We start from the raw sequence: 268,675 nt of genomic DNA, 5'->3' as shown, positions 1-268,675 counted from the left end.
CCCTTTTTTTCACAAAAACAAAAAACTAATTATTCAGTCTTAAAAGTGATCACCGCATCGCGTTTTGTTCTACTAGTCTCATACAACGTGTGTAAACTGAAATACTGTTTCTGTTGACAATAAATTCGAACTGCGCCATGAGTTTATGATAGAACGCGACACACACAAGTGTCAAATATTTAAAAATATGCGAATAAGGTGGAATGGGCTGTCGTTACTTTCCTTCATTGACATATCAAGGTCAATACATCGGACACAATGACACAACAACACCACCTTTGTATTGTGTATTCTGGGCGAGGTACGTATAACGGTTTCACGATAGAAATAATCGATTGAAACGCCACCTAGGTATACAAGTGTTTGAATGTTTTTGAATGTTGAAAACCCTATACACCCATTTCTAGCGGGTTCTAAGGCGCCCAGAAACTATATTGCTATGGTTCGTAACCGATCCCGATCTTTGCACAACAAATTCAAAACCACGCTTCCAACTGTGCCGGTAAAACCGTACACACCGTCCTAACTTTGTAAATGGAGTCAGTTTTGTTTTCTTGGTTTATTCTACTAATATTGGTAATGTAAAGTTATGGAGTTATTCTCCTAAGTAGTAGTATATGTTATAAATTAAATTTTAATTTACTTTCGTTTATTTTCACCAGTTTAAAACATGTGGGATCGCCGGAAACTTCATCCCTGGTCTAATTGACTCACTAGATACCCCCACACAATACGGGCTAGGCGTATAGTTTACTATAGTTAACTGGTTCCCTGTCGGACCACAATTAAAGCCGCCATGGAGCCTCCATCGCCACAACAAATCCACACCAGGGCACCCACCCTTTCTCCAAGAGAATCATACACCATACGTTCAGACACGCAAGAACAGTCAGACTTTGAGACTTATTGTGCCAGCGTGCGAGGTATTATAGCAACTGTGACATGGGAAACTCGTCTGTAGCGTAGGTGCCTTTTAAAATGTCACACTGTTTACGAGGTATTTCCTTTGATGTCATGTTGCATATAATCCTTTACGCCAAATCGGTGTTGATGATCTTAAAATGTACGTCAATAAAGTTATAAATGTGACAATGTCTTGCGTTTCGAGAAAAGCATCACATGAATTGTTACCATAGTAATTAATTAATTGTTGTTCACTGACACAGGTTAACGCTTTACAATCATAGCCAAATTCGACAGTTTTAGAAAACGCACTAAGCTGGATGCCGTTTTGCATCGAAAATAAGCCAGTCAGACCGTAGCTTCTTGTTGTCATGAATACTAGACTCTCGACGGCCTCTCGAGTTTTGCCCTCGCCTTGGGCGTTTGATATTTATTCTGGCAAAAAATAAATAAACAATTTAGACTTCAGAGACTATATATATTGAAAGTCTAGCGACTACCTACGTATCTTGTCACTGAACGATTTCTCAACTTGAACTAAAATAATGAGTGCTTCCCAGTGTAATTTGTATCCTTAACACAGTACAAATGGTTAGAGGAAATAAATGTGGTCATTAAACCAGACCATTACCCATGACGGCACTTGTATATAATCCAACGTTATTTCCTTTTTAAGTAGTATGACGTCATCAGCCATGTATGGTTACCGCCAGAATTATATATTAATATTTTAGGGATGCCATTTATAGATGTATCCATCGGATGCCCTCTGCTTTCTGACAACCCTTTACAATTTGTATTATAACATGTTTGTATCGGTAAAACGTCAACAAATGATTAAATCAATATTTCTGTAGTCCACAAAAAAAACAGGATTGCTAAATGTGAAACTATTACGACTGTGCAATGTATTTAGAAAAAGCATTAACATTTCTCAATGAAAATGTATCAAACATTCACTCACGGAAAATCCTCACACTGCCTTCAAATCATCATCAAAGTTCAAAGGTTGTATCTAGTTGCCATGGTTTCATTGTCTAGAGAAGACCTTTGGTAACAGACATTATCCGTAAGTTATTATCCGTTTTTCGCAATCTTTACCTATTTATCAATGTACCAAAAATATTTATAACACTCCAATAACTAATCGTTCACATCATTTCAGGTTGCAAGAAAATTGTCACGATATGTCAAAGGCTCCATTGACCTTTGTATGAGCTTCTACGGTTGGTATTCATCCGCGATAGGGTATTTTTGATTGGTCAAGTCGTTGGTCATCTTTTGGAATTTACAATTATTTTATATAAAATTAACCCTGTCGTCTCTTGAACACATTTTGATGCCGAAAATGTATGTACACAACTACTCATTGGCACATTTTGTAGTTTACGCGGATGGCACGAGTGAAAGTCCAACATGTGATGTTTGACGATTCTGACACCTGATCACTCATAATATCTTATTCGCATATCACTGAGCACGAGAGAAGCACGACACTTCCGCCCTCACCCATAGAAACCACGGTATTTAATACAGTATATAGTAGATAATATATCGTTGTCCTGGGTAACTATTCAACTTATCTAGTCGTTTCGAGCAATATTTCGAAAGATATATTTAATATTCCAATAAATACACATTTCTATCTGATTTATTTCTACAGTCACATGAAGCAGAGCTTCTTTAACAAATTATCACAAGAAAGAATCGTCATAAATAAAAGTACATACATATTAAAAACAAATGTACGGTGACCCATTTTAAATATTGTTTTTACCCCAAAACACAAACCCACAGTCCTGAATATAAAGAAGTAGGTAGCATATTACTTGATTCCGATGTGGCCCCCCCGAATAATGTAGAGAAATTAGAAGTTGCAAAATTACAATCTCTACTTGAATAATGCTGTGGTATATATGTTGGGCCTATATGCCGACTCAAATGAGAGCAAATTACTTTCCGGGGATCAATTTAACGTCACGGTCTTGTGAATACACTTTGTAAGTTTCAACAATTCACTGAACGTATGTTTTCTGAAAAAAAAGAAGTACTCAGAATACGATATGTATTGATTGGAAGCGAGCGTTAATGTAAAACTTAGTTAGGGAAAACTTTCTAAAATCGGACTCCATCCTAGTCGTATTGGAAAAACAATAAACCAAACTGGTTAATGCATTATTGATATTAAAAATGCCCACTGGTAGGTTTCCCTACATTAAAAAAAGTGATACGTCTTTTATGGTGTGGCCTTGGGCACATACAAAAAGGCCAAACATATGAACTATAATAACGACTGCTATATTTATATCAGCTAATTGAAAATCTATTTCACGTGCTAATGCTATTTGACGTAAATTGTGTTTTTGTGTTATTTTTTAAAGGTAAAGGGGAGTACGATCAGAGGAAGAAAGTATGTGTACGTTGAATCAGTGAAAGGATTCATGCATGCGCACCACCAGAGAATGAAATTACAAATGTAGGATTTTTTCCGTGAAAAAGGGTGGCAAGAGGTTCATCAATATTCAATAGAATATTATCCTAGAAAAAACAAACAAACAAACAAACAACATCTATGTTCGCCACCTAATAAGTTAAAGGAAACCTCAATCCAAACAACATAATGACCCCTAAAGAAAAAACTCCACAAATGTAGGAGAATAAAATTTACATTTTTTTTGTATCACTTTTCATTCTCTAGATATTCAAATTTTCAGCAGTATTATGTAGTCAGCCATCTTGATTTGTAAGCAAAGGATTATGGATAAAGTATGACATCATAGAATCTGTTGTCAGAAATTGAGAAAATGATTTCATCTATAACTTCAAAAGTTGAACTTCAAATTGGCTGAAAGTTTAGAACATTGTAGCATACATATACTGGTGCCAAACATGCTTATAAAATAGTTGTCATGGAAACAGAACTGAAAATATTTATTTTTATGTTTTTCTACCAAATGCTAAAATTTCCTTATATTGTATACAATTTACCAACGTGAGTAGGTTATATATGTGATATATTACATGTTGAGCACAAAAAGGGGACAAAAAAGTGACATTCTATATTTGATTTTTATTTGTTTAACGTTTTTAACAATATCTTCACTTTATGTGTATTTGTAATATTCTAATTTCCATTACTATAATTATATACATGAGTAATATGCACAACGAAAATTTGAACTAATTCGCATCAGTATTTCTCATGTTATAGATGAAATAATTTTCTCAATTTCTGACAACAGATTCTATGTTGTCACACTTTACCCACAACCCTTTGCTTGAGAATCAAGATGGCTGACTACATAATAACGATGAAAAGTTGAATATCTAGAGAATGAAAACTAATATAAAAAAAGTGTAAATTGCATTCTCCTACATTTGTGGAGCTTTTTTTAGGGTCATTATGTTGTTTGGATTGAGGTTCCCTTTAAACATCAAAATGCTGCATGAATAGTATTTTGGTATTAATCAATCCAAAAACATTCGCAATGCTTATCAAATGCAGTCTATAATAAGTGAAATTACACAAATCATTTTATTCACTGAGTTAAATCACACAAATCATTCTATTGAATGAGTGATATCACTTAAATAATTTTATTTACTGAGTGAAATCACACAAATGATTTTATTCACTGAGTGAAATCTCACAAATCATTTTATTGACTGAGTGATATCACACAAATCATTCTATTGACTGAGTGATATCACACAAATTATTTTATTCACTGAGTGATATCACACAAATCATTTTAGTGACTGAGTGATATCACACAAATTATTTTATTCACTGAGTTAAATCACACACATCATTTTATTCACTGAGTTAAATCACACAAATCATTTTATTCACTGAGTTAAATCACACAAATCATTTTATTGACTGAGTGAAATCACACAAATCATTCTATTGACTGAGTGATATTACACAAATCATTCTATTCACTGAGTGATATCACATAAATCATTCTATTCACTGAGTGATATCACACAAATCATTCTATTCACTGAGTGATATCACACAAATCATTCTATTCACTGAGTGGTATCACACAAATCATTTTATTCACTGAGTGATATCACACAAATCATTCTATTCACTGAGTGATATCACACAAATCATTCTATTCACTGAGTGATATCACACAAATCATTCTATTCACTGAGTTAAATCACACAAATCATTCTATTCACTGAGTGATATCACACAAATCATTCTATTCACTGAGTGATATCACACAAATAATTTTATTCACTGAGTGATATCATACAAATCATTTTATTCACTGAGTGATATCACACAAATCATTTTATTCACTGAGTGATATCACACAAATCATTCTATTCACTGAGTGATATCACACAAATCATTTTATTCACTGAGTGATATCACACAAATCATTTTATTCACTGAGTGATATCACACAAATCATTCTATTCACTGAGTGATATCACACAAATCATTCTATTGACTGAGTTAAATCACACAAATCATTTTATTCACTGAGTTAAATAACACAAATCATTCTATTGACTGAGTTAAATCACACAAATCATTTTATTCACTGAGTTAAATCACACAAATCATTCTATTGACTGAGTGAAATCACACAAATCATTCTATTGACTGAGTGATATCACACTAATCATTTTATTGACTGAGTGATATCACACAAATCATTTTATTCACTGAGTTAAATCACACAAATCATTTTATTTACTGAGTTAAATCACACAAATCATTTTATTCACTGAGTTAAATCACACAAATCATCCTATTGACTGAGTGAAATCACACAAATCATTCTATTGACTGAGTGAAATCACACAAATCATTCTATTGACTGAGTGATATCACACTAATCATTTTATTGACTGAGTGATATCACACAAATCATTTTATTCACTGAGTGAAATCACACAAATCATTTTATTCACTGAGTGATATCACACAAATCATTTTATTTACTGAGTTAAATCACACAAATCATTTTATTCACTGAGTAAAATCGCACAAATCATTATATTCACTGAGTTAAATCACACAAATCATTCTATTGACTGAGTGAAATCATACAAATCATTCTATTGACTGTGTGAAATCACACAAATCATTCTATTGACTAAGTGATATCACACTAATCATTTTATTGACTGAGTGATATCACACAAATCATTCCATTGACTGAGTGATATCACACAAATCATTTTATTTACTGGGTAAAATCACACAAATCATGTTATGCACTGAGTTAAATCACACAAATCATTCTATTGACTGAGTGAAATCACATAAATCATTCTATTGACTGAGTGAAATCACACAAATCATTCTATTGACTGAGTGAAATCACACAAATCATTCTATTGACTGAGTGATATCACACTAATCATTTTATTGACTGAGTGATATCACACAAATCATTTTATTCACTGAGTGAAATCACACAAATCATTTTATTCACTGAGTGATATCACACAAATCATTCTATTCACTGAGTGATATCACACAAATCATTCTATTCACTGAGTGGTATCACACAAATCATTTTATTCACTGAGTGATATCACACAAATCATTTTATTCACTGAGTGATATCACACAAATCATTCTATTCACTGAGTGATATCACACAAATCATTCTATTCACTGAGTGATATCACACAAATCATTCTATTCACTGAGTTAAATCACACAAATCATTCTATTCACTGAGTGATATCACACAAATCATTCTATTCACTGAGTGATATCACACAAATCATTTTATTCACTGAGTGATATCACACAAATCATTTTATTCACTGAGTGATATCACACAAATCATTTTATTCACTGAGTGATATCACACAAATCATTCTATTCACTGAGTGATATCACACAAATCATTCTATTGGCTGAGTTAAATCACACAAATCATTTTATTCACTGAGTTAAATAACACAAATCATTCTATTGACTGAGTTAAATCACACAAATCATTTTATTCACTGAGTTAAATAACACAAATCATTCTATTGACTGAGTTAAATCACACAAATCATTTTATTCACTGAGTTAAATCACACAAATCATTCTATTGACTGAGTGAAATCACACAAATCATTCTATTGACTGAGTGATATCACACTAATCATTTTATTGACTGAGTGATATCACACAAATCATTTTATTCACTGAGTTAAATCACACAAATCATTTTATTTACTGAGTTAAATCACACAAATCATTTTATTCACTGAGTTAAATCACACAAATCATCCTATTGACTGAGTGAAATCACACAAATCATTCTATTGACTGAGTGAAATCACACAAATCATTCTATTGACTGAGTGATATCACACTAATCATTTTATTGACTGAGTGATATCACACAAATCATTTTATTCACTGAGTGAAATCACACAAATCATTTTATTCACTGAGTGATATAACACAAATCATTTTATTTACTGAGTTAAATCACACAAATCATTTTATTCACTGAGTAAAATCGCACAAATCATAATATTCACTGAGTTAAATCACACAAATCATTCTATTGACTGAGTGAAATCATACAAATCATTCTATTGACTGAGTGAAATCACACAAATCATTCTATTGACTAAGTGATATCACACTAATCATTTTATTGACTGAGTGATATCACACAAATCATTCCATTGACTGAGTGATATCACACAAATCATTTTATTTACTGGGTAAAATCACACAAATCATGTTATTCACTGAGTTAAATCACACAAATCATTCTATTGACTGAGTGAAATCACATAAATCATTCTATTGACTGAGTGAAATCACACAAATCATTCTATTGACTGAGTGAAATCACACAAATCATTCTATTGACTGAGTGAAATCACACAAATCATTCTATTGACTGAGTGATATCACACTAATCATTTTATTGACTGAGTGATATCACACAAATCATTCTATTGACTGAGTGATATCACACAAATCATTTTATTTACTGAGTAAAATCACACAAATCATTTTATTCACTGAGTTAAATCACACAAATCATTCTATTGACTGAGTGAAATCACACAAATCATTCTATTGACTGAGTGAAATCACACAAATCATTCTATTGACTGAGTGATATCACACTAATCATTTTATTGACTGAGTGATATCACACAAATCATTTTATTTACTGAGTTAAATCACACAAATCATTTTATTCACTGAGTAAAATCACACAAATCATTTTATTCACTGAGTTAAATCACACAGATCATTTTATTTACTGCGTTAAATCACACAAATCATTTTATTCACTGAGTAAAATTACACAAATCATTTTATTTACTGAGTGATATCACATAAATCATTTTATTCACTGAGTGAAATCACACAAATCATTTTATTGAGTGAGTGAAATCACACAAATCATTTTATTGAGTGAGTGAAATCACACAAATCATTTTATTTATTGAGTGAAATCACACAAATCATTTTATTTACTGAGTGAAATCACACAAATCATTTTATTTACTGAATAAAATCACACAAATCATTGTATTTACTGAGTGATATCACACAAACCATTTTATTTACTGAGTGATATCATACAAACCATTGTATTTACTGAATAAAATCATACAAATCATTCTAATCACTGAGTGAAATCACACAAATCATTCTATTCACTGAGTGATATCACACAAAACATTTTATTCACTGAGTTAAATCACACAAATCATTCCATAGACTGAGTGAAATAACACAAGTAATTCTATTCACTGCACTTTCACTGCAGTCGTTCAGCTGTCAGATAACTAAACGTTTACGATTTCCGTACAAAATTATGTACGGTTTATAATATGAGGTTATTACGAGGATACCTCAAAGTATGCATGAAGACAGTACAGTTGGAGTATCGACCGACGCGCAGCGGAGTGCATACTTTGAGGTATCCTCGTAATAATCTTATTATTATAAATCTTTTTCTTCCAATAATACATACATCATGAGAATGCCGAAATCCAAAATGTTTATAACAGAATCAGCGAAATTGTTTGGGTGGAGTCTGGTCTAACCCTGGTGGCAGCCATGTTTGTTCTTATTATTAAAAGACGCTTTCGCGCATAATCATTCCATATTTGGAATTCGCATTTCCTTATATAGTAAGATAACAATACCCTGTAAATTAGCGCAAAATTACGGCACGCTGTAACTTATGGCGCCACGGTGACAGATGTATAATAATAAACATATAAAAGCACCTGAACTTGCCAGACATCTTTCTACTCAAATTGGTATAGTCAGATTTGAGTTTTCTGCCAATATTTATACGGATATATGAGCGAGATCGGAAGTCATATTATGTAACTTATAATGTTCATGATTGTTGCGACAATACATAAAATCATATTTATCATTGATAGTGAATTGAATGTTTGAAAACACAATGAACCAATTATCACTATTCTTAGAACCATTTCGAATCCACAGAACACAAAGATAACAAGATAATAACCTTTGTAAAATTCTGTCACCTTTCACAAACATTAAATTTGTTTCAATATATTTGATCAAAAGTTTTAGCCAATGGGAAAGTTTCTTTATTTAACAACAGACTTATAGAGAATACATAGAAGTGTAGTAACTAATGTACTGAATTGTTTGACGGTATAAAATATTGTTCCAAAAGGCTTTAGTATTATTAATATTTCAGAATTGAAAAATCTATGCCATAATAAGAAAGTTGTTTTCATTCTAGATAACAAATAATGTAAGGATTTATTGTTGTATATATGGCCACATGGTAAGAATCATTTGACGTGCAATTTATTCTGCTTGTGAGTAGGCGTCTTCGCTATTTATTTTCATGATTTATATATAGATCGACAACTCTGCAAATAAATGTTTTATTGACTAAAACCATGCTAACTTTAGTAACATCTTGTATTGTTTTTACGTCTAGATAGACATGAAAGAATGCCAGTCAAATCAATAAAATACATTATGCAAACACTTCTGGATTCGAACAATAAAGTCCATGATACACAGATAAAGCTGCCACTTTTGTTGACAACAAATGTCTATCTGTGTATCAATGTTGCAATGTTGCAAGTTCACAGAGTGCCATAAACAATCTGCATCTCATTGCAGGAATAGAGCATTGTAATCAATAAACTGCAACAAGATGCCGGCATCTAAAGCAAAAATACTCTTTAGTGCAAAGTGGTTCTTATAGAATCAACAATTAGTGTTTGTTTACGAAACCAACCTCAATAACTAACTGGACAGGTCATTTTTAATTCTTTTCAAAATTATATTAAAAATGGAACGAACACACTTTCTGTCACATATACGTACGATTCTTATAAATCTTAGGTACAGAAGTGTAATAAAAATAACCTCGAAATTCATAAAACCAAAAAAAGTTGTTCTGATTACCTGTTTATATGAAATATTAGTATCAAGAAATTCAAAGAAGAGAAAATAAAACTTCAGAGCGCAGCTTTTGGAATTGCCGCACGTCGACCAGAAACACATATGTTAATTTTGACCTAACATAACCAACCGTAGACGTGTTAACAAGTCCATGAAAACAAAACAAGCCACTGAAAAGAATCGACAAGTAAATTCATAGGAAATTAAAGCAGGCTAAATCACGCAAATCTCACGTTTTTGGAACAAACTATTGACGCGAGTTTTCATTTTCGACTGGAGGTGAATCATTAAAATCTCTGTGGGGGGGGGGGGTGAATGTGCACAAATTCCCTGGAGACCAAAGACACAACAAATCTGCTCGTCTGAGTAAAATAATAATTATTTGACACAGTAGAAAGCACTCACAGTCTGTCATTTCTTAATGCCCATCTCCTTATTCAAATGAACCTGTGACGTAAATGACGCGTACCCAGAATCCAAGAGTCATTTTGAATCAGTCACGACACAATAAGACAATCTCCAATATAAAGCATTAACTGGCCTCCACATGGTTGACATTTAGCAATAGATTATTGTTTTTTATTTTTATCCCGTTCTTTCCTCAGGGTTTGACATTTTCGATAAGAATGGCCGAAATTAGCTTTTTGTATGTATCGTCATCGCAACCGTAGCACCACTAGACGTTGGACATTTTTTTGTCGTGAAAAATTCAACGCTTTGCGAATTCTGCTTCGCAATGATAGGAAGAACCGATATCGCCAAGTAGGTTATGATTGGTAAGCGTATCTGCCATGTAGATTATGACTGGTTAGCGTATTTGCCATGTAGGTTATGATTGGTTAGCGTATTCGCCATGTAGGTTATGATTGGTTAGCGTATTCGCCATGTAGGTTATGATTGGTTAGCGTATTCGCCATGTAGGTTATGATTGGTTAGCGTATTCGCCATGTAGGTTATGGGTACCATCCAGTAAGACGACAACTACCTCGTGCACATCACGTGGTATCATGTTTAGGGGATTGACGTCCTATCGAAATAGGAAACCTGACAATCATAGTCCAGCTTTACTAATCCTAATGGTTAGGTAACGCCTCGATCGCTGTCTACCTCTCTTACAAAATCTGACAAACTCTCCAATAAAACTCTAAGACGTGGCAGAGTAAAGAGAGAGAGAGAGAAGAGAGAGAGAGAGAGAGAGAGAGAGAGAGAGAGAGAGAGAGAGAGAGAGAGAGAGAGAGAGAGAGAGAGAGAGAGAGAGAGAGAGAGAGAGAGAGAGAGAGAGAGAGAGAGAGAGAGAGAGAGAGAGAGAGAGAGAGAGAGAGAGAGAGAGAGAGAGAGAGAGAGAGAGAGGGAGGGAGGGAGGGAGGGAGGGAGGGAGGGAGGGAGGGAGGGAGGGAGAGAGAGAGAGAGAGAGAGAGAGAGAGAGAGAGAGAGAGAGAGTGACAAAAACATGACTTTACCAACAACATGACCCAGCACTATTTACCTTGAAATTCGAATTCAATTGGGTTTACAGTATAATTGCAAAGGGATCACAGTGCAGAACAAATCAGTTCTATATTGTTAAAATAATCCGCACATTCTGAACTTAATACAATATTTCTTTTAATGAAGCATGTTTTGATTTCATAGTAACAATACTCTGAGTATGGATTAACGTATGTGCCTTGCCCACCGGGCTTCTGTATATGTGGGCGGATTTAACGTTCAAGGTTACAATACAACTTAAGAAAAAGCAGGTCACCGAAAGCGGGAAATGAAATGTAATATTTTGCTTTATAACATGTCGATTATTTAAATTGAACGTTGCATCTCCAAAGCTCAGTTATTGATTAATAAGTATTTCAGCTATAGAATCTGGAAAATGTAACTATACCAAATAAATATAGTATAGGATGTTTCGAAGCAGGTTCAGTATAGCTTAAAAAGTTAAAAGAAAAACACGTAATACAAAAGTACTCTTGGTGTTGTGTTAATAAGTAATTACCTTAATTATCAGTAATAATAGATATTGAAGAAATATCGCGTTCAATAATAATATAATACGGCTAAATAATTGAATATGATGTGTGCTAAGTGTGGTCTTTAAGGCAGACAATTTAATTGGTCACGACATCCACACGATGACATGTCATCCAGGAAACAGTGCACACTTTTTGGAGCGTTTTAGTTTAAACAATGAGTCATGAGAGGTATAATGACGCCAACTACCACTGCCACTAGCAACATGAGAGCACGACTTTCTATTTATTTTAACTACGTTTGTTAATATACCTATTTACCCCCGACCCCTAAAATACAATTTGTGGTTTATTTATCATCAATTTAAATGTAAGCTATCAATATCTGCCGAATGAGCGGAAGGGCGGGGATAAAACAATCACGCAAAAATCCAACTTTATACAGACTATCTCGGTAATATGATTTGTAATGTTTATCATTTATATATGCATGCGATTTTCTTGTATTTGAAAACCGATATACCGGAAAACGTACCATATACATTTTTTGTGTATAATATATCTTTCATGTTTTGATCTGTTATTTCCTCAACATTATTCAGTGCCTGACAGGCACGGATGTTGGTTTTTATTCCGTGGCGGACTTATATTGTGTTCGTGAATTCGTTCGATCTATTTGTTTAACGTTGTTTCTATATTAGTTGACTTTTCCCAAACATGCTTGACCAATTTATTCAAACTTGTTATTAACATTATCTATGATGGACAACTGATGCAACTGATGTTGTTTCAAATTACTGACCCGACTTTATAAGGTCATGTTAGTTTTATTTTCATGTGTCGTAATCATATCCCAGTCACACTTCTATAGATGTTGTAAATTTGGTACAAACGCAAAACATGTTTTTTTATTGATTTAACCGAATGACAGCTTTCTGGGTATTGACAATGGCCACGGTTGGTTACTCGTATAAATTCATTTGTTTCAAGTAGATTCACAAAATGCTTATTTGTCAATTTTCGACGTCTATTTTTCTGACACACTTGACCAATTCTCTACAGGTGCTGTACAAAGGCAAGACGTAATGGTTCCATATACAAGCCATTTTATGCATTGGTATACTTAGTGTGAGGGTTAATATATTCGTAAATATTATAGACAATAATATACCAGGGTAGACCATGGCACAGCTGCATCCAGGCAACATTGAAATTTATAATAGTCCACATGGCCTTCTGCGAGTGGGATTGTGTTATTACAGGGTTACAAACGTCTGCTATATTATACATATCACCCGTCTTTGCCCCATTGGTCGCTGATAACCCAAACAAATTATTGTCTAACAGCGATCGGGAACAATATCCGAATTAGCTAGCACAGTTAGTTGGGCAACTTGTGCTCAGTAAGCCTTGCAGCACAACAGTTCGTGCGTAATAAAATGAGACAATGTTTCTTCAGAGACAGGAAGGCACAACTAGTTGGATTGCTACGTTTTTGATGTCGTGTACTGTTTAGCTAAACGCAGACATCTTGATTACAAACACTACCTTACGTATGCACAGGGTTGTACTATTCAAAAGCGATGTCATTTTAGAAACCGTTTCAAAACTGACTGGTATTCATCGTTTCGGTGTCACTTAATATGAATGTAGCGGATTATAGTGCTACATGTTAGAATAAATATAATGTGAAGCTCGGCACAAAGGTTGATGACATAGTTATACAGGTAATAGCAACGCACCTGAAGAATTTATAGTTTAAATGATTCAGAAAACAAATTATTTGTAAAACAAATTGAAATTGAAAAGGTTGTCATGGTGACATTGTTTCTTTCTATCGTGAAATTGTGCTCGGTGATATATGATAAAAAAAACCGTACCAACTGTACAACAAATAGTATTGTTAAAACATTTTTAAAAAATGGAATTGCATTTAGTAAGTTTATAGTTCTTAATCACATAAAGCATTGCACACATATGTACATTAACATGTCCAGTAGTGAATACATTGGATTTAGCTTGAATTTGTCTTGAGACAGCTATATCTTGAAAAACTGTCATGATCTTAAATGACATGTTAAAGTACTGTGTACCATTATAGTTAATGATGTCTTTTAATTGTTTATAAATATCAAACCAAAGAGCCCATATGATGACAATAGAGATATTTCCTTTTCTCTTCTCAAATTATATACAATTAAGCTAACATAAAGCTAACTAGCCAATATGTAATAATCTGTGTATAACCCGTGTATATGCAAGGGACTTCCACGAAATAATTTAGATACTTAAATGAAATCACGTTGTAGTCTTATCAATTTTGGTTCAAGAAACAAATGCCCAAAACGAACCACTGATAAGTCCCTAATCACAAATATGTTTATAACAAGCTTACGAAAAATAAAATAATTAGTGTTTTTTTATTAAATTTAATACCCATTCACAAATGTTTGAAATAACTGTCAATATGACAAGATACAAGTCATGTTTACAATTAGAGGTCGGTGCAGATTTATCTCTGTGAAATACAGTACATAGAGCGTAGTAAAACCATGAGTATGCAAATATATCAAAATTTTAGCATAGTGGTTGTCGCATCATCATGATCTGTAGAACTAAGTTCAAATCCTACTTCAGGCTGAATATCAAAAGGGTCGACCCCTACCCTGGGTGAGTGTGCCACAGAGTCAATGGCGAATTCCACTGGCCGAGATACATTCATTAATGATAGTGCATTAACATTACCATTTGATAGAGAGATGGCCACACAGCCCTGTCATGTAGTCCCAAGCATGAATGTGATTTCTGTGGCAAAAATACACTATGTACCAGCACCAGCACTTGCAATTTGCACATACAAAAAAACAATTCAGGAGAGACAACAGTGATATGTTCGGCGTGATATGTGATATGGCAGCTCTCACATGTTCATCGCAGCATAATAACTTTAAATTGTAATTCTACACGAGTATATAATATTTTCGATTTCCTCATTTTTTTTAATGTACGCGCGGGGTATATACAACTATATAGAGTAAACCACTACACGCCATCCTGCTATACATTTAATATCAGATTAAAATGCATGCCTGGTATGGCTCCTTCTGATTTGAGCAAAAATAGAAATAGACCTCAGTTTCTTTATACTCGGAGATTCCAAAAAAAATCCAGACAATTAATTGTAAAGGTTTTCATATGGGACAATTTATTTAGCTGGACAGATGCACATAACATGTGTTTAAAAACTAACATTATACCAAGGAGTATATTTAGCTGAAATAAATTTTCACTGAAAGATTTTATTTTGTATGGAATTTATTCTCAATGATTTTTGACAAGTTGAATGTAAATTATAAAGAAAAGGTATATTCGCTGGATTTTGTTTTAACTGAATTTTGCCTTCAGCGAAAGAACAAACAAAAAATAATTCCACGCGAAAATAAATATTTTAAAGTATACTATTTACATATCGAGCAATGTTAGTATATATTTGAATTGGAAAGGGTGTAGTCATCAATCACGTATATCGGCCAATCACACAAGTGTGTGCAATTCTTTGTCACAACAAAAGTGTGGATCTGAAGAGCTCACATGATAAGATTGTCGACTCTGTAAATAGGATTAAACTGGATTAAAAATTGGGATATCGTTAAAATATTCATTGGTGCAATGTATGTCACGGAGGCTGACACCTGTTAGGCAAATATTCAACAGTTCAGCGCATATAAAAATGGATAATCTTTTTTATCAGATTTGTAGTTCAATCTGATATATTTTGAAAATAATCTTTTCAAACATTAATAATTCAGCGACACTGTGCTAAGAGCCATAGGGTAGATGGTTATATCACCGTATTCGTGATGTATTTCTTATGTGGAAAGCAATTCATAGAAATCTAGAAACTAATGTTCCAAAACGCAATATGGAGAAAAAATGCGTACTGCTAGGTTAACTCGCACGTGATTTGATTAGTTTATTATATCATTAAACAGATACCAAAGCAACGTTTAATCCAGGTTTTTATTAATATAGACGATCAACTAACACTCAAAAATACTTGTTATCAATTAATCACAGCTTACTGCATGTACGTCATCAATGTAACCTGACGAATAAATACAAATTATCACCAAAACATGTGTTTTGTTGTTGCTATAGAGACAATTAGATTGTGACGACCATGCCACACATTGTCCTTCCATTTACGCATTTGCTACCATACATTTTCATCGGAGTTTTATGCAGATCATATGACAGATCATATTTCGCTGAGAAGAAACCACACATTTTGGGGTCGAATGGGTCATATTGTCTACAGACGGTCCATTGAGTTACCCGGGGAATATTGTTACTTGATGTTTCGAGTTAGATTACAGATATTCATAAGGCCGACGGCCCCGACATCTCGAATTAGACTTAGATCCCAGAAGAGTTCTCGTACAAGGGCGTTATCATACGTTAAGATTAAATGCTTTTCCTACTTGAAGCGTGGATAACAATCGTCAGTACAGTTAATACAAATAACGTAGAACTGGCCAGCCAAGGATCATTTATTCGGTCGAAGCCTCAACATTAACCCTTGGCAGATTTCACCACAGTTTACTGTATGTCACACGCCCTCAAGCGATTATAAGATTAACTCGGGCTCGTTTACATTACCCAATCAGAACTCGCGATAGAAACGACACATACTAGTACTTGGTAAATTAAAAATAGTTGAATATAGCAATCAGCGAACGATGAACTAGCTTACTGACCATCAAAAGAAAGCGCTTAGTGCTGTGTCTGAGGGAAATGATGTGTTTGTTCACGGTTACTAGAACTACGAAGACCGGATCGGGCGAGTCGACATGTTATCAGTTTCGACAGTTTAATAAAAACGGTTTGCACCAGTGTTTAGACATTTCATCGTCTTCATTCACTTGGCCACAGGCAATTTTCAACTTTGTAATAAAACATTTTGGAAACATGTCAACGCTGATTGGTGGCGCCAGCTTCTTGGCGCGCCCAATCAAATGACTCAATTTAACTGCAGTGAAATACAGCTTTTCCTATCGCGATCACGCACGTGTTCGTGGGCCGGTTATGAATGGCCGGCTTTAGCGAAACCGTGCGATTCAGACGATGCTCCGCGATCATGGCACGAGTTTAAGTTTAGAGCCGACGTCTTACACTGATTCAGAATTCAACACCATACAAGAAACCAACTCGAAGAAAAGGGGAGGGTCATACTAACTCAAATCCAAATGGAATATTAAAGTCATATTTCTTTAATTACCGGAATGAAATTGAATTAGTTTCTATAGTGAAATGTCCACCAGATGCGAACTTGACAAACAACCTCGTCTCACGATTAGCATTTACATACTCGTGGCGTATAGTAATAGAATCAATAATATTTTAAATGTACCACAGCAATAATCACATCGCAGTACCAAACTGACAGAGTCGGTGCACGACACAATGAATTATAGCGCCACCTTTAGTCAGAATGCGAGATGTGTGGCCGGACCTGAGTTTTGGGAAAACCTTTGTTTGCTTTACCCTGATTACATACACGACAAAACTTTTAAAGGATGTTGGTCTTTGCACCACGTATTTACGAGTTTTTTGTTGACAAACTAAAGTGAATTTGTACACTAAACATACTTTCGGAAACACACGATTGCGACGCTACAGTTTGCGTTTGTACAGCTTGTTTCTCGAGGCAGTGAAATGACAACTAAAACGAAATTGACATGATCACGTCAATAGTATATTCATTGGCATTTCACTAAAAATAAAACGACGGGGATACGCGGAAAGATTCTACGTGGTAAAGCAGTATTACATAGTAGGTGTTATGACACTTGTAAGTTTTTATTGTGATGACATTAAAAAGGTTTGCCTAATTAATAAAATGCCAAACTTCCTTGAGGCCTTCAAAGTGAAATGGAAAAGTGGGTTGGCTGCATGAATTGGTCAAAATATGCAAGCACTGTTTAACCATTCATCTGTGGTCACATACATGGTCTAGGAGCTAGATTGTTAACACGTATAATTGTACACCTCATTACTGCATTGTAGTGATTCATTGATGAACCTTAGAACATTGATCTTTAAACAAACCTTGATGAATTCGAAACGCATCGACATTTACCTTCCAGATATAATGTTTACGTGACCAATACTGTCCTAAAATGATATGCCGTGAGAGCTGATTAGCCAATTAATTTAGTATCAAGTATCAAGGTACGTTGACGACTCGGTGACAAGGAAGCCACAGTCTGACTACTCACGTAATGTTTATGTCAATGGAATAGTCGTGCTTTACTTCTGATGAGCGAATGCACATTGACCATCCAGAAGTCTTGATGGGATTCACACTATTATCAAAGTCGATGTGAACCGAAGCGATGCGTAGAGCAATCATGGTGTACTCTGTATCGCACATATAAATTAAATGAATATTGACAAACGTTTGATGTAGGTCACGTCATCAAGTTTGGGGATACGGTGGCGATTAAATGTAAAACTCATTTGCATTTATTAGTTCGACACTGTATCACGAAACGTGATCTATCTAATCTGGGGTCATACAATGGAAATTCATGCAAAAATACACTCTTAATGGGGCTTTAATTAATCATTATATTTGTCACAAATATTTGTACAGAAACAACAACGTACAATTTTTGTTTTATTTTCATTTATAAACCATGAGTGATATTTATTTATTTATTTAATATATTTGTATGTTTTTCTCTCATTATTAATCGATCACTAATGGCAATGTTTGACTGTGAAATACTTCAATTTGTCGAAATTGTGTAGCAGTGTCATTTTGTAGCCGACCATTTGAGGTAATATTGAGGTAATTATGTAGATACGAACGTTGTAGTTAAATCTATGGTTTCTTTAATCTCTATATATCTTTGAATATAACATCTAAATAACCTACAAATTAATTTGCTATATGTAAGGATGCCTACACATATAATAGTTATTTGATAGGACCTTGTGAATCCTTACTCCATCGTAGTGCTCACGTGACATTTCTGTCGATTACGTTGACGTCGCTGTTATTAAGGTATGACCCACAATATCGTTACTGAGTACATGGCCAATAGCATCAATTAATTATTGACTATTATATTCAGATATGATATTGAAAATGATTAAACTGTGAATGTAATAATAGAGATAAAAACATCGATGACATTTTGTTTACTTTTTAAAATAATAGGTAATTCTTAAACAATCCATCTGTCTCTTTGTGAAATGATATTGTGTGTTACATTTTATATTTGTGTTTGAAGAACAAATTAATTTGGCTTTCCCGGCTTTCTTCGCTCTAATTTCAAGTGTACGTAATAACACTACATAAAATGTTAACGCATGTTGACCCATATAACACTTCTAGTAACGCCACTAACAATGACTGGATTGTTCACGTGTTTTATTGAGCTGACTCACGCCATGCTCACGTATTATATTCCCAGGGTTCATTCGATAAATCGTTATGATTCGAAGACAACAGGTGTGTCTGTGCCAAAGAATGGATATAAATAGCGCTGTACTATATCAAGTGTATCGTGTTAAATACATACTATATGGAAAATATCAGTTAACACATATCATTAGTGTGCCATGTCTATGACGCTTTGTGGCCATGGTTCTAAAGTCATAGAACCTTACAATTTACGTTATGGGATAATTAGAATGGATGCCACAAAGTTTTCACGTTAATATCTTACTATTATATCCAGGTATATTCGTATTTCCCATCAACATATTTATCATTTCCACGAATGAAACGAAATTATTGTTCTAACAGTTCTATTTGAAAGAGTTCATGATTTTGAACTTGAAAATTTGTCAATGCGACCTAATATTCGATTCCTTAAACGTGTTTATTGTCTAGCGATGAGCTACTTTTATTGTATTGTAGGTAAAATGTGAAGAAAATGCGAAGTATCTCAAAGACATACTATACACAACCAGATTAACTCTAGCATTCTACCGACAAGTACAATTATTATAAAAAGTTTAACAATTATAGTAACATGTTGACCCTCCTTTTCTACAATCCTACTAAAAATACAATCTACACTCACCTTGAGGTACACAACGTCAGTGTATAATGGGGCGCAGTCTTTAAGAATATGGGAGTGACAGAGTGTCTAATATTATACACCGTAGACCTGAATATATCAACACACAGAGATATTGGATGGTGTAGGGTTGCCATAGATACCCTAGAGTAACTGTAGTACATTGTGTCATGGGTTACACCGTTCGTATTCCTCTCACTATTCCATTTGCGATATGTGGGTCACTATTTCAATGAAGTAATTATCATCCTGCATTACGTGTGCCTTGGTGTGGAAAGAAATGACTTAAAATTGACTTTTGCTGATAGTACTTATACTGATAGAGACATTTGACACAAAAACAGTAATCTATCACTCGGGACTAAGTGATAGGTTTAGATATCATCATTCGCTTCTATCACGTGTTCACTGTTTCAAATAGTATTGGTTCCAAAAACTGTCGAATGTAATAGAACATATGGCCAAATCAGCAAGAGAAAGATATAATGGCATCCAGGGCAAATAGCCGTAACCATTTTTCGCATTATTATAATGGTATAATATTCGAACATTTTCAAATGATTTCATTGATAACTATGTTCGTTGATTGGCTGGTTGAATTCAATTGCCATTGAAACTTTATAAAATGTAGGGCATGTACTGTGTCGACAGTATTGTGGCCATTTATAACCGCTGTATCACTTTAGTTAAACTAGTTGCTCCAACATTAGCTTGAATTAACTGCTGTAATGAAATAAGTGTAATTGTGATATTCTAATACATCAGTAAACATATAAATGTAATAGTTTCACTGAAATGTTCATTTAAAGTGATATTTAGTAAACTGTGGTAGCATATATTTTGGTGACCCAATAAACATCAGTATTCCGGCAGATACATATGGATAAGTTTCCATTGACACGTTTAGTGAGAGGAATAAATTAATGCGCGTTTGTAACATTATACTAACAGAAATGCTTGTAATACTAATCCCAGGGGGGTGCATTCTTGATTGCCAGTTATACACTCCACGCTACATTTCGCCAAACTATTTCAGTGTTCGCCTTTTTAGGGTACCGCGTCGATATTGTTGCATTTGATATCGATATAACTTTCAACACCACGTTGACATTGCGGTTATAGTTACTGTGGCCCTGTTATCACAAGCACATTTGTTTGTATTTTTTATTGGAGCATACTTTCACAGTTTACACAGCCTATACAGATACCTGGTAATTATTACTAATAACATAACATTACAATGGTATTTGTGAAGGGATCTACATAATACATTTCAAGAATTTACCCCACTTCTTGATGTGAGAGTTCAGCTTGTTTCTCCTGGAGGCAATATTATATTCTATCACTTGAAATTATTAAACATACTTTTTATAAGCAATGAAGTTTGGTAGGTAGTCGAGTAGACTGTGGTTTGTCACTATGAAACCAGGTATTAAGGCCAATTTTAGAGTATGCTGTGGAAATCCTGATACTCAGTGGGTCAAATATGGTGAGTTTAAAAAAATGCAGTGTATGACAGGAAAAGATTCGAGATGACTGAAAGAGAATGTTAATGTTTTGAATGATCAAAATGATGAAAATAATAAACACAACAAAACTTCAGAATGTCCTGGAACTGGTCAAAATGTATTCATGATATCATAAAAAGTGTTGATCTAGATGAACATCAAGTTGTACACTTTAGTCAGCAAGAAAATTAAACGTTTGACAATGTACATTGCATTGAAGATGATCCAATCCAAGAGTATTGTATTACGTGGCCACGAGTTACCAAACACAGTGTTATCAACTAAATGTGAAAGGTTGCTGTATTCAGCGTTGTATATTGCACTCAAACGATCATACGTCGTAAAACTAGTTTAACTTCAACGAATTTGAAGCAATTACAGCGCATTTAGAAAACGATCTTTAGGTAAAAAAATACTTAGGTGAGCAACACTGCCCTTTGTGACAAACCGTTGAGATAACGATTGTATAATGCTGGTTATTATGGTAGATCGGACCGACATTACACATCGTAAACGATTACCGCTTCATATCACAGGCATATCAATTTTACAATAGCACTTTTGCTTTGAGGCTCTTTGCAAGTTGAGACAAATAGACAACTTTCGACTTATCTTGTTGCTACGTCTGGCTTTCCGCAATTCGATAACATGATTTGCGGCGTTCAACGTCTGACACTGTCGTCTGTTTGTGATAATCAGTACTGTAGAAATATTAATTAATTTTTGTTTTAGAATTTACAGAAGTTGTTCATGGTTCATGGAACCAAACGAGATAGCGGAACTGCACTTTCATTTTTCACATGTGACCATGAAAAACAAGAACAGAACATGGATATTTTATATTGTTATACATTGATGAATACATTGGATTAAGATTCTCGTAAACTATAAACATATTGTTTGCAGAACTCAAAATAGTATTCGTGAAAAAATAGAAATAATAACACACACATATACATCAATGTTATTGTACGTACAATTAAATATATTTTTATTATTCAATGGAATTCATATCGTCCTGTGAATATTGAGAACACGATAGAATAAAAAACATTGATCAACCAAGGGACGTATTTATTGTTGTCGTGTGGAGCGCCATCTGTGTTGAAATATAGCTTGAATATGTCATACATTGGAACATTTTTTACAATATATACCCCCGTTTGACATAACTTGGCGAACTTCACACATTATGTTTTAAAACAAATGTAGAATTTTACCACTTCATTTTAGACAAAATATAACCCCCCGATACTACATATTATCACATGACCACGGTACAAGACATTCAGAGTAATGACACAGTAGTGTAAAATATCAGTTACTGAGATATTCGTATACGTAAGATATGCAACTAAACATCGTTAGTTTGCGTGCTAGAACAGTACGCGGACAATCCGTATTTATCGTTGCGATGTGAGAAATTCAGACTGAATATCAACAATCGCATGGTTTTCGACGTCCGTAACTGGCAAATGAGCGTTCACCGACGGGCTTGGACGTAACACCTAATTAGCATAAATTAGCATGCGACTCATAAGCGTAGTTGAAATCATGATTTATCTTTTGTTTCGACGCTTTGAGTTAAGTTGAATTCGTAGTGTCATTGGCTGTATTATTCACTCACCTTTGATTCATGGATAACACATGACAAAAGAAATATGCACTCAAGATTTTATTTTCAGTGCAGTGCAATCAGAGTTTTTTTCAGTAAGTAAAAACTGACAAATTTCTACGATTGGTTGTGTTCTGCATGTTTACCGAATGTCACCTTTTCACCAAATTCTGCATGGAATTGAAAATTTTTAAATTAACTGACAGCTGCCTGACTTACAGCTGCCTCCACAAAATAAATTAAAGTGCCCGTGAAATGCCCTGTCACACGATTCCACGCTCTGGTCATTAATTCGTAGAATATTCGAAAATGGCATCAACTTTAAAAGATATTATAATTTCAGAAGTCTAATTTGATCACTCTTTTTCAAAAGCAATTTGACTTTTATAGGGGGTACAAAGACGAGCATATGTACATATGTACTATTTACGATGTCGAGTATAAAGAACGCTTTCGCAGCATTCAATTACTGTCTTTGTAACTATGGAAAGAAGATTTTTTATAAGTTTTCAAAATATTTAGTCGATCTTGACTTGTTAAACTATTTCATGTTTTGTAGCAATAGTTCAGTTTCCAGATTTGAAGGCGATCAGTTGTACAATTCATATTATTACCATATGACATAAAATACCTACTCGAATAAGATCTAAACCGATTCATATATTGCTATATCTAAGGGAAGAATCAATCATTTTGTATACTGTTTTCTTAATTAATTACTATCACGAGAAATTATTATGTATATTACCCTAACGCATCCTTCCATGCAGTTCTAAACAAACACATACAATACTGAAAGGTTTGGTAAAGCATAATAAATAATTAAAAAAGTAAAGTTTTAGAGCTATTGTTACGGCTTAAGACAATTGCTATGAGTATCTTTCATCGGGAAAACGTGATAACAATATACGTCGGAGATTGCGATTATGATGCTTCCTAGTTAAGTTAAATGTGAAATCGATATATAGCTTTAAGCAGATTGAACGTTGTTTTGTCGGGATGTGTTTGAAGGTAAAGGAAATCAACTGACCGGCACTGGTGGCTGCAATTTCCGCAACTGTATAATTTACTCGCATCACGTCGCCGGCAGTTAATATGGGACCGGTAAACTGAAAAAATACGAAATGTCAACCTTGTTCAGCCGGGTAGGTTTCATTATTAATTTGAATGCCATCATGTCAGTCTTTGTGGCCACCGCAGAGATGTTACCGGGGATATAAGACCTGTTTTGAATGTCGTGACGCAATTTTAGACGGTTTTGTACTGCATTCTAGACTGGCAAATTGAGGACAATGTTACTGTTATATACGATAATATCCTTTAAAAGCAAACTTCTGGCCCTGGGCCCGAAACGAAACTACCAGGTCGGAATCAGAGATTTTTTAGGTTAATCAATAATTTTATTTCAATATTTGCGTACAAATGCCCTTTTTTTTCTTTGATCATGTTTAAGTGCATTTTCGAATTTTCAAATCAACAATGAAATTGAATTTTGAAACATTACGTGCATTCTCTAAATAAAATAGTGGAGTCCACCACATGGTTTTGAAAGCACGCCACCAACGTCAAGCTATGATTAGAGAATGCTCCTTGCGATTAAGCGATAATACGTTGCAGCAGACGTTCTGTGGTCTGTGTGTGTGTTTACCTATTGTTTTCTCAAAATAACATGTGTTTGAATATGACACAAAAAGCTCTTGGCGTTAACTTGGCGATATATATCACCGCTGTTATTCAAAATAAAGTATAATTTGACTGTATACTGCCCTTGTTTATACTATTTATACTGTCACATGAATTGCAAATCCGCGAGTCCAAAAACGCCCAATTTAGAATGACATCACATTTATGCGTTGTTGACACTCGGTTGTCATTTCGAAATAGCCCCCATATTTTCAGAGATGTACCATATGTAGTCAAGTTGTTGTTTTTTGGACCCGGAAAAGGCACTTTATGTATTGCATTTTCATATCCCTAGGCCAGTCACCTGTCTTATCTAATTGTATGTGCTGTCATGAGGCAGTGTCTTTTGAATCAATTTTATATTTCTGCTGACTTGAGTTGAATTAAATATATTTTATTTATATTATTCATACACTGACATAGTTTATTTGACCTTAATTAGCTCTCTATATGTGAAAGCGTTGACCTACATTTGTAAGAAATGCTATAGGCACAACGTTGATTCTATTTTTTTATTATAACTACACAGTACTGATTTTGTAATACCTTTCGTCATTTTACGTTTAATCGAGCATGACTTGAATTACGATGCAAAATCATACTTTTAGGGATCATTTTATAGTAAGTATCACGATTCCATCACTGAAAAGTGACGAGAAATGCAAACCATATTGATGTGTTACAGTGTTCTCTTCTGAGCGTGACCTCTGACCTCTAGTGTTGTTGGTATAAATATAGCAACATTTCTAGAAATCCTATTAATGCACACACATACGAGTGGATAAATACACGAGTTCCGAGTGATGGATTCTAAATAACTGTTAGATAAGACGCGAGCATTAGATGCTTACTACTTACACTCCATTGTTTCTATTGTTGTAACAGTCCATTGACCTTCGAACGAGCAGTTTTCATTTATCAGTAGGAAAGAATTTTTTCTTTGTTTCTGTAAAACAGTACACATGTTCTAGTTTCCTTTTTCAACAACGACCCAGTTCTCACATGTTTAAAGTAAAAAGTGCAAATCCCATCTCACTATTCAAAATAGTATTTTTTTGGAGCAGCAACATCTGTGATATTTTCATCATCTGGGATATGTCCATCATCTGGAATATGTCCATCATCTGTGATATGTCCATCATCTGGGATATGTCAATCATCTGGGATATGTCCATCATCTGGAATATGTCCATCATCTGGGATATGTCCATCATCTGGAATATGTCCATCATCTGTGATATGTCCATCATCTGGGATATGTCCATCATCTGTGATATGTCCATCATCTAGGATATGTCCATCATCTGTGATATGTCCATCATCTGGGATATGTCAATCATCTATGATATGTCCATCATCTGTGATATGTCCATCATTTATGATATGTCCATCATCTAGGGTATGTCCATCATTTGTGATATGTCCATCATCTGGGATATGTCCATCATCTGGAATATGTCCATCATCTGGAATATGTCCATCATCTGGGATATGTCCATCATCTGGGATATGTCCATCATCTGGGATATGTCCATCATCTGGAATATGTCCATCATCTGGGATATGTCCATCATCTGGGATATGTCCATCATCTGGAATATGTCCATCATCTGTGATATGTCCATCATCTGGGATATGTCCATCATCTGGGATATGTCCATCATCTAGGATATGCCCATTATGTGGCATATGTAATTCGAAGAAGTGTGTGAATGCATGGATAGTCTACTACTGAATGGCTAAGTAGGTAATTTGTGGTTGAATGCAACATGTATCAGGCATGATACATTGCGCATTGGCGTTTTCTACAAAAGAAGTAACACACGTACACTGTGACTAACTAGTTCACCCCTTAAGAAAACAAATGGCGTTTTGTATCAAGTTTAATTTTATCATAGAGAGCGTCAATGTTATTTGATGAATGGAAATCATAAGTATCATATCCATATAAAAAGGTTGTCTTTGCAGTCGAAACTTCTATAAAGATGCCAACACACAATTTCTAAGCAAAAAGTATCATGTGTTCTGTTTTGAATTTCCACTTGCAACAATAGGGAAATCAATTATTATATTGTAAGCATTCCATTTATGAAGCTAATAAGGATGCGGTCGTCAGCATGTCGTAGGCACAATTTATTTTCAAAAAGCTGATATCAACGGCCAAAAAATAAGTGGTATAAAACACCTTCCCAGATATCGTTTACAAAAAAGGGTGAGAAATATCACTAACTACATGTGAAGAAATGTGTCACAGTATTTAAACTTTCACATTTTGTACTTAAAGGTGCCAGCCTACGTAAACTTTAACATGTTGTACTTAAAGGTGCCGGCCTACGTAAACTTTCACATTTTGTACTTAAAGGTGCCAGCCTACGTAAACTTTCACATTTTGTACATTGAACTTAATGTGATTTTAATCAAGTGTGAATACAAAATTATAACGATTTGAAAAGACATGCAAAGCAGACGACGTTTGCTCCGTTTCTTATGGAGAGCCGCTGCTGGGGGTCCATTGTTTCAGTGACGTAGTTAATGAACCACCCTGATTGATCAACGCTATAGTCTACATGTTTTCACTGTATTGCTTCCCAAACTTGTAGTGTTATCGATGAACTATTGCAGATTCAAGCGACTATGATTATGACAACTCTAGTGAAACTGAAATTGTGGTGGATAGTGTCTCTGTTGTCAAACCCTGCCAATTCGAGCCGAAATACTGGCCTGGAGACGAAAGAGAGATTAGCAATGACACGGACAATTAGCCCGAGTGGTGACTCGGATATGGAGGATTCTGGCGATGTAGAGAGGACAGACAGATATACGACAGACTGGTGTACTTGCGAAAAGTGCGGCATATATTGTGTGTAAACCAGTAGTACAAATCACGACTTTATACCTAGCTTTAACGGAAAATTTTCGTTTTATCGTTATTTTGGTTTTGATTTATAACGCCGTAATGGTATCTCCGGCGAGACGCGACAATAATTACTTTGGCGAAACAACTTGGCCTCACACTTTTTGAAAGGCATGGGAGTGGACGCATTTATTCGTGTCAAATGTCCATTGACAAATCTATTATCTATTGTTGCATTGTCGACTATTCTACCACGAAACACAGTTAACACATTACATGTATACGGTTCATAAATTGTTTTATTATACATTTTTGTTACTGTCGTCAGCTTTGTATATGTTTTTTTTATTCACAAGTTTTCGATCATGAACGTACAATTTGTTATATTTCTCATACATTTACTTATTGCATATATCGATTAGAGGGTCTACATTATTCACATTCGTTTCATAGTCGTGTAAAGTGTGTGGTTTATTACTGAATACAAATATTGGATATTTGCAGGCCATACAGATGAAATTTTATTTATTATTAAAATGTTCATACACTGTAATTGATTTATTGTCGTGCAATGTTAGCAATTAAAGAGGCCAACCGCCCCCCCCAAAAAAAAAATTGATGCACTACATAAAAAGCAAGTTGTGTCTGGTAAAGTTGGTCAAAATAAGAAAAATTGTCAGTTGAAAAAAAAGAAGATAATTAATGTGTAAGGCTCATTCTAGGCTCTCTCTCCAAAATTTAGGTTTTACTTGCTGGAAATTATATTACAATGGGCGATTTAAACATCAAATGTCGTGACCATTTCTAACTACTGAAAGCGTTTACTGAAAGTTATAATGAAGAGAACGACATAATGAGTAATACAGTTTTATATGTAAATATGACAGGTTTCCGTAACGATAGAATAAGATAATTGCAAAATAAATTATAGACTGGTGTCACCAATCTGGTGTGCTACCCGCATATACGTATGACATGACAATTGCATTCAATTGTGTATGTCAGTACGTGTTAACTTTTACCATGCAATATTACTTTAATCTCCACATTCCAACACCTATATGTCATTTTCTAATGTATTGTTTAAGCCCGGACCATTTTCACACTTTCATGCGCGCCATGACAAATGTCATCACGACTGTCTAGCACTCCTTATTTGACATGCTATTAAGTTCTGACCAACCACGTTGACTTATGCTAGGCGTCGTTAATGACCTCACGATATAACGCAGTTTCCCTTATTAATAGAGGGAGGACTCTTAAAAGGATGATGAGGGAACTGAGGTTCCATGGGCTGTGCGTCTCTAGATGTGGCTGCAAAGCCAACACCTGGGAACCAAGATCTTATCACTACATGTATTATCATTATCCGATGTCTCTACAAATTTATTTTTTCTCTTTTACAATCACCACAAATGTCTCAAATAGTTCTAAAGACCAAAATGTTAATCTAACTTTGGGTATTTTTTTTAGTAAATTAACTTTCAAGTTTCATGATTTTTGACGATCGTTATAACGACACAACCAGCCCATGTTAGTAAAGTTCCCGGTGTCCGAGTTACTAATGTTTCCGGTCCCAACAAAACAACAATCGTATAAATTAAACACACAAAGGTAGCACTGAAATTGTTTTGTTTTTATTATAACACAACTTACTCACCATCAAATCTCTCTCGAAGCAGTCATCTTCAAAATGTTCTTAACATAGCCTGGTATGAGAATTTACGACGAGATTCTTTCCTCTTCCATTATTTCGCAGCTTTTTCTCGCTTGGATTCGGGTAAAATATAAGACTGTTGAGTTTTTTCCTTGAATCATTGTCGCCTCACCATATTGTGTATACACGTTGTAGTCGTCATTGAAACAATGGGCAAATGTCGTCTGCTTTGCATGTCTTTTTAAATCGTTATAAAAAACAATAGGCTCGTTGGATAGTTCATTTTTTTATTCAGATTTAATTAAAATCACATGAAATAAACCCTAAAACCCACAGTTCGGTGCCCCTGTAAATAGTACCCAACAAGTGAAATATACACTTATATATAAGAACGCTATAATGTGTACCAACATTGAACCTTTCATCTATATACTAATTACTGTGGTCCATTTGTATTGGAGAATTCAGCTGAAGTGTAAAAAGCCTTGCCCCATACCCATGGTTGCTATGTCTAGGCTCATGCTAACAACTATGACTAACAACTAACTGAACTATGACCAGGAGGTAACAGCAATAATATACACTAACACAGTACAACACAGCAATGCTTAGTAGACTATACGATGACTCGTCATAAATACTACGTCTGCGTTTTACTTATTTCAATACTCGATATCTCGGGTAAGTTATTTTTAGTTTAGGTCTTAATAATTTGAGCATAATGTTGTTGACATTGTAATTGATAGTTTTTTGCAGCGACCATGCGACAAACTTATTACTATAATAAGTCAGATCTTAGACACATGCAATTAAGTGTTAATTTTAATTTGAACAACCACGAATACGACTACATTTATCGACAAAGTAATATAATATGTACACATTTTTCAGACTCTAGAATTAACGGCAATTTGACATGGAGTGACTGGACGATCCTTGGTGGTGACGTAACAGGATATTCATACTTTGATATGTCAGAACAAGGTAAGATTTGTTTACGACACTAGTTAACAATATTTCTATTTAATAGAATTCAACAATTTATATTATTGTACATCTGTCACCGTAACGCAATAAGTTACCGCGTTACGTAATTTTGCGGTATTTTACGGGGTATTTTTATCCTACCATATAAAAACAAACATGGCTGCTACCAGGGTTTGACCGGACTCCACACACAGAGATGTATCATTGGAAAGAAAAGATTATAATAATAAGGTTATTACGAGGATATCGACCGACGCGCGACCTCATAATATAGGCATAATATATGTACCTTAGTCTCATGTTTCTGTTAATATTTTTATTACAGCAATTGGTGGTCAATGCAGTATTACAAACGGCACACATGGGTTTATATACTCTCCTCTACACTCTTATCCTAACGGTAAATCTGACCCCACGTTATACCAATGGGAAGTGAATACACCGGAATGCACAGTGATTAGTTTCAGACTGAATGGCGATAACTTGCGTAGTGGTGACAAGATACACGTGTTTGATGGTGATATTAATAATCCAGTACAAGAATGGACATATCCTAGCAGATGTGGTAACATATTCCAGCCGCCATGCGACCCTCTTATAACAACAGGCAACACAATGGTTGTTCAGTTACATGTAACAGGATGGATATTTAATACAAATGCATCATTTGAAATGGAGTTTATAGGTACGACGCACACGTTATTCATGTACCGGGTAATTCATTTATATTGATATATTTATAATATACATATATTCATTACCAAAAATGAGTGACGTAACACTGTGATGATATGCACATGTGACATTTGTTATCACTAAAGTCTGCGAAATGGCAACTGGATACATTTCTGAATTTACACAGTCATTTTTGTCGCTACTTTGGTAATATTGTGTGAGATGCGGGGGATGCAAGAGAAAATGATAAGAGAACCACGTATAAATATTGTTACTAGTATTTTTACGCATACGTTCTTTTGTGCTGTAATTCATTTATATTGATATATGATTGTGTGTTATTGGAAATAATTAATATTGGCACTAAACCGTAAAATCCAAACCGTTTAACGAAACATGGGACTCGTAAATATTTAAACTGGTGTTGCTGAATATTATTCATATAATTAGCATATAATCAATTAAGCAACCCATTTTCCATGCTGCTGCACAGATCATAAGTATTGATACATCATGTTGCAATTCATCTACCTAAGATATCGTCAGGGTACAATTAAACAAACCTAACATTGCATGCATATTAAAATATTGAATAATTACCATTAATTAATTCAAAATTACATATATAGTTTTAAATAATTTGAACAAACCATTATAGTTAAATAGAACATACAAAAACCTGAATAGTTAATTGTGATTGTTTCTTAATATTTAGATTTGTCGATATACTTAACGCAATGCTCGTCGAAATGAATATCCTACACTAAATAGTTTTGCATGAAATGCAAATCTCGTTTTTAATTAAGTGTATCTTTGAATCGTTATTATTCATTATCAATAGTATTCTCCAATTCACAGCTGTCGGTGGTACATGCGGAGATTCATGCATCATATGGATTCCTGTTTTCTCCTCGTCACCCAATCGAATCTTACCTTAAGACTGATCAGATTTATACATGGACGATATACACTCCAAAGAATACAAATATTACAGGAATATTCACGGAGTTTAATTTGCGGCATGACGATGATGATACTGTGGAGTTCTTTGGAGGTGATAACTCAACTACAACCCATTATCAACATGTGATAAAAAGAGCAAATGCGGGGAGGTTACTACAATAGCCAATATACTGACAATGACTTTCAAAACAGTTAAAAGAGGGATCAATATTGTAGACAACAATTTAAAGGTTCATTCGTTAATTAATTCATTCATTCATATATTGTTTTCACTCTCAGTTTGAGCTATTCTTTGTAGAACAGAGACTTTCACGTGACGAGGGGCACTTCTGCCTGCGGTAGTAGGCCGCCTGTGATGATTACGAGTTAAATGCCGAGTTTAGTGTTTACGGTCTTCGTTTTCCTTTAATTAAATTAAATTTCGCACATTGAATTTCTCTGCAAGTGGAGTGAATTGTACTCGTGTAAATTCATATTGGGCCAATATAACTGCTAGACAATGCTTATTACACGCAATTTAGAGCTGGTTTTTAAGACAGAAACTGGGGCGAGACTACAAGCACGGCTATCTACAGTGGTGAGGCGTTTGTCGTAATCGGGAATTCGAACCCCGTGTTGTAATTTTATATATGTGTATATAACAAAGATATACTACAGAAACCTGCATACAGAAGTATAGAAAACACTGTTAAAAATAAATAATATCAGTTGGTCCTAAAAGGAGTAAATCATGCGTGGGATACAAAATACATTTCTATTAATAACTGAAACATTTCGAGTTAACAGTTAAATACACTCAAGCAACCCAAACTGCACATTATTATTGTCAAAATATACAAAATTAATACAATGTTATATCAGAGAGATAAAATACTGAAATAATGCATAAACAAGGTGTTTATATACACTGCAGTATGAAGAAACATTTGCAAAGATTTGTTGTATTATATAATCAATCAGGCAATTTAAACACTATTTTACAGGCTCATGTACTATAAATGTATATCACTCACCTCGACCGGATGCAACAAAGACAATTTCTGTCCACAATTCACAATTTCTAGCTTCAAAATATCAGAACATATCAGATCTTAACACCTGTTTAGTAATAAAGCAGTAGTGTAAGAATCCTAGTGAATTGCAAACTTAAGTGCAGATAAGTATGACTTTTACAGATAAACAGTGCATAAAATTAAATGAATAGAAATACCTCTTTTACAATTTGCAAAATGTCACGAAAATATCACACACAGAATCACTATGACAGGGTGTCACTTCATGAGCAAACGAATATATAAGTATAAACAAAATACGTTAAACTTGTTTCAATTCTAAGGTTCTCAATATTATGACGAAAGTGGAAGTGATTCACAGTCAAGTAAGTACTAAATATTTATAAATGTGTAATTTTTATCTCAATAATACGAATGGAATCAGTATGACGTACATTCTTATGTTACCATTAGACCATCGTATTGATTGTTCGTTAACTTTCTTTTGTAGTTGGAGTTTTTATTATCATTGTGTGCTGTTTTCTAGTGATCGTCGCCTTTATAATAGCGGTGCTTATTTATTAGGAGGTAAATTTACATTATAAAGCTTCGTACAGCAAAATGAAATCTTGTGTTCTTTATAGTGGGGGAGTTAGAGAATATTTTGCCTGCACTATAGGTACAAGACAAGTTTAGGTATTTTACTGTATGCTGATGATGTTGTCGATGTATCGGACAAAATTAAATCAGCTAGGACAATTTTGCGATCATTGGGGTTTGGCGGTAAATGTAGATGAAACTAAAATAGTAGTTTTCTGCAACGGGAGAATGGTCATACAAGGGCATTGTATTTAAGGTGGCAAAGCAATACAACTATCTAGGTTTATTATTTTCATAAAATTTATCCTGGGCGCTGGCAAGGGAAAACCTTGCAGCCAAGGGAAAAAGAGCGTTATATCAAACACATTTTGTTATTAAGAAACTTGGTGGTCTTTATGAGGTTTTTAAATTATTCGATGCTTCAGTTGTCCCAGTAATTTGTTTTGGACCGAAATATGGGGTTATGAGTACTCAATAATTTTGAAAAGAATGCAATTTATTTTTGTAGATTTTTTAATAACACTCTAATATTGCCAGAGTGCAGACAGTGCTATATTGAATGTAACGAATAATAGATATGAATAATAAGTCAGATGGCCATATTTGGTCATGTTACCTCGTTAATAAACATTACTGTAATATGATGATCAATGATACAAAAAGGGACATGCAACCAGATAATGAAGGAAACGAACAGGAGATATGACTAATGAATCATGTAGCCATATATGGTCATGTTACATCATTAATAATCATTACTGAAATATCTCGAGCGATGAAATGTATTCTGTGTATACTGAAGACGTCGAGCATAATATGACTAATGTATCAGATGGCCATATATGGTCATTTCACCTCATTAATTAGCATTACTGTAAGCATTGTTAAAGTTATGCAACTAATGTTGTCGGAAAAGATAAATTACCACAATATCAATTCATCATATATTCATTAACACCATGGCCGATACGAACCACCCTCATCACTGCCTGTAGTTATGTTTTTAAATACCTTATTTTATTATTAGACGTGCATATTTTCAAATACCATATTTAATCTATTACAAGTGATTGTGTTAATTACGAAGACAAGTCTGTGGTCGATTATTTCTTCTAATACTATAAATATGGTATTCCTCATTTGTAATTCATGGTTCAAATACTTTTATGTGCATTAGGTTACACAACACAGCAGAAACCCGTTCCACATCTAAACCACACCGAATAATTATTATGAGAATGTACAGACGGGTCGTGGCGAGGCGGTTCTTTACGATTCCACAAATCTGCACTAAATACATTTGGTAATTGTTGTGTTGCTTGTGTGTATATAACCAATAATGCTACAGTCAATTCTGTTACAGTCAAACCTCGTTCCGTGTGTTTGTGTATTCAATGTTACATTTAAACATGGTTACGTGTGAATCTCATAATGTACCTTTGTATGCGAGTGCATATCCCATAACGCTGAACATTATTATGTGTATGTATACACCGTAATGTTCAATCGAACGTGGTTAAGTGTTCTTGTACCCAATAATATTACACTTGGACATGATTAAGTATCAATATTTGCGTACAAATGTAGTTTTTACTTTGATTATTTACATTTATAAGGTGCTCACATGATTGCAGGCTAGTTGATAATTCCCCAAGTATGAATACAAATTGGTCCTGTGTTGTTGTTGAACTTTCAAATCACCAATGTATTGGATTTTCGAAATGTGACTCTCCTTTGCAGCAGTACTGTTAGTGCATCTCCAACTAAAATTGACGGCTACGTGGTTTTGAAAGCACAACGGCAAGCTATATGCGATTGTGCCTAACCACGTTGAAGAATTTATGGGTCTGTGTTTTTAACAATTGTTTTCTCATAACGTGTGTTTGAATATGGCACAATAAGCCCCTTAACTTTGCGATATATATCACAGCTGTTCAATCTGACTGCATACTTCCATCAGTAGATTATCTTTGCTTATATTTTTTTTCCCGTTTTTAACTTGTCACAACAAATCAGTGAGCATTTACCTTATAAAAGTCAAAGTTAAAATGACACCTTCTGGTATCTGCTAAACTTAGGCATTGTGTAATTGGATATATTTAAATGTAGACTGGATTTCAATTCCTCCGATCAGATATCTTTTATTTGAATGTATGTTTATTTGGATGTAGTTTGTCATTGTTGTAGGACGTATTTATACACCATGATAGTTAATAGTATGACATTTTTAACAATTCTCTTCTTTAAACCTGGAGTCAAACAAAGAAACTATACATTTTTTGCGGATCTAACCCACGTTGATATATATGTGCGAGTTACCACCCAAATATTCTAGCAGTTCTAGGTATTGGAAATACTTTCTTGAAGAAAGCTTAGGATTCTGGTGGATTGTTTAATTGTTACCACACGATACGATATTTGTGTGTTGCATAACTGGACACATTTCAAGATACTAGTCTCTTTGATCGTGGTGTTTGTTTTGACATACGAATAGAACTAACTTCTGCAGAACTGAATGATCTGCTACAATGAATAATACAAACACAGTATTAATAGGTTATGTAAAGTTGTACCAAAGCAAATTCTTTTGTAATTTATTTTGGCACAACGGTACCAATGCTAGTGCAATGGAAGGGTTGTTAATCCTTCTTAGCTGAATGTCGTACCCAAACCGTTGGTTCGACTTTGTTGAAATGTTTAAAAGGAATGAGCCAGAACTTAGTGCAATGTTAAACAAGATAAATACATTTATATTTGCTTGCAATCTATTCTACGGCGTTAATTTATTGTATAAAACACACACATCCACACTCTCTTTATTTCCATCCACTTTTCAAGAACAATTTATTCAGTTCACAATTTAGTTAGTACGCGTCGTCTTTCGAGAAAGTGACCACACGTGCCCAGCGTCGTCTGCTTTGTTTACATAATGAGCTGACCAGTTGTGTACGTTTTCAATAGGTGTAAATATCAGCTAAAGTGCATCCAATGTTTCTCATTCAACATAAATATACAAAACCACTCTAATCAAATACGTTCCATCAATGTCTGTTAAAAATAATCAAAATTGACAGCGAGAAAATCTTTCGGAAATCAACAACGAGTAACTCACATTTGGGGTTCTTGGGGTCCGGACACCCCACCCCCCCTTGAAAAATGTAATCAATTTGGTTTTGTATAATATAAAAAAAATCATTAACTTTGTCTGGCGATTTTAAAGTTTTGCCCACCCCCCATAAACAAATCCTGTATCCGCCCCTGTTTATAATGACGACGCGTTTGGTACACCGATGTGATTGTGGAATATGGCTATTTAAATTACGTGTGAAAAACATGGTGTGACACACATTAAGGTAGCGAGAAGGTTTTGTGACGTTTTTAAATAAAACATTCTCTGTCTGTTGTCTCGTTCAGAACAGTAATTTAGGTTATATATATCAAAAGACTAAGTATAGAGGTGCAAGTTCGCACAAACTGGACAGACATTGTTTACATAATTATCACGTGACATCAAAAATGGCGAACCTTGTAAAAATGACTAAGTACGCGATTGCGAGAGCACACTGCGGAATTTCCTGGTGAAATTTAAGTTATGCATTGTCCGTAATCAAGTCCACTGAAATGCGTCTCCGATAATCAAAAGACCTATTATTCCGATTTCTATGCAGGTTTGTTTTTTTGTCCCCAAATTATTTCATACTTGGCACCTTTGACAGACTATTATTCTGTGACAAAGCATTTTCTTTAAAAACCCAGACATATTTCGCACCATCATTATCTTTTGAACGATAACTGCAAGTTTGAATGTCCTAGTCCGAACGCACTTGATTTGGCGGCGGTCCCAATGAGTCGTTCTCGATCAAAACTTCAACTCGAGAAAAACGCGAAAAACAGTTTTGGTTAATAAAACACTGTAGATTTGCTGCATTATTATAAATATACACTAAAAATGGCCAAACATATTAACCACTGATATCATAGAACTCATAAAGAGTGTCAGATAATGAATAATTTCAAGCTCGAGCGCGAAAAATGAAGAAAACTGCTGGCATTTGAGTCCGTACTCCAGGAACGTTCGGGTTTTCCATTGTTATGCAAACGAACAACGAGGGATAATCATCTGACAAACATTACTGTCCCACTGCACACGCTGACAGTTTACAAACAAGCTAATCCTTCAAGTGTCTCAGATAAGACATCTAATAAAACGGTTTTCATGGTGAAACAAAATGGCCGATGTTTGAAAAAAAAATTGCTGTGTCAGAGTGCGACACTGAGTGGCAGATTTTTCTTTGCCTCGTCTGTCAACGCTTTCTTTCTTTTCTTCGCCATTGAGTTAGAAAAAAAATGTATTAGTAAAATAGAATATTGACTTGGAAAATAAAACGATTTAAAAGAAAGTTGTGCAAAGTTACAGTACTCCTTTCGCACAACCTCCCGCCCGCTTCCGCTTTCCAATCACCTTTTTCTCTCGCTTTTGCGACCGCTTGTTGAATTCGACCGGACAATTTCCGCTTTATTTTCGACCGCGCAAACCCCGAAATATCACCGCCCACCTGCTCGCACGCGCGCATTTAAAATTCGGACTAACAGAATAATTTCCGAGGTTCACATTGTCTTATAATTGTCTTTCTGGTTTTTATAGATGTTGAACAGCTGACAAAAGTTCAAATACTTTTTGTTTTAACTATATATAATTATATGCACGCAACCTGACCCTTTGACCTCGATTTGGCTTGGACTGAATATTTTATTTTAAACAATATTCTGACGTGAAATACAAAATGTATTTCAACACAAGTACGACAGGGTTGTCTGGGGTTTCTTTCCTGATTGTTGAGTCTTCGCAATGTGTTTTGTATAATTATTGTTGTTTTCCCCCGATGCTGAAGGACCGTAAAGCTAAATGGCAGTTACATGCATGGGCTGAGTGAAAGAAAATATTTCTAAGCCTAAAATAAAACCTAATATTACACCTCTTTGTGTATTTGTTAATTTTACATATGTTTGTCATGACAGTATGTTTGTAAATATCTAGAAAAATCTCGTCTTTCGTTGATAATTTCGATTGTTTGTTTGGAATGTCGATCCCCGTTGGTTTCTCCATACTGAGTTTAGGAAGGGCGTCGATCAACACCGTGACAATCAGCCGAGAGAAGACAAACATTGACCGTAATTCATGGAGATCATGTCCGTAATTTGTGGGCTGAAACCCCAAATAATTAATCAAGTATTATTATTTTAATACTAGTATATATTTTATTTTACATCGCAAAACTAAACCATGCCCAAAACGGAGCTAGAGTTGTTCGCGGTGAAACAACCGCATTGAAGACGATGCAACTTTAGCTAGCCATTTCTTACCTTGAAATAAAAAAAATAAAAATTCGAAGAGCATCGGGGAAAATATTAATAATCATCCTTATCAATCGCTTGCTTTATTTTATTCGAATCCATGAAATTCACGATTTTTTTTTTACATTTGTTGGCAACTTCCGCGCTAAAAATGATTGAAAATGTGTGTGTGGTTATTTTGCAAAGTCCTGTTGATAATACGGACAAATATGGTTCTGTGACCCAGTTCGTGCTCCGATCAGGTGACTCTCAGCCAATCAATGATGTTGTAACAAAGCATATTTGACGCTAATTGAAGGGTCGTCGTACAATCCAATCACCGGCGTCGATTCACATAGTTGTTTGTGCTGTGACAGGCTTCAAAATTATTCGCTGAAAAACATATATTTTGACAAACTGATGGAATTTGACCTTAGTTCAAAAAGAAAATACTAGGCTAAGATACATTAGAGCTCACGCGAATCAGTTTTCTCTGCAAGTTGTGAAATAAAGTAAACCAGAGTAGCGACGATGTTTTTCAGCCCTGAAGGACTTTGAATTGTTCATCGACTGGCCATCAAATAGTTATGGCTATAACTAAATTTGACACGTTTTTCATTTAAGCCCAATAAATTATTCATACATGTCAAGCTCTGTTCGATTTTTTCAGGGCATGTGGCCGTTTTTAGTCGAAAATATTTTTTGTGGGAACACTTTTGCGGCACGTATACGGTATAGACCGAGCTCATTCAATGATCGTGACTTAATTTTAAAAAAATAATCTCAAATTTTACCAGACGTGGACCGATGTGGATTCGATATCGTTATTTTTGGAATTAATCACTAACATTTCCTCGTTTCTCTGCTCTGTCAAAAGGAGTTACCTAGGCTTTTTTCACGTAACTGTCTCATAAAAATAAAAATATTACATCTAGAACAAGCACCCAAAACACGTAACAAGAAGTCCCAGTTCAGTTGCTTTCACGATACAAGTGTAATACAGCTATTAGATTTGAAGTGTCGTTCAGAATGTAATAATAGTTAATACTAGTTGTATGTTCACACTTTACTATCAAAACCACCATTTCGACCACCCATGTGCCAGTTTTCAGTGTTTGGGCGAGCGGTCAATGTTTTCAATGAGCGAGCGAGCGAAAAAAAAAAACGCGATTAAAATGCGGTCGGTTTCCGGTCGGACAAGACCGCGTGGTCGGAAATTAAGCGATAAGCGGTCGATGTAAAAGCGGAAGGTTGGGCGAAATGAGTACTGTATGACCATGTTTCTCCGACGAAGTCTCGACTGACAATTATGCTGACAATGGACGTTAGATAAACACGCATTGTTTGCAACTGGAAGCTTATCACCCGTTATATCAGAATCGTCAACAACAGAATATACAGAAAAGATGTTATCATTTAATTCCTTCCAAAGATAAACACTATGCAAATATCCACGAAACGGCAGTTGTAGTCTTTTCTGCTAGTGTTTTAAAACACTAATTTGAGCAACTTTATTTCGCAATTTCGATCTTTTGTAAACCTGGGGTGATGTATCGAGGTCTAAAGTAACCGTTTTATCAATTTTTGAAAAATCAAGAAAAAAGTGAAAATTTCCCTTCTCGCTACCTTAAATCAACATCTGCCGTTGAAAATATAAGAGCTATATATGTACCGAATAAACAGCTGTTTGGGCCATGCGAATCACATATAGACTGGTGCAATCCCAGGGAGCAAAGTAAACTTAGGTAACTCGTCTTCCAATATATCAAAAGTTGTTTGCTGTGAAATTATATTCTAATATATTTGGTGGAATATATACGATTGCTAAGATAATATCATTTGAACTAAAGGATATCCACTCAATATTATCAGACATGCGTGGTAGCTGAAAATACGTATGACAATCATATGTTGCTCAGACCCATGGTTGCTATGCAACATCACAGATCAATTATACAGGGTAGTCTTTACTATGCTAACAAGTTTGATTAAACAATCTGAACTATGGACTGGGAAGTGATAACAAAAATATACACAGAAACTCACAGAAATGCTTAGTAGACTATACGATGACTCGCCATAATTACTTCGTCTGTGTTTTACTTATTTCAATACTAGATGTCTCGGGTAAGTTATTTTAGTTTAATTCTTAATAAATTAAACATAATGTTGTTGACATTGTAGTTGATAGTTTGTTGCAGCGACCATGCGATAAACTTGTTACTATAATAAGTCAGACCTTAGACACATGCAATTGTGTGTTAATTTTAATTTGAACAATCACGAATACAACTACATTCATCGACAAAATAATATAATATCTACACATGGACGTTTTTCAGACTCTGGAACTATAAGCAATTTGACGTGCTGTGCATCGGTCGATACTCCCGCTGTACTGTTTTCGTGCATATTTTCAGGTATCATTGTAATAACCTCATATTATAGACAACACATCTGAGGGAATGGTGTATTTGATATTTTTGCGTGTTTAGGGTGTGTACCTTGGTCTCATGTTTTTGTTAATACTTTTTTATCAGAACACGTTGAAGTAATATATAACACAGGCGGATCTGTGACGTCGCCCAATTACGACAAATCGTACCCGGATAAAACGTACACATACATTAGCCTTGTAAACACTCCAATGGGAACTGTGATTGCGTCTAAGTTTGTGGAGTTTGAATTACATAATAGTGAGGATTTTGTTGAACTAAGAGATGGAAATCTTAGGGAGTCACGTGTCATTGGCAAATACAGCAACCTAAATCGTCCCGTGATTGGAGAGTATATTGGTAATGTAACAACTTTAAATGAAATGCTCGTCATATTCAATACATTTACTACAGCAACTGATAATGTAAGAAAAAAATACCTCTTCAAATTAGACTTCCAAGGTAAGCTATTCACAATCTTTAGCACACCATACAGTGTATAGTCTATTGAGTGAACGGGTCGACATGTATATCGCATTTTGCAAGCAGTCTTGTAACGAGATCACGGGTCGGGACAAATATTATCCCAAACCATCAAATTTATTAGCCACACAGAATATATACTTGGTATAGTTCTCGTCTCCGACAGTATCGCCGGCCTCTGAAAAAGTTCAGCATTAAACGCGGTTGTTATCACGCACCAACATGATTACCCGGTTGGTAGGGTTACAAAATCACGCACTATAAACACCCCAGATCGGTAATGATCCTGCGATAAAAGAGAGAAACGATATTCCCTAATCTTCACGTATATCAGCGATTAAATAAACATTAAACAGCCATTCTGGAAATTGACAATATAGTACAATAACTCATAGTCTAGGCTTCCATTCAGTGTGACTTCAAAATTTGATGTTCAACTCCGGGTTCAGCTATAGTAGTACGTCTATCTGCTCGTCAGATTTCAGACCTGCAAAGCGTAAACTCCATTTGATGGACAGAATCGCAGCAAGTGAGCGAGCGAGCGAGTGAGCGAACGAACAAACAAACAAACAAACAAACAAATCAATCAATCAATCAATCAAAATAAATACATCTTTTGTATGCATACAAAAAAACACAATTTTTATAATACTATCCAAACGCCACTTGACAAGCCACAACATTATACATGCAAAAAGCATTAAGCAAAATATTCAAACAAAAACATCCATCATAAATAAGACTTTCTTCTTAGAAAAATACATTAATAAAGATTGGCAATGCATATATTTACATTGCGCTACTTGTCATTCGGAAGGATATACTAAATTTATGTTATCATCCGTCAAACGTTATCCAATTACAGATATCATAAGGTGAAGAGAAAACGTTGTAATCCCCTTTTATAACTGATTTGTCGTAAAGAGTAACAGTGTACGTATTTTCACTTGATAACACAACTAAACTAAATACTTACACAGTAATTTATATTACAGCAATTGGTGGTCAAGGCAGTATTATAAACGGAACACATGGGTTTATATACTCTCCTGGTCACCCTTTACAATCCTATCCTAATGGTAAATATGACCCCACGTTTTACCAATGGGAAGTGAATACACCGGAATGCACAGTGATTAGTTTCAGACTGAATGACGACAACTTGCGTATTGGTGATACGATACACGTGTTTGATGGTGATATTACTAATCCAGTACAAGAATGGACATATCCTAACAGATGTGGTAACATATTGCAGCCGCCATGCGACCCTCTTATAACAAAAAGCAACACAATGATTGTCCAGTTACATGTAACAAGATCGATATTGAATAGAGATGCATCATTTGAAATGGAGTTTATAGGTATGACGTACACGTTATTCATGTAATTCATTTAAACTGATATTTTATCATAAATATAGACTCATCACAAACTATGGATGATGTAATGCATTTCATTTCATTTCAGAAATTTCATATTACCCTTGTGTACGAAATGGCAACATGTCTGCATAATAGGCATATCTAATGGGACTATAAATATGTCGATAATATCTTGAGAAACATGAACACCGAGCGGGAGATACAACAAAAAACGATAAACGAGCCGCGTATAAATATTTATATAAATATAGTTCTCTTATGCCGAGGTATCAGCAACAGGAATAAAGAAATAACGAAAATTTTAAATAGCACACAAGAAAGTTTGTATGATAGTATGATCGTAGATTGGAAACATTTAGCATGGTATTAAACCGTAAAAGCCAAACTGATTACCAAAACATGGGACTCGTAAATATTTCGGACAGCATTGTAGTGCACAGTGGGTTATACATTTGGAATATTCACTCAACGTTTTACAATACTATGCTCATAATAGTACATGCATATATTTCAAAAAAAGAAATATTGTATAGTCGTTGAATTATTGGAATTATTTCCAAGCAACGCTCGTTTTCATGAATGCAGATAAGTACTTGTATTTATTATTTTCACTCAGGTACCATTTTATAATGATTAGAGCTAGTAACATTCATGTATTTTATTTTTGCATGCGCTCAAATTGTTTTTTTGTGATTGTATACAATGACTTTTTCTTAATGTTTATTCTGAGATAACTGTGCTGCTATATGTCTTAATTGGAGATGTCATGTTATCAAGACAGTACTTTAATGTGTAGACGTTGACCTACATAATTGATATATGATAGAGACTAATTATGGTACATTTTTCATTCAAGCTAGTGATATATATATATTATATCGTGTAAAATAATTACATACAATATTTTCAGTATATCAATATGTTGAATACGATGGCTATCAAAACATAGAATTCATTAGGTGGACCTTTGAGTGGTATGAGTCACTAACATTTATATGCTTCATTTCATAGCTGTTGGTAACACATATTGTAAAATTCATGCATCATATGGATTCGTGTTGTCACCGGGTCACCCAATCAAATCTTACCCTGATGAGGAGAAGATGTATACATGGACGATACACACTCCAACAAATACAAATATTTCAGGATTATTCACGGAGTTTAACTTGCGGCATAATGATGATACTGTAGAGTTCTTTGAAGGTGATAACTCAAAAACAGACCCAATATTAACGTGTGATATGAATAGCGAATGCGAGGAGGTCACTACAACAGCCAATATATTGACGATGACGTTCACAACAGTTGATAAAGGTGATAAAGTTGATAAAGGTGGAAATGACTATTATTTTGTTTTTGAATTCACAGGTTTGTTCATAAATTAATTCATTCATTATTTTGCTATATGTTTGATTGTCCGAGATTTGCTAGTCACTGTGAGACTGGGCTCATCACCCCAATTTAGGGAAATCTATTGTTCACTTCAATTTGTGCTTATTACACGCCATATTTAAGGCTGTTCTTTTTAAGACAGCCACTGAGACGAGATGAGGAGTCCTTCTGTCTACAGTAGCAAAGCGTTTGCCGTGATCAGGAGTTTGAATACTGTGTATGTATCTTCATTTTTGTATATTTACTGTGTTAAATATTTTCTACACTCACAGCAATACTAATCAGACTTTATGAGCAAAACAGTGGTGATAATGGGTCAATAGTTTCTCCAATGTACCCGTTTCCTTATCCGAAAGATCTAACATTCACCACCATTATATATAGTACACAATCACAGGAAATTGTATTAAGACTGGAGTTTCATGAGTTCTTCTTAAGATATGGAGATTATGTAAATATATCATATAGCGACACAAATCAGTGGGAAGTATATTATTGGTATGATGAACCCAGCTATACATTTGGGTATTCCAATACAACATATATTACTCTTCATTCTGATGGTAAAGGTGATGACAAATATGGACGGTACAGTATCGAGTACCAAGGTACGATTTTAAGTGTTTATTTGTTTTGAATACACGAATCATCGATGCAGATCATATATAAACAAACCTTTTTATGTTTATGTTTTTAAAACATTCAAGCTATACTGACCTGTTCTGTTGATGGCATTTCCAATGGATGTCACGTTCCTGATCGGGAGAAACATCTTTATGGAGAGTCCTTGATGGTTATTTGTGACCAGGGTTATTACATTTCAACAAACTATACAAATAGTACTTGTCAGGAAGATGGCAGTTGGGAACCAGATATTCCAGAATGTGTGAGTAAGTAGCAGCCATTCATACTGCCCACATGTGCTGTGAGGCATATTATATATGCAGATCATAACACACATATTAACATATTCATATAACAAATTGGTATTGGCAATTCAAGGCAGCCACTACAACAGCCCAATCATGTTACTCATTTATAAAGCTAAATTATGCCCAATAACACATATGATTAGAAATTATAGCAAATTAGGTGCTGCTAAAAAAGGTAAAATATATTGGCCCGTAAATATATATGGCTATATTTTTTTATTAAAACCCGTGTCTTATAACACTAGAGAGGTAGGTAGATAGTTTCTAACAATAATGAATACATATCGTACATTACTTGGGCATGCGTGTGAGATTCCACATCGTGTATAACTTGACCGTGTCGAATTCCATAAAATTGCTGTGGGTTAGTGTCCAAACAGTACACTCAAGTATGAGGTGTAAAGTTGACAATGATAATTGTGATTATTTTGGGAATATTTCAGTTGTATCATGTGGTAACCCTGGTGAACCAGACAATGGTTACGCTGAAGGAACTGACTATACTTATGGTAGTAACGTGACATATATATGTGATGATGGATATACGTTAAATGGAACAGAAACTATTACATGTCAAGCAGATGGCAACTGGGATGCTGATGTAGTACCTCAATGTCAATGTAGGTTAAGTTTGTTTTCAATGTAAAGCTTTATTTCTTTAGTTTTTTGAATTCATGTATAATTTTATAAGGTATAAATAAAAACATATTATGACTGTTACCCAGATTATTATATACTACAAGAATAATACGCTTTTTCAATTCTAAGGTTCTCAATGTTATGACGAAAGTGGAAGTGATTCACAATCAAGTAAGTACTAAATATTTATAAATGTTTACGTTTTATCTCATTAATAAATAATTATGACGTACATTTTCATGATACCATACAAATTAGACCACCTTGGTTTTAGAAGTAACAATTTTTTTTTAAAAACGCGTAACATTATCAATTGTTCATGAACTTTCTTTTGTAGTTGGAGCTATCATTATTATTGTGTTCTGTTGTTTAGTGGTCGTCGCCGTTATAATAGTGGTGCTTATTATTTGCATCAATCGGAGGTAAATTTACATTATCATTCGTCTTGTAAAGTGAACACAGCGATTGGATTTCAATTTGAGTGTTTTGTAGGTTATACATATTAATGAATAGTATTTGTCTACCAGCAGGAAAAGTACGGATTCACCAGAAATTATTTCGAAAACAAAAGATACAACACTTCCAGACAATGACTACAGTAATGTTGTTGATGTAACTATTTGCGCCAGTGTTTCACTCAACAAGACTAGCGAAAGTGGACAACCTTTATATATCAACGTAAATCCTACATTTGAGAGAAATGTTTTCTGGAAGGAGACAATGAACAGTGAAGATCCATCTAGTGTTGACAGGGAAGCGAACGGACAAGAAGGGTCTGTGTTGAACGATATGTACACCTCTAGGAACAATCTCAAAAGCGACACTAAAAAGAGTAATGGAATATGTTTTTCTGAAACAGTTGAAGAGGGTTTCAAAGTATATGAACTGTACAGTGATGAGAAAGATAGTTATGAAGACGAGACCTCCACTTACGAAATGATAGACGATTATACTGAAGAAAATAAACTTATAAAACTACAGCATGCATCAACTGATAATAACGAAGGATTTAAAGACAACGAGATCTACTACGATAACAGCTTTGAATCAAAAGATGAACAACCGGGCTGTGAGGCTGATAGTGCTGATGCAAACAACCTTTCCAACCAGGTTGGCCAAGATAGTGATGTGGGCTTTGTTGACAATGAGCTGTACACAACTGAAGTAAGAAGTGGTGACAATTATACTGAAGAAAAAGAACTTGTAAGAATACAGCTTCCATCAATTGATAATAACGAAGGATTTAAAGACAACGAGATCTACTACGATAACAGCTTTGAATCAAAGGATGAACAACCGGATTGTGAGACTGATAGTGTTGATGCAAACAACCTTTCTAACCTGGTTGGCCTAGATAGCGATGTGGGCTTTGTTGATAATGAGCTGTACACAACTGAAGTAAGCAGTAATGTTGTATCCCCAGGTAATTCTGATGATGAAGAAGTTTACTATTCCACTATTCCTGATTCAACAGTTTGAACAACGGAGAACTTCATGAAATGAAAATATTTTATAAATTTTATAATGATAATGCTCCAATTTAAAAGACACGAATTATAACTCTTGTAATTATCATATATATGATATTTACACTTTCACGTCTGTGAAGTTAAAATTCATAATTCATACATATATAATTACATATACCTTGTACATGAAGATAACATATAAAGAATATGTTATTTAGACTCTTCTCACAACGCTGATTTTTAATTTATTTAAACAATAATAGTATACATTGTCATTTACTTATTTATTGTAATAATGTTATGATCTAGACTAAGCCAGTTTTACAAATTCCATGTCCTAGATTAAACCAAGAGATCAAATATACACCATAGACTAAGCCGGTTGTTTAAATCCCATGCTCCACATAAAACATTGTTTATGAAATACTGTCATCATTTTTCTTTATTTGTCTATATTTGATTATTATATGTGAGTATCTACAAATCATAATTTATTAAAATACACCAGAGATTGTCTGTAAAACGTCTAAATTCTCTTGTCTCCGCGATTACTCTTCAATGGATGTCATGGGTTGAATAAGGTCAAAAACATTCCAGTGTAGTCAATCAGAAGTTACAGTCCCTGAGATAATTGAATTATGTCTCATAAATCATTGGGGGGGAAATGACATGTAGTGATATAGTCAACATACTGGCGTACTACAGGGCATTGCAGTAAAAGCAGTTGGATTGGAATACAAATCATACCTTGATATCGCATGGTGGACAATAACGATAATTAATTGACCTTGCCAAAACTGGCTCTTTACTCCATGGTGAGTCTGTCAACTAGCAGGCTTTCTGACACAAATCTGCCCAGACTGGGTCAATTGGAGTGGTGTCAGTGACCTGAGAGTTCGCCTATTGTATGGGTGTTGGAATATGTAGTCAATATAACTGCTCAAAATACAATTCCCATTGCTGAGTGTTTATTGAATTAAATTGAAACGTTATTTGTGTAACAGTGATTTATCTATATACATTCACAAGTATGAGGTTTGACCTGGGCGCGACTTCTTTGATAGCATCCAATCACCTAAAATATACCTAATATGGTAACATCTCGGTTTGTACTCGATCTGCTCAACGGTCAAAGTCGCCACCTTTGTTTATATGAGACCCATATATCTCGCGTATGCGTGGCGCGACGACTACTGCCCTTTAAACATGACACAATGTTGTATCCAACAGAATACTAGTACTCCTAAAAAGAAATAGCAGTCTACCTCAACGCGCTGCGTTGAACTATTAACTACATACTAAGATTGAATACGAATTGTATTCAATTTTTAGGCAGAGTTGTGATAACAAACTGGTGCACTAAACGCCTGTTGCTGCTAAAAAAATGCACAATTTTTAAGGGGAAGTTTAACAATCCCTTTTGATCAGGTGACAACCTTGTTCTGAAAATCAGTTGTTTCATTATAAAATTAATATGAACTGTTTTCAAATAACAACTGTCCTCTAACGAGCAAGTTACCAAATAAAAGAAACATACAGTGGAAACGATTCAAATAGTGGCATAACCGGCACATAGTGTCCATCAAAAAAAGGAAGTACTTGATTCTTGTTTACAAACTATGTATATGTACGTCACTATTTCCATGGAAACGAGGGCATTCGATATCTCAGGGTGGTACCGTCATATTAAACTTTGGACTTGGAAGTGTAGCTAAGTTGTCAACAACTCGTTGCTGAGATAATGTGTGACATTGCGAAAGGCAAGTGACTCATCTTATAGAATGTTTCAAAGTAAACAAGACGCAGACTATTTGTATTTGTTTTATAACCGAAAATCGTGCTTCTTCGGTTACAGGTGCGAGAATGTATTGTATACATATAGTCAATGCAACTGTCACCTTTTAACAGAAAAAAAAAATCAAACACCAAGAACCTAGCACTGAGAGCGGGAGGGTCGTCACCTGCGCACGCGCGGGAACGCTAAAAACGCAAAGGCTAATGGGTAGACGCTTGTTTGTAAACAATGACACGCTATGACCATATGACACATGCGCAGGTGACGACTCCACGCTTAACAGTTTACGTGACTTCGTTATGTGTGAACTTATCACAATAACATAAACTTGAAAAAAGGAGAATTGTGCACGTAACAATGGATTATATAATCTATGGTTGATATTGAACGTTTGAATGTTCAGGCGGTATACTCAAATGGGTGGTCTGCGTTCACTGCGTTCAGCAAAGCTACGAGGAATTTTAAACAAGATGAAAGATGTTCGCTTTCTTGCAGCATGTTGTATATTCAAAGTTATTTTAGACATAATTTCAAAGTTGTCCCTCAAATTTGAAGAGGGGAAATGTTTGTATTTGAAGCCATTCCAGCATTAGAAGCAATGAAAAGTGAGCTTGCAGATCTAAAGGGAGAAGAAGAATCTCCTATTTCTACTGTTAGTATAGAACTTGTGAACGCTAAGATGACCTGTTTGCTACCAAAACCTGGTCATGGAAAAAGAAATCCAGAGAACAGAGAGTATATCACTGTAAATTACGAGGAAATGAAACATTCTGCACAAGATGAAACTACAGTTAACCGATTAAAAAATACATGTTTGCCAGCCCTGAATGCATGTTTTGACCTGAGATTCACTTCATTGTTCACCAGTAACAATATTTATAAACATATGTTGTGAGCAAACCCAGCCAACTGGGTTGAGGAGAATACCAATACAGAGCACCTTCAGTCTTTAGCTGAAAATTTCTCTAAAACTTTGCAATCTGGCAGACAAAATATGCTATTTTAATTGATAGCACTCTTAACACAACTTTACAATCCACACAAGAACCACAGAACATCAATACACCGTCTAACCAGTCAACGAATACTGCTTCAATTATTTAAGGCAGGGTAAGACCCCCTACTTCACCAACAACACAAGCTTCCTCCGAGTTTGATACCGGGCAGTCACGGGTCCCAAATCAACCGAGCACAAGCCGATCGTCTACTACGCTACTCGACGGTCTACCCACAAGTAACAGCTTTGGAGTTCTGGCTAATAGTCCAGCTGATGAAAATGATGTTTGTGATAACGACAATGATGATATTCAATCGATGGGCTCTTGTGTCTCGGAAATGTTGCAGCTCAGCAAACCTCCGTCACAAGAAAACCCGGTGTTTTCGAATGAGGAGTTGATTGCTTTTTTGGATGAAGTTAAATATTTCAAAGATCTAAAGTCGCTCATAAAGGCGTTATCGCATTTATGCAAATCGGAAGACTTTTTCTCTAAAGAGAAAATCTGTGCATCAAAACTGGCAACAAAACTGTTTAAACACTTGAACAAAGTCTCTAAATTATGGATAATGTGACCTTCTCACTTCCCAGTACCGGCTAAAAGGGAGGGATTATAAATGGGAGGATAAGAACAAGTAATAATCCTAGGGCTGACAGGTCTACCGTCGCAGATGACTTCGGTGCAATGCATACAACACAGTGAAGACAAGTGGCATGTATCAATCAACCGATTTAATAACGAATGACAGATTAGTCAAAATACACTTTACTTGAATTATAACACTAGAGGGCGCGCTCAAAGGGTCACGAACTTGATCTGAGTTACCCAGGTGGCCGCCACATACAAAGCATTTGTTGGGATATGTCCCCAATGAAGGTATTTACTACTATTGCAAAATGTATATGCAACCTTACTACCAGTGGTACGCCAAACAATGCGAATTAACCTTCAAATAAGCGGCCTGTCACCATGGCAACACAGTCATGGCACAAATCAAAGCAACTTCGCTTAAACAAATATACTGGAGGTATACTCCTCTTTGATATTTATTGATACTAGTAATAATAAGTATAACTGGTAATAACTATTTCTCAGTAAATGCTGCTTATATCATAACACAGCTAAACAAGATATCAACACAAACAATACACTGTCAGATGGTACTGTGCAAAACACTACCATAACTGTCCACGACGTGCGTGATCACAAAGGACGATGCGGGAACCACAGTCAGCTGGCATCGGTGTCGATGGGTGCATATTTCTACTTATTCTTGGGTTATTTTTTGACGTTTTTTCAAAAAACCTACAATTAGGCTGCAAATCTAGAACATTCCGGAGGGGGTGAAACAGAAGAGCATCGCCAGGCAACATTATCCATTGGTTGGCCACATACAGGTCAAAATGCGCGTTCTATTTGTACGCGTTGTATTTGACTCTTCCGTTTCACCTCTCCGGAATGTTCTACTTTCGCAGCCTAATTGTAGGTTGTTCGAAAAACGTCAAAAAAAACACACAAGAATTAGTAGAAATGTTCCTGTTTTGGGCGGATTATTGATAGAGAATAATGTCTTTATTACAAAAATGCTGAAGTGAGTTTTTGCCTTAGTTATTTTTTTATCGGCGGAAAATTGCGAACTCGGCAAATTTGGTTGCACAACTTCCCTCTATCATATACACCCAGCAACACTGATGCCAGCTGACTGTGGCGGGAACTGATTGTCCTTGGTCAGTCACAGCCGCGGGTGCTTGCAACAGGATTTATGGTTAAGGGAGATAGGCTTGGGTGGGGTTATATACTAGTATAGAAATAAAGACAGGGTATGAAACGTCTGCACTTGGAATCGCTGTACACCAAACGAATACGGCTGGTTTGTGAATAAACTCGCACACTACACTCACCAAAAAGCAATCCACTCTTATGAAAGCTGGAAGATGGCATTTTATAGTTATTGGTAGATACTATCACATATAACATCAACTATTTTATACCAATCTCATCGCGTTGGTAAATGGTTTTTCGAATATTCGCTGCTTTACAGGGGTGCGACTCTTAAAGAAGCATTTCGTCGAACACGGTCTCGCGTTTGTACCGATTGCTTTAAAGTTAAAACAACACTTGTAACACACGTTTAAAACGCTATTACATGTATCTTATAATGAATAGATGATCGAATATGACTGTAATCGTTAATATGAATAAATTAGAATTTATTTTTCACCATAAGTAAGTTCGTCTTCTTTTTAAATCCTGATTTTACATGTATATGTATATACAGGATTTTGACAAACTTAAGAAGTGCAAATGAGAGTGATGGTATTGTGTGTGGGTCAGTTTACAACGCGTATTCTACGTCATTCGCGTCCACCACTGGGAGAGACAAGATTGTCAGTAAAAAGGTACATAGACTAGGACTCAATCAATGCTCTGTTCCTGTAAGATCCTATTAAATATCGCCTTTTGTTGTGTGTTGTTATAGACTAGGATTTGTTTTTTTTTAGTAATGTACTATATCATTATTTTCAATGGTAGATATTTTCTAGAGCTCTGAAATGTCTTGTACCAACAATATATAGGTCTAACCGCAATAGACAACCGTTGACTGTGATTGGAAATAGTAAGACAGGATATATACCGAGAAGTGAAAAAAGACACGTTGAAGGTCTGTCAAAAAAATGTAGATAAAACCGGTCACACTGTTCACGATTACGACTGGTCACAATCACCCTGGTTACCTTAGCTTGTGTTTCCAGTCAAACTCCAATCTAATCTGATTGTAAGGTGTCCGGTCCCTCGTGAAATTGAAATATCATGCGTTTATCTTAAACTTGTATCGTCGTAATTTTTGCAAGCTTCTGTAACTAATTTAGAAATCAATGTATTCATTCGGTTAGTACGCGTGCGCGTTGTTTTGCCCATCCTTCTTCGTGCACAATTCCAATTCCAATACGAAATCACAATCGGGTATTTCGTTATTTAAACAATAATTGCAGTGGCTAATTATTATGCAGTTAATTTATTACACGCAATTATTACTCGCAGTATATTTTTCCAAGTGATTGAGGCTTTCAACAATTTTTTTCATGGTCCCTGTCATAATAAGCTGACTGTATTTTCTTTTCAGAAATATACAGAGGTATAACAAGGTGCCACAATAAAGATGCATATAAAGAATCAATTGACATATGTGAAATCGCAACATTCAGGTTGAATAAAGGTTTCTTTCAGTCTAATATTACCAGTAACACTGTAACCCTGTGAAAGCACATTATCCGAGAGAAGCTGATTGGTATCAACATTATGTCTGTAACGTTCACCAGTGATCACTCCTTTAGTGTTAAGATAAATGATACGGCAGTTGATTTGAAACAGTATGGGTTTCCAACAGCCATATTTTCTACAGAGTATAACTTAAATATTCTAGTACTCTTCTTAGACAGGATAAAACTATGCACTGGTGTAACCAAACCATGTAATATTATTGTCACACACGACTTATTAATTGAATCTAATTCAGTAAATGGTAAAACTGTTCAAAGTGTGCGTGATATGAAGTGTTGTCGCATATTATCATAGGCTTCTGCTTCCGATATTTGTCGAAGCTGTCAGCAAAGTAGTGCTATCAGAAGAGCTACTGGCCAAAAACGAAAGACAACTTTAGATGAGCCTAGCCCTGATAGAAAAGATATGTCGTTGCGAAAATGAATGTAAGGGTTGTGTTAAACATTATTTCAACGAACGGTGATTCAAACATGCTTTCGTTATTGACTTCAATGATCAATAATAGTATAAAGTGCAACTCAAAGAACGTAGATGGGACAGGGCAGTAACCCAGTTGAATTCAACTTTGGTGCAGGATTCCACAAGGTTACCAGGATATTATGGCAACAAGTACTTGATTCTGCTGTCCACGAGGTTGTTAATGGTGTATAAAAATGTCATCAATCAAAGGCCTGGATTCAACCCAGATGTGTTTAGGTGGATGTACGACACAGCTAAACAACGACGTGTACCAGAATGTGGAATAACTGGTGGCATAATAATGGATGAAATGAGCATACAAGAATATTTGCAGCTTGACAATAAGGGCGCCAAAAATCAATATGTCGGTAAAATTGACCTGGGCGAAGAATTCAATGACATTGACATTATTAAGCATCAACGGCGAGATGCCATACTTGCAACGAAGCGGCGAGAGCACCAACCACTGAAAAACGGAACGAGTCACCTTTTTATTATATAGGATGATATCTCCCGGCGAGGTGAGCAAGAGTGTGAACCTTTGACCCGAGCCCTTTCCACCAATGAGCGCTCGATGGGCGGAGCTTGTCATGGAGTAGTTGTGCTTTTTACGCCGCGATGCTCGATAGCGCTAGAAATTATCATTTTTTGTGAATTTACTGGCAAATTATTACAAACGTATGACAAAATTGGATAAATAAGAGTTTGATAGTCAAGTGGATTGCTTTTTTGGTGAGTGTAGTGTGCGAGTTTATTCACAAACCAGCCGTATTTGTTTGGTGTACAGCGATTCCAAGTGCGGACGTTTCATACCCTGTCTTTATTTCTATACTAGTATATAACCTTACCCAAGCCTATCTCCCTTAACCATAGCCCTGAGTACAGTCCAGTTGGTTGGCCTTCTTCCGCTGATCATTCGGTCCCCACAGTCCTGAGAAGTCGTATAGACCGGGGATTCGACACTATGTGAAGGGCTGTTTCGGGCGATTTAAGAGGTATTTAGCTTTGCAACCAAAAAAATAAGTAGGCCGATACGTCAAACTATTTCAAATAGCTCATCTGAAATTACAGACTATTTCCCGCAAGTGTCGATCAAACAGTCATTTTCCAACGAAACTTAAAGACAGAAAGCCTTTGCGCCAAATCCCCTTGAAACAAAAGAGCATCAACTTATCAAACGCATGTGCGTAGATTTTTTTTTCTTCGGAAAAATTATTGTATCAGCCCATTTTATGCAACTTTTATACTAATAAACATACAATATATAAATAAATTAATTGCCTTAAGAATTTACTTTTTTTTTTTTTTTTTTAAACCAAATAAACAATTTTCCCAGCACCCCTCTGGCCAACAAGCACTTTCAATTTTACTTTCGTTTTTTCACCATGGATAACCTTGACCTGGTCAAAAGCAAATATAAATTCAATTATGAATTTAAAGAAGAGCAAACGAATATTTTTAATAGTGTTGCTATTGAAAATATGGACACATTTGGTGTTCTACCAACTGGTTTTGGGAAAAGCGACTGCTTTGTTGTACCTCAGCTATTACTGGATGAGGTAAGATTTTGTTTAATTAAATTCTCATATATAATTATTATAATATATTAAGGCATATCAATTCCAAGGAGATTATTACAGTGAATTTCATGGAATGAATTTATAAAATATGGAATGGTTACCCTTGAAGATGCATGGCTTTAAATGGCTGTAGGATCAATTTTGTAACACACATAAAAATAACCACAATCTTCTGCATGCTACCTGCAATCATTGGCCGATTGACCTTCCCAAATCCTTTAATGAGTTGCGATTGGTCAGATTGTTTCAACCAATTTTCATTTCATATAAAAAAAAAAACATCCATGAAATTTATAATAGTAAAATTATATTTAATATCAACAAAGGATAATTCTTCTTTATTGAATTTATTAGATGTACCCAGAAAAAAATCCACACATCGGTTTGGTGATTTCCCCATTGAGGAGTCTAATGCTCAATCAGATGACACTATGGAGAGAGCGGGGAGTGAAGGCTGTCAGTATAATTGCAACTGGCTGAAATGTCATCCATAGACATAAAAAGTAAATAGAAAAACATTCTTTGTACCATCTCCAATAAATTGAATATTTACAATTTATATTCTTTACAAAACTAGTAATTAATATTTTATTTCAAACTTTATATGAACTATCAAATCATTATCTTCATTAATTTAATTCCTGAACATAAAATGGATTTTCTTTAACAAAATTAATTCTTAAACAGATATCATTGAAGGACAGTACAGTGTGGTATTTTACTCCCCCGAGTTAACTGTACGAGATCCCTGGAGGACAATGTTGGGCAATGCCCATTACAAAGAAAGATTATGTCTTTTGGCATGTGATGAGGCACTTTGTATTGTGAAATGGTTGATTTACATTTTTAATAAGTAAATTAACAATAAAATAAATCAACTGTGGTTCCAAATATGAAATGTATTCGCTTTTCAGTTCTCATAAATAGGGGTGATGATTTTAGGCCTAGTTACAAGCAAGTTATTGTGCTTCGTAGCCTTACAACTTGCCCAATACTAGCCTTGACAGCAACTGCAACAGAGTCTATGAGACAGAATATTTTGTCAACTTTACTGTTGGATGAGGAGGAGGTGAAGACTGTTGCCATTGTTCCTGACAGGTGAGAATTTACATGTGTTTGAATTTGGAATAACTTTGGCCATTTCATCAATGCAGAAAATTATTGTCAAATTTGTAGCATAATATTCATACAAACATAAATGTTAAATGTTACAGACAACATTAACTTTTCTAATCAACAACTTTATGAGAACAATCAATGCTTTAATACAGTGACACCAATCACATTGTAATTATCTGTTGCTGATATGGAAAATGATCTGTTGGCCAAAATATTATTCATCCAAGCTGTAAAACCTATAACACAAGTTATGATCATGTTAATTAATATGACATCAATATGACATGAATAATCCACACTCTACAATGTGTTTTTCAGGCCTAATATAAAGCTATATTGTAAGTCACAATCAGGTATGAAAATACATGAAGAGCTACTTTGGTATACACAGCATATTGCTACTTTTGAATCAAAGGCAAAAAAAGCTACAATATACTGCAGGTCAGCCTTCCTTTTTCCATTTATAGAAATTTAAATCATGAAATAGATTTTAGATACTGTATTACTCCCATTAGATGCACATTGACACTGGAAGTGCAGAGAATCCAAAATTACTATTTGTTACTTTATAGGTCACCTACTTTGACCACAGATATACATGGTATACATGTCTTTTGTCTTCTCTAATCATTCTGCAGTGCCTTAATAAAACCTGCAACACAATCTCTGATTGGCTTCTAATCCATCAAAACCATGCAGCCATGAACCAGTGATGAATGGTTAATAAAATTTACATTATAATCATGTTGATGTGGTACTAATAGAGAAAATACAGTAGTTGCATGACATGGCCATCATACATATCACCAAGGTTTTATAAATTAAGGGTAAATCTCGTGGTTGTTATGGGTCAGCTACAGCGGTTTGAATTATTCATTCATTGAAAGCACATTATCTAGCCATTTTCAATAAAAAGCCAAAATTATTTTTATCAAACAGGTCAAAACTATTCACTAAGTTATTTCCATGAACAATTTTGGTAAAGAATATAATGTACCACACAAGGTCCCTGACTGTTGAGTATTCATAGCCTTATGGCTTATGGCCTTTTTAAGAGAAAGGACAATGACAGTAATATGATTAGCTTTACTGTAATTATCACAAAATGCTACCTGAAATTTGACTGAGAATTGAATGTGGCACTCAATTATCCAGAAAAATAACATGGGACACCTTATCTATTAAAAAACAAGTCATTGAAAATGACACAGTTCCCGTTCAAACTGTATAAATAAATCCTCATGTACCAAACTTGGTCTTGACAATATTCAAGAAATATATTTACATGGTGAAATACCAAAACAGTGTACATTCTGAGTATGACAAATAAGAATAAACAAAAGAAAATGGTTTACAGTGCACTGATCAAGTATGAGTACTTTCAAAACATTTTTCAATGCAGTGTCTAATGTCTGAAACGCAGTGACAAGGTCAAAGTCAACTTCAGAAAGGCACCCAGAATGATTTGGCCCGAATGAAATGCAGCTATTTAAATCAGCAAGCAACCTGTAAATACATACTGGAATGACTTGTTAAGTTTTAAATACAATATGTCCCATATCTAGTATGTTATCAATAGTCATACTGTTAGCAGTACTGACATATTAGCAGTATCCATAATTATTGAATATGCCGAGGTTACAAAACTCCAGAGGTGATACCTGAATATTTAAGTGAACCTTAATGAGCATAACCTGCAATCACTACTTTATCTTGACCCGTTATTTCACAGTTTGAAGTAGGACGGACCAGCACTGTCTTCTATATCATCACTTAGCAACAGAATCATTCTCTTACTGTACAATAAAGTTGCATAAATTCACACAGGAAAAAAGTTGTTTTTATTACAAACTTCATTTGGTGTACAATGAAATTCAAAGTTTAAGTACATAGTTCTATATTTATATTTTTTATAATAAAAAAAACGTGTCATAAATGAAGATTTTTAATTGTCAGCAAATCTTCTGTAATAGATTTGTGTATATTGCAGAACTATGTGGTATTGTTGCATGATATAAGCCATCAAAATTGTCTTTCAAATCCAGATCCTGTAAAAAAAAATACAAATTGTTTTTACAAACAATATACAGTTCACATAAATCCACCAAAACCTTGCAACAATAATTCAGTTTTCTCAAATGCACATTTAAACAAATGGATTCAAACAAGTGACCTTGGACGTAGATGGCGCTGTGACAAGGTGGCCTACTGTATATTGAAAGACGGCGGCCCGCCTTGTTTAATTTTTTTTTATCGCAAATTATGAAAGGTCGTCACGATATTAACGTAGCTAGTTCACGTCATTTAAAAATTGCAGCTAGATAAACACCGAGTTACACACAATTATTATTTTTGTAAACAATAACTGGTAAAAAAGATACAAACGAGAGCGCCAGTGATCAAATACAATTGCACTAATCACAGTCCTTCATTATCTCTAGCCAATTTATGAATTTATCTAGCTCACATACCTTGTCTGGATCCGTTAAATACAACCTCTCCGCCGCTTTGGCAAATTCTTCCCACGAAACAATGTACGTCATGTTTTTGGTGTTGAGGGACTGTGCACTAATACATAGACGGTGCGACCACCAGCTACGGGCATCAAACAAATTACCTTGTCGATTCGCAACGATACAATTCCCGAAATTTCATACAAATATATCATCCTATATTTTAGTCCTGCGTACACGGACTGTATCTGGGGGGTAGACCATAACACGCAGGCCCGTAGTTTGGGGGGGGGTTCGGGGGGTTCGGTCGAACCCCCTAAATTTTGGAAGTGAATAGATTGTTTTATTATGTTCGAATCTACGATCATCAAACAGTATAAATTATCATCATTTAAATCACTTGACTCAGTGAGGTAACTATCAGACTCAGCCGAAATTGTATAGTAATGAGCATTTAGGTGGCTGCAAGCTTTAAATGTCAATCGCGAAGTTACGTCTCAGCTCAACAGCAGCAAGTTATAAATGGGCAAGCTTTTATTCGGTGATTCCACGATGGTGTAATGAAAATCGCGTTCAAGCAGCTGATGTTAAATATTAAAACAACATTGAAACAATAATGTAATGGTAGTCACTCTCTGAAGGATGTGGTGGTCCTGAATAGGTCCGTTTGTATTGTGCTAGTGTTCGCTCAGTTAGTGAAGTGTGAGGATCGAACGGGATTGACACGACAACACGACACTGTACTTTCCTAGTTTGGTTCATTAGTTTTGTATTCTTCAAGTTAATGATGGCATATATACTGTTTTGTTACAAGTGTATCAGCCAAGCAAATGTAGTCAACTTATTGTATTAGTATACGAGGCGCGGAATGTAAATTTATTATTTTGTGTGTACTAGAAAAAAACATGCTAATAATTCAAAATTACGTACGTATTGGAGGCCGTGGCGTGTGTGTTTTAAAATGATGTGTGCATTTTAAAAAACGACGTGACTGTGCGTTTTAATGGTATGTGCTTTAAAAAATCATGTGTGTATATTAAATGGCGTGGGTGTTTTAAAAAACGTGTGTTTTAAAAATGACGCGTGAATTAAAAGTTATGTGTGTCTTAAAATGACGTGTGTGTTTTACAATTATGTGTATTTAAAAAAACGTGTGTGTTTAAAAGGACATGTGTATTTTAAAAATAATAATAATAAAACACACGTTTTTTAAAACACCCACGCCATTTAATATACACACATGATTTATTTAAAGCACATACCATTAAAACGCACAGTCACGCCGTTTTTTTTAAAAGAACACATCATTTTAAAACACACACGCCACGGCCTCCAATACGTACGTAATTTTGAATTATTAGAACGTTTTCTTCTAGTATACAAAAAATAATAAATTTACATTCCGCGCCTCGTATAGTACAATAGTGTACAGCTACGGGTTGAACAGATTATTAAAAAATGCCGAAGATTTAACATCACGAGTTGTATAAGTCGAGGAGCTTCTTGCAGCCAACAATTTACCCCACAGTGTTGCTTCAGCATTGAAACTATGCAATTGAATCATATTTTTCAATCATATTTTTTTTGATGTCTGAGAAAATTTATTACATGTATATTTTTAGTGGGTTCATATAAAGGAGATGTAGTCATTGAAGTCTATTGGGACCGCTGCTAAACTGCAACTATATGCATATTATTTTATCGCCCTCTAAAAATAGATTTACAGTGAACCAACAAATTTACATACCTTGGTGGTATGCCATTGGTTAGTGCATTTAATTTGTTTGATGCAATCATTGTGCCAGCTATTTCTTATGGTAGCGATATGGGGGTACGACAATTCGAAAATCGAGAGGGTACAGACAACATTTTGCAGATATCTACTTGGCGTTAATAGTTGTACAAACAATGTAGCGATGTTGGACGAATGTGGAAGGCTGCCATTATGCTGTGGTTATTTCAAGCGTTGTATCTCATATTTGGTTAAAATAATAAAAAATAGCTGGAACCGCAAAATATGTTATATCATGCTTAAACTATTAGACAAGACCGACAGACTTACGGTACATGGGAAACCCACATAAAAATCTCCTGTTCAAATATGGTTTCGGCATTGTCTGGTTTGAAAAACAAGTTGGAGATACTACTGAGATATTTACTCAAAGAATAAAAAAATTGTCAGCAAGAATGGCATGCCCCAATATGATCACAATCATCCAGGCTGTGTATTTTCGGAAAAATCAAAGTAGTATATTTATAACCTAGGAGATTTATTGGCAACAATTATAGACTAAAATATATACTGACGTGTTAGGCAGACACACAAATAAGCAGTTAGATCAATATTTTTTTAGTTTTTGCAATGGTACGTTTGGATTTAACATGGTAGAAAATGTGTCCATTTTATAATGATCTAAGGGCTGATCTTTTGTCAGTAACCCTATGCTATTATGCAAATACTGACAGTCTGGGCTTACTGCGTTGCTACACAAACTGCCACACCATATATCAAATAGCTCTGTATCTTTGAAAAGTTTTCAAGCGACGAGATGAATCCAGCTTAACTTAGTACCATATGTTTACATGAATGTTGTATTGTTTTTAAAACGTACTATGCACTTTTCTACCCATTACATTTTGTACGATAGGCTGAGGCCCTGTACAGAAATAAAATTACATAATACAAAATTGACTAATACTAAAATGATAATTGTAGACAGAATTCGACATGAAATCGTGTCACTTTTATGTGCGCTAACATCTGCAAAAAGCAAAAAACTCGTGAGTAGCATTTTACCTTAAAACGCTTAGGCAATAATGCTAAGATACACGTGTTGTGTGTTTGTCTGTGGCCGGGGAATGGCTCAGGACCCCTTCTCTAAAATAGTTCAAAGATGTTATGTGAAATAACTTACGAACGTAACACAAAGTAAACCAATTGAATTTAAAAGTGAGAATATAAAAATGTCTGAAACAGCTCAAAGACAATTTTTGAATATTACAAAATTCACACGTTTCACATCAAATATATTATTGTTGTTTTCGAACCCCCTATTCAAAAGTGCTGGCTACGGGCCTGACACGGACCGACGATCGCCCTACTCAGTCATTTTGGAGTGGATAGCAAAAATTAACTTTTAGCGTCTTCACAATAAAAAGACTAGGATCAATCGACATAAACTACTATTTTACGGTTTAAATGACTATTCCATGTTGTCACGAGGCAATATTTCGTTTACAAATGATATTCTACACTACCGATGACGTAAAATTCTGGCGAATCTCTCAAAATGGCGGACGTACCTCCTCAGACAGGGCATTTCGAATGAAGTTATTCAGTTTTCTCTCGTAATGGCACTCAAAATCGTAATCACGTGATACTGTTGGATCAATGATTGTTTTATTGTAATAATCAAACCAGAACGATTATCTTGAATACGTCCAAAAACAGTCATTTTCCAATGCATGGTCGCTATTGTGACGATCGAATACAAAACAACCGTGACTGCATGCGCAGGGCAGTGCGAAGATGCATTGTCCATTAGTTAGCCCCGATCAACATAGCATTATACGTAGGACTACTTATATTTCAGTTAAACGCAAGAAAATATTTTTTTAGCCAACACAAATTGAAATAGATAACTGGCTTGAAGGAGCTTGAATGACAAACGAGCAGGCAAACATATCATTGCAGGAAGCATTAATTAAATAAGGTAAAAACCCACACTCAGTAGAAAAAAACAAATTACTCCACTGCACTTACCAAATAATTAGGTGATCTTCAGACTATTCAGTCTTAATTATCGCGAAGTGACAACAGGCATCCATAAACCCGAACACGAGGTGTGTTACCATTTACCTCACTTAAGCGAATCTTCTCCCAAGATGCAACACTGGAACACATTGCCTGAACGATAATACAATGTAGGGGAAAGGCAGGGTCCAGGTACGTAGTAAAAATATTGATAATTTTTATTGCAATCATTTTCAAATCAAGATATCAAACAAAAAACAAATAAAGGTAACATTCTGACGAACCAACATAATAATACAACTTTATTGACATTAATTTAACAACATAAAAACAACTTTGTATGAGATGCATGTAATCTTAATCAGAATCTGCACATTTTGGGGTCTAAAATAGCTGCCAAACGGTCAAAAATGATCTAATCACAAAACAAATTCATGTGCATATGTATACCTTCATGACATGTATGTGTACCAAATTTGAAGAGAATCCATCAAATCATGTCTGAAATATGACCGCACACGCACGCACGCACGCACACCCACACGCACGCACACAACCAAATACACTACTTCCCGTTTCCGACTACCGTCCGAACGGGAACGAATTATATTACTGCTGATTGAAACCCCATAACTATTCAGAAACAATACCATTAAGTTTCACTCTATTTAGCATTACATGAAATATATTATTACTTAAAGGGGAGCAGATGTGTGGCTTTTGGCACTCTGTACATGAAATCTGAGATCTATGAATGAATTCTGTCGATAAAAATAACTTATATGTGCTGCGAAATGCCCTAAATATCGAGTATAAAACGGGCTGTGAAGCAGACGACAAACTTCCGCTTTTCCTGGCGTCATTTTGCCTCTAGAGGGCCAGTCAAATGACGTCATCAGTGAACACTGATAATTGAACCCATTCGTGCTAGTACGTCAATCCCATAGAAATGCTACTATGAAAGACCTTGTTAACTGACTACTTAAAAGTTGAAACATGGCGAGGTGTTGTGTTATGAATGCCGTAACGATTCATGTTATGTTTCTCGAAATCCCAAATAAAAAATCACGTTGTTGGTTGCGAGAAATTGGCGGAAGAACTAACCTGAAAGTGAAGACAGTACTGCGTTCTGGCTATAGTAAACAGTGAGTGAATAAATATTGTACGAGTTAAAACTAAATGAGAAATATGTTAATATCACTTGAACTACAGTACTCATTTTGCCCAACTTCCCACCTTTTAAACGATCGCTTAATTTCCGACCACACTGTATTTTCCGACCGGAAAACGACCGCATTTTTACCGTTTTTTTTTTTCTCTCGCTCGCTTATTGAAAACACCGACCGCCCACCCAAGCACTGGTAACCGGCACAGGAGTAGTCAAATGTTTGGGGATATACAACGAGTGTTAACTACAGTATTATAAATTCTGGACGGCTCTATACCACTCTGTATCGTTCGCGAACGCAACTCCATCTGTGTCCAATACTAGAGCCGGTACAATATTGTAAACAAATGCCATGATATCTCAGTCATATCGCTATTGTATACACTACCTTTTTTTATTCTGGTTTGCACAAACGTTGAATAGCCGTCAACAATTCAAATATATTTAGTTTTTAACTATATATAATTATATGTACGCAATTTGACCCTTTGACCTAGATTTTATTGGGATGGAATACTGTGGAATACTTTATTTTCGCTGGAATTAATTTTCGATGAAAAGGCTTTTTGGGCGTTTTGTATGAAATCAATTTTCACTGATTTTTGATGAGTTTAATGTGAAATATGGAAAAAAAATATATTCGCTGGATTTTATTTTCACGGAATCATCTCTTCAGCGAAAATAGCGAAAATAAATTCCAAGCCAAAATAAAGTATTCAACAGTATTTTATTTTAAACAATATTCTGACGTTACTTACTGCCCCAAAAATGTTTCAACACAATTGCGGTATGACTGTCCGATTTACAAGTACATCGGGTAATATATTAATAACCATTCTCACCAATCGCTAGCTTAGGAGAGAGTAGGAAATCAAACAGCCGCAGGTCGCCCGCATTTTATGCATAGATTTCATGACGCCGTCTGACCGCGGTCGGGAACGAAAGGCTCCCACAGCAATTCACACTTGTTGTCAAGACCATGAATGAACAGAAAGGACTGGGAAATTAAAAAGATTATATTTCCACAAAGTTAAACAAATCTGGCTGCATCAAAAGCTTGGAAACTAGTTATAATATTTTGCAAAAGACTGAGTGATCAACGACATCATTTTGGGACGCAATTGAACTTTAAGTACTTCATTGCGTAACTTACTGCGCGGCGATGCTGACATCAAGTGTGTGTTGACCGAAGTTTGACCCCTAAGTCACGCACTGAACAGGCGCGTTACCTTAGCAATCTTTTCTTTCATGCTCCGCGCGTCCATCTTGTAAAATTATTATTTAGTTCTGTCGGTGCTGTACGCAAACTTGTATATTTTGAGGTAATTTACTTAGTGCGCTGCTTTTCTAATTACGCAAATCTGTTTACAATGTTGTACCGGCTCTAAAAATTTCAACATTGTAATATATCGCTTTCATAATGATTACGCAAAGTCAGTTATTTAATATTGGACACAGGTGAAGTTTCGTCCGCGAAGGATACAATGTAGTTTTTAACTCGTACAAAATGTATTTACTCACTGTTTACTATAGCTAGAGCGCTGTACGTGTCTTCATTTTCAGGTTAGTTCTTCTGCCGATTTCTAGCAACCAACATTGAATCGTTATGGCATTCATACGCACAACACCTCGCAATGTTTCAACTTTTAAGTAGTCAATTAACAAGGTCTTTCATAAAACATTTCTATGGGATTGACGTACTAGCATGAATGGGTTCAGTGTTCACTGATGACATCATTCGACTGGCCCTCTAGAGGCGAAATGACGCCAGGAAAAGCGGAAGTTTGTCGTCTGTTTCACAGCCCGTTTTATACCCGATATTTAGCGCTTTTCGCAGCACATATAAGTTATTTTTATCGACAGAATTCATTCATAGATCTCAGATTTCATGTACAGAGTGTCAAAAGCCACACCTCTGCTCCCCTTTAAACAAAAAAAAACTGTGTTATCATCCTACAGGTCAATCATATTATACCCGATCGCGCATTACATCTTAAAGCCAGTATTAATGACAACATCTACAACTTCATTTCTATACTTCTTTTATTCCAAATGAACGAAGAGAAAACTTGATACACTTCCTGAATCCGTTAGATACATTTGAACCAATTATTCTTGGAGGTGACTTCAATTGTACACTGGACGCGTTAAATGGCCGTAGTCGCACCGAACCAGACAGTCTCAGTTCAAATTTGTTTTCTGCGATCGTAAAGCAACAGAAACTTATCGACACATGGGCTCGTCTCCACGCCGACGATACAACCCACAAACAATACAATAACAAGGCTGCTCGTATTGATCGTATTTACTTTTCAAAGAACCTTGCCACAAAAATCGTTTCCGCTATCAACGAAACAGGTATTAATTCTGACCACTCCCCTGTCAAACTAAAAATCGCATGTGACACTCACCGCTCACATAGTCCGATATAGTGTCTCAACAGTCAATTATTAGACGAACAGAATTATTATGATCTCTTTGAACTTTTATGCAGGCAGTGGCAAACTGAAAATTAAATTGCTTTTACAACAGTACAGCAAAGCCAGAACACAGAAACTAAAAGTCACTAAACAATCTCTTGAGCTACTTGCGCTTGAAAAGAATGACGCTACTCGTAATAACGTTCAATCGGTTATTACTGAAAGGAAATCCTTGCTCAATAAACTTGTTGAATCCCAGTTACAGGGCGCCATCGTGCGGTCGAGATTTAAGCAGTTGCACGAAGTGACGCAGCAACTACCTTTTTTTCAACCTGGAACAATACAATGATGTGCATGTAACCCGAGCTTACTTCAGGCATGCTAGACCCATGTGTATATGGCATTGTTGCCTATTGTTTGACTTAAATCGCTTAAATATGCACCAAGCAGTTTTGTGATATAGCGCCTTCTTGTGGTAAACTTGTGCTACCTTGCATGGTTTTCCGTAGTTAGTATTTTGTGTGATTTATTATTTATTTGTTACATTTCGACTTCATAATTCCATAGTTTTGTATTATACGTGACAAGCTATGAAATTTTTATTCTGGAACATTCTGGAAGCGTTGCTCTGGAGGAGAGAAACAACGAATGGATCTCTCGCTCTCTCTCTTCTTGGGTTCGAGCTGGCAACGTCGTGGTGTGCCGTCGGGGAAGACTGTGTGGCCGCTGAGTGGAGATCGGAAGCGTGGATTACAGGACAGAAGAAGAGTTGAACAAGAACACTGTTGTTGCGGTGCACCGATGGACTTTTAGTTCAACCCGTGTGAAGTTCGTCGTGACTGGTAGGTGAACTGGAACCGTAACTATTCGGAAAGGGGCCCCGAAGCGTCATTGATTGCAATCCAACGTTGAATAATTATCACGTACACTTTTATTGCGTCAAAATGTTGTGATTTACATCATTGTAGCTTTTTGTGGGTAGTGGGAGCACTTTTCCCGTCCTGTGTAGTTTTTTGTGCGAAACCAGGATAATTTTACTGTTTCTTTATTTCTATGTAGTTTTCTTTGTATTCTTTGCGTTATTTATTATGGTAACCCGTATTTGTGACGTCATGGAAAAGTTTTGGCCCATGATTAACACGTGTTGAGACTCGCTACGTGATTGGTGCGTCTAACTACGTCACGCCATTCCGCGCGCAAGAGAAGAAGGTGCAGGACAGGAAAAAAGATGGCAGGAGCTGAAAAGCAGGATTGTGTTGGAAATGTGAACACGAACGTATTCTGGAAGGGATCAAGTCAGCGTACCAAAAGCTAGGAAAGAACAGAGTTCAGGGTGTTGCAGCCCATGGACGAGTTTATGTTATTCCCATACCGCGAAGGAATCAAAGTGACTGTCGAACTTGCGTTGCACCAACTTTGTGGACGTCCAGCGTTGAATTGTGTCGTCGATCACCGAATTGATGCGACTCAGGAACTGATCGATAAGCGGTGAGTGATCTTTTGCAACGTAGGGCTCAAGCTTGACGTAAATCAGATCATGGAGCCTAGAATCACCAGGAGTAGTTGTGATTTTCTGAGTGTGGCCGTGTTCTCTGGCGATGCCATTGCGTCATCGCTGATTATACTTGCCTCGTGGTCAGCAAATTTTCGGGACTGTACAGAACGTTGTGAACTGGCTGGCGATTTTTGACATCGTATTATATATTTTTGACATAAGTTTATTATTGTATTGTGTATCATTTTATGAGAACTGACGATAGCGGTAAAGCTATTGGGTTCTCACTGTAAAATTTCACATAGTAATTAGTGGATGGCGAGTCTATTTTTGCCCCAGTAATTTAGTTTGGAGTGACCCTGCGAATGTTTATGTTTTTGGCGGTTTGGTTATAGCTTAGAAACCATCGCTGTGTAATTCTCAACTTTACGTTGGATAGCGGGACTTTTGGACGGGCGGGGGCACAGCACAGACTCTGCTTTCCTCTTGTTTATATTTCTGTGAAGCACGTATTTTGTGATTTCGGAAATTGCCGTTGTACTTAGACATGTTGTTGCCATGGCGTTTCTATATTGAGTAAATTACTATACTAATGAATTACTAATCTGTTTACTTTACATTTGTATTTTATTTATTTTTTTATTTGACAAATCAGTTATGCGCTCCCCCAGGCAGTATAAATGCCTGTATGCTCCTCCCCACGCCAAATTAGCTAGCCTGAGATTCGAATACGATTATTTTTTATGAAATTGGGAGATTAGCCTAAATCCGGTTATCCACGTCCTCCATCGTGCGTAAAACAAAATATCTTGCAGTGGACTTGGTGCGAGAAATACCCGAGTTTCATGTGCGTGGACGCCGAGATTACGTCATTTCCCCGTTGCACGCCTCGTAAATTTTCCAAATTTTTCCCGTGTGTTGCCTAGGCCGTTTTGCCCACTGCTTGTGGTCATTATCTAAGGTAATTTTTTACTGCATGCACATTTCGTGTTAGGCCTTTGCACTGTGTTGTTTCGGCTGTTTTTTGGCGAGATTCGTTTTGGTCACTCATTTGAGAAACCACAGCGAATTTCTTCGTTTGGCGGCGTATTTGGGACAGCGACGCACTCTCTTGGTAGATTGAATAAACTGCTTAGTTAGTCGCATTTTTGTGATTAGCACTGTGAGGTGATTTTACTGATTTTATTGTAACGTGTGCATTTTGGTCGTTGTGTTTGCCTCGCCTTTTCCGTGTGCGTGTTTGGGTGCATGCCTGTGCATTTGTGCTGAGTTGGCGAGTTAGTGTTTGCTGCGTGGACGTTGTTAACTTTTTTATCCACACGCCCTGCTTCCTGCATAGCGTGGGGCTGGTGTGGGCGGTAGTTACTGCTTTGTTCAGGCATTTTATTTGTATGGCAGTTAGGTATTTCATTGTGTTTGGCGTTAGTGTTAGGCACTGCCGGGTTAATTTAGTTTATCTATAGGCAAGTTCCTGGCAGGTTAATTTTATATAGTTTTATTTTTCCAGTGACAAGGCGCCACTGGGTTAATTTGGCCAGATCCTGTCGGATTAATATTGTATACTACTTTGTAGTAGGCTTTACTTCATTGTGTTATATGGTGAGTTCTTATTGACATTATTGCAATAAATCGGCAGTATGAGCTGTCTCTGTTTATAACTGAAATATGTGTTGGCTGACTGTATCTACATACCAACTTCTCTACTCCGGACCCTCAAGTCTGTCTTTGGTACGCGAGACAGCCCCTGTGATTGTGAGGAGGAATACTATTGGTATCCTGCGGAGATTTAGTTTCATCATCTGCCTCGCCCCGTCGGAGTCCCATGAACGCCAGAGGGCTGGGTGGCAGATTGGTGCCCAAACGTGTTGGCTCGGTTTGTAATCGGACAACAAACTTTGTGTTTGTGTGTGTGGATTGCTGTTCAGTTACATTGGAGCAAAAGTGGAACAGAAACCGCCCGTGTAGGTTTACAGTCGAGGGTGATCAGTTGTCGTTCCGTTGTGACATTGGGTTCACTTTGTGCTTGCAGCGGAGTAGTTCATAAATTTGATAACTCCTGTGGTGGCTTTTGTCCTTATTTGGTTGTTGGTATGAATTGGCGAATATGGCAGAGGGCGGTTCTTATTTGGATACACCTGCGCGGGGTGGAACAGTACCATCACCTGCGTCGGGTAGTGCGGAATGTACTGAGATGTACAGGTGATTGCTTTTCTGGTAATGATCAGCACAAGAGAGATGCAAGCTTCCGACAATGGAAGTATGCCATTGGTTGTCTAAGGAGAGATGAGAGCCTATTACAGAGCACTCTGGTAAAGGCTTCATTAAAGGGTGATGTAGCAGAGTTGGTCATGAATATGGTTGGTCATGAACATTGGAGGTCCCCAATGGTGAAGTAGAGTGGTTTGATGCTATTGGAGAGGTTTTACAAAGACAGTTGGCAAAGGGAAGGTGAGCGTATAAAGGACTATGGTATGCGCTTGCAACTTGCTGTCAATACAGTCAAAGAGCGGGGAGGCATTGCAGCCACTGAGGTAGATCGGACATTGAGGACTGTTTTCTGGTGTAATTTGTGCAACAGAGATGTGAAGCATGTGATACAACACAAGTTTGAGAACATCTCAACATTCCAACAATTGTGGTGTGAGACGCGCAAAGCAGAACAGGATGAACAGGAATGGTCAAACAGGATGAATTAATAGGGTCGCCAACATTGAAGGTCATGTATCATTAGTTGGAGACAATCGAGAGAGTGATAGAGCGTTGTGGTGCAGAGAGAACTGCTATGATGACACTGCTAAAACAACAAGCAGATGTCATAGAAATGATGAAGGGGAATCAAAGTTGATGGGCAGGGATGTGACAACTCTGCCCTTTGTTGACAAAACCTCTGCCCTTAGCTCTGCATCTGGTGGCACTGTAGCGTGGAAACCGTTAGTTCGGTGTTATTTGTGTGATGAGTGTGGTCATATAGCTAGGGAGTGCCCAGTCAGATCTGAGAGACTGGTTACGTGTTGCGTTTGTGGGAAGTCGGGACTTATTTCATATAGGTGCCCCATGCGTGCTGTCAAGAATCCCGATAGTAGCTAGAGTTTGACCAGGTCTGGAAAACACCACCACGAAGTTAATCGTCACTTCTGGAAATGTAAGCGCAGTCAACATCCTGTTGCAAAGCATGTACGAAAGAGTGTTGAACATTGTTATGGTGATGGGGATCCATCTTCTAGAAAAGACAGAGAACCAGATTGTATACATACTTCGTGTCAAAGCCAATAACCACTCTTGATGGTGAACAGTGTATGTGATCGGTTGGTTGGATCAAACCGTGAGGGTTGTTTTTGTCCGAGGAATCAAATGTGCTTTTTTACTGGATACGGGTTCGCAGGTCACGCCTGTAGGGAATGCTTTCTACTGTAAACACCTTGCAGACATTAAGGTGAAGCCCCTTGATGAATCTTTTGTCGTCACAGGAGCTGGTGGTGAGAGATTGTCTTATGTAGGATATATTGAGGTCCCTCTGTCTTTTCCACACTCTATGTTTGCTGATGAGCTGGAATATCAGACATTGGTATTGGTGGCGGCTGATAATGAGTACAACCGCTGAGTGCAGGTTACTGCTTTTACTAACCTGCTTGACTTGTATTTAAGAAGAGATGGGTTGTCTGGTCAGTACAATAGGAGAATGTCACGACTAGGCAGAGAAACTTGTCGTGCACTCAGAGCCAGAGACAAGTTTGTTGGTGTTGACAGTCATATTGGTGAGGTTAAGGCTATGTGTAAGACGTCGCTTACGGTGCGACCTGACACTGATCGCATTGTTTGAGGCAAGATGCGTGGTGGGACTCGGCGTGACAAGTACATGGTCATGGTGGAGCCTAGTGACAAAACGGCATGTGATATAGCAACGAGTCCTACGGCCTGCATGTTGAGTTGCCACAAGAGGAATTTGCATGTGCCAGTGAGAATCAGTAACACTACCGATAGACCCGTGAAAACCTGGTGCGATCATAGGTTAGGCGAGCGCTGTGGTGCAGATAGAGCACCTGGGACGCGATGCGACCTCTGAGAACATTAACATGGGAGAATCTGATGGTGTGAGTAGGCATTTTGATGTAGACGGAGTGAACTTTGACACGTCCCAAGCCCAGCTCCATCAACATCAGTTGGCTGAAGTGAAGGACTGTTTTGAACGCAATGCAGATGTTTTCTCCAAACACTACAATGACTTAGGATCTTGTGATCTGGAGAAGCATAGGATAAGGCTGACGAATGATGAGCCGATAAGAGAGCGGCATAGGCGTGTACCACCTGCCCGTTATGAAGAGCTAAGACAGATGTTGCAGGGAATGATTGACAGTCATGTTATATGCGAGTCGCACAGTCCCTGGGCGGCTCCGATTGTGATGGTAATTAAGAAAGCACATGGCTGTGCATAGACTATCGGAAGTTGAATGCACGCACTATCAGAGATGCATATGCTCTAACAAGCATTGAAGAATGTTTTGATGCTTTGAAGGAGGCGACATTGTTCGGTACGTTAGACTCTCCATTGGACTGGCAACCAGCGCCATTGAGTTTCAGGGAAGACAGAAGCCCTGAGGGCCTGGTCAGTGCCTACCAACGCCAAAGAGGTGAAGACGTTTCTTGGGGTAGTGGGATATTATGGCCGCTTCGTTGAGGACTATTCGAAAATCACTAAGCCACTCAATGAGTTAACCACAGGGTTGTATGAGAGAACAGTTAGAGGGAGTAAGATGAGACTGGTGCTTGAGAGTCAGCAGCCAGAATGCCAACTGGCGTTTGAGACTTTGGTTGAGCGGCTGACAACCCCACTGGCGTATCTTGACTACGGCAGGCCTTTTGAGCTTCACACAGATGCGAGTTTGTTGGGTCTGGGTGTGGCCTTGTATCAGAATGAAGGAGAGCAGATGAGGGTTGTAGTGTATGTGAGCCGAAGACTGGCCAAAAGTGAGCGCAACTATCCAGCTCACAAGCTTGAGTTTTTGGTGCTGAAGTGGGCTGTCACAGAAAAGTTTGGCAACAAATTTGTTGTGGTGACAGACAATAACCCGCTCACGTATGTTATGACGTGTGCAAAATTAGACGCGACCGGACACCGATGGCTTGCTGCATTATCGCAATATCACTTTCAATTGCAATATAGACCTGGTAAACGGAATGGTGATGCAGATAGCTTATCCCATAGACCACAACAAGGGTATACTACGGATGACACTGGTCGTGGTGGCTGGCTTCATTGAATCCCGCCTGGTGCAAAGGAGCGCAAGACCATGCGGAAGAAGACTGTTGCAGCCATAAGCAGTGCTCAACACACCTCAGCCATGCCTGCGGTGGAACTAGTGACTGAGGAAGCCATTGACGATCAGCTGGAAGAACCTGAGAGATGGGTGCATGGTCCAGCGCTTCCCACCATCACCATGGATGAATGGAGGGGACTACAGCGAAAGGATCTGGTGATTGGTAGATTGTGTTGGTACGTTGGGAGATCCCACAGACCCTCTTGACAGGAGAGAAGTGGTGATATTGCTGGGGTTTGGTTGGCACTAAGAGAATGGAATCGCTTACACTTCAAAAATGGAGTTTTGCATGGGTGCAAACAGATGCGGAAGGAAAGGAGTGCCATCAGTTGGTTTTGCCTGAGGCATACCGTGGTACAGCCATGGAAGCACTTCACGATAACTTGGGGCACCCTGGCAAGGAGAAAACACTTGACTTGTTGTGGTTGAGGTTTTATTGGTCCAGGATGGAACAGGATGGACGGAAGTTGACCCCCGAAGAAAGGACTCGTGTCCCGCTGGTAAGTATTAGGACAAGTCAACCCCTTGAGCTTGTGTGCATGGACTACCTCACCCTGGAGTCATCGAAGGGAAGATGTTAAGACATTTTGGTCATTACAGATCACTTCACACAGTATGCAGTAGCGGTACCCACGAAGGACCAGACTGCAAAGACTACGGCTGCTGCTTTGATGGAGCACTTCCTGCTCCACTATTATTTCCCAGTTCGAATTCATTCGGACCAGGGCAGGAACTTTGAGTCCAAGGTGATCCAAGAGTTCTGTAAGATGTTAGGTGTGGCCAAGTCCCACACCACCCCTTACCACCCTCAGGGAAATGGTCAGTGTGAGAGATACAACAAGACCCTCATTGACATGTTTGGGGACGTTAAGTGGAGATCAAAAAGCTGACTGGAAGAAGTATGTTAGCTCGATGGTGCACGCATACAACTGCACTAGAGGCGAGACCACTGGTTATTCTCCGTACTACATGATGTATGGAAGACAACCACACTTACCAGTGGATATTTATCTTGGTCTACAACCAGACAGCTGTGGGGAAGACGATCATGATGAGTATGTTTCGCGCCTGAGAAAGAGGTTGAAGGTTGCATATGACTTAGCAGCAAAGGAGGCAGTCAAGCATCAAGACTACAACCGTAAGCGTTATGGATTGAAGGCAAAGGAAGCGATCTTACATCCTGGTGATAGAGTGCTGGTCCGTAACGTTAATATACATATGAGGAAAGCACAAGATTGCTGATCGATGCGAAAAGGAACCTTGTGTTGTGGTTCGTTACATGAATCCTGATGTGCCTGTTTATGAACTGAGACCCTAGACTGGAGATGGAGCTACTAGCGTGCTGCACAGGAATCTATTATTGCCCTGTAGCACATTGCCTATGCCTTATCCTGATAGACCAAAGAGGGAGAGGGCAAAGAAAGCTCTGCGATGGTCAGGGATGAGAACTAGAGCTAGGTGCATGCCGAGCAGTTCGGAATCTGAGGCAGAGTCTGAAAAGGAGAGTTCTGACAAGGGATTTGTGTATTGGATTGAACATCCAGTACCACAGAGATCCCGTGTTGAGCCTGTGGCTGCTGAGCCAGTGATGGCCAGCCCTGCACTTGAATCGGTTCACCAAGATGCAGAATCTGTTGGATCTGAAGTTGTTGGTGGTGACAGACATGGTGAGCATCCTGCATAAGTGAGCCCCAGCACAGTCCTGAGGTACCCACTGAACAGCGAGAGAAATCTGAGGCAAGTGCTGTTGGAGCTTGTGCGTCTGGTAATGTGACAGAGACCCTGAATGTCAGAAGATCTTCACGTGAACGCAGACCACCATTGAGGTATGGTTTTGATCAGTCACAGAGAGCTTTGCTGGATGGTAATGAGTCGAATCCTACAGTCCTGCTCGATAAATATGTCAATATGGCATTGCAGCAGCAGAGTATGGAGAAAGAGATGTCGCTGGTCAAGGAAATGATTTGTGGATATATAGTGGAAACAGTATAATAAAGACGACTGACTTCAAGTATGACAGTTGTTTGTTTCCTTTTTTTCTGTTTCTTCTTTGTGGTTCCGTGAGGTCTTTATGTGTTGGTTTTCCTGGTGGAACACTTCTCGTTCACCAAGCCAGAGAACAGAAGATAAAAAGATGAAGAGGCTGGGGATAGCAGACCTGAAGAGGACCCTGCCATCGTGTCTCAGTGGTAAAGCTCCGCCTTTGCCTGGGCCTCTGAGACGGGTTCTCGGAGCACAAGAGGCGGCACCGTGTGTATGCCCTATGGAGGTGAATAGACTAGCATTGTTGTAACTGTTCAGGGTTTGTTAGTCTTGTTTTTTAGTTGTTTGTATGTATGCAGTTGGTATGGTGTGTTTCTGTTGGGTTGGGCCGTGAAGGACATTACGCAAAGTCTGAAGAACAATACCCAAAGTCTGAAGGACATTACCCAAAGTCTGAAGGATGTTACCCAAAGTCTGAAGGATGTTACCCGAAGTGATGAAGAGGCCGATAGGTCGAGGACGATCTGAGGTTTGAAGGAGAGGGTGTAACCCGGGCTTACTTTAGGCATGCTAGACCCATGTATATATGACATTTTGCCTATTGTTTGACTTAAATCGCTTAAATATGCACTATGCAGTTTTGTGATATAGCATGGTTTTCCTTAGTTAGTATTTTGTGTGATTTATTATTAATTTGTATGCATTTCGACTTTATAATTCCATACTTTTGTTATACGTGACAAGTTATGAAATTGTTATTCTGGAACATTCTGGAAGCATTGTTCTGGAGGAGAGAAATAACGAACGGATCTCTCACTCTCTCTCTCTTCTTGGGATCGAGCTGGCAACGTCGTACTGTGTGTCACAGATCCGAGGATTGGCTAAGCACGCGGGAGCACACAATGAATGGTGATGACAAAGTGCATACAGTTAACTAAGCTATTTTATTCTCTAGACCTCATCAACAGATATTCATGCTCAGAAATTAACATGAAACTTGTGCACAAGAACTTATCACTAATAAATCACGTTAATCAACAAATCAACGACTTCAATCTATTATCCATTTATGCGAAATACAACAATATGCTTAATACACAGTTACGTAAAACCAAGTTGAGCCATGCAAGGCCTTCGGGTCAGGGAATTAAGGCAAAGCAAAACTTTGATAAAGTTTACAGTATTAGTGTTCTGTTGTAGTCCTGCAGTGTTCTGTTATGCTCCTCAAATCTTGGCATCGACGATACTTCAGCTACCATCCACATCAAGTCAATAGAGCTTCTAACACTGCCTGTGCCACCAGTAACCGATCCGGGTAGATACAATAGAAACCATTCACCACCAGTTGCCAATATTAACGTATGTCCACACGACCACGATACACCAGTTCACGATTACCAAGCCAACTGAAAACAGCAATACCAATTGCACGTGCTAATTAATTAAATTCCCATCACACGACGAGTATTCTATAGGACTATTATGTATCGCTACATTACACTTAAAGAAAGCTTAAATAATGCGACATATATAATTCACAATAAATTCCATGCTTCCAATCATCGCTTTAACGCCATATAAATAATTGTGTCTACACGACACTCCAAAATATGCAAAGTACGACTTACGGTTGATATGCCGTCACTCCCCCTGTTCCATTCAGCAAGAGACAGAACCGCTGAAACCAACAGACTCGTCCTGTCTGTACACAGGTATAAACGTAACGCTGGTTGACTATTAGTCTGGTTCTGCAGCATGAGCAAGGTGACGAAGAGCCTGAAATGCCCTTACAAACTGCTGCTAGGCAGAGCTGAATACGGTACTCACACTTTGACGGCCCGTGGTGTACTGACTTGCCACGTCCACCACACAACTTGCATGAATTTACATAACAAAGCCACCTGCAAGACCATGCAACCTTACATTCCCATTCATACGCAAATATCCACATCATACGCTGTACAAAGCAAATGCAACACTTGGCTTGGTTAAGCTCGACCAAGGGTCGGGCCAATTTTATTTATAGATTTAGCTCGCATTTACATAGCAGAAAACTAGGCTGATTTTCCTACAACATTGACTCCCCTCTCTAGAAATGTATCTACTCGTGATACACTTTCCACAGGGAAATCAGAGCCTCACAAATGTACCTATTCAACTCTACTGAGATAGTCGGCCCCAACATTCTCAGAACCTTTACTACCTTCAATACGAAACCTGTAGGACTGCAATGCCAAAGCCCAACGCATCACCCTTGCATTTACCATTTTGGCCCTCTGCATGTATATAAGAGATTTTTGGTCTGTCTGAAGAGTAAACATACGGCCATACAAATATCTCTCACTGTATATTTTAAGGCATGTGCTATGGGGTAGGGTCTCTGTCTGATTGGCCCACATGTAGTCAACTTTATCTCATGTTCATATAGTGATGTCCTCCCTGGCAAATCTGTGAGTACTTCGCTGTACTGGGCAAGTAGCCGCCTCACTGCAACACCTTGCTCCAAAGTAAGGCTGTCACTCACCTTCACATCATTAGCAGTCTGCGTTTGCTGTAAGACTGGCACTGTCAACAAGTCGCCATGTGGTTGTACAGCCTCGTGCCCTTGTTCCGGGTCTGGTTCCGAGTCAAGAAGTGCTGAGGACGCCGTCACCTCCACATCATCCTTCTCCTTGGGGGCCGCTGAGCCAACTACATCCTCTGCTTTCCTGCAAACATACAACTTTAGTAAATTTGAATGGAATGTTTTTACTTTACCACCCATGTCAATCTGATAATCCACATTACCGAGCTTTGCCACCACTGGAAATGGGCCCTTCCACTGCAGCAACAGCTTGTTACTATCAGTGGGAAGTAGTAGCAGAACATAATCACCCACCTTAAACTGACGTGGTTTACTCTTTCTATTGTAAAACTTCTCTTGTCTCATCTGTGCCTTCTTTAGGTTCTCATGTGCGAGTTCACACGTCTTTTCCAATCTTTCCCTCAGATCGATAACATACTGGTAGGTGGTCCTTACCTCTGTCTCTTCTACCTCGCCAGTCCACAGCTCTTTAAGTATGGGTATTGGACCTCTAACACTCCTCCCATATATCAGATCAAATGGTGAAAACCCAAGACTAGCTTGTGGCACCTCACGATATGCAAATAAAAGTGGTGCTAGGTAGCGATCCCAATCTTTGGGTCTCTCGGAACTCATTCTCTTCAACATTTGCTTCAGTGTGCCGTTGAAACGCTCCACCAGTCCGTTACAGGCAGGATGGTAGGGTGTTGTAGTCAACTGTTTTATTGAAAGTAATCTGCTCACCTCCTGCATGATACCCGATGTAAATTGGGAGCCTTGGTCACTCAAGATCTCCCTCGGTACACCAACCCTACAAAAAACATCCACCAGTGCCTCTGCTACTGTAGTAGTCTCAATATTCTTCATTGCCACTGCCTCCGGATATCTTGTAGCATAATCTACTACGGTGAGTATGTACCTATTACCCTTGTCAGTTATCGGGAAGATGGGTCCCACAATATCTACTGCCACTCTCCTGAATGGGATGTCAATACATGGCATGCGTCCCAAGGGTACCCTTACTACTCTACCCTTTGGACTTGTTCGCTGACAAATATCACACGACTGGACATAACGCTTCACATCAGACTGAACACCAGGCCAGAAGAAACTAGTGAGTACCTTATCCACAGTTCTTTGAACTCCTTGGTGTCCTCCTAATAGTGACTCATGGGCTATCTTCATAACCATAGGACGAAGCCTGCAGGGAACTACAACTTGGTGAATGCAGTCACTGCTCCCAACCTTTGGAGACTGGAATTCCCTGTACAACACATTCTTGAGAACAATGAACTTGGACTTGCGGCCGTTTCTGTCTATCCTCTCATGCCCCTGATCTGCCAAATACCTACATCTCTTAAGGGTTTCATCATCTCCTTGTTCTTCTCTAAGCTTCTGTGGTGTAATGACCTCAGCGAAGTCATCTGGTACCTTCAATGGTTTGGTCAGCCTACCTTCTGCCCTTTTTTGTGCTCGTGTCTGCATTGAAGATGTGACCTTAACTTTCCTCGCACACTCAGTGTCCACACCCTCTTCAGTCCACTTGGGGTCAGGGTCTTCAGGTCATCTACTTCCTTCAATATTCCCCAACACTAGGTCGTATACTGGCTTCTCCATACATAGGGCATCTACAGTACCAACATAGAATGGTGTGTTAATGTATATTGTGGCTACTGGAGCCCTTCTAATTGTTCCATCTATCAGAACACATGATTGATGCTCGCCTGTAAGTTGGCTGTCAAATACCAAATCCCTGCGAACAACCACACCACTACACCCACTGTCCCTAAGAACCAACACCTTTGTCTTACCAACAAACCCACTTAGCACTGGCATAGCTCCTGTGGTGTGCTTATGAGATGACATACTTGTGGCTGGCGACTGCAGAGGGCCTGATACTCTACCACTTCCCAGCCCTTTGGCAGGCTGTTTGCCCCGTTTCATCGGTTTACCCTTAGCAGTCCCCTTGACCGTGTCCCCTGTCTTTAGTGGCACATGTCTGAAACCATTACCCTGTGGTGCAGATTGGTTGAACTTACTTGAAACCATGCTGGATGCCTTCAGACTAGCAGGCGCTCTGTGGTTACAATCCTTAGCCATGTGGCCTTTGCGATGACAAACATAACAGGTCAAATCTTTAATAAGCTGGCTCTTCCTAGTTCCAGCTGCTGAACTCGATTGCGATGGTGGAGTAGGAGTCTCTGGCTTACCTACTGCAGCTTGTGGTGCCTTTCCACCACTCCACGACTGCTTTTGTGTGGAACGCCCGAATGAGGAACCTCTCGCCTCAACGAACTGCTCTGACAACCTTGCCATCTCAGTCAGTGTCTTTGGGGATCGCTCCTTCACAAAAATAGCCAGGTCTTGGCCACAACTGTTCAAAAACTGTTCCTGCAAGAGAAGGTTCTTTAGACTATCAAAATCTTTGTCAATCTCTGACAGATCAACCCACCGAGTAAACAAATTCTCTATTCTGGCTGCAAACTGAATTGCTGATTCAACACGGTCTGGTTTAGCCATTCGAAATCTGGTACGAAACCCTTCCTCTGTTAGGTTGTATTGTTTGAACAACGCCGTTTTTACTACTTCATAATCATTTATCTCTGTAACTGCTAGACGACAGTAAACATCAAGAGCTTTACCTGTGAGCAATGTGCTCAAGTTAGTAGCCCAATCTACCTTCTTCCATCTGACTGACACAGCATATCTTTCAAATCGCTGTATATATGAATCCAAATCATCCTTACTATCCTGAAACATGGGGAGTTTGGGGGCTTTTATATTATAGGCTGGCCTATGCTTGTGCTCATCCTCATCACTCTCACTTTCATCACTCTCACCTTTCCTCAACACATCCCTTTTTACCCGTAGCTCCATCAACATTCTTTCCTCTTTCTTTATCTCCAGCTCACGCTTCCTCAATTCTAACAACTCCGCTCGTTCACCTCTAGCATCTCTCTCCCTCTCTCTAGCAAACTCAAGCAAATACGCCCCTGTCAGTCCTGTCTCTCTTCCAAAGTCTAGCCACTTCTCCATATTAGGCGCCGGATTCAGCCTGCAAATCTAAACTGAAATACGATGGGAGCATCTACCAAACCAGATCGCCCACGTACATAAAGACGGCACTGTCCCTTGCCGAGTGGATAGCCAGGAGAACGGATATCTGAAATAAGCTAAGCTAAAACCAGACAATATATTAGTAAATGAAAAATGACAAAATTACTTATGCAGCAAAAGGAAAAATTATAAGCACCGTGAGACAACGCCAATCAGTGCGGGTCACCCGTTAAGATGCACGTGCTCGATTTTTTTTTGTATAAGCCAATCCTGGCACGCTCGCCAAAATGTCACAGATCCGAGGATTGGCTAAGCACGCGGGAGCACACAATGAATGGTGATGACAAAGTGCATACAGTTAACTAAGCTATTTTATTCTCTAGACCTCATCAACAGATATTCATGCTCAGAAATTAACATGAAACTTGTGCACAAGAACTTATCACTAATAAATCACGTTAATCAACAAATCAACGACTTCAATCTATTATCCATTTATGCGAAATACAACAATATGCTTAATACACAGTTACGTAAAACCAAGTTGAGCCATACAAGGCCTTCGGGTCAGGGAATTAAGGCAAAGCAAAACTTTGATAAAGTTTACAGTATTAGTGTTCTGTTGTAGTCCTGCAGTGTTCTGTTACGCTCCTCAAATCTTGGCATCGACGATACTTCAGCTACCATCCACATCAAGTCAATAGAGCTTCTAACACTGCCTGTGCCACCAGTAACCGATCCGGGTAGATACAATAGAAACCATTCACCACCAGTTGCCAATATTAACGTATGTCCACACGACCACGATACACCAGTTCACGATTACCAAGCCAACTGAAAACAGCAATACCAATTGCACGTGCTAATTAATTAAATTCCCATCACACGACGAGTATTCTATAGGACTATTATGTATCGCTACATTACACTTAAAGAAAGCTTAAATAATGCGACATATATAATTCACAATAAATTCCATGCTTCCAATCATCGCTTTAACGCCATATAAATAATTGTGTCTACACAACACTCCAAAATATGCAAAGTACGACTTACGGTTGATATGCCGTCACTCCCCCTGTTCCATTCAGCAAGAGGCAGAACCACTGAAACCAACAGACTCGTCCTGTCTGTACACAGGTATAAACGTAACGCTGGTTGACTATTAGTCTGGTTCTGCAGCATGAGCAAGGTGACGAAGAGCCTGAAATGCCCTTACAAACTGCTGCTAGGCAGAGCTGAATACGGTACTCACACTTTGACGGCCCGTGGTGTACTGACTTGCCACGTCCACCACACAACTCGCATGAATTTACATAACAAAGCCACCTGCAAGACCATGCAACCTTACATTCCCATTCATACGCAAATATCCACATCATACGCTGTACAAAGCAAATGCAACACTTGGCTTGGTTAAGCTCGACCAAGGGTCGGGCCAATTTTATTTATAGATTTAGCTCGCATTTACATAGCAGAAAACTAGGCTGATTTTCCTACAACACTGTGCCGTTGGGGAAGACTGTGTGGCCGCTGAGTGGAGATCGGAAGCGGATCATGGATTACATGACAGAAGAAGTGCTGAACAAGAACACTGTTGTTGCGGTGCACTGATGGACTTCTAGTTCAACCCGTGTGAAGTTCGTCGAGACTGGTAGGTGAACTGTAACTGTAACTGTAACTATTCGGAAAGGGGCCCGAAGGGTCATTGATTGCGAACATGAACTTTTATTGCGTCAAAATTTTGTGATTTACATCATTGTAGCATTTTGTGGGTAGTGGGAGCACTTTTCCCGTGTAGTTTTCTTGTGCGTGGCTGCCGAGATTGCGTCATTTTCCCGTTTCGGCTGTTTTTTGGCGAGATTCGTTTCTGGTCACTTGAGAAATCGTTTGGCGGCATATTTGGGGCAGCAACGCACTCTCTTGGTAGATTGAATAAACTGCTTAGTTACTCACATTTTTGTGATTAGCACTGAGGTGATTTTACTGATTTTATTGTAATATGTGCATTTTTGTCGTTGTGTTTGCCTCGCCTTTCCCGTGTGTGTGTTTGGGTGCATGCCTGTGCATTTGTGCTGAGTTGGCGAGTTAGTGTTTACTGCGTGGATGTTGTTAACTTTTTCATCCACACGCCCTGCTTCCTGTATAGCGTGGGGCTGGTGTGGGCGGCATTTACTGCTTTGTCCAGACATTTTATTTGTACGGCAGTATTTCATTGTGTTTGGCGTTAGTGTTGGGCACTGCCAGGTTAATTTAGTTTATCTATAGGCAAGTTCCTGGCAGGTTAATTTTATATAGTTTTATTTTTCCAGTGACAAGGCGCCACTGGGTTAATTTGGCCAGATCCTGTCGGATTAATATTGTATACCACTTTGTAGTAGGCTTTACTTAGGCAGTATGAGCTGTCTCTGTTTATAACTGAAATATATGTGTTGGCTGAGTTTTGGGGTTGATTCCCTGACTACATACATACATACATACCAACTTCTCTACTCCGGACCCTCAAGTCTGACTTTGGTACGCGAGACGGCCCCTGTGATCCTGAGGAGGAAGACGACTATTTAGATTAGTGAATGGAAGTTTCATCATCTGCCTCGCCCCGTCGGAGTCCCATGAACACCGGTGAGCGGGGGTGGCATGAACAAGTCCATGTCAGAGCTGGCAATGGGTGATGGATCGACAACTACTGACCATGCAGAGATCAGAATAATAAGTAAAAATTTCTATTACAGAAAATTTGCACTAAAAGTGGCATTCGTGGGTTGACTTTACCAGGCTGCAATGAAAGAAAATTCCAACTCTCAGCTTATACAGATGACGTGGATTTCCTCATAACGCTGGGCGTTGATTTTGAAAGACTGAAGTACTGGTTCGAAATTTATTAAAACTCATCAAATGCAAAAGTTAATAAATCTGAAGGACTGTGGTCGGGTGCTTGGATAAACCGGTTGGACAATCCTCTCGGTCTGAAATGGAACAATAAAGGACTTACAATCCTGGGTACATTTATTGGGAACAACAAGATATTCAGCCAGAAAAATTGGAATGATGTTTTAACCAAAATTGATAACAAACTATAGCACTGGGGTCAATTTGCAAAATCACTTTCTTACCATGGTCGGGTACCAAACTGTGGCATCGTCACATTGCATATCAGCTCTGATAAAGAAGATGAATAAATTATATATGTTTGAAAACAAAGTTATTTACAATTTTCTAATTAATTCACTTGATACCAACAACAGTAGACTTGATTCTGTATGGAGAGATATTCTTGTTATACAATGGCGTCTATTTAAAGAGACCATATCTACAGGTAAATTTATGCAAGTTGCAGGCTACTCAAGTAACAATACTAGTGTAAGTCCAATTTGTAAATATATTCCTAATGATGTACTACACATGTTTTTAGAATGTCCATGGCTCAATTCCCTCCTCACATCTGTGTTTAACCTAGCAAAAGCAATCGCAAATACTGTTGTAATACTCCTAGCTTGGTTCTTTTTCGATCCTCCTTATAAGAAAGCCAGGAAGTCTGACTGCCAGCTGATTAACTATATTTTTATCACTGCCAAGATTGTAATACATACTACTCATTTCAACAGTTTTACCAATGCGATACATTGTGACATTCTTGACATTTTTTATGGAAAAATCAAGGAACGCATTTTACTGGAATTTGAATACGCAAAACTGTGTCAAACTGGACACATTTAATATATTTTGGTGTAAAAATGAAGTATTATGTAAACTGGAGAACAAGGAATTGCGGCTCATTTCATAGACAGCGGCAACGCTAATTTCATACCTATTTTTATACTGTAAATATACATATATATGTATATATATTTCATTTTACCTCACTTGTCCTGCAATTCACCTTTTTACTTGTATGTAATGTAACAACATTTATTATTTAACGTCATCCAGAATAAATGTCACCTGTTAATATCAAATCTTCTTCTTGTGGTTGTGGTCATGTGAACTTTTGCACTGAATTTTCGAAATTTGTATTGATCAACTGTCATGGCCGCTATCGAGGGTAAAAATTCGACCAGAGGGGGTTGGGTAATCACCCCTTTCTGATAGTTTAGGGCTTTCAAATTTATTACTGTATATAGTACTGCCTAAGTGCAATCAATCGCCAATAAAAGCTTTAGCGGTCACGTGACTTTTTCTGTTATGTCCATTTTTTTATAATGCTTTTTTCAGCATTTTTTTCATTAAAATCTCTTCTTCTCCTTAACAACATGGTCGGTCACAATGAAACCTAGTACATAGCTTCTACTAATCTATATCTACTTAGTTTGAAAAACAAAATTTGATTGGTCTATTAATTTGGTCGCCATCTTGGATTTAGTGAAAACCGAAAGCGTCCATTTTGACTGCCATTTTGACTGCTTTTGTTGTGTTGCACCTGTAGTCAAAGCCTATCCTTAATGAGGTAAAAGAACATTAGAGGTCACGTGACTTTTGCCGCTATTTTTTTTTTTTTCAAAAACGTGGCTAAATTCAATAACAATCTTCTTGACATGAAATTTGGCATAATCCATCTACATACATAGCTCTTTCAAGTTTGAGCCCCAAAAGTTGATTGGTCACGTGGTTTGGCCGCCATTTTGTGTTATTAACCAAAATGACCAAAAGTTTCTTTCTCATTGGTGCTTCAACCAATTAAAGGGCCGTTAGCGGCATTTTCAAGTTTTTTTGTCATAATTTAAATGCATCTGCAATTTGCTGAAATGATATGTTGGTTGTGTTAAATGAGAATATACTGAACATAAAGACGAAAATAGTGCAAGTTCACCGTGCGCGAACGAAAAACGGTTTTCCGACGATTGCGTCATCGATTTAAATGCCAACTTGCGGCATACATTCCTAAGGGTTCTGAATGACGTCATCTCACTCTAAGTACTACCAAACAATGGACGACTCAAGTGTGTATTCCGCGGTAAGTATAAACCGTCCTATTTCGCTGCGTTTTCCAAGGAAACCCGGCACAACTTTTATTGTTGTTGAATTCCCACACTTTTTCTCTTGCCATGTTGTTCTCACTCGACCTATTTCACTGTTTTTTTGGCAACCCCGATCACACTGTACGCCGATTGTGTTTGCCTAGGATGACGTAAATACAACCCAGTGTATACAATTGCATTTCTCAGCGAGTTATCACATAATAAATGTGTAGGCATTAGTGATTTTTATTAAAAGCATTGGAATGAAAGTCGACTAAATTATTTTCGGTATTTAGCTCATTGGTCGCTGCCACTGTAGCTAGCGATGGGAAGGGGTGGAGACATGGAATTGTATAGAAGTATAGAAATTGAGTATGCTGCAACACTTTGTGAACACGTTTTGAACAGCCTAGAATGAATTATAACTCATTCCTATCGTTATGATATGTTAGTATATTACTCCATGGTTTAGTCATGGTTACTAGAAGAACCATGGTTTATTTATATTTAGTACATACATTTTATGGACAGAAAATTTAATTGATTATGTAATAAACCATGTACTTTATGTGAATGTCATGGTCACTATTCTGCATAAATTACATTATCTGCCAAATCTACTATTCAGGCCCAAAATCATTTGTACATGCAACACAGATAAGGATAACCTCAACAAAATTAAACTGTAAATCCCCACACCTAACAATGCTATGCTGTAAAATGCTTTATTTGAGCTGGAATTAATTTTCGCTAAATATATATATATTCTGGGTGTTTGAGCTTTTGTATGGAGTTTATTTTTATCGATTCTTAATACTTGAATGTATAATATGGGGAAAAACATAATCGTGGTTTTTAAGCTGTAAACTTATACTAGCTTATCATATGAGTGATTGTTCGTCGTAAAAAGTGATAGGTACTACGTGTGGACCTCTCTCAGATTTGTTCATTTCATGATGATATATTCAATTATCTAATTTTGATGAATATTTTTGTCATTTTTGGTGAGAAGTGATATTTTCGAATTCTTGTTGAAAACAGCAAGTTCGATTGCTTTGATATTATACATATTGTTCATTTTCTAATGATATCTCAAGTTGTTTAATTGAAATGTGCATTGCTAGCAGTGGACCTGTCTCAGCCGACAGGCTGCTTGTTTTCAGAGAATCATTCGCTCACTATTACCCCAAAAAATTCTCAGATGGTTTAAACAATTACTACTGCATTTTCTACAGGCATCAAGCAGTTCTCTGGACACAACATATGGTGAAAGTGAGCCAGTTCCATATAGAAGGGGGCGTAGAGGTAGAGGTCGTAGCTGTGGAAGGGGAAGAGGTGGACATGGTAGAGGGCAAGGCCAAACTGTGAGAAATGCTCATGATGCTTTGAGGCTTCTTCTTATTCAAAAAAAGAACAGAATACGAGTGAGTATATTTTCGTAGACAGAAACATATATTTTATTTGGCAAATGTAATTTCAATGTGTACTTAAGCTGCCACAAAATATAAATCAAAGAAAGCTTAGAAAGAACTCCCGTGTGCTGAGAGTATTGAAGACGCATTAAAAATTAATTCAAAATTACTTGTACACGAGATATTGATGGAAAAGCTGAAAACTAATTATGTAAATCAGGTAATTAATATGAATAGAACAGAACAAAAAAATTATGAATTATCATGCTAATTAGAGAATTAATATTAATCAAAATTAATCAGGTCTGTCTATTGTCCTAGAGCATTTATGTACCAAATTTTTTTCAAATGTGATGATCAGTAATTGAGATATCAGTGTTAATTAATTATGTTAATTAGGTGATTAATAAGCATAAATATTTACCAAAAACTAATTGGGTTTCTGCATAGTTCTCTTTAAAAGTTTCATTAAAATCCAATTTGTGGTTCTTTATATATCAGTGGAACATTATGCAAATTAGGTAATTAATATCCAATTAAAACTAATCAGGTGTCTGCATAATCCTAGAAGATCTATGTAGCAAGTCTCATTGAAATATGATTACTACTTGAAATATCAAAAGCTGAAAATTCATTAATTATGTAAATTAGCTAATTAATATATACTGATATTACCCTAAAAGCTATCAGGTCTATGCAGTGTCCTATGACATCTATGTACCAAATTTCATTGAAATGTGATGATTACTACTTGAAATATCAAAAGCTGAAAATTCATTAATTATGTAAATTAGCTAATTAATATATACTGATATTACACTAAAAACTATCAGGTCTATGCTGTGTCCTATGACATCTATGTACCAAATTTCAATGAAATATGATGATTACTACTTGAAATATCAAAAGCTGAAAATTAATTAATTATGTAAATTAGCTAATTAATATATACTGATATTACCCTAAAAACTATCAGGTCTATGCAGTGTCCTATGACTTATGTAGCAAGTGTCATTGAAATGTGATGATTACTACTTGAAATATCAAAAGCTGAAAATTAATTAATTATGCAAATTAGGTAATTGATATGTACTCATATCACCCTAAAAACTATCAGGTCTGTGCAGTGTCCTATGACATCTATGTACCAAGTGTCATTGAAATGTGATGATTACTACTTGAAATATCAAAAGCTGAAACTTAATTAATTATGCAAATTAGGTAATTAATATATACTGATATTACCCTAAAAACTATCAGGTTTGTGCAGTGTTCTATGACATCTATGTACCAAGTTTTATTGAAATGTGATGATTAGTACTTGAGATATCAGTGGAAAAGCCGAAAATTGATTAATCATTATGCAAATTGAGCATTGAGCAATAGTGGATATGCAGACATAGGAGATCATTTTTTTAGCTCACAATGAAAAGGAAAACCTATTGACAGGTTATTGATAAGCAGATCATTCCATTCTCTAAATAGGTGACAGAGGCCATTGGCAAATGAGAACAGTGGCTATAAAAATAATGGTTTTGCCTACAGTTTTGCAAGTCTTGATGAAATGACATGGGGGGGGGGAAATTTAAGTAGTGGAGGTACATCCAGGCTGGTTGTTTAATTTTTTGTTACCGGTTGTGCCACATCTAGGTGGATATCATCCGTCCCCAGACTCTCAAAAACCCAGCTGGTGTGTATGTAGCAACTGTCGAGAGATGCCTACAGAGAGGGGAAATGTATGCTGCATGCGGCAGCCTCCATAGTGCACCACAACCTGGCTAGTAAGTATCACAGAATTTCAAATAGGCATGATTTCTTTCTGTGTTATACATGCACAATGAGTCATGTTTTATCATTTTTCATAAACATGTATTGTACATCAAAAGTGCTACATAACTGCTACAAAGTAACAAATGAAATACCGGTAGTGTTTCTGGTCACAATGAGAACATGGTACCGTGTTACCTGTACTTCATGTACACCCTACTGCTCTGGGAATAATTTTAATAAATTGCTTATTAACAATAAAAATATACAAGGTTCATATGAAAGGGTTTTCCAAAAATACTTTTGCATGAAATCATGCTACAAGTGGTTCTTAAAGCTAAAACACAGCAAAAACTTTTACCACTCCAAACAGGAACCAAAAACAAGCGAACATTGTAAAATAAATTTTAAGCTGAAATACACTTCTTCTTTCAGGATTTTGAACTACTTGTCCTTGATGAAGCTGTACTTGCTTTGGCGCGGTACTATCACAGATATTTTAGTACTGGATGACTACGATGATATAAACGAGGCAAATTGTCATGCAGCATATAGGCAGTACACATTATGGACACATGGTAGACTTGGTGTTGGTGATAGACTGGTAATACCTAGCTGTTGCGTTTAGAGCATCAGGGATAAATACCCGGATGCTAACATGCAATACACAGGGTTTCTGACTGGTAGACTGGTATAATTATGTGCGTCTTGAAATTTTTTTCTTCAACAAGAGTAGCAGTTGGAGGTGGACTAAGTGGAGCAGGATGCAGTGATATTTTTCTTGGATCTTGGGGTTCCAGCTCTTTATTTCGTTGCATTCCATGTCTATCTGCCAACCTCTTCACCACAACTGATTTCATCAACTGTGCGATGTGGGGATATGTCTTTTGTACCCTGATTGGTTTTACAGAGTATCTAAGTGTCTTTGTTGTAGCACCTATGATACCTAAAAATTATAAATGTCTAAACGTTATTTCCCCAAGCAGTTTATAATTTAACAGTGTTTACTTATATTATGAAATTATCACAAGAATACAGCAAAGTATAAATAAGAACAGTACAGCAATCATACCGAAGCATACAGTAAACGCTGAAACAACCTGGATGATACGGTATCTGATTTGACCTTTGATTGTGAGGTAAGTGGTGAGAGTCGGATTGTAGGTCAGAACGAGATTGCTCTGTAATAGGTTGATGTAAAACGTTTGCTGATAAAAAATTATTTTATTATTACATATGTACTGCAGTTTATTTTGATTCGTCCCTGAAATTAAAATCGGTATTTCCACACCACATATGCAAGTGAGGTCTGACAGCAAAAAAGTAGTCCCTGCAGGAGTTTCATTTTTATTCAGACAGTGACTCAGATTAGACGTCTGATTATTTTATTTTCACACAGTGACACTATAGTTCTACACTGGCACGCGTTGCTAGGGCGTAACATTGTCTTGGAACAAATTATTTTATTTATTACTTGTTTAATAAATCATGGTTCCATACAATCATGAATGTATCTTGTCTATTATTGTGGTCACATAACATACCGTGGAATACTTTATTTGCACTGGCATTTTATTTTCCCTGTTTTACCTGAAGTAAATTTTCTGCAAAATAAATTCCAGTGAAAATGCAGCTTTCTCTATACGTTGCATTGAGTCTTAATACAACATAGTGAAAATTTGATCCACACTATGTTTCTGTTTCACTCTGTAAAATGTATTTAAACTAAAACAGTTAAATTGTCAGAGATGTTGCATGCAATACTATATTTGCTCTATTACCGGTAGTAGCGCATGCTCTTATGTAAATAACAGAAGTGTTTCTATGGTCAAAATACATCATATTTTAATAAATATACAATACAATCAATGCAATTGTTGATGGTCACACTCTGCACTTCCCTCAATATAGGGTAGTACCCAGCTGTGTTCATCCACAACATGGTGAAGTGCTCCACCCCACATTCCCTGTAATCACAATAAGGAAAAAAGTCATGATTGTATCGTATTTACCCGGGTAAGAGCCCATGCCTGATCATACGCCCAGGGGGTCTATTTTGACAGTTGTGATTAAAAAATAACATTAAAAATTGACTTCTTCTGTTTACGTAATTTACATTAATTTTTCATCTGAATCATAACAGTCAGTAAGTCTACAAAAATGTATATTAAAGCAGGAACGGTAGTTCTCTTTGAAATTTGCCATGGTCGTTTGGTTGCTGCTTCCTTAGAGAGCCGCAAAGCAAGTGTTGCACTCGTTCGGCTTTAGCATCATCGGTGATGAAACCAATGTTGCAATATTGTAGCAACCTGGGAGAGTGGTTGAAGTCACGTTGTTTTGACTTAATAAACTATTTGGTAGCAGCTTGCGAATCCATAACTTGATTCACATTGCACAGCTAGAGACTATAAAGCAAGATAGAACAAGGTGAAATTGAAAATTATACTTACAAAAAACATATCGTAACTGGTAGCTTTCTGGCAACAATACTAACAAATTTTAACAATATGGGAACTCCACTTCAGTAAAGGTTTACATTCCTTGTTTTGGGCAGCCTGGGTGGAAATAAGAATAATTTTCAAGCAGGGATATTAGACTTATCTGTTTAAAAGTACAAAGGAATTTGAAGTTTATCGAAACAGAAGAATTTGGAGCCAGACATTTATTACCAAGCAACATTGTCCTTGTGCTTTCCAGTCTGCAATACAGGGTCACACAAGCAAACTCATGTGAAACTGGAGTCAATAAAATGCATGTTAATATCCAAGAAATATATTTGGAATTTTATGAACACAATTCTCAATAAATTTTCAAAAAGCTGACATATGATACTATATTATCACCATTCACTTTAGTTGAACAGTTGAAGCAAAATATACACTTACCTGAATTATTTTTTTTTCCAAGATTTTTAGCTGCATGCCAAATGTCATGTGAATGTTTTATATTTGGATACGTTTTTCTGAAATAAAAAGCAATATGTTCAACATTTATACAACTCTGGCAAACTCATTAGAGACAAAAATATGTATATGGATTTTTGACATATTCCTTGCTAATGAAGTGAATAACTGTAATGCCTTAACAACAAAAGATGGCATGTGAATAAAATTGTGATTGCTTAATTTCTTTTTTGTGCACTTGGCCAGCAACTGTTATTAATCATTGAATACAATGCATATTCAAAATGAATGTTTTGTCTTGCCTTATATTATTTGGCATACTAACCTAACCTGTCAATATCACAACTCAGTACATGTTACTTCCACCAATATACCTCAAAACACATATTAAGCAAGAGATCATTCACAATGCATTATGGGTATAAATTATTGTACTCACTCATCAGAGAGGCAATCTGCATATGTGCATCAGTCACAACTTCATGTATGTTAACATTTTTTTACAACAGTAGATTCATAGTCTCTTCAAATCATTTTTTTTCAAGGTTGGTAGACTTTCTCTCAGTCATCCTTTTGTCCATTGATATCACTGACAAAATTTCCTTTGAACTATTCTCCATTACTGTATATGAACAGTATTGGGCACAGTATCCCGGAGAGTCCATTCTACCATCACCTGATAGAATATAATTAACAAGTACAACATTAATGTGTTGTTGCATACCTCATAGCAATCCACTGATGTGGCATATGCATGTTCACCTGGCAGCATTATATAGAAGCTGAACTACTGCTCCTCGCACTGATTAACAAGAAATTATCTCCAGTGCTTTCACACCGTCGGGGCCAAGCGAGAGCCGTGATCTGCCAGAGTTTGATTCAGTTCGATCAGAGCCGAAAGGAACACTGGCTTCAAATACTTAGTACGAAAACAACATAACATGACTGAAAATGATTTTGGTGTTGAGTTGTTTCTTTACATGGTGCGATGCTGGGAGAAAAAGAAACAGTCATGGGTCCGAGACAATGCACTGGTGTTTGACTTAGGTATCTCGAATAAACAGAATACACGGCAGCTAAAATACGCTGAATGTGTTACAGCCTATACACTTAAGTTGTTGTCATGTAAAATTACCATCTTGTAATTGTTCAACTGTTGTGATATACTTTGCCACAGGGGGAAGTGTTTTAAAAAATAAAAATGTTTTGTTTTTGTTTACCTTGAATTTTTAGAAGTTAGATCCATCTGGTCAATCCAAGACACAACACTACTAAAATAAGAAATAACAATATAAGTCTGTATTTTATAAGATATAATACATGCATCATGAAGATGACAATATATGAAACAACTACACAGAAAATATTGATATAATTTTTGAGAAAAAACTAATTTTTCAGATTCAGCAGAAGATATTTCTGACACTTCCGGAGTTCTTGGTATAGAAACAGTTTTACCTGGGCCTGGAGTGGACGATGAAGGGATAACAGACTCCTTAGAATGGTATCTCATCTGACCAAGTAAAAATAAACAGTATTAAATCATGCAAAAATTGCATAATCCGTTACAACTTTACATACAAAAACATGAATAGAACACATATTTTCTGACATTGTCTAGAAGTGAATATAGTAAATAAGACATGATGATAGCAAGAATCATACCTTTTAGATTCAACAGCCGTTTTCTGTAGCTGCATTGCTTGAACACTGGCAGTACTGCAACCTGCAGCTGATGTTGAGGGTACAGTCTTACTAGCATGATACCTGCAGCAAGAGAATAAACACATAATTAAAAAGTCAGAACTGTTTAGCCATTAGTCGGTGTCTCACATCTTTTGTATGTGTCCCTTTACATTGGTCATATTTGTTATTATGTGGGAAATATAATTATGAGCACCCAGTAGTAAAACAAAATACATAGAAATGATTGTTTTACCACAAAAAATTGTGAAATACATATTTTGTACATGTTTCTCTAAAAACATCTTGCACCCAACTCATAAATGCACAAATAACAACAAAATGAATACATTGAAGTACAATACTTTCTTAACCCTGGCTTGGATAACATTTTTGTTTTTGTCTTGTAATTCAGGGTAGATAATCAAATATACCCAAATTTTATATACCTAAGTATCTATGAATATATCCCTTTGCTATAGATATGCTAATTTTGGTTTCAGGTGAACATGGAGCTCCATGAGTTGAACAGGAAGTGCTCTGTTTCTGCCAAATGATGACATCACATGTTCAAACAATAAAATTAGTAGGATGTGTCTCACAGTGCAAACATGACTATTTAGGCCAGCTTTATTGTTTGTTGAAACACTAACAATTCCCCCAGGAGTTAAAATGGTTACACGAGAACACATATTTAAAATTAAACAAACAAATTCTCAAAAAATTACTATCTAAAGCATGACAATGAGTTTAAAAAAAAAAAAAAAAAAAAAACTGGTAGAGAAAATAAAATGAAAACAATTTGTCATTAAACAATTTCAAACAACTTATAGATGGAATAAATAATACACTCATCCACATGTGTTAAGGCATTGAGCTGAAACATTTTTTTAGCTCCATGGCTAAGGTAAGAACACTAAGCCGGGGTATTTGAAACCGAAATTGTCATCTAAGCGTTAGGCCGTCGCTGATTGGCTGCTGAGCTGGAATGCCTATTTTTGACTCCCATGTGCGAAGCACAAAATGGGAGTCTTTGCAGTTAGTGTGTCTGTATGTGTATGTGTGTGTGTGTGTGTGTGTGTGTATGTGTGTCCGACTGTTCCACTGATATCTAAAGAACCACTCATTGGATTTTGATGAAACTTGGTACATAGATGCTCTGAACATATGCGCAGATTTGATTAGTTTTTAGTAAAAATCCGTGCATATTAATTACCTAATTTGCATGATAATTGGCTATTTTTTAGTGGTTCCATGACTGTTCCACTGATATCTAAACAACCACTCATTGGATTTTGATGACACTTGGTACATAGATTTTCTGAACTAATGCTAGGTTTTGATTAGTTTTTGGTAATAATCCGTGGATACTAATTACCTAATTTGCATAATGATTAGTCAATTTTCGGTTTTTCCACTGATATCTCAAGTACTAATCATCACATTTCAATGAAACTTGGTACATAGATGTCATATGACACTGCACAGACCTGATAGTTTTTATGGTAATATCAGTACATATAATTACCTAATTTGCATAATTAATTAATTTTCAGCTTTTGATATAAGTAGTGAGCATTACATTTCAATGAAACTTGGTACTTACATACTCAAGGACTATGCAGAGATTGATTGTTTCGGATAAATATTTGTGCATATTAATCACCTAATTTGCATAATTAGTTAATTTTCAGCTTTTCCACGGGTATCTCAAGTACTAATCATCGCATTTCAATGAAACTTGGTACATAGATCCTTTAGGACTATGCAGAGACCTGATTAGTTTCAGGGTGCATATTAATTACCTAATTTGCATAATTAATTTTCAGCTTTTCATCACATATCAATGAATGTTTATATATGGATGCTGTAGGACAATAGACAGACCTGGATAATTGTGGGTTAAAATCTGTACATATGAATTACCCAATTTGCATAATTAACCAATTTTAAGCTTTCACACTGATATATAAAGTACTAATTTCCATTTTAATGAAACTTAGTACAAGATGCTCTAGGACAATGTACAAACCTAATTAGTTTGGGGTAAAACTCTGTTCATATTATTTCCCCAATTAGCATAATAATTCATAATTTTTTGGTTCTAATCACATTTCAATTAAACTTGGTACATAGAGTTTTTGTTACATTGCACAGACCTCATTAGTTTTACAATCAAATCTGTTCATGTTAATTTTCTGATTTGCATAATTAGTTTTCAGCTAAGTAATTTCAAATTATATTTAATGTGTCTCCAATACTCTCAGCACATGGGAGTTCTTTCTAAGCTTTCTTTGATTAGTTTTAAATACCCCCAGGAAAGTGTTCCAGGTTCTTTGCGTAATTAGGTGTTCGTATGCAAGGGATTTTTCCACACAAAAACGACGAATTGGACCGAATTTTGTTAACGGTTGGCTTAATATGAACCCAACGAACCGTATTTTTGTGAAAGATTGGTATTTTTGTCCTGATTTGTAGGAATCTGAAAAAGGCGTTTCACAACTTGTCTCTTATTTAGTTTTATGCGTCATTCAAGATGGCGGCCCCCATATAGTAAATATCGTTTTTATTTTATTATCACGTGTGCGCCAGCTGACTGTGATAGCTGCATATGAGAAAAATAATACATTTTCGACCAGTCACGTGGTTTGGCCGCAACCTTGGATTATAGGAAAAACTGACTAAAAATTTAGGCATTTGTTTCTCGAAGGTGAATCCACAGATCAACTAAATAAATATGTATGTGACATGTCTGGTCATAGCTTGATATGAAAAAAATGATAAAATTTCGGTCCTTCCTTCCTTCGGTTTGGCCGCCATCTTTGATTTTGTGAAAACTGGAAATGCGCAATTACATGTGTTGTATTGGTCCGATTGGGGTGAAAATTTGTATGTGCATTCTAGTCTTGGAGTACATTTTTCCAACTGAATGGCACATGGCTAGGTCCTGTGGCTTGGCGCCCCTGGGGTGCCAGCTTCTAACCTCATTAATAAGCATAACTATTATATCTCAAACACTGTTGCAGTTATGAAGATGAATCCTGTGTTATTATGACAATGTTGAACAAGAGATTTGATTAAAATAGCAGATGACCATATATGTTTATTTTAGCTCATTAATATGCATAACTGTCATATCTGTAACACTTTTGCAGAACGGAACATGGAACCAGTGCCATAATGATGGCATCAAACAAAAAATGTTACTGACATAAGAAATGGCCATATATGATCATGTAACCTCATAAATATGCATAAGCAGTACACCTAAATGTTACCCCCAAATGTTACCCCCATGGTTATTGCTGATGTTGAATATAAAGAAATATTTAACATGTTTACACCTTATTATGCATAGATATTGGTATTAACACACCATTTCAATGAGTATCTGCAGATAACTTTTCTGACAATTCTGCTTCGACCCCACCAATGCTGCTTGCAGCTTTAATTTAATATTGTGTCACACTGCTCATTAACAATTATTAGATCACCCATGATCAAATCATATTAACGTGTGAACAAATACAATTTTAGACAGCATAAAACCTGATACATATTCAAATAACTAATAATACAAATTTAAATAACTAGAAATTATATGGAAGGACTCCAAATTAAAGTGTGAAACGTTGCGTCTGTGGGAAGCCTTTGTTATAATTTCTAATAGAAATTTATGGCGTTTTTTCTGTGCACCTAATTCATAGATCCTGTGTCACTTATCAATAAATGATCGCTTAATGGACTTTTAAATTAAATAATTGTTAATGTATAAGCACGAAATAATAATATCTAGATTTTGGTATGCATTTCACTTTTCTGACAACGTACTTTGTCTTGAGTGAATGGGAAACCAATGTGAATACATAGCATTGCATTAAAGAGTGTTATATGGTTGGCATTCAGAAGGAATTTATTCTCTTGCATTGAAGTCCATATTTTAATTTCAAGACATCTGGAGTCGCATCTCCTGTGAATTGAGCACTGCCTCTCATTTACAAATACAGCTGACAGAAATAAATCGTCTGTGTTATCGGATGCTATTCATGCCTCCACAAGAGATTTTGTTTACAAGCTGCCCTGGGGAAGATTGGAGCCATCTTATTTTTTTTTAGTATGCAAGCTGACAAACATTATTACAAGCTTGTACTCCTCATTACACTTGCTGGTATTGCCAATGTGCCTTTTTATATACTAAATTGAAGGACAGCATAAATTGAAAATTACCTACATATATTGATCTTGAACAGAAGTCGCATAAATGCAAATACGAGGACCTGGTATTGAAACGGTATATCAGAGATGTCAGGTGACATGCAACAACCATTGATATTGGGACAGTTGTAACAATGTTGTCAGTTAACCACTCCAATCATCAATTGTGAGAAGGGGTGACAGTGTGCTGAGATAATCTGCTATGACTAGTGGAATTGAGACGCTATGGAAGTGCAGCTATGTTACATACTACTGTCATTAATATTGAGACTGGAGACAGTGTCGTAAATATTGGCTGTAGATCAGTAAACATTAGTCACAAATACGAATTTCATGAACACAATACAACAAAAATAAATAAGCAAAATAATATAAAAAAAGTCAGTGAAAGAATGGTACATGATCGCAAGCTATAAACTAAGAAATGATTTGAGTTTTTCTCAAAAAAGTCTGAACACATCTTGCTTCAAATGTGGCATCTGTTATAAATATTCATGAGACATGGTCTAATGGTTTCCATAGGTACCCGAGGTGTGCATTAGAGGAGTAGCACTGATGTTATTCGTGGCACGTCAGCTTCCCTGTGGGGCTACATCACACTTTCTAATGGAGTTAAGTAAAACTGAACACTCCTAACCTAACCTAACCATCTGCTCAGAGTACCAAAGTGAGTTAACTCTTATATTAATATTCAACACTGGATTTACAATTTTTGCAGAAAATATAATATCTAGCTTGCTGCAGCACAACGTGTTTCTCTGTTGAGGTAATTTCTAGTAAGTTATGCATATTCAGTACTTGTGCATATATGTGTTAAATCGACTATACTTCAACCAATCAAAACAGATATAAATAGAATGTACTTGAGCAACCCAACATAACATGGTTAGTCTGAATCTAGTCATTCGATAGATTGAAGTAAAATGTTATATATGGCACTAGAAGACTTGTGATTCGGTCCCGAAACTGGCTTAAATATCTAACTGAATGTGGATTGTGTGAATGTGAACACTATTCATAGTGATTGTTAATGCATGATTAACTGATCACAAAGGGGACACCTGGTAGAAGTACTAATACGAATTTTGATTGTCAAAAATTGTAATATATTGCTCATTTTGCGAGAAAACCCAAAGGTAAAATACCCCATGTGAAACGTGTGCGTTCATTGCAGCATATCGTTTGAATCACATCTATACGTTATTGGGTGTATATTGATGGCTATCGTATCAAAATCATGGATTTCACTTTTGTATATTGTATTGGTGTTTGTTCATCGTTTAAACTGTAAGTATATGTTGATACATACATTTTATATTGTCATATTTCAATGTTACATGCGTACAAATTCTCAATATTACTGTCAAAGTCGATGAATATTTTGGTTTTATGTCTCGTGCAACTTTCTAATGTAGCAAACTCTCGATCTGCTGTAATGTTTTGAAAGAAAGATTTAGTGTATTCTCTTAATTATTGTATCAAAACAAATATAATTGTAAGTTGAAATATCACTTATGTACATAGTAAAAATCGTGTCAGACATTCCTATCCTAAGTGCACATGAATGCAAAAACATTGTCATAATCAGTAGTAAATCACTGGATTAGACAGACACATGGTTACATACCATATCAGCGTTATCTTGTTTAATACACAACTAGGTATAAACATAAGCAACACATTGAGGCATTTAGCAGATAAATTAATTTATTATTGTTATACTATTTAGGTACTACCAACTGTTCGACAAACTGGATTGCATTTGAATCATCATGTTACCTGTTCAGTAGCAGTGGTCAGAATTGGACTGGAGCTAATACAATGTGTGAAAGTATAGGAGCCAGGCTTGCGACACTTGATAGTATACAGGAAAACAAGTTTGCTCACGAGGAAGGACTGCAGCGAATAATAAGGCCTACTTATAATTCATGGTGGCTTGGCTGTAACGATATTGAAGTAAGTATATGTATCTTGTTCACAAGTTATTTATGAATATCAATACAAGTATGTAGTTTACAGTCAGGATATGAATAACATCATCTGATGTACAGTATCCATATGAACACGAAATTGTTGTTTGTGATCCTATATAAATATATTGCGTAGATTATGGTCTCTATATAAATACACATACGTAGTTTGAGTTCTCAACATAAACTCAATCTCATATATAACACAAACCTGGGTTACTTCCATGTGAATACATTATGTACGTACTCACAATAAATGTATTCATAGGAGGAAGGTCACTGGACGTGCAAAAATACATGCGATCTATCTAATGAATATTGGGCAGATGGTGAACCGAATAACATAGACCATGATGAGCACTGTATGGCACTTTACCAAATAAGTAAATATTCGAGACAAGCAGGTGAATGGAATGATATAAACTGTGAAAACCAAAATGAATTTATTTGTGAAATGAACAATAGTAAGTCATATTTATTATTTATTATCTACTATATGGCAGCCATCTTAGTATATGCCACTGGACACGATATAATGGTGTTAATATATGGCTGCGTTGTTTAGGCTGAGTTAGTTGGTGAAACATAACTAATGTTTGCATGAAAAGAATAAACACAGTTGTATGTCTGCGTTTTGAGGTATGTGATTGTAGGAGATTAGGTTATCATAGTAGTAAATCTATGTATGTTTGTTTCATCTATGTAAATAAATCAAAAATAAATATATCTGTCTTGCATATATTATGTGTCCATGAAAAAATGTTTTTGTCAGCATTGCAAGTAATTAATGATTATTAATTAATGAATGATTATTAATTAATGAATTATTTACATTGTCCAATATACTTTAAATGGCAGGGAGAGGTGACCTGTCAGAGATCACAGCATTAACCTCGTATAATATGGTGCAATTATGGTCCAAATCTGGGACAAAGAGATTAAAAGAATTTGTATTTTTTTGAATAGTAGTTAGAAAGTTTGGGTAATATTCATTGATGTTTTGTGGGAAATTTACTAATGTGGACGACATGTTTCCTGGACATGCATTTAAATCGTGTTTTTTGTTATAAATATATTCAGAATAATATTTCATTTACAATTTGTACAATGTAACATTTCGTATACATATTTTTAGTCATGTTTATCTTCATTTAGATTTTTAAGTTGAAAACAAATTTACATATTTTCATTCGTCTTTTGTGGAGCATCCACCGGTTATGAAAGGTCGAGGATTACAGCATTCATTAAAAATATTTATATACAAGAACTTACATTCATATCTATGAGTGACATATTTATATTCGTAAAACCTCTATTTATATTCATAACATCTCTATTTGTATTCGTAAAACTTCTATTTATATTCACAACACCTCTATTTGTATTCGTTGAATTTCATTTGTATTTGTAACCTCTCCATTCGTATTCAAGTTCGTAATACAAATTTGCATTTATACTCGTAACATTTTCATTTGTATTCAAGAATCATCTATTTGTCACGGTATTTTTAAAATATATATTTGTACTTGTGTCTCAATTCATATGTGTCTACCTCTAATTGTTTTCGTAGAATCGTTTGTATTTGGGACAAGTAATCGCAGATGGCGCACTTCGTTATTGACTTCAGCACACGGGTGGATTCAATAAGTCAGTTCCAACCAACATGGCGGCATATAATGCTTTGCCAGGTCGAGGGAAACGACCGCGTTTGTGCTATTTAGGTAGAAGCCTACCCATGAAAGCAAATACCCTATATGCCTTTAGTTTCCAATAAATTGTACTTCCAGGCAATGTTAGGATAACATTTGCGGTCACTAGCCTGAATTTGAGAGAATGATGGTTGTATTTTAGTGGATTTAGTTGCCATAGGTTCCTATGGCTATTATGTCACATCTCAAATTGTAGTCTGGTGACACAGACTGAACAAATTATATGTTGTGAATGATGGGAGACTTTTTGTTGTCCCCAAATTTTCAATAATCTGGGTTTTAAAAAGTGTCATAAACTGCTTTTTTTTTCTTTAACAGTGTTCTAACAATAACGATTTGTGATAAACATTATGACAAGTTCCTCAAAACAAGATACTGCAGCATTTAGCAGAATGCAGGTGTATAAACCAATGATCATTGTCATTCTGAGTAGGCTTCTCCACAGTACGCTATTTTCCAGACGAGTCCCATGCTAACGTGGTTATTGCACAAATCTTTCCGACAAAATTCACAATCGTATTGCGCGATATGCGCTATTGCGACGACGGTTTCCTATGTTACAATGTTATCCTGTCTTTCGTGCAAGGCATTCTACCATGATAATTTCATTGTTTTACACGATATTCTATAATGCGCTAATGTGCACGGAAGTTTAACAACGTTTTCAATGATATAATGTCTATCGTGCAATGCTTCCAGCTCCTATATCCTGCTATCGCGTTATATTATAACCTGTCATGCATGCATTTCAGTTTTATTTTCTGTAATGCGTTATCGCGCACATCAATACGTACACCTATATTTAATACACGTAACTCACGAATTGTCGTAATGCACAGTGCTACGACACGCATCTTCACACTGTATGTATAATGTTATCGTGTTATCGTTATCTGTTGGCCATAGCTCAAAATAATGTAAGAAATGGATCGTTCAAATGGACAAGACAGAATTTGATGCGTCGAAAAACTCGCTGTTTTCTGATTGGTCTGGCAGTTGGGTGTTAGGATCGGATTTCATGGCGGCCGAGTTTCATAACTTTAGTATCATTTTAGTAATATCGATGAAAACCCGGATGCAAATTAATAAAAAATATACTGATTTACCTATTTGGATAAAAGCTCTCGGTGTCCGTGATCTTCTGCCATTTTTAAGGATGGCGATTCTACAAGTACAAATGGCGATTCTTAATACAAATAGAAATGATGATTTTCACAAGTACAATTACAAATACACATGATATTACAAACACACATGAGAGTTTTACGAATACAAATCCATATTTTACAAATAAAAAGGAAGATTTTAAGAAAGAATAGAGATGGAAATTTCAAAAATGCAATTTCACGAATACAAATGTAATTTCAGTGATATAAATGTAGATTTCACGAATACAAATGAAGATTTCACGAATACAAATGGAGATTTCACAAATACAAATGGAGACTTCACGAATACAAATGCAATTTCAGTGATATAATGGAGATTTCACGAATACAAATGAAGATTTTACAAACACAAATGAAGATTTTACAAATACAAATAGAGATTTCACGAATACAAATCGATATTTCACGAATACAAATGGGGATTTAACGACCCCCCCCCCGCGCTTTAAGTAATTCATTCACTCACATTCTACAAGTACTATACGTGTATCTCAGGTTCATGCTTTTCATATTCACAAAACATTAAACGAATCTATTGTACACACGCATGGGAAGCGATTTCCCCATGTAAAATTAGATTATCTAAATATTCAAACGCGTCCAGTCTAATGAGATAAACATTGCCACGAAATGTGTTTCTTTTTGTCTTGTTTATGACTGTCAATCACTTTCCGACTTGTCCACGAAACTAATTTATCTTGGTTACCGATGACACTATTTCTAAATATATTTTAATGAGTTTACCAGATTTGTCAAATACCACTGTTTTTGACTTATTTATATTAAATCTTATTGTCCATAATCTGCATTATAGTTGAGAACTATTCAGTACATTCCACAAAACTTTTTTTTTATTTTCTGAATTAAATTATCTGCATATAACATGGCAGGTTGTTTTCCTCCTTTATATATTCGCTAATGTCATTGACATAATATTGAATAGTAGTGGGCTCTGGTCATCTCCGTTTGTGATTCCTCATTTCACCTCTTTCGATGATGTGATGCGAGAAAATATTCTTGTTTTATCGACTTTTATTTGCGATACTATTACGCCGCGCACGTTTGTGTTACGTAACTCTATGGTAGCAACAATAGCTCTACTGTGTCATTAAAATCGTAAAATGTATGACACCAAATGTTTCCGAAATGAATAAAATGCCATTACAAATACAAAAGGCCGACACGGAGCTCAATCGCTGTATGCACATGGGCTTTCGATGCCTCAAAGTTATTTCCGTATGTCAGAATTACTCAATTTTCCAAATTCCACTCCATATATACACACACTCAATATCTTCCGAGTGGATTATTGCTCCTTCCAACTCAACAAAGATGATGTAAATAAAATGTTCTAAGTTTTGCATCAGTTTTCTTAACAAATGAGGTGGAATCATATTCAAATACTATACATTTGTAGTGACTAGATTTTAATTTCAACGTTCCAAGTGGCAAATGTTCTTAATGGTAGACAACATTTATTTAATTGCAACTTTTTGGCAGAATATTTATATGACCCAGTGATTAATCTAGCTTTATATAATGTATTGTGGTTTTTGGTCATCTACTACTCCTATAATATGATGGTTATTATAATAGTCATTAATAAATTATAATTATCAATAATGTATGCTAAATATTATGAGTTTGTAATATTACCAGTAAGCCCAATAAAATCTACATACAAGCACTATATCATGTCTGCGGGATAACAACAGTTTTGTGGAGATCAGACATTGAGTGCCCAGGGTCTTATTATACAGACTTAAGTCGTATTTGTGCATGTCACAAATGTGTGAATCTTACAACAAAATTCACTTCTGACAGCCTTGATCCACTATAATAATGTGTCCAGTCGTATCTACTCTAGTTTCGCTCAATGTCTGGCATATCCCGAAATCGAGTCCATAACGACTTTGTGATTCCGGTACCAGTTGATATATTGAGAGCCTCTGTATTTTGGACCACATGAAATTATCTTTTGAAGTGTGTCGATGCAATAACATTACCAACAAGGGATGATCAACACAAGATATGGTTCAGTCACAATCAGAGTACATTATGTAATGCTTGTTTATAGTCAACCACATTAAATGGACCATATGTGTAGATTCGTAACAGAATAGAAACGAATTGGTTATTGAATTATGCAGGTTTAAAATTATAAAGTACATTGCTTACATTGATTGCATCAATTTCCTTAATTGCGAAAAACAGATGCATAAATTGGCGATGTTCATTTGTTTAAACTGTTTCTTTACGCGAGTTTAGGTTTATAATCTTGTTCAATGAATTCACTTTCAATGGTGATTGATTGGGCCCCGTAGCAATCATCTGTTGTGCTATATCAATTTGGGCTTTTGAGTCATGTGCGCTGCCATCTTGGATTTGTTGTTTACATTTTGTTTGTTGACTTTTTAATCTGAATTTCACTTGAAGAAAAAACATATTAAAAGTAAGGTCTAGTGGGAAAGTGAATACATCATGTTCTTAATATACTTAGTTTCAGTAAAACATGTTCTGTAGGTAGCAAAGGTGTTATTTATTCACTCATACAATTGGCGTGTAGGTACTACAGGCTGTCCTGAATACTGGATTGGATTCCAATCATCGTGTTACTTGTTCCTTCCTACGATATCTGTGGATTGGAATGATGCAAAAAAACAGTGTGAAAGTATTGGTGCCAAGTTAGCAGTACCTGATAGTAGTCAAGAAAATATGTTCCTACACACACAGGGACTAAAATACGAACATCGCCATTCATGGTGGCTTGGATGCACGGATATTGAAGTGAGAATATATAAGTACACATTTACACATGATAATAACAACTTTTCGGTCAATCGCGGCCACCATCAACAAATCTCGTATGCGACATAAATTGGTTACAATAAGTTCATTCACACTTGATAACATTATGAATATTTACTATATCATAATCGATGGTTGACTAGCAGAACGTGTATTTGTGCAAAATGCTTCAACGTCAATTTTATAAACATAAAAAATGTAACAACCATATTGTTTATGTCTATTTATTGCAAAGCAAAACGCTGTTGGACCAAAGAGCAAATGCAGTTTCACTTAACAATGGTAACAATAAAAATCATTCTGCTTTTCATGGCAAAATAAACATAACTCGCTAACTTGTTTAAGGTAGAGAGACTATTATTTGTGTTGAAAATTACGATTTTCACATTTGTTTATTAATTGATGAAATGCACTATAAACTTTCATGTGATAAAGTCAACATAACATAGAATGTCATGTAAGTTGGTTAAAATGTAGATTTTCTGAAGGGATCCAAGGCAGCCTCAGTAGTGTTTTCCAAAATCAACAACACAGGTTTAATCTGTGTGCCTATAAGTTTCTAAGATAAACTCAAGACAAAGCAATGTTAGGATGTGTTATCAGTAGCTATCTGACACACAATTAGTTTTTCCAAACATTTGAGTGGTTTGTCTCCGCCCCTATTTGTTTCACAGATTAGTCATTAGTCAGACACAAGGTCACACATCCACTGAAAAAAAATCATAGATTTTGGTGTTTTCATATGCCGAATTTATCCAATTATAGCTATCCCATTCCTTTATTTTTTTGGTTTCCAATAGCCTTACACATTTGGATGCCCCGATACATGTTAAAACGGACCTTGATGGGGAAACAAATTGATTGTGCCGATAAACAAGTTTGAAAATCTTTGCTGTTACTTTATGGACGTTTTCTAGGAGTTTATGTTTTTCAAAATACAAGGTCTTTAACAAAAAATAACGTATACTTATTATCGTCGGATTAACACCAAATTTTCACAGCTTTAAGGTGACAGTGAGAGGAACTTGAATGTGTCCAGACAAACTATTTCATCAATTATTTACCAACGAGTTGTGGTTTGAGTTGGGGGCAATGTGACTAAAACAGTAATTGAAATTCAGCACACTATTTTTTAAAACGCGTTGCTTGAAAAAAACTGACCAGACACATTCAATTTACCAGACTATTGAACAACTAGGAAAAGTGAAAAAAATACTTCTTATCGCCAGCATAAATGCGTAATTATTTTTTTTACAGAAAAAGTAATTTTTCACCTTTGGTTGAGTAACGTGTCGTAGAATGCAGATACGTGCATGCAAAATACACTTGTGAAAAGCTTGAAGTCTGGCGATTCTAAAAATATATACTTTCTCGGGTCTATTTATAGTCATTTAGTCACAATTAGAAGATGAAAACAAGTATGCAAATAATAGTCCCGCTACCTTAAATTGACATCATTTCTTGAACTTATGAGCGAGATAAATTGGCTGTAAGAGGGTTAGTGCATATGATAACTTTTCTATAATCTTAGATATTGTCTACAGTTTGCACAGGTCTCCGTGGTTGCACTAAATGTACATTAGGAGAAAATAAATCTGAACAAATAAATAATGGTCGTGTCTCACGGACGTATGTGACAGACATTTTCTGAAAGTTTAATTATTTTTTATGTTAGATTGTTTTAAATTTTGCAGAAAAGATATAGGGTTCCCAAGCTTGATTTTGACAACAGGGGGACATGTCATTTATTCCGTTTGAGTAACCTGATTGGGTGATACTTGATTTGGATTTGTTATTGCCATTTATTTGTTAGAACTTTTCACAAAAAATGAGGAATTTGCTGCGTCTTTAAACTGTCTACAATGTGTCTGTAAACTACAGGAGGAAGGTACATGGCTGTGTGACAATACAACCGAGGCTATTTATCTCAGCTGGGGTGAAGGAGAACCGAACAATGCTGGAAGCAATGAGAATTGCATGGTATTGCGTAAAACATCTTTTACTGAAGGTGTATGGAATGACGCTCGTTGTAAAAGGCAACATCAGTATATTTGCGAAATCGACAACAGTGAGTAAAATGAGGTTTTCTACTATAATAAATATATTACATAAAGACGATGTTATTGGAATTTCATTCTTTGGGTACCAGGATGCGTTAAAATTACCCGACATGTCGAATAATACACTCAATATATCTATCGAGAAAGCTCAACGTCAATATTGTTCTGATATGTAGCGTGCGTCAAACAATTCTATTTCATATTGTCTGAACGAGGAATGGTGCACATTATAGTTCAGTTTGCAAATGTTCAGTTCAGTTCAGTTCAGTTCACAAATGCGCTTCGACGCTCGAAAACTCTCCCTTTATTTCCCTGCAATTCGGTTTTAAACATACACTACTTTGCTTGACAAAAAACATAATAAGATTCGTTAGTTAATTCGTTAGAATGTTAGTTAATTGGTACAAATCTGTTGAGTTTGTGTTGTAAACATTATAGAGTGGTATTTGTATTTGTTATACACAGTTTACAATCATTCCGAGACACACAGCAAGACAATCAATGTCTTATTGTAGACCAGATGAGTCGCCCTATCTTCAGTAGCATTGAAGAGGTCTAAGATCATCCAACAATCCCACGATGATTTCATTTATGGAACCAACTATTTACGGGAATAAACCAACAATAAACAATCATATTTAGATCACTTCATCGACATCAATATTTGTTAAATAAATTTATTTTATCGAAAAGAAGATAAAATAGATGTTACTTGTTACCATATTTATTAGGCGGTGTTATACCATGTAGAAACACATCGGTGTCGACTGATTCATTGAATATTCAATCACGATCTACTCAATACCCTGTGAGCACTGTGTACAAGGACTACATTACTACATCTTCCCATGGTGCAACCACATACATATCGTTCACTAAAAACTCTAAACCATCTACCACGCACATACCAACTTCAACTACAATAACTACTGATGGTGTTACTGATCTGACCAGATGGCAGCTCCAGAATTACCTCAAAATACCAAATAGGAAGTCGTGCAAAGAATGCTGTAATCCGGGATACTCGGCAGGTAAGTATCCACCTTCTTCTGTTTCTTGGTACTGGTGGGTTTCATTGACAATAATATAAATATACATTTAACTTAAAGCATTATACATATCATTACGTTCGACATAGAAATGATGGAAATACTTATATAAAAACAATTTGTTTTGAGAAGCAATAAATAAATATACACATATTTCTCATTTATATTGTAGATGTTTGGTATGCTGTCCTGATATCTTCAGTTTTGTTTATTTTGGTTTCAACTGTCATTCTAGTAGTTTTACTGAGGAACAAGTAAAATGACAAATTATAGTTATGTTAGTCTACCAAACTGTAAGATTCACCAACTAATGGGTTCATAATTATTTGTATTACCGCATTATATATTCTGTAACGCGCACATACTCATACGATTGTAATATTTTTTACATATATGTATAGGGATGTAACATTGGGGAATAGGTTAAATTGAAAAGAATCTTGTATATGTCATTTTCAGTGTATATTACATATATTGTGTATATATATATAGTATATTATTCTACATCTGTCACCGTAACGCCATAAGGTACAGCGTGCCGTAATTTTTTGGTATAGCACTGGGTATTTTCATCCTACTATATTAGGAAACGCGAATTCCAAATATGGAAAGATTACGAGCGTAAGCGTTCTCTAATAATAGTCCTCGTGGCTGCCCCCTACGGTTTGACTGGACCCCACACAAAGAATTTCGTTCAATCTGTTCTAAATGTTTTAGATTGGATTTCAGCATTCCCATGATGTATTCCTGGGCCGAAAAGATGTATATAATAAGCGTATTACGAGGATACTGCAAAGAAAGCATTCAGACTGTACGCGGTTGATACTATCGCTGTACTGTATTCGTGGTACTTTGCCGCATGCTCGTAATAACCTCATATTATTTCAAAGTTTTTCTTTATATGAATTTTCTCTGAAATAGCCGAAGTAGGGATTTGGACTCTAGATGAGTGACATATATGGTTTTTATATTACAATAATGAGAAATGTATTTGGAGATTCGTGTACCCATGTAACATAATTCCCAAAATTCATAGTAAATACTTCAAGTTCAAGTGTAGGTACAGCTAACAAATATATCACACGTGTGTTTCCTCATTCATTAATATTACTTGTTGTTTATTCAGTTTTATTCTTTCCTATTCGTAATTTAGTGATATTATTAGACTATATTTTGCTGTATCTTTTCGTCTTTATTTTATACAATTCCAAGTTGTATTAGCTGAGATACAACAATTGAAAGTTGTTGCATGTCTGATATTATACCGTAATCTCTATTGTAAAGAAACACAGATTCGAGTAACATAAGCCATTTAGTAATAACTACTATCAGCACAAACGCAATAGAAATCAGTTGCAAGGTCAAGTTAAAGCTGATATATCAATATTACTATCCAATCATTGTGTTTCCTTCCAATGTTTAATATAGAGGTGTGAATCCTACTCAACCCTATAAAAGGACACCTCATTGTATATTTCTTTAGTTGCATCCTTGTTACATTGTTATATAAATTGTTTAAATCGTTTTTGAAAATAGAAACTTACCTGACCGAAATAACAAACTTCAGCCTTCGGAGAATTGTGAGTAAATTTAGGCTTAGTGATCATAATTTAGAAATTGAAAGAGGCAGACAACAACGACCAAAAATTCCTGCGTATGAGCGATTTTGTAAAAAATGTAATACAAATTCAGTTGAGGACGAACAACATTTTATCCTAGATTGTGAATTTCTCAATAAAGAAAGAGGGGAGCTGTTTCAGGAAATAGGAATTAAAAATAAACTAAATAAAACAGATAATTTCATTGAAATAATGACGTGCTTCATACCCCTGGCAAAGTTTCTAAATAAGGCAAAACAGAAATCAGGTATATGATAGCTATCACCTCTACATTGGGAGAATCCTGTAACTATCATTAATTTGTTTTTCCTATTAAGCTTTTAACATCTTTTATTTTTAATTTTATCTTATAGTCTAGCTACTGTATTTTTTCTTATGATTTTTATTTTATTTACCATACTGCGCCCTCTGATGGCATAGTAGTGTAATAAAGTTATTATTATTATTATTATTATTATTATTATTATTATTGTAGTTTCTTTGTTGAAACACTGTACGAATAAATAGTGTATTGTTTAGATGTACTTTACACTGCCTTTATTATCTGAACCTGATCGAATGTGAGCAAATATCATCCACATCATCTCACGTTGTATTGCTTTATGTGATTATAAGTAGTAATTATTCACTTAACCGTAGATATTCTATGTGGAAGCGAATAGATTTTTGTGCTGACGAGTCAGTGTCAATACAATCAAATATGGCGGACAAATTTACATAAAAGGTTGTGGGTACTGGCAAGTCACGTGACACATGTGCTTTCAGTTGGCCTCATCGCTCTTGTCTGACTCAGGGTTCATACATAAAAACATTGTCTATGCATTTGGTTATGGTTTTGTATTTTTCTCATGTGACCTTTGTCTACTGGTATGTGGTTAGATGTGGTATTTACATCGTATTTTATAACCAAAAATAAACACGTTTATTATTTAATGTTTGGTACAACAAAACTGGCGCTAACCATGGTTCGAGTATGTGGACGTGAGTTGTGTCCGCCAGTGGTGTCCGGTTTGTAAGGCGCAATACACGTATTATGCATAATATTACACTACAAGCTATGTTAAATTTGGCAGAGATGCATGTGAGCTCGAAGTCGGTGGTTAGTGTGATATAGATCATCTGTGTGGAATTTGATATGATTTGCGGTTATTATAGTGACGTATCAACGACCATACAGCACACTGTTTATATTTATTGGTTACTGTGGGCTAGAATGATATCACAATATTAACAGTGTAATAGGATCTTGTCTTATTTGAGGGTATATTTACGTACTCCATAATAAGTAGTTTTTATTTGCGTAATTCTGAAATTTTAATAAATAAAAGACAATATTTCGTACGCATGGGCAAAGCGTAAAACGTAAGCTCTATTTCAATTCCCTGTCACCGCCCTGTACAGTGTATATAGATAGCTTTTTGCATACATACAATGGAATTTCGTCAAAAGGTTTTGCGGCTGATCTGCACTGGCTCGGAAGATGAATTCTGATTGGCTAAAAAAACAAAAAACTTGTGGCGTTGAATGCACGTTCATTGTCAGTATTGTTATGCAAATTCAAACTAGCTAATCATTTACAACCTTCCGAGCCAGTGCAGATTAGCCCAGGTTTTGAGGTCCGACACAATGTGAGATAACACCGTTTAGACATATTAGGCCAGCTAGTGTATGTTCTTAAATCCCCATTCAGATTTTATCAGCCGATTCTAAACATTTTTTTGCTGAATGTAAATACTAGATACAACAATTGCGAGTTTATAACCACGTAATAATAATATAATTAAAAAGTAATAATTCAGTAAAGTGAACGACAGTCTTATATTTTATCGTTGTCGTGTGCAAGTGAGTCGTTGTAATCACTTATGTGAACCTTTCAACAGCTAGTTCATACGCCAAGCAATTGTTTATAATGGCAAGGCCGTAGTCACATGGCTTTTGTATAGCTCAAAATTGGCCCTTCCCCTTGTAACCTTTGCGTGTTTACATCCGGGTATTATCGTTGGTACGGATCCGCCATCTTTGTTTTATTCTAGAGTTCACCATGCCGTTTAATATATTTTGTATTGTGCCATCATCACATTTTTTTATATAATTGTGTCTACAATTTTACGTAATTAATACTATTTTATAATGAATGCAATGTTGATACACTATACAATGTCAAGATTTTGGATTTGTAATGAGAAGAATATGAAATGAAGTTAGATTTGTAATTAATATCAGGGCAAGTATTTACTTTCAATACATCATGTATTTTCTTTTTTGCTTGAAAACTTTTAAAAATAATGTTTACACATATTACATATTTTGAGTTTGTTCTGGGACTGATGTTTCACAAATTTACAAAATAAAAATGAAACTTTAAATTACCCGAATTTCTTCAAAAAGAGCCACTGAATGCTCATGCAATGTGTTTTAGATGCAAGCATGAAATCTTTCATTAACCTAACTTGTTACCTATTTTAAATGAAGTTGGACCATGTATGAGACTGTCAACTTTGTTAAACAAATATAATTTTGTCGAGAAATCTCTTCTAGACTTAATCTTCGCCAGCCAAGGTTCGCCAGCCGAGGCAAACGCTATAAAACCCACGTATACTAGTATTTAAGTGCTCCCTCTCTGGCAGTACTAGAGATATTTTCGTAATGCATTGTTCAGTCAAACTGTTCGTTATAGTTGCAACACGGACAAAACTGTACAGTATAACGTTTTCTTCTCAACCAGAGATTGAGAAATTTTACAGTATGTTACTTGAGGGCTAAAAACTAATGAAAACATGACAACTGCATTTACGGTATGCGGACTGATGAGACATTGATTAAAACAATAGTGTTAATATTTTGCACAGACCGACTGACCGGGCTGTGTGTCAAAGGAACGGACGCATGGAATCGACTGTGGTGTCTAAGTCAAATATGGATCGGCAACTCTTCGTGATCGGAAACACAACGCTAAATTTTGTTTATGACCATTTGTGAAAATTCTGATTGTGCGCTTCCAATCAGATCTATTCATTTAGTCTACTAAGTACAGTATGTTTACCAAAACCATGCGATTCGGACGATGGGTGCGCGTATGTAACTTAATGATTTGTCTTATATATCATTGAATGAAAATAGTTTCCGGCATATTTGAGAATTTGTAAATAAATCATTTACTTAACCTTTGCTGAAGTAGGGGTACATATGTTATGTCCTAGACTGAATTAGGGATGCACCATAGCCAGACTAAATTGGGGTACACATATGTTCTAGACTGAACTATGGGTGCAAATCTTATAACCTAACCTGAAGTAGGGATACACATGTTATGCCCTGAACCATCTTCGCCTGCCAAGGACCATTTATTTGGCTGAAACCTCAACATTACCCCTTGGCAGATTTCACCACTAGTTTCTGTTGCATGCCCTAGGACAATTATAGGATTCACTTGGGCTCATTTGCATTAACCAATCAGAACTCATGAGAGCAACGACACATTAAGGTAGAGATGCAGTTTATTTGTGAATTTCAATCAAAAATAGTTTTTTTCGTTTTTTATATAGATTTTTATCTAAAGAACATTCTGTGAAAATTTGACCAATGAATTCTTATTAGAACACCGTTAAAATTGCTGGTTATTTTCTGATTAAAAATAAAAAACACTCTCACGTGGCAATGTTTATGTCCAATTGCCTAATTTGCATGAGTAATCAAATAACAGGACCTTTGATTGACAATATGCAAATCGAGATTGTACGGGTCATAGTTCATTCAATTCACGCGCATGTGCAATTATTCTCAAATCAGTTATCGCTCGCTAGCAAACCAAACATTATAGTTCCTCAGCGTTTTTTCCTAATTGTTATCATTACATTATGCGTGGTGTGAAAAGAAAAAGAGGTAGAAAGAAGATTCAGAAGATTTCTATGTCGGAAGAGGCAAAAGCTACACTGAAGGCATCAGCCCGCCGAACGAAAAACAAAATCGATGTGAGCGTCCAAACGTGACTTTCCCTGAAGGCGTGAATCCGAGTTTCTGATTGACTGAGAGATTTTATTTTTAAATAATTGTTCACAAAAAATAAACTGAGCATGTGAAGAATAATTTAACATTGTTTACAGTGATAACAGCTCGTTGTCGAAACGAAGCTTACCCATTCACGCTAGTCACAATAAACATCGTACTCTTGAATAGGCGTCAATTACTACGTTCACGTTACGGGATCTCGGCACGTGCCGAAATTTTTAATCCGTTGTGTTTGCAGAGGGATTACAGCAGTTGTGTTCACGTTATTCAGGACCCACTTAGGACCGACTGGGCTCGTGTCGAAAGCACGCTCTCATTCGTCGATCTGTTGGCCCAAACGATACGCATATGATGATAATAATAATTGTTATAGTGAAATTATATCCATTTGTTGCAATGGTGTTTATTACGAGCCATCGTGCACATGAACGGCAAAGAAGATTAGAAACACAATTATTTTTTTCATGTAAATGTAAAATGTGCACGAAAATATAGGTTGCAGCAGCATATAAATATACGTCGCTGACGACGGTTTGCATTCATTACTACAGCATCCGACCATATACTAGTATATCTGAATTTCCTGTCATCGACATTTCATACTTATCAATCAACTTATGTTTTTCTTAAATTTACCACCCAGGGCGTGATTTCGGCTCGTGCCGACCGTTCAGAAAGCAAATCTCGGCACGTGCTGAGTTTCGGTCCCAAGCATCTATCGGGACTGAGATCGAGTTCTTTTCGGCACGTGCCGACTCAGTCCCGACCGTTCACACACAATTTTCGGCACGTGCCGACTCGGTCCCGAGTCTCGGCACGTGCCGAGATCTCTAACGTGAACGCCACTAATGACTACGGTAAATCTTAGACTCTATTTTAGGCATCAGGAATGATTGAAATGTCCGAAAATGACGCCAAAATACACCTTAAAAGTCCTATTTTATTTTTTTCTAAATCCCATCCCGAATTTACGGCAGAATCTGGTCCCTAAAATAAGGGACACGTGAGCTTTGATTCTAACCGGATATATTGCACTGGGTCGGGGAGATACAAACTTTCCGATCATTCGCAAGTTTTGCTAGGTGGTGCGAGACAGCTTTGTTTGCAACCGGAAGAACTCCGTTTAATTCAATGAAGCAAACAACTGACAATGCTAAAATAAATTGCAGAGGTACGCTAAATTAATTGAATACTAAAATATGTTTGGATAATTAGAGTACTAGCACATTAGCACGTATGGTCCGGTTAGACTTAAAATACACCACGAATATTCACTTTTGAGATATAATTTTTGGTATATGTTAATTCTTGGATATTTCATCTTCGTCGTCCTGTACTTCGTTTAGTAATTAGAACTTCCCAGTTTGCGCAAAAAGGCGAGTTTCGCGATTTCCGCATCGAAAATGCCTTTGCTTCATTATTTGCTGAGGGACGAACGCTTAGGTATGTGCTCTGTAAATTGCAGCACATGGACCTAAAAACGTTAGGTAATCAAACAAATATTACGTTGTGCTAAAGTCCAAAAAGTACGTCCAAGGTCTGCATTTTTTCATAAGCATAAAAATGATTTACTACCTCGCTTATTGTGACACCCCCAAATCAATTGATTTCCATTCCCCTCAAGAGTCAAAATGGTATGTGCCTCCATTGTACGCCAAGACTCGAAACAGTCTTTTTTTGACTGGCGTGTTCATTTGCCTTCAATAACGTTTCAGTGGCTGTCGCTGTCGTACTCTGAGTCTTGCGGATAACATTTTGGTTCAAATTCACGTAGCTGTCGATGAGAAAACTCCGACAATTTTTCAACTAAAGCTAATTTGCATAACAATGTTTTTCCCTTGGTGGCCATATTGGACACCGCTTACAACTAGGGAAATTCACTCGCATTAAATTGCGTTCGCCGTGATAGGCAAAAATGGGCAAAAATTTACCAGTGAGCAAAGTAGCCAAAATAAAAAGCATGATCATTTGAACACTGCTATTACAAAACTGGTATGAGGTAATACATTTGGGGCAAAAGTTTTAAAAATCAGTTTTTGGATGTTGCAATGGCAGTGGTGGGTCTAGCTGCAGTTCTGTAGCTCGCTTGGTTTCGCTGTCGGTTATTTTGTTCGGCGTGGTGTTAACGCGAAACCAGGGAGCTACAGTTCCATCCTATGCGAGTTACCATATTTTACCGACCAATTTCGGACCATCGCCCTCAAAATAATTGATGAAATAGTTTCGGGACCCATCGTCAGTAGAAAAGTAGAAACTTGAGGCGAAAATAGTGAAAAAAAAACGGCTGTTACGGCCCGACCTGAGGTCGGTAAAATATGGTAACTCGCATAGGATGGAACTGTAGCTCCCTGGTTTCGCGTTAACACCACGACGAACAAAATAACCGACAGCGAAACCAAGCGAGCTACAGAACTGCAGCTATGGTGGGTCAGGATTTTGTTCCAATCAGTGACGGTACGACCTACCTGTCAAGTATGAACAAAATCAGACGAGCCAAAAAAATCACAAGAGTTAGAAGCCGTTGCTGGTGAAAAGTTGCCCCAACTTTGGGGTAAATTTTCTCGGTAATGAAAATGGGCCCGGTATAGTACGAAGTTTGCAAAAACCATTCAGTCTTTAGAAGTCACTTAATTTATTACTAGGACATATTCTGCTGTTACATTTATTATTTCCAACCGTTTTAGTATTTTCTAGAATGAAGGCAGCATTTACAGTTCATTCAAAGTTCAAAGTTGGGATTACGTTGATACAGCGTAACAAGTCGGCGCCGGTGATCTCTTACCAGTGCGCAAAGTAGCCAAAATAAAAAGCATGATCATTTGAACACTGCTATTACAAAACTGGTAGAAGGTAATAAATTTGGGGCGAAAGTATTCAAAAATCAGTTTGTGGTTGTTGCAATGGCAGTGGTGGGACAGAATTTTTTTCCAATCAGTGACGGTACGACCTACCTGTCAAGTATGAACAAAATCAGCCAAGCCAAAAAAATCACAGGAGTTAAAAGCCGTTGCTGGTGAAAAGTTACCCCAACTTTGGACACAGGGGCCTGACGATCTATTCGTCTCAATGCGTGGACGTCTATGGGACCGAGCGACTATGTCCCGGTACAGGACCTTGTCCTTGCTCAAAATAATAGAAATTATAGAATTAAAACAGTTTAGTAATGTAAAGCAAGCATATGTTATTAAATTTAATCATCACGCTTCGAAACCACGAAAATCACTAATACTTGTTTCCGGCTGATCAGCTTGCTCTATATATAAGACAAGGGAGGAAACAAAATGTGCACATATTTTTCTAGCTGCCGAAAATCATACCTCAATATACAAAATACCTTGTCCAAACCAGTTACGAGTGCTTATAAGACATTGAACTAACGCAAAATGTTGTCCGATTACATATAAATCATATATTTTTCCAGATTTTACGCATTTATGACGAAATTTGATAATTTCTATTCTCTGTGATACCAGCCTTCAAGTTGTGTCAATCTGCCCATGCGTTCGCGCCCTCAAACGCCAGGACTGCATTTCCTTTCTTTGCTGCCAGAGTTTGAAATTCTCAACTCCTGTTTGATATTTCAACTAAATCGAGAAAGACAGGTAAGACAATATAGAATTTTGTATAAATGATTATGCATAGTTGAGAATTGTATTTTTTGGCGGAATGTAAGGATTTACGCGTTTCCAACGATCTGATGGTGTAACATCAGTAGACGAAAGCTGGAAAACCAATGAGCAAAAGTTGGGATGGACATTCGCCTTATAGTCCTAACGTCATACTGTAGATTCCAACGCGGAACAACTGTCTTCAGCCCATGTCCACCGCGTCGGCTTTCAAAAAGAGAGAACCGTCGGGTAAGTGTTTCAAATGTGTTGAGAATCTGAATAACGTTTTGTAGAGACCATATAGTTATGTTATTTAAGATGTACTAGTGGCAATGACGTGACGCGGAAACCGATGCGTCGGTCAAACAGGAAATCACGCTGCACTCACACGCAATTGTTTTTAATTACGCTGTCTAAAAGTTTCTGAATTGTTTTGTGCTTGACGTTGGCTTCACACTTATGTGATCTTTTCTTGCAATTTTATCTGCGTAATAATTTAGGTAACAAATTTGGGATTAATATGCATCTTTCTTTTAGAAGGAGTTGTTTTATTGTTTTTTTCCCGTTAATATTCTGTTTTTGTAGATTAGTTTATTTTTATTACTTTCTTATTAGTGTATTAATATAAGGTTATTACGAAGATACCTCAAAGTATGCACGAAGACAGTACAGCGGCACTATCGACCGACGCACATCATGGGAATGCCGAAATCCAAAAAGTTTAGAACAGAATCAGCGAACTTCTTTGTCCGGTCCGGTCAAATCCTGGTGGCAGCCATGTTTGTTTTTATTATTATAGGACACTTACGCGCGAATTATTCCATATTTGGAATTCACATTTCCTAATATGGTAGTATGAAAATACCCCGTAAAATACCGCAAAATTACGGCACGCTGTAACTTATGGCGTTACAGTGACAGATGTATACTAATACTGTATACTTTTACTATTATCTGTAACCATTGCCACTACCTAAGTAAGTAAGTGTTAATAGATAAATAAGTTGAAAAAATAAATGGGTAATTAATATTATGCGCCCACATATATTTTAATGTGGTGTCGTAAATATGACAATCGCGATAACTCGAATCGACATAGACATAGAGATCGTGGAGAGTTCCATGGCAATAGATGTCGGCACTTCAAATGACTTTGTCGACCACAGTACGTGTGACTGTGATTGTGCAATACACAGTTAATCGCGGCGGCGATCATCTGCGTATACGGGATATATTTCGTATTTAACTCAACCCTGTACGATAAACTTGATAATATGTGTTTTTATGGTCCACTCTTCGTCGAGAAACAAATACATAAGCGGCAATTCAGTCAAATACCAGAAAAAATTAACTAAGAAATGTGCCTTATATCATATATGTTGAGTGACTGTGATCAAACTGACGACCGTATTAGCATCAGCCGGAACGCAATCCCCTGCCATAGAGAGCGCTTGTTATAGGTCACGTGACAATTTGTAAACCGTCAGCTACACAATTACATACTTACGATAAGCCTGAAAAAACTGTTATTTTAAACACCGCAGTCTGAGGAGAAAAAATATGTTCTGCCATGTATGATGAAATATAGTTTTTATGTGATAAACTATGTCTTTGATTCGGATCAGCAATAGTTTTTGAATCGCAACGCTTCACTTTCCTCGTCATTAGGAGCGAGGAAAATTTAAAACAGGTTCACAAAGCGAGTTTTTATTATTCATTAGACAATATCTACGCACGTAGATGGTGTAGCATGATGAGTATCGAAAGCTGAACGTGTCAATACTGGGCTCGACTTTCTTCTTAAAAATCGCTCTTTATTGAAAAAAAATGCGATACTTCCGAATTTATGAGTGTAAAATGTCACATCTTCGTTTTTTGTACCCCGGATTTCGATTTGAGACCGTGATCCATGATTAGTGTACTTTTACTTTCACTTGATGTACTATCATGAGATTCATTTGTCTTTTTTTTACTGATTTGGCTTTGTTGTTTAGCGTACTTATCAGCCGACTAGTCATTTGTTGTGTTGTCAGTCATTTGGTTTGCGTTCTTGTACTTGAAAAATTCCGTACACGACATTTATAAACATATCTACATTTGGATATGTTATTTCCACTTTACATAACATGCCCTTTTCTGATCCGGAATAATTTTATGGGAGTTGAAAACCGTGTTTTTATGCAATGTTTTATATTTGTTTGGGTAGTAATATGTGGAAAACGAAATATTTTTCAACTGCACTTTGCTTTAAATTCTTTGCTCAAGCAGTCATGTTCATTGTTCTAGTAAATCGCCAGTGTTTAAAAAGAATACGTAGTAACATAAATTTATTTAATTTCATTCAATAAAACGTCGCCAACTATGTAAATATACACAAGTTCAAATCAATCTTTAGTCTGTCGTTTAACTCCATGGTTTAGGATTAGAATAAATGACATTAAAAATGATTCTGATTTGTATACACAAGTCATCACTCACTGGGACGCCTAATTCTTAAAAAAACTAAAATCATTCAAGTCTCTTACTTCGCACTTTCACTCTAACAACCTTTAAAAGAACAAGTAAACTTTTGGTGAACAGTCCAATGGACGGATTTTTTCCCAGCAAATAATTTTTAAATAGTAAGACTGGGAGATGTGGCAATGACTCGGTCAAAATAATGATACCATGTGTTCAACTGCTCATAGGTTTATAATATACTTATACCAAGAAATTCAAAAGTAAGAAAAAAAGTGGTAGTATGTACAGCACACACTGCACTGTGTACGTTTACGCAGAGGTGAAGACGAATAAAGCAAAATAAACTGAAACTCACAACGTGGTCTCGATCGAAACATGACAATAAGTTTGGTAAGCAATGCTGCTCTATTTGATAGAAGGCTAGATTAAATTCGGCGAGAAGACGGCCAATATTGGGAAATTATGAGACCGCTTGACAAACAAGTCGCTCTATGTCAATTCCGTCAGACAGGGAGAAAGTGGCCTTTCGAGCTCGTCAGGGCAAAGGTTAAAATCGCAACGCCCGTTGCATTAATATTTTAAACTATGATTTCAATTCTTGTCCTCATCAAAACAGAAAATGAAAAAGTGTTTGTATCAAAAGTGCTACACCTTTAAAACGCCAAATGTTTTGTTTTTAAAGGTGGACATGTAGGTCACTGTAAATTGCATGATATTATATTTTATCTAACACCAATGTGAACTCGATAAATTTGCGACCTACATGTTCGTTCATCACGCAAAAATAAAAATAAAAAAATACCGCAGGAAATGACCACATCACTTCTGCATATATATATAACAAAAAAACATGCTTTCGCGTCGTTTGTGGTGCTACTCAAATCTAGTAATCGCGCCAAATAACAGCTCTTTGTATGTCTTTTGTGGCCACGGTGGTATATAGTGGTTATTTTTGGATACCAGTATTGACATTTTATCGACACAGAAGAGCTATGGTTCTTCCCATAGACTTACGTGACACAAACATGCGACGCCAAATTGTATCGCAAATAAAAGTCGATAAAAGCAAAATAATTGTTCATATCGTCCTATGTTAAACTTTTACCAGAGTAAAAACCGTGATCAGTTTGATATTTTTCCGGAATTTAGTGATCCGGGTCGCATGTAACTCATGTCGCATGTACTTTCTTCAGGTCGAACGAGATTAATATGACGTCACTGGAGTAGGTATTCCTTCATCATTTTTACGTGGCTCTTCTGCGTGGATATATATCAAAAAAATAACAACTTTAAGAACACCAATGTATCAGATATGTTTAAAATATCATTACAAAGTTATGACCACGACGTACGACCGTTCAACCATCGAATTTTGCAAGCTCTTACTTTATCAGTGAGTGAGAGATTGTGAGAGATTTTTGAAATTGTCTCAAAAATAAGTTCTTGCATTACAAAAATACTTGTCATGGCTGTTATCGAAATGTACTGATGATAACGTATAGTCCCCAAAGTTGCATTCCCACATTTTTATACAGAGCATCTCCCACTTATTATTGTTGTTATCATCGTGGATATAATCAGTTGGTATGGCAACAACTCCTGATATATATATTGGAACACTGAAGCTAACCTTCGCCAAATGTCGTAGTGTATAATCACCAAATCCAACATACTTGTTATTATCATTAAAAGCCCCAGTTCAGTTTACTTTAAGGTAGCAGGACAGACTTTTTGCTGGAAACATGTTGGTGGTTGTGACCAGAACAATAATGGTCAAAATCTATCAACACCTATACATTTATAGAAAGTATTTACCCTGAAATTCTCGAAAAACACTGTTTTATGCAGACTGTGTTTGTTTTATTGTCACGTGACTATAAAGCTATACGGACACGTCTAGTGTTATTCTTGCTGTCAAACGAATATGTTATGAAGTATAAATGAGTAGTTTTTATAACTATTGGTTCCATCATTTCTAAAATGATAACTGTTTCTTTACAGTTTTTAGTGTCACTGCAAGGTCACGTCTGATTTTCGGACGCTGTTTTATAAAATACATGGCAGATTCTTACAAAAATAAAATACGACTTGAAAGCTTATGTTCTCCCAACCTGAAAAAATAAAACGGTTACATTGTAGTGCTATTTACTAAGCTATTTGGATTTCAGCAAACTGAAGTTGTCCAGAATCGAAAATGGCGAAATCTGTGTATTTTAGGCAGGGTTATCTCTTGTTTTAAAACTCGCAGTCAGTTGAATTAACGATAAATAAATAATAATTTGATGCGTTACAATGAAAATATCCGCTCATATTATGATGCACAGTCTTCACGATCCGTATCATAAATCTAAAGCCCCTGCTTATGGTGCGTACACGACGTTTTATATTTACTAAAAAAATATTACCAGATACTGTAAAACCAATTATTTTCTCCGGCATTTAAACTATTTTGATGTTTCGGGCAATTTGTTGATGTTCATGTAGGTCTGCATTTTACTGCGAGCAAGCAGTCATTATTTCGATTTCAGACCCTGACATAAAACCGTTCTCTGTATGGCATGATTGGGCAGCCCACCCCAATCTCGGTGGTAGACACACACAGATACTGGCATTGTACCAATAAAGTGCATTGTACCAGATATGTTTGATGACCATATTTTCTTCAGTTTATTCAGTGCAATCCATGATTTGGCTTTTCTTGCGTTTGTGTCTTTTTCAGTACTGAAATCAGGTTGGAGTCCCGATACACATTGTTAGTCCTTGTTCGGACGTAGTCCGAAAACGGGGACTTATGTTTTGCCCTGTGTGCATCCGTGCGTCCGTGCGTCCGTGATCACCTGTATCTCGAACATGCATGGACCGATTAAGTTCAAACTTCACTCATACATCACACATTATATGGGACATATGCACATGCATTTTTTTCATGATCCGATTAACGATAGTCGAATAGCGGCCATTTTAAGGCCGAAAATACATCAAAATCGCACATTTTCACCATTCCGGACCCGGATCTCAGTTATGCATGGACGGATTTTGTTCAAATTTGGTACATACATTAAACATAATGGGACCTTGATGCACGTCATTTTTTTTTTTTTTTTGGATCGGGTTTGAAATGGCCGACTGGCGGCCATTTTGTTTTAAAAAATTCAGTTCTGGATACGTATCTGAGACATGCCTGGATTGATCGAGTTCAAACTTCACACACACAAGGTACATCATGTCACAAATATGTATGTGCACTTGTTTCATGATCTCATTAACGATAGCCAAATGGCGGCCGCTTTAAGGCCGAAAATGCATTGAAATCGCACATTTTCACCATTCCGGACCCGGATCTCAGTTATGCATGGACGGATTTTGTTCAAATTTGGTGCATACATTAAACATAATAGGACCTTGATGCACGTCTTTTTTTTCTGATCAAGTTCGAAATAGCCGACTGGCGGCCATTTTGTTTTAAAGAATTCAGTTCTGGATCCAGATCTGAGACATGTCTGGATTGATCAAGTTCAAACTTCACACACACATGGTATCATGTCACAAATAGATATGTGCATTTGTTTCATGATCCGCTTAACAATAGCTGAATGATGGCCATTTTAAGGCCGAAAATGCATCAAAATCACGTATTTTCACAATTCCGGAACCGGATCTCAGTCATGCATGGATGGATTTTGTTCAGATTTAGTACAATGTGTTGTACATATGCAGGTGCATTTCGGATGGTCTGAGATTTCGGTCATGATCTGCTTTGAATGTATATGTCACTAAAATATGAACGGAACGGGGACGTGTCATTGACAATGACTTGTTTTTCTTAAAAAGAAAAGCATGAACATACCGCTTAGTGGTGGCGCTGTTCAAATGCGCATTGTCATATGCGCAGAATAGTTGCTAGGTGAACGCCATTTTGTTGCTGTGTTGACATCGGTCACTGTACCGTAAAATCAGCGACCAAATCAATATCGACGTGTTTCTTGGTCTGGAAATCATTTTATTTAAAAATGTATGAAGACGAAGATGGCTCGGAAGAGCTGCCTAGAAGCTCTTTCTCCATTTACGTGGCAGAAGGTGATGTTTTGTTCAAACAAGGCGAATATAAAAAAGCTTTGGATAGTTACAACACGGTAAGCTTATATAGTGCCAGATTTGTTCAACGTTCCTTCAAATATAACATTAATAACATGTCCCTCAATTGGTCTGATTTTACCCCTCTGGTCAGTTATATTATATCTCACACCTTTAATTAAAAAATCGTTTTGTCCAGACAACTAATAAAGTTATTTGTGCTGTGTTGTGATTGGTGCCTTTAGTTGCAGTTCTATTTTACGGTCGAGGGATCCTTTCAATTTCCTATTTTCGCTCGTAACAACAGAATCCAATCAATAAACGAATTAAAGCTGCCTTTGTATTCATGAAGTTGATTATAATAATCGATCCTGACATTAGTGAATGAATATTTTATGAAACTTGAGGGCAGAACGCGTTGCCTGCCAACGAGAAGCGAGACCGCCATATTGGTTTGCTGTCACAACAACATAGCAAGTCCCTGTGATATTCGGCGTTTTACTGCTCGACTCTAATTTTGATCGCGATGACAGGCTACGGAGAAGAAAACTTCGAACAAATGCCCAGGGAGGAATTAGAGAAACTGTTCCAATCTTATCTTGGTGAAGCAGAAAACCATGTTCGAAAGAGAGACTTCTATAGGGCATTGGATAGTTATGAACTGGTAATCTGCGTTTGTATTTTAAAATTGAAAGTGTTTTTCCACTAAAATGTAATAGCTGTAGATGCCTGGTTCCGATGTTTAAGAATTACTTGTCATTATCTATGTAGTTCTTTTCTATCTTGCTATAAAAATACTAGTACTATTGGGTAAATATTCCTATGCCCTACCTCATACATTATAATATTTGAGTTGTCAGATCTTAAATTTAACATTTTTATTTTTCACAGGCTTTGGAGATCGAACCCTCTGACAAAGGATGCCTTGTAGCTAGATCCAAGTGTTACCTACAGCTTGGGGATTCTCAGGCTGCCCTCAGAGATGCAGAATCAGCTCTGTCCGAAGACAAGGAATTCATCAAGGGGCTTTACCAGAAAGCAGAGGCACTCTACCAGATGGGTGATTTTGAGATGGCATTAGTGTTTTATCACCGGGGTCATAAACTGAGGACGGAATTAGAGGAATTCAGACTTGGTATTCAGAAAGCACAAGAAGCCATTGATAATTCTGTTGGAAGTAGGTTTTTATTTCATAATTCACTGATTGATGCAACTTTGATAACCTTACAAGTACCGGGGGTACCTCTATTCTGCTAGCCAGGTCTGGTTTGTAGAGAGATTGCTATACAGCCCTGTCATGTAGTCACAAATATGGAATGTTTCTGTGGCAATTATATATATACTGTATTTGCTCCATTAGAAGTGCATCTCCATTGGAAATGCACATACACCCAAAATCACATTATTACTGAATCGTTAAACCATAGAAACACCTGTAATTTATGTAAGCATATACACTTCTAATTGAGCAAATACAATTGTTTGGATGGTTAGTACTACTATGATCAAAAAACAGTAACCACGGGTGTCTAAAAGTATATACTGATTTCATTTGTGAAGTTACAGAGCCACAAATTGCTTCCATACATGTTGCCGCTCTGATCTTTTACGAATGCTATACATTTTTACACCACATTTTTTTCTATAATTTCTTTTTATTTGGGACATACCGGTAATAAACCATTATCTACAGAACATAATCTGAATTAAAAAATTAATATAGGTTTATTTGTTGAAAGTTGACTTTGGTGTTATGGCTTGCTGACAGGAGGACTACAACCCATATGTATTTCTCATGTAAAGTGTTATTTGATGTAATTTCCTGAATATATACATGTACTACTTGTTCTATACTGATTCAACTGTGACTGAAAATGTTGCTATATTTTCATTTTGGGATCGTATTAGTATAATATTTCAAACAAATCATTGATTTTATGATGATGGATGCTGTCAGTAATGTCAGAGCAGGGTTTTAATCTGAAACTTTACATATCAAGTCTAGTATTACTGAGGCATTGTTTTGAAAGGTGGTTTTAGCAAATGGAAATAGCATAGAAAATATCAAAGAGTACCTAGGCAAACTCATCCAATTGTCTTCAATGCCGCCGTGAAGTTAATTAAAACCCTGGAAGCATTTTGTACAGTTAATAGTTGAACTCGTATGTGTGATAAGACATTAGGCTGATTTCCAATTTTCCAATAATCTGATATAGATCACACCACGGTAGGGGAATATATATGTATACATATGCTACATGTAAGTTAAATTTAAAAAACACTACAAATTTCTGATATTTTGATGGGTGAAAGATTCCTTCAAATGAAGACAATAATAGATGGGACAAAACACCAATTGAACAGTTACATTTGAAATTCTGCAAAAAAATACTAGGTGTGAGTAAATTCTCCTCAAATGCAGCATGCAGAGCTGAACTTGGTAAATTCCCATTACTTATAGATATTCAGGAAAATCTTATTAAATACTGGTATCATATTAGTGCCTTACCAGACAGTAATATTACAAAACAAGCCTTTGAAGAACAAAAACAACAAAATTTAAATTGGTTTACATCAGTAAAAAACATGGTCTCCGAAAATATTACAAACTTGTCCTCGTCTGTCATACCTCAAAAATTACCACACAGTAAAATAAAAAACATACGAAACAACATCCAACAAAGGTATGTAGAGTTCTGGAAGTTGAGTGTAACAAATGATAATAGAAAACTGAGAACGTATATAAAGTTTAAAGACTCGTACACTTTTGAACCATATTTGCTTTTATGTAATCTGAAACATAAAATCTTATTGACTCGTTTCAGAATAAGCAGTCATGTATTAGAAATTGAGAAGGGTAGACATACCCAACCCAAAATACCTTTAGAAGACAGAATCTGTAAGCAATGTTCCCAGATCAAAATTGAAAATGAAGAACATTTCTTCATGGAATGTCTTAGTACCAAACAGAAAGACAAAAGCTATTTAATAATATCAGTATTCCAGAAGAATTGAAAAGTGATGACCAGATATTTAAATATATTATGAGTTCAAGAGAAGAAGTACTAATAAGACAAGTTGGTGAATACTTATACAAAATATTTGAAATCAGAAATAACAATAACTGACATTTTACTTTTACTTTAGTTTTATATGTATTGTACTTTATTACTAACATTTTATTGCTGTCAACCAATGGAAATTATTTCTAAGGATGCAATAAATTCAATATCAATATCAATAATGAATGAAAAAGCACAAATAAAAATCAAGGGTACATGTATACAGTATATACCAAAATTTGTTGAAACCTTGACTCTAAGTTGACGAATTGTAGCAGTCAAACGTCCCAAACTTGCATCAGCGGATGTGGATGGAGCCGGATCTGTGCCAACCTGTACAATGTTACTTTCCATGGTGTTCAAAATATAGTTGTGAGCAGTAAATTCAAGTGAATTTGAACTCTGAGAAAATCAAAACTAAACTGTTCAAGATGGCTACAAACTAAAGACTGCGTCACACCAAGTCACATGATAAACGAACAAGATTCATGTCGTAAACACTGTTTAATGCATACTCAATAAACATGTATTTAATATAAAGGGCTTTTAAGACAAGCAAGTTTTGTTGACTGTCACAAAATATTCATCATCACCAATACCATCAAAATATCAAATCATGTAAACAGATAGCTGCTAAAGAGTATACAGTAATTCACTGTCACATCTCCATTAATTTTTTCAGGTCCAGCCAAAGTAAAATTAGAAAACAAAGGTGATCTATCATTCTTCTACAAACAAGATGAGGTAAGTTGAACCATGTATTATTTCTGTATTGCACATTTTTTCCATACCACTTGGAGTAACCAGTGTAGAATTAAAATCTCCTAAATTTGAATTTTACAACATGTTTCAATTCATAAAGAATCTATTCTTTGATATTTGAAGGCAACTTTCAACTTCAAAATTAAAGTCAATTCTGTTTTGTTCAATTTAAATTTGATCTGATTTATTAAAATTACTAATATATATTTTTTAAGTAGTTTAAAGAAGAAAATGTTTGAAAACATGCCTGAACTATTTATTGACTAGTGAGGTGTGATATGGAATGAAATAGAAAATGCTTTATGCTCATTTAATATATACCCTAAATATTTCTCTTTTGGTTATAAAATAGTACAGCTAAAGAATGTATATTGTTTAGTTGAATATATCAATATTTATAACTATAAAGATTCACTGTTTTTATAGTTTATTTGAATAATTTGTGGGTCTTGTCATAGACACAATACAGTAGATTCACTGTACATACAGCTGGATATATGCTGTGTTTCTTTGATGCACACCATGAATTCAATTTGATTTGTTAATGAATTTAAATAAATTGATTCTACAAATAATTGAAACAAATTAAAATAAGCCAAATGCTATAAATTGTGTAATTTCCCCCAACAAATTTGATTTGCTTGTAGTATTTGCAATCCTGAGTGTTATATTATTTACATTCTGATCAAATATAGGAATATTTGAAGAATAAATCTTACCAATAAGACTGTGACAGAGACATAGACATAAGTGGATATGTGTGTATGAAAACACAAAATTTGCTGCATCATTGCTGTTTAGTGTCTATGTTCATGCATGCTCACTTCTTTCTCTCTGAGTTAAATTTAAAATAATTTTGCTACCCACTGATAGCATGGTATTATCTCTCTGTCATGTAGAGGTACCGGTAGTTGAACCGTATTCCTGTTTTTTCAAGGTTCTTAACTATAATTTTAAACTCCCTCTCTGCACGTTTTTGTAACTTAATCATTCAAATAAGAATGTGCATGAATTTATAATTAATTTAAAGTGGGGATAAAAATTAGGAATCAATTCTAAAGAATTGAATCATTTCTCACAAATTAAACAAAATACACCCAAAGATTGTCAAGCCAGTTGAGGAGGAACCAGACCAACAGCAGCAACAACAGCAACAAACAACTCGTCAAAAACAGCAGCAGCAGCAACAACGTCCCAAAATAACAAGGCCAGGGATGCGGGTAAGACGTTCAGATGTCACCCATATACCGATGCATGGTTTGGGTGCCACCGGTCTTCCTGATCTGATCCTGCAGTTATCCGCTTCCGACCCCAAATGACTTCCATATTCCCATCCTTGAATATCCGTATCCACTCATGACATACATGTAAATCCCATTCAAATCTTGGAATGTAAACCCCATTCCAGAGTTTCCATGTGATATGCAATCTACTTACCATATTACCCCCCGGTACATATTTATTATAAGCACATTTCCAATAGAATAGTCTAAGCCACGAATCTAACCTCAGCTGACTTAATATCTAATCTCATGATTATCAGCTGTTGTTCAGCTTAGGCATACATAGGCTTATATGGCAAGTACATTGCTATATATTTTATCGTATATAGCGGTATCCTGAATTTCTCTGGTTTACCAGGGCAGGGTCCTTCCACTGTTGATTGGCACTGATCTGGCATTGACAGTGCCTTTTCACACCATTACTCAGTTTTTTTATTGTTACTCGAGTTGTTGTTGTACCGGTATATCAGCCATGTAAATTAGATTGTAAATGAGCAAGTTTAGGAAAATCCTGTTTCAAAAGTATGTTACTATGCATTTTAAAAATAAAGAACAGCATGATATATTCAAGATGGTTGACATGCTGCTGAATGAAGTGAATCACCAAACATATTTCACTGTTTTGCCTTGTTCTGGGCTTGACCAGGAATGTTAATAAATGTATTAAAACACCATATAGAATACACCTAGACAGGATGTATTGGTAGATGTCCTGACTACCATAGTGTATTCTTGTGATAACCTTATACATGTACATTATCTGCTGCCAATAATATATTATTTTCTAAATTCAGACATTGTATAAAAAATTGCACAGTGCAGGTTTACATTCCTGAATCATGCAATGATAAGATGTACTTTTTACATATCACTTATAGAAACAACCCAAAGGGAAAGCCAAACCAGGCTACAGCAAACCAGCTGCTAAGCAGGATGATCGTGGCAAACAAAAGGATAGACGACAGAAAAGTCAGACTTCAGATAAGACTTGTAAACAGTTGTTAGGTGAACTCTACTCAGACAAAGAATATTTAGAGAGGCTTCTTAAAGATAACGGTAAGCTGTTAATTAATTTTTTCAAAAATATCAGTATTTAAATGTGGTCAAAGTTTTTATGGTAATGCCAAATTGACATCCAAATTCCTAGTTTCTTAATTTAATTTTTGAACTAAAAATATTCTGGGTCAAAATTGCTGGTTTTTCTTAATGCTCAGTTGTAGTGAATTTTATACTCTTTTATGTCCATTTGGTGTCAGTGTCCATGAATATAGTCGATTACTATTACAAATACCAATAAAAAATAAATGTATTTCATTTCATTTCTAAATTCTCATAACCTGTTTCTGTCTTTATCTAAGTGTATATTCTATGGTTTCAAATTAAGAGACAATATTATTTCTAATATTGATTAAGATGGCATGATCATTCCTTTGTTTTTGTGAACTTTTTGTTGTATATAAGGCCAAGGGCCTACAATACTGTAATAGAATATTATATATATAATATATATAATATGTAGAATATAGTAGTTGATGATACAGTTGAAGAATGCATCTACCTTATTTTCTTTATTACCGGTAGAAGCAAATGTTCAATAGAACCCACATAACATAAAGTTAACATTGTTTTAATGTTTTTGCAATCATTAAGACACACCTGTCATGTTATTTTATGCTGTAATTGTCAATGTGTCACTTTTTAGCATAATGCCTGTATATTTATAATAAGATATTGATTCATAATCTTGTTCTTATTATTTCATCCTAATTTTCAGACCTTACCAATCAAGACACGGAAAGTGGACAGAAAATATACGATCTAGTCAATGATGGCCTTCATTACTTAGACACAAGGACAGATTTCTGGAGACAACAGAAACCGATGTATGCCAGGAAGCGGGATAAAGAGGAAGGGAAAGGAAAATCTAAAGACAAACAAAAGCCATCAAATCCTACTTCTTACGTACTTAAAAAGTTAGATGAAGTTGATGAAGGTAAGTATTGTTTGAAAAGATGTCAAGTTACAATGAAAACCTGCAAGTAAGGCAGTGATTTTGAAATCCTACATAGAACATGCCCTGTATTTGTGTTTCACTCCCCAATTATATACACATAGTACAATCAAGATTTCTTCAAATGCAACCTGGATTATTCGGTGAAATCTGATAATTTGTTGATGTTGACAAAAAACATATGCTGAATTGAAATTTTTTATAAATAATTTATTTTGACATGCATTGTTTTCATCACTCATATATCAAATAAACAAAAGAATACACTCAGTCACACTTATTTTACTTTTTATTTACTCAACTTTCGTTTACTTACTTTTTTTTAGTTATTAATTATTAACTCTATCTATATCAAACACTGCATTGCTTTAAGCTAGTGATCAGTTAAATAAATCTTTTTTCATTGAGTTTTTATTTTGATAAATTATTAAATTATTAAATCATTAAATGCATAGAAACATTCACTTTTTTCAGAAGTTGTTCAGATTATTAAAGGGTGATGGTCTTTGCACAATTGTGTTCAATATGGGTCCCATAGCAGTGTATACAATGTGTGTAAACACACACGCTTCACAACCACTGTCTTTTAATCACATTGAAATTACATTCAAATAATAATAATTCCATAGATCATTAGCTTACTATCTATTTAGACCTAGAATAGAATAGAATAGAATAGAATAGAATAGAAGCACTATAAATGATGAGCACTATTAAATGCTGTATTACATATGTACTATAATTACAGCACTAGCGGAAGGCAGGCCTGAAGATGCACTTAAATTATCACAACAGACAATGTCTACAGTTAAAAAGCTGAATGAAGAGGACTTATCTGAGAGCAGCAAACCTGATGTTATGGGTAATCTACACAGTTGTATGGGCAATGCTTATTTAGATATGGGTAAGATGGATCAAGCATTGGACCATCACAGGAAAGACTTAGACATTGCAGAGAAAAAGTGAGTACAGAAACATTCTATGTCATTACTTTATGACATGTACCATATAAGGTGATAAAATGGAGTCAATACAAAGCTATTTACAAGATTCTACTCTAACTTAACACCTAATAGTTGGCATGTTTGTTGATAGGATTTTTCTACATAAATTCTGTCTTTCATTTATGCTTCAACTCAACTGTGATAATGTGTTATATGTACAGGAATATGTTGCACAGAACAGTAATTAGTATACCTAAAAATCTTTATGCTTCAACTCAACTGTGATAATGTGTTATATGTACAGGAATATGTTGCACAGAGCAGTAATTAGTATACCTAAAAATCTTTATGCTTCAACTCAACTGTGATAATGTGTTATATGTACAGGAATATGTTGCACAGAACAGTAATTAGTATACCTAAAAATCTTTATGCTTCAACTCAACTGTGATAATGTGTTATATGTACAGGAATATGTTGCACAGAACAGTAATTAGTATACCTAAAAATCTTTATGCTTCAACTCAACTGTGATAATGTGTTATATGTACAGGAATATGTTGCACAGAGCAGTAATTAGTATACCTAAAAATCTTTATGCTTCAACTCAACTGTGATAATGTGTTATATGTACAGGAATATGTTGCACAGAGCAGTAATTAGTATACCTAAAAATCTTTATGCTTCAACTCAACTGTGATAATGTGTTATATGTACAGGAATATGTTGCACAGAACAGTAATTAGTATACCTAAAAATCTTTATGCTTCAACTCAACTGTGATAATGTGTTATATGTACAGGAATATGTTGCACAGAACAGTAATTAGTATACCTAAAAATCTTTATGCTTCAACTCAACTGTGATAATGTGTTATATGTACAGGAATATGTTGCACAGAACAGTAATTAGTATACCTAAAAATCCTTATATTTTATTTTTGAGATGCAATAGAGTTCTTGAAAAGTTAGTATAAGATGTTGGATGACAGCTTTTCATGCCAATATTTTAGTATTTTTCTTTTAACCTTTTCACAACCAGTTCCCTCTTGTCATCACAACTTCAAAAAATAGTCCCGTTTATATTCTGCACTTTATGAAGATTGGGACAAGCACAGCCACACTTTTTTAGTTGAAAATACACTGAAATGTTATCTGTTTGCTCTAAAATCAGGGCTCATTTCAATAATATTGAAGAAAAAAAAGTGCAGTAAAATTTGGGGCGAGAAAGTCTGGTGGTGGAAAAGTTAGGTTCTTTTCTAATTTTGGACCAAAACATAATTCCCCATTGCTGCCTTCTTTTTCTATGCTCAAGTCTTTTCTTTAATTTCTTTGTTTTTTTGGACCAAATGTAATTATTCAACAACCTTTTACTGCATATTCAGGTATTACAGGTATTCATTGCCAAAACTGTCTTGTTATATTGAATAAATATTGACTATTATCATTATATTGTCATTAAAATTAATATCTGAATAATCAATTCTATGATTACAGTGATTTGAGTGATGCCCAATCGCGTGCGCTGGACAACTTAGGTCGTGTCTATGCCAGAATTGGTAGATTCCAAGAGGCCATCGATGCGTGGGAAAAGAAACTTCCTCTCAGCAAAGCACCACTGGAAAGTACTTGGCTTTACCATGAAATTGGTAGATGTTATTTAGAAATAGACAAGTTTGAACAGGCACACGAATATGGTGAAAAGAGCATGAGTGCTGCTCAGGAGGCAGAAGACGATACTTGGCAACTTAATGCTAGTGTACTGATTGCACAGTCTGAAGGTATGATTTTTTTTATTACAAGGGCATCTCCAATATTAGCTCACAAACTGAATCATTAAAAGATGTATTTGCTCTATTAGAAGCGTATCTCCAAAAGAAGTGAAACCATAAATCACATTTATGGATCTTAAAAACACCTCTGTAATTTACATAAGCACATGCTACATGAGCAGATGTGCTTTTTGACTATATAAAAACACATCAATTACACAAATACATTTGCTATCCTTAATGCATTCCAAACACCCAAATAGCCTTAACACAAATATCTCTTATGTATTTTTGAACCACTATGTTTCTGTGGCAATCGGTTAAAGTGTGTGTATCACAATTCTGGTATTAAATTGTTGATTTAGTGGGTTTTTGTCAGTGATTTATGTTTTTAGTCACAATCAGGTGACTAGCAGGAATACACAGTACTTGTATGGTCAAAACAAAACAACACACATGACAAAAGTTGAGTTTCAAAGCGTTAACCTTATGCTGCTGAGTAATTATGTAGCCCATGTTCTGTGGCTAATTTAAAAAGGCAATTGTTACTAATACTTGATTATCCCATAATACAATGTATCAATGATGTCATTGTATAGGTGCATCTCCTCAATTAAAAATTTGTTGTGTCACAATAACCCTTTCATGTATGTATTACAGTTAAACTTGGAGATTTGCAGGCAGCGATAGATTCCTTTGAACGTTCACTAGAGATGGCCAAACTCCAAGGAGATGAAGCTGCGCAGCAAGCCATCACCAAGGCGATAGAAGATGTCAACAACAAGATTGTTGAAGGAATCAAAGAAGGTGATGAAGATGAAAATAAAGAAGTTGACGAATCGGAGGAGCATCAAGGTGGATACAGATGATGAGACGCTATTCAAAAATAACTGCCATTCTGTTTAATTCTGCTAGTTCCTTAGAGTGTTACTAACAATTAGCTCAACAGTTTGGAATGGAATCTCCCACATCAAAACAAAACTAATTTTGTGTTTTGCTCACTAACTGTTTGCACAGATGCTTTACTGCATGTTTGCTGCTTACTCACAAATCACTTGCTTTGATAACACCAATGATTCACCTACACCAAATGACAGAATTCTTGCATGTGTATTTTATATACCTTCACCAAGTGCTAGCAGAAAAAACAGAGTGACAGCTATTTATGAATAGTGCTGTCAGGTTAATTGTACATCCAACCAAATATCAGTTATGCTCTATGTCGATTCCACCTCGTACATTTTAGTGTTGTTTCATATTTTTGTGTTAACTGTGTGTTATTGTTAGTCCCCGTTCGGACGTAGTCCGAAAACGGGGACTTATGTTTTGCCCTGTGTGCGTCCGTGCATCTGTGCGTCCGTGATCACCTTTATCTCGAACATGCATGGACCAATTAAGTTCAAACTTCACTCATACATCACACATTATATGGGACATATGCACATGCATTTTTTTCATGATCCGATTAACGATAGCCGAATAGCGGCCATTTTAAGGCTGAAAATGCATCAAAATCGCACATTTTCACCATTCCGGACCCGGATCTCAGTTATGCATGGACAGATTTTGTTCAAATTTGGTACATACATTAAACATAATAGGACCTTGATGTACGTCATTTTTTTTTGGATCGGGCTTGAAATGGCCGACCGGCGGCCATTTTGTTTTAAAGAATTCAGTTCTGGATTCGTATCTGAGACATGCCTGGATTGATAGAGTTCAAACTTCACACACACAAGGTACATCATGTCACAAATATGTATGTGCATTTGTTTCATGATCTCATTAACGATAGCCAAATGGCGGCCGCTTTAAGGCCGAAAATGCATTGAAATCGCACATTTTCACCATTCCGGACCCGAATCTCAGTTATGCATTGACGGATTTTGTTCAAATTTGGTACATACATTAAACATGATAGGACCTTGATGCACGTCATTTTTTTTTTTCGGATCAAGTTCGAAATGGCCGACTGGCGGCTATTTTGTTTTAAAGAATTCAGTTCTGGATCCGTATCCGAGACATGTCTGGATTGATCAAGTTCAAACTTCACACACACATAGTACATCATGTCACAAATAGATATGTGCATTTGTTTCATGATCCGCTTAACAATAGCTGAATGATGGCCATTTTAAGGCCGAAAATGCATCAAAATCACGTATTTTCACAATTCCGGAACCGGATCTCAGTCATGCATGGATGGATTTTGTTCAGATTTAGTGCATATATTAAACATAATATAAGCTTGATGCATACCAATTTTTCTTCGGATCAAGTTCAAAATGGCCAACTGGCGGCCATTTTGTTTTAAAGAATTTAGTTTTCGATCCATATCTCAGACATGCCTGGACAGATCAAGTTCAAACTTCACATACACATCATATCATACATATGCTTGTGCATTTGGGCCAGTCCTTTTAAGGTCAAAAATTCACAAAAATTGCACATTTTCACCATACTGGAACTGAATCTTAGTCATGCATGGGCAAATTTAGTTTAAATTTTTTTTCTGATTGTGTTGAAAATGGCTGACTGGTGGCTATTTTGTTTTACTGAATGCAGTTCAACATGAAATATGAACGGAACGGGGACGTGTCATTGACAATGACTTGTTTTGATCTAGATTACTAACAAGAAGACAAGTGTTCAGAGTGAGTGTGAAGGTAGTGAGTGTACGTAGATGGGCGTTTGTGTTACAGCGCTTAAACCAGGGTATCTATAGGGACCGAATAGTGTTTTAGATTTGAGAACTCTGGTTGCTTATCTTCTTGAATGGCCAGTGTGCCTTCTAAATAGACATATTTTGTAAGACAAGTCAATGGTGCAGCATACAATCATACATGGATACAGTGATGTTTTAAAACATCTATGTTATTAAATTTGTAATTTGGTAAAAAGGAGATTATTAATTAGTGTAAAAATGATGGAAATCTTAATCAGGTATCACAATAGTTTAGTTAATTCAGACATTGCGAAGAACCACAACATATATTTAGTCCTCTTTCCATTTTTTTAGAATTCATTTTGACTCAAGACCACTTTAAAATCAGTGATGTTAGAGGGCACACTGATTTTGTAGGATTGATGCAATGAAAATGAATTTACAAGACAACATGCAAGGTTATAAGTCAGAATTCATTTCAGCATACCAACTAGGAAACTCAAAATATTTAGAAATAATATTTTGAAAAACAATAAGACCATGAACTGCAAGTCCTAGTATGAGGGTAGGGATTTGGCATTGGTCTTTAGTAAGACATAAACATTCCTTTATACAAGAATGAGATGAAATAGTATGAATGTTTGCATGTGGCAAAAGAACAAGAATTGAAGATGTTATTCGTTGTGCGTGTATATTTTTGTATGTGGAAAGAGAATGAATGAATGAAACAAACCAGTAAAGTTTATACAGCTACAGTGTTAATGAAGCAAGAAGCATAGTGGACTGTGGTTTATTGGTGTTAAAAAATGTACAAGACTAAAAGCACGAGAAGAACATGATATAACTGTGATATCAATATCTGGAGCTGACTTAATTTTCTTTTTTTTTTACAGAAGATGAAGAAAAAGTTGATGAGGAAAAACCAGTTGAGCAAGCATCAGATGAAAAAGATGAAGATGAGTCTGAAAATAAACCTGAATGGTCAAATTTGGCAAAAGAACAAGTTGATGAGGAGGATTAGTTTTTTGTTGTTGTAAAATATATTTAAAATTTTTTTGTCTCAAATCATCTGATGTTGTTTCTTTATTCTCAATCACATTGTTTGGGACGATGGCATATGAGGTTGGCATTGCTGTGGGGATACAATGCTCTCTCACGTATTTTACATTTGAGATGTCTAGCAATTTTTAATCACTGGAACAAAGTAGCTAGGTAAATCAATAACAAGAATCTCAATTTGAATATACAGTTTTTGCAATGCAGTATTGTCAGTGGTCTGTCTAAACATGAACAAAAGAGGTTAAATTCCAGTAACGCATACTTGTATCTTGCAAACAAATGTTCATCTAAAGCATTATTTCTGTTTGCCTTGCAGAACTTATTACAGTAATCATGACGTGACTTTTGACTGTTCTGTGAAAACTTGTATTTCCGCCCAAAATATGCTTCTCTTCAGACATTGACACAAGAACTCATACTTGTTCCTCGTATATTTTGTCTAGACAGGTTTCCATCTCATTTTAGGGCCATCAGCTTTGAAGATTCCATTCTACAGCAGGGGTGTAATAACAGATACTTCCTCTTATTTTATCCTGTATTCATATTGAAAATTTATTAATTAATACATCTTGTACATATTGCACAATTCACATTTTCAGCATATTTCTCTTAATTTAATCAGAGTTCTGATTATGACTTGTAATTGTTACGTGTTTTGAAAACTCCCTGCGATTGTAACTATATCCCTGTCGCAATAAACTGCTCATAAATTTTTAAAACATTTGTATTTGTCATGTTATTGCTGCCTGTGTATATTACTCGTATTTTTTGTTCCACTAAAATCTTTTGGCTATATTAATAAATTTTTTAGTTACAATTTTGAATGAAAATTTGATTTACTGTATATTGTGACAACATTAGTTACGGTACAGTAATTAAAATGGATATTACCAAAATATATTATTTAATATTTTTAATTGGATACAATTTATATAGTAATTTATCATTACTATGAAAATCATCAATAAACATTTCAACTGTATGCAAATTATATGCTTAGCTTTCGTATAATTTTGCCATCAACTTGAGCTTTTAAAGTATTGTTACTATTGAAGTAAGCCATTTATGGGGATCTCATGGAACCAAAATCTGTACACCCCTTTCACCCCTTGATTACACGAAGAATTGCAGTCAGATGTTGATAAGTCGTTACAATTGGTCAGGCAGTTTGTTTTGAAAGTTACTTTACCTGTTCAAAATATTGGCAACAACGCTGTAATTATCAAAGGCGTGATTGACAGGTCAACAACAACAAAATTAAAATGTAGCAAGGCTTGTTCATTTTGATAGACACCATGGCGACGCTACTAAAATTTAAAACTTCCGTCAGTTGAGTTTCATGACAGTATCGAGGCAACTATTATAGGTCGTTGCAATGGATAAGCAAGGTGTGGAAAAACCCGCTGTAATAAGAGAGGGTAGTTCAGCTTTATTTTGGAGGAATGTCTTATTCCGAGATCGGTCGACAGAACTGGGAATATTTTTTCTGTTATGCAAATTAGCAATAATGCTAAAGATATGGGCCACTCAGTTTATTTGTACCGAGCCGCCATGGTGTCTATCGAAATGAACAACTTTGGTGTGCAGATACCATCTTCTAGTAATTTGCCACAGATTTCACGAGCGTAAATACTTGGTTTTGTTGTGTTATAGTATTCTATATGCTCCAAAACGTTGTCCGTTAGTTTTGTCTTCGCCTGCATTCCGCCACCACGTTTCCCAAGAAGAATGCTACCAGTTGCGATGTATCGCTTCACAATATTGTGAGCTGTTTTTTTTCGAAACACCGCTTTGTCGACCGATGAAATACGATCCGTTAGGGTAATATTAAGCCAACCGATAACAAAATCATATTTTGCAGAAATAACAGATCATATATTTGTGAAAGATTGGTATTTTTGTCCAGATTTGTAGGAATCTGAAAAACGTGTTTCACAACTTCTCTCTTATTTAGTTTTATGCTGCATTCAAGATGGTGGCCCCATATAGTAAATATCCTATTTATTTTATTATCACGTGTGCGCCAGCTGACTGTGCACGAAACTACCTTGATATAGCTATCTGTCATTACAGAACATTTGACACAATGCATCATTTAGTTATATCTAAATTTTATAATGCCTGCATTATTCTCTATTATCAAAAATAGGTATAGTATACAATATAACAGATATGTCACTTGTAAACAAGACAGGTTATCTCATGTTTGCCATAAAATGACAACAAATTTATCATCATGCTGTATATCTTGTTGCCATGATTACTTCATAATTAATGTTTTATTTCCATAGTGGGAATGTCTTCTCGAAATTCTGAAAATAGAAAATTAGGAAATATAACTTTGATATGCAAATAGTCTCAAACAAACATGGAGTTGTACGAGATATTGCAAGGGGTGATTGATAACATGTGTGATTTATATACAACACTAGAAAGGGGGTAGAGGAGGGCACGTAATAGACAATAGAGGCGCATCCCCAATACAATAGAGGCGCATCCCCAATACAATAGAGACACATCCCCAATACAATAGAGGCGCATCCCCAATACAATAGAGGCACATCCCCAATACAATAGAGACACGTCCCCAATACAATAGAGGCACATCCCCAATACAATAGAGGCACATCCCCAATGCAATAGAGGCGCATCCCCAATACAATAGAGACACATCCCCAATACAATAGAGGCACATCCCCAATGCAATACAGGCGCATCCCCAATACAATAGAGGCGCATCCCCAATGCAATAGAGGCACATCCCCAATACAATAGAGGCACATCCCCAATACAATAGAGGCGCATCCCCAATACAATAGAGGCGCATCCCCAATACAATAGAGACACATCCCCAATACAATAGAGGCACATCCCCAATGCAATACAGGCGCATCCCCAATACAATAGAGGCGCATCCCCAATGCAATAGAGGCACATCCCCAATACAATAGAGGCACATCCCCAATACAATAGAGGCACATCCCCAATACAATAGAGGCACATCCCCAATACAATAGAGGCACATCCCCAATACAATAGAGACACATCCCCAATGCAATAGAGGCACATCCCCAATGCAATAGAGGCACATCCCCAATGCAATAGAGGCACATCCCCAATGCAATAGAGGCACATCCCCAATACAATAGAGGCACATCCCTAATACAATAGAGGCACATCCCCAATGCAATAGAGGCACATCCCCAATGCAATAGAGGCACATCCCCAATGCAATAGAGGCACATCCCCAATGCAATAGAGGCGCATCCCCAATACAATAGAGGCACATCCCCAATACAATAGAGACACATCCCTAATACAATAGAGGTACATCCCCAATACAATAGAGGCACATCCCCAATGCAATACAGGCGCATCCCCAATACAATAGAGGCGCATCCCCAATACAATAGAGGCGCATCCCCAATACAATAGAGGCACATCCCCAATACAATAGAGACACGTCCCCAATACAATAGAGGCACATCCCCAATACAATAGAGACACATCCCCAATGCAATAGAGGCACATCCCCAATGCAATAGAGGCACATCCCCAATGCAATAGAGGCACATCCCCAATGCAATAGAGGCACATCCCCAATACAATAGAGGCACATCCCTAATACAATAGAGGCACATCCCCAATGCAATAGAGGCACATCCCCAATGCAATAGAGGCACATCCCCAATGCAATAGAGGCACATCCCCAATGCAATAGAGGCGCATCCCCAATACAATAGAGGCACATCCCCAATACAATAGAGACACATCCCTAATACAATAGAGGTACATCCCCAATACAATAGAGGCACATCCCCAATGCAATACAGGCGCATCCCCAATACAATAGAGGCGCATCCCCAATACAATAGAGGCGCATCCCCAATACAATAGAGGCACATCCCCAATACAATAGAGGCGCATCCCCAATACAATAGAGGCACATCCCCAATGCAATAGAGGCGCATCCCCAATACAATAGAGGCACATCCCCAATACAATAGAGGCGCATCCCCAATACAATAGAGGCACATCCCCAATGCAATAGAGGCACATCCCCAATGCAATAGAGGCGCATCACCAATACAATAGAGGCACATCCCCAATGCAATAGAGGCACATCCCCAATACAATAGAGGCACATCCCCAATGCAATAGAGGCACATCCCCAATGCAATAGAGGCGCATCACCAATACAATAGAGGCACATCCCCAATGCAATAGAGGCACATCCCCAATGCAATAGAGGCACATCCCCAATGCAATAGAGGCACATCCCCAATGCAATAGAGGCGCATCCCCAATACAATAGAGGCACATCCCCAATACAATAGAGACACATCCCTAATACAATAGAGGTACATCCCCAATACAATAGAGGCACATCCCCAATACAATAGAGGCACATCCCCAATACAATAGAGGCGCATCCCCAATACAATAGAGGCGCATCCCCAATACAATAGAGGCGCATCCCCAATGCAATAGAGGCACATCCCCAATACAATAGAGGCACATCCCCAATACAATAGAGGCACATCCCCAATACAATAGAGACACGTCCCCAATACAATAGAGACACTTCCCCAATACAATAGAGACACATCCCCAATACAATAGAGGCACTTCCCCATTACAATAGAGACACGTCCCCAATACAATAGAGACACGTCCCCAATACAATAGAGACACATCCCCAATACAATAGAGGCACGTCCCCATTACAATAGAGACACGTCCCCAATACAATAGAGGCACATCCCTAATACAATAGAGGTACATCCCCAATACAATAGAGGTGCATCCCCAATACAATAGAGGTGCATCCCCAATACAATACAGGCGCATCCCCAATACAATAGAGGCGCATCCCCAATACAATAGAGGCGCATCCCCAATACAATAGAGGCACATCCCCAATACAATAGAGGCACATCCCCAATACAATAGAGGCACATCCCCAATACAATAGAGGCACATTGCCAATACAATAGAGGCGCATCCCCAATACAATAGAGGCACATCCCCAATACAATAGAGGCACATCCCCAATACAATAGAGGCACATCCCCAATACAATAGAGGCACATCCCCAATACAATAGAGGCACATCCCCAATACAATAGAGGCACATCCCCAATACAATAGAGGCACATCCCCAATACAATAGAGGCACATCCCCAATACAATAGAGGCACATCCCCAATACAATAGAGGCACATCCCCAGTACAATAGAGACACATCCCCAATACAATAGAGACACATCCCCAATACAATAGAGACACATCCCCAATACAATAGAGACACATCCCCAATACAATAGAGACACATCCCCAATACAATAGAGACACATCCCCAATACAATAGAGACACATCCCCAATACAATAGAGGCACATCCCCAATACAATAGAGGCACATCCCCAATACAATAGAGACGCATCCCCAATACAATGGAGACACATCCCCAATACAATAGAGGCACATCCCCAATACAATAGAGACACATCCCCAATACAATAGAGGCACATCCCCAATACAATAGATGCACATCCCCAATACAATAGAGGCACATCCCCAATACAATAGAGGCACAACCCCAATGCAATAGAGGCGCATCCCCAATACAATAGAGGCACATCCCCAATACAATAGATGCACATCCCCAATACAATAGAGGCACATCCCCAATACAATAGAGGCACATCCCCAATACAATAGAGACACATCCCCAATACAATAGAGACACATCCCCAATACAATAGAGACACATCCCCAATACAATAGAGGCACATCCCCAATACAATACGGACGCATCCCCAATACAATAGAGGCACATCCCCAATACAATAGAGACACATCCCCAATACAATAGAGACACATCCCCAATACAATAGAGGCACATCCCCAATACAATAGAGACACATCCCCAATACAATAGAGACACATCCCCAATACAATAGAGACACATCCCCAATACAATAGAGACACATCCCCAATACAATAGAGACACATCCCCAATACAATAGAGGCACATCCCCAATACAATAGAGACACGTCCCCAATACAATAGAGACACGTCCCCAATACAATAGAGGCACGTCCCCATTACAATAGAGACACGTCCCCAATACAATAGAGGCACATCCCTAATACAATAGAGGTACATCCCCAATACAATAGAGGTGCATCCCCAATACAATAGAGGTGCATCCCCAATACAATACAGGCGCATCCCCAATACAATACAGGCGCATCCCCAATACAATAGAGGCGCATCCCCAATACAATAGAGGCACATCCCCAATACAATAGAGGCACATCCCCAATACAATAGAGGCACATCCCCAATACAATAGAGGCACATTGCCAATACAATAGAGGCACATTGCCAATACAATAGAGGCGCATCCCCAATACAATAGAGGCACATCCCCAATACAATAGAGGCACATCCCCAATACAATAGAGGCACATCCCCAATACAATAGAGGCACATCCCCAATACAATAGAGGCACATCCCCAATACAATAGAGGCACATCCCCAATACAATAGAGGCACATCCCCAATACAATAGAGGCACATCCCCAATACAATAGAGGCACATCCCCAATACAATAGAGGCACATCCCCAATACAATAGAGGCACATCCCCAGGACAATAGAGACACATCCCCAATACAATAGAGACACATCCCCAATACAATAGAGACACATCCCCAATACAATAGAGACACATCCCCAATACAATAGAGACACATCCCCAGTACAATAGAGACACATCCCCAATACAATAGAGACACATCCCCAATACAATAGAGACACATCCCCAATACAATAGAGACACATCCCCAATACAATAGAGACACATCCCCAATACAATAGAGACACATCCCCAATACAATAGAGACACATCCCCAATACAATAGAGGCACATCCCCAATACAATAGAGGCACATCCCCAATACAATAGAGACGCATCCCCAATACAATGGAGACACATCCCCAATACAATAGAGGCACATCCCCAATACAATAGAGACACATCCCCAATACAATAGAGGCACATCCCCAATACAATAGATGCACATCCCCAATACAATAGAGGCACATCCCCAATACAATAGAGGCACAACCCCAATGCAATAGAGGCGCATCCCCAATACAATAGAGGCACATCCCCAATACAATAGATGCACATCCCCAATACAATAGAGGCACATCCCCAATACAATAGAGGCACATCCCCAATACAATAGAGACACATCCCCAATACAATAGAGACACATCCCCAATACAATAGAGACACATCCCCAATACAATAGAGGCACATCCCCAATACAATAGAGACGCATCCCCAATACAATAGAGGCACATCCCCAATACAATAGAGACACATCCCCAATACAATAGAGACACATCCCCAATACAATAGAGGCACATCCCCAATACAATAGAGACACATCCCCAATACAATAGAGACACATCCCCAATACAATAGAGACACATCCCCAATACAATAGAGACACATCCCCAATACAATAGAGACACATCCCCAATACAATAGAGGCACATCCCCAATACAATAGAGACACGTCCCCAATACAATAGAGACACGTCCCCAATACAATAGAGGCACGTCCCCATTACAATAGAGGCACATCCCCAATACAATAGAGGCACATTGCCAATACAATAGAGGCACATTGCCAATACAATAGAGGCGCATCCCCAATACAATAGAGGCACATCCCCAATACAATAGAGGCACATCCCCAATACAATAGAGGCACATCCCCAATACAATAGAGGCACATCCCCAATACAATAGAGGCACATCCCCAATACAATAGAGGCACATCCCCAATACAATAGAGGCACATCCCCAATACAATAGAGGCACATCCCCAATACAATAGAGGCACATCCCCAATACAATAGAGGCACATCCCCAATACAATAGAGGCACATCCCCAGGACAATAGAGACACATCCCCAATACAATAGAGACACATCCCCAATACAATAGAGACACATCCCCAATACAATAGAGACACATCCCCAATACAATAGAGACACATCCCCAATACAATAGAGACACATCCCCAATACAATAGAGACACATCCCCAATACAATAGAGGCACATCCCCAATACAATAGAGGCACATCCCCAATACAATAGAGACGCATCCCCAATACAATGGAGACACATCCCCAATACAATAGAGGCACATCCCCAATACAATAGAGACACATCCCCAATACAATAGAGACACATCCCCAATACAATAGAGGCACATCCCCAATACAATAGATGCACATCCCCAATACAATAGAGGCACATCCCCAATACAATAGAGGCACAACCCCAATGCAATAGAGGCGCATCCCCAATACAATAGAGGCACATCCCCAATACAATAGATGCACATCCCCAATACAATAGAGGCACATCCCCAATACAATAGAGGCACATCCCCAATACAATAGAGGCACATCCCCAATACAATAGAGCCACATCCCCAATACAATAGAGACACATCCCCAATACAATAGAGACACATCCCCAATACAATAGAGGCGCATCCCCAATACAATAGAGACACATCCCCAATACAATAGAGACACATCCCCAATACAATAGAGACACATCCCCAATACAATAGAGGCACATCCCCAATACAATAGAGACGCATCCCCAATACAATAGAGGCACATCCCCAATACAATAGAGGCACATCCCCAATACAATAGAGACACATCCCCAATACAATAGAGGCACATCCCCAATACAATAGAGACACATCCCCAATACAATAGAGACACATCCCCAATACAATAGAGACACATCCCCAATACAATAGAGACACATCCCCAATACAATAGAGACACATCCCCAATACAATAGAGGCACATCCCCAATACAATAGAGACACATCCCCAATACAATAGAGACACATCCCCAATACAATAGAGGCACATCCCCAATACAATAGAGACACATCCCCAATACAATAGAGACACATCCCCAATACAATAGAGGCACATCCCCAATACAATAGAGACGCATCCCCAATACAATGGAGACACATCCCCAATACAATAGAGGCACATCCCCAATACAATAGAGACACATCCCCAATACAATAGAGACACATCCCCAATACAATAGAGGCACATCCCCAATACAATAGATGCACATCCCCAATACAATAGAGGCACATCCCCAATACAATAGAGACACATCCCCAATACAATAGAGACACATCCCCAATACAATAGAGGCACATCCCCAATACAATAGAGGCACATCCCCAATACAATGGAGACGCATCCCCAATACAATGGAGACACATCCCCAATACAATAGAGGCACATCCCCAATACAATAGAGACACATCCCCAATACAATAGAGACACATCCCCAATACAATAGAGGCACATCCATAATACAATAGATGCACATCCCCAATACAATAGAGGCACATCCCCAATACAATAGAGACACATCCCCAATACAATAGAGACACATCCCCAATACAATAGAGACACATCCCCAATACAATAGAGGCACATCCCCAATACAATAGAGGCACAACCCCAATGCAATAGAGGCGCATCCCCAATACAATAGAGACGCATCCCCAATACAATAGAGACGCATCCCCAATACAATAGAGGCACATCCCCAATACAATAGAGGCACATCCCCAATACAATAGAGACACATCCCCAATACAATAGAGACACATCCCCAATACAATAGAGGCACATCCCCAATACAATAGAGACACATCCCCAATACAATAGAGACACATCCCCAATACAATAGAGGCACATCCCCAATACAATAGAGACACATCCCCAATACAATAGAGACACATCCCCAATACAATAGAGGCACATCCCCAATACAATAGAGGCACATCCCCAATACAATAGAGACGCATCCCCAATACAATGGAGACACATCCCCAATACAATAGAGGCACATCCCCAATACAATAGAGACACATCCCCAATACAATAGAGACACATCCCCAATACAATAGAGGCACATCCCCAATACAATGGAGACACATCCCCAATACAATAGAGGCACATCCCCAATACAATAGAGACACATCCCCAATACAATAGAGACACATCCCCAATACAATAGAGGCACATCCCCAATACAATAGATGCACATCCCCAATACAATAGAGGCACATCCCCAATACAATAGAGACACATCCCCAATACAATAGAGACACATCCCCAATACAATAGAGGCACATCCCCAATACAATAGAGGCACATCCCCAATACAATGGAGACGCATCCCCAATACAATGGAGACACATCCCCAATACAATAGAGGCACATCCCCAATACAATAGAGACACATCCCCAATACAATAGAGACACATCCCCAATACAATAGAGGCACATCCATAATACAATAGATGCACATCCCCAATACAATAGAGGCACATCCCCAATACAATAGAGACACATCCCCAATACAATAGAGACACATCCCCAATACAATAGAGACACATCCCCAATACAATAGAGGCACATCCCCAATACAATAGAGGCACAACCCCAATGCAATAGAGGCGCATCCCCAATACAATAGAGACGCATCCCCAATACAATAGAGACGCATCCCCAATACAATAGAGGCACATCCCCAATACAATAGAGGCACATCCCCAATACAATAGAGACACATCCCAAATACAATAGAGACACATCCCCAATACAATAGAGGCACATCCCCAATACAATAGAGGCGCATCCCCATTACAATAGAGGCGCATCCCCATTACAATAGAGGCGCATCCCCAATACAATAGAGGCACATCCCCAATACAATAGAGACACATCCCCAATACAATAGAGACACATCCCCAATACAATAGAGGCACATCCCCAATACAATAGATGCACATCCCCAATAAAATAGAGGCACATCCACAATACAATAGAGGCACATCCCCAATACAATAGAGGCACATCCCCAATACAATAGAGGCACATCCCCAATACAATAGAGGCACATTGCCAATACAATAGAGGCACATTGCCAATACAATAGAGGCGCATCCCCAATACAATAGAGGCACATCCCCAATACAATAGAGGCACATCCCCAATACAATAGAGGCACATCCCCAATACAATAGAGGCACATCCCCAATACAATAGAGGCACATCCCCAATACAATAGAGGCACATCCCCAATACAATAGAGGCACATCCCCAATACAATAGAGGCACATCCCCAATACAATAGAGGCACATCCCCAATACAATAGAGGCACATCCCCAGGACAATAGAGACACATCCCCAATACAATAGAGACACATCCCCAATACAATAGAGACACATCCCCAATACAATAGAGACACATCCCCAATACAATAGAGACACATCCCCAGTACAATAGAGACACATCCCCAATACAATAGAGACACATCCCCAATACAATAGAGACACATCCCCAATACAATAGAGACACATCCCCAATACAATAGAGACACATCCCCAATACAATAGAGACACATCCCCAATACAATAGAGACACATCCCCAATACAATAGAGGCACATCCCCAATACAATAGAGGCACATCCCCAATACAATAGAGACGCATCCCCAATACAATGGAGACACATCCCCAATACAATAGAGGCACATCCCCAATACAATAGAGACACATCCCCAATACAATAGAGGCACATCCCCAATACAATAGATGCACATCCCCAATACAATAGAGGCACATCCCCAATACAATAGAGGCACAACCCCAATGCAATAGAGGCGCATCCCCAATACAATAGAGGCACATCCCCAATACAATAGATGCACATCCCCAATACAATAGAGGCACATCCCCAATACAATAGAGGCACATCCCCAATACAATATAGACACATCCCCAATACAATAGAGACACATCCCCAATACAATAGAGACACATCCCCAATACAATAGAGGCACATCCCCAATACAATAGAGACGCATCCCCAATACAATAGAGGCACATCCCCAATACAATAGAGACACATCCCCAATACAATAGAGACACATCCCCAATACAATAGAGGCACATCCCCAATACAATAGAGACACATCCCCAATACAATAGAGACACATCCCCAATACAATAGAGACACATCCCCAATACAATAGAGACACATCCCCAATACAATAGAGACACATCCCCAATACAATAGAGGCACATCCCCAATACAATAGAGACACGTCCCCAATACAATAGAGACACGTCCCCAATACAATAGAGGCACGTCCCCATTACAATAGAGGCACATCCCCAATACAATAGAGGCACATTGCCAATACAATAGAGGCACATTGCCAATACAATAGAGGCGCATCCCCAATACAATAGAGGCACATCCCCAATACAATAGAGGCACATCCCCAATACAATAGAGGCACATCCCCAATACAATAGAGGCACATCCCCAATACAATAGAGGCACATCCCCAATACAATAGAGGCACATCCCCAATACAATAGAGGCACATCCCCAATACAATAGAGGCACATCCCCAATACAATAGAGGCACATCCCCAATACAATAGAGGCACATCCCCAATACAATAGAGGCACATCCCCAGGACAATAGAGACACATCCCCAATACAATAGAGACACATCCCCAATACAATAGAGACACATCCCCAATACAATAGAGACACATCCCCAATACAATAGAGACACATCCCCAATACAATAGAGACACATCCCCAATACAATAGAGACACATCCCCAATACAATAGAGGCACATCCCCAATACAATAGAGGCACATCCCCAATACAATAGAGACGCATCCCCAATACAATGGAGACACATCCCCAATACAATAGAGGCACATCCCCAATACAATAGAGACACATCCCCAATACAATAGAGACACATCCCCAATACAATAGAGGCACATCCCCAATACAATAGATGCACATCCCCAATACAATAGAGGCACATCCCCAATACAATAGAGGCACAACCCCAATGCAATAGAGGCGCATCCCCAATACAATAGAGGCACATCCCCAATACAATAGATGCACATCCCCAATACAATAGAGGCACATCCCCAATACAATAGAGGCACATCCCCAATACAATAGAGGCACATCCCCAATACAATAGAGCCACATCCCCAATACAATAGAGACACATCCCCAATACAATAGAGACACATCCCCAATACAATAGAGGCGCATCCCCAATACAATAGAGACACATCCCCAATACAATAGAGACACATCCCCAATACAATAGAGACACATCCCCAATACAATAGAGGCACATCCCCAATACAATAGAGACGCATCCCCAATACAATAGAGGCACATCCCCAATACAATAGAGGCACATCCCCAATACAATAGAGACACATCCCCAATACAATAGAGGCACATCCCCAATACAATAGAGACACATCCCCAATACAATAGAGACACATCCCCAATACAATAGAGACACATCCCCAATACAATAGAGACACATCCCCAATACAATAGAGACACATCCCCAATACAATAGAGGCACATCCCCAATACAATAGAGACACATCCCCAATAAAATAGAGACACATCCCCAATACAATAGAGGCACATCCCCAATACAATAGAGACACATCCCCAATACAATAGAGACACATCCCCAATACAATAGAGGCACATCCCCAATACAATAGAGACGCATCCCCAATACAATGGAGACACATCCCCAATACAATAGAGGCACATCCCCAATACAATAGAGACACATCCCCAATACAATAGAGACACATCCCCAATACAATAGAGGCACATCCCCAATACAATAGATGCACATCCCCAATACAATAGAGGCACATCCCCAATACAATAGAGACACATCCCCAATACAATAGAGACACATCCCCAATACAATAGAGGCACATCCCCAATACAATAGAGGCACATCCCCAATACAATGGAGACGCATCCCCAATACAATGGAGACACATCCCCAATACAATAGAGGCACATCCCCAATACAATAGAGACACATCCCCAATACAATAGAGACACATCCCCAATACAATAGAGGCACATCCATAATACAATAGATGCACATCCCCAATACAATAGAGGCACATCCCCAATACAATAGAGACACATCCCCAATACAATAGAGACACATCCCCAATACAATAGAGACACATCCCCAATACAATAGAGGCACATCCCCAATACAATAGAGGCACAACCCCAATGCAATAGAGGCGCATCCCCAATACAATAGAGACGCATCCCCAATACAATAGAGACGCATCCCCAATACAATAGAGGCACATCCCCAATACAATAGAGGCACATCCCCAATACAATAGAGACACATCCCAAATACAATAGAGACACATCCCCAATACAATAGAGGCACATCCCCAATACAATAGAGGCGCATCCCCATTACAATAGAGGCGCATCCCCATTACAATAGAGGCGCATCCCCAATACAATGGAGACACATCCCCAATACAATAGAGGCACATCCCCAATACAATAGAGACACATCCCCAATACAATAGAGACACATCCCCAATACAATAGAGGCACATCCCCAATACAATAGATGCACATCCCCAATAAAATAGAGGCACATCCACAATACAATAGAGGCACATCCACAATACAATAGAGGCACATCCCCAATACAATAGAGGCACATCCCCAATACAATAGAGGCACATCCCCAATACAATAGAGACACATCCCCAATACAATAGAGACACATCCCCCAATACAATAGAGGCACATCCCCAATACAATAGAGGCACATCCCCAATACAATAGAGGCACATCCCCAATACAATAGAGACACGTCCCCAATACAATAGAGACACTTCCCCAATACAATAGAGACAAGTCCCCAATACAATAGAGACACGTCCCCAATACAATAGAGACACTTCCCCAATACAATAGAGACACTTCCCCAATACAATAGAGACACATCCCCAATACAATAGAGGCACATCCCCAATACAATAGAGACACATCCCAAATACAATAGAGACACATCCCCAATACAATAGAGGCACATCCCCAATACAATAGAGGCGCATCCCCATTACAATAGAGGCGCATCCCCATTACAATAGAGGCGCATCCCCAATGCAATAGAGGCACATCCCCAATAAAATAGAGGCACATCCACAATACAATAGAGGCACATCCCCAATACAATAGAGGCACATCCCCAATACAATAGAGGCACATCCCCAATACAATAGAGACACATCCCCAATACAATAGAGACACATCCCCCAATACAATAGAGGCACATCCCCAATACAATAGAGGCACATCCCCAATACAATAGAGGCACATCCCCAATACAATAGAGACACGTCCCCAATACAATAGAGACACTTCCCCAATACAATAGAGACAAGTCCCCAATACAATAGAGACACGTCCCCAATACAATAGAGACACTTCCCCAATACAATAGAGACACATCCCCAATACAATAGAGGCACATCCCCAATACAATAGAGACACATCCCAAATACAATAGAGGCACATCCCCAATACAATAGAGGCACATCCCTAATACAATAGAGGCACATCCCTAATACAATAGAGGCACATCCCTAATACAATAGAGGCACATCCCTAATACAATAGAGGCACATCCCTAATACAATAGAGGCGCATCCCCAATACAATAGAGGCGCATCCCCAATACAATAGAGGCGCATCCCCAATACAATAGAGGCGCATCCCCAATACAATAGAGGCACATCCCCAATACAATAGAGGCACATCCCCAATACAATAGAGGCACATCCCCAATACAATAGAGACACATCCCCAATACAATAGAGACACATCCCCCAATACAATAGAGGCACATCCCCAATACAATAGAGGCACATCCCCAATACAATAGAGGCACATCCCCAATACAATAGAGGCACATCCCCAATACAATAGAGACACGTCCCCAATACAATAGAGACACTTCCCCAATACAATAGAGACACGTCCCCAATACAATAGAGACACTTCCCCAATACAATAGAGACACTTCCCCAATACAATAGAGACACATCCCCAATACAATAGAGGCACATCCCCAATACAATGGAGACACATCCCAAATACAATAGAGGCACATCTCTAATACAATAGAGGCACATCCCTAATACAATAGAGGCACATCCCTAATACAATAGAGGCGCATCCCCAATACAATAGAGGCACATCCCTAATACAATAGAGGCGCATCCCCAATACAATAGAGGCGCATCCCCAATACAATAGAGGCGCATCCCCAATACAATAGAGGCACATCCCCAATACAATAGAGGCGCATCCCCAATACAATAGAGGCACATCCCTAATACAATAAAGGCACATCCCTAATACAATAGAGGCACATCCCTAATACAATAGAGGCACATCCCTAATACAATAGAGGCACATTGCCAATACAATAGAGGCGCATCCCCAATACAATAGAGACACATCCCCAATACAATAGAGACACGTCCCCAATACAATAGAGACACGTCCCCAATGCAATAGAGGCACATCCCTAATACAATAGAGGCACTCTGCCAATACAATAGAGGCGCATCACCAATACAATAGAGGCACATTGCCAATACAATAGAGGCGCATCACCAATACAATAGAGGCACATTGCCAATACAATAGAGGCTCATCACCAATACAATAGAGGCGCATCCCCAATATAATAGAGGCACTTCCCCAATACAATAGAGACACATTCCCAATACAATAGAGGCGCATTCCCAATACAATAGAGGCGCATCCCCAATACAATAGAGGCACATCCCCAATACAATAAAGGCACATCCCTAATACAATAGAGGCGCATCCCTAATACAATAGAGGCGCATCCCCAATATAATAGAGGCACTTCCCCAATACAATAGACACGCATTCCCAATACAATAGAGGCACATCCCCAATACAATAGAGCCACATCCCCAATACAATAGAGGCGCATCCCCAATACAATAGAGGCGCATCCCCAATACAATAGAGGCGCATCCCCAATACAATAGAGGCGCATCCCCAATACAATAGAGGCGCATCCCCAATACAATACAGGCGCATCCCCAATACAATAGAGGCGCATCCCCAATACAATAGAGGCGCATCCCCAATACAATAGAGGCGCTTCCCCCAATACAATAGAGGCGCATCCCCAATACAATAGAGGCACATCCCCAATACAATAGAGGCGCATCCCCAATACAATAGAGGCGCTTCCCCCAATACAATAGAGGAGCATCCCCAATACAATAGAGGTGCATCCCCAATACAATAGAGGTGCATCCCCAATACAATAGAGGCACATCCCCAATACAATAGAGGCACATCCCCAATACAATAGAGGCACATTGCCAATACAATAGAGGCACATCCCTAATACAATAGAGGCGCATCCCCAATACAATAGAGGCACATCCCCAATACAATAGAGGCGCATCCCCAATACAATAGAGGCACATCCCCAATACAATAGAGGCGCATCCCCAATACAATAGAGGCACATCCCCAATACAATAGAGGCACATCCCTAATACAATAGAGACGCATCCCCAATACAATAGAGGCACATCCCCAATACAATAGAGGCGCATCCCCAATACAATAGAGGCGCATCCCCAATACAATAGAGGCGCATCCCCAATACAATAGAGGCACAACCCCAATACAATAGAGGCGCATCCCTAATACAATAGAGGCGCATCCCTAATACAATAGAGGCGCATCCCTAATACAATAGAGGCACATCCCTAATACAATAGAGGCACATTGCCAATACAATAGAGGCGCATCACCAATACAATAGAGGCGCATCCCCAATACAATAGAGCCACATCCCCAATACAATAGAGGCACATCCCCAATACAATAGAGCCACATCCCCAATACAATAGAGACGCATTCCCAATACAATAGAGGCACATCCCCAATACAATAGAGCCACATCCCCAATACAATAGAGCCACATCCCCAATACAATAGAGCCACATCCCCAATACAATAGAGCCACATCCCCAATACAATAGAGACGCATTCCCAATACAATAGAGGCACATCCCCATTACAATAGAGACACATCCCCAATACAATAGAGACACATCCCCAATACAATAGAGACACATCCCCAATACAATAGAGACACATCCCCAATACAATAGAGACACATCCCCAATACAATAGAGGCACATCCCCAATACAATAGAGGCACATCCCCAATACAATAGAGACGCATCCCCAATACAATGGAGACACATCCCCAATACAATAGAGGCACATCCCCAATACAATAGAGACACATCCCCAATACAATAGAGACACATCCCCAATACAATAGAGGCACATCCCCAATACAATAGATGCACATCCCCAATACAATAGAGGCACATCCCCAATACAATAGAGGCACAACCCCAATGCAATAGAGGCGCATCCCCAATACAATAGAGGCACATCCCCAATACAATAGATGCACATCCCCAATACAATAGAGGCACATCCCCAATACAATAGAGGCACATCCCCAATACAATAGAGCCACATCCCCAATACAATAGAGACACATCCCCAATACAATAGAGACACATCCCCAATACAATAGAGGCGCATCCCCAATACAATAGAGACACATCCCCAATACAATAGAGACACATCCCCAATACAATAGAGACACATCCCCAATACAATAGAGGCGCATCCCCAATACAATAGAGACGCATCACCAATACAATAGAGGCACATCCCCAATACAATAGAGACACATCCCCAATACAATAGAGACACATCCCCAATACAATAGAGGCACATCCCCAATACAATAGAGACACATCCCCAATACAATAGAGACACATCCCCAATACAATAGAGACACATCCCCAATACAATAGAGACACATCCCCAATACAATAGAGGCACATCCCCAATACAATAGAGACACATCCCCAATACAATAGAGACACATCCCCAATACAATAGAGGCACATCCCCAATACAATAGAGACACATCCCCAATACAATAGAGACACATCCCCAATACAATAGAGGCACATCCCCAATACAATAGAGACGCATCCCCAATACAATGGAGACACATCCCCAATACAATAGAGGCACATCCCCAATACAATAGAGACACATCCCCAATACAATAGAGACACATCCCCAATACAATAGAGGCACATCCCCAATACAATGGAGACACATCCCCAATACAATAGAGGCACATCCCCAATACAATAGAGGCACATCCCCAATACAATAGAGACACATCCCCAATACAATAGAGGCACATCCCCAATACAATAGATGCACATCCCCAATACAATAGAGGCACATCCCCAATACAATAGAGACACATCCCCAATACAATAGAGACACATCCCCAATACAATAGAGACACATCCCCAATACAATAGAGGCACATCCCCAATACAATAGAGGCACAACCCCAATGCAATAGAGGCGCATCCCCAATACAATAGAGACGCATCCCCAATACAATAGAGACGCATCCCCAATACAATAGAGGCACATCCCCAATACAATAGAGGCACATCCCCAATACAATAGAGACACATCCCAAATACAATAGAGACACATCCCCAATACAATAGAGGCACATCCCCAATACAATAGAGGCGCATCCCCATTACAATAGAGGCGCATCCCCATTACAATAGAGGCGCATCCCCAATGCAATAGAGGCACATCCCCAATAAAATAGAGGCACATCCACAATACAATAGAGGCACATCCACAATACAATAGAGGCACATCCCCAATACAATAGAGGCACATCCCCAATACAATAGAGGCACATCCCCAATACAATAGAGACACATCCCCAATACAATAGAGACACATCCCCCAATACAATAGAGGCACATCCCCAATACAATAGAGGCACATCCCCAATACAATAGAGGCACATCCCCAATACAATAGAGGCGCATCCCCAATACAATAGAGGCGCATCCCCAATACAATAGAGGCACATCCCCAATACAATAGAGGCACATCCCCAATACAATAGAGGCACATCCCCAATACAATAGAGACACGTCCCCAATACAATAGAGACACTTCCCCAATACAATAGAGACAAGTCCCCAATACAATAGAGACACGTCCCCAATACAATAGAGACACTTCCCCAATACAATAGAGACACATCCCCAATACAATAGAGGCACATCCCCAATACAATAGAGACACATCCCAAATACAATAGAGACACATCCCCAATACAATAGAGGCACATCCCCAATACAATAGAGGCGCATCCCCATTACAATAGAGGCGCATCCCCATTACAATAGAGGCGCATCCCCAATGCAATAGAGGCACATCCCCAATACAATAGAGACACATCCCCAATACAATAGAGGCACATCCCCAATACAATAGAGACGCATCCCCAATACAATGGAGACACATCCCCAATACAATAGAGGCACATCCCCAATACAATAGAGACACATCCCCAATACAATAGAGACACATCCCCAATACAATAGAGGCACATCCCCAATACAATGGAGACACATCCCCAATACAATAGAGGCACATCCCCAATACAATAGAGACACATCCCCAATACAATAGAGACACATCCCCAATACAATAGAGGCACATCCCCAATACAATAGATGCACATCCCCAATACAATAGAGGCACATCCCCAATACAATAGAGACACATCCCCAATACAATAGAGACACATCCCCAATACAATAGAGACACATCCCCAATACAATAGAGGCACATCCCCAATACAATAGAGGCACATCCCCAATACAATAGAGGCACAACCCCAATGCAATAGAGGCGCATCCCCAATACAATAGAGACGCATCCCCAATACAATAGAGACGCATCCCCAATACAATAGAGGCACATCCCCAATACAATAGAGGCACATCCCCAATACAATAGAGACACATCCCAAATACAATAGAGACACATCCCCAATACAATAGAGGCACATCCCCAATACAATAGAGGCGCATCCCCATTACAATAGAGGCGCATCCCCATTACAATAGAGGCGCATCCCCAATGCAATAGAGGCACATCCCCAATAAAATAGAGGCACATCCACAATACAATAGAGGCACATCCACAATACAATAGAGGCACATCCCCAATACAATAGAGGCACATCCCCAATACAATAGAGGCGCATCCCCATTACAATAGAGGCGCATCCCCATTACAATAGAGGCGCATCCCCAATGCAATAGAGGCACATCCCCAATACAATAGAGACACATCCCCAATACAATAGAGGCACATCCCCAATACAATAGAGACGCATCCCCAATACAATGGAGACACATCCCCAATACAATAGAGGCACATCCCCAATACAATAGAGACACATCCCCAATACAATAGAGACACATCCCCAATACAATAGAGGCACATCCCCAATACAATGGAGACACATCCCCAATACAATAGAGGCACATCCCCAATACAATAGAGACACATCCCCAATACAATAGAGACACATCCCCAATACAATAGAGGCACATCCCCAATACAATAGAGGCACATCCCCAATACAATAGAGACGCATCCCCAATACAATGGAGACACATCCCCAATACAATAGAGGCACATCCCCAATACAATAGAGACACATCCCCAATACAATAGAGACACATCCCCAATACAATAGAGGCACATCCCCAATACAATAGATGCACATCCCCAATACAATAGAGGCACATCCCCAATACAATAGAGGCACAACCCCAATGCAATAGAGGCGCATCCCCAATACAATAGAGGCACATCCCCAATACAATAGATGCACATCCCCAATACAATAGAGGCACATCCCCAATACAATAGAGGCACATCCCCAATACAATAGAGGCACATCCCCAATACAATAGAGCCACATCCCCAATACAATAGAGACACATCCCCAATACAATAGAGACACATCCCCAATACAATAGAGGCGCATCCCCAATACAATAGAGACACATCCCCAATACAATAGAGACACATCCACAATACAATAGAGACACATCCCCAATACAATAGAGGCACATCCCCAATACAATAGAGACGCATCCCCAATACAATAGAGGCACATCCCCAATACAATAGAGGCACATCCCCAATACAATAGAGACACATCCCCAATACAATAGAGGCACATCCCCAATACAATAGAGACACATCCCCAATACAATAGAGACACATCCCCAATACAATAGAGACACATCCCCAATACAATAGAGACACATCCCCAATACAATAGAGACACATCCCCAATACAATAGAGGCACATCCCCAATACAATAGAGACACATCCCCAATACAATAGAGACACATCCCCAATACAATAGAGGCACATCCCCAATACAATAGAGACACATCCCCAATACAATAGAGACACATCCCCAATACAATAGAGGCACATCCCCAATACAATAGAGACGCATCCCCAATACAATGGAGACACATCCCCAATACAATAGAGGCACATCCCCAATACAATAGAGACACATCCCCAATACAATAGAGACACATCCCCAATACAATAGAGGCACATCCCCAATACAATAGATGCACATCCCCAATACAATAGAGGCACATCCCCAATACAATAGAGACACATCCCCAATACAATAGAGACACATCCCCAATACAATAGAGGCACATCCCCAATACAATAGAGGCACATCCCCAATACAATGGAGACGCATCCCCAATACAATGGAGACACATCCCCAATACAATAGAGGCACATCCCCAATACAATAGAGGCACATCCATAATACAATAGATGCACATCCCCAATACAATAGAGGCACATCCCCAATACAATAGAGACACATCCCCAATACAATAGAGACACATCCCCAATACAATAGAGACACATCCCCAATACAATAGAGGCACATCCCCAATACAATAGAGGCACAACCCCAATGCAATAGAGGCGCATCCCCAATACAATAGAGACGCATCCCCAATACAATAGAGACGCATCCCCAATACAATAGAGGCACATCCCCAATACAATAGAGGCACATCCCCAATACAATAGAGACACATCCCAAATACAATAGAGACACATCCCCAATACAATAGAGGCACATCCCCAATACAATAGAGGCGCATCCCCATTACAATAGAGGCGCATCCCCATTACAATAGAGGCGCATCCCCAATGCAATAGAGGCACATCCCCAATAAAATAGAGGCACATCCACAATACAATAGAGGCACATCCACAATACAATAGAGGCACATCCCCAATACAATAGAGGCACATCCCCAATACAATAGAGGCACATCCCCAATACAATAGAGACACATCCCCAATACAATAGAGACACATCCCCCAATACAATAGAGGCACATCCCCAATACAATAGAGGCACATCCCCAATACAATAGAGGCACGTCCCCAATACAATAGAGACACGTCCCCAATACAATAGAGACACTTCCCCAATACAATAGAGACAAGTCCCCAATACAATAGAGACACGTCCCCAATACAATAGAGACACTTCCCCAATACAATAGAGACACTTCCCCAATACAATAGAGACACATCCCCAATACAATAGAGGCACATCCCCAATACAATAGAGACACATCCCAAATACAATAGAGACACATCCCCAATACAATAGAGGCACATCCCCAATACAATAGAGGCGCATCCCCATTACAATAGAGGCGCATCCCCATTACAATAGAGGCGCATCCCCAATGCAATAGAGGCACATCCCCAATAAAATAGAGGCACATCCACAATACAATAGAGGCACATCCCCAATACAATAGAGGCACATCCCCAATACAATAGAGGCACATCCCCAATACAATAGAGGCACATCCCCAATACAATAGAGACACATCCCCAATACAATAGAGACACATCCCCCAATACAATAGAGGCACATCCCCAATACAATAGAGGCACATCCCCAATACAATAGAGGCACATCCCCAATACAATAGAGACACGTCCCCAATACAATAGAGACACTTCCCCAATACAATAGAGACAAGTCCCCAATACAATAGAGACACGTCCCCAATACAATAGAGACACTTCCCCAATACAATAGAGACACATCCCCAATACAATAGAGGCACATCCCCAATACAATAGAGACACATCCCAAATACAATAGAGGCACATCCCCAATACAATAGAGGCACATCCCTAATACAATAGAGGCACATCCCTAATACAATAGAGGCACATCCCTAATACAATAGAGGCACATCCCTAATACAATAGAGGCGCATCCCCAATACAATAGAGGCGCATCCCCAATACAATAGAGGCGCATCCCCAATACAATAGAGGCGCATCCCCAATACAATAGAGGCGCATCCCCAATACAATAGAGGCACATCCCCAATACAATAGAGGCACATCCCCAATACAATAGAGGCACATCCCCAATACAATAGAGGCACATCCCCAATACAATAGAGGCACATCCCCAATACAATAGAGACACATCCCCAATACAATAGAGACACATCCCCCAATACAATAGAGGCACATCCCCAATACAATAGAGGCACATCCCCAATACAATAGAGGCACATCCCCAATACAATAGAGGCACATCCCCAATACAATAGAGACACATCCCCAATACAATAGAGACACGTCCCCAATACAATAGAGACACTTCCCCAATACAATAGAGACACGTCCCCAATACAATAGAGACACTTCCCCAATACAATAGAGACACATCCCCAATACAATAGAGGCACATCCCCAATACAATAGAGGCACATCCCCAATACAATGGAGACACATCCCAAATACAATAGAGGCACATCTCTAATACAATAGAGGCACATCCCTAATACAATAGAGGCACATCCCTAATACAATAGAGGCGCATCCCCAATACAATAGAGGCACATCCCTAATACAATAGAGGCGCATCCCCAATACAATAGAGGCGCATCCCCAATACAATAGAGGCGCATCCCCAATACAATAGAGGCACATCCCCAATACAATAGAGGCGCATCCCCAATACAATAGAGGCACATCCCTAATACAATAAAGGCACATCCCTAATACAATAGAGGCACATCCCTAATACAATAGAGGCACATCCCTAATACAATAGAGGCACATTGCCAATACAATAGAGGCGCATCCCCAATACAATAGAGACACATCCCCAATACAATAGAGACACGTCCCCAATACAATAGAGACACGTCCCCAATGCAATAGAGGCACATCCCTAATACAATAGAGGCACTCTGCCAATACAATAGAGGCGCATCACCAATACAATAGAGGCACATTGCCAATACAATAGAGGCGCATCACCAATACAATAGAGGCACATTGCCAATACAATAGAGGCTCATCACCAATACAATAGAGGCGCATCCCCAATATAATAGAGGCACTTCCCCAATACAATAGAGACACATTCCCAATACAATAGAGGCGCATTCCCAATACAATAGAGGCGCATCCCCAATACAATAGAGGCACATCCCCAATACAATAAAGGCACATCCCTAATACAATAGAGGCGCATCCCTAATACAATAGAGGCGCATCCCCAATATAATAGAGGCACTTCCCCAATACAATAGACACGCATTCCCAATACAATAGAGGCACATCCCCAATACAATAGAGCCACATCCCCAATACAATAGAGGCGCATCCCCAATACAATAGAGGCGCATCCCCAATACAATAGAGGCGCATCCCCAATACAATAGAGGCACATCCCCAATACAATAGAGACACATCCCAAATACAATAGAGACACATCCCCAATACAATAGAGGCACATCCCCAATACAATAGAGGCGCATCCCCATTACAATAGAGGCGCATCCCCATTACAATAGAGGCGCATCCCCAATGCAATAGAGGCACATCCCCAATAAAATAGAGGCACATCCACAATACAATAGAGGCACATCCCCAATACAATAGAGGCACATCCCCAATACAATAGAGGCACATCCCCAATACAATAGAGGCACATCCCCAATACAATAGAGACACATCCCCAATACAATAGAGACACATCCCCCAATACAATAGAGGCACATCCCCAATACAATAGAGGCACATCCCCAATACAATAGAGGCACATCCCCAATACAATAGAGACACGTCCCCAATACAATAGAGACACTTCCCCAATACAATAGAGACAAGTCCCCAATACAATAGAGACACGTCCCCAATACAATAGAGACACTTCCCCAATACAATAGAGACACTTCCCCAATACAATAGAGACACATCCCCAATACAATAGAGGCACATCCCCAATACAATAGAGACACATCCCAAATACAATAGAGACACATCCCCAATACAATAGAGGCACATCCCCAATACAATAGAGGCGCATCCCCATTACAATAGAGGCGCATCCCCATTACAATAGAGGCGCATCCCCAATGCAATAGAGGCACATCCCCAATAAAATAGAGGCACATCCACAATACAATAGAGGCACATCCCCAATACAATAGAGGCACATCCCCAATACAATAGAGGCACATCCCCAATACAATAGAGGCACATCCCCAATACAATAGAGACACATCCCCAATACAATAGAGACACATCCCCCAATACAATAGAGGCACATCCCCAATACAATAGAGGCACATCCCCAATACAATAGAGGCACATCCCCAATACAATAGAGACACGTCCCCAATACAATAGAGACACTTCCCCAATACAATAGAGACAAGTCCCCAATACAATAGAGACACGTCCCCAATACAATAGAGACACTTCCCCAATACAATAGAGACACATCCCCAATACAATAGAGGCACATCCCCAATACAATAGAGACACATCCCAAATACAATAGAGGCACATCCCCAATACAATAGAGGCACATCCCTAATACAATAGAGGCACATCCCTAATACAATAGAGGCACATCCCTAATACAATAGAGGCACATCCCTAATACAATAGAGGCGCATCCCCAATACAATAGAGGCGCATCCCCAATACAATAGAGGCGCATCCCCAATACAATAGAGGCGCATCCCCAATACAATAGAGGCGCATCCCCAATACAATAGAGGCACATCCCCAATACAATAGAGGCACATCCCCAATACAATAGAGGCACATCCCCAATACAATAGAGGCACATCCCCAATACAATAGAGGCACATCCCCAATACAATAGAGACACATCCCCAATACAATAGAGACACATCCCCCAATACAATAGAGGCACATCCCCAATACAATAGAGGCACATCCCCAATACAATAGAGGCACATCCCCAATACAATAGAGGCACATCCCCAATACAATAGAGACACATCCCCAATACAATAGAGACACGTCCCCAATACAATAGAGACACTTCCCCAATACAATAGAGACACGTCCCCAATACAATAGAGACACTTCCCCAATACAATAGAGACACATCCCCAATACAATAGAGGCACATCCCCAATACAATAGAGGCACATCCCCAATACAATGGAGACACATCCCAAATACAATAGAGGCACATCTCTAATACAATAGAGGCACATCCCTAATACAATAGAGGCACATCCCTAATACAATAGAGGCGCATCCCCAATACAATAGAGGCACATCCCTAATACAATAGAGGCGCATCCCCAATACAATAGAGGCGCATCCCCAATACAATAGAGGCGCATCCCCAATACAATAGAGGCACATCCCCAATACAATAGAGGCGCATCCCCAATACAATAGAGGCACATCCCTAATACAATAAAGGCACATCCCTAATACAATAGAGGCACATCCCTAATACAATAGAGGCACATCCCTAATACAATAGAGGCACATTGCCAATACAATAGAGGCGCATCCCCAATACAATAGAGACACATCCCCAATACAATAGAGACACGTCCCCAATACAATAGAGACACGTCCCCAATGCAATAGAGGCACATCCCTAATACAATAGAGGCACTCTGCCAATACAATAGAGGCGCATCACCAATACAATAGAGGCACATTGCCAATACAATAGAGGCGCATCACCAATACAATAGAGGCACATTGCCAATACAATAGAGGCTCATCACCAATACAATAGAGGCGCATCCCCAATATAATAGAGGCACTTCCCCAATACAATAGAGACACATTCCCAATACAATAGAGGCGCATTCCCAATACAATAGAGGCGCATCCCCAATACAATAGAGGCACATCCCCAATACAATAAAGGCACATCCCTAATACAATAGAGGCGCATCCCTAATACAATAGAGGCGCATCCCCAATATAATAGAGGCACTTCCCCAATACAATAGACACGCATTCCCAATACAATAGAGGCACATCCCCAATACAATAGAGCCACATCCCCAATACAATAGAGGCGCATCCCCAATACAATAGAGGCGCATCCCCAATACAATAGAGGCGCATCCCCAATACAATAGAGGCGCATCCCCAATACAATAGAGGCGCATCCCCAATACAATACAGGCGCATCCCCAATACAATAGAGGCGCATCCCCAATACAATAGAGGCGCATCCCCAATACAATAGAGGCGCTTCCCCCAATACAATAGAGGCGCATCCCCAATACAATAGAGGCACATCCCCAATACAATAGAGGCGCATCCCCAATACAATAGAGGCGCTTCCCCCAATACAATAGAGGAGCATCCCCAATACAATAGAGGTGCATCCCCAATACAATAGAGGTGCATCCCCAATACAATAGAGGCACATCCCCAATACAATAGAGGCACATCCCCAATACAATAGAGGCACATTGCCAATACAATAGAGGCACATCCCTAATACAATAGAGGCGCATCCCCAATACAATAGAGGCACATCCCCAATACAATAGAGGCGCATCCCCAATACAATAGAGGCACATCCCCAATACAATAGAGGCGCATCCCCAATACAATAGAGGCACATCCCCAATACAATAGAGGCACATCCCTAATACAATAGAGACGCATCCCCAATACAATAGAGGCACATCCCCAATACAATAGAGGCGCATCCCCAATACAATAGAGGCGCATCCCCAATACAATAGAGGCGCATCCCCAATACAATAGAGGCACAACCCCAATACAATAGAGGCGCATCCCTAATACAATAGAGGCGCATCCCTAATACAATAGAGGCGCATCCCTAATACAATAGAGGCACATCCCTAATACAATAGAGGCACATTGCCAATACAATAGAGGCGCATCACCAATACAATAGAGGCGCATCCCCAATACAATAGAGCCACATCCCCAATACAATAGAGGCACATCCCCAATACAATAGAGCCACATCCCCAATACAATAGAGACGCATTCCCAATACAATAGAGGCACATCCCCAATACAATAGAGCCACATCCCCAATACAATAGAGCCACATCCCCAATACAATAGAGCCACATCCCCAATACAATAGAGCCACATCCCCAATACAATAGAGACGCATTCCCAATACAATAGAGGCACATCCCCATTACAATAGAGACACATCCCCAATACAATAGAGACACATCCCCAATACAATAGAGACACATCCCCAATACAATAGAGACACATCCCCAATACAATAGAGACACATCCCCAATACAATAGAGGCACATCCCCAATACAATAGAGGCACATCCCCAATACAATAGAGACGCATCCCCAATACAATGGAGACACATCCCCAATACAATAGAGGCACATCCCCAATACAATAGAGACACATCCCCAATACAATAGAGACACATCCCCAATACAATAGAGGCACATCCCCAATACAATAGATGCACATCCCCAATACAATAGAGGCACATCCCCAATACAATAGAGGCACAACCCCAATGCAATAGAGGCGCATCCCCAATACAATAGAGGCACATCCCCAATACAATAGATGCACATCCCCAATACAATAGAGGCACATCCCCAATACAATAGAGGCACATCCCCAATACAATAGAGCCACATCCCCAATACAATAGAGACACATCCCCAATACAATAGAGACACATCCCCAATACAATAGAGGCGCATCCCCAATACAATAGAGACACATCCCCAATACAATAGAGACACATCCCCAATACAATAGAGACACATCCCCAATACAATAGAGGCACATCCCCAATACAATAGAGACGCATCCCCAATACAATAGAGGCACATCCCCAATACAATAGAGACACATCCCCAATACAATAGAGACACATCCCCAATACAATAGAGGCACATCCCCAATACAATAGAGACACATCCCCAATACAATAGAGACACATCCCCAATACAATAGAGACACATCCCCAATACAATAGAGACACATCCCCAATACAATAGAGACACATCCCCAATACAATAGAGGCACATCCCCAATACAATAGAGACACATCCCCAATACAATAGAGACACATCCCCAATACAATAGAGGCACATCCCCAATACAATAGAGACACATCCCCAATACAATAGAGACACATCCCCAATACAATAGAGGCACATCCCCAATACAATAGAGACGCATCCCCAATACAATGGAGACACATCCCCAATACAATAGAGGCACATCCCCAATACAATAGAGACACATCCCCAATACAATAGAGACACATCCCCAATACAATAGAGGCACATCCCCAATACAATGGAGACACATCCCCAATACAATAGAGGCACATCCCCAATACAATAGAGACACATCCCCAATACAATAGAGACACATCCCCAATACAATAGAGGCACATCCCCAATACAATAGATGCACATCCCCAATACAATAGAGGCACATCCCCAATACAATAGAGACACATCCCCAATACAATAGAGACACATCCCCAATACAATAGAGGCACATCCCCAATACAATAGAGGCACAACCCCAATGCAATAGAGGCGCATCCCCAATACAATAGAGACGCATCCCCAATACAATAGAGACGCATCCCCAATACAATAGAGGCACATCCCCAATACAATAGAGGCACATCCCCAATACAATAGAGACACATCCCAAATACAATAGAGACACATCCCCAATACAATAGAGGCACATCCCCAATACAATAGAGGCGCATCCCCATTACAATAGAGGCGCATCCCCATTACAATAGAGGCGCATCCCCAATGCAATAGAGGCACATCCCCAATAAAATAGAGGCACATCCACAATACAATAGAGGCACATCCACAATACAATAGAGGCACATCCCCAATACAATAGAGGCACATCCCCAATACAATAGAGGCACATCCCCAATACAATAGAGACACATCCCCAATACAATAGAGACACATCCCCCAATACAATAGAGGCACATCCCCAATACAATAGAGGCACATCCCCAATACAATAGAGGCACATCCCCAATACAATAGAGGCGCATCCCCAATACAATAGAGGCGCATCCCCAATACAATAGAGGCACATCCCCAATACAATAGAGGCACATCCCCAATACAATAGAGGCACATCCCCAATACAATAGAGACACGTCCCCAATACAATAGAGACACTTCCCCAATACAATAGAGACAAGTCCCCAATACAATAGAGACACGTCCCCAATACAATAGAGACACTTCCCCAATACAATAGAGACACATCCCCAATACAATAGAGGCACATCCCCAATACAATAGAGACACATCCCAAATACAATAGAGACACATCCCCAATACAATAGAGGCACATCCCCAATACAATAGAGGCGCATCCCCATTACAATAGAGGCGCATCCCCATTACAATAGAGGCGCATCCCCAATGCAATAGAGGCACATCCCCAATACAATAGAGACACATCCCCAATACAATAGAGGCACATCCCCAATACAATAGAGACGCATCCCCAATACAATGGAGACACATCCCCAATACAATAGAGGCACATCCCCAATACAATAGAGACACATCCCCAATACAATAGAGACACATCCCCAATACAATAAAGGCACATCCCCAATACAATGGAGACACATCCCCAATACAATAGAGGCACATCCCCAATACAATAGAGACACATCCCCAATACAATAGAGACACATCCCCAATACAATAGAGGCACATCCCCAATACAATAGATGCACATCCCCAATACAATAGAGGCACATCCCCAATACAATAGAGACACATCCCCAATACAATAGAGACACATCCCCAATACAATAGAGACACATCCCCAATACAATAGAGGCACATCCCCAATACAATAGAGGCACATCCCCAATACAATAGAGGCACAACCCCAATGCAATAGAGGCGCATCCCCAATACAATAGAGACGCATCCCCAATACAATAGAGACGCATCCCCAATACAATAGAGGCACATCCCCAATACAATAGAGGCACATCCCCAATACAATAGAGACACATCCCAAATACAATAGAGACACATCCCCAATACAATAGAGGCACATCCCCAATACAATAGAGGCGCATCCCCATTACAATAGAGGCGCATCCCCATTACAATAGAGGCGCATCCCCAATGCAATAGAGGCACATCCCCAATAAAATAGAGGCACATCCACAATACAATAGAGGCACATCCACAATACAATAGAGGCACATCCCCAATACAATAGAGGCACATCCCCAATACAATAGAGGCACATCCCCAATACAATACAGGCACAACCCCAATGCAATAGAGGCGCATCCCCAATACAATAGAGGCACATCCCCAATACAATAGATGCACATCCCCAATACAATAGAGGCACATCCCCAATACAATAGAGGCACATCCCCAATACAATAGAGCCACATCCCCAATACAATAGAGACACATCCCCAATACAATAGAGACACATCCCCAATACAATAGAGGCGCATCCCCAATACAATAGAGACACATCCCCAATACAATAGAGACACATCCCCAATACAATAGAGACACATCCCCAATACAATAGAGGCACATCCCCAATACAATAGAGACGCATCCCCAATACAATAGAGGCACATCCCCAATACAATAGAGACACATCCCCAATACAATAGAGACACATCCCCAATACAATAGAGGCACATCCCCAATACAATAGAGACACATCCCCAATACAATAGAGACACATCCCCAATACAATAGAGACACATCCCCAATACAATAGAGACACATCCCCAATACAATAGAGACACATCCCCAATACAATAGAGGCACATCCCCAATACAATAGAGACACATCCCCAATACAATAGAGACACATCCCCAATACAATAGAGGCACATCCCCAATACAATAGAGACACATCCCCAATACAATAGAGACACATCCCCAATACAATAGAGGCACATCCCCAATACAATAGAGACGCATCCCCAATACAATGGAGACACATCCCCAATACAATAGAGGCACATCCCCAATACAATAGAGACACATCCCCAATACAATAGAGACACATCCCCAATACAATAGAGGCACATCCCCAATACAATGGAGACACATCCCCAATACAATAGAGGCACATCCCCAATACAATAGAGACACATCCCCAATACAATAGAGACACATCCCCAATACAATAGAGGCACATCCCCAATACAATAGATGCACATCCCCAATACAATAGAGGCACATCCCCAATACAATAGAGACACATCCCCAATACAATAGAGACACATCCCCAATACAATAGAGGCACATCCCCAATACAATAGAGGCACAACCCCAATGCAATAGAGGCGCATCCCCAATACAATAGAGACGCATCCCCAATACAATAGAGACGCATCCCCAATACAATAGAGGCACATCCCCAATACAATAGAGGCACATCCCCAATACAATAGAGACACATCCCAAATACAATAGAGACACATCCCCAATACAATAGAGGCACATCCCCAATACAATAGAGGCGCATCCCCATTACAATAGAGGCGCATCCCCATTACAATAGAGGCGCATCCCCAATGCAATAGAGGCACATCCCCAATAAAATAGAGGCACATCCACAATACAATAGAGGCACATCCACAATACAATAGAGGCACATCCCCAATACAATAGAGGCACATCCCCAATACAATAGAGGCACATCCCCAATACAATAGAGACACATCCCCAATACAATAGAGACACATCCCCCAATACAATAGAGGCACATCCCCAATACAATAGAGGCACATCCCCAATACAATAGAGGCACATCCCCAATACAATAGAGGCGCATCCCCAATACAATAGAGGCGCATCCCCAATACAATAGAGGCACATCCCCAATACAATAGAGGCACATCCCCAATACAATAGAGGCACATCCCCAATACAATAGAGACACGTCCCCAATACAATAGAGACACTTCCCCAATACAATAGAGACAAGTCCCCAATACAATAGAGACACGTCCCCAATACAATAGAGACACTTCCCCAATACAATAGAGACACATCCCCAATACAATAGAGGCACATCCCCAATACAATAGAGACACATCCCAAATACAATAGAGACACATCCCAAATACAATAGAGACACATCCCCAATACAATAGAGGCACATCCCCAATACAATAGAGGCGCATCCCCATTACAATAGAGGCGCATCCCCATTACAATAGAGGCGCATCCCCAATGCAATAGAGGCACATCCCCAATACAATAGAGACACATCCCCAATACAATAGAGGCACATCCCCAATACAATAGAGACGCATCCCCAATACAATGGAGACACATCCCCAATACAATAGAGGCACATCCCCAATACAATAGAGACACATCCCCAATACAATAGAGACACATCCCCAATACAATAGAGGCACATCCCCAATACAATGGAGACACATCCCCAATACAATAGAGGCACATCCCCAATACAATAGAGACACATCCCCAATACAATAGAGACACATCCCCAATACAATAGAGGCACATCCCCAATACAATAGATGCACATCCCCAATACAATAGAGGCACATCCCCAATACAATAGAGACACATCCCCAATACAATAGAGACACATCCCCAATACAATAGAGACACATCCCCAATACAATAGAGGCACATCCCCAATACAATAGAGGCACATCCCCAATACAATAGAGGCACAACCCCAATGCAATAGAGGCGCATCCCCAATACAATAGAGACGCATCCCCAATACAATAGAGACGCATCCCCAATACAATAGAGGCACATCCCCAATACAATAGAGGCACATCCCCAATACAATAGAGACACATCCCAAATACAATAGAGACACATCCCCAATACAATAGAGGCACATCCCCAATACAATAGAGGCGCATCCCCATTACAATAGAGGCGCATCCCCATTACAATAGAGGCGCATCCCCAATGCAATAGAGGCACATCCCCAATAAAATAGAGGCACATCCACAATACAATAGAGGCACATCCACAATACAATAGAGGCACATCCCCAATACAATAGAGGCACATCCCCAATACAATAGAGGCGCATCCCCATTACAATAGAGGCGCATCCCCATTACAATAGAGGCGCATCCCCAATGCAATAGAGGCACATCCCCAATACAATAGAGACACATCCCCAATACAATAGAGGCACATCCCCAATACAATAGAGACGCATCCCCAATACAATGGAGACACATCCCCAATACAATAGAGGCACATCCCCAATACAATAGAGACACATCCCCAATACAATAGAGACACATCCCCAATACAATAGAGGCACATCCCCAATACAATGGAGACACATCCCCAATACAATAGAGGCACATCCCCAATACAATAGAGACACATCCCCAATACAATAGAGACACATCCCCAATACAATAGAGGCACATCCCCAATACAATAGAGACACATCCCCAATACAATAGAGGCACATCCCCAATACAATAGAGACACATCCCCAATACAATAGAGACACATCCCCAATACAATAGAGACACATCCCCAATACAATAGAGGCACATCCCCAATACAATAGAGGCACATCCCCAATACAATAGAGACGCATCCCCAATACAATAGAGGCACATCCCCAATACAATAGAGACACATCCCAAATACAATAGAAACACATCCCCAATACAATAGAGGCACATCCCCAATACAATAGAGGCGCATCCCCATTACAATAGAGGCGCATCCCCATTACAATAGAGGCGCATCCCCAATGCAATAGAGGCACATCCCCAATAAAATAGAGGCACATCCACAATACAATAGAGGCACATCCACAATACAATAGAGGCACATCCCCAATACAATAGAGGCACATCCCCAATACAATAGAGGCACATCCCCAATACAATAGAGACACATCCCCAATACAATAGAGACACATCCCCCAATACAATAGAGGCACATCCCCAATACAATAGAGGCACATCCCCAATACAATAGAGGCACATCCCCAATACAATAGAGGCGCATCCCCAATACAATAGAGGCGCATCCCCAATACAATAGAGGCACATCCCCAATACAATAGAGGCACATCCCCAATACAATAGAGGCACATCCCCAATACAATAGAGGCACATCCCCAATACAATAGAGACACGTCCCCAATACAATAGAGACACTTCCCCAATACAATAGAGACAAGTCCCCAATACAATAGAGACACGTCCCCAATACAATAGAGACACTTCCCCAATACAATAGAGACACATCCCCAATACAATAGAGGCACATCCCCAATACAATAGAGACACATCCCAAATACAATAGAGACACATCCCCAATACAATAGAGGCACATCCCCAATACAATAGAGGCGCATCCCCATTACAATAGAGGCGCATCCCCATTACAATAGAGGCGCATCCCCAATGCAATAGAGGCACATCCCCAATAAAATAGAGGCACATCCACAATACAATAGAGGCACATCCCCAATACAATAGAGGCACATCCCCAATACAATAGAGGCACATCCCCAATACAATAGAGGCACATCCCCAATACAATAGAGACACATCCCCAATACAATAGAGACACATCCCCCAATACAATAGAGGCACATCCCCAATACAATAGAGGCACATCCCCAATACAATAGAGGCACATCCCCAATACAATAGAGACACGTCCCCAATACAATAGAGACACTTCCCCAATACAATAGAGACAAGTCCCCAATACAATAGAGACACGTCCCCAATACAATAGAGACACTTCCCCAATACAATAGAGACACATCCCCAATACAATAGAGGCACATCCCCAATACAATAGAGACACATCCCAAATACAATAGAGGCACATCCCCAATACAATAGAGGCACATCCCTAATACAATAGAGGCACATCCCTAATACAATAGAGGCACATCCCTAATACAATAGAGGCACATCCCTAATACAATAGAGGCGCATCCCCAATACAATAGAGGCGCATCCCCAATACAATAGAGGCGCATCCCCAATACAATAGAGGCGCATCCCCAATACAATAGAGGCGCATCCCCAATACAATAGAGGCACATCCCCAATACAATAGAGGCACATCCCCAATACAATAGAGGCACATCCCCAATACAATAGAGACACATCCCCAATACAATAGAGACACATCCCCCAATACAATAGAGGCACATCCCCAATACAATAGAGGCACATCCCCAATACAATAGAGACACGTCCCCAATACAATAGAGACACGTCCCCAATACAATAGAGACACTTCCCCAATACAATAGAGACACGTCCCCAATACAATAGAGACACGTCCCCAATACAATAGAGACACTTCCCCAATACAATAGAGACACATCCCCAATACAATAGAGGCACATCCCCAATACAATAGAGGCACATCCCCAATACAATAGAGGCACATCCCCAATACAATGGAGACACATCCCAAATACAATAGAGGCACATCCCTAATACAATAGAGGCACATCCCTAATACAATAGAGGCACATCCCTAATACAATAGAGGCGCATCCCCAATACAATAGAGGCACATCCCTAATACAATAGAGGCGCATCCCCAATACAATAGAGGCGCATCCCCAATACAATAGAGGCGCATCCCCAATACAATAGAGGCACATCCCCAATACAATAGAGGCGCATCCCCAATACAATAGAGGCGCATCCCCAATACAATAGAGGCACATCCCTAATACAATAAAGGCACATCCCTAATACAATAAAGGCACATCCCTAATACAATAGAGGCACATCCCTAATACAATAGAGGCACATTGCCAATACAATAGAGGCGCATCCCCAATACAATAGAGACACATCCCCAATACAATAGAGACACGTCCCCAATACAATAGAGACACGTCCCCAATGCAATAGAGGCACATCCCTAATACAATAGAGGCACTCTGCCAATACAATAGAGGCGCATCACCAATACAATAGAGGCACATTGCCAATACAATAGAGGCGCATCACCAATACAATAGAGGCACATTGCCAATACAATAGAGGCTCATCACCAATACAATAGAGGCGCATCCCCAATATAATAGAGGCACTTCCCCAATACAATAGAGACACATTCCCAATACAATAGAGGCGCATTCCCAATACAATAGAGGCGCATCCCCAATACAATAGAGGCACATCCCCAATACAATAAAGGCACATCCCCAATACAATAGAGGCGCATCCCCAATACAATAGAGGCGCATTCCCAATACAATAGAGGCACATCCCCAATACAATAGAGGCACATCCCTAATACAATAGAGGCGCATCCCTAATACAATAGAGGCGCATCCCCAATATAATAGAGGCACTTCCCCAATACAATAGACACGCATTCCCAATACAATAGAGGCACATCCCCAATACAATAGAGGCACATCCCCAATACAATAGAGGCGCATCCCCAATACAATAGAGGCGCATCCCCAATACAATAGAGGCGCATCCCCAATACAATAGAGGCGCATCCCCAATACAATAGAGGCGCATCCCCAATACAATACAGGCGCATCCCCAATACAATAGAGGCGCATCCCCAATACAATAGAGGCGCATCCCCAATACAATAGAGGCGCATCCCCAATACAATAGAGGCGCTTCCCCCAATACAATAGAGGCGCATCCCCAATACAATAGAGGCACATCCCCAATACAATAGAGGCGCATCCCCAATACAATAGAGGCGCTTCCCCCAATACAATAGAGGAGCATCCCCAATACAATAGAGGTGCATCCCCAATACAATAGAGGTGCATCCCCAATACAATAGAGGCACATCCCCAATACAATAGAGGCACATCCCCAATACAATAGAGGCACATTGCCAATACAATAGAGGCACATCCCTAATACAATAGAGGCGCATCCCCAATACAATAGAGGCACATCCCCAATACAATAGAGGCGCAACCCCAATACAATAGAGGCACATCCCCAATACAATAGAGGCGCATCCCCAATACAATAGAGGCACATCCCCAATACAATAGAGGCACATCCCTAATACAATAGAGACGCATCCCCAATACAATAGAGGCACATCCCCAATACAATAGAGGCGCATCCCCAATACAATAGAGGCGCATCCCCAATACAATAGAGGCGCATCCCCAATACAATAGAGGCACAACCCCAATACAATAGAGGCGCATCCCTAATACAATAGAGGCGCATCCCTAATACAATAGAGGCGCATCCCTAATACAATAGAGGCACATCCCTAATACAATAGAGGCACATTGCCAATACAATAGAGGCGCATCACCAATACAATAGAGGCGCATCCCCAATACAATAGAGCCACATCCCCAATACAATAGAGGCACATCCCCAATACAATAGAGCCACATCCCCAATACAATAGAGACGCATTCCCAATACAATAGAGGCACATCCCCAATACAATAGAGCCACATCCCCAATACAATAGAGCCACATCCCCAATACAATAGAGCCACATCCCCAATACAATAGAGACGCATTCCCAATACAATAGAGGCACATCCCCAATACAATAGAGCCACATCCCCAATACAATAGAGGCGCATCCCCAATACAATAGAGGCGCATCCCCAATACAATAGAGGTGCATCCCCAATACAATAGAGGCGCATCCCCAATACAATAAAAGCACATCCCCAATACAATAGAGGCGCATCCCCAATACAATAGAGGCGCATCCCCAATACAATAGAGGCGCATCCCCAATACAATAGAGGCGCATCCCCAATACAATAGAGGCGCTTCCCCAATACAATAGAGGCGCTTCCCCAATACAATAGAGGTGCATCCCCAATACAATAGAGGCGCATCCCCAATACAATAGAGGCACATCCCCAATACAATAGAGGCACATCCCCAATACAATAGAGGCACATCTCCAATACAATAGAGGCGCATCCCCAATACAATAGAGGCGCATCCCCAATACAATAGAGGCACATCCCCAATACAATAGAGGCACATCTCCAATACAATAGAGGCACATCCCCAATACAATAGAGGCGCAACCACAATACAAGAGAGGTGCATCCCCAATACAATAGAGGCGCATCCCCAATACAATAGAGGCACATCCCCAATACAATAGAGGCACATCCCCAATACAATAGAGGCACATCTCCAATACAATAGAGGCACATCCCCAATACAATAGAGGCACATCTCCAATACAATAGAGGCACATCTCCAATACAATAGAGGCACATCCCCAATACAATAGAGGCGCATCCACAATACAAGAGAGGCGCATCCCCAATACAATAGAGGCACATCGCCAATACAATAGAGGCGCATCCCCAATACAATAGAGGCGCATCCCCAGTACAATAGAGGCTCATCCCTAATACAATAGAGGTACATCCCCAATACAATAGAGGTACATCCCCAATACAATAGAGGCACATCCCCAATACAATAGAGGCACATCCCCAATACAATAGAGGCACATCCCCAATACAATAGAGGCACATCCCCAATACAATAGAGACACATCCCCAATACAATAGAGACACATCCCCCAATACAATAGAGGCACATCCCCAATACAATAGAGGCACATCCCCAATACAATAGAGGCGCATCCCCAATACAATAGAGGCGCATCCCCAATACAATAGAGGCACATCCCCAATACAATAGAGGCACATCCCCAATACAATAGAGGCACATCCCCAATACAATAGAGGCACATCCCCAATACAATAGAGACACGTCCCCAATACAATAGAGACACTTCCCCAATACAATAGAGACAAGTCCCCAATACAATAGAGACACGTCCCCAATACAATAGAGACACTTCCCCAATACAATAGAGACACATCCCCAATACAATAGAGGCACATCCCCAATACAATAGAGACACATCCCAAATACAATAGAGACACATCCCCAATACAATAGAGGCACATCCCCAATACAATAGAGGCGCATCCCCATTACAATAGAGGCGCATCCCCATTACAATAGAGGCGCATCCCCAATGCAATAGAGGCACATCCCCAATAAAATAGAGGCACATCCACAATACAATAGAGGCACATCCCCAATACAATAGAGGCACATCCCCAATACAATAGAGGCACATCCCCAATACAATAGAGGCACATCCCCAATACAATAGAGACACATCCCCAATACAATAGAGACACATCCCCCAATACAATAGAGGCACATCCCCAATACAATAGAGGCACATCCCCAATACAATAGAGGCACATCCCCAATACAATAGAGACACGTCCCCAATACAATAGAGACACTTCCCCAATACAATAGAGACAAGTCCCCAATACAATAGAGACACGTCCCCAATACAATAGAGACACTTCCCCAATACAATAGAGACACTTCCCCAATACAATAGAGACACATCCCCAATACAATAGAGGCACATCCCCAATACAATAGAGACACATCCCAAATACAATAGAGGCACATCCCCAATACAATAGAGGCACATCCCTAATACAATAGAGGCACATCCCTAATACAATAGAGGCACATCCCTAATACAATAGAGGCACATCCCTAATACAATAGAGGCGCATCCCCAATACAATAGAGGCGCATCCCCAATACAATAGAGGCGCATCCCCAATACAATAGAGGCGCATCCCCAATACAATAGAGGCGCATCCCCAATACAATAGAGGCACATCCCCAATACAATAGAGGCACATCCCCAATACAATAGAGGCACATCCCCAATACAATAGAGACACATCCCCAATACAATAGAGACACATCCCCCAATACAATAGAGGCACATCCCCAATACAATAGAGGCACATCCCCAATACAATAGAGGCACATCCCCAATACAATAGAGACACGTCCCCAATACAATAGAGACACTTCCCCAATACAATAGAGACACGTCCCCAATACAATAGAGACACGTCCCCAATACAATAGAGACACTTCCCCAATACAATACAGACACATCCCCAATACAATAGAGGCACATCCCCAATACAATAGAGGCACATCCCCAATACAATGGAGACACATCCCAAATACAATAGAGGCACATCCCTAATACAATAGAGGCACATCCCTAATACAATAGAGGCACATCCCTAATACAATAGAGGCGCATCCCCAATACAATAGAGGCACATCCCTAATACAATAGAGGCGCATCCCCAATACAATAGAGGCGCATCCCCAATACAATAGAGGCGCATCCCCAATACAATAGAGGCACATCCCCAATACAATAGAGGCGCATCCCCAATACAATAGAGGCACATCCCTAATACAATAAAGGCACATCCCTAATACAATAGAGGCACATCCCTAATACAATAGAGGCACATCCCTAATACAATAGAGGCACATTGCCAATACAATAGAGGCGCATCCCCAATACAATAGAGACACATCCCCAATACAATAGAGACACGTCCCCAATACAATAGAGACACGTCCCCAATGCAATAGAGGCACATCCCTAATACAATAGAGGCACTCTGCCAATACAATAGAGGCGCATCACCAATACAATAGAGGCACATTGCCAATACAATAGAGGCGCATCACCAATACAATAGAGGCACATTGCCAATACAATAGAGGCTCATCACCAATACAATAGAGGCGCATCCCCAATATAATAGAGGCACTTCCCCAATACAATAGAGACACATTCCCAATACAATAGAGGCGCATTCCCAATACAATAGAGGCGCATCCCCAATACAATAGAGGCACATCCCCAATACAATAAAGGCACATCCCCAATACAATAGAGGCGCATCCCCAATACAATAGAGGCGCATTCCCAATACAATAGAGGCACATCCCCAATACAATAGAGGCACATCCCTAATACAATAGAGGCGCATCCCTAATACAATAGAGGCGCATCCCCAATATAATAGAGGCACTTCCCCAATACAATAGACACGCATTCCCAATACAATAGAGGCACATCCCCAAAACAATAGAGGCACATCCCCAATACAATAGAGGCGCATCCCCAATACAATAGAGGCGCATCCCCAATACAATAGAGGCGCATCCCCAATACAATAGAGGCGCATCCCCAATACAATAGAGGCGCATCCCCAATACAATACAGGCGCATCCCCAATACAATAGAGGCGCATCCCCAATACAATAGAGGCGCATCCCCAATACAATAGAGGCGCTTCCCCCAATACAATAGAGGCGCATCCCCAATACAATAGAGGCACATCCCCAATACAATAGAGGCGCATCCCCAATACAATAGAGGCGCTTCCCCCAATACAATAGAGGAGCATCCCCAATACAATAGAGGTGCATCCCCAATACAATAGAGGTGCATCCCCAATACAATAGAGGCACATCCCCAATACAATAGAGGCACATCCCCAATACAATAGAGGCACATTGCCAATACAATAGAGGCACATCCCTAATACAATAGAGGCGCATCCCCAATACAATAGAGGCACATCCCCAATACAATAGAGGCGCAACCCCAATACAATAGAGGCACATCCCCAATACAATAGAGGCGCATCCCCAATACAATAGAGGCACATCCCCAATACAATAGAGGCACATCCCTAATACAATAGAGACGCATCCCCAATACAATAGAGGCACATCCCCAATACAATAGAGGCGCATCCCCAATACAATAGAGGCGCATCCCCAATACAATAGAGGCGCATCCCCAATACAATAGAGGCACAACCCCAATACAATAGAGGCGCATCCCTAATACAATAGAGGCGCATCCCTAATACAATAGAGGCGCATCCCCAATACAATAGAGGTACATCCCCAATACAATAGAGGCACATCCCCAATACAATAGAGGCACATCCCCAATACAATAGAGGCACATCCCCAATACAATAGAGGCACATCCCCAATACAATAGAGACACATCCCCAATACAATAGAGACACATCCCCCAATACAATAGAGGCACATCCCCAATACAATAGAGGCACATCCCCAATACAATAGAGGCGCATCCCCAATACAATAGAGGCGCATCCCCAATACAATAGAGGCACATCCCCAATACAATAGAGGCACATCCCCAATACAATAGAGGCACATCCCCAATACAATAGAGGCACATCCCCAATACAATAGAGACACGTCCCCAATACAATAGAGACACTTCCCCAATACAATAGAGACAAGTCCCCAATACAATAGAGACACGTCCCCAATACAATAGAGACACTTCCCCAATACAATAGAGACACATCCCCAATACAATAGAGGCACATCCCCAATACAATAGAGACACATCCCAAATACAATAGAGACACATCCCCAATACAATAGAGGCACATCCCCAATACAATAGAGGCGCATCCCCATTACAATAGAGGCGCATCCCCATTACAATAGAGGCGCATCCCCAATGCAATAGAGGCACATCCCCAATAAAATAGAGGCACATCCACAATACAATAGAGGCACATCCCCAATACAATAGAGGCACATCCCCAATACAATAGAGGCACATCCCCAATACAATAGAGGCACATCCCCAATACAATAGAGACACATCCCCAATACAATAGAGACACATCCCCCAATACAATAGAGGCACATCCCCAATACAATAGAGGCACATCCCCAATACAATAGAGGCACATCCCCAATACAATAGAGACACGTCCCCAATACAATAGAGACACTTCCCCAATACAATAGAGACAAGTCCCCAATACAATAGAGACACGTCCCCAATACAATAGAGACACTTCCCCAATACAATAGAGACACTTCCCCAATACAATAGAGACACATCCCCAATACAATAGAGGCACATCCCCAATACAATAGAGACACATCCCAAATACAATAGAGGCACATCCCCAATACAATAGAGGCACATCCCTAATACAATAGAGGCACATCCCTAATACAATAGAGGCACATCCCTAATACAATAGAGGCACATCCCTAATACAATAGAGGCGCATCCCCAATACAATAGAGGCGCATCCCCAATACAATAGAGGCGCATCCCCAATACAATAGAGGCGCATCCCCAATACAATAGAGGCGCATCCCCAATACAATAGAGGCACATCCCCAATACAATAGAGGCACATCCCCAATACAATAGAGGCACATCCCCAATACAATAGAGACACATCCCCAATACAATAGAGACACATCCCCCAATACAATAGAGGCACATCCCCAATACAATAGAGGCACATCCCCAATACAATAGAGGCACATCCCCAATACAATAGAGACACGTCCCCAATACAATAGAGACACTTCCCCAATACAATAGAGACACGTCCCCAATACAATAGAGACACGTCCCCAATACAATAGAGACACTTCCCCAATACAATACAGACACATCCCCAATACAATAGAGGCACATCCCCAATACAATAGAGGCACATCCCCAATACAATGGAGACACATCCCAAATACAATAGAGGCACATCCCTAATACAATAGAGGCACATCCCTAATACAATAGAGGCACATCCCTAATACAATAGAGGCGCATCCCCAATACAATAGAGGCACATCCCTAATACAATAGAGGCGCATCCCCAATACAATAGAGGCGCATCCCCAATACAATAGAGGCGCATCCCCAATACAATAGAGGCACATCCCCAATACAATAGAGGCGCATCCCCAATACAATAGAGGCACATCCCTAATACAATAAAGGCACATCCCTAATACAATAGAGGCACATCCCTAATACAATAGAGGCACATCCCTAATACAATAGAGGCACATTGCCAATACAATAGAGGCGCATCCCCAATACAATAGAGACACATCCCCAATACAATAGAGACACGTCCCCAATACAATAGAGACACGTCCCCAATGCAATAGAGGCACATCCCTAATACAATAGAGGCACTCTGCCAATACAATAGAGGCGCATCACCAATACAATAGAGGCACATTGCCAATACAATAGAGGCGCATCACCAATACAATAGAGGCACATTGCCAATACAATAGAGGCTCATCACCAATACAATAGAGGCGCATCCCCAATATAATAGAGGCACTTCCCCAATACAATAGAGACACATTCCCAATACAATAGAGGCGCATTCCCAATACAATAGAGGCGCATCCCCAATACAATAGAGGCACATCCCCAATACAATAAAGGCACATCCCCAATACAATAGAGGCGCATCCCCAATACAATAGAGGCGCATTCCCAATACAATAGAGGCACATCCCCAATACAATAGAGGCACATCCCTAATACAATAGAGGCGCATCCCTAATACAATAGAGGCGCATCCCCAATATAATAGAGGCACTTCCCCAATACAATAGACACGCATTCCCAATACAATAGAGGCACATCCCCAAAACAATAGAGGCACATCCCCAATACAATAGAGGCGCATCCCCAATACAATAGAGGCGCATCCCCAATACAATAGAGGCGCATCCCCAATACAATAGAGGCGCATCCCCAATACAATAGAGGCGCATCCCCAATACAATACAGGCGCATCCCCAATACAATAGAGGCGCATCCCCAATACAATAGAGGCGCATCCCCAATACAATAGAGGCGCTTCCCCCAATACAATAGAGGCGCATCCCCAATACAATAGAGGCACATCCCCAATACAATAGAGGCGCATCCCCAATACAATAGAGGCGCTTCCCCCAATACAATAGAGGAGCATCCCCAATACAATAGAGGTGCATCCCCAATACAATAGAGGTGCATCCCCAATACAATAGAGGCACATCCCCAATACAATAGAGGCACATCCCCAATACAATAGAGGCACATTGCCAATACAATAGAGGCACATCCCTAATACAATAGAGGCGCATCCCCAATACAATAGAGGCACATCCCCAATACAATAGAGGCGCAACCCCAATACAATAGAGGCACATCCCCAATACAATAGAGGCGCATCCCCAATACAATAGAGGCACATCCCCAATACAATAGAGGCACATCCCTAATACAATAGAGACGCATCCCCAATACAATAGAGGCACATCCCCAATACAATAGAGGCGCATCCCCAATACAATAGAGGCGCATCCCCAATACAATAGAGGCGCATCCCCAATACAATAGAGGCACAACCCCAATACAATAGAGGCGCATCCCTAATACAATAGAGGCGCATCCCTAATACAATAGAGGCGCATCCCTAATACAATAGAGGCACATCCCTAATACAATAGAGGCACATTGCCAATACAATAGAGGCGCATCACCAATACAATAGAGGCGCATCCCCAATACAATAGAGCCACATCCCCAATACAATAGAGGCACATCCCCAATACAATAGAGCCACATCCCCAATACAATAGAGACGCATTCCCAATACAATAGAGGCACATCCCCAATACAATAGAGCCACATCCCCAATACAATAGAGCCACATCCCCAATACAATAGAGCCACATCCCCAATACAATAGAGACGCATTCCCAATACAATAGAGGCACATCCCCAATACAATAGAGCCACATCCCCAATACAATAGAGGCGCATCCCCAATACAATAGAGGCGCATCCCCAATACAATAGAGGTGCATCCCCAATACAATAGAGGCGCATCCCCAATACAATAAAAGCACATCCCCAATACAATAGAGGCGCATCCCCAATACAATAGAGGCGCATCCCCAATACAATAGAGGCGCATCCCCAATACAATAGAGGCGCATCCCCAATACAATAGAGGCGCTTCCCCAATACAATAGAGGCGCTTCCCCAATACAATAGAGGTGCATCCCCAATACAATAGAGGCGCATCCCCAATACAATAGAGGCACATCCCCAATACAATAGAGGCACATCCCCAATACAATAGAGGCACATCTCCAATACAATAGAGGCGCATCCCCAATACAATAGAGGCGCATCCCCAATACAATAGAGGCACATCCCCAATACAATAGAGGCACATCTCCAATACAATAGAGGCACATCCCCAATACAATAGAGGCGCAACCACAATACAAGAGAGGTGCATCCCCAATACAATAGAGGCGCATCCCCAATACAATAGAGGCACATCCCCAATACAATAGAGGCACATCCCCAATACAATAGAGGCACATCTCCAATACAATAGAGGCACATCCCCAATACAATAGAGGCACATCTCCAATACAATAGAGGCACATCTCCAATACAATAGAGGCACATCCCCAATACAATAGAGGCGCATCCACAATACAAGAGAGGCGCATCCCCAATACAATAGAGGCACATCGCCAATACAATAGAGGCGCATCCCCAATACAATAGAGGCGCATCCCCAGTACAATAGAGGCTCATCCCTAATACAATAGAGGTACATCCCCAATACAATAGAGGTACATCCCCAATACAATAGAGGCACATCCCCAATACAATAGAGGCGCATCCCCAATACAATAGAGGCGCATCCCCAATACAATAGAGGCGCATCCCCAATACAATAGAGGCGCATCCCCAATACAATAGAGGCGCATCCCCAATACAATAGAAGCGCATCCCCAATACAATAGAGGCGCATCCCCAATACAATAGAGGCGCATCCCCAATACAATAGAGGCACATCCCTAATACAATAGAGGCGCATCCCCAATACAATAGAGGCGCATCCCCAATACAATAGAGGCGCATCACCAATACAATAGAGGTGCATCACCAATACAATAGAGGCGCATCCCCAATACAATAGAGGCGCATCCCCAATACAATAGAGGCGCATCCCCAATACAATAGAGGCACATCCCCAATACAATAGAGGCACATCCCCAATACAATAGAGGCACATCTCCAATACAATAGAGGCACATCCCCAATACAATAGAGGCACATCTCCAATACAATAGAGGCACATCTCCAATACAATAGAGGCACATCCCCAATACAATAGAGGCGCATCCACAATACAAGAGAGGCGCATCCCCAATACAATAGAGGCACATCGCCAATACAATAGAGGCGCATCCCCAATACAATAGAGGCGCATCCCCAGTACAATAGAGGCTCATCCCTAATACAATAGAGGTACATCCCCAATACAATAGAGGTACATCCCCAATACAATAGAGGCACATCCCCAATACAATAGAGGCACATCCCCAATACAATAGAGGCACATCCCCAATACAATAGAGGCACATCCCCAATACAATAGAGACACATCCCCAATACAATAGAGACACATCCCCCAATACAATAGAGGCACATCCCCAATACAATAGAGGCACATCCCCAATACAATAGAGGCGCATCCCCAATACAATAGAGGCGCATCCCCAATACAATAGAGGCACATCCCCAATACAATAGAGGCACATCCCCAATACAATAGAGGCACATCCCCAATACAATAGAGGCACATCCCCAATACAATAGAGACACGTCCCCAATACAATAGAGACACTTCCCCAATACAATAGAGACAAGTCCCCAATACAATAGAGACACGTCCCCAATACAATAGAGACACTTCCCCAATACAATAGAGACACATCCCCAATACAATAGAGGCACATCCCCAATACAATAGAGACACATCCCAAATACAATAGAGACACATCCCCAATACAATAGAGGCACATCCCCAATACAATAGAGGCGCATCCCCATTACAATAGAGGCGCATCCCCATTACAATAGAGGCGCATCCCCAATGCAATAGAGGCACATCCCCAATAAAATAGAGGCACATCCACAATACAATAGAGGCACATCCCCAATACAATAGAGGCACATCCCCAATACAATAGAGGCACATCCCCAATACAATAGAGGCACATCCCCAATACAATAGAGACACATCCCCAATACAATAGAGACACATCCCCCAATACAATAGAGGCACATCCCCAATACAATAGAGGCACATCCCCAATACAATAGAGGCACATCCCCAATACAATAGAGACACGTCCCCAATACAATAGAGACACTTCCCCAATACAATAGAGACAAGTCCCCAATACAATAGAGACACGTCCCCAATACAATAGAGACACTTCCCCAATACAATAGAGACACTTCCCCAATACAATAGAGACACATCCCCAATACAATAGAGGCACATCCCCAATACAATAGAGACACATCCCAAATACAATAGAGGCACATCCCCAATACAATAGAGGCACATCCCTAATACAATAGAGGCACATCCCTAATACAATAGAGGCACATCCCTAATACAATAGAGGCACATCCCTAATACAATAGAGGCGCATCCCCAATACAATAGAGGCGCATCCCCAATACAATAGAGGCGCATCCCCAATACAATAGAGGCGCATCCCCAATACAATAGAGGCGCATCCCCAATACAATAGAGGCACATCCCCAATACAATAGAGGCACATCCCCAATACAATAGAGGCACATCCCCAATACAATAGAGACACATCCCCAATACAATAGAGACACATCCCCCAATACAATAGAGGCACATCCCCAATACAATAGAGGCACATCCCCAATACAATAGAGGCACATCCCCAATACAATAGAGACACGTCCCCAATACAATAGAGACACTTCCCCAATACAATAGAGACACGTCCCCAATACAATAGAGACACGTCCCCAATACAATAGAGACACTTCCCCAATACAATACAGACACATCCCCAATACAATAGAGGCACATCCCCAATACAATAGAGGCACATCCCCAATACAATGGAGACACATCCCAAATACAATAGAGGCACATCCCTAATACAATAGAGGCACATCCCTAATACAATAGAGGCACATCCCTAATACAATAGAGGCGCATCCCCAATACAATAGAGGCACATCCCTAATACAATAGAGGCGCATCCCCAATACAATAGAGGCGCATCCCCAATACAATAGAGGCGCATCCCCAATACAATAGAGGCACATCCCCAATACAATAGAGGCGCATCCCCAATACAATAGAGGCACATCCCTAATACAATAAAGGCACATCCCTAATACAATAGAGGCACATCCCTAATACAATAGAGGCACATCCCTAATACAATAGAGGCACATTGCCAATACAATAGAGGCGCATCCCCAATACAATAGAGACACATCCCCAATACAATAGAGACACGTCCCCAATACAATAGAGACACGTCCCCAATGCAATAGAGGCACATCCCTAATACAATAGAGGCACTCTGCCAATACAATAGAGGCGCATCACCAATACAATAGAGGCACATTGCCAATACAATAGAGGCGCATCACCAATACAATAGAGGCACATTGCCAATACAATAGAGGCTCATCACCAATACAATAGAGGCGCATCCCCAATATAATAGAGGCACTTCCCCAATACAATAGAGACACATTCCCAATACAATAGAGGCGCATTCCCAATACAATAGAGGCGCATCCCCAATACAATAGAGGCACATCCCCAATACAATAAAGGCACATCCCCAATACAATAGAGGCGCATCCCCAATACAATAGAGGCGCATTCCCAATACAATAGAGGCACATCCCCAATACAATAGAGGCACATCCCTAATACAATAGAGGCGCATCCCTAATACAATAGAGGCGCATCCCCAATATAATAGAGGCACTTCCCCAATACAATAGACACGCATTCCCAATACAATAGAGGCACATCCCCAAAACAATAGAGGCACATCCCCAATACAATAGAGGCGCATCCCCAATACAATAGAGGCGCATCCCCAATACAATAGAGGCGCATCCCCAATACAATAGAGGCGCATCCCCAATACAATAGAGGCGCATCCCCAATACAATACAGGCGCATCCCCAATACAATAGAGGCGCATCCCCAATACAATAGAGGCGCATCCCCAATACAATAGAGGCGCTTCCCCCAATACAATAGAGGCGCATCCCCAATACAATAGAGGCACATCCCCAATACAATAGAGGCGCATCCCCAATACAATAGAGGCGCTTCCCCCAATACAATAGAGGAGCATCCCCAATACAATAGAGGTGCATCCCCAATACAATAGAGGTGCATCCCCAATACAATAGAGGCACATCCCCAATACAATAGAGGCACATCCCCAATACAATAGAGGCACATTGCCAATACAATAGAGGCACATCCCTAATACAATAGAGGCGCATCCCCAATACAATAGAGGCACATCCCCAATACAATAGAGGCGCAACCCCAATACAATAGAGGCACATCCCCAATACAATAGAGGCGCATCCCCAATACAATAGAGGCACATCCCCAATACAATAGAGGCACATCCCTAATACAATAGAGACGCATCCCCAATACAATAGAGGCACATCCCCAATACAATAGAGGCGCATCCCCAATACAATAGAGGCGCATCCCCAATACAATAGAGGCGCATCCCCAATACAATAGAGGCACAACCCCAATACAATAGAGGCGCATCCCTAATACAATAGAGGCGCATCCCTAATACAATAGAGGCGCATCCCCAATACAATAGAGGTACATCCCCAATACAATAGAGGCACATCCCCAATACAATAGAGGCACATCCCCAATACAATAGAGGCACATCCCCAATACAATAGAGGCACATCCCCAATACAATAGAGACACATCCCCAATACAATAGAGACACATCCCCCAATACAATAGAGGCACATCCCCAATACAATAGAGGCACATCCCCAATACAATAGAGGCGCATCCCCAATACAATAGAGGCGCATCCCCAATACAATAGAGGCACATCCCCAATACAATAGAGGCACATCCCCAATACAATAGAGGCACATCCCCAATACAATAGAGGCACATCCCCAATACAATAGAGACACGTCCCCAATACAATAGAGACACTTCCCCAATACAATAGAGACAAGTCCCCAATACAATAGAGACACGTCCCCAATACAATAGAGACACTTCCCCAATACAATAGAGACACATCCCCAATACAATAGAGGCACATCCCCAATACAATAGAGACACATCCCAAATACAATAGAGACACATCCCCAATACAATAGAGGCACATCCCCAATACAATAGAGGCGCATCCCCATTACAATAGAGGCGCATCCCCATTACAATAGAGGCGCATCCCCAATGCAATAGAGGCACATCCCCAATAAAATAGAGGCACATCCACAATACAATAGAGGCACATCCCCAATACAATAGAGGCACATCCCCAATACAATAGAGGCACATCCCCAATACAATAGAGGCACATCCCCAATACAATAGAGACACATCCCCAATACAATAGAGACACATCCCCCAATACAATAGAGGCACATCCCCAATACAATAGAGGCACATCCCCAATACAATAGAGGCACATCCCCAATACAATAGAGACACGTCCCCAATACAATAGAGACACTTCCCCAATACAATAGAGACAAGTCCCCAATACAATAGAGACACGTCCCCAATACAATAGAGACACTTCCCCAATACAATAGAGACACTTCCCCAATACAATAGAGACACATCCCCAATACAATAGAGGCACATCCCCAATACAATAGAGACACATCCCAAATACAATAGAGGCACATCCCCAATACAATAGAGGCACATCCCTAATACAATAGAGGCACATCCCTAATACAATAGAGGCACATCCCTAATACAATAGAGGCACATCCCTAATACAATAGAGGCGCATCCCCAATACAATAGAGGCGCATCCCCAATACAATAGAGGCGCATCCCCAATACAATAGAGGCGCATCCCCAATACAATAGAGGCGCATCCCCAATACAATAGAGGCACATCCCCAATACAATAGAGGCACATCCCCAATACAATAGAGGCACATCCCCAATACAATAGAGACACATCCCCAATACAATAGAGACACATCCCCCAATACAATAGAGGCACATCCCCAATACAATAGAGGCACATCCCCAATACAATAGAGGCACATCCCCAATACAATAGAGACACGTCCCCAATACAATAGAGACACTTCCCCAATACAATAGAGACACGTCCCCAATACAATAGAGACACGTCCCCAATACAATAGAGACACTTCCCCAATACAATACAGACACATCCCCAATACAATAGAGGCACATCCCCAATACAATAGAGGCACATCCCCAATACAATGGAGACACATCCCAAATACAATAGAGGCACATCCCTAATACAATAGAGGCACATCCCTAATACAATAGAGGCACATCCCTAATACAATAGAGGCGCATCCCCAATACAATAGAGGCACATCCCTAATACAATAGAGGCGCATCCCCAATACAATAGAGGCGCATCCCCAATACAATAGAGGCGCATCCCCAATACAATAGAGGCACATCCCCAATACAATAGAGGCGCATCCCCAATACAATAGAGGCACATCCCTAATACAATAAAGGCACATCCCTAATACAATAGAGGCACATCCCTAATACAATAGAGGCACATCCCTAATACAATAGAGGCACATTGCCAATACAATAGAGGCGCATCCCCAATACAATAGAGACACATCCCCAATACAATAGAGACACGTCCCCAATACAATAGAGACACGTCCCCAATGCAATAGAGGCACATCCCTAATACAATAGAGGCACTCTGCCAATACAATAGAGGCGCATCACCAATACAATAGAGGCACATTGCCAATACAATAGAGGCGCATCACCAATACAATAGAGGCACATTGCCAATACAATAGAGGCTCATCACCAATACAATAGAGGCGCATCCCCAATATAATAGAGGCACTTCCCCAATACAATAGAGACACATTCCCAATACAATAGAGGCGCATTCCCAATACAATAGAGGCGCATCCCCAATACAATAGAGGCACATCCCCAATACAATAAAGGCACATCCCCAATACAATAGAGGCGCATCCCCAATACAATAGAGGCGCATTCCCAATACAATAGAGGCACATCCCCAATACAATAGAGGCACATCCCTAATACAATAGAGGCGCATCCCTAATACAATAGAGGCGCATCCCCAATATAATAGAGGCACTTCCCCAATACAATAGACACGCATTCCCAATACAATAGAGGCACATCCCCAAAACAATAGAGGCACATCCCCAATACAATAGAGGCGCATCCCCAATACAATAGAGGCGCATCCCCAATACAATAGAGGCGCATCCCCAATACAATAGAGGCGCATCCCCAATACAATAGAGGCGCATCCCCAATACAATACAGGCGCATCCCCAATACAATAGAGGCGCATCCCCAATACAATAGAGGCGCATCCCCAATACAATAGAGGCGCTTCCCCCAATACAATAGAGGCGCATCCCCAATACAATAGAGGCACATCCCCAATACAATAGAGGCGCATCCCCAATACAATAGAGGCGCTTCCCCCAATACAATAGAGGAGCATCCCCAATACAATAGAGGTGCATCCCCAATACAATAGAGGTGCATCCCCAATACAATAGAGGCACATCCCCAATACAATAGAGGCACATCCCCAATACAATAGAGGCACATTGCCAATACAATAGAGGCACATCCCTAATACAATAGAGGCGCATCCCCAATACAATAGAGGCACATCCCCAATACAATAGAGGCGCAACCCCAATACAATAGAGGCACATCCCCAATACAATAGAGGCGCATCCCCAATACAATAGAGGCACATCCCCAATACAATAGAGGCACATCCCTAATACAATAGAGACGCATCCCCAATACAATAGAGGCACATCCCCAATACAATAGAGGCGCATCCCCAATACAATAGAGGCGCATCCCCAATACAATAGAGGCGCATCCCCAATACAATAGAGGCACAACCCCAATACAATAGAGGCGCATCCCTAATACAATAGAGGCGCATCCCTAATACAATAGAGGCGCATCCCTAATACAATAGAGGCACATCCCTAATACAATAGAGGCACATTGCCAATACAATAGAGGCGCATCACCAATACAATAGAGGCGCATCCCCAATACAATAGAGCCACATCCCCAATACAATAGAGGCACATCCCCAATACAATAGAGCCACATCCCCAATACAATAGAGACGCATTCCCAATACAATAGAGGCACATCCCCAATACAATAGAGCCACATCCCCAATACAATAGAGCCACATCCCCAATACAATAGAGCCACATCCCCAATACAATAGAGACGCATTCCCAATACAATAGAGGCACATCCCCAATACAATAGAGCCACATCCCCAATACAATAGAGGCGCATCCCCAATACAATAGAGGCGCATCCCCAATACAATAGAGGTGCATCCCCAATACAATAGAGGCGCATCCCCAATACAATAAAAGCACATCCCCAATACAATAGAGGCGCATCCCCAATACAATAGAGGCGCATCCCCAATACAATAGAGGCGCATCCCCAATACAATAGAGGCGCATCCCCAATACAATAGAGGCGCTTCCCCAATACAATAGAGGCGCTTCCCCAATACAATAGAGGTGCATCCCCAATACAATAGAGGCGCATCCCCAATACAATAGAGGCACATCCCCAATACAATAGAGGCACATCCCCAATACAATAGAGGCACATCTCCAATACAATAGAGGCGCATCCCCAATACAATAGAGGCGCATCCCCAATACAATAGAGGCACATCCCCAATACAATAGAGGCACATCTCCAATACAATAGAGGCACATCCCCAATACAATAGAGGCGCAACCACAATACAAGAGAGGTGCATCCCCAATACAATAGAGGCGCATCCCCAATACAATAGAGGCACATCCCCAATACAATAGAGGCACATCCCCAATACAATAGAGGCACATCTCCAATACAATAGAGGCACATCCCCAATACAATAGAGGCACATCTCCAATACAATAGAGGCACATCTCCAATACAATAGAGGCACATCCCCAATACAATAGAGGCGCATCCACAATACAAGAGAGGCGCATCCCCAATACAATAGAGGCACATCGCCAATACAATAGAGGCGCATCCCCAATACAATAGAGGCGCATCCCCAGTACAATAGAGGCTCATCCCTAATACAATAGAGGTACATCCCCAATACAATAGAGGTACATCCCCAATACAATAGAGGCACATCCCCAATACAATAGAGGCGCATCCCCAATACAATAGAGGCGCATCCCCAATACAATAGAGGCGCATCCCCAATACAATAGAGGCGCATCCCCAATACAATAGAGGCGCATCCCCAATACAATAGAAGCGCATCCCCAATACAATAGAGGCGCATCCCCAATACAATAGAGGCGCATCCCCAATACAATAGAGGCACATCCCTAATACAATAGAGGCGCATCCCCAATACAATAGAGGCGCATCCCCAATACAATAGAGGCGCATCACCAATACAATAGAGGTGCATCACCAATACAATAGAGGCGCATCCCCAATACAATAGAGGCGCATCCCCAATACAATAGAGGCGCATCCCCAATACAATAGAGGCGCATCCCCAATACAACAGAGGCGCATCCCCAATACAATAGAGGCGCATCCCCAATACAATAGAGGCGCATCCCCAATACAATAGAGGCGCATCCCCAATACAATAAAGGTACATCCCCAATACAATAGAGGCGCATCCCCAATACAATGGAGGCGCATCCCCAATACAATAGAGGCACATCCCTAATACAACAGAGGCGCATTCCCAATGCAATAGAGGCGCATCCCCAATACAATAGAGGCGCATCCCCATTACAATAGAGGCGCATCCCCAATGCAATAGAGGCACATCCCCAATACAATAGAGGCACATCCACAATACAATAGAGGCACATCCCCAATACAATAGAGGCACATCCCCAATACAATAGAGGCACATCCCCAATACAATAGAGGCACATCCCCAATACAATAGAGACACATCCCCAATACAATAGAGACACATCCCCCAATACAATAGAGGCACATCCCCAATACAATAGAGGCACATCCCCAATACAATAGAGGCACATCCCCAATACAATAGAGACACGTCCCCAATACAATAGAGACACATCCCCAATACAATAGAGACACGTCCCCAATACAATAGAGACACTTCCCCAATACAATAGAGACACATCCCCAATACAATAGAGGCACATCCCCAATACAATAGAGACACATCCCCAATACAATAGAGACACATCCCAAATACAATAGAGGCACATCCCTAATACAATAGAGGCACATCCCTAATACAATAGAGGCACATCCCCAATACAATAGAGGCACATCCCCAATACAATAGAGGCACATCCCTAATACAATAGAGGCACATCCCTAATACAATAGAGGCACATCCCTAATACAATAGAGGCACATCCCTAATACAATAGAGGCACATCCCTAATACAATAGAGGCACATTGCCAATACAATAGAGGCGCATCCCCAATACAATAGAGACACATCCCCAATACAATAGAGACACGTCCCCAATACAATAGAGACACGTCCCCAATGCAATAGAGGCACATCCCTAATACAATAGAGGCACATTGCCAATACAATAGAGGCGCATCACCAATACAATAGAGGCACATTGCCAATACAATAGAGGCGCATCACCAATACAATAGAGGCACATTGCCAATACAATAGAGGCGCATCACCAATACAATAGAGGCGCATCACCAATACAATAGAGGCGCATCCCCAATACAATAGAGGCACATTGCCAATACAATAGAGGCGCATCACCAATACAATAGAGGCGCATCACCAATACAATAGAGGCGCATCCCCAATACAATAGAGGCACATCTCCAATACAATAGAGGCACATCCCCAATACAATAGAGGCACATCCCCAATACAATAGAGGCACATCCCTAATACAATAGAGGCGCATCCCTAATACAAGAGAGGCGCATCCCCAATATAATAGAGGCACTTCCCCAATACAATAGACACGCATTCCCAATACAATAGAGGCACATCCCCAATACAATAGAGCCACATCCCCAATACAATAGAGGCGCATCCCCAATACAATAGAGGCGCATCCCCAATACAATACAGGCGCATCCCCAATACAATAGAGGCACATCCCCAATACAATAGAGGCGCATCCCCAATACAATAGAGGCGCTTCCCCAATACAATAGAGGCGCATCCCCAATACAATAGAGGCGCATCCCCAATACAATAGAGGCACATCCCCAATACAATAGAGGCGCATCCCCAATACAATAGAGGCGCATACCCAATACAATAGAGGCGCATACCCAATACAATAGAGGCGCATCCCCAATACAATAGAGGCGCATCCCCAATACAATAGAGGCGCATCCCCAATACAATAGAAGCGCATCCCCAATACAATAGAGGCGCATCCCCAATACAATAGAGGCGCATCCCCAATACAATAGAGGCACATCCCCAATACAATAGAGGCACATCCCCAATACAATAGAGACACATCCCCAATACAATAGAGACACATCCCCAATACAATAGAGGCGCATCCCCAATACAATAGAGGCACATCCCCAATACAATAGAGGCACATCCCCAATACAATAGAGGCACATCCCCAATACAATAGAGGCACATCCCCAATACAATAGAGGCACATCCCCAATACAATAGAGACACATCCCCAATACAATAGAGGCACATCCCCAATACAATAGAGGCACATCCCCAATACAATAGAGGCACATCCCCAATACAATAGAGGCACATCCCCAATACAATAGAGGCACATCCCCAATACAATAGAGGCGCATCCCCAATACAACAGAGGCGCATCCCCAATACAATAAAGGTACATCCCCAATACAATAAAGGTACATCCCCAATACAATAGAGGCGCATCCCCAATACAATAGAGGCGCATCCCCTATACAATAGAGGCACATCCCTAATACAATAGAGGCGCATTCCCAATACAATAGAGGCGCATTCCCAATACAATAGAGGCACATCCCCAATACAAAAGAGGCACATCCCCAATACAATAGAGGCACATCCCTAATACAATAGAGGCACATTGCCAATACAATAGAGGCACATCCCCAATACAATAGAGACACATCCCCAAAACAATAGAGGCACATCCCCAATACAATAGAGGCGCATCCCCAATACAATAGAGGCGCATCCCCAATGCAATAAAGGCACATCCCCAATACAATAGAGGCACATCCCCAATACAATAGAGGCACATCCCCAATACAATAGAGGCACATCCCCAATGCAATAGAGGCACATCCCCAATGCAATAGAGGCACATCCCCAATACAATAGAGGCACATCCCTAATACAATAGAGGCGTATCCCCAATACAATAGAGGCACATCCCCAATACAATAGAGGCACATCCCCAATACAATAGAGGCGCATCCCCAATACAATAGAGGCACATCCCCAATACAATAGAGGCACATCCCTAATACAATAGAGGCGCATCCCCAATACAATAGAGGCACATCCCCAATACAATAGAGGCGCATCCCCAATACAATAGAGACACATCCCCAATACAATAGAGGCGCATCACCAATACAATAGAGGCGCATCCCCAATACAATAGAGGCACTTCCCCAATACAATAGAGGCACTTCCCCAATACAATAGAGACGCATTCCCAATACAATAGAGGCACATCCCCAATACAATAGAGGTGCATCCCCAATACAATAGAGGCACATCCCCAATACAATAGAGGCACATCTCCAATACAATAGAGGCACATCCCCAATACAATAGAGGCACATCCCCAATACAATAGAGGCGCATCCACAATACAAGAGAGGCGCATCCCCAATACAATAGAGGCACATCGCCAATACAATAGAGGCGCATCCCCAATACAATAGAAGCGCATCCCCAGTACAATAGAGGCTCATCCCTAATATAATAGAGGTACATCCCTAATACAATAGAGGTACATCCCCAATACAATAGAGGCGCATCCCCAATACAATAGAGGCGCATCCCCAATACAATAGAGGCGCATCCCCAATGCAATAGAGGCACATCCCCAATACAATAGAGGCACATCCCCAATACAATAGAGACACATCCCCAATACAATAGAGACACATCCCCAATACAATAGAGACACATCCCCAATACAATAGAGGCGCATCCCCAATACAATAGAGGCACATCCCCAATACAATAGAGGCGCATCCCCAATACAATAGAGGCACATCCCCAATACAATAGAGGCACATCCCCAATACAATAGAGGCACATCCCCAATACAATAGAGGCACATCCCCAATACAATAGAGGCACATCCCCAATACAATAGAGGCACATCCCCAATACAATAGAGGCACATCCCCAATACAATAGAGGCGCATCCCCAATACAATAGAGGCGCATCCCCAATACAATAGAGGCGCATCCCCAATACAATAGAGGCACATCCCCAATACAATAGAGGCACATCCCCAATACAATAGAGGCACATCCCCAATACAATAGAGGCACATCTCCAATACAATAGAGGCACATCTCCAATACAATAGAGGCACATCCCCAATACAATAGAGGCACATCCCCAATACAATAGAGGCGCATCCCCAATACAATAGAGGCACATCCCCAATACAATAGAGGCACATCCCCAATACAATAGAGGCACATCCCCAATAAAATAGAGGCACATCTCCAATACAATAGAGGCACATCCCCAATACAATAGAGGCGCATCCACAATACAAGAGAGGCGCATCCCCAATACAATAGAGGCACATCCCCAATACAATAGAGGCGCATCCCCAATACAATAGAGGCGCATCCCCAGTACAATAGGGGCTCATCCCTAATACAATAGAGGTACATCCCCAATACAATAGAGGTACATCCCCAATACAATAGAGGCACATCCCCAATACAATAGAGGCACATCCCCAATACAATAGAGGCGCATCCCCAATACAATAGAGGCGCATCCCCAATACAATAGAGGCGCATCCCCAATACAATAGAGGCACATCCCCAATACAATAGAGGCGCATCCCCAATACAATAGAGGCACATCCCTAATACAATAAAGGCACATCCCTAATACAATAGAGGCACATCCCTAATACAATAGAGGCACATCCCTAATACAATAGAGGCACATTGCCAATACAATAGAGGCGCATCCCCAATACAATAGAGACACATCCCCAATACAATAGAGACACGTCCCCAATACAATAGAGACACGTCCCCAATGCAATAGAGGCACATCCCTAATACAATAGAGGCACTCTGCCAATACAATAGAGGCGCATCACCAATACAATAGAGGCACATTGCCAATACAATAGAGGCGCATCACCAATACAATAGAGGCACATTGCCAATACAATAGAGGCTCATCACCAATACAATAGAGGCGCATCCCCAATATAATAGAGGCACTTCCCCAATACAATAGAGACACATTCCCAATACAATAGAGGCGCATTCCCAATACAATAGAGGCGCATCCCCAATACAATAGAGGCACATCCCCAATACAATAAAGGCACATCCCCAATACAATAGAGGCGCATCCCCAATACAATAGAGGCGCATCCCCAATACAATAGAGGCACATCCCCAATACAATAGAGGTACATCCCTAATACAATAGAGGCGCATCCCTAATACAATAGAGGCGCATCCCTAATACAATAGAGGCGCATCCCCAATATAATAGAGGCACTTCCCCAATACAATAGACACGCATTCCCAATACAATAGAGGCACATCCCCAATACAATAGAGGCACATCCCCAATACAATAGAGGCGCATCCCCAATACAATAGAGGCGCATCCCCAATACAATAGAGGCGCATCCCCAATACAATAGAGGCGCATCCCCAATACAATAGAGGCGCATCCCCAATACAATACAGGCGCATCCCCAATACAATAGAGGCGCATCCCCAATACAATAGAGGCGCATCCCCAATACAATAGAGGCGCTTCCCCCAATACAATAGAGGCGCATCCCCAATACAATAGAGGCACATCCCCAATACAATAGAGGCGCATCCCCAATACAATAGAGGCGCTTCCCCCAATACAATAGAGGAGCATCCCCAATACAATAGAGGTGCATCCCCAATACAATAGAGGTGCATCCCCAATACAATAGAGGCACATCCCCAATACAATAGAGGCACATCCCCAATACAATAGAGGCACATTGCCAATACAATAGAGGCACATCTAATACAATAGAGGCGCATCCCCAATACAATAGAGGCACATCCCCAATACAATAGAGGCGCATCCCCAATACAATAGAGGCACATCCCCAATACAATAGAGGCGCATCCCCAATACAATAGAGGCACATCCCCAATACAATAGAGGCACATCCCTAATACAATAGAGACGCATCCCCAATACAATAGAGGCACATCCCCAATACAATAGAGGCGCATCCCCAATACAATAGAGGCGCATCCCCAATACAATAGAGGCGCATCCCCAATACAATAGAGGCACAACCCCAATACAATAGAGGCGCATCCCTAATACAATAGAGGCGCATCCCTAATACAATAGAGGCGCATCCCTAATACAATAGAGGCACATCCCTAATACAATAGAGGCACATTGCCAATACAATAGAGGCGCATCACCAATACAATAGAGGCGCATCCCCAATACAATAGAGCCACATCCCCAATACAATAGAGGCACATCCCCAATACAATAGAGCCACATCCCCAATACAATAGAGACGCATTCCCAATACAATAGAGGCACATCCCCAATACAATAGAGCCACATCCCCAATACAATAGAGCCACATCCCCAATACAATAGAGCCACATCCCCAATACAATAGAGACGCATTCCCAATACAATAGAGGCACATCCCCAATACAATAGAGCCACATCCCCAATACAATAGAGGCGCATCCCCAATACAATAGAGGCGCATCCCCAATACAATAGAGGTGCATCCCCAATACAATAGAGGCGCATCCCCAATACAATAAAAGCACATCCCCAATACAATAGAGGCGCATCCCCAATACAATAGAGGCGCATCCCCAATACAATAGAGGCGCATCCCCAATACAATAGAGGCGCATCCCCAATACAATAGAGGCGCTTCCCCAATACAATAGAGGCGCTTCCCCAATACAATAGAGGTGCATCCCCAATACAATAGAGGCGCATCCCCAATACAATAGAGGCACATCCCCAATACAATAGAGGCACATCCCCAATACAATAGAGGCACATCTCCAATACAATAGAGGCGCATCCCCAATACAATAGAGGCGCATCCCCAATACAATAGAGGCACATCCCCAATACAATAGAGGCACATCTCCAATACAATAGAGGCACATCCCCAATACAATAGAGGCGCAACCACAATACAAGAGAGGTGCATCCCCAATACAATAGAGGCGCATCCCCAATACAATAGAGGCACATCCCCAATACAATAGAGGCACATCCCCAATACAATAGAGGCACATCTCCAATACAATAGAGGCACATCCCCAATACAATAGAGGCACATCTCCAATACAATAGAGGCACATCTCCAATACAATAGAGGCACATCCCCAATACAATAGAGGCGCATCCACAATACAAGAGAGGCGCATCCCCAATACAATAGAGGCACATCGCCAATACAATAGAGGCGCATCCCCAATACAATAGAGGCGCATCCCCAGTACAATAGAGGCTCATCCCTAATACAATAGAGGTACATCCCCAATACAATAGAGGTACATCCCCAATACAATAGAGGCACATCCCCAATACAATAGAGGCGCATCCCCAATACAATAGAGGCGCATCCCCAATACAATAGAGGCGCATCCCCAATACAATAGAGGCGCATCCCCAATACAATAGAGGCGCATCCCCAATACAATAGAAGCGCATCCCCAATACAATAGAGGCGCATCCCCAATACAATAGAGGCGCATCCCCAATACAATAGAGGCACATCCCTAATACAATAGAGGCGCATCCCCAATACAATAGAGGCGCATCCCCAATACAATAGAGGCGCATCCCCAATACAATAGAGGTGCATCACCAATACAATAGAGGCGCATCCCCAATACAATAGAGGCGCATCCCCAATACAATAGAGGCGCATCCCCAATACAATAGAGGCGCATCCCCAATACAACAGAGGCGCATCCCCAATACAATAGAGGCGCATCCCCAATACAATAGAGGCGCATCCCCAATACAATAGAGGCGCATCCCCAATACAATAAAGGTACATCCCCAATACAATAGAGGCGCATCCCCAATACAATGGAGGCGCATCCCCAATACAATGGAGGCGCATCCCCAATACAATAGAGGCACATCCCTAATACAACAGAGGCGCATTCCCAATGCAATAGAGGCGCATCCCCAATACAATAGAGGCGCATCCCCAATACAATAGAGGCGCATCCCCATTACAATAGAGGCGCATCCCCAATGCAATAGAGGCACATCCCCAATACAATAGAGGCACATCCACAATACAATAGAGGCACATCCCCAATACAATAGAGGCACATCCCCAATACAATAGAGGCACATCCCCAATACAATAGAGGCACATCCCCAATACAATAGAGACACATCCCCAATACAATAGAGACACATCCCCCAATACAATAGAGGCACATCCCCAATACAATAGAGGCACATCCCCAATACAATAGAGGCACATCCCCAATACAATAGAGACACGTCCCCAATACAATAGAGACACATCCCCAATACAATAGAGACACGTCCCCAATACAATAGAGACACTTCCCCAATACAATAGAGACACATCCCCAATACAATAGAGGCACATCCCCAATACAATAGAGACACATCCCCAATACAATAGAGACACATCCCAAATACAATAGAGGCACATCCCTAATACAATAGAGGCACATCCCTAATACAATAGAGGCACATCCCCAATACAATAGAGGCACATCCCCAATACAATAGAGGCACATCCCTAATACAATAGAGGCACATCCCTAATACAATAGAGGCACATCCCTAATACAATAGAGGCACATCCCTAATACAATAGAGGCACATCCCTAATACAATAGAGGCACATTGCCAATACAATAGAGGCGCATCCCCAATACAATAGAGACACATCCCCAATACAATAGAGACACGTCCCCAATACAATAGAGACACGTCCCCAATGCAATAGAGGCACATCCCTAATACAATAGAGGCACATTGCCAATACAATAGAGGCGCATCACCAATACAATAGAGGCACATTGCCAATACAATAGAGGCGCATCACCAATACAATAGAGGCACATTGCCAATACAATAGAGGCGCATCACCAATACAATAGAGGCGCATCACCAATACAATAGAGGCGCATCCCCAATACAATAGAGGCACATTGCCAATACAATAGAGGCGCATCACCAATACAATAGAGGCGCATCACCAATACAATAGAGGCGCATCCCCAATACAATAGAGGCACATCCCCAATACAATAGAGGCACATCCCCAATACAATAGAGGCACATCCCCAATACAATAGAGGCACATCCCTAATACAATAGAGGCGCATCCCTAATACAAGAGAGGCGCATCCCCAATATAATAGAGGCACTTCCCCAATACAATAGACACGCATTCCCAATACAATAGAGGCACATCCCCAATACAATAGAGCCACATCCCCAATACAATAGAGGCGCATCCCCAATACAATAGAGGCGCATCCCCAATACAATACAGGCGCATCCCCAATACAATAGAGGCACATCCCCAATACAATAGAGGCGCATCCCCAATACAATAGAGGCGCTTCCCCAATACAATAGAGGCGCATCCCCAATACAATAGAGGTGCATCCCCAATACAATAGAGGCACATCCCCAATACAATAGAGGCGCATCCCCAATACAATAGAGGCGCATACCCAATACAATAGAGGCGCATACCCAATACAATAGAGGCGCATCCCCAATACAATAGAGGCGCATCCCCAATACAATAGAGGCACATCCCCAATACAATAGAGGCACAACCCCAATGCAATAGAGGCGCATCCCCAATACAATAGAGGCACATCCCCAATACAATAGATGCACATCCCCAATACAATAGAGGCACATCCCCAATACAATAGAGGCACATCCCCAATACAATAGAGCCACATCCCCAATACAATAGAGACACATCCCCAATACAATAGAGACACATCCCCAATACAATAGAGGCGCATCCCCAATACAATAGAGACACATCCCCAATACAATAGAGACACATCCCCAATACAATAGAGACACATCCCCAATACAATAGAGGCACATCCCCAATACAATAGAGACGCATCCCCAATACAATAGAGGCACATCCCCAATACAATAGAGACACATCCCCAATACAATAGAGACACATCCCCAATACAATAGAGGCACATCCCCAATACAATAGAGACACATCCCCAATACAATAGAGACACATCCCCAATACAATAGAGACACATCCCCAATACAATAGAGACACATCCCCAATACAATAGAGACACATCCCCAATACAATAGAGACACATCCCCAATACAATAGAGGCACATCCCCAATACAATAGAGACACATCCCCAATACAATAGAGACACATCCCCAATACAATAGAGGCACATCCCCAATACAATAGAGACACATCCCCAATACAATAGAGACACATCCCCAATACAATAGAGGCACATCCCCAATACAATAGAGACGCATCCCCAATACAATGGAGACACATCCCCAATACAATAGAGGCACATCCCCAATACAATAGAGACACATCCCCAATACAATAGAGACACATCCCCAATACAATAGAGGCACATCCCCAATACAATGGAGACACATCCCCAATACAATAGAGGCACATCCCCAATACAATAGAGACACATCCCCAATACAATAGAGACACATCCCCAATACAATAGAGGCACATCCCCAATACAATAGATGCACATCCCCAATACAATAGAGGCACATCCCTAATACAATAGAGACACATCCCCAATACAATAGAGACACATCCCCAATACAATAGAGGCACATCCCCAATACAATAGAGGCACAACCCCAATGCAATAGAGGCGCATCCCCAATACAATAGAGACGCATCCCCAATACAATAGAGACGCATCCCCAATACAATAGAGGCACATCCCCAATACAATAGAGGCACATCCCCAATACAATAGAGACACATCCCAAATACAATAGAGACACATCCCCAATACAATAGAGGCACATCCCCAATACAATAGAGGCGCATCCCCATTACAATAGAGGCGCATCCCCATTACAATAGAGGCGCATCCCCAATGCAATAGAGGCACATCCCCAATAAAATAGAGGCACATCCACAATACAATAGAGGCACATCCACAATACAATAGAGGCACATCCCCAATACAATAGAGGCACATCCCCAATACAATAGAGGCACATCCCCAATACAATAGAGACACATCCCCAATACAATAGAGACACATCCCCCAATACAATAGAGGCACATCCCCAATACAATAGAGGCACATCCCCAATACAATAGAGGCACATCCCCAATACAATAGAGGCGCATCCCCAATACAATAGAGGCGCATCCCCAATACAATAGAGGCACATCCCCAATACAATAGAGGCACATCCCCAATACAATAGAGGCACATCCCCAATACAATAGAGACACGTCCCCAATACAATAGAGACACTTCCCCAATACAATAGAGACAAGTCCCCAATACAATAGAGACACGTCCCCAATACAATAGAGACACTTCCCCAATACAATAGAGACACATCCCCAATACAATAGAGGCACATCCCCAATACAATAGAGACACATCCCAAATACAATAGAGACACATCCCCAATACAATAGAGGCACATCCCCAATACAATAGAGGCGCATCCCCATTACAATAGAGGCGCATCCCCATTACAATAGAGGCGCATCCCCAATGCAATAGAGGCACATCCCCAATACAATAGAGACACATCCCCAATACAATAGAGGCACATCCCCAATACAATAGAGACGCATCCCCAATACAATGGAGACACATCCCCAATACAATAGAGGCACATCCCCAATACAATAGAGACACATCCCCAATACAATAGAGACACATCCCCAATACAATAGAGGCACATCCCCAATACAATGGAGACACATCCCCAATACAATAGAGGCACATCCCCAATACAATAGAGACACATCCCCAATACAATAGAGACACATCCCCAATACAATAGAGGCACATCCCCAATACAATAGATGCACATCCCCAATACAATAGAGGCACATCCCCAATACAATAGAGACACATCCCCAATACAATAGAGACACATCCCCAATACAATAGAGACACATCCCCAATACAATAGAGGCACATCCCCAATACAATAGAGGCACATCCCCAATACAATAGAGGCACAACCCCAATGCAATAGAGGCGCATCCCCAATACAATAGAGACGCATCCCCAATACAATAGAGACGCATCCCCAATACAATAGAGGCACATCCCCAATACAATAGAGGCACATCCCCAATACAATAGAGACACATCCCAAATACAATAGAGACACATCCCCAATACAATAGAGGCACATCCCCAATACAATAGAGGCGCATCCCCATTACAATAGAGGCGCATCCCCATTACAATAGAGGCGCATCCCCAATGCAATAGAGGCACATCCCCAATAAAATAGAGGCACATCCACAATACAATAGAGGCACATCCACAATACAATAGAGGCACATCCCCAATACAATAGAGGCACATCCCCAATACAATAGAGGCACATCCCCAATACAATAGAGGCACAACCCCAATGCAATAGAGGCGCATCCCCAATACAATAGAGGCACATCCCCAATACAATAGATGCACATCCCCAATACAATAGAGGCACATCCCCAATACAATAGAGGCACATCCCCAATACAATAGAGCCACATCCCCAATACAATAGAGACACATCCCCAATACAATAGAGACACATCCCCAATACAATAGAGGCGCATCCCCAATACAATAGAGACACATCCCCAATACAATAGAGACACATCCCCAATACAATAGAGACACATCCCCAATACAATAGAGGCACATCCCCAATACAATAGAGACGCATCCCCAATACAATAGAGGCACATCCCCAATACAATAGAGACACATCCCCAATACAATAGAGACACATCCCCAATACAATAGAGGCACATCCCCAATACAATAGAGACACATCCCCAATACAATAGAGACACATCCCCAATACAATAGAGACACATCCCCAATACAATAGAGACACATCCCCAATACAATAGAGACACATCCCCAATACAATAGAGGCACATCCCCAATACAATAGAGACACATCCCCAATACAATAGAGACACATCCCCAATACAATAGAGGCACATCCCCAATACAATAGAGACACATCCCCAATACAATAGAGACACATCCCCAATACAATAGAGGCACATCCCCAATACAATAGAGACGCATCCCCAATACAATGGAGACACATCCCCAATACAATAGAGGCACATCCCCAATACAATAGAGACACATCCCCAATACAATAGAGACACATCCCCAATACAATAGAGGCACATCCCCAATACAATGGAGACACATCCCCAATACAATAGAGGCACATCCCCAATACAATAGAGACACATCCCCAATACAATAGAGACACATCCCCAATACAATAGAGGCACATCCCCAATACAATAGATGCACATCCCCAATACAATAGAGGCACATCCCCAATACAATAGAGACACATCCCCAATACAATAGAGACACATCCCCAATACAATAGAGGCACATCCCCAATACAATAGAGGCACAACCCCAATGCAATAGAGGCGCATCCCCAATACAATAGAGACGCATCCCCAATACAATAGAGACGCATCCCCAATACAATAGAGGCACATCCCCAATACAATAGAGGCACATCCCCAATACAATAGAGACACATCCCAAATACAATAGAGACACATCCCCAATACAATAGAGGCACATCCCCAATACAATAGAGGCGCATCCCCATTACAATAGAGGCGCATCCCCATTACAATAGAGGCGCATCCCCAATGCAATAGAGGCACATCCCCAATAAAATAGAGGCACATCCACAATACAATAGAGGCACATCCACAATACAATAGAGGCACATCCCCAATACAATAGAGGCACATCCCCAATACAATAGAGGCACATCCCCAATACAATAGAGACACATCCCCAATACAATAGAGACACATCCCCCAATACAATAGAGGCACATCCCCAATACAATAGAGGCACATCCCCAATACAATAGAGGCACATCCCCAATACAATAGAGGCGCATCCCCAATACAATAGAGGCGCATCCCCAATACAATAGAGGCACATCCCCAATACAATAGAGGCACATCCCCAATACAATAGAGGCACATCCCCAATACAATAGAGACACGTCCCCAATACAATAGAGACACTTCCCCAATACAATAGAGACAAGTCCCCAATACAATAGAGACACGTCCCCAATACAATAGAGACACTTCCCCAATACAATAGAGACACATCCCCAATACAATAGAGGCACATCCCCAATACAATAGAGACACATCCCAAATACAATAGAGACACATCCCAAATACAATAGAGACACATCCCCAATACAATAGAGGCACATCCCCAATACAATAGAGGCGCATCCCCATTACAATAGAGGCGCATCCCCATTACAATAGAGGCGCATCCCCAATGCAATAGAGGCACATCCCCAATACAATAGAGACACATCCCCAATACAATAGAGGCACATCCCCAATACAATAGAGACGCATCCCCAATACAATGGAGACACATCCCCAATACAATAGAGGCACATCCCCAATACAATAGAGACACATCCCCAATACAATAGAGACACATCCCCAATACAATAGAGGCACATCCCCAATACAATGGAGACACATCCCCAATACAATAGAGGCACATCCCCAATACAATAGAGACACATCCCCAATACAATAGAGACACATCCCCAATACAATAGAGGCACATCCCCAATACAATAGATGCACATCCCCAATACAATAGAGGCACATCCCCAATACAATAGAGACACATCCCCAATACAATAGAGACACATCCCCAATACAATAGAGACACATCCCCAATACAATAGAGGCACATCCCCAATACAATAGAGGCACATCCCCAATACAATAGAGGCACAACCCCAATGCAATAGAGGCGCATCCCCAATACAATAGAGACGCATCCCCAATACAATAGAGACGCATCCCCAATACAATAGAGGCACATCCCCAATACAATAGAGGCACATCCCCAATACAATAGAGACACATCCCAAATACAATAGAGACACATCCCCAATACAATAGAGGCACATCCCCAATACAATAGAGGCGCATCCCCATTACAATAGAGGCGCATCCCCATTACAATAGAGGCGCATCCCCAATGCAATAGAGGCACATCCCCAATAAAATAGAGGCACATCCACAATACAATAGAGGCACATCCACAATACAATAGAGGCACATCCCCAATACAATAGAGGCACATCCCCAATACAATAGAGGCGCATCCCCATTACAATAGAGGCGCATCCCCATTACAATAGAGGCGCATCCCCAATGCAATAGAGGCACATCCCCAATACAATAGAGACACATCCCCAATACAATAGAGGCACATCCCCAATACAATAGAGACGCATCCCCAATACAATGGAGACACATCCCCAATACAATAGAGGCACATCCCCAATACAATAGAGACACATCCCCAATACAATAGAGACACATCCCCAATACAATAGAGGCACATCCCCAATACAATGGAGACACATCCCCAATACAATAGAGGCACATCCCCAATACAATAGAGACACATCCCCAATACAATAGAGACACATCCCCAATACAATAGAGGCACATCCCCAATACAATAGATGCACATCCCCAATACAATAGAGGCACATCCCCAATACAATAGAGACACATCCCCAATACAATAGAGACACATCCCCAATACAATAGAGACACATCCCCAATACAATAGAGGCACATCCCCAATACAATAGAGGCACATCCCCAATACAATAGAGACGCATCCCCAATACAATAGAGGCACATCCCCAATACAATAGAGACACATCCCAAATACAATAGAAACACATCCCCAATACAATAGAGGCACATCCCCAATACAATAGAGGCGCATCCCCATTACAATAGAGGCGCATCCCCATTACAATAGAGGCGCATCCCCAATGCAATAGAGGCACATCCCCAATAAAATAGAGGCACATCCACAATACAATAGAGGCACATCCACAATACAATAGAGGCACATCCCCAATACAATAGAGGCACATCCCCAATACAATAGAGGCACATCCCCAATACAATAGAGACACATCCCCAATACAATAGAGACACATCCCCCAATACAATAGAGGCACATCCCCAATACAATAGAGGCACATCCCCAATACAATAGAGGCACATCCCCAATACAATAGAGGCGCATCCCCAATACAATAGAGGCGCATCCCCAATACAATAGAGGCACATCCCCAATACAATAGAGGCACATCCCCAATACAATAGAGGCACATCCCCAATACAATAGAGGCACATCCCCAATACAATAGAGACACGTCCCCAATACAATAGAGACACTTCCCCAATACAATAGAGACAAGTCCCCAATACAATAGAGACACGTCCCCAATACAATAGAGACACTTCCCCAATACAATAGAGACACATCCCCAATACAATAGAGGCACATCCCCAATACAATAGAGACACATCCCAAATACAATAGAGACACATCCCCAATACAATAGAGGCACATCCCCAATACAATAGAGGCGCATCCCCATTACAATAGAGGCGCATCCCCATTACAATAGAGGCGCATCCCCAATGCAATAGAGGCACATCCCCAATAAAATAGAGGCACATCCACAATACAATAGAGGCACATCCCCAATACAATAGAGGCACATCCCCAATACAATAGAGGCACATCCCCAATACAATAGAGGCACATCCCCAATACAATAGAGACACATCCCCAATACAATAGAGACACATCCCCCAATACAATAGAGGCACATCCCCAATACAATAGAGGCACATCCCCAATACAATAGAGGCACATCCCCAATACAATAGAGACACGTCCCCAATACAATAGAGACACTTCCCCAATACAATAGAGACAAGTCCCCAATACAATAGAGACACGTCCCCAATACAATAGAGACACTTCCCCAATACAATAGAGACACATCCCCAATACAATAGAGGCACATCCCCAATACAATAGAGACACATCCCAAATACAATAGAGGCACATCCCCAATACAATAGAGGCACATCCCTAATACAATAGAGGCACATCCCTAATACAATAGAGGCACATCCCTAATACAATAGAGGCACATCCCTAATACAATAGAGGCGCATCCCCAATACAATAGAGGCGCATCCCCAATACAATAGAGGCGCATCCCCAATACAATAGAGGCGCATCCCCAATACAATAGAGGCGCATCCCCAATACAATAGAGGCACATCCCCAATACAATAGAGGCACATCCCCAATACAATAGAGGCACATCCCCAATACAATAGAGACACATCCCCAATACAATAGAGACACATCCCCCAATACAATAGAGGCACATCCCCAATACAATAGAGGCACATCCCCAATACAATAGAGACACGTCCCCAATACAATAGAGACACGTCCCCAATACAATAGAGACACTTCCCCAATACAATAGAGACACGTCCCCAATACAATAGAGACACGTCCCCAATACAATAGAGACACTTCCCCAATACAATAGAGACACATCCCCAATACAATAGAGGCACATCCCCAATACAATAGAGGCACATCCCCAATACAATGGAGACACATCCCAAATACAATAGAGGCACATCCCTAATACAATAGAGGCACATCCCTAATACAATAGAGGCACATCCCTAATACAATAGAGGCGCATCCCCAATACAATAGAGGCACATCCCTAATACAATAGAGGCGCATCCCCAATACAATAGAGGCGCATCCCCAATACAATAGAGGCGCATCCCCAATACAATAGAGGCACATCCCCAATACAATAGAGGCGCATCCCCAATACAATAGAGGCGCATCCCCAATACAATAGAGGCACATCCCTAATACAATAAAGGCACATCCCTAATACAATAAAGGCACATCCCTAATACAATAGAGGCACATCCCTAATACAATAGAGGCACATTGCCAATACAATAGAGGCGCATCCCCAATACAATAGAGACACATCCCCAATACAATAGAGACACGTCCCCAATACAATAGAGACACGTCCCCAATGCAATAGAGGCACATCCCTAATACAATAGAGGCACTCTGCCAATACAATAGAGGCGCATCACCAATACAATAGAGGCACATTGCCAATACAATAGAGGCGCATCACCAATACAATAGAGGCACATTGCCAATACAATAGAGGCTCATCACCAATACAATAGAGGCGCATCCCCAATATAATAGAGGCACTTCCCCAATACAATAGAGACACATTCCCAATACAATAGAGGCGCATTCCCAATACAATAGAGGCGCATCCCCAATACAATAGAGGCACATCCCCAATACAATAAAGGCACATCCCCAATACAATAGAGGCGCATCCCCAATACAATAGAGGCACATCCCCAATACAATAGAGGCACATCCCTAATACAATAGAGGCGCATCCCTAATACAATAGAGGCGCATCCCCAATATAATAGAGGCACTTCCCCAATACAATAGACACGCATTCCCAATACAATAGAGGCACATCCCCAATACAATAGAGGCACATCCCCAATACAATAGAGGCGCATCCCCAATACAATAGAGGCGCATCCCCAATACAATAGAGGCGCATCCCCAATACAATAGAGGCGCATCCCCAATACAATAGAGGCGCATCCCCAATACAATACAGGCGCATCCCCAATACAATAGAGGCGCATCCCCAATACAATAGAGGCGCATCCCCAATACAATAGAGGCGCATCCCCAATACAATAGAGGCGCTTCCCCCAATACAATAGAGGCGCATCCCCAATACAATAGAGGCACATCCCCAATACAATAGAGGCGCATCCCCAATACAATAGAGGCGCTTCCCCCAATACAATAGAGGAGCATCCCCAATACAATAGAGGTGCATCCCCAATACAATAGAGGTGCATCCCCAATACAATAGAGGCACATCCCCAATACAATAGAGGCACATCCCCAATACAATAGAGGCACATTGCCAATACAATAGAGGCACATCCCTAATACAATAGAGGCGCATCCCCAATACAATAGAGGCACATCCCCAATACAATAGAGGCGCAACCCCAATACAATAGAGGCACATCCCCAATACAATAGAGGCGCATCCCCAATACAATAGAGGCACATCCCCAATACAATAGAGGCACATCCCTAATACAATAGAGACGCATCCCCAATACAATAGAGGCACATCCCCAATACAATAGAGGCGCATCCCCAATACAATAGAGGCGCATCCCCAATACAATAGAGGCGCATCCCCAATACAATAGAGGCACAACCCCAATACAATAGAGGCGCATCCCTAATACAATAGAGGCGCATCCCTAATACAATAGAGGCGCATCCCTAATACAATAGAGGCACATCCCTAATACAATAGAGGCACATTGCCAATACAATAGAGGCGCATCACCAATACAATAGAGGCGCATCCCCAATACAATAGAGCCACATCCCCAATACAATAGAGGCACATCCCCAATACAATAGAGCCACATCCCCAATACAATAGAGACGCATTCCCAATACAATAGAGGCACATCCCCAATACAATAGAGCCACATCCCCAATACAATAGAGCCACATCCCCAATACAATAGAGCCACATCCCCAATACAATAGAGACGCATTCCCAATACAATAGAGGCACATCCCCAATACAATAGAGCCACATCCCCAATACAATAGAGGCGCATCCCCAATACAATAGAGGCGCATCCCCAATACAATAGAGGTGCATCCCCAATACAATAGAGGCGCATCCCCAATACAATAAAAGCACATCCCCAATACAATAGAGGCGCATCCCCAATACAATAGAGGCGCATCCCCAATACAATAGAGGCGCATCCCCAATACAATAGAGGCGCATCCCCAATACAATAGAGGCGCTTCCCCAATACAATAGAGGCGCTTCCCCAATACAATAGAGGTGCATCCCCAATACAATAGAGGCGCATCCCCAATACAATAGAGGCACATCCCCAATACAATAGAGGCACATCCCCAATACAATAGAGGCACATCTCCAATACAATAGAGGCGCATCCCCAATACAATAGAGGCGCATCCCCAATACAATAGAGGCACATCCCCAATACAATAGAGGCACATCTCCAATACAATAGAGGCACATCCCCAATACAATAGAGGCGCAACCACAATACAAGAGAGGTGCATCCCCAATACAATAGAGGCGCATCCCCAATACAATAGAGGCACATCCCCAATACAATAGAGGCACATCCCCAATACAATAGAGGCACATCTCCAATACAATAGAGGCACATCCCCAATACAATAGAGGCACATCTCCAATACAATAGAGGCACATCTCCAATACAATAGAGGCACATCCCCAATACAATAGAGGCGCATCCACAATACAAGAGAGGCGCATCCCCAATACAATAGAGGCACATCGCCAATACAATAGAGGCGCATCCCCAATACAATAGAGGCGCATCCCCAGTACAATAGAGGCTCATCCCTAATACAATAGAGGTACATCCCCAATACAATAGAGGTACATCCCCAATACAATAGAGGCACATCCCCAATACAATAGAGGCACATCCCCAATACAATAGAGGCACATCCCCAATACAATAGAGGCACATCCCCAATACAATAGAGACACATCCCCAATACAATAGAGACACATCCCCCAATACAATAGAGGCACATCCCCAATACAATAGAGGCACATCCCCAATACAATAGAGGCGCATCCCCAATACAATAGAGGCGCATCCCCAATACAATAGAGGCACATCCCCAATACAATAGAGGCACATCCCCAATACAATAGAGGCACATCCCCAATACAATAGAGGCACATCCCCAATACAATAGAGACACGTCCCCAATACAATAGAGACACTTCCCCAATACAATAGAGACAAGTCCCCAATACAATAGAGACACGTCCCCAATACAATAGAGACACTTCCCCAATACAATAGAGACACATCCCCAATACAATAGAGGCACATCCCCAATACAATAGAGACACATCCCAAATACAATAGAGACACATCCCCAATACAATAGAGGCACATCCCCAATACAATAGAGGCGCATCCCCATTACAATAGAGGCGCATCCCCATTACAATAGAGGCGCATCCCCAATGCAATAGAGGCACATCCCCAATAAAATAGAGGCACATCCACAATACAATAGAGGCACATCCCCAATACAATAGAGGCACATCCCCAATACAATAGAGGCACATCCCCAATACAATAGAGGCACATCCCCAATACAATAGAGACACATCCCCAATACAATAGAGACACATCCCCCAATACAATAGAGGCACATCCCCAATACAATAGAGGCACATCCCCAATACAATAGAGGCACATCCCCAATACAATAGAGACACGTCCCCAATACAATAGAGACACTTCCCCAATACAATAGAGACAAGTCCCCAATACAATAGAGACACGTCCCCAATACAATAGAGACACTTCCCCAATACAATAGAGACACATCCCCAATACAATAGAGGCACATCCCCAATACAATAGAGGCACATCCCCAATACAATAGAGACACATCCCAAATACAATAGAGACACATCCCCAATACAATAGAGGCACATCCCCAATACAATAGAGGCGCATCCCCATTACAATAGAGGCGCATCCCCATTACAATAGAGGCGCATCCCCAATGCAATAGAGGCACATCCCCAATACAATAGAGACACATCCCAAATACAATAGAGGCACATCCCCAATACAATAGAGGCACATCCCTAATACAATAGAGGCACATCCCTAATACAATAGAGGCACATCCCTAATACAATAGAGGCACATCCCTAATACAATAGAGGCGCATCCCCAATACAATAGAGGCGCATCCCCAATACAATAGAGGCGCATCCCCAATACAATAGAGGCGCATCCCCAATACAATAGAGGCGCATCCCCAATACAATAGAGGCACATCCCCAATACAATAGAGGCACATCCCCAATACAATAGAGGCACATCCCCAATACAATAGAGACACATCCCCAATACAATAGAGACACATCCCCCAATACAATAGAGGCACATCCCCAATACAATAGAGGCACATCCCCAATACAATAGAGGCACATCCCCAATACAATAGAGACACGTCCCCAATACAATAGAGACACTTCCCCAATACAATAGAGACACGTCCCCAATACAATAGAGACACGTCCCCAATACAATAGAGACACTTCCCCAATACAATATAGACACATCCCCAATACAATAGAGGCACATCCCCAATACAATAGAGGCACATCCCCAATACAATGGAGACACATCCCAAATACAATAGAGGCACATCCCTAATACAATAGAGGCACATCCCTAATACAATAGAGGCACATCCCTAATACAATAGAGGCGCATCCCCAATACAATAGAGGCACATCCCTAATACAATAGAGGCGCATCCCCAATACAATAGAGGCGCATCCCCAATACAATAGAGGCGCATCCCCAATACAATAGAGGCACATCCCCAATACAATAGAGGCGCATCCCCAATACAATAGAGGCACATCCCTAATACAATAAAGGCACATCCCTAATACAATAGAGGCACATCCCTAATACAATAGAGGCACATCCCTAATACAATAGAGGCACATTGCCAATACAATAGAGGCGCATCCCCAATACAATAGAGACACATCCCCAATACAATAGAGACACGTCCCCAATACAATAGAGACACGTCCCCAATGCAATAGAGGCACATCCCTAATACAATAGAGGCACTCTGCCAATACAATAGAGGCGCATCACCAATACAATAGAGGCACATTGCCAATACAATAGAGGCGCATCACCAATACAATAGAGGCACATTGCCAATACAATAGAGGCTCATCACCAATACAATAGAGGCGCATCCCCAATATAATAGAGGCACTTCCCCAATACAATAGAGACACATTCCCAATACAATAGAGGCGCATTCCCAATACAATAGAGGCGCATCCCCAATACAATAGAGGCACATCCCCAATACAATAAAGGCACATCCCCAATACAATAGAGGCGCATCCCCAATACAATAGAGGCGCATTCCCAATACAATAGAGGCACATCCCCAATACAATAGAGGCACATCCCTAATACAATAGAGGCGCATCCCTAATACAATAGAGGCGCATCCCCAATATAATAGAGGCACTTCCCCAATACAATAGACACGCATTCCCAATACAATAGAGGCACATCCCCAAAACAATAGAGGCACATCCCCAATACAATAGAGGCGCATCCCCAATACAATAGAGGCACATCTCCAATACAATAGAGGCACATCTCCAATACAATAGAGGCACATCCCCAATACAATAGAGGTACATCCCCAATACAATAGAGGTACATCCCCAATACAATAGAGGCACATCCCCAATACAATAGAGGCACATCCCCAATACAATAGAGGCACATCCCCAATACAATAGAGGCACATCCCCAATACAATAGAGACACATCCCCAATACAATAGAGACACATCCCCCAATACAATAGAGGCACATCCCCAATACAATAGAGGCACATCCCCAATACAATAGAGGCGCATCCCCAATGCAATAGAGGCACATCCCCAATAAAATAGAGGCACATCCACAATACAATAGAGGCACATCCCCAATACAATAGAGGCACATCCCCAATACAATAGAGGCACATCCCCAATACAATAGAGGCACATCCCCAATACAATAGAGACACATCCCCAATACAATAGAGACACATCCCCCAATACAATAGAGGCACATCCCCAATACAATAGAGGCACATCCCCAATACAATAGAGGCACATCCCCAATACAATAGAGACACGTCCCCAATACAATAGAGACACTTCCCCAATACAATAGAGACAAGTCCCCAATACAATAGAGACACTTCCCCAATACAATAGAGACACATCCCCAATACAATAGAGGCACATCCCCAATACAATAGAGGCACATCCCCAATACAATAGAGACACATCCCAAATACAATAGAGACACATCCCCAATACAATAGAGGCACATCCCCAATACAATAGAGGCGCATCCCCATTACAATAGAGGCGCATCCCCATTACAATAGAGGCGCATCCCCAATGCAATAGAGGCACATCCCCAATACAATAGAGACACATCCCAAATACAATAGAGGCACATCCCCAATACAATAGAGGCACATCCCTAATACAATAGAGGCACATCCCTAATACAATAGAGGCACATCCCTAATACAATAGAGGCACATCCCTAATACAATAGAGGCGCATCCCCAATACAATAGAGGCGCATCCCCAATACAATAGAGGCGCATCCCCAATACAATAGAGGCGCATCCCCAATACAATAGAGGCGCATCCCCAATACAATAGAGGCACATCCCCAATACAATAGAGGCACATCCCCAATACAATAGAGGCACATCCCCAATACAATAGAGACACATCCCCAATACAATAGAGACACATCCCCCAATACAATAGAGGCACATCCCCAATACAATAGAGGCACATCCCCAATACAATAGAGGCACATCCCCAATACAATAGAGACACGTCCCCAATACAATAGAGACACTTCCCCAATACAATAGAGACACGTCCCCAATACAATAGAGACACGTCCCCAATACAATAGAGACACTTCCCCAATACAATATAGACACATCCCCAATACAATAGAGGCACATCCCCAATACAATAGAGGCACATCCCCAATACAATGGAGACACATCCCAAATACAATAGAGGCACATCCCTAATACAATAGAGGCACATCCCTAATACAATAGAGGCACATCCCTAATACAATAGAGGCGCATCACCAATACAATAGAGGCGCATCCCCAATATAATAGAGGCACTTCCCCAATACAATAGAGACACATTCCCAATACAATAGAGGCGCATTCCCAATACAATAGAGGCGCATCCCCAATACAATAGAGGCACATCCCCAATACAATAAAGGCACATCCCCAATACAATAGAGGCGCATCCCCAATACAATAGAGGCGCATTCCCAATACAATAGAGGCACATCCCCAATACAATAGAGGCACATCCCTAATACAATAGAGGCGCATCCCTAATACAATAGAGGCGCATCCCCAATATAATAGAGGCACTTCCCCAATACAATAGACACGCATTCCCAATACAATAGAGGCACATCCCCAAAACAATAGAGGCACATCCCCAATACAATAGAGGCGCATCCCCAATACAATAGAGGCGCATCCCCAATACAATAGAGGCGCATCCCCAATACAATAGAGGCGCATCCCCAATACAATAGAGGCGCATCCCCAATACAATACAGGCGCATCCCCAATACAATAGAGGCGCATCCCCAATACAATAGAGGCGCATCCCCAATACAATAGAGGCGCTTCCCCCAATACAATAGAGGCGCATCCCCAATACAATAGAGGCACATCCCCAATACAATAGAGGCGCATCCCCAATACAATAGAGGCGCTTCCCCCAATACAATAGAGGAGCATCCCCAATACAATAGAGGTGCATCCCCAATACAATAGAGGTGCATCCCCAATACAATAGAGGCACATCCCCAATACAATAGAGGCACATCCCCAATACAATAGAGGCACATTGCCAATACAATAGAGGCACATCCCTAATACAATAGAGGCGCATCCCCAATACAATAGAGGCACATCCCCAATACAATAGAGGCGCAACCCCAATACAATAGAGGCACATCCCCAATACAATAGAGGCGCATCCCCAATACAATAGAGGCACATCCCCAATACAATAGAGGCACATCCCTAATACAATAGAGACGCATCCCCAATACAATAGAGGCACATCCCCAATACAATAGAGGCGCATCCCCAATACAATAGAGGCGCATCCCCAATACAATAGAGGCGCATCCCCAATACAATAGAGGCACAACCCCAATACAATAGAGGCGCATCCCTAATACAATAGAGGCGCATCCCTAATACAATAGAGGCGCATCCCTAATACAATAGAGGCACATCCCTAATACAATAGAGGCACATTGCCAATACAATAGAGGCGCATCACCAATACAATAGAGGCGCATCCCCAATACAATAGAGCCACATCCCCAATACAATAGAGGCACATCCCCAATACAATAGAGCCACATCCCCAATACAATAGAGACGCATTCCCAATACAATAGAGGCACATCCCCAATACAATAGAGCCACATCCCCAATACAATAGAGCCACATCCCCAATACAATAGAGCCACATCCCCAATACAATAGAGACGCATTCCCAATACAATAGAGGCACATCCCCAATACAATAGAGCCACATCCCCAATACAATAGAGGCGCATCCCCAATACAATAGAGGCGCATCCCCAATACAATAGAGGTGCATCCCCAATACAATAGAGGCGCATCCCCAATACAATAAAAGCACATCCCCAATACAATAGAGGCGCATCCCCAATACAATAGAGGCGCATCCCCAATACAATAGAGGCGCATCCCCAATACAATAGAGGCGCATCCCCAATACAATAGAGGCGCTTCCCCAATACAATAGAGGCGCTTCCCCAATACAATAGAGGTGCATCCCCAATACAATAGAGGCGCATCCCCAATACAATAGAGGCACATCCCCAATACAATAGAGGCACATCCCCAATACAATAGAGGCACATCTCCAATACAATAGAGGCGCATCCCCAATACAATAGAGGCGCATCCCCAATACAATAGAGGCACATCCCCAATACAATAGAGGCACATCTCCAATACAATAGAGGCACATCCCCAATACAATAGAGGCGCAACCACAATACAAGAGAGGTGCATCCCCAATACAATAGAGGCGCATCCCCAATACAATAGAGGCACATCCCCAATACAATAGAGGCACATCCCCAATACAATAGAGGCACATCTCCAATACAATAGAGGCACATCCCCAATACAATAGAGGCACATCTCCAATACAATAGAGGCACATCTCCAATACAATAGAGGCACATCCCCAATACAATAGAGGCGCATCCACAATACAAGAGAGGCGCATCCCCAATACAATAGAGGCACATCGCCAATACAATAGAGGCGCATCCCCAATACAATAGAGGCGCATCCCCAGTACAATAGAGGCTCATCCCTAATACAATAGAGGTACATCCCCAATACAATAGAGGTACATCCCCAATACAATAGAGGCACATCCCCAATACAATAGAGGCGCATCCCCAATACAATAGAGGCGCATCCCCAATACAATAGAGGCGCATCCCCAATACAATAGAGGCGCATCCCCAATACAATAGAGGCGCATCCCCAATACAATAGAAGCGCATCCCCAATACAATAGAGGCGCATCCCCAATACAATAGAGGCGCATCCCCAATACAATAGAGGCACATCCCTAATACAATAGAGGCGCATCCCCAATACAATAGAGGCGCATCCCCAATACAATAGAGGCGCATCACCAATACAATAGAGGTGCATCACCAATACAATAGAGGCGCATCCCCAATACAATAGAGGCGCATCCCCAATACAATAGAGGCGCATCCCCAATACAATAGAGGCGCATCCCCAATACAACAGAGGCGCATCCCCAATACAATAGAGGCGCATCCCCAATACAATAGAGGCGCATCCCCAATACAATAGAGGCGCATCCCCAATACAATAAAGGTACATCCCCAATACAATAGAGGCGCATCCCCAATACAATGGAGGCGCATCCCCAATACAATAGAGGCACATCCCTAATACAACAGAGGCGCATTCCCAATGCAATAGAGGCGCATCCCCAATACAATAGAGGCGCATCCCCATTACAATAGAGGCGCATCCCCAATGCAATAGAGGCACATCCCCAATACAATAGAGGCACATCCACAATACAATAGAGGCACATCCCCAATACAATAGAGGCACATCCCCAATACAATAGAGGCACATCCCCAATACAATAGAGGCACATCCCCAATACAATAGAGACACATCCCCAATACAATAGAGACACATCCCCCAATACAATAGAGGCACATCCCCAATACAATAGAGGCACATCCCCAATACAATAGAGGCACATCCCCAATACAATAGAGACACGTCCCCAATACAATAGAGACACATCCCCAATACAATAGAGACACGTCCCCAATACAATAGAGACACTTCCCCAATACAATAGAGACACATCCCCAATACAATAGAGGCACATCCCCAATACAATAGAGACCCATCCCCAATACAATAGAGACACATCCCAAATACAATAGAGGCACATCCCTAATACAATAGAGGCACATCCCTAATACAATAGAGGCACATCCCCAATACAATAGAGGCACATCCCCAATACAATAGAGGCACATCCCTAATACAATAGAGGCACATCCCTAATACAATAGAGGCACATCCCTAATACAATAGAGGCACATCCCTAATACAATAGAGGCACATCCCTAATACAATAGAGGCACATTGCCAATACAATAGAGGCGCATCCCCAATACAATAGAGACACATCCCCAATACAATAGAGACACGTCCCCAATACAATAGAGACACGTCCCCAATGCAATAGAGGCACATCCCTAATACAATAGAGGCACATTGCCAATACAATAGAGGCGCATCACCAATACAATAGAGGCACATTGCCAATACAATAGAGGCGCATCACCAATACAATAGAGGCACATTGCCAATACAATAGAGGCGCATCACCAATACAATAGAGGCGCATCACCAATACAATAGAGGCGCATCCCCAATACAATAGAGGCACATTGCCAATACAATAGAGGCGCATCACCAATACAATAGAGGCGCATCACCAATACAATAGAGGCGCATCCCCAATACAATAGAGGCACATCTCCAATACAATAGAGGCACATCCCCAATACAATAGAGGCACATCCCCAATACAATAGAGGCACATCCCTAATACAATAGAGGCGCATCCCTAATACAAGAGAGGCGCATCCCCAATATAATAGAGGCACTTCCCCAATACAATAGACACGCATTCCCAATACAATAGAGGCACATCCCCAATACAATAGAGCCACATCCCCAATACAATAGAGGCGCATCCCCAATACAATAGAGGCGCATCCCCAATACAATACAGGCGCATCCCCAATACAATAGAGGCACATCCCCAATACAATAGAGGCGCATCCCCAATACAATAGAGGCGCTTCCCCAATACAATAGAGGCGCATCCCCAATACAATAGAGGCGCATCCCCAATACAATAGAGGCACATCCCCAATACAATAGAGGCGCATCCCCAATACAATAGAGGCGCATACCCAATACAATAGAGGCGCATACCCAATACAATAGAGGCGCATCCCCAATACAATAGAGGCGCATCCCCAATACAATAGAGGCGCATCCCCAATACAATAGAAGCGCATCCCCAATACAATAGAGGCGCATCCCCAATACAATAGAGGCGCATCCCCAATACAATAGAGGCACATCCCCAATACAATAGAGGCACATCCCCAATACAATAGAGACACATCCCCAATACAATAGAGACACATCCCCAATACAATAGAGGCGCATCCCCAATACAATAGAGGCACATCCCCAATACAATAGAGGCACATCCCCAATACAATAGAGGCACATCCCCAATACAATAGAGGCACATCCCCAATACAATAGAGGCACATCCCCAATACAATAGAGACACATCCCCAATACAATAGAGGCACATCCCCAATACAATAGAGGCACATCCCCAATACAATAGAGGCACATCCCCAATACAATAGAGGCACATCCCCAATACAATAGAGGCACATCCCCAATACAATAGAGGCGCATCCCCAATACAACAGAGGCGCATCCCCAATACAATAAAGGTACATCCCCAATACAATAAAGGTACATCCCCAATACAATAGAGGCGCATCCCCAATACAATAGAGGCGCATCCCCTATACAATAGAGGCACATCCCTAATACAATAGAGGCGCATTCCCAATACAATAGAGGCGCATTCCCAATACAATAGAGGCACATCCCCAATACAATAGAGGCACATCCCCAATACAATAGAGGCACATCCCTAATACAATAGAGGCACATTGCCAATACAATAGAGGCACATCCCCAATACAATAGAGACACATCCCCAAAACAATAGAGGCACATCCCCAATACAATAGAGGCGCATCCCCAATACAATAGAGGCGCATCCCCAATGCAATAAAGGCACATCCCCAATACAATAGAGGCACATCCCCAATACAATAGAGGCACATCCCCAATACAATAGAGGCACATCCCCAATGCAATAGAGGCACATCCCCAATGCAATAGAGGCACATCCCCAATGCAATAGAGGCGCATCCCCAATACAACAGAGGCGCATCCCCAATACAATAGAGGCGCATCCCCAATACAATAGAGGCGCATCCCCAATACAATAGAGGCGCATCCCCAATACAATAAAGGTACATCCCCAATACAATAGAGGCGCATCCCCAATACAATGGAGGCGCATCCCCAATACAATAGAGGCACATCCCTAATACAACAGAGGCGCATTCCCAATGCAATAGAGGCGCATCCCCAATACAATAGAGGCGCATCCCCATTACAATAGAGGCGCATCCCCAATGCAATAGAGGCACATCCCCAATACAATAGAGGCACATCCACAATACAATAGAGGCACATCCCCAATACAATAGAGGCACATCCCCAATACAATAGAGGCACATCCCCAATACAATAGAGGCACATCCCCAATACAATAGAGACACATCCCCAATACAATAGAGACACATCCCCCAATACAATAGAGGCACATCCCCAATACAATAGAGGCACATCCCCAATACAATAGAGGCACATCCCCAATACAATAGAGACACGTCCCCAATACAATAGAGACACATCCCCAATACAATAGAGACACGTCCCCAATACAATAGAGACACTTCCCCAATACAATAGAGACACATCCCCAATACAATAGAGGCACATCCCCAATACAATAGAGACCCATCCCCAATACAATAGAGACACATCCCAAATACAATAGAGGCACATCCCTAATACAATAGAGGCACATCCCTAATACAATAGAGGCACATCCCCAATACAATAGAGGCACATCCCCAATACAATAGAGGCACATCCCTAATACAATAGAGGCACATCCCTAATACAATAGAGGCACATCCCTAATACAATAGAGGCACATCCCTAATACAATAGAGGCACATCCCTAATACAATAGAGGCACATTGCCAATACAATAGAGGCGCATCCCCAATACAATAGAGACACATCCCCAATACAATAGAGACACGTCCCCAATACAATAGAGACACGTCCCCAATGCAATAGAGGCACATCCCTAATACAATAGAGGCACATTGCCAATACAATAGAGGCGCATCACCAATACAATAGAGGCACATTGCCAATACAATAGAGGCGCATCACCAATACAATAGAGGCACATTGCCAATACAATAGAGGCGCATCACCAATACAATAGAGGCGCATCACCAATACAATAGAGGCGCATCCCCAATACAATAGAGGCACATTGCCAATACAATAGAGGCGCATCACCAATACAATAGAGGCGCATCACCAATACAATAGAGGCGCATCCCCAATACAATAGAGGCACATCTCCAATACAATAGAGGCACATCCCCAATACAATAGAGGCACATCCCCAATACAATAGAGGCACATCCCTAATACAATAGAGGCGCATCCCTAATACAAGAGAGGCGCATCCCCAATATAATAGAGGCACTTCCCCAATACAATAGACACGCATTCCCAATACAATAGAGGCACATCCCCAATACAATAGAGCCACATCCCCAATACAATAGAGGCGCATCCCCAATACAATAGAGGCGCATCCCCAATACAATACAGGCGCATCCCCAATACAATAGAGGCACATCCCCAATACAATAGAGGCGCATCCCCAATACAATAGAGGCGCTTCCCCAATACAATAGAGGCGCATCCCCAATACAATAGAGGCGCATCCCCAATACAATAGAGGCACATCCCCAATACAATAGAGGCGCATCCCCAATACAATAGAGGCGCATACCCAATACAATAGAGGCGCATACCCAATACAATAGAGGCGCATCCCCAATACAATAGAGGCGCATCCCCAATACAATAGAGGCGCATCCCCAATACAATAGAAGCGCATCCCCAATACAATAGAGGCGCATCCCCAATACAATAGAGGCGCATCCCCAATACAATAGAGGCACATCCCCAATACAATAGAGGCACATCCCCAATACAATAGAGACACATCCCCAATACAATAGAGACACATCCCCAATACAATAGAGGCGCATCCCCAATACAATAGAGGCACATCCCCAATACAATAGAGGCACATCCCCAATACAATAGAGGCACATCCCCAATACAATAGAGGCACATCCCCAATACAATAGAGGCACATCCCCAATACAATAGAGACACATCCCCAATACAATAGAGGCACATCCCCAATACAATAGAGGCACATCCCCAATACAATAGAGGCACATCCCCAATACAATAGAGGCACATCCCCAATACAATAGAGGCACATCCCCAATACAATAGAGGCGCATCCCCAATACAACAGAGGCGCATCCCCAATACAATAAAGGTACATCCCCAATACAATAAAGGTACATCCCCAATACAATAGAGGCGCATCCCCAATACAATAGAGGCGCATCCCCTATACAATAGAGGCACATCCCTAATACAATAGAGGCGCATTCCCAATACAATAGAGGCGCATTCCCAATACAATAGAGGCACATCCCCAATACAATAGAGGCACATCCCCAATACAATAGAGGCACATCCCTAATACAATAGAGGCACATTGCCAATACAATAGAGGCACATCCCCAATACAATAGAGACACATCCCCAAAACAATAGAGGCACATCCCCAATACAATAGAGGCGCATCCCCAATACAATAGAGGCGCATCCCCAATGCAATAAAGGCACATCCCCAATACAATAGAGGCACATCCCCAATACAATAGAGGCACATCCCCAATACAATAGAGGCACATCCCCAATGCAATAGAGGCACATCCCCAATGCAATAGAGGCACATCCCCAATACAATAGAGGCACATCCCTAATACAATAGAGGCGCATCCCCAATACAATAGAGGCACATCCCCAATACAATAGAGGCACATCCCCAATACAATAGAGGCGCATCCCCAATACAATAGAGGCACATCCCCAATACAATAGAGGCACATCCCTAATACAATAGAGGCGCATCCCCAATACAATAGAGGCACATCCCCAATACAATAGAGGCGCATCCCCAATACAATAGAGACACATCCCCAATACAATAGAGGCGCATCACCAATACAATAGAGGCGCATCCCCAATACAATAGAGGCACTTCCCCAATACAATAGAGGCACTTCCCCAATACAATAGAGACGCATTCCCAATACAATAGAGGCACATCCCCAATACAATAGAGGTGCATCCCCAATACAATAGAGGCACATCCCCAATACAATAGAGGCACATCTCCAATACAATAGAGGCACATCCCCAATACAATAGAGGCACATCCCCAATACAATAGAGGCGCATCCACAATACAAGAGAGGCGCATCCCCAATACAATAGAGGCACATCGCCAATACAATAGAGGCGCATCCCCAATACAATAGAAGCGCATCCCCAGTACAATAGAGGCTCATCCCTAATATAATAGAGGTACATCCCTAATACAATAGAGGTACATCCCCAATACAATAGAGGCGCATCCCCAATACAATAGAGGCGCATCCCCAATACAATAGAGGCGCATCCCCAATGCAATAGAGGCACATCCCCAATACAATAGAGGCACATCCCCAATACAATAGAGACACATCCCCAATACAATAGAGACACATCCCCAATACAATAGAGACACATCCCCAATACAATAGAGGCGCATCCCCAATACAATAGAGGCACATCCCCAATACAATAGAGGCGCATCCCCCAATACAATAGAGGCACATCCCCAATACAATAGAGGCACATCCCCAATACAATAGAGGCACATCCCCAATACAATAGAGGCACATCCCCAATACAATAGAGGCACATCCCCAATACAATAGAGGCACATCCCCAATACAATAGAGGCACATCCCCAATACAATAGAGGCGCATCCCCAATACAATAGAGGCGCATCCCCAATACAATAGAGGCGCATCCCCAATACAATAGAGGCACATCCCCAATACAATAGAGGCACATCCCCAATACAATAGAGGCACATCCCCAATACAATAGAGGCACATCTCCAATACAATAGAGGCACATCTCCAATACAATAGAGGCACATCCCCAATACAATAGAGGCACATCCCCAATACAATAGAGGCGCATCCCCAATACAATAGAGGCACATCCCCAATACAATAGAGGCACATCCCCAATACAATAGAGGCACATCCCCAATAAAATAGAGGCACATCTCCAATACAATAGAGGCACATCCCCAATACAATAGAGGCGCATCCACAATACAAGAGAGGCGCATCCCCAATACAATAGAGGCACATCCCCAATACAATAGAGGCGCATCCCCAATACAATAGAGGCGCATCCCCAGTACAATAGGGGCTCATCCCTAATACAATAGAGGTACATCCCCAATACAATAGAGGTACATCCCCAATACAATAGAGGCACATCCCCAATACAATAGAGGCACATCCCCAATACAATAGAGGCGCATCCCCAATACAATAGAGGCGCATCCCCAATACAATAGAGGCGCATCCCCAATACAATAGAGGCACATCCCCAATACAATAGAGGCGCATCCCCAATACAATAGAGGCACATCCCTAATACAATAAAGGCACATCCCTAATACAATAGAGGCACATCCCTAATACAATAGAGGCACATCCCTAATACAATAGAGGCACATTGCCAATACAATAGAGGCGCATCCCCAATACAATAGAGACACATCCCCAATACAATAGAGACACGTCCCCAATACAATAGAGACACGTCCCCAATGCAATAGAGGCACATCCCTAATACAATAGAGGCACTCTGCCAATACAATAGAGGCGCATCACCAATACAATAGAGGCACATTGCCAATACAATAGAGGCGCATCACCAATACAATAGAGGCACATTGCCAATACAATAGAGGCTCATCACCAATACAATAGAGGCGCATCCCCAATATAATAGAGGCACTTCCCCAATACAATAGAGACACATTCCCAATACAATAGAGGCGCATTCCCAATACAATAGAGGCGCATCCCCAATACAATAGAGGCACATCCCCAATACAATAAAGGCACATCCCCAATACAATAGAGGCGCATCCCCAATACAATAGAGGCGCATCCCCAATACAATAGAGGCACATCCCCAATACAATAGAGGTACATCCCTAATACAATAGAGGCGCATCCCTAATACAATAGAGGCGCATCCCTAATACAATAGAGGCGCATCCCCAATATAATAGAGGCACTTCCCCAATACAATAGACACGCATTCCCAATACAATAGAGGCACATCCCCAATACAATAGAGGCACATCCCCAATACAATAGAGGCGCATCCCCAATACAATAGAGGCGCATCCCCAATACAATAGAGGCGCATCCCCAATACAATAGAGGCGCATCCCCAATACAATAGAGGCGCATCCCCAATACAATACAGGCGCATCCCCAATACAATAGAGGCGCATCCCCAATACAATAGAGGCGCATCCCCAATACAATAGAGGCGCTTCCCCCAATACAATAGAGGCGCATCCCCAATACAATAGAGGCACATCCCCAATACAATAGAGGCGCATCCCCAATACAATAGAGGCGCTTCCCCCAATACAATAGAGGAGCATCCCCAATACAATAGAGGTGCATCCCCAATACAATAGAGGTGCATCCCCAATACAATAGAGGCACATCCCCAATACAATAGAGGCACATCCCCAATACAATAGAGGCACATTGCCAATACAATAGAGGCACATCCCTAATACAATAGAGGCGCATCCCCAATACAATAGAGGCACATCCCCAATACAATAGAGGCGCATCCCCAATACAATAGAGGCACATCCCCAATACAATAGAGGCGCATCCCCAATACAATAGAGGCACATCCCCAATACAATAGAGGCACATCCCTAATACAATAGAGACGCATCCCCAATACAATAGAGGCACATCCCCAATACAATAGAGGCGCATCCCCAATACAATAGAGGCGCATCCCCAATACAATAGAGGCGCATCCCCAATACAATAGAGGCACAACCCCAATACAATAGAGGCGCATCCCTAATACAATAGAGGCGCATCCCTAATACAATAGAGGCGCATCCCTAATACAATAGAGGCACATCCCTAATACAATAGAGGCACATTGCCAATACAATAGAGGCGCATCACCAATACAATAGAGGCGCATCCCCAATACAATAGAGCCACATCCCCAATACAATAGAGGCACATCCCCAATACAATAGAGCCACATCCCCAATACAATAGAGACGCATTCCCAATACAATAGAGGCACATCCCCAATACAATAGAGCCACATCCCCAATACAATAGAGCCACATCCCCAATACAATAGAGCCACATCCCCAATACAATAGAGACGCATTCCCAATACAATAGAGGCACATCCCCAATACAATAGAGCCACATCCCCAATACAATAGAGGCGCATCCCCAATACAATAGAGGCGCATCCCCAATACAATAGAGGTGCATCCCCAATACAATAGAGGCGCATCCCCAATACAATAAAAGCACATCCCCAATACAATAGAGGCGCATCCCCAATACAATAGAGGCGCATCCCCAATACAATAGAGGCGCATCCCCAATACAATAGAGGCGCATCCCCAATACAATAGAGGCGCTTCCCCAATACAATAGAGGCGCTTCCCCAATACAATAGAGGTGCATCCCCAATACAATAGAGGCGCATCCCCAATACAATAGAGGCACATCCCCAATACAATAGAGGCACATCCCCAATACAATAGAGGCACATCTCCAATACAATAGAGGCGCATCCCCAATACAATAGAGGCGCATCCCCAATACAATAGAGGCACATCCCCAATACAATAGAGGCACATCTCCAATACAATAGAGGCACATCCCCAATACAATAGAGGCGCAACCACAATACAAGAGAGGTGCATCCCCAATACAATAGAGGCGCATCCCCAATACAATAGAGGCACATCCCCAATACAATAGAGGCGCATCCCCAATACAATAGAGGCACATCCCCAATACAATAGAGGCACATCCCCAATACAATAGAGGCACATCTCCAATACAATAGAGGCACATCCCCAATACAATAGAGGCACATCTCCAATACAATAGAGGCACATCTCCAATACAATAGAGGCACATCCCCAATACAATAGAGGCGCATCCACAATACAAGAGAGGCGCATCCCCAATACAATAGAGGCACATCGCCAATACAATAGAGGCGCATCCCCAATACAATAGAGGCGCATCCCCAGTACAATAGAGGCTCATCCCTAATACAATAGAGGTACATCCCCAATACAATAGAGGTACATCCCCAATACAATAGAGGCACATCCCCAATACAATAGAGGCGCATCCCCAATACAATAGAGGCGCATCCCCAATACAATAGAGGCGCATCCCCAATACAATAGAGGCGCATCCCCAATACAATAGAGGCGCATCCCCAATACAATAGAAGCGCATCCCCAATACAATAGAGGCGCATCCCCAATACAATAGAGGCGCATCCCCAATACAATAGAGGCACATCCCTAATACAATAGAGGCGCATCCCCAATACAATAGAGGCGCATCCCCAATACAATAGAGGCGCATCCCCAATACAATAGAGGTGCATCACCAATACAATAGAGGCGCATCCCCAATACAATAGAGGCGCATCCCCAATACAATAGAGGCGCATCCCCAATACAATAGAGGCGCATCCCCAATACAATAGAGGCGCATCCCCAATACAATAGAGGCGCATCCCCAATACAATAGAGGCGCATCCCCAATACAATAGAGGCGCATCCCCAATACAATAAAGGTACATCCCCAATACAATAGAGGCGCATCCCCAATACAATGGAGGCGCATCCCCAATACAATGGAGGCGCATCCCCAATACAATAGAGGCACATCCCTAATACAACAGAGGCGCATTCCCAATGCAATAGAGGCGCATCCCCAATACAATAGAGGCGCATCCCCAATACAATAGAGGCGCATCCCCATTACAATAGAGGCGCATCCCCAATGCAATAGAGGCACATCCCCAATACAATAGAGGCACATCCACAATACAATAGAGGCACATCCCCAATACAATAGAGGCACATCCCCAATACAATAGAGGCACATCCCCAATACAATAGAGGCACATCCCCAATACAATAGAGACACATCCCCAATACAATAGAGACACATCCCCCAATACAATAGAGGCACATCCCCAATACAATAGAGGCACATCCCCAATACAATAGAGGCACATCCCCAATACAATAGAGACACGTCCCCAATACAATAGAGACACATCCCCAATACAATAGAGACACGTCCCCAATACAATAGAGACACTTCCCCAATACAATAGAGACACATCCCCAATACAATAGAGGCACATCCCCAATACAATAGAGACACATCCCCAATACAATAGAGACACATCCCAAATACAATAGAGGCACATCCCTAATACAATAGAGGCACATCCCTAATACAATAGAGGCACATCCCCAATACAATAGAGGCACATCCCCAATACAATAGAGGCACATCCCCAATACAATAGAGACACGTCCCCAATACAATAGAGACACATCCCCAATACAATAGAGACACGTCCCCAATACAATAGAGACACTTCCCCAATACAATAGAGACACATCCCCAATACAATAGAGGCACATCCCCAATACAATAGAGACACATCCCCAATACAATAGAGGCACATCCCTAATACAATAGAGGCACATCCCTAATACAATAGAGGCACATCCCTAATACAATAGAGGCACATCCCTAATACAATAGAGGCACATCCCTAATACAATAGAGGCACATCCCTAATACAATAGAGGCACATCCCTAATACAATAGAGGCACATTGCCAATACAATAGAGGCGCATCCCCAATACAATAGAGACACATCCCCAATACAATAGAGACACGTCCCCAATACAATAGAGACACGTCCCCAATGCAATAGAGGCACATCCCTAATACAATAGAGGCACATTGCCAATACAATAGAGGCGCATCACCAATACAATAGAGGCACATTGCCAATACAATAGAGGCGCATCACCAATACAATAGAGGCACATTGCCAATACAATAGAGGCGCATCACCAATACAATAGAGGCGCATCACCAATACAATAGAGGCGCATCCCCAATACAATAGAGGCACATTGCCAATACAATAGAGGCGCATCACCAATACAATAGAGGCGCATCACCAATACAATAGAGGCGCATCCCCAATACAATAGAGGCACATCCCTAATACAATAGAGGCGCATTCCCAATACAATAGAGGCGCATTCCCAATACAATAGAGGCACATCCCCAATACAATAGAGGCACATCCCCAATACAATAGAGGCACATCCCTAATACAATAGAGGCACATTGCCAATACAATAGAGGCACATCCCCAATACAATAGAGACACATCCCTAATACAATAGAGGCGCATCCCCAATACAATAGAGGCGCATCCCCAATACAATAGAGGCGCATCCCCAATACAATAGAGGTGCATCACCAATACAATAGAGGCGCATCCCCAATACAATAGAGGCGCATCCCCAATACAATAGAGGCGCATCCCCAATACAATAGAGGCGCATCCCCAATACAACAGAGGCGCATCCCCAATACAATAGAGGCACATCCCCAATACAATAGAGGCGCATCCCCAATACAATAGAGGCGCATCCCCAATACAATAAAGGTACATCCCCAATACAATAGAGGCGCATCCCCAATACAATGGAGGCGCATCCCCAATACAATAGAGGCACATCCCTAATACAACAGAGGCGCATTCCCAATGCAATAGAGGCGCATCCCCAATACAATAGAGGCGCATCCCCATTACAATAGAGGCGCATCCCCAATGCAATAGAGGCACATCCCCAATACAATAGAGGCACATCCACAATACAATAGAGGCACATCCCCAATACAATAGAGGCACATCCCCAATACAATAGAGGCACATCCCCAATACAATAGAGGCACATCCCCAATACAATAGAGACACATCCCCAATACAATAGAGACACATCCCCCAATACAATAGAGGCACATCCCCAATACAATAGAGGCACATCCCCAATACAATAGAGACACGTCCCCAATACAATAGAGACACATCCCCAATACAATAGAGACACGTCCCCAATACAATAGAGACACTTCCCCAATACAATAGAGACACATCCCCAATACAATAGAGGCACATCCCCAATACAATAGAGACACATCCCCAATACAATAGAGACACATCCCAAATACAATAGAGGCACATCCCTAATACAATAGAGGCACATCCCTAATACAATAGAGGCACATCCCCAATACAATAGAGGCACATCCCCAATACAATAGAGGCACATCCCTAATACAATAGAGGCACATCCCTAATACAATAGAGGCACATCCCTAATACAATAGAGGCACATCCCTAATACAATAGAGGCACATCCCTAATACAATAGAGGCACATTGCCAATACAATAGAGGCGCATCCCCAATACAATAGAGACACATCCCCAATACAATAGAGACACGTCCCCAATACAATAGAGACACGTCCCCAATGCAATAGAGGCACATCCCTAATACAATAGAGGCACATTGCCAATACAATAGAGGCGCATCACCAATACAATAGAGGCACATTGCCAATACAATAGAGGCGCATCACCAATACAATAGAGGCACATTGCCAATACAATAGAGGCGCATCACCAATACAATAGAGGCGCATCACCAATACAATAGAGGCGCATCCCCAATACAATAGAGGCACATTGCCAATACAATAGAGGCGCATCACCAATACAATAGAGGCGCATCACCAATACAATAGAGGCGCATCCCCAATACAATAGAGGCACATCCCCAATACAATAGAGGCACATCCCCAATACAATAGAGGCACATCCCCAATACAATAGAGACACATCCCAAATACAATAGAGGCACATCCCTAATACAATAGAGGCACATCCCTAATACAATAGAGGCACATCCCCAATACAATAGAGGCACATCCCCAATACAATAGAGGCACATCCCTAATACAATAGAGGCACATCCCTAATACAATAGAGGCACATCCCTAATACAATAGAGGCACATCCCTAATACAATAGAGGCACATCCCTAATACAATAGAGGCACATTGCCAATACAATAGAGGCGCATCCCCAATACAATAGAGACACATCCCCAATACAATAGAGACACGTCCCCAATACAATAGAGACACGTCCCCAATGCAATAGAGGCACATCCCTAATACAATAGAGGCACATTGCCAATACAATAGAGGCGCATCACCAATACAATAGAGGCACATTGCCAATACAATAGAGGCGCATCACCAATACAATAGAGGCACATTGCCAATACAATAGAGGCGCATCACCAATACAATAGAGGCGCATCACCAATACAATAGAGGCGCATCCCCAATACAATAGAGGCACATTGCCAATACAATAGAGGCGCATCACCAATACAATAGAGGCGCATCACCAATACAATAGAGGCGCATCCCCAATACAATAGAGGCACATCCCCAATACAATAGAGGCACATCCCCAATACAATAGAGGCACATCCCCAATACAATAGAGGCACATCCCTAATACAATAGAGGCGCATCCCTAATACAAGAGAGGCGCATCCCCAATATAATAGAGGCACTTCCCCAATACAATAGACACGCATTCCCAATACAATAGAGGCACATCCCCAATACAATAGAGCCACATCCCCAATACAATAGAGGCGCATCCCCAATACAATAGAGGCGCATCCCCAATACAATAGAGGCGCATCCCCAATACAATACAGGCGCATCCCCAATACAATAGAAGCGCATCCCCAATACAATAGAGGCGCATCCCCAATACAATAGAGGCGCATCCCCAATACAATAGAGGCACATCCCCAATACAATAGAGGCACATCCCCAATACAATAGAGACACATCCCCAATACAATAGAGACACATCCCCAATACAATAGAGGCGCATCCCCAATACAATAGAGGCACATCCCCAATACAATAGAGGCACATCCCCAATACAATAGAGGCACATCCCCAATACAATAGAGGCACATCCCCAATACAATAGAGGCACATCCCCAATACAATAGAGACACATCCCCAATACAATAGAGACACATCCCCAATACAATAGAGGCACATCCCCAATACAATAGAGGCACATCCCCAATACAATAGAGGCACATCCCCAATACAATAGAGGCACATCCCCAATACAATAGAGGCACATCCCCAATACAATAGAGACACATCCCCAATACAATAGAGGCACATCCCCAATACAATAGAGGCACATCCCCAATACAATAGAGGCACATCCCCAATACAATAGAGGCACATCCCCAATACAATAGAGACACATCCCCAATACAATAGAGACACATCCCCAATACAATAGAGGCACATCCCCAATACAATAGAGGCACATCCCCAATACAATAGAGGCACATCCCCAATACAATAGAGGCACATCCCCAATACAATAGAGGCACATCCCCAATACAATAGAGACACATCCCCAATACAATAGAGGCACATCCCCAATACAATAGAGGCACATCCCCAATACAATAGAGGCACATCCCCAATACAATAGAGGCACATCCCCAATACAATAGAGGCACATCCCCAATACAATAGAGGCACATCCCCAATACAATAGAGGCGCATCCCCAATACAACAGAGGCGCATCCCCAATACAATAAAGGTACATCCCCAATACAATAAAGGTACATCCCCAATACAATAGAGGCGCATCCCCAATACAATAGAGGCGCATCCCCTATACAATAGAGGCACATCCCTAATACAATAGAGGCGCATTCCCAATACAATAGAGGCGCATTCCCAATACAATAGAGGCACATCCCCAATACAATAGAGGCACATCCCCAATACAATAGAGGCACATCCCTAATACAATAGAGGCACATTGCCAATACAATAGAGGCACATCCCCAATACAATAGAGACACATCCCCAAAACAATAGAGGCACATCCCCAATACAATAGAGGCGCATCCCCAATACAATAGAGGCGCATCCCCAATGCAATAAAGGCACATCCCCAATACAATAGAGGCACATCCCCAATACAATAGAGGCACATCCCCAATACAATAGAGGCACATCCCCAATGCAATAGAGGCACATCCCCAATGCAATAGAAGCACATCCCCAATACAATAGAGGCACATCCCTAATACAATAGAGGCGCATCCCCAATACAATAGAGGCACATCCCCAATACAATAGAGGCACATCCCCAATACAATAGAGGCGCATCCCCAATACAATAGAGGCACATCCCCAATACAATAGAGGCACATCCCTAATACAATAGAGGCGCATCCCCAATACAATAGAGGCGCATCCCCAATACAATAGAGGCACATCCCCAATACAATAGAGGCGCATCCCCAATACAATAGAGACACATCCCCAATACAATAGAGGCGCATCACCAATACAATAGAGGCGCATCCCCAATACAATAGAGGCACTTCCCCAATACAATAGAGGCACTTCCCCAATACAATAGAGACGCATTCCCAATACAATAGAGGCACATCCCCAATACAATAGAGGTGCATCCCCAATACAATAGAGGCACATCCTCAATACAATAGAGGCACATCTCCAATACAATAGAGGCACATCCCCAATACAATAGAGGCACATCCCCAATACAATAGAGGCGCATCCACAATACAAGAGAGGCGCATCCCCAATACAATAGAGGCACATCGCCAATACAATAGAGGCGCATCCCCAATACAATAGAAGCGCATCCCCAGTACAATAGAGGCTCATCCCTAATATAATAGAGGTACATCCCTAATACAATAGAGGTACATCCCCAATACAATAGAGGCGCATCCCCAATACAATAGAGGCGCATCCCCAATACAATAGAGGCGCATCCCCAATACAATAGAGGCGCATCCCCAATACAATAGAGGCGCATCCCCAATGCAATAGAGGCACATCCCCAATACAATAGAGGCACATCCCCAATACAATAGAGACACATCCCCAATACAATAGAGACACATCCCCAATACAATAGAGACACATCCCCAATACAATAGAGGCGCATCCCCAATACAATAGAGGCACATCCCCAATACAATAGAGGCGCATCCCCAATACAATAGAGGCACATCCCCAATACAATAGAGGCACATCCCCAATACAATAGAGGCACATCCCCAATACAATAGAGGCACATCCCCAATACAATAGAGGCGCATCCCCAATACAATAGAGGCGCATCCCCAATACAATAGAGGCGCATCCCCAATACAATAGAGGCACATCCCCAATACAATAGAGGCACATCCCCAATACAATAGAGGCACATCCCCAATACAATAGAGGCACATCTCCAATACAATAGAGGCACATCTCCAATACAATAGAGGCACATCCCCAATACAATAGAGGCACATCCCCAATACAATAGAGGCGCATCCCCAATACAATAGAGGCACATCCCCAATACAATAGAGGCACATCCCCAATACAATAGAGGCACATCCCCAATACAATAGAGGCACATCCCCAATACAATAGAGGCACATCTCCAATACAATAGAGGCACATCCCCAATACAATAGAGGCGCATCCACAATACAAGAGAGGCGCATCCCCAATACAATAGAGGCACATCCCCAATACAATAGAGGCGCATCCCCAATACAATAGAGGCGCATCCCCAGTACAATAGAGGCTCATCCCTAATACAATAGAGGTACATCCCCAATACAATAGAGGTACATCCCCAATACAATAGAGGCACATCCCCAATACAATAGAGGCACATCCCCAATACAATAGAGGCGCATCCCCAATACAATAGAGGCGCATCCCCAATACAATAGAGGCGCATCCCCAATACAATAGAGGCGCATCCCCAATACAATAGAGGCGCATCCCCAATACAATAGAGGCGCATCCCCAATACAATAGAGGCGCATCCCCAATACAATAGAAGCGCATCCCCAATACAATAGAGGCGCATCCCCAATACAATAGAGGCGCATCCCCAATACAATAGAGGCACATCCCTAATACAATAGAGGCGCATCCCCAATACAATAGGCGCATCCCCAATACAACAGAGGCGCATCCCCAATACAATAGAGGCGCATCCCCAATACAATAGAGGCGCATCCCCAATACAACAGAGGCGCATCCCCAATACAATAAAGGTACATCCCCAATACAATAGAGGCGCATCCCCAATACAATAGAGGCGCATCCCCAATACAATAGAGGCGCATCCCCAATACAATAGAGGCACATCCCTAATACAATAGAGGCGCATTCCCAATACAATAGAGGCGCATTCCCAATACAATAGAGGCGCATCCCCAATACAATAGAGGCGCATCCCCAATACAATAGAGGCACATCCCCAATACAATAGAGGCACATCCCTAATACAATAGAGGCACATTGCCAATACAATAGAGGCACATCCCCAATACAATAGAGGCACATCCCCAATACAATAGAGACACATCCCCAATACAATAGAGGCGCATCCCCAATACAATAGAGGCGCATCCCCAATGCAATAGAGGCGCATCCCCAATGCAATAAAGGCACATCCCCAATACAATAGAGGCACATCCCCAATACAATAGAGGCACATCCCCAATACAATAGAGGCACATCCCCAATACAATAGAGACACATCCCTAATACAATAGAGGCACATCCCCAATGCAATAGAGGCACATCCCCAATGCAATAGAGGCACATCCCCAATGCAATAGAGGCACATCCCCAATACAATAGAGGCACATCCCCAATACAATAGAGGCACATCCCCAATACAATAGAGACACATCCCCAATACAATAGAGACACATCCCCAATACAATAGAGGCGCATCCCCAATACAATAGAGGCACATCCCCAATACAATAGAGGCACATCCCCAATACAATAGAGGCACATCCCCAATACAATAGAGGCACATCCCCAATACAATAGAGGCGCATCCCCAATACAACAGAGGCGCATCCCCAATACAATAAAGGTACATCCCCAATACAATAAAGGTACATCCCCAATACAATAGAGGCGCATCCCCAATACAATAGAGGCGCATCCCCAATACAATAGAGGCGCATCCCCAATACAATAGAGGCACATCCCTAATACAATAGAGGCGCATTCCCAATACAATAGAGGCGCATTCCCAATACAATAGAGGCGCATTCCCAATACAATAGAGGCACATCCCCAATACAATAGAGGCACATCCCTAATACAATAGAGGCACATTGCCAATACAATAGAGGCACATCCCCAATACAATAGAGACACATCCCCAAAACAATATAGGCACATCCCCAATACAATAGAGGCGCATCCCCAATACAATAGAGGCGCATCCCCAATGCAATAAAGGCACATCCCCAATACAATAGAGGCACATCCCCAATACAATAGAGGCACATCCCCAATACAATAGAGGCACATCCCCAATACAATAGAGACACATCCCCAATACAATAGAGGCGCATCCCCAATACAATAGAGGCACATCCCCAATACAATAGAGGCACATCCCCAATACAATAGAGGCACATCCCCAATACAATAGAGGCACATCCCCAATACAATAGAGGCGCATCCCCAATACAATAGAGGCACATCCCCAATACAATAGAGACACATCCCCAATACAATAGAGGCACATCCCCAATACAATAGAGGCGCATCCCCAATACAATAAAGGTACATCCCCAATACAATAAAGGTACATCCCCAATACAATAGAGGCGCATCCCCAATACAATAGAGGCGCATCCCCAATACAATAGAGGCGCATCCCCAATACAATAGAGGCACATCCCTAATACAATAGAGGCGCATTCCCAATACAATAGAGGCGCATTCCCAATACAATAGAGGCGCATCCCCAATACAATAGAGGCACATCCCCAATACAATAGAGGCACATCCCTAATACAATAGAGGCACATTGCCAATACAATAGAGGCACATCCCCAATACAATAGAGACACATCCCCAAAACAATATAGGCACATCCCCAATACAATAGAGGCGCATCCCCAATACAATAGAGGCGCATCCCCAATGCAATAAAGGCACATCCCCAATACAATAGAGGCACATCCCCAATACAATAGAGGCACATCCCCAATACAATAGAGGCACATCCCCAATACAATAGAGACACATCCCCAATGCAATAGAGGCACATCCCCAATGCAATAGAGGCACATCCCCAATACAATAGAGGCACATCCCCAATACAATAGAGACACATCCCCAATACAATAGAGGCGCATCCCCAATACAATAGAGGCACATCCCCAATACAATAGAGGCACATCCCCAATACAATAGAGGCACATTGCCAATACAATAGAGGCACATCACCAATACAATAGAGGCGCGTCCCCAATACAATAGAGGCACTTCCCCAATACAATAGAGGCACATCCCCAATACAATAGAGGCGCATCCCCAATACAATAGAGGCGCATCCCCAATACAATAGAGGCACATCCCCAATACAATAGAGGCGCATCCCCAATACAAGAGAGCCACATCCCCAATACAATAGAGGCGCATCCCCAATACAATAGAGGCGCATCCCCAATACAATAGAGGCGCATCCCCAATACAATAGAGGCGCATCCCCAATACAATAGAGGCGCATCCCCAATACAATAGAGGCGCATCCCCAATACAATAGAGGCGCATCCCCAATACAATAGAGGCGTATCCCCAATACAATAGAGGCGCATCCCCAATACAATAGAGGCGGATCCCCAATATAATAGAGGCGGATCCCCAATATAATAGAGGCGCATCCCCAATACAATAGAGGCGCATCCCCAATACAATAGAGGCGCATCCCCAATACAATAGAGGCGCATCCCCAATATAATAGAGGCGCATCCCCAATACAATAGAGGCACATCCCCAATACAATAGAGGCGCATCCCCAATACAATAGAGGCGCATCCCCAATATAATAGAGGCGCATCCCCAATATAATAGAGGCGCATCCCCAATACAATAGAGGCGCATCCCCAATACAATAGAGGCGCATCCCCAATACAATAGAGGCACATCCCCAATACAATAGAGGCGCATCCCCAATACAATAGAGGCGCATCCCCAATACAATAGAGGCGCATCCCCAATACAATAGAGGCGCATCCCCAATACAATAGAGGCGCATCCCCAATACAATAGAGGCGCATCCCCAATACAATAGAGGCGCATCCCCAATACAATAGAGGCACATCCCCAATACAATAGAGGCACATCCCCAATACAATAGAGGCACATCCCCAATACAATAGAGGCACATCCCCAATACAATAGAGGCACATCCCCAATACAATAGAGGCACATCCCCAATACAATAGAGGCACATCCCCAATACAATAGAGGCACATCCCCAATACAATAGAGGCACATCCCCAATACAATAGAGGCACATCCCCAATACAATAGAGACACATCCCCAATACAATAGAGACACATCCCCAATACAATAGAGGCACATCCCCAATACAATAGAGGCACATCCCCAATACAATAGAGGCACATCCCCAATACAATAGAGGCACATCCCCAATACAATAGAGACACATCCCCAATACAATAGAGACACATCCCCAATACAATAGAGACACATCCCCAATACAATAGAGGCACATCCCCAATACAATAGAGGCACATCCCCAATACAATAGAGGCACATCCCCAATACAATAGAGGCACATCCCCAATACAATAGAGGCGCATCCCCAATGCAATAGAGGCACATCCCCAATACAATAGAGGCACATTCCCAATACAATAGAGGCACATCCCCAATGCAATAGAGGCACATCCCCAATACAATAGAGGCACATCCCCAATACAATAGAGGCACATCCCCAATACAATAGAGGCGCATCCCCAATACAATAGAGGCACATCCCCAATACAATAGAGGCACATCCCCAATACAATAGAGGCACATCCCCAATACAATAGAGGCACATCCCTAATACAATAGAGGCGCATCCCCCAATACAATAGAGGCACATCCCTAATACAATAGAGGCGCATCCCCAATACAATAGAGGCGCATCCCCAATACAATAGAGGCACATCCCCAATACAATAGAGGCGCATCCCCAATACAATAGAGGCACATCCCTAATACAATAGAGGCACATCGCCAATACAATAGAGGCACATCCCCAATACAATAGAGGCACATCCCCAATACAATAGAGGCGCGTCCCCAATACAATAGAGGCACATTGCCAATACAATAGAGGCACATCACCAATACAATAGAGGCGCGTCCCCAATACAATAGAGGCACTTCCCCAATACAATAGAGGCACATCCCCAATACAATAGAGGCGCATCCCCAATACAATAGAGGCGCATCCCCAATACAATAGAGGCACTTCCTCAATACAATAGAGGCACATCCCCAATTCAATAGAGGCGCATCCCCAATACAATAGAGCCACATCCCCAATACAATAGAGGCGCATCCCCAATACAATAGAGGCGCATCCCCAATACAATAGAGGCGCATCCTCAATACAATAGAGGCGCATCCCCAATACAATAGAGGCACATCCCCAATACAATAGAGGCGCATCCCCAATACAATAGAGGCGCATCCCCAATACAATAGAGGCGCATCCCCAATACAATAGAGGCGCATCCCCAATACAATAGAGGCGCATCTCCAATACAATAGAGGCGCATCTCCAATACAATAGAGGTGCATCCCCAATACAATAGAGGCACATCCCCAATACAATAGAGGCGCATTCCCAATACAATAGAGGCGCATCTCCAATACAATAGAGGCGCATCTCCAATACAATAGAGGTGCATCCCCAATACAATAGAGGCACATCCCCAATACAATAGAGGCGCATTCCCAATACAATAGAGGCGCATCTCCAATACAATAGAGGCGGATCCCCAATATAATAGAGGCGGATCCCCAATATAATAGAGGCGCATCCCCAATACAATAGAGGCGCATCCCCAATACAATAGAGGCGCATCCCCAATACAATAGAGGTGCATCCCCAATATAATAGAGGCGCATCCCCAATACAATAGAGGCACATCCCCAATACAATAGAGGCGCATCCCCAATACAATAGAGGCGCATCCCCAATATAATAGAGACGCATCCCCAATACAATAGAGGCGCATCCCCAATACAATAGAGGCGCATCCCCAATACAATAGAGGCACATCCCCAATACAATAGAGGCGCATCCCCAATACAATAGAGGCGCATCCCCAATACAATAGAGGCGCATCCCCAATACAATAGAGGCGCATCCCCAATACAATAGAGGCACATCCCCAATACAATAGAGGCGCATCCCCAATATAATAGAGGCGCATCCCCAATATAATAGAGGCGCATCCCCAATACAATAGAGGCGCATCCCTAATACAATAGAGGCGCATCCCCAATACAATAGAGGCACATTGCCAATACAATAGAGGCACATCACCAATACAATAGAGGCGCGTCCCCAATACAATAGAGGCACTTCCCCAATACAATAGAGGCACATCCCCAATACAATAGAGGCGCATCCCCAATACAATAGAGGCGCATCCCCAATACAATAGAGGCACTTCCTCAATACAATAGAGGCACATCCCCAATACAATAGAGGCGCATCCCCAATATAATAGAGGCGCATCCCCAATACAATAGAGGCACTTCCTCAATACAATAGAGGCACATCCCCAATACAATAGAGGCGCATCCCCAATACAATAGAGCCACATCCCCAATACAATAGAGGCGCATCCCCAATACAATAGAGGCGCATCCCCAATACAATAGAGGCACATCCCCAATACAATAGAGGCGCATCCCAATATAATAGAAGCGCATCCCCAATACAATAGAGGCGCATCTCCAATACAATAGAGGCACATCCCTAATACAATAGAGGTGCATCCCCAATACAATAGAGGCGCATTCCCAATACAAAAGAGGCGCATCCCCAATACAATAGAGGCACATCCCCAATACAATAGAGGCGCATCCCCAATACAATAGAGGCACATCCCCAATACAATAGAGGCACATCCCCAATACAATAGAGGCGCATCCCCAATACAATAGAGGCGCATCCCCAATACAATAGAGGCGCATCCCCAATACAATAGAGGCGCATCCCCAATACAATAGAGGCGCATCCCCAATACAATAGAGGCGCATCCCCAATACAATAGAGGCGCATCCCCAATACAATAGAGGCGCATCCCCAATACAATAGAGGCGCATCCCCAATACAATAGAGGCGCATCCCCAATACAATAGAGGCGCATCCCCAATACAATAGAGGCGCATCCCTAATAGATAGCACATAAACCATAAATTCATGTCATTTATATGTCACATGTCATGTATACAAATGATTGCACTACATGAAAAGTAAACATGGTATTCAATATACCTTGATATTTTGGTCACAATGGAAAATCATTTGATACTTGAACGTGACCACAAGATGTCGTCTCCACTCTGCATTGCGTTTTATAACAATACTGCCCTCTATTTTATCGCCAACAGTTACCTGCACTGCATCATTCATCATAAATAAATCTTGTTTCCAATGAGTCAATCTAGAAAACAATTGAGTAAGAATACTGTAACCCTAATATCAATTTATTCAAACTAATTTCAAGACTTATTTGACATTCAGGAAATTCTTTATGTTTATATTCACAAAACAATGCTGCAGAATTAGTTTTTGATCAAGACTCGAAAATATGGAAAACCACCGCCATTGTTTAAAAATTTACAAAAAAAATGTATAAAACTACATGAATGTGCAAATTGTTGCACCAAACACTATATAATTCTACTGTGGAATCCAGTTTTGTCATGGAATCTGGATATAACACAGACATAGTTTGTTGTTACCTGGCATGGATTGCGATGTTATGGCATGTTATGGTTCATCCTTAGTAACTTAACCCTCCCTCCCATATATTATGGTACATCCCTAGCAACTTAACCAAACCCCCCACCCCACCCCCATATGTTATGGTTCATCCTTAGTAACTTAACCCTCCCATATATATATTATGGTTCATTCCTATTAGCTTACCCCTCCGATATATTATGGTTCATCCCTAGTAACTTAACCCCCCCCTATATATTCTGGTTAATTCCTTTAAATGATAAGTATATGATTATTATCTAAAAAGCAGTCAAGTACTTGCCTACTGGTGGGGCCGGTATCCAAAGTGACAGTATTTTGGTTGTTAAATCCACCAAAATCCACACTGAACCAGGAAGCAAATCCATGAAATGTACTTTTTTTGGTTACTTTAAAACTGAACTCTTTAACAATTTCCTGAAAATATACACATGGTTGTATGTTAAAATCAAATACTGTAAAATGACTAATTTTCACTGGGTTTAAATTTCACTGATTTACCATTTCAGGCATATTCAGTGGGTTTTAAATTCACGGTTTCGTCATTAAGATAATGTGTTTTATGCTAAATTTTACATATTGACGGTGTTTTAATTTAGCGCATTTTTCCAGTCAGCGAAATAAGCTAAATTAAAACCCAGTGAATAATTACCCCCTTTACAGTATACATGTATGGTGCAATGGAGTATACTGCCCTCTAGTGGCAGACATTTTAACATTCTTCAAGTGTATAGACCACTTTCCCGGAAGTAGCCAGACTGGGGTGCAGAAAAATGCCTGCTTTGTCATGGTGGAAAACACAAACATGTCAGTTTGCTGATAAAAGGGAAGTCAAAGATAAAAGGGAATTTTATTTTTGTGACGTCGATTGGTAAACTCAGAAGCACAATATCACGCATGCAAGTTTAAGTTACACCCCAAAACGGTATGTGCGCGCATGCAAAATGTGTTTTTTTTCAACTTCCGGGAAAGTGGTCTATGAATGTGATGATCAATCACAGCGAGTAATATGGAACATCATTTAGAAGAGAAAGAAGAAGGATTGCGTTTTAGATAACACTGCATTATGGGATTGCAAGTCATGAGATTTCCCCCTAAATGGTACTGTACTGTATAGGAGGAAATATTCACTGGGTTCAATTTAAACAAATTTTATGTTGCACAGATGTTGTGAAAGAAACTGTACATTCTGTTGTTTATTTTGCATAGTCACTGGGTTTAACATATTTGGCAATCAACAAAATAAGTCAAATTATGCAATCAACAAAATAAGCAAAAACAAAAAAAAACAGCTAATAGTAAAATATCATCAAAAATACTTTAATAATAAACCAATGGGTACAAGAGTAACTATATTTTTTTTTTAAGGACAAAACAATTCATGCTGGTTCACATTTATGCCAACCAGCATGCTTACATACCAAAATCTCAAATATTTTCAAGAACGAGGTTAATTTGTCATATTTTGGGGGGAGGGAGTAAAAGTGACAAGACCAACCGTTATCAGCTAAGGGTTTGTTCAAACAAATAGGCACATGTAACAGGTACATAAATACTGCAGGACTACCGGTACTATGAAATGGCAAATTTGTTTAAATCTACTAAATCATTTTGCAAGGAAATCATCAAATTCAACTGAGAAACAAATCTAGCAAGCCTTTCATTCCATGCATTGTAATCTACCACACTCACAATCCTTTCAATTTTATAAGACATAATTTTTCTGAAAACAATAGCAATTCACCTTATAAATGGACAACAGTACAGATGTAATTGATCATGCACACAGATGTGAGCCTCGTGCCAGCAAATAAAAATGTCAAAGGTCAAATGGTATTACAAATATGATCATGTATTTTAAATGCATTAATTATTCACTGGGTTTTAATTTCACTGATAAGTAAAATCTGCTAAATTAAATCTATGTGAACATGCAAAATAACAATAAATTTGTGAAATAAAAACACCGTGAATATGCTCAAAATAGGGAAATGAAATGGTTTTACAGTATTTAAGGACTATTTGTGGAAGAGTGCAAAGTACAATGTAGCTCTTGGAGCAGCCACAATGTGGTTATAGCCAATGAAATGACCGGAATAAGTACATGAATTAATTTAACAACAGAGCTTGGATAAGTTCCATGTGCAAAATTTTCTCATGAAACAGATCTGAAATGAGAGAACGATTTATTCTTTACACTTTCTTTTTTTTTTGGTATAGCAGTATATTTTCCATATAATGTTATAAAAACTTACTGACTTTTAAACATGAATATTAATATCTACCTAGATCCATTTATTTCAAAGTCTGTTCATTCCTCTACATACTGACTGACAAGTGACACTCACCTCTAACTCATCAATCTGGAAAGTTTTCATTTTCATTTTAAGTACACACAGTGGTGAATCCAAACAATCTGTAGACTTTAATTCATGATTAAAAACAGGTTTTCCAAAATACTCTTGCATTGCAAAACTTCTGTAATATTAAAAAAAAAAACAGTCATTGTCAATGATATCATTCAGTTTTTAGTGACTGGATTTTTTTTCTGACTTACTGAAATCCCAAAATAACATGGCACTCGACCCACTACGTTTTACTTTTGTACTACATTTGATTTTTCATTCATGGTTTTTAGTCTAATTTATTCCAGAGCACCTCTGTGAAGAATTCAATTGAAATCAGATTTTTTTTAGAAATCAGAAATGGGCTAATAATAGATAATCAACAATATGCATGTTTATCAACATTAAACTTAACATGTCTGTGAATTAAGTCAATGAACCAAATGAATTATTATACAAATTAGTTGATGAATATGCACACATTTTTACCCAAAAATAATCAGGTCTCTGCATTGTTCTAGATCATCTATGTACCAAGCTTCATTGAAAAGTAATGAAATAATAGTATTTGAAATATCAAAAGCAGAAAAATTGAATAATTATGCAAATTAGGTAATTAATAATTTACATATATGTCTGTGCATTAGTCCAGAGCATCTATGTACCAAGTTTCATCAAAATCCAATGAGTAGCTCTTTAGCTAAAAATTAGCTAATTATCAGACAAATTAGGTAATTAATATGCATGGATTTCAACCGAAACCTAATCAAGTTTCATTAAAAACCAACATTTGGTTCTTGAGGTATCAGTGGAACGGACAGTCACACAGACACACACACATACATGTCTTAGCGTTGTTGTAACGACACACATTGAATTAACTTTAAATATATGCAATGTGTTAATTAAACTCCATTACAATGCAATTCAATGTAGAATTGTGTTTTAATTAAGTTTAATTAAATAAAGGTTGAATATCCCATGACTGAACATAGAAATGTTTGCGAAGCTTAGGTTTAGTAAAGGGAGAAGGTATGGTACAATTATATTAATATATATAGAAATATAAATTGAACCACATACCTTCCCCCTTTACTAAACCTAAGCTTCACAAACTTGACTTAAATTTGATTAAATATTAATATAAATTATGAAAATAGTTAGGGTCGTCACAATGTAGGTCCTGTCATCACAAGTCGGTGTAAAGTTAAATTGAAGTCGTCACAACGTTGATGTCAGTACCAAGTTTGAATAAAATCTTACAAGACATGGCTGAAAAACAGTTGGTGTTTCTTGAAACAAAAATAGCCTCCAGTCATTCAACTTTGAACAAGACATGTTTGAAAAGTGACAATGGATATTCACACTGATGGAATCCAAACCATAAGCCCCATTCTGTAAGTCACTACAAATTATTGAACAAAAATATAGAAACTTACTTGAGGTAAGAAAAATCAAAACCATAAACACAATCCCAGAATGCTATCTTTTTATTGTATTCATCCGTTGCACTGCAAGGAACCAGATACAGAGATGCATCTGATGGCCACATTACGCCTGTATCTTTGAGCCACAGATTTCTGGCAAGTAGTACTGATTCTATCATCAATTCAAACTGCAACATAATAAGGGAATAACAATTCTGAAATTAATTATTTTAAAAATCATAAAAATATGCTAACACTTTAAAACATAGCACTATTGGTAATTCTATTAACTTCTTGTTTTTATTACTGCCTACTTGATGAATGACAAATAAGTTCTCACCAATAACAGTGTCCCCATCCATTCTGATATAATAATGTCCACCTTATCAGGTAAAGTAATATTTTCAACTTTATCTTTAAAGATAGTTATTTTATTAGTCAGACCATTTTGATCAATCAGGTGTTGAGTGTGATGGACAATATCACTTGCTTCAACCCCATACACCTAGTAGAACAATTAGAAAACAATAGGAGTAAACTATTATTTCTGCTTGAGAAGACTAGGTTAGGAATTTTGTTTACTAGTCCAAGGTAGTATGTGTTGATAGTCATCTGTGTACATCCCATACCATGCCTTGTGAGTATTATGATATGTAAAATGCTGACTCTGGTCTAGTCACCCCAGCAGAAACAATCATACATTCAATTGTACACATTGCAATAGTGGATGATGAATATTTCAACTTTTTTTTCTGCATCAAACTCGTAGTTGAATTATTAAAAACCAAAAGACAAGAAGCCAATGATGTACAGGAACTGATCAGTGTAGAAATTCTTCTTCATTCTATACAACAAATTAAATGAATCTGCTTTTGATTGTCAAAATCATTGAACTCAAGCAATCACAGTTATCTCACAGTAGTAACCAGTGGTAAGAAAAGCCCCACTCACTTATACTAATTAGTCCTGGGCTCTCAGGTATTATACTATGCTTGTTAATTTGTTGAACTTATCATTTTCCAGGCAAGTTTACTGATTATGCTTGTAAGCATCCTCTATAATAATGAAAACAAACATGGTTGCCACCAGAGTTTGACCAGATATAACACAAAGAAGTTCGCTGGTTCTGTTCTAAACATTTTGGATTTCGACATTCCCATGGTGTATCCTTGGAAGGAAAAGATGTATAATAATAAGGATATTACGAGAATACCTCAAAGTATGCACGTCAGTCTGAGTGCATATTCTCGTAATAACCTCATATTATTGGATGTCTTGAGTTAATACTTGACCTGACCTTATTAATTGTGACAGATGCTATAACCCTTTTTTGTCCTGTTTTTATTTTTTGATTTCAAGCATAATGTAGAATCTTGCAGTGAACATAAAATGGTCTATTGGTGCATACCTGTTTGACATTTGCATGTTTAGCACACAGAAGACTTAGAATACCTGTACCACAGCCAACATCTACAACTACCTACAAGAAGAACAATTTTTTATCAATGAGAAATACTAGTAATTGTAAACTCATAGTAGCTGTAGACATAGAAAGTAAAGCAGGCAAATAAAACCAAATAAACGGCATGATAAATACTACATCAAAACAAAGTAAATTCGTACTGCACACAAGCACAATGTTCAAGTCACACATGCAGTACATGTATACTTTGATTTGATTTTATTTCTTTTTTGTTGTTTTTGTTTGATTGATTTTTCACACAAAAAAAAAATGTACCATGAATTAAATATGAAGAATAGTCAAAACATTTCAGAAAAATTGCATCACAAGATGATCCAAAGAAATGTCAATTCATATCAATTATCCGCAGACTTTCAGCAAATGATGCATAAAACTGACCATTTTGTAGCAGAGCAGTACTTAAAATAATATCTTAAAACTAGTGTGATTAATAATTCATGAGTTCATCCATCACAATAGTCAATTAATGCATTCAATTTCAAACTTGCATAACATGAAAACTTTTGCTATTGAATCAAAACATAAACTATAACAAGTCATTGTCAATGACACGTCCCCGTTCCGTTCATATTTGAGTGACATATACATTCAAAGCAGATCATGACCGAAATGCACCTGCATATGTACAACACATTGTACTAAATCTGAACAAAATCCATCCATGCATGACTGAGATCTGGTTCCGGAATTGTGAAAATACGTGATTTTAATGCATTTTCGGTCTTAAAATGGCCATCATTCAGCTATTGTTAAGCGGATCATGAAACAAATGCACATATCTATTTGTGACATGATGCACCATGTGTGTGTGAATTTTGAACTTGATCAATCCAGACATGTCTTGGATACGGATCCAGAACTGAATTCTTTAAGAAAATGGCTGCCAAGTCGGCCATTTCGAACTTGATCCGGAAAAAAAAATGACGTGCATCAAGGTCCTATTATGTTTAATGTAAGTACCAAATTTGAAAGAAATCCGTCCATGCATAACTGAGATCCGGGTTCGGAATGGTGAAAATGTGCAATTTCAATGCATTTTCGGCCTTAAAGCGGCCGCCATTTGGCTATTGTTAATGGGATCATGAAACAAATGCACATATCTATTTGTGACATGATGCACCATGTGTGTGTGAATTTTGAACTTGATCAATCCAGACATGTCTTGGATACGGATTCAGAACTGAATTCTTTAAGAAAATGGCCGCCAGTCGGCCATTTCGAACTTGATCCGGAAAAAAAAATGACGTGCATCAAGGTCCTATTATGTTTAATGTAAGTACCAAATTTGAACGAAATCCGTCCATGCATAACTGAGATCCGGGTTCGGAATGGTGAAAATGTGCAATTTCAATGCATTTTCGGCCTTAAAGCAGCCGCCATTTAGCTATCGTTAATGGGATCATGAAACAAATGCACATACATATTTGTGACATGATGTACCTTGTGTGTGTGTAGTTTGAACTTGATCAATCCAGACATGTCTCGGATACGGATCCAGAACTAAATTCTTTAAAACAAAATGGCCGCCAGTCGGCCATTTCGAATTTGATCCGAAAAAAAAAATTACGTGCATCAAGGTTCTACGGGGACTAATTATTTTTGAAGAAAAAAAGGACACATTAAAGAAAAATAAGAAAGAAAGAAAAATAGAAACATTACATTTAAAAGAGTGAAAACAAATTAGTTATATGTGCGACAAAACTCACCTTGTTTGACAAGGACTCTGCGTTCTGTATAATAGCATCTTTGTATGCATTGGTCCTTGCATTATCACTTAACATCTCCAAATGTAGTTTCTAAAAAAAAAATTATATAATATTGCTATATTGAAAGTATATATCTTCATTGATCTCAAACGATGTCTGTCATTTGCATAAGCGTATACACATGGAATATAGAAAATACAGTATTATTATTATACATGTACTTGTATAAATATTAATATTTGATTAAACAGCTGGACTGGTGACTGTTTAAAATTAGCTGTTCTGCCAAAATCCCTGCATTTCAGGTAAGATTGAAAATACTTTAAACTGCTTGAAAACAGATTGTGGGTGTTCAACCCAATAAATAGGGTCAAAACAATTTACCACAAGTTCTTGTTTTGAAAATGCTAAATAATTATGATCATGTTCTATGTCATTAACTTTTTTTTTTTTTACAGAACATTTTATAGTTGTGACCATATATTTTTATCTGGGTTTAGTGATAAACATCATAAAACAAAATTGTGTTAAAATAAAACCTATAAACGTTAAAGAAATCTGAAAAACTACTTCAACTTTGTAAGGCAATTTTTTCTAAGATTTTAAAAGTCAGTGAATACCTTAAAATTTTGCAGCAATTTCTCTGGAGTTTCGCAAAGTGACTTCTCAAATGCCACGAAATTCTCTGATTGTAAAAATTTTATTTTAGGGCTACCTCATGGAATCATAGTCCCCACCATGACCGTCTTCATGATTTATTATGATGGAAATTGGAAATTCTTGGTAAAACTGCCATCAGTGACCATGACAGCATTTGCTTTTGTTTTTATGACAAAGCTTACCAAATCAGCATAGCTATCGAAATATTCCACATCCTGCCATCTGTCTGCTTCCCATTCTTCTCTGGTCTTTTCTGTAATGTGATTGGTTGGAATATATCCCTCATTGCCATGGATTTCAGCCCACCACCAATCAGAATTGGGCTTATATAGAATTTGCATTTCATCTCCTCTACAAAAACTTAACTAGAGAAAAACAAGACACATTTAAGATTTTTGTCCAAATTCAGCTTTCAAGAAATGAGTGGAACTTTGTCACAATGAATTTTAATGACAATATTTTATGGAATTTTGAATAAAAAGAATTTCCTATCTCTGGAAATCAGCCACAGTGAAAGAAAAAAAAATCCATAGCAACATTTGTATAATCTGTGAATTGACTCATTTTCAATTTTGGAAAAAACCATAACCATAGATGGATTAAAAAACCTATCCACTATACTAAACACCCATCTTTCCTCTGCTGGGCCCCTTTTGTGATGATGTTGACTGAACTGAATGAATGTCTATTTCAACCAGTGTTTGGATCGCTCAACTCAATGTCTTCACCAATGAGCATGGTACTGCACAATTCACACGCCAGCTGACAAGACACTCCAGTCTCAGTGCTAATCTTCCTTGTCAGGTAGTCCGCAGCCCATTTTAAAAGAATATCCAAACGTGATCATGACTTAGAAAAAAAAGATCTATGTTTAATTGAGAATCGTTTCAATATTTTTCTCAATACTTATTTGAACATCGCCAAGTAAATCCATCACTGACGCTTTTAGCTAGAGACCAATGTTATAGGCTAGTCACAGAAAAGACAATTTTGTTCCATTGCCAAAAGTCAATATGTTTCTTGATAGCCCATCGATAAAAGGCCATATTTAACTAAACTGTTTATGGTCTATGATGATAATGACTTTATTGAAATAATACTGTTTTAATAGGATTAAGATATTTAAAATACAATAAAGTTTCAGATACATTCAAAATGGCAAGACAAAATACAAATGAAAACCAAAAGAAAGCATAATAAAATTAAAAGAAGAGAACAAGGTCTGAAAGGTTAGAAAAACAAACAAAGAAAAGGTATCTTAATGATATCTTAATTATAATTATAAGGCAACTGGTATTTTTTTGTTTGAGTGTCACTTCTTCTTCGATGGTTTAGTCTATCCGCGCGACACGTACCTGGTTATCATCAACTGCCTTAAAATCAGAAAAGGCTACGACTACTTGCAGCTTGTTATTCAGAATGCCGGTGTCATAATTTGTTTTCGCTTCGTTCATTTCATCCTGGGATGGGAGTGCTTTGAGACCGTGTTTTTCCTGGACCAGTGATGTCGACGCCGGTTCTTTGCAGCGACATGGGAGAAATTCGGCTGCTTTTGATTGCGCTGTGTTATCGTTCAACGGATATTCAACCAGACAGTGGTTGTTTTGGTCAATAAATTCACTCATTATACTCTTTGAAAATCACAAACTTACAGAAATGTAGAGGAAAGAAGAAAATTGCTGGAATACGGCGACTGCTTAACCTACAAGGGCGGCCATGTTAAAAGGTTTGTGTGTTTGTTGTTTGTTACCATAACCCGGAAGTAACGAGGCTTTAAAACTGAAACGACTCTCCCAGCCAACACGATCTCTGTAACTCGCCTATGTGGTACCTGACATTTTAAACATAGCAAAAACTTAAACTTTCGGTCTATCTCGATGGCACTGTTAAAAGTTCGATCGGATTTGTAGTCAACACCTGGTGGCGCTATATCATGACCTGGGATAGCTTGTGACTCACCCGTAAATTCCCGGTACAGCGAGTAGTAGTCAACAAGATTGATATTGCACAAGATATACGCAACTAAGTAAGTAAATTCCCAGATAGGAAACGTGCACAAGATATATAACCCCGTACTCTGTACCTTTATAACCTCGTTGTTTACGTTTTAACTTACCGGTGCTGGTACGTGTCGCGTTGACAACAATTCATTTTCGAGTGTGTGACAGCTGACCCGAGGCAACCTAGGAATTAGTTAACAATCTGTCATATATTTGAGATAAAAATAACCACAAAACGTCATGGGACCCGACCAGCTTGTGTCTCTAACTATAAAAACTGCTGTTGTCACCACAGTTGCAACACTGGCTGCAGCATATGTTGTTTTTAATGTACTGCCAAACATGAAATCGTGGTACTATGGCAGGGGTAGGAAACCAAGGAGAAGCGTAGATTCATCAGAGGTGGATGGCAAGCCCCGAATCAAAGCAGCTTCCCCTGCTGTAAAAACATGTACATCATATTCATCAGTGGATGAATTTCATTCGGAAGCCGCAGCCTGTAATGCCGACCTCACCATGAATACAGACCCGTGCCTCAACTACTCATTTTTAAGGGACCCTAAAACCATTGCACATATAAAGCAGTCGAAAGTAATGTTCATCATGAGAGGATTGCCGGGAAGTGGTAAATCAGTCATTGCTGACGTCATCAGAGAAACTTACTTGAATTCTATTATATGTTCTGCTGATGATTTTCGCATGGTGGACGGACAATACGTCTTTGTACAAGCAGACTTGCAAGCTGTTCATGAAAAATGTCAGGCCTGTGCCAAAGATGCATGTGAGAAAGGAATTAATGTTGTCATCATTGATAATACCAATGTACGTAGCTGGGAAATGAAGTTCTATGTATCTTTAGCTAATCAAGCTAACTATACAGTCGTCTTAGTGGAACCAAAAACTGCTTGGCGATTTAACGCACTTGAGCTTGCCATGAAAAACAAACACAATGTATCGATTGATGTTCTACAGAAGAAGGTTATCAGCTTTGAACATGTGATGCCGCAGTTCTTTGGTTGGTTTCTGAATTATCAAGACTCTGCAAGAATAAGGGACATTAGTAGGAAGTTCTACCATGAGCTGCAGCACATTCCAGAGTTCAGAGAACAGTTCAAGATGTGTGTTGTTGGAGGTATGTATCATGAAAATGTATTGTCTCAATAGTTGTTTGTTTACAGCTATTTACCACAGACAAAAGGGTTAAGAAAACATGCACTTTAAGTGCCTGTGAAATGCATGCTATTTTCTGACCCAAAATCATTTATTGGTACATCAATAGTATTATTATTTGTGTTATTAAGTACAAAATAAATGGGTTTTAAACTCAATCTACGCCAATTTTATTTTTATGTGTTTTAAAACTTCTCATTTGCATACTCAAATACCCCTTGTAACGTATGAAGGGGAACTTGCTGGCCAGCATGGATTGCCGATAATGTATATAAGTTAATTTTCATATTTTCTTTAAATTAACGTTCAGTGCATAAAAATAAGTACATGAAATGAAAAATTACACCATTGGCTAATTTGCATAAAAAATGAATAAATTTGAGCTCATTTGCATAAAATATGGGTAGCTACAGTTACCGAAAACACTAAATTTATGTGTGCATAGAACAATAGTATTTGAGTCGATTATGAAATATGAAAAATAGACCTGTCGTAACTAGGGAACACAAAACAACTGAAAAATAGACCTGCTGATGTAACTAAAAAAACATAGGACAATGTGTGAAACGTGCAAATGTGCACAATTCTCTAAAACAAATAGCAAATTCATACAAAGAAGCTTTTAGTAAATTAATGTATATCATGTATACAATAGTATTATAACAGTGTCTAAATTTAAAATTCAACCTCAACTGGCTTTTCAATTACAAAGACAATTTTCACCTTTCACAAAATAACCCCCCATAAAATTTATTTTACACTTGTTGTATACGTCACTATGGGTCCCATATTGAACACAACACAGCTTAACCACTACAGCCATTTAAATACATGTATTGAACAGACCATATGCAATGGTAATTGTTACTATGGTTACATGGACCATACAAAATGAATCTGCCGTTGTTGGTGCATGATTAGCAGTCATACATAGTACAGTAATTGTGCTAATCTAACACCAGACTGTATTACAATCAAAGCTTATTTAATTTATAATTTTAAATTCATTGCACGGATACATAGCGAAAAGCTTATTTCAGTTTCAATGAAAACAGTTTAATAACTTGCATCTCTAATAGAATCGCATATTTGATAAGTAAATGTTTCATATCAAGAAGGCTTAAGTCATGTCAAGTAAGTTCTGTAATAATTCCTTACCTGACTGGCTTGTAAAACAAGTTTATGAACTTTTTCAATATATTCAGCATATCTGAGATTCAGCTGTGAATTGTTCTCCTTAAGACATAATGGTGTGCTTGGTCATTAACTTTGAAATTGATGAAAAATAGATAATCAATTAAAATTTTGTTTTGGTTAAAATGAAAAGATTGTCACTCTTAACAGAAAGCTTATACATGTAACTGACAATTATAGACAGATTCTTGATCTTGATTCTTATTGCAGCACAGTGATTAACCAGTACAAGAAACCTTTAATACATATTCCAGATCACTGCATACAGTGTAGCTATACAATTTGAAATCATAGTTTCTCTCTTACAAATAACATTCATGCAATCATAGAACAGAAAAGTTTTTCTAGGTCACATGTAGCTGAAAATTGTCCCTGTTACAGAAATGAAATGTTTATCATTTCAAGTGATCAAAAGATTCCCAGATTTATTGAAAAAAACTGCTTGATGTTTACGACATGTAACTAGAAATTTGTTTTATAATGCCATGCTGCTAATTCTGTGGAATACTTTTCACTTGGAATCAATTTTCTCTATTTTCGCTGAACGAATGTTTTAGTGAAAATAAAATCCAGCGAATATACCTTTTTTCCTATATTTTACATTAAACTTGTCCAAAAATCAGTGAAAATAAATTACATACAAAACACCAAAAGAAGCCTATTCAGCGAAAATTAAATCCAGCTAAAATAAAGTATTTTACAGTAAACAATGTCAGTGTTTAGATTGGCGTGAGCTCGAGGTGAAAGACGACAAACAATTTGCACTGGCTGCTCAGGGTTCTCCACGGTTTGAAAATTAAACAGGGCGCGCCAATGTGAAGTGGGCGTGGCACATTTGTAACGTGCATCATTGGCAAGGATGTTGAAAAATAGAAACCAAAAAATCTATTAATCTACATATTATTACATATGCATAATATATATTTATTATTACAAAATGAATAGGAATTTTGAAGAGCTATTATTAAGTAAACGTCAGCACGTACAATCAGCTGATTTTAGCTGCACAATTCCTCAAGCGGCGACATCAGTTGTTTACAAGTAATGATCGCGTCCAGAAAAAAACGTAACAAGTTTGTTAATTTATTTTCCCAAATAGATACATACATGCTTTATTTAATTATTAGCAAAAATTTATATTGATGATTTATATTTATTCGGACGAAGCAAAATAAATATATGTCGCACAAACGTTCGCAATTGGTTCATTTAAAAACTTGCATGAATGGCACCAAAAACCAAGGTGATCAAACGAAATAAAATATACACAATAGAAGATTTTCGATCTGCAGTTAACAGTTACAATCAAAAATAATAGAATTAGGTATAAAAAAACAAAATACATATTTAAAAGAATAATTTTCATTCGAATCGAAAGTTTGTTGATGTCTGCTTCGTTGAAAACAGCTATGACCCGGAAACAGTTCATTTTACTGTGTGCACCCTGATACTATGTAACGATGCTTTTGATTGGCCAAAGCCACGCATTGACGCGAAAAACAACCAATCAGAATATTTGTTCCAAAAGAACACAAGTAAATTTATTTCTTCCACTTATGATGCGAGTTGAAAGCATGGCCGTTTTACCGGGGTTTTTAAATCGTGATTTAAAGAAAATTCAACTTTAAATAGTGACATTTAAATGTAAACATTTACATGTTCAAGCAAGCATTCGTGTGGACTTCTTGGTGATCAGCAATGTCTGTGATGGTACGTCGGCTGCGCTGGTCGTTTACCGATCATGCAAGTGCATAGCTGCCCAGTTGCTGCCTTTGTTCCACTCGGCGGTGACGATGTTGCCGCTACCTAGTCACGGCGTGAACTTGGGTTTAACCATAGACCTTATGTTTAACGAATGGTTTTACCGATGACAATTTTATATATTTGACGTCACCCTGGCAGTAAAAATATGGGCACGGTAATGCACTTTTCTGGGCCACATGTTCATTTTTAATCGTGTTGAAAAAACTTGTAACTTTTTGTTTGGTGGTGTTATCACCTCACGGTGACCTGCTACGATAACAAACCGGAATTTTCACAGTTGCACCTTAAAACAATGAACCAGTTACCCTGAGCACGATGAATCATCTTCAGAAGACAATGAGTGTTGTCCTGTTTTGTAAACAATTCTTTGTATGGGACCATGCAGGGCGCACAGGAAATATAACAGGGCGCTGACAATTTAAACAGGGCGCCAATTTCAGATAACAGGGCGCGGCGCCCTGTAAAAACCCCTCGTGGAGAACCCTGCAGTGCTCATATAAGTACAATGTATTTCAAATTGTGTTGTAAATCAAGATAACCATGTCAACAACACAGTAAATAAATAACCTATTCTAGGGGTTAAGAGGTCACTGACGACAAAGCTTGATAACATTGCTTCATACTATAGAAATCTTTCTTTTTTGAAAGGCACTCTGCTTAACTAAGTTGAGCATTAAGGCAATAACTTTTGATGACTCCATGAAGTTCATGTCCAGATATTTATAATAATCACCCATACATTTTAAATTAGTAATCAAATTTTTTATTGCACATTGAAATCTTGATGCATATAACAATTTTAAATATTGATTGGCTCAAGAGTTGAACACTGTCTGCACCTATAATGTACATGCATGCATTTATGTGACTTTGACTGCTGATTGGATAATGCTCACTTATTCAAAATGAAGTGCTTGCTGATTGGATAATGCTCACTTATTCAAAATGAAGTGCTTGCTGATTGGAAAATGCTCACTTATTCAAAATGAAGTGCTTGCTGATTGAATAATGCTCACTTATTCAAAATGAAGTGCTTGCTGATTGGATAATGCTCACTTATTCAAAATGAAGTGCTTGCTGATTGGACAATGCTCACTTATTCAAAATGAAGTACTTGCTGATTGGATAATGCTCACTTATTCGAAATGAAGTGCTTGCTGATTGGATAATGCTCACTTATTCAAAATGAAGTGCTTGCTGATTGGATAATGCTCACTTATTCAAAATGAAGTGCTTGCTGATTAGATAATGCTCACATTATTCAAAATGAAGTGCTTGCTGATTGGATAATGCTCACTTATTCAAAATGAAGTGCTTGCTGATTGGATAATGCTCACTTATTCAAAATGAAGTGCTTGCTGATTGGATAATGCTTACTTATTCAAAATGAAGTGCTTGCTGATTGGATAATGCTCACTTATTCAAAATGAAGTGCTTGCTGATTGGATAATGCTCACTTATTCAAAATGAAGTGCTTGCTGATTGGATAATGCTCACTTATTCAAAATGAAGTGCTTGCTGATTGGATAATGCTCACTTATTCAAAATGAAGTGCTTGCTGATTGGATAATGCTCACTTATTCAAAATGAAGTACTTGCTGATTGGATAATGCTCACTTATTCGAAATGAAGTGCTTGCTGATTGGATAATGCTCACTTATTCAAAATGAAGTACTTGCTGATTGAATAATGCTCACTTATTCAAAATGAAGTGCTAGCTGATTGGATAATGCTAACTTATTCAAAATGAAGTGCTTGCTGATTGGATAATGCTCACATTATTCAAAATGAAGTGCTTGCTGATTGGATAATGCTCACTTATTCAAAATGAAGTGCTTGCTGATTAGATAATGCTCACTTATTCAAAATGAAGTGCTTGCTGATTGGATAATGCTTACTTATTCAAAATGAAGTGCTTGCTGATTGGATAATGCTCACTTATTCAAAATGAAGCGCTTGCTGATTGGATAATGCTCACTTATTCAAAATGAAGTGCTTGCTGATTGGATAATGCTCACTTATTCAAAATGAAGTGCTTGCTGATTGGATAATGCTCACTTATTCAAAATGAAGTGCTTGCTGATTGGATAATGCTCACTTATTCAAAATGAAGTACTTGCTGATTGAATAATGCTCACTTATTCAAAATGAAGTGCTTGCTGATTGGATAATGCTCACTTATTCAAAATGAAGTGCTTGCTGATTGGATAATGCTCACATTATTCAAAATGAAGTGCTTGCTGATTGGATAATGCTCACTTACTCAAAATGAAGTGCTTGCTGATTGGATAATGCTCACTTATTCAAAATGAAGTGCTTGCTGATTGGATAATGCTCACTTATTCAAAATGAAGTGCTTGCTGATTGGATAATTTTGAACTTACTAAGATGATGTCACAATACTATTTCTAGATTGGTCAATTCCTGATTTTTGACCCTCTGTCATAATTTCTGCCCCTCCATCATGATATTTTTCCTCCATCATAATATTTTCCCTCCATCATGATTTGTGACACTCCTTCATGACCATTTTGACCCTCCATTATGATCTTTGACACTTATTGGCCCTGCTTTTTCACCTGTATTTGGAATCTCTCAGTCTCATGATTTTTGACCCAAAACCTAAACCAATGTCAATTTTTTTTTATACTTTTCATACCATATTATTAAGGGTTGCTAAATATAGTTTCTTGAAATTCTTTGTAATTTTGAATAGATTGCTTATTGTTATACAATGCCATATGTGAAAATAATTGGGTCACAAACCAAATTGTTTATATAAATGTGATAGTACTGTATGTGGGTTATATGAGAATATTGAGAGGGGGAGGGTAATACATGACTCAATATAATGCAACAATGTGTCTAAACCTATATTTAAAAAAAAATAGATATCAACATACATGTATGTAGACTTTCTTATATACTAGTCTATTCAGCAAATAAAAATCTTGAATTTTTTTCCAATGATGCATTGCATTATGCTAAGTAAGCTGCTCAGTAGATACAAAACTGAAATTTACTTTGGCTTTAACTTCCAATCATACTGAAAACACATAACACACGACATAATATAATTATGTCTGTAAACAGACTGTAATCAACAAGTTTTTACATCAAACCTTCTAACAATAATATGTTTCTTTTTGTAGATCCCAATGCAAGGTTAAATTTTGACGATTACTTTTCCTCTGAGACCTTCAGCACTGGTTCGCACATGCTGCATTGTACTGCGATGTTTTGCGGCAGGGGCAAGGTTCCCGAGAGTTACGAGTACGCTAACAAAGATGTTGTGCGAAAATCAATTGGTAAAGCATTCACTCTTCACTTCATTGGTTTCTTCATCACTTCGAGGACATTTGGTGTGAGGATCAAACTTACGCCCCAAGAAATTACACTTTGGGGACAAGAAGATAAACTGGAAATTGCTAATAGGAAAGAAGCGCAAATTGCTCTACAGATGAAAGCAAGAGGCTGGAGGCCTCGTCAAGGTGGTGTTGCTAATAGCAACAGTACAGAGTTTGATGACCTTTGTGATTCCTCAGATAGCGACTCGATTGATATGGAACAATACAACAGCAGCCTAGTGTTAAATTATCGTCCAACAAGTGGTGTTGGTAGCCGTGCACATATGACACTAGGATGTGCTGCTGGTGTCAGTGCTGTACAAACAGGTCTGGACTTAGTGAACATTATACAGCTTGAGAAAAAAGCAGCTGAGACGAGGGACACTGATGTTACACAGATTAATCTGGATGGTGCAACACTGCGTTGCTATGACAACAAAGCCTGGGTGGTGTATCTGAATGAGATGATATCTGCTGATACACTTTTCACTGGATTCTATTAATACACTATTCTCTACAGAAAAACAAAGGGAATTGTTTCATTTATTCTGTTGCTTGGTGTCATTTGGTTATCCTATTGGTTGTGATGCGCCCTCTAGAGTCTCAAGTGCATCTATTTAACAATGAACTATAAAGCCGCTGTTTGTATTGTATTTTATTACAATGAATTTGCAGATAGATATTTTTCTGTTTAGCTCTGATGTGTTTTCCTTTGTGTATTTTAAAAGTGTGTTTACTTTATGACTATACCTATACAACATTTGAACAACAATGAAGTGAATTAGGATTGTACAAATTTAGAGTGTAAATTCAAGTTGACATGACCCTAAGGTCACATATCCTAGTACTTTATGGGGAGGTTATTTTATGTTAGCAATGTACCATTATTATGCATCAAGGATCTAAGCATCTAAGCAATCTCACGGTTTTATTACATTGTTGTATATTATTTAACACACCGCTCCATGAATAACAGGTGATGTGTTAATTTTAACTTCTTCAAATAGCTGTTTTATTTGACATTTTTTCTATGTAAAAATTATCATCGTGTACCTGCAACTAAATGAGTAAACACTGAGTAGTGCCATTATGTAGAACTGTGTGTGATCATCATAGCTTATATCCCCATTGGCCTCATTCTGAGTTTTAGCAGACAGAAAGTAGTGAGGGCGCTAGACATGAAATTGGTCTATTATTAATATACATCTATATTGAGAAAAATAAAGTATTTTTAATTTCTAAAGAGATTAAATCAACTTCCTTGTTTTGTTTTTCTCGACCTCATTTCTGAGTAGCAAATTGTAATGACTTCACTACATATTTTAATGCATACTAATTATCTAATTTGCATAATAGGTAACTAATGACCACTCATATTTTCCATAACACTTTGTACATAGGTGCTTTGAATATTTCAGACATGTAGTTTTTAACAGAATTTTGTGAATAATTTTCAAATTTCCCAATTTAAGGTTTTTCAAATATATCTCATAAGCCACTAAACAGATTTCAATGATATGCTACATGTATGACTGGAGTGTCCCAGATTACTTGATTAGTTCTTGGTTGAAATTGAAAAAAAAACTGTGCAAAATGTTGTAACATTGTGGCCAAAAAAATCAGGTGTTCAAGATGTTAAGTTCTTGCATTATCTGTGCTTATTCTAGTTGTGGTGTGATGCCTGTAATGTACAGTATGAGGACATTTACTGCAGTTGTTCATTGCTACATCCAAGTATAGAAGATTTCACAAAACTTAGATTCAAATTTCTGTAGATCTTCAATATAAACAGTTGTGTGAATAATAAAATTACCTGTCATTTATCTATTGTATATTTGCTGCTTCCTTTTTACCAGGGATTGATAAACGATTTCTGAAAAAAGGTGACAAGAAATTAACAATATTTGTGTTGCATTTGTAGCACACATACCTTATTTATTTAAATGTCTCAAATTAAAACTAAATTTAAAAAAATTTAAATGCCACTCCTGGTGATTAGTCATGCAGCTTCTCTAAACCTAGACCTGCAATGGGTGTTGTGCACTAACCCTAAAGGTCACACATCCTGGCACCTTTCATAATTTCTGATAGTATACCTACATTTTTAGCTCCGCTGTCAACTTAGTCGAGTGGAGCGTATCATATGAGTGATTGTCCGTTGTCCATGTCAACTTTTTACTTTTTCAATTTCTTCATGAAAACTACAAGCCTTATTGCTTTGATATTTTGTGTATATGTACCTTGGGAAGACCTCTCTTAGATTTGTTCATTTCATGATGATATCTTCAATTCTCTAATTTTGATGAATATTTTTGTAATTTTTGGTAAAAAGTGATATTTTCGACTTGTTGCGAATAACCACAAGTCCGATTACTTTGATATTATACATATACATGTAGGTACTACAGGTAGACTGCTCTGAGATTTGTTCATTTTCTAATGATATCAGTTCTTTAATTGAAATGTGCATTGCTACTTGTTGTCATGTTACACTGTGTTTGAATCTGTTTTATAACTGTTTTAGTTTTTGAAGGAGGTGATAGTGCATTTGTAGCCCTTGAAAGTACCAGTATGTGTGACTTTTTGAGGGGAGGGGGTAATACATAAGGCTGCTTTTTTTTATTTAAAATGATGTATTTCTTTGGGGGCAGGCAGACCATCGCTGTAACAATTTTGAGATTACAAATGTACCCGTGAACGAACAAACCAAAGAACATACCACCCAAGCAACCAACCAAGGAACATATCAAACAACCAAGCAAGCAAGCCATGCCTGCAGTTTAAAGATTTCATATCAGATGTATGTTTTCATATGAAAAAAGTAAGTTGTGAGAGCAGGATTGAAAAACACTCTTTACAAATCAAAAACAACTATGTTGATCAGAA

At 39.6% G+C, this 268,675-nt stretch overlaps 4 protein-coding genes, 1 long non-coding RNA gene, 1 other non-coding gene and 2 pseudogenes across 7 annotated transcripts; 5 read left to right on the top strand and 3 right to left on the bottom strand.

Moving 5' to 3' along the window:
* The first annotated feature begins 25,770 nt into the window (after window positions 1–25,770).
* On the top strand, window positions 25,771–25,983 carry LOC144355652 (small nucleolar RNA U3). The gene has a single exon (XR_013421251.1). It is a non-coding gene; the product is annotated as a small nucleolar RNA U3 (small nucleolar RNA).
* A 30,025-nt stretch (window positions 25,984–56,008) lies between these two features.
* Window positions 56,009–67,352, top strand: LOC144361186 (uncharacterized; annotated as a pseudogene).
* Window positions 67,353–72,571: 5,219 nt separating this feature from the next.
* LOC144361188 (uncharacterized) lies at window positions 72,572–73,173 on the top strand. Its single transcript, XM_078013375.2, has 2 exons — window positions 72,572–72,901; window positions 73,012–73,173. Exons 1-2 carry the CDS (start codon window positions 72,572–72,574, stop codon window positions 73,171–73,173), a joined length of 492 nt encoding a protein of 163 aa, XP_077869501.2.
* Window positions 73,174–81,769: 8,596 nt separating this feature from the next.
* LOC146729483 (uncharacterized) lies at window positions 81,770–82,508 on the bottom strand. Its single transcript, XR_014928251.1, has 2 exons — window positions 82,473–82,508; window positions 81,770–82,250 (listed from the first exon to the last, which is right to left on the bottom strand). It is a non-coding gene; the product is annotated as an uncharacterized LOC146729483 (long non-coding RNA).
* An 8,907-nt stretch (window positions 82,509–91,415) lies between these two features.
* LOC144361189 (uncharacterized) lies at window positions 91,416–93,133 on the bottom strand (annotated as a pseudogene).
* Window positions 93,134–124,699: 31,566 nt separating this feature from the next.
* On the top strand, window positions 124,700–138,448 carry LOC100372889 (outer dynein arm-docking complex subunit 4-like). Its single transcript, XM_002739618.4, has 9 exons — window positions 124,700–124,944; window positions 125,777–126,062; window positions 128,630–128,691; window positions 130,871–131,048; window positions 131,767–131,985; window positions 132,752–132,965; window positions 134,444–134,727; window positions 135,379–135,573; window positions 138,277–138,448. The coding sequence occupies exons 1-9, from the start codon at window positions 124,822–124,824 to the stop codon at window positions 138,402–138,404; spliced, it is 1,689 nt and encodes a 562-aa protein (XP_002739664.1). The 5' UTR covers window positions 124,700–124,821; the 3' UTR covers window positions 138,405–138,448.
* A 2,088-nt stretch (window positions 138,449–140,536) lies between these two features.
* LOC102808472 (protein arginine N-methyltransferase 2-like) lies at window positions 140,537–258,073 on the bottom strand. Of its 2 annotated transcripts, none has more exons than XM_085496161.1 (10): window positions 257,967–258,073; window positions 256,497–256,679; window positions 255,655–255,744; window positions 253,874–253,945; window positions 252,806–252,970; window positions 252,478–252,653; window positions 251,042–251,171; window positions 248,977–249,110; window positions 248,205–248,373; window positions 140,537–140,754 (listed from the first exon to the last, which is right to left on the bottom strand). In XM_085496161.1, the coding sequence occupies exons 2-10, from the start codon at window positions 256,653–256,655 to the stop codon at window positions 140,722–140,724; spliced, it is 1,128 nt and encodes a 375-aa protein (XP_085352287.1). In that variant the 5' UTR covers window positions 256,656–256,679; window positions 257,967–258,073; the 3' UTR covers window positions 140,537–140,721. The 2 variants fall into 2 exon arrangements, with proteins under 2 accessions (XP_085352287.1, XP_006822673.1); XM_006822610.3 differs by lacking the exon at window positions 257,967–258,073 and adding an exon at window positions 257,670–257,952.
* A 559-nt stretch (window positions 258,074–258,632) lies between these two features.
* LOC100373038 (2',3'-cyclic-nucleotide 3'-phosphodiesterase-like) lies at window positions 258,633–267,041 on the top strand. Its single transcript, XM_006822613.3, has 2 exons — window positions 258,633–259,446; window positions 265,595–267,041. The coding sequence occupies exons 1-2, from the start codon at window positions 258,657–258,659 to the stop codon at window positions 266,290–266,292; spliced, it is 1,488 nt and encodes a 495-aa protein (XP_006822676.3). The 5' UTR covers window positions 258,633–258,656; the 3' UTR covers window positions 266,293–267,041.
* The last annotated feature ends 1,634 nt before the right edge of the window (window positions 267,042–268,675 follow it).

Source organism: Saccoglossus kowalevskii, chromosome 22 (assembly GCF_978046115.1).
Source record: "Saccoglossus kowalevskii chromosome 22, keSacKowa6.1, whole genome shotgun sequence".
NCBI lineage: Eukaryota > Metazoa > Hemichordata > Enteropneusta > Harrimaniidae > Saccoglossus > Saccoglossus kowalevskii.
Note: the sequence above shows the minus strand (reverse complement) of the source record. Positions and strands in the feature narration are given on the sequence as shown.

Coding starts and splice junctions, on each gene's coding strand:
- LOC100373038 (XM_006822613.3), top strand. CDS start 258,657: ATGAAATCGTGGTACTATGGCAGGGGTAGGAAACCAAGGAGAAGCGTA. Junction 259,447..265,594: donor CAAGATGTGTGTTGTTGGAG/GTATGTATCATG, acceptor TTCTTTTTGTAG/ATCCCAATGCAAGGTTAAAT.
- LOC144361188 (XM_078013375.2), top strand. CDS start 72,572: ATGGGAGAATCTGATGGTGTGAGTAGGCATTTTGATGTAGACGGAGTG. Junction 72,902..73,011: donor GGGCGGCTCCGATTGTGATG/GTAATTAAGAAA, acceptor GATGCTTTGAAG/GAGGCGACATTGTTCGGTAC.
- LOC102808472 (XM_006822610.3), bottom strand. CDS start 257,939: ATGAGTGAATTTATTGACCAAAACAACCACTGTCTGGTTGAATATCCG. Junction 256,680..257,669: donor AGGCAGTTGATGATAACCAG/GTACGTGTCGCG, acceptor GTTTTTCTCTAG/TTAAGTTTTTGTAGAGGAGA. Junction 248,374..248,976: donor GATACCGGCCCCACCAGTAG/GCAAGTACTTGA, acceptor ATTGTTTTCTAG/ATTGACTCATTGGAAACAAG.
- LOC100372889 (XM_002739618.4), top strand. CDS start 124,822: ATGTATGAAGACGAAGATGGCTCGGAAGAGCTGCCTAGAAGCTCTTTC. Junction 126,063..128,629: donor CATTGATAATTCTGTTGGAA/GTAGGTTTTTAT, acceptor TAATTTTTTCAG/GTCCAGCCAAAGTAAAATTA. Junction 131,049..131,766: donor GAGGCTTCTTAAAGATAACG/GTAAGCTGTTAA, acceptor CCTAATTTTCAG/ACCTTACCAATCAAGACACG.